Raw genomic sequence first — 283,561 nt, 5'->3', positions numbered from 1 at the left:
GGTGTTCCGTGCTATGTCCCACCTCTTCTCATAATTCTTCCATCTCTAAGTTTGTGCTTTACATACACATGACACCAGCCCACAGGTGTTATAGCTATTATATCCTATATACCTGATGATGTCCCTAGGAAGTAGATTCTAGCCCGATCCCCATTGTATAGGTTGGGAGACTGGGGAGGACCTGAGAGACACAATGAGTTTTCCAGGACAGAGAACTGGTAAGAAAAAGGAAGTCTGAGTTCACTCTGTCTCCTCAAAGCTAGGACCTTCGTTATATTTCCAAGGAGCTGTGACCAGGGCTGTGCTGGCTCATTGTGTACAGTTAAAGAGATGACATGGGGAGGAGGGTAAACAGTAATAGCCCAGACAGGGCTTTGGGGAGGTCTGATTGAACAAAGAGTCCCAGGTAGTGGAATCTTGAGAGAGTCACCTGACTTCTTTTATGATAGGTCCCAACAGAACTTAGAACTCTGGTCACCAGGCACCCACAGGCCCCATCCAGCTCACTTGACCAGAGACACTCCAGAGAACAAGATGTTCTGCTGTTGTGTTCTGAACTTCAGAGGCTCTGGGCTGAGGAAAGTCCAGAGTGAGAGACTTTTCTGTTGCTGTAGATGGCTCAGCCCTCATCCCCAACACCACTGGCCATTTGGCAGGAGGCACCCAAAAGTAACACAGGGCAGCCCAGGGCAGGCCAGTGCAGGGGCCACCACAACTGTGATCCCACCTAAGCAGCCCCACACCCCGTGGCCCTCATCGTGTGTGTGTGTGTGTGTGTGTGTGTGTGTGTGTGTGTGTGTGCGCGTGTGCGTGTGTGTGTTGAGGGGGGAAGGCAAGGGATGAGGGGCATGGTCTTCTTGGGCAAGAGCAGGTTGTTAGGTATTAGAAGCCTGGTGGACCAGTCATGTTCACACCCCAGGTCATGGCTGGCAGCATGAGAAGGTGAGCTCCTCTAACCATATACGACCTGAGACCTGGAGGTTTCACCTCATTCCCTCCCTGACTAGACTCTTTTGCAAGATACCGCTCTGTTCCTGAACTAGGAAACAGAAATTCTCATGGGGTTGTCCCCCTGTGACAATATCCTGGCATGCCCTGATGCCTCCTGGCCTGGCTACTGGGCACTGTCTGAGAAATTCCATTAGACATCACCGAGGAGCTGGCCAACGGGTTCAACTGCTCTAACTCCCTAGAAAAGGGGCAGGTGCACCTGGCCACCAACACCATCCAGTGCTGGTCAGAGATGAGAATGGATGCAGAGGGGTCTCCATACCCAGGATCCTGAGATGATCAGGGTGGAACCAAAACTCAGGCTCAAATCTGGGAACTCCCCTGGGGCCCTCCCAGGGCTTTCCCACATGAAGTGTCCCACAGGCTGGATCCTAAAGGAATCTGGACCTCCACACGTAACCCACCCACTATGTGACAGTAGAAATACACTCTTCACATATTTGTTGGAACAGTAGAGAAAGTATTTAATGTTGTTTTCACTTTTCTCGAGGCCACTTTTCATGAGTATCAGCCTTTTGCTACTGTTTTGATTGTTTTAATGACCCACCCCAGGTATCCTGTGGAGCACTCAGCTCCACCATCCTTGCAGACCTTCTCTGAGCCTTACAAATCATCACTCTTGACAGGGTGATTTATCCACAAAGGAAGGGGGTGAGATTACTTGATTCTATACATTTCTCTGCAACTTTTCATCTCACAGAACACATCAAATCATTGTAGGCCTGTCAGGTCAGGAGCTGTGGCTGTACATGACTCCACAATATCCCATAAAGGAAGTCATTTGCCACAGTGATTCAGCCTTTCAATGTTGTTGGACCTTGACGTGATTCAATTCTGTTGCCAATTCAGCAGTGCTGCAGGGAACATCTTAAGTGTGTCCTCATAGACTGTGTTAGTTTGCTAGGGCTGCCATGACATAGGACCACCGATTGGGTGGACTGCCCCTGATGCCTACTGGCCCAGTCCTGGGCTCTGTATTTGAAGACCTCCACCCAGGACATCATTGAGGAGCTAGTCGATGAGTTTAACTACTCCATCTCCCTAGGCAAGCAGCAGGTGCATCTGGCAACCAAGAACAGCCAACACTAGTCTGGGGTAAGTGTGGTCACAGAGGAGTCTGAACACCCAGGACCCCGAGATGACTGGGGTGGACCCAGAACACAGACTGGAATCTGGTGACTCCCCTAGGGTCCTTCCAGGAATGTATTTTCCCCAGAGCCTTCCCTTCCATGTCAGGAGCAGACCAAGCCTCAGGTAGCCGAGAGGCAATGTCATGCATGCTATGCCTTGTCCCATGCATGCAATGTCCCACGCTATGGACAGTTCTCAGTTCTGACCTGTGTGATCTTGAGCAGCCACTTGAAATCCCTAACCCCCTGTTTCCCAATATCTACAGTGGGGATGTTTGTTGATGACTCACTGGGATAATGCTCTTAATACAGGTTATTCATACAGGGAAGTGCTAATACAGGGAGGTGATTCTTAGCTCAAAAAAATGCTTTGAAGGTACCAGTTGTTTATCATTCCCCCCAAAATCAAATGATGCTTTTAAAGCCTAGAACCTTTCTCTCTGTGGGCACTCATGTCCCTCCTCTTGCCCAAGTTCCTGAGGTGATGGGAGTTTCTGGTCTGAGCTCCAGACCCCGATCTTCCTGGTGGCTCATGATGATGCCACTGACTATATGACCCTCCTTGCCCACCCAGTGTGAAAAAGAGTCAACCCTGTCCCCGGATGAGGTCTGCACAATGCTGACCCCAAAGGCAGGCACAATAGAGATGGCACTAGAGTCCCTGGTCTTCTCAGATAGAAACATGTCCTACATCGCCACCTTCCCATGTACGTACCAGGCCTTCACCGCCACCCAACAGGTCCTGGACCAGCTGTTCCATAGAAGAGTGCTGCCCCCTCCACAGCACAGTGGTGAGTCTCCACTGCTAACTGTGTGTCTGTGGAATGTCAAGGCACCTCTCTGAGGCTTCACTTCTCTTCTGAAAAGCTGAATGGTAAGAAAATGAACCTCATAGGGTTATTGTAGGAAATCATTGAATCAGCCATGGCAAGTGCTTACCTGGTGTCTGGCTCTGCAGAAAGGGCTGCAGGATTTGCTGTGGTTGCTCGTGGTTATTATTTCTCTCTCCCCCATGAAAAGTAGTCTGCCTCACCCATCACTGGGATCTGGCCTTTCTGAGTTTGGAAAAACATACAGGAAGCACCCTGTCAAGGAGTTTGAGCTTCTATCCAGCTGGTCTTTGTCCTTGTCCTTGGTGGACCCAATTAGGGATCACTGGGGCAGCAGAGGGGCCCCAGGCCCACTTAGATATCTGGGATGGTTCTGGTAGGACTTCATTCACTCAGCAATGTATATTAAGCACCTACTACATGCAGGACTGTTGAAGACACTTAGCATAACTCAGTGAATGAAGCAGACACAATCCCTGGGCCTCAATTCTGTATGTCTACCATACATCCCATGTGATGCCCTCATGGCCTCTTCGACATCTGGAGGCATCTTCCCATATTCTGACCAGGATGACAGACCATGGGGCCACCTAAAAGAGTAAATGGTGTTTGGGTCCAGAAGGAGGACCTCCTGTTTCTACATAATGTGGAGGGGGGTAGTGGTGCATGGGTGCTATGGCTGGGGCAGGCCTGGCAGATGGCTTCTCACTCATCTTTTGATTGCCATGAGAGGGTTGAGGTCTGGTGGTTTCCACCCCAGGAGGACAGGAGTAAAAAAGAACTGTGGATGGGGTCCCAGTCTCCCAGGAACCAGAGGGGAGGCTGAGTTAAGTTGTCCCCTAGAGACGCATCTCCACCACAGTCCCATCTCAATCTTCCTCCCCTTCTCCACATCCACCCCTTCTGACCACAACCACCAGGCCCAGAACAGAAGGGGTGTGAGCAACCTGCTCACAAATCTGCTTCAGTCCTCAGTCCTGTTGCCCAGGTGCATGGAGGGCTGGGTGGGCTGTGTCCAGGCCCTGAGGTAGAAGAGTGTCAGTGGGAAGAAGAGAGTCACACAGACTCTGTGTTCAACCTGCTGATGAGTAGGCCTGCCACTGCCAAGACGGCCACACAGGGGCTTGGGGCTAGGATGAGGCTCTCCCCTGGATGGGAAGGGGCAGGCGTGGGGGCCCAGACCCAAGCAAGCGTGCCTTGGGAGGGCAGTGTGGAAGGAAAATCCAGGCCTCTGACTCTGCAGCCCAACCACCTTTCCCCAGCACCGTCTTTTCTATGGTGAGAACCTGGCTGGACCAAGTGCAGAACTTCTGGGATCCCCTGCACTTTCCCTATTTCACCTTGAAGCTGCCCTGTGTACATGTCAATTTGCCTGGCTCAGACCTGGAGGGCCATGCCGACATTCTCTGGGTTCATCTGGAGCATCTAGAGCCCACTGAGGCAGAGCTGGAAGGTGAGGGGACTACAGTCTGGGAAGACCATCTGTGCTGGGGTTCATGGGCTGGAGATCTCTTAAAGGCAGTGGATTCTTTCCTGTCTTTGGAAAGGCATACGGAAAGTCAGGTATGTAGGTGAAACTTCTCTTTATTCTACTCCAGTGCCAGCTCCAGAGCCAGAGCAAGGGCCAGTTCCTGGGCTAGAGCCAGCTCCAGCTCTAGTTCCACCACGTGTGCTAGAGCTGGAGCCAGTGTCACCTCCCGCAGCCCCTCCATGGCTGGAGCAAGTGCCAACCTCAACTTCAGCCCCAGTGCCAACTCGTGAGCTGGAGCCAGATTGACCATGGGCTCTACTGCGAATTCCACCTCCAGCTACAGAAATAACGACAGAGCCAGATCCAGCCACAGAACCTGCCTGCCCCTGGGCTGTGACCACCAAGAACCTGCTGAGGGAGGAGAAGCCTAATCTCTTGGAGTTCCCTCCCCAGCTGGTGGCCGAGCAGTTGACACTGATGGGTGTGGTGAGCAGCAGCACTCTCAGGGTGAGTGGGGCGGGCCTTCCCTATGCCATCAGCTGCCCCAGACCTGCTGTTTCCTGATCTGGAGTCCAATGATCTGGCTCCAAATCCCAGATCCTCCATTTACAAACCGTATGACCTAGGCAACTTTCTTAAGCCCCAAGCCTTTGCTGTTCCCACATAGATGGTAGAGATGGACACTAAGAGCACCTGCTGCACAGAGTGGCTGTGCAGATGAATGACATGGAACAGAGAGGAAGTTGGGCAGAGTCTGGCTCCTTGGTGGGGGAGGGGAGCTCACAGAAGTGCTGCCAGGTCCTTGTGTGGATCACCCATTTGCCCAGGAGGGCTCAACAGCCTCAGCATTTATTAGGCACCCAATGTGTACTTGACTACCTGGGAGACAAACAAACAAAGCCCATGGTTGTCACTGCCTCGGGGGAATGTGCATCTGAATGGGGAGTCAGACCGAGGGGTGATCAGCATGGGTGGAAGATGCCCCTTGAGGTGCGCAGGTGAGAGTCACGTTCCAGTGCTTGGAGGAAGGGAGACTGGGCTGGGAGCAAATGCCACTTCCCTTCCCCACAGTACTGCATCCTGGGTCATCCTGTGCTGGGTGCCCTTAGTAGACATAGACAAAACCCAGGGACTCCCACAAGCCTCAGGCCCCATCCTCAGCTTCCTGATCTCTGGCTCTGACCACTAACCCTGCCTGGGACTGTGGGGGACTGTGGATGCTGAGTTGGGGTGTGGCAGGGCTGGGAGATACTCCCCATCCTTCTCAGGAGCTGTTCAAGAAGGTGGTGCCCTGCTACTGTCTGCACATCATCTGGTTCTGGTGGGATGACAGGGAAAATGAGTACCTGGTGCCCACCATCCATGCCACTGTCACACACTTCAACACTGTGGCCACCTGTGTCATCACCATCTGCCTCAGGAACCCTAGCACGATGGCCCAGGACACGGCCAGGGGGGTGGAGCTCTGGATCCAAGCGGCCAAGGTAAGTCATGGGAGTCCCAGGGAGGCCCTCTCTGGAGTTGTGGGAACTGCCTCTCCTTTCTCAGCTCTCAGGATTGAAGTCTGTGGTCTGAGCCCCTGCACAGCCACTAGGGCCCTCCTGCCAGGGCCGTGATGACCTTGATTCCTGGTCCCATGGTGGCAAGCTCAGTTCCCATCTGGGCTTCTTCCTTGGGTTAAGCTAAAATCCTCTTGCCTGGCAGTGTTATTCATCGGGTCCTAGGAGTGCCCTCCCCCAGTTCCCTGGGCATCTGTCTCATCCAGAACAGGATAATTCCATGAGGGGACAGAAGCCAGAGGCAGCAGGGCTCTAGCTCCCCCTCAGAGCTCACTCTCTTCCCTTCCCCAAGAGTGCCCAGGCCTCAGGAATTTCTCTCCACTTCATGCCATCCTTTCTGCTCTGCAGAGCCCCTCAATTCACCATCTGAAGAAGACATGAGGAGAGGTTTCCATGTGGGTAGGCAAGCACCACCAGGGTGGACCAGACATCCCATAGAGGGCTGGCAGTGCCCCCTCAGTCAGCTGGGACCACCTGGGAGACAGCAAACCCCAAGGACAGGGACTGACCTGGTTGGCAGGTCTTGGAGTTTCTCTGGGACCTTAGGCCAGCAGTTCTGCTTCAGGAATTATTTTCCTTAAATGTCAGATCCTGGCTTGAGCCAAATTGGAGATTTCCACGTGTTTACTTTGCAGCAACAGAACTCTCTCCAACTGAAACCAACATTGTTCAAAACAGATCTGCTCAGTAGATATGGGAATGGGAGAGCCAGGTGACAACAGAAGAACCCCTTCCCCAATCCACATGGAGACCTCAGGGCTCAGAGGAACCCAGTGAAAACTTTCACCCAGGACCCAGTCTTTTTGGATCTTCTGGGTTCTCAAACAAAAGGGTTTTGCCCTTAAACCATCCCATAGTTTTTCTTTCCTTCTTTCCCTTCCCCTCAGGAAGAGTTCCTGAAAATTTAAGAAGGTGTGTGCCAAAGACCAGTGGGTGAGCTGGAAGCTGCTTATAGAGGTAACATGGAGACTGGAGATCTAGAAGGAGGGGAGGGCAAGAGGGGTGGGGAACATCCTTAGGGGATCCTAGGAGGTGAGGCCTTTGGCATGCTCACGGGCCCAGCCTGGGTGTCAGAGACTCCCATGAGGGTGAGGCAGGCAGGAGCCACTTGGCCAGCCCCTAAGACACTTCATCCCTCTCCCTCCGTGTCTCAGCCTCGCTGGGGGCCTGGACACACCCCAAGAGTCCAGAGGCCAGGACCTTGGTCAGTGGTGGGCTGGGGGTGGAGTGAAGGCAAGGGGCACAGGGCCTCTGGCTGGGAGTGGCCTCTCTTCAGTTGATCCCTGTGCAAGTCACTGTCCCTCTGTGGGCCTCGGTCTCCTCCTCTGGGAAATGGAGGGATATAATCTTTTGTGGAGGCCTCACAGGGGAGTGACAAGGTTCAAGGGAGGAGAGGAATGTGCAGGAGATTTGTGCTGGCTTCTCCTCCTTGAGAGGTAATGGGAAAGCAATGATGACAGTCAGATGACACTGAGTCCTCAGGAGCCCCTGGGAGGCACATGGAGTTCTCACTTTCCAGATGAGGAAAGAGGCTCAGGGAGGCCTGGGCAGACACAAGGTCACACAGGAGTGAGTGTTGGAGCTGGGATTGATCTAGGATCTGAGCACCCTGGAGGTGGGAGCAGCATAGGCACCAGGTGACTCAACCCAAATGTGCAGGGTCTGAGGTCAGAAGCATGGGGCGACATGTGGAGGAAAGTTTGACTTCACTGACCCTGTCCTCGACCCTGGCAGGAAGCCATCTCCATGTTGGCCACCCTGCATGGACCCCCAGGGAGCCCAGGAGAGGCAGCAGCAGCAGGTGAGGGTGCCTGTGGGGGAGGGGCTCAGGTATCAGAGGAGAGGGAGCTCCCCACTCCCAGCTGCAGGTGTCCACCAGAAGAAGGGCCTTCCTCTTCCAGCCCAGCTCCTGGTGCCACAGAGCCTGAAAGGCCTGCATTGGAAGTGACCAGGAGGAAGCCTGGAAGGGCTGGGTGCAGGATGGATTTGGGGTTGGGAGGCATAGGGACCACATATCCTGGGATGTGTCAAAAGCTGGCCCTGGGAGGTGACTGGGGGAGTTTGGTGCTTCTGGAGGGGAAAGGAGGAGGGAACTGGGGGGAGGCTGCTAAGGTCCTAGGCTGCTCTATGTGGGAGCCTGGTGTGGGCAGGAGGCTGGGGCAACGGGTTCCAGGGGAGGGTCTTTAGGGGCACTTGAGAGTAGGGGCTCATCACCACCCCCACCGTGATGGCACAGGGTGTCACCCCCTTCTTTGGCACATACTTCAGATACCTGCAGCTGTTGGAAAATGCGATGGAGGATTATCTGGAGGTGAGTGAGCCTGGAAGTGGGGCCTGGAAATCAGGATCCCAAGGTTTGGGAGGACACAGCCCCACACTGAGCCCTGAGCTCGCAGCACTTGGTAAACCTCCTCTCAGGATAGCCTCACAGCCACCCCTGGGAGCTGGGGCATCAGGCCCATCTTAGCAATGAGTGAATGGAGGCTCCGCATAAGCTGCCATCCTGGGCCAGTGAAGCTAAAAGCTGCCTGACTGCAGAGCTACAGAAGGTTGTGTCTGAGCTGGACTTAGCCTCTCCCTCAGGCCCTGCCCATGAGGGGGTGAAGTCAGGCCCCTCCAAGTCAGGAAGCACATCAGTGGCTGAGCTGTCCCTTCTTGCCTGAGGCCTCAGTCTCCCTATCTGTCATCAGAGAGGGTTGGGCTACAAGTTCTCTGGCCTCAGCTCCCCTGTCCCCTCTGCTGTGGAGCCCAGAGCCTGGCCTAGGTCCAAGTCCTGTTTCTGGAAGTGCTTGTCCCTTGGTGGTAGAGCAATATGAGAAAGGGTGGGGATGCAGGCTAGTTATAGGCTAAGGGCACTGTTTCTGATGGACATTGGCTGCTTGCCTTCCAGAACAATGTGATCACCTTCCAGAAATGGGGTGAGGTAAGCAGCTGTGGCCTCACTGTGGGGATGGTGGGGGTATGGAAATCAGAGACCCCTCCCTAGGCAAGACCCCTTCTAGCCCAATCCCTTGGGTCTTACATTTATTGGGAGAGTTAGATGCACAGAGCTGGGGATCCCATCACATTGGCAGCTGGGGGAATGGGCTGGCATCAAGAACATCTTCCCAGAAGAGGAGCTATTTCAATCCAACTGTGAGAACAGGCAAGTCGTGGATGGAATTGGAGGGAAAGAGGGTTCCCATGTGAGCAAAGACCCCAGACAAGCTCCTTGCCCCTCTCCCTAACCCCTACAAGGCCCCTGCAGGGTCCCCCACCCAGGCCCTGTCTGCATCCTGTCCTTCCTCTGTCCCAGCAATTCAAAGTAATTGAAGACATCCCCTTGCTCCAGGAGGCTGCAAATCAATACAACTTTGAGCCCAAGGAGCAATTTGGGGCCTGGTTCCAGGCCACAGAGCCCCTTAGTGAGGATAAGAGGTGAGGCAGGGCAGGAGTTGGGTGAGGGCAGGGCAGACTCTCCCTGATGGCCAGCTCCAATGCCCATGGCTATGCCTCCTTGGTCAGCCCCAGACCTTGTTGCATGGCAACCCCTGGGGCAATGGGACTCCAGCTGCTGGCAGGCTCTGGGAGGGACATCTGAGTTGTGGCTTCTGGTAGTTCACAGGTCCACTCTGTCTTGTAGCCACTGCCTGTCCTGCCAGCTGGAGCCCCCATTCCAGTGGGCTAGCAAGATTCAAGAGTTCTTCAAGGCCAAGAAGAGCCCACCATCTTCAAGCTCAGGGCTGAGTGAGTGTCTGGACTGGCAGTAACTGAATCCATGGCCTCAGTAAATCTTTGAGCTAAGCATGAGCATGAGGAGTTGGACAACCAGCCCTGCAATCCCAGCTCCACTGCTGAGCAGTCCTGCGAGGGGGATTCTCCTCACCTTTCTGGGACTCTGTTTCCTCCTCTGTGAAGTGGGTGATGCTAAATGACACCTCCCATGTCAAGAACAAATGGAGTGCTGTTGATTGAGCACTCAGCACAGGGTTTGGAGCACAGAGTGCAGTGGGGGCAGGTAGGTGGGCCATGACACTGGGGAGGCCCCCCAATAATCAATCTCTTCTCTTCAGTCACCAGGCCCCCAGCACAGAGCCTATACCAGAGGCAGATCACACCCCTGAGACCAGATCAAGTGCAGCCTCTTCCTCAGCAGTGGGGACACAGCTGGGACACTTGGGGTACACCGGGCCAGCTCCTCCTACCCTGATGGGAAGGAGAACATTGTAAGCCTTTTCCTTGGGTCCCTGAAGCCCAAGAAAGAGGGTATGACCCACCCCAACTCCCTGCCATCTCTCCCCCAGCACCTATTTACCTATGGGGAGAGGAAATATTTGTTGTTAATAGTATTAGATTTGAATATTATATTAAAATCCTGTTTCTTTTATATCCTAAGGAATCTTGTAGGGCCACACCTTATTTTATATAGGAGAAAAGAGAAGGGCGAGCCCCCCTCTCTGGCTACTGAAAGATACCCTCAAGTCCCCCTTCCTCAGAGGATAAGGTCATTTCAGTGTGGTTCACCTGGGCCAGGAGCAGAGATAGCCCCTCAGAACTCCCGGGATTTAGAGGTTGGAAGTACTTTCACAGGCAGAGCAACAACTGATACTGGCTCAAGACAAGGTTGACATAAGGGAAGCCACATTGTAGAAAAGAAACCCTATTGTAACTCTGAATGATCTCTGACAAACAACCCAGCTGGATATGCACTCTCCAGGAGATCTAAGTGCTCTTTATATTTTATGACCCCTGCTTGTGCTTGTACTTCCCAGCTGTGATAAGATGATAATTTTGTTCTTTTGAGTTCCTTAGGAATGTGATGACCCCCAAATAGAGAGCCTATGCTGATAGCCATCATCAATGAAAACAGAAAGATCTGGCATGCCACTCCCGGTCTGTAACACCAGAAGATCAACATTCCTAATCCCCTCCCTGTAACCCATCAGCCTATATAACTGCTGTAAGATCTTGGGCCCCCTGAAGATGGTTCTTTGAGACATTAGTCAGCCATCTTACCCCTTGCAAGCAAGCTGTAATAACCTTCCCTTTCTTTTCCACCATCTTGCCTCTTAACAATTGGCTTTTGTCTCACAGCGAGCAGATCGTGCCCTTTGTGCAGTAACAGAAATCTGGCGACTCTAGCAGCATATGAAGTCCTGGTCATGGCCAGCCGACCTCGGACAGGCAACCTGTTGGGTAAGTCCCTAGCAGCTGCCAAGGCTCTGAGAAAGGAACTGCCCTTTCCTGCTCTCCCATGCTGATGCTGGCTGCCTCCTAATGCTCCCTATGGTAGAAAGAGAAACAGCTACTTCTGGTGGGTCGACGGGCTCACATCTGGAGTAGGGTAAGTTGCCTTGGGGGTCCACCACCGAGAACTTTCCTTCCCCTCCATCTGGGGTACCCTCTTTGAGAATGGGGACCATCTGGTTAATAGGATGCCCTGCCAGAGTGTGAAGAGGTATAGGACTTCACCCAGAATCTAGGAACCAGTTTGTCTGTATCTGTGTCTGTCTCTGTAAAGAGCTCCAGGATCAGAAGTCTTTTGGGTTTTGGTGAGTGACCTCGTTAAAATGCGCCTGTACCTAAAATTGTCTAATACCTCATCAGGATAGTGGGTTAGAGGCCCACTGATGAGATTTTGTTGCTGGGTTCAAGTCCGAAGGCTAGGCTTGTGGGAGACAATTTAAAGGTTACAGCCACTGGGACACTCAAAAAGATCAGGTTAGAGTCCTGAGCTCTGGGTTAGAATCCCAGAACATTGGATTTTGGTGTCTGTTCATGTTTGTCTATGTCTGACTGTTTTATTTGTTAAAATTGGCTGTTTGGGGACTGGGTTTCCGGTGATCATAACAAACTCTCTTGAGAAATTACCTTGTTTATTGTGACTACCTTGGGAAAAGCCCCCTAAAATGGGGATAACTGCTGAACAGCTGGCAAGATAACCGGGGATAATTTAAAATTACAGTGGCCATTTTGGGCTCTTTTTGAGCCTCCAAACCAAGGAATGAGGAAAAATCTTTAATCTTTAAAGAGTCAAGGGCTTCACCCTTCAACCAAGAGTTTCCAGAAGGTGTAAATGTTTACAGAGAACAGCAGAATCTTACCAAGCTTGTTTTGTGTCCTGAAGGCTTGGCTTGATAATTGACCCCAAAATACGGTTGGACCAAAATATGATGGCACCTCATTTTGCGGTCAGAGATAGTCGTCGCACAGAAATGCAGGTTGCACTCCTGTTTGTGGCTAAGAGTCCTACCAAACTGCCATCAGCCTCCAGGGATTATGTTGGCCATTTGAAGAAAGCCTTGGCTGGGCATTCACTGTAAGGGTCTTGATTTTAGGGATGCTTGAAATTTTCACAATCTAATTCTAGCTTCAGCATAAATATACTTTTGACCAGCGATGCCTAAATTCTGAAACAATGGGAAATGCTAATTTGATCCCCAACTGAAACCCCTTAGGCTGCATTCTCCTGAATTGGGTGACTTTCAGCTACAAGTTAGTAGTACGAGCTACTGAGTACCCATTGGTTTATTGATCCTTCTCCTCCCGGAGAAGGTCGCTATTTGTCCTTGTTTCTGTTTTTAGTGACATCTGTCATAAAGGAAAACCCATAGAGCAAGATGCAGGCATCTCCATAAGCCTGTTGTCTGGGCAGGCCTGCAGTAGACTTTCCATAGGGCCCACCTATGGAGTATGTGCATAAGGTGGAAGCTATTGCTAACAGGGCATCTTGGAAGCTAAAAAAGCCACAGTATTGGTGGGCATGAGTCGAGCAGTTAAGAGCCGTTAGGGTGCTCGCCACCTCAAGAAGTCTCCCGTGAAAGGATCAGTTGGTCACGGAATGCGGTAGATGACACAGGTACCCCACCAACTTCAAGAAAATGTCCGTGCAACAACAAGGTACTCTGTAAAGCATACACAATCCCCAACCCCATGGCACCTCCCCCACCCAGTATTAGTCTGGCTCCAAGAGACCAAAAGCATAGCTAAAGCTGTTAATGTGCATATAAGATGAAGGGGGTTTTTTTCCCTCTTTTTGTCTTGTTCTATGTCTTAAGAGCTTGGCTTTGTGACCTCTTTGGTCACGAAGGGTCCCAGTCCATCAGGGGCCTTTGTCGTCTCAATCCTTGTTGTTTGTCAGTGCACTACCACCTGTGCAGTGGAAGCCTTTGCTTTCTTGGGCTATTTTTTGAAGTGAATTTTCTGGATCTTGTGAGGGCTACTCCTTTTGCACTCTCTTTTGGGAATGCCTCTTGTGTCCATAGTTAAGCCATAAATGCTTGTAGATATTGAGACATTAAAAACTGACAAGGCGGGGCCGGCCCAGTGGCGCAAGCGGTTAAGTGCGCACGCTCCACTGCAGCTGCCTGGGGTTCGCTGGTTCGGATCCCAGGCGCGCAATGATGCACTGCTTGGAAAGCCATGCTGTGGCAGCGTCCCATATAAAGTGGAAGAAGATGGGCATGGATGTTAGCCCAGGGCCAGTCTTCCTCACCAAAAAAAACAGGAGGATCGGCAGATGTTAGCACAGGGCTGATCTCCTCACAAAAAAAAAAAAAAAAAAAAAAACAACTGACAAGGCAAATATCCCCCAGAAACTCCATCTTGGAGAAAACTTGAGTGGTTTCTCTGTGCCTTTATGATGTAGTTGGACGGGTAAATCAACCTATAATGTCATTTTAGTTACAACCCAATTTCTGAGAAATTAAGAGCAATTGTCCTTAAAAAAAAATCCTTACAAGACTGGAAATGCAGCTCTAGAGGCAGTTCAAATTCCACCCAGTTTCTTTATCTCAAAAATGATTAGCATCTCGCCTCTCTGGGAACTGTTATCTGGCCCATCACTAATTCCTAGGACTGAAGAAAAAAAGTAAAAAGGCCAGAAAAATGGCCCTAAGATTTCCCTTGCCAAAAATCTAGCACCTCAAGTGTCTTCTCCACAAATATTAGTAAAAAGGCTTAAAACAAAAATTTAGTTTCATAACTAGGGAACCTTGTACCTAATTCATGGCAGTAATAGCTGTGCAGTCTCTGTGTATGTGTGTCTGTATGTATGTTACATATGTGTGATATTTTACCTCTGGATGGTATGGTCAAAATTAAGAGCTCTATTCAATTAGCTTAAAGTAAGCACTCACAAAAATTATTTCTAAATGCAACTAACCCAAATATCTTTCACGTTAATGTGATATAAGTTAATCTTTGGTAAATTAAAGCTGGTTTAAGTTGGTCAGTTTGATTGACAATTGTTGGAAACAAATGATTTAGATAGATGAAAACAGGTAAGAGTGTTTGGGTAGAATAATTATGTTTTACGGTCTGTATACTTGAGAAAAAAAACAGCTTCCAAATCTCTTTGGTAACTTGAAACTTTGAGGTTTTGCTAGGTGAAATTAAATTAAAATGATAAAAATTCATTGAGTATTTAGATCACTTTAAAATAAGATAAAATACTGAAACATTAATTGCTAAATATAAATTTACCTGCTTTTGTCTTATTACAGAAAAACTAAAAGGTGTTTTGGGTCTATTGGTAAACATCTCTTGTGATTTACTAAAAGATTGTAGTATAAAGTAACATGTTTCCAGAAATTATGAAAAGTGTTTATAAATTTGTCAAGCCACAGAATGCTACTGTAAAAGAAAGTTGATAACCCACTTACTTAGTTTTTACTTAGAAGTCAAAGTCTGTAAGGATTAAAAATTCTAATTAATACATGTGATTAAAGTTACTAAAAATTAATAAGAGAAACAGCTCTGTATACAAGGAAAGTAAGATGTATATTTTCAGTAAAGAAGGTACAAAGAATGGAAATATTTTGTTTGGTTGGGTAAGAAAGAGAAATTTGTCCTAAAGTACTAGAAAAGAAGAAAGAAAGGCATAGGACAAATTCTGAATGTAAAAAGAAAGTTATAAAAGGTTTGTGGAAGAGGAATTCTGGAAAAAGAGTTTTATGCATGGTCAAATTGGCTAAGATTAAAATGAATTTAATTAAGTAAATAAGTTTCAATATCAAAAGTAAGCCGGTACAAAATTAAAATTTGGTCTTCTTTCTCTTAGGATAATTTTCTTGAACTTGATAAAGAAGTTACAAAAGGTTTTTCTTTACCTTTGAGTAAGTGTACCTAAAAGACAGAAAAACTATGTTAAAATAATTTCCTATGTTCAAAAGACTGAGGTCGGGGGCCGGCCCCGTGGCGTAGTGGTTAAGTACACGCGCTCTGCTGCTGGCGGCCCAGCGTTCGGATCCCAGGCGCACACCGACGCACCGCCTGTCAGGCCATGCTGTGGTGGCGTCCCATATAAAGTGGAGGAAGATGGGCATGGATATTAGCTCAGGGCCAATCTTCCTCAGCAAGAAGAGGAGGATTGGCATGGATGTTACCTCAGGGCTGATCTTCCTCACAAAAAAAAATAAAAAGACTGAGGTCACTCTATTTAGGTTTTTTTGACTGTTTTAACTCTCTGTTTACCCTTGACTGTTTCTGTTGTCACTTTAATTGAATGGATAGCTAAGCATTGTTTCATGGGGACCTATGATATTGTGTGGGTGAATGTCATTGATATAGGTGTTTTGAAATTGTATAACATTATTGAAATTCTGATCTGTCCTGGTTATCAGTCTGGTTCTGGTCATTATTTTAAAGTGTTGTGCGTCATAAAATTAACCAAATTTCTTTGTCAATTGCCATTTTTGGGTCTTTTTGTTTACAGATAGTTATCATTCTACTCTGATGCTTTTGCAAAATATGTTTCATCTTCAGAGAAATTCACGGAAAGGACTCTGGTGCTTGCTCTAGAATACAGGCTTCTGATAAATTTTCAGATTATAAAATTGAACTGGGTAAGAAATAACAGAACTCTTAGCAGAGAAGCTGCTGACTTCATGAAACTGCTAACAGAAGATTAAGATCAAGAATCAATTACACTGGACTGAACGAACTGATGAGGATGATTATAATTTTTATGATTTTTGTTTGAAATATTGCTGATTTTTTTAATGTTTTGTTTTCAGATTTAAGGAAATCTTTTTCTCTTTTCTCCTAAGCTAACTGTGATTTATAGCAATTTGGTAAATTATACCTTTGTAAGCAGAATTAAAACATTTATCTTTTTCTCCCTACCTGATCCCTCCAGGATTTGGAAAGTCTTAGTGAGTATTGTTTTCAAGGCAATATAGTTATTTGCATAAGTTCAATAATAATCTGTTCTCCTTATAATAGGACACAATTGGAAACATTGGTTATATTACCAAAGCTTTGACTGGAATATTATATTTGAGAAAAACATACAGACTCAGACATGACAAGACAGCTTTCAAGAGACCAAGATTGGACTTTATGGAATAAAGCCACATGGAAATATTGGCCTGGTACCTTATGTTCAGCATTCCAAGCAGCACTTACTGGATAACTAAGGAATGTCACTTCTCTGGCAGGTGCAAGGAACCTCGAAATATTTTAGGGGACCTCAAGAAGAGAGGAATTCACCCAAATCTGTAGGTATTGCAGGCAAAGTCTGATGACAAAGTCCTTGGCTTGGCTTTCCTGGCCTCGAGAGGCCTTTAAAGTTCAATCTCAGATTCCTTATAAAGAGTTCCAGAAAAGCAGATTCAAAAGATCCTATATGATCAATGGCTATACTTGCTGTACTTACATAAATAATTGGGCCAAGTTTATTGAAACTAAACTTATTTTGCAACCAATTAGTTTTAATTTGGCTATCTTTTATATAATGAGGGTGATTTTAGAGGGAAAAATATATGTTTCAATAGAAACTATAGTACACATTCATAGATATTAGGTTCTAGTTATGATAATTGTCTTTGAGGTTTTTGTTTTATATCTGTTTTTGTGGGGGGGGGGAAGATCAGCCCTGAGCTAACATCAATGCTAATCCTCCTCTTTTTGCTGAGGGAGACTGGCTCTGAGCTAACATCTATTGCCAATCCTCCTCCTTTTTTTCCCCCAAAGCCCAAGTATATAGTTGTACTTCATAGTTGCACATCCTTCTAGTTGCTGTATGTGGGATGCGGCCTCAGCATGGCCAGAGAAGCGGTGCATCAGTGCACGCCCGGGATACGAACCCAGGCCACCAGTAGCAGAGCACGCGCACTTAACCACTAAGCCACGGGGCTGGCCCTCTTTTATATCTGTTAACTGGACTGGATCCCGAATTCTTCTAGTCTCCTGAACTATCTGGCTACAAATCTCCAAACTAACGTTTTCAATTTTTTTCCTTCATTTTCATTTGGAATCACTGATAACTCAACCTGCCCTTTTTTCCTGAAGCCTTGCAAACTGAAGCTGGTGGACTTGATATAAACTTAAGAGAGATTCAAGTCTGTTGCTGTGTAAACCACTCAGAAAGGTACCTGAATACCCGATGACGTCATCAGAGGCATTTCAAACTGCAAAAGATGCTTTGACTCTGACATTCAGAAATCTTTTTGACTGGCTGCCCCCTGGACTCAGAAACTGGTTTATAATTTGATCCCACCATTAACTTTGTTTTTCTTTTTACCTTATTAATTACCTGGTTACTCACTTCCACAATATAGGCCTAACTTTGGGAGCCCACCTGTTATCACTGTCTTACTAAGAGACTGGTTCAGTAAGATGGAACAACAGGATATGCCTCAAGATTGAGGGATTAAACAGCAAAAGGGGGGAATTGATACTGGCTCAAGACAAGGTTGACATAAGGGAAGCCATACTGTAGAAAAGAAACACTACTGAAACTTTGAATGACCTCTGACAAACTACCCTGGCTGCATATGCACGCTCCAGGAGATCTAAGAGCTCTGTAGATTTTATGACCCCTGCTTGTGCAGGTACCTCCCAGCTGCAATGAGATGATAACTTTGTTCTTTTGAGTTCCTTAGGACTGTGATAACCCCCAAACAGGGAGCCTATGCTGATAGCCATCATCAATGAAAACTGAAAGATCTGGTGTGGCACTCCCAGTCTGTAACACCAGAAGGTCAACATTCCTAACCCCCTCCCCTATAACCCACCGGCCTATATAACTGCTGTAAGACTTTGTGCCCCCTGAGGATGGTTCGTTGAAACATTAGCTGGCCATCTTCCTCCTTGATAGCAAGCTGTAATAAACTGCCCTTTCTTTTCCACCATCTTTCCTCTTGACAATTGGCTTTTGTCTCGCAGCAAGCAGATCATGCCCTTTATGTGGTAACACAACCACTGATATATGGGTGTCTTTCAAATAGCACTTGCCAGGACCACGTCCTACCCCAGGACAGCGGCTGCCTTTCTACAGCTTTGGAGGAAGAAGGAATGTTTTCTGCTTCTCTTGTTGAGGTTTCTTTTGACAAAATATTAGGAACTTGTTGTTTTCTAGTTCAGTCTCCAGATTGCAGCATTACTAAGGGGGGAAAACAATGTAAAAAGCTCAGAATGTGCATATGGAGAGGACAAGGTCAGAGGAAGGTCATTTGCAGATGGCCTAAGGGCAGGCAGGACTCTCCTTCCTCAGGCCCCCTCCAGGCGCTCCATGATCACCCTTTACCTGGATGGGAATCCTCCTGGGGTCCTTGTGCATGACCTCAGAATTTCTCTTCCTGCTTGTTTCATATTCAAGGGAAAGATTTGTGATGCAGCTTTTAAGACTACACCTGGGCTTTGTTCCGTAAACATCACTGCTCCCTGTGAACTAGGATTTTCAGCATCCCTGCACTTCCTTACAATTCTGTTTAGGGCAGAAATTTCCTAGGAGGCCCCCAGCCTCTCCATCAGGTACATCATGGCTCCTCCTCCCTGGATAGGCCTGATGGATCAAGAGTGAGCTCTAGTTTGCCAGGATAATGGACCATAATCCTGGCCAGTGAATGACGCATATTCTCACTTGCTATCCAGGGTGACATCTGGGCCCTTGTGGTTCTGAGGTCCATGGTCTCAGACAATGACCAGTTTACACACTCAGTTGTACTGTTACTGACTCATCCTAAAGGGGAAGCTGGGCCTGAGCTCATAAACCATGCGGCCCCCGGGACAGCTGTGTTCTTTTCCCCAGTCTTGTGCTATGGTTATGAGATGCGGATGTGAACCTTTCCTGTTGGGAGCTTTGAAAGATGAGGCATGAGAGGGGTGTGGGTGGGGGGTCCAGCAAGGAATGCCACCAAACTGATGATCTATAGACACACATGGACACAGCATGCATTACCAATTAAAATACTGAAATGCTTCCCATCTGGTGGTAAACAGACACTGCTATGAACTCACCCTGATAACCCACTCCAGGACAAGAGCTTTTAAATGGTTACCACGTGACATTTTGAACCTCATCCCTTGGAAACACCCTGTAAGACAAGGGCCAGATGAATTACTTGGCAATTCTGAGTTATCCCCTCCTTTCTGCTGGCTGCAAGTGTCGCCCAGAAACACAGCAGGCTGAACTCTGCCAGGGAGGCCCTCTCAGTACAGCCAGCAGCCGTGGATAAACCCAGGTTCCCAGCAGCCCAGGCCCTTCCTGACATGGCACAGCCATCCAGGAAAGTGATTTGTTAAAGGAAAGTTGGGAAGGCTGTACTTTCCCTCCAAAAGAAAGAGAAGTGCCAGGTCCCAGGGCTGGTCCAGGGCCAGGAGGAAGGCACCATGTCCAAGTGGTTTTCCTCACAGGGCTAAGAGGCTCCTGAGAGCCAACTCTACATGTACCAATATTTAATAAGTCTTGAGCCTACCATATGGCAAAGGAAAACAATTTATTGCATCTTTGGGCATCCAATGGCCAAAAATAAACTGATAGTCAACAAGAAGAAGTCCACATTTGCAGCAAGAGTCCATTTCACCAGTCTTTTTTTTTTCACTTTGATATAAATTTAACATATATATGCACATACACACAAATATATCATGCACTCAAACTTATTCAAAACAAAATAGAGAAGAAATACTCATAACCATCAAATCCATGTTTTGTCCCCTTTTTGTAGTTGGTATTTATAATTACCTTCTTCCATTGCCCATTTCATATTCCCTTTGCCCTCAGGCAAGCACCTGGGATGGTCGTGGTCCTCTGTCTGTTTGGGGGACCATAACCTACACTCCTGAAGGCTCTGAGCCATAGGTGGTCCTGCTTGGGTTGGTTTCTTGTAGTTTTCCATTGACTTTAATCACAGGGCATGGGGATATGAGAAATGCTCTAAGCAATCTCCTGAATTCCAGACAAAGGCTTCCTCACCTCCATTGCTGAATAGCAGAGAGAAGCCCAATGTCCAGAAGAATACCAAGCTACACACAGTGTCTGCTTTGGATGTAAAGATGAATAAAACTCAGGGAAAAAACTTGAGGGAAAAGCAAAGCCATCTTTTTTTCATCCTTCTCTGCACAGAATCCACCTATACAGTCACAGCAGAGGCTCCCCAAAAAACATGCCAAAGCCCCGAGGCATGAGGTCAGCTGGGCTGTCCTGCCTGGGGCGTGCGGGAATAGATGCATTATCTCTACACAGCTTGCAGACGAGCACAGCTGAAGATACCTAAGGGCTAAGAATTAAAATCACCCATTCCACTCCTTCCTTTTCTTTTTTTTTCCGATGCGAGCTTTGCCTTCTCAATCTGAAGCAGTCATTCTCTGAGAATGCCCTCTCTGAAACTTATAACAACGATAATAACAGCTATCGTTATTGACTACTTAATGTCTGCCAAGCAACTGACTGGCAAGCTCTGCATGCATTATTTCAGTGATACTCACCGTCCTTAGGGGCTTTATTCCCATTTTATAGCTAAAGATATGGAGGATCAGAAATATTAAGTAACTTGACAAGGAAGAAAAAAACACCTAGAAACAAAATCAAATACCTTGCCAAACTATCTGTCAAAGAAAAAGGTAAAGACATTTTCTGACATATAGGCAGACTCTAAGTTGACCTCCCACAGGCCTTCAGTGAAAGAACCAGTAAAGAATATACATCAGGAAGAAGAAATGTGAACCCAGGAAAATATAACAGGAGTCATGAGGAAAAGAAAAAAAATTAGTGTATCAAAATTACATTAGTTTTAAAACAAAACATTAAAACACATTCTAACTAAAATTCCAGATGACTACCACATGGAAAAAGACAGGACAATATTCAATTTAAAAATAAGTAATTTTCAGGGAAAATATAAATACTACACATACTATATTATTTTTTAACACATCACTCCCAGAAACTGGTAAATCTGCCACACAAAGGTAAGTAATTATGAAGAAGATTCTAATAATACTTCAAGCTTGATCATTCAAACAGACAATGAAATCCCAACAAGCAGTGGCTTATTGTCACCTTGCTGATGCTGAAAAGGTCTCTTTTGAGATATATGTATATAATGGAATATTATTCAGCCTTAAAAAAGAAGGAATTTCTGCCATTTGTGACAACATGGATGGACCTAGAGAACAGTATGCTAAGTGAAATATGGCAGATAAATACATATGATCTGATTTACATGTGGAATCAAAAATAGTCAAACTCATAGAAGCAGAGATTAGAATGGTGGTTGCCAGGGGCTGGGGGGATGGAGAAATGGGAAGCTGATGGTCAAAGGGAACAAAGTTTCAGTTATGCAAGAAAAATAAGTTCTAGAGATCTATATACAGCATAGTGCCTACAGCTGACAATACTGTATTATGTAGTTAACATTTGTGAATAAGTAGATATTATGTTGAGTCCTTACCACAAAATAATAATAGTAATAAAAAGGGTGGGAGAAAACTTTGGGAGGTGATGGATATGTTTATGGCCTTGATGGTGGTGATGGTCTCATGGGTATATACTTATGTCCAAATTCATCAAGTTGTATACAGAAAAGTATGACATCATTGTTGATTCCTCTGCAACTTAACACATATGTATCTTCATCACACACACACACGAAAATTTGTAACTATGTATGCAGACGGATATTAACTAGATTTATTGTGATGATCATTTCACAATACACACAAATATTGAATCATTATGTTGTACACCTGAAACTAATATAATGTTAATTGTCAATTATACCTCAATAAAAAACACACCATGTAAGACCATTTGAATATTGGAAGCAAGTTCAGTAAATCCCTAAAACTACTCCATTCCCATATAAGAGTTACAGGAAGCAGAGAGAATGAAGTAAGATGGAAGGAAGTTATGCAAAGTTGTATTCAAATTAAAAACATTTAAGTGGCCTTTAGCTGCTGTCACTGCAAACCAGGGCCAGCATGGAAAGTCCTTGGTGAACCAGCTTACCCCAGATTTTCCCCAAGGCCCGGCAGTCATGAGCCCTTCCCTCACCAGGTCATTCTGCTCCGTCCTCCAAGGTGGCTGGCAGGAAACCCTGGTAAGATTCTGGATGACAGCTGCTTTCCATCTTAGACAGGCGTGTTTTAACAGAAACTCGTGATGAACAGTCTTCAGGACTTAAAAGAATAAGTTTCTAATTGTGAAATTTAGAGTATAAGAAAAGCCATAGTAGGGCTTTTCAGCATCTCTCAACTCATAGTGCAAAAACAGCCCTGTCTTCAAAAGGCCGGCCCTTGGCTTTTTGTGCAAAGTAGGGTAAGACCCAGATGGCATGAAGGACAGGTTGTATGCAGCACTATCCTCACTCCAACAGAACTATCTCACTGGACATGACCCAGTGAGTCTTTAAAATAAGTTACAGAACACAAAGAAAGAAAATCTTTCTTGAGAAGGAAAATTTTACTGATCAGATCAGAGGAAAATCTTCCAGAATTTTCACATCTTATAACAAGTAAACAATATGCCCTGTTCTATCCTCATGGGCATATCATGAGTAGTTCCATAATAAATACTTTTCATTTTCAGCTCAAAAACACCTAGCTGCTTAAAAAACTGGCCCCCCCCCAAAAAAAAACAGAAACATAGAATTATTTTTTTTAAATGATAAAGTAATAACACACCAGTGGCTTCCAATGACTGTTCCAAAACAGTCATTTTTGGTAAGGATTGTAGAAGATGGCACTATCACTGTGAAATGATGGAACAAATCCAGAACAATCCAGATTTTGATTAACGATGAAAGAGTTCAACCAAATGCTGGGAATATTCACCTGGAAATCAAACTCTCATCATCATCCCTGGAAGCATTTCTGGAACTTTTCCTTTGGACACAAGTTTTTGTCTTCAAAAATAGCAGACATAATACAAAACAAAACAGAACCAACAGCAGAGGAAGGTGAATTCTGCTTTGTCAGGCACCGAAAGGGAATTAGCGCCCACTGGTCACATCTCTAGGAGCCCCACTGGGTGAGGGCTTTCACCAGGACCACGTGTCCACTCAACCAGGGGAGTCCTCAGGGACGCTCACCTTACTCCCCACTCCATCAAAACTGAAACAAGACAACCCAGAGAAAGAGAGACAGAGCCAGAGAAGACATGTTAAAGCTTGAGTTCCTCACTGAAAGCATGCAAAGTATCTAACTGTAAGTTCAAATAAGGGAAAAACAAATCTACCAGCCTCCTGGCAGAAACATTGCTCTTTGATGAGAACATGCCACACACTTCATAATCTCATCACAGGGATAACCACTGTTCCATGTCACACAGAATCAACTTTCCCATGCAAGGTAAATAAGCATTTGTTTTTACAAAATAAGGATTATACTCTATACTTTTATATCTTACTTTTAAAATATCCAGTGTGATTATAATCATTTTACAATTATTTGAAACAATTTCAAAGGTTACATCATATTAACTCAAAAGAACATATCTTTGTTTATTGTTGTTATTATCTACTACTTAATGAAGGAAATCATACAGTATTTGACCTTCTCCCTCTGACTTATTTCACTTTGCATTATACCCTCAATGTCCATTCATGTTGTCACAAATGGCTGGATTTCATCGTTTCTTATGGCTGAGTAGTATTCCATTGTGTATATATACTACAGCTTCTTTATCCATTTGTCCCTTGATGGGCACTTAGGTTGCTTCCAAGACTTAAAACACATAGAGACAGAGATTGGATTGGTGGTTACCAGAGGGGAAGGGAGGAGGGAGGAGGGTGAAAGGGATAATTCGGTACATGTGTGTGGTGATGGCTTGTAATTAGTATTTTGGTGGTGAACATGATGTAATCTATGCAGAAATAGAAGTACAATGATGTACACCTGAAACTTTTACAGTGTTATAAACCAATGTTACTGCAATAAACGAAAAATTAAAAAAAAAAAAAGAACATGTCTTAATTTATTTCACAATGGCCTAAAAGAAAAGTCAAGTTTTATTCAAGACAAGGCAAGGAGAGAATGCTTAACCTAGTAGTAGTCTTAAAAGGAGATCTCTGAGGAACTGACTTTTTAAACTGAAACGGAGTATAGGGTGGGAATATGTGTACGGACCCTGGGGTGGAAATGAAGGATGATAGTGGTGCTCAGTGTGCTGACAACAGCACTGTTTGGTTTTGTTTATGTGGTTCTGAGAGTTTGTGTTAAACATTACTCCCGGGGTATGGACCAGAGCCATCATATAAGCTTGCAGTCTAAGAGGAGAGGAATATTTATTTGGTGAGTGGGAAGTTAATGGCTTCGGTGGAAATATGTTTTATTTAGGGGCCTATAACACATACAGGGAGATTTTATACCTCAGAAATGAAATCTGGACATGGTTTTAGACATTGTCACCATAGAGATAACAATAGAAGAAATTGAAACAATGGAAGAAATGCACAAGCGTTCCGAGACAGTGTAGGGTAAATGGAGAGAACAAGGCTAGAACTGAGTCCTGAGCTGTCCCAAAAGTGCTGTGTAAGAAGGACCTGGGAAGGACACCAGGAGGGTGTGACCAGGTTTATAGGCAATCAGGAGCCTGAGACATCAAGAAGCCTAGGACAGGTAATCATCCACAAAGGAGATCATGGTCCAATTCTGCTTTTGTTCCAAGATAAAGACACAGAAACAGTTCTTAGATTTGATGATGGGGAGATAACTGTGATCTTATCAAGATTTATTAATACCCTCTTACCTCTCAGTAAGTCTGAGGTGTGGGGGAGTGAGAAGATTGTAATTCAATGAGTACTGATCATTCAGGTTCATTATGAAGGGGAAGGAAGACATGGGACAAGAACTAGAGAGAAATTGGTTCAGGAGAAGTTTTTATTTCAATAATGAAGACACTGAATGAATTAAAGGGATTCAATGGAGAAGGGGTGGGAGGTTGCTAGCAAAGAACATGACATTTATCATCAATAATAAAATTTCTCTAGAGAACAGGAAAGGAAGAGATACAATTGGACTAAACCAAGGATCGAGATGACTTTTCAATTGAATCAGTAGATGAGTCACTAACGGTAAGACTGGAGGGATATTTGTAGACTTCACGGCAGTGAGCTGAAGTATTTCTTCAAATTATCGAATTCATCAGTGTAGTAGGCGATGATCCCATTTGTGGAAAATGAGAGGAAAGGTGAGAATTTTTTATATTCGAAAGGCTTGGTGAAGGTCTGAAATATTTATGAAGCATGGAAGGAAGATTTAGTTACCAAGGCATAGTAGGATGCCTAATAATTATGAAAGCCACTGGGAAATTGGTGACACTGTAATTAGACCTGGTCAGTGTTTGTGACGCGTCATGTGCTGTGACAGATGCAGTCATGGGAAGAGTAATATGGTATTTGGAGTCACCTGGGATTGGGGTCTTGATCATCAGATACACTAACAGGTTGGAGAGACATGAATGTTTGCTCCTGGTGTGTATATGTTGAAAAAAGTAAATGTAGGTGAAACATCTGTAAAACTGAGGAGAGGAGGGGGCTGATGTTTGGGAATTTGGATCAATGCAATGCAAGTTCCCCTGAATTAGGAGAAACTTAACACAGGGAGTAATTGTGTGAACTTGCCGAAAGGAAAAGGGTCATAATAGGGAAGAGTCTCTGATCATTCATCTCAGGGGACATCCAGGTAAAACTGGGTTCTGGGATCTACCACCCGAGACAAGCATGTTTAGGAGTTTGAGATTCGGAAACAACAGAGCCAAGTTTACATTCTCGCTCTGTCACTCTCTAGCATGGAATTTTGTTGTATGACTAAAGCCTTCTGAACACAGTTCACTTCACTTGTTAAGTGGGTAACAAATCCACAAACATCAGGGAAATAGGATTATATAAGCCAATATACGTATTTCCCACTCACAGGGTTTCAATTCATACTACCAGGAATGGTTTCTCTTTTCAGGGGCTCAGGATCAATGGGTTGTAATCCACCCCTGTTCCTACAAGGCTGTACATTGAATTATTAACATTGATTTAGGTATACTTTGGAGGTGATAAATACTTTTATATACATAAATTGTGAAATGAAGGCATGATCTTGCTGATGATAATTATTAAGACAGAACTCCAGATACTATTTCACTAAGATATCTGAAGAAGTCAACTCGATTTCTCGCCAAGATAAACTCCTGCACTTAGCATTTCCTGAGCCCGTCTGCCCTGTGGGGATCGTGGGACACGACAGTAGACTTAGGACGTGTGTGCTCCTGCTCCTTTCCTGTACAAGGGATTCTTAGTGCCCAACACGCATGATGAGAGTCATTGAAAAAGACCAATAAGATGTGAGTCCTTGGATCGTCCTACCCACCCTTAAAGAGATTCCAAAGTAGCCTGGCCACACGTCCAAGGCCATGTGGGGCAGAGCCAGGGTCAATATCCTGATAGTGCCTGAATCCCACCCATGGAGGAGACCAGATGGTTGAGGACAAGTGTGTCCAGAGGATGGAGGGCAGGGTACAGCAGGGAGGATGGGGGCTCTAAAGGGCTGGGGTGGGTATTGAAGAAGCAATGTGTGTGCACCTAACCAAGAATTAATAGCTCAGAAATTCCAGAGTGGTGTCCTTGCTGTGGAGACAAGAATTTTCAGGTGATAGTTATGAGGGTTTCCTAGGATTGGGTGTTAACCCCGGGAATTAAATATTAGAGAATAACTCTAAACAGAAGGTCTAATTAAAGCATAAACTCCATGATTTTTATTTTGTTATCTACAAAACGGGGATATTACCATCTTCCTTGTGAGCAGCAGTATCCAAGGCTTCTTGCCTCTGTCCCTGGGAGAGGAGAAGGCTCCCCCATTTGTCTTAGGTCCCCCTGCAGGTACACGGGTTGGGCAGGGTCACTGGCAAGTGAATGTTTGGGGATTCATGACTGGCATCTCTAGCAATGTTTTAGAACACTGGCTTCTCATAGCTTTAGTCTCTCTCCTCAGCTTTATCTGCTTAGTGTTTAGACTGTCTCTGGATGAGAACACAGAGAAAGACAGGTGGCAGCTGAGTTCTTGACAATGACACGTAGGTGAATAGGTGACTGTTCTTACTCCTGAATTGATCCATCTTTCCCAGTTGGGCAGTTTTCTCCTCTTGGCCTGGATCTTCCAAGTGCACCCAGGAAACATTAGTACCAGTTACATTTCACCAGGACCCTGTTAGGCATATGGCAGATCAGGGATTCTGTGTGTGTGTGTGTGTGTGTGTGAGAAAGATTGGTCCTGAGCTAACATCCATTACCAATCTTCCACTTTTTGCTGAGGAAGATTAGCCCTGAGCTAACATCTGTGCCCATCTTCCTCTATTTTGTATGCGGGACACCTCCACAGCATGGCTTGATGAGGGGTGCGTAGGTCCGTGCCTGGGATCCGAACCTGCGAACCCCAGACCACCAAAGCAGAGTACATGAACTTAACCACTACACCACTGGGCCGGCCCCCAGATTAGGGATTAATCAAGAAATTGTCTCCTTCCCAACATTTACACTACTTGATTCATTTATTCTGTTCTCCATTAACGATGTTCTTGCAGAGAGGAAATGTGAAAGACTGTGGTTCTCTCATCCAACCCCTGGCATCCTTGGGGAAAGTCTTCCCTCTCTAACTTGGGAGGGACTCCAAGGGGCACAGCCCTGTGGTGAACACGGGGATAGAGATGAGTGAGAGCAGAGGTGCACAGTCCTGCAGGAGGCAGATGTTTCATCAGGTGAGTTCAACCAACTCAGGGTGACAGGTGCCGAGGTGGAGGCTGTACAGCATTGAGGTGGGAGAAGAGAGAGGGCTGGGCCAGAAGGAACAATGAGGAATTATTTCTTTATTTTCCCTACTTTTAAACATATTAAAGTTTTTATAGAATGTACTTGAACATTTTGATAGATTCCAAAAAAGATAAAATTCTCTTAGCAATCTCTTCCCAAATTTTCTCAAACCACCCAGTTTCCCTCTGTGTTATTAACCCTTGTTCACATTTGAAAACTGGATGCAATGTTTGCGGAGTATTGTTTTCTTCATTTTGACCACCTATTGAGGAGAAGGAGTATAGGAGACAGAATAAAATGTTGGGTACTGGTCAGCAAAGCCGCAAGCTAGGAAGCTCCAAACTCCCACGCCCCCACAGACACACCAAAAAACCACCAGAATCGGAATCAGCTGGGACACCAGCCCAGGGGAACCAGGAAGTGGGAGAGATGATCTCTTGAAGGATCTTCTGCTCCCCTCACCTCCTGGCCAGCTGGGCCCTGTGAGGAGGATCAGTTGGCCCCTGGGGGTTGGAAGGGGCTAGGGGTGGCAGGCGGGAGGGGTGTCTGTGTGTGTATCCGCCTGGGTTTTGGTCACTGTTTCTCGCCTTTCTGCAGTGATGCCCACGGACTTTAGGCACCTCACTCTTTCTTGAGATCCACAGTGATGAGCTGACCCAAGGGGCCCGAGACCCCGCTGTATACTGTGGACTCGAGATTGTACCTTTGGTTCCCTGTGTAAGGGTCGTTTCTTCCCTTGGCCCGGAGGTGTGCTGAGAAGGCCATTTCATTCAATGGGACAGCCACCCAGGTCTATGGTGAGGTCTGCTGTGCCATAGGTCCGGGCGGCAGCCAGCGTTTTGGACCATTGGGGCATCTTGTGAATTGCCAGGGCCTGCCAGTGTGCTAGGTGAATCTGAGGATGGTGGGAGCCCAGGCCCGGGGACATTTCCTTTATGGCTTCTGGGCTTTGTTTTATGCTTTAGAAAGACCTTCTCCACTCTGAAACTATAGAATAAAATGATTCATCCATGTTTCTACGAGTACTTGGACGGTTTCGAGTTTACAGTCCACGCCTGCCCGAGACCTGCAAACTTTTTTCAGTCCCCGCGGAGCCGGGTACCGCTCCGGGAAGTGCCGCTCAGGGAAGCCCTGCTTGCGTCTGCGGGACATTTCCCACGTTCCCTCCAGAGCCTGAAGCCGAGTCGCATAGGGAGTCTGTCCCCTCCCAGCAGCCGTCCCTGGCGGGAAACTGTGGCTCCAGGGACATCCCAAAAACATTTCCAATTCCCCCTTCCGCTGCTGGGGTCGCGCAGTGCGGGCCAAGAGCCCCGAGGGGTCGCCTCCGTCCGCCCCGGGCCGAGAGACGCGCTCCGAGGTGGCCGGGACGAGGTCGGCCGTTGGGCGAGCCGACGGCGCGCCCTCGCCAGCCTGCAATCCGGGTCCGTCCCGCTGACGTCCGCGCCGATTGTCGGGCGCCACCTGGCGGCAACTCTTATGTAGTTTTTCGCCGGAACCCGGGGAAACTAACAAGGACTTGGCGGCTGTGCTGTAGGCGGAGTCCCAGGAGCCTGGCAGCGCTGGCGGGATCGTCCCGCCCTGCCAGGGCGCCGGCCGGTCATCCAGTTGCCGGAGATGGACGTGGACACGCCGGTGCCCCTCTGCCCGTGGGTCCGACTGGGGCAGCGAGGTTGCAAGGCTGGATGCCGCTGTGCCGGTACGATAGGAGGTCCTGGGCAGCTGAGAGTGACAGGGACTGTGGTGTCCGGGAGACGGAGGGGCAGGTGATGTTTGGAGGAAGCCCGCTCGGGTCTGCGGCAAGAGGAGAAACAGGTGGCTGGCTGGGGTGGGGAGGAGAGGGCGGGAAAAGCCTACAGCACCCAGTATTCCTAGGGGGGGTCTCCCACTCAAGTCCTATCCCAGCTGGACCCCACTTACCTTCTGGTGGCAGAGGAGACGGGACACGTTCGGGTTGGTATGGCTGTTGTCGTTGGGGGCCACGGCTGGGTGCCGCAAGAGTGTTCCAAGCCCAGAGCCTCCTGGCTGCTCCCCGTGTCCCCCAACCCCACCCCACCCTCAGCACAGCCAGCGGCCCCTTCCCCACCCCAACCTAACCAGCCTACCCACAGCCACCACTGCAACCACCAGGCTCCAGCCAAGCCCTGCCGCCGTCCTTGGTACCCCACCCCCAGTCCACCGATGCAGACTAGGACCCCACGGGCACACCCGACCGTGAAAAAGAAAAGAACTGTTCCTGGTGGAGATTCTCAGGAGGGGAGGCCAGCTCCTGCCTCTCAGGGTGCTACACCTGAGCTCTGCCAGGAAAAAAGAGCACCGCCCTGAGGCTGCCAGGGTATGGGGGGTGGGGGGCGGCTCCAGCAGTTCCTGGCAGCAACGGTCTCCTGGGATGTTTTCTGCTCCCCTCGCTGCCAGGCCCTGGTGGGAGGACCTATTGGCCCCTAGGACATCTATGTCTGTTTTTTCCTCTGTCCACCTGGCCTGTTTCTTAAAGCAGTGGCCAAGAGCAGGTCAAAGGGACCTGAGGCCCCATGGATCTTGTTTCCTTGGGACTAGAGTGCACTGGATCTGTATGATGGGATCAGGTGTTAAGAGACTTTCATCCCCTAGTTTGGACTGCAAAAGATCTTTGTAAAGATGCTAGTTGCGTGAAACAATCAAGATAGTTGTTTTTTCTGTGAAACTCAGTTTTCACAAATCTGTGCTGCATGTAGTACACACTCTAAAGACGCAGTCTAAAAGATGCTTCTAAGAGTACACAAATGAGTGCAATGTTATTTCTGTGAAACTCTGTGTTCAATCATTTTTTGCTGCATGTTACGCATTCTAAGGACAAGTGTATAAGAGTTGTTTCTAAAGGTGATGGCTGAGTCCGTGAATCAGCGTAATCTTACTCCTGTGAAACACTGTGTCCAATACTCTGTGCTGCACATTATACACTCTCTAAAGACACATGTGTAAAAGCTTCTTAAGAGTTGGTGGCAGGGCCAGCCCGGTGGCGCAAGCGGTTGGTTGCGCGCGCTCTGCTGCAGCGGCCCGGGGTTTGCCGGTTTGGATCCCGGGCGCGCACCAATGCACCGCTTGGCAAGCCATGCTGTGGCGGCATCCCATATAAAGTGGAGGAAGATGGGCATGGATGTTAGCCCAGGGCCAGTTTTCCTCAGCAAAAAGAAGAGGATTGGCAGATGTTAGCTCAGGGCTGATCTTCCTCACAAAAAAAAAAAAAGAGTTGGTTGCATGAAGGAATCAAGATGGTGTTTTTTCATTGAAAGACTGTGTTCTCCACCGTGCTGCATGCTGTATGCTCTGTAAAGAGACATGTGTAAAAGATGGATCTAAAAGTTCTAGTTGCATGAATGAATCAGGAAAGTGTTATTTCAGTGAAACACTGCACTCACCTCTATGGGGTGCATATTATGTACTCTCTAAAAACACATGTAAAAAACATGTTAGAAGAGTGCGAGGTGCATGAATAAATACGGATAGTGTTATTTCAGTCATACACTGAGTTCACCACTTTGCTGTATGTTATACACTCTCCCAAGTCCCGGCTCAAGCCTGAGGCTGAATTCAAATCTAACGACAAACACCAATATGAACATGAACATGAACACATACACAAACCAGACCCAACCCCAGCACCATATCCTGACCCTATCCCTGCCCCTAATCCTTACTCTAACCCTAACATCTACCCCAAACCACAACCCTAAATCTAACTTGATCCTTATCTGACCCTGACGCCGATCCTCTAACTTTAATTCTCATCTTGACCATAACCCTCAGATTTGACCTTGATTTTGACCTTAATTTTGTCCTTGAAACCTAGCCTTGCCTTTTACCTTGGTACCTTCAGAACCTTATCCTGTTCCTATTATCTGATGTTTTTTAATCACCGACTGAAAATTTGACCATGACCTTGACCTCATATGTCTGTGGAAGTTTTTCAGACTGTGAACTTTATCTTGATCTTGAACTTGAATTTGGCTTTTACCTGGACCCTGAGAATCAAAATACTGTCGTTGACTCTTTCTTAAGGAGAATATGTCCTAAACTTGGTGCTTTGATCTTGACCTTGAAGGTGACCTTGACCTTCTTCAGATGCATACCATGTGTGAAACTCTCTTTTTCACTGATAATTTGATCTTGATTTTTACCTTGAAGTTGACATTGATCATTTTTAGTCTCTGTTCTGTCCTTTTGGTTTTTGCTTTTCTATTACAAACTGGTTATTTGAAACTTGCCAGGATCTTGACATCTCCTTTGACATCACTTTGTCCATATCCTTTGTCCTTGAACTTGACTTTGACACTGATTCACAATATATTCCATCCTTGATTATCATCCTATCAATTTCTATCACTGAAATCCAATTTGAACTTGACTTGACCTTTACTATGACCTTGAATTTACCTGAAGTTGACCATTACTTCACCTTTAACTTGAGCCTGAACCTATTATCCTATATCCTGTCCTTGTCTATTGTCCTGACATTCTCTATCATTGACAAATAACTGGACCTTAATCTTGACCTTGGTTTGACTTTCAACATGACCTTTATCTTGACCTTAATTCTGAACAAATCCTATCCTTGTCTATCATTCTATTCATTTTATCTCTGAGAATTTGAACCTGATCATGATTTTTAACTTTGTCTTGAAGTTCACTTTCACGTTGACCTTTCATTAGAATGTTTTCTATCCTTAAATTTTGACTCTATCATTGTGACCATCTTTGTCATTTACTGATAATATAATTTTGACCTTGAATTTGAACTTGACCTTGAACTTGATCTCACACTTGGTGTGACCAACCCCAGACCTTGACCTTTTTTAGAACCACAGGAATATCATCCTGACCGTATCTTTCACTGATTGGGAATTTGACCTTGATCTTGGAATTAACACAATCTTGAACTTAACTAACATAGACCTTTGTCTCCTGCTATGGTCTGTACGTTTTTGTCTCCCCAAAATTCATAGAGTGAAACCCTAACGTCCAGTGTGTAGGTATTAGGATGTGAGGCCTTTGGGAGGTAATTAGGTTATGAGGGCAGAGCCCTCATGAATGAGATTAATGTCCTTATAAAAGAGGCCCGAGAGAGCTCCCTCACCCCTTCCACCCTGTGAGGATACAAGAAGTCTGCAACATGGAAGAGGGCCCTCACCAGTGAGAACCCAACTGTGCTGGCACCTTAATTTTGGACTTCCAGCCTCCAGACCGTGAGAAATAAATTTTTGGTTGTTTATAAACCACCCAGTCTGTGGTATTTTGTTATAGCAGCCTGAACAGACTAAGACATCACCCATAACATGTCCCTGCCTATCTTCCTGACATTCTCCCACTGACTGATAATTTGATTTATCTTGACTTTCACTTTTCCCTTCAACTTTCCTTGACCATAACCTTTTCAGATCAATATCCTGTATCAAACTATCTTCCTGATATCCCTAACACTGACTATTTAACGCAGGCTTTGATTTTACCTTGACGCCTTTCAGGCCAGTATCCTGTCCCTATCATCACAACCTCCTCTATCACTGAATGATGATTTTAACTTGACCTTAACCATGACCTTTATATTGACTCTGATTCAGACCAAATCCTGTCCTTCACTAACCTCAATGTTCATTTCTTCCACTGACTGAGAACTTGAACTTGAACTTGAATTTGACCTTGAACATGAACTTGACTTGGCCTTGATCTTCATCAGTTTCAGTTTCTGTTTTGTAACCTATCCCTGACTATCATCCTGGCCTTCTCCATGACTTCTCCATTAACTTTACCTTGACCCTTATTTTAAACGAATCCTTTCCCAATCAATATGACCTTGATTTTTTTTTATTGAGGTAACATTGGTTTATAACATTATATGGGTTTCAGGTTTACATCATTATATTTCGACATCTGAATACACTACAGCGTGCTCATTAACAAAAGTCCAGTTTCCATCCGTCACCATACAGTTGACCCCCTTTACTCATTTCACCCTCCACCCACCCTCCTTCCCCTCTGGTAACCACCAATATGTTGTCTGTTTCTACAAGTTTCTTTTTGTTTTTTCTTTGTTCATTTGTTTTGTTTTGTTTTTATATTCCACATATGAGTGAAGTCATATGGTATTTGTCTTTCTCCATTTGACTTATTTTGCTTAGTATAATACCCTCAAGATCTATCCACGTTGTCAAAAATGGCAAGATTTCATCTTTTTTATGGCTGAGTAGTATTCCATTGTATATATATACCATATCTTCTTTATCCATTTATCTGTCGATGAGCACTTAGGTTGTTTCCATATTGGCTATTGTAAATAATGCTGCAATGAACAGATATCTTTTCAAATTACTGTTTTCATATTCTTCGGATGAATACTCAGAAGTGGAATAGCTGGATCATATGGTAGTTCTAGTCTAAATTTTTTGAGGAATCTCCATACTATTTTCCATATGGAAAACATATGGCTGCACCAATTTACATTCCCACCAACAGTGCACAAGGGTGCGGATTTTCTCCACATTCTTTTCAATACTTGTTATTTCTTGTCTTTATGATAATAGCCATTCTAATGGGTGTGCGATGATATCTCATTGTGGTTTTGATTTGCATTTCCCTAATAATTAATGATGTTGAACATCTGTTCATGTTCCTGTTGGCCGTCTGTATGTCCTCTTTGGAAAAATGTGTATTCAGGTCCTCTGCCTATTTTTCAATTGGGTTGTTTATTTTTTTGTTGTTGAGTTGTATGAGTTCCTGATATATTTTGGATATTAACCCCTTATCAGATATATGATTTGCAAATATCTTCTCCCATTCAGTAGGTTGTCTTTTTGTTTTACTAATGGTTTCCTTTGCTGTGCAGAAGCTTTGTAGTTTGATGTAGTCCCATTTGTTTATTTTTACTTTTGCTTCCCTTGCCTGAGGAGACATATCCAAAAAGATATTGCTAAGACCAAAATATGACCTTGATTTTGACTTTTACATGACACTAAACTTGACCATGGCCTGATTTTGACTGTTACCCTTTTTAGAACTATAGTCTCTGTAGAAATATTATCCTCACCATTTCTAATGCTGACTGAGAATTTGACCTTGATCTTGTTGTTGACCTGACTTTGAATTTGACATAATCTTGAACTTGATTTAGACCCTTGTCTAACATATCTTGTCCCTGGCTATCTTCCTGACTTTCTCTCTCTGTGACCAATAATTTGAACTTGATCTGACATTGACTGTAACCTGATCATGAGCTTGACCTTGACCCTTTGCACCTATATCCTGTCCCTTACAATTGTCTTGATCTTCTCTTCCTGACTGATAATTTACACTTGACTTAAACATTAACTTTGTCCTTCCCCTTTCCCTTGAAGTTGATCTGGATCTGACCTTGACCTTGACTCTTTTCAGACCTATATCCTGTATCAGATATGATCCTGACAATTTTTATTACTGACTGATTATTTACCTTGACCTGGACTTCACATTTGCCTCTGTTTCAGACCAAATCCTGTCATTGACTATAATCAATGTTTATTTCTATCACTGACTGATAATTTGACCTTTACATTGACCCTTTGCAGACCCATAAACTGTCCTTGACTATCATCCTCACAATTTCTATCACTGCCTGAAATTTTGACTTCAGTCTTGAGTTTGGCCTTCAACAACATCTTGAACTTGACCTTGGGTTGACTTTGGCATGATGCTTTTCAGACTCATACCCTGGATAAAGGACCCATGCCACCACCTCTGCCACCCTCAGGTACCACAGACCATGAGTAGCACTGTGGTCAGGACATGTGCACAGGCAAAAGCCAGTACACAAGCCCACATGTGCAACTCAAGCAGGAATGGTCTTGGGTGGTAGACTGTCTATAGCCCAGAGCTATGAATGTATCTAAAGTCTGACATCTTTCAGAGTAACCAAAGATCAGTATGTCACCACCATTCTGGTGGCCCAATCTGGCCTGCTAGTTCAGAAAATGCATACATACACACTCCAGTCAGTGTGGGCAATCTTACCCTCAGGCTGACTTCCTGGAACTGTGGCCTGGCCATGGGGACTCACAACTGACCCAATCATGAGAGACCCAGGACCCCATGGGCTATCTGGTCTACTCTTCATATGAAGTGGTAGGAGGGCCTAGATCCCCATGGGCCCCACCAGGCCAAGGCAGGGAAGGACCAGTCCAGGCCTCCAGAGGAAGTCTTGGAAATTATGTCAGGAAGCTCCTCAGATGACCCAGCCCCATACATCCTACTCCTGGTTGCCTGGGACAGTCCTGCCCAGTGGAGGGTCCTCTGTATGCCAGTCAACTCTCCTACACTATCCCCAGATGTCACCTGGAAAATGGCAGTGGCTCCCTTCCCTATCTGCAGGTAAATCTATGGAGAATGCTTTCCTCAGCCACACTGGGCACAGCAGAATGACACTGCTATCACTGCTGGCCTCCTGGAACTCTGCCTCAGGTACCACGGCCAGATTCCGTTCCACTCTGGGAATGCCTAGAGATCTGGAGGAGCCATGTAAAGGCAGCATCCAGCCAACTCCCAACATCCAACTTGACTAGGAACAGGATTTATCCAGATCTCTGAGTTAGGCAGGAGCTTTGCCACTTACCAGCACCTGGCCTCATCCCTGTCCCTCTCATATTTTTGGCCTGTGAAAGTTGAAGTGGCTGGCCTGGGACGGTCCCCCCACTGAAAGGAGACTTAGGAAGAATTTTGGTATGTACATGTAGCAACTCTGCCCCATGTGGGCCCATGGCAGTGTTGGGAGTCCCAGGCCTCTGGCCATCCCCACAAAAGAGACTTAGAAAAATTTTCAGGAAGCATATCTGGTGACCAAGTCCTCTGAGGAGCTACAGCAGGGCCAAGCATTTGGAGAACTCACATTTCCTGATTTCAAAACTTACTACAAAACTACAGTAATCAAAATCATGTGGTACTGGCATAAAGACATACATATAGACCAATGGACTAGAATAGAGAGCCCAGAAATAAATTCTCACATATATGGTCAAATGACTTTTTACAAGGGTGCCAAGACCATTCAATGGGGAAGGACAGTCTTTTCCCAACACATTCCCAACAAATGGTGTTGGGAAAACTGGATCTCCACATGCAAAAGAATGAAGTTGGACCCTTACCTAACACCATAGAAAAAATTAAATCAAAGTGGATCAAAGAACTAAACAGGTGACTTAAACTATAAAACTCTTGGAATGAAACATAAATCCATGACATTGGATTTAGCAATGATTTCTTAGATATGACACCAAAAGCATAGATGCTGCAACAAAAGAAAAATCAGACAAACTGGACAACATCAAAATTTAAAACTTTTGTACATCCAAGAACACAATCAATAGAGTGAAAATGCAACCTACACAAAGGGATAAATATTTGCAAATCATATATCTGATAAGGGGTTAATATCCAGCATATATAGAGAACTCATATATCTTCAACAACAAAAAACCAAATAACTCAATTTAAAAATGGGCAAAGGAAGGGGTGTATTTATACGGTGACTAAAAAATAATAATGTACAACTGGAATCTCACACTGTTATAAACTATTATGACATCAATTTTTTAAAAAGAGAAAAAAAATGGGCAAAGGACTTGAAAAGACATTTCTCCAAAGATACTATTACAAATGGCCAGCAACCAATGAAAAGAAGCTCACCATCACTAATCACTAGAGAAATGCAAATCAAAACCACAATGAGATACTACTTCACACCCATTAGGATGTCTCCTATCAAGAAAACTAGAAAATAACAAGCGTTGGTGAGGATGTGGAGACTGGAAGCTTCACACACTGCTGCTGGGAAGGTAAAATGGTGCAGCCACTATGGAAAAGAGTCAGGCAGTTTCTCAAAAAATTAGAAATAGAATTACCATATGATCTAGCAATTCCCCTTCTGTGTATATAGCCAAAAGAATTAAATGCAGGGTTTCAAAGAGATATTTGTACACCCACATTCACAGTAGCATTTTTCACAATAGCCAAAAGGTGGAAGCAACCCAAGTGATGGATGAATGGACAAATAAAATGTGGTCTGTCCATACAACGGAATATTATTCAGTCTTAAAATGGAATGAAATTCCATTTTACATATGCTAAAACATACGCTGACATATGCTAAAACATAAATGAACCTTGAAGAAATTGGTGGTACAGCAGGAAAAATAAGGCACAGGCCAACATCAGAGAGCCCTGAGATTCCCAGTTGTAACTCGCAGAGTCCTTTCTCAGTCTCATAGAACACACTTCATCTAATCATGAATCACCAAGATTGTGTGAGACATCTTGGTGTCAGTGGAGCCACAGCCTCATTGGAAGAAGAGTTTTTAATATCCTTCTGATCACACAGCCGAAAGCATGTTGCATGACCAGTCTCAACAGTAGAAACCAAAGAACATAATTAACACCAGGTGCAAACCATCAATCTGTATGTTTTCTGAAACCAATGCTGAAAAACTGCTAAGCTTGCCCCCTCACATATTGCAGACTCTAGCACAGATCTATATCAATCACTAGTTAGCCAGATTTCACTCAGGGTTGGCCAAGAGTCAGCACCACGCTCCTAGTGTCTCAAAGATAAGCACAGGGTTGAAATAGAGCAACTGAGATTAGACCTGTACATAACAGTCCAAGCCTCTGACCTTTAGTCCAGCATTCTGAATTACAAATCACTCATTATTCTTCCTTCTGCATCAGTCAACATTTATAAAACAAAAGAAGTAGAAAGATACACACCAAATGCTAATTGTTTGTATACTCCAATGAGGGATAGGTATTGCTTTAAAGAAATATTTCAGTTTACCAACTGCTCCAGCACAGACTTGTTCATAACATCTACAAACTTGACAACTCTTATACCTCCACCACTAAATATGAACTTTATGAAAAGTATCAATAGACTGATTTAATGAAACAGTTAATTGACTATTAACAAAATCTGTTCTCTCTCTAGCCAATCAGCTGTCATCAGAAGAACAGCGTGTGGAGGGTTTAATTCATTCTCCCAATAAATTTGATCACTGATATCAGTATACCAGTAAAATCAAATTAACTTTACCAATTACACCAGTATTACACCAAAATGCAGTTACATATGGGTGAGTCTAAGATCCATACAAAATAAGTCAGAATTACAGTAGTACCCTCTCAGCCTTCTCAACACAGTTGGTCCTCGCACATACACTGTCACAGATTGGGGTATAAATCACGAGTCAAGTCTCAGTTAATTATGGATTCCAAGTCTCTCATGGGCAGAGCTATTCGCCCTGTTTCTTATTACAACGTTGTACTGGTGTGGATTCCCAGCACAGCCCATTGGACATAAGCCCAAGGATAAAGGGCTTTATCCTTCTAGAATGCTTATCTTCCCCCCACTGCTAAAATCCTAGTCATGTTTAATAGGATTCCAACTCCCACCAACTGCACTATGGGGTAAGTCTGGTGTGATGATTAATTTTTTGTCTGTGTATGTGAGGAAGATCAACCCTGAGCTAACATCTGATGCCAATCCTCCTCTTTTTTGCTGAGGAAGATTGGCCCTGGGCTAACATCCATGCCCATCTTCCTCTACTTTATATGGGACGCTGCCACAGCATGGCCTGACAAGCAGTGCGTCAGTGCATGCCTGGGATCTGAACCTGCAAACCCTGGGCCGCCAAAGTGGAGCACAGGCACTTAACCGCTACACCACCAGGCCAGCCCTGTGATGGTTAATTTTATGTGTCAAGTCAACTGTGCCACGCACGAGGTGCCCAGACATTTGGTCAAACATTATTCTGGGTGTGTCTGTGAGGGTGTTTCTGGATGAGACTACCATTTGAATCAGGAGACTGAGTAATGCAAATGGCCCTCCCTAATGTGGGTGGGTCTCATCCAAGCAGTTGAAGGCCTAAATAGAACAAAAAGGCTGATCCTCTGTGAACAAGAGGAAACTTCTCCTACCTGCCTGCCTTCCAGCTGGGACATCAGTTTTTTTCCTGTCTTTGGACTGAAACATCAGCTCTTCCTGGGTCTCCTCTGTGAGCATTCAGAATGGAACTACCTCATCCACTCTCCTGACAACTGCAGATCTTGGGACTTGTAAGCCTCTATAAACAGATGAGCCAATTCCTTATAATAAATCTCCTTCTATATATATTTTAAAAGGAATTAAATTCTGACACATACTATAACTTGGATGAACCCTGAAGACATTATGCTGAGTGAAAGAAGCTAAACACAAAAAGCCACATACTGTATGATTCCATTTACATGAAATGTCCAAAATAGGTAAATCCATAGAGACAGAAAGTAGACTAATGGTTGCCAGCACTGGAGGGAGGGGGAAATGGGGTTTAATGAGTACAGAGTTTCTGTTCGGGATAACGAAAAAGTTCTGGAGATCTTTTGCACGACGGTGTGAATATGTTTAACACTACTGAACTGGATGCTTTAAAATTATTAAGATAGTAAATTTTACATTATGTGTATTTTACTATAATCAAAAATAAATAAATATATAAAAATAAAATTTCAAAACCATTGCCAAGTCCCCCTCCAGAGGAAGGGGGTAGAATGGGTAGGATGCCCCGGGAAGGTGCCCCGGACCTGGCAGCATCCCACGTGGGGCCCAGTTGTTGGATGGACCTCCCCCAAAATTTTTCTAAGTTAGGAGGCAACCATCCAGGGCCATCCAGGGAGGTGTCCTGTGCCCAACCAAGGTCCCACATGAGCACTATGCATCACATTCACTTCTGAAAATGCCTTTCAATTCCCCTTCCATGGTGGGGACCAAACAGCCAGTCAAGGCAGTCTAGGGAGCAGTCCCTGGGCCTGACCACAGAACCACGCAGAACCATGTGCCTCCCAAAAGGTTTTCAAGTCACCTTTGAGAGACAGAACATACAAAAGGATGAGGGCCAGACCATATGTGACAATGGAACTCTGACCCACAACCTCTGCAGCAGCTGGCCCAGAGAGTCAGGACTTGGTCAGTGACTGCAGCTTCCCTAATTTTTGCCCCCAAAGCCAAATATTCCTCCCGACCAATCACATAGGACATCTGCTTCTCGTCAGCCACCCCGGCTTCCTCATGCCAACAGCCTCTGGTGGGCACACCTGCGCCTTCCCTCCTCCACCATAAAGCTCTCCCTCTCCCCTGCCTGCTTTTGAGTCTCTGCAAAATGCAGTGACAGTGGCTGCCCCCCTTGCTCTAGCAAGCTCTGAATAAGCAGGCTCTGTTGTTCTCATTTCGGAGGTCTTCCTTAATTTCCACACCCTCTAGAGTGGGCACACCAGCGCAGGCCAGCCAAAGAGTCCCATGAAGGGTACCCAGAGTCTGGCCTTGGTCCCTCATGGGTCCCAGTCATTGGGAGCACCTCCTGAAAAGTTTTCTTAGTCTCCCTCCTAAGACCTGGACCAGCTTGGGCCAGACACTGAGGCCCAAGGAAGGTCCCATGGGGGCCCAATCACTAAATGAGCCCTCTCAAAAATACTGTCTCCTTCCACAGTGGGGATCGGCTCAGGCCAGCAGGAGAAGCCCAAGAGGGTGGCCCTGGCCCCAGATGCAGTCACACATGGGGCCTAGTAGGAGGCATCCCTCAAAAATGTTTCTAAGTCCCGTTCTAGAAAAAGGGCCTGGTCCCATCCAGGTAGGAGGCTCAGGGAAAGTGTCCCAGGTCTGGCCACCAACTGCATACCAGTCATTAGATGTACCTCCTGGAAACTCAAAGTCTCCCTCCGGGGGGGGGACCTGGCTCACGCCAACTTGGGAGGTCCAGGGAAGGCACCAAACCTGCGAACCCCAGGCTGCGGAAGCAGAGCGCATGCACTTAACCACTATGCCACTGGGCCAGCCCCAAGGAAATTTTTTTAAAAACCTAAATAAATGCAAAGATATTCCATGTTCATGAATAGGAAGACTCTATATTGTCAAGATTTCAATTCTTCTCAACTTGATCTACAGATTCAATGCAATCCCAATCAAAATCATAGCAAGTTATTTTGCAGATATCAACAAATTGATTCCAAAGTTTACATGGAAAGGCAAAAGATCCAGAATATTCAACATAATTTTGAAGGAGAAGAACAAAGTTGGAGGACTGACACTACCTGACTTCAAGGCTTACTGTAAAGCTGCAGTAAGCATGGCAGTGTGGTACTAGCAAAATAATAGACAAACAGACCAATGGAACAGAATAGAGAGGCCAGAAAGAGGCCCACATAAATATAGTCAACTTATCTTTGACAAAGAAGCAAAGACAATACCATGGAGCAAAGACAGTTTTTTCAACAAATGGTGCTGAAAGAACTAGACATCAACATGCCAAAAAAAAAGAATGAATCTAGACAAAGACTCTACACCCTTCACAAAAATTAACTCAAAATGTATCACAGGCCTAAATATAAAATGCAAAACTATAAATTCCTCAAGATAACATAGGAGAAGACTTAGATTACCTTGGGTATGGCAATGACTTTTTAAATAAAACACTAAAGTCATGATCCGTGAAAGAAATAATTGATAAGCTGGACTTTATTAAAACTAAAAACCTCAGTTCTGTAAAAGACAATGTCAAGAGAAGCAAAAGACAAGCCACAGACTGGGAGAAAATATTTGCAAAAGATGCATCTGATAAAGCCCTGTTATCCAAAATAAACAAAGAATTTTTAAAACTCAACAATATGAAAACAAACAATTCCATTAAAAAATAGACCAATGAGGGTGTGGCCTAGTGGTTAAGTTTGGCGTGCTCTACTTTGGCAGCCCAGGTTCAGTTCCCGGCATGGACCTACGCCACTTGCCAACAGCCACGCTGTAGGGGCAACCACATACAAAATAGAGGAAGATGGGCACAGATGTTAGCTCAGGGCAACTCTTCCTCAACCAAAAAGAGGAAGATTGGCAACAGATGTTAGCTTAGGGCAAATCTTCCTCACCAAAAAAAAAAAAAAAAAAAAAACGGACCAACCGCCTTAACAGACACCTCACCAAAGTAGAAAGACAGATGTTAAATAAACATATGAGAAGATTCTCCACATCATATGTCATCAGGGAAACACAAATTGAAACAACAGTTAGATACCAGTACACAGTTATTAGAATGGCCAAAATCCAGAACACTGATACCATCAAATGCTAACGAGGATGTGGAGTAACAGGAATCCTCATATATTACTGGAATGCAAAATAATAGAGCCACTTTGGAAGACAGTTTGGCTGTTTCTTACAAAAGTCTTAAACATAGTCTTAACATATAATCCAGCAATCTCACTCCTTGGTATTTACCCAAAGGAATTGAAAATTTATGTCCACACAAATCCTGTACAGAGAGATTCAACAGCAACTTGACCAGGCAGAAGAAAGAATAAATGAGATCAAAGACAGATTAACCGAAATTATCCAATCAGAAGAGCAAAAAGAAAAAAGAATGAAAAGGAATAAGGAAAGCCTATGGGGCCTATGGGACACCATTAAAAGAACAATGTATGCATCACTGGAGTCCGAAAAGAAGAAGAGAGAAAGAAAGGGGTAGAAGGATTATTTAAATAAATAATGGTTAAGAGAGTAGATCTTAAAAGTTCTCATCCCAATAAAAAAAAATTTTTTAACTATGTGTGGTGGTAGATGTTAACTACACTTATTGTGGTGATCATTTCACAATATATACAAATATTGAATCATTATGTTGTACATTTGAAACTAATATAGCATTATATGTCAATTACATTTCAATTAAAAATAAATAAATAAAAATTTAAAAGACAATAAACAAATAGATACATAACTAAATAAAGGCTGAAAAATTCCCAAACCTGGGGAGAGATTTGGACATCCAAGTTTATGAAGCTAATAGATCACTTCAAAATTTCAATCCAAAATAATAGTCTCTAAGACATATTATTATAAAACTATCAAAAATCAATGACAGAATTTTAAAAGCAGCAAAGAAAAAAAATTTCTCTCATACAGGGAACTTATATACTGATAAGGCTATCAGCAGATTTCTCAGTAGAAACCTTGCAAGATAGGATAGAATGGGATGATATACTCAAAGCCCTGAAAGAAAAACATTGCCAACCAAGAATACTTTACCCAGCAAAGTTGTCTTCAGAAATGAAAGCTACGGCGGGGTCCCATGTAAAGTGGAGGAAGATGGGCACGGATGTTAGCCCAGGGCCAGTCTTCCTCAGCAAACAAAGAGGAGGATTGGCAGATGTTAGCATAGGGCTGATCTCCTCACAAAAGAAAGAAATGAAATCTAGATAAACACTTTCTCAAACAAAGAAAAGCTGAGGGAGTTCAGAGCACTAGACTTTTCTTACAAGAAATGAAATGAGTTCTTCAAGCCGAAACCAAAGGACGCTAATGAGTAACATGACAACATACAATACACCAGTAAAGGTAAGTATATAGTCAGATTCAGAATACTCTAATACTGTAATATGGTGGTGTGTTAATCACTTAACTCTCATATAAAGGTTAAAGGACAAATTATTAAAAATAGCTATAGCTACAATAAGTTGTCGATACACAATACAAACGGATGTAAATTGTGACATCAAAATCATAAAATGGCAAGGGGGAAGAAAAGTAGAGTATGTGTTCGAAGTTAAGTAGTTATCAGCTTAAAATAGACTGTTATATAAGATGTTTCAAGAAAGTCTCAAAGTAAACATTAAAAAAAACCTACTGTAGACGCACAAGATAAAGAGAAGGGAATTAAAGCATACCACTATGAAAATTCATCAATTCACAAAGGAAAACAGCAAGACAGAAAAAAGGAACTACAAAATATCCAGAAAATAATTATTAAGATGGCATTAGTAAGGACTACCTATCAATAATTACTTTAAATATGTATGGATTAAGTTCTCCAATCAAAAAGCATAGAGTAGCTATATGGATAAAAAACAAGACCCAACTATATTCTGCCTACAAGAGACTCACATTAGCTTTAAGGACACACATAGGCTCAAAGCAAAGAGATGAGAAAAGATATTCCATGCAAATGGAAACCAAAGATAGCAGGGATAGTTATACTCATATTAGACAAAATAGACTTTAAGTCAAAAAGTATAACAAGAGACAAGGACATTATATAATGATAAAGGGGTCAACTTATCAAGAGAATACAACAACTGTAAATATATATGCACCCAACATTGGAGCACCTAAATATATTAAGCAAATACTAATAGATCTGAAGTGAAAAATAGACAACAATTCAATAATAGTAGGGGACTTCAGTACCCCACTTTTTAATGGATAGATCATCCAGACAGAAAATCAATAAGGAAACACTGGACTTTGTGATACTGTGATTTATAGTAAGAAACATAAATTTCGTCTTTGCACCATTCCTGGCACAGAGCTCCTAAAACCCTTGGAATTTCCTGTGATAAGAGCCATAAAGGTGTCTTAACATTCATAACAAACCCCATTTAACCACATCTGAGTTTGTTAATGAGGTGACTTTTGGACCATACCTAAGGATGGGGGCTGGTTGCCAGGGGAACCAACCATGTGTTTGGAAGATCTGAACCTTCAGTCCCACCCCCCCGACCTCCAGGGAGGGGAGAGGTGCTGGAGGTTAAATTGATCACCAATGGCCAATGATTTAATCAACGAGACCTATGTAATAGATCCTCCACAAAAACCCAAAAGGACAAGGTTTGGAGAGCTTCTGGCTTGGTGAACACATGGAGGTGCAGGGAGAATCAGGCACTCAAAGACAGCATGGAAGTTCCATACCCTTTCCCCATACCTTCCATCTCTTCCACCTGACTGCTCCTGAGTTAAATCCTTTTATAATAAACCAGTAATCTAGCAATTAAAATGTTTCTCTCAGTTCTGTGAGCCACTCTAGAAAATTAATTGAACCTGAGGCAGGGAGTAATGGGAACGTCCAATCTACAGCTGATAGGTCAGATGCACAGGTGACAACCTGGACTTGTGATTGGCATCTGAAGGGGGGGCAGTCTTGTAGGACTGTGCCCTTAACCTGTGGGATCTGATGCTATCTTCCAGGCAGATAGTGTCAGAATTGAGTTGAATTGTAGGACACCCAGCTGGTGTCTGAGAATTGCTTGGTATTAGGAAAAAATCCACAGATAAAAATTGGGTGCATCAAGGGGGGAAGGGATGCATCTATACAGTGACTGACAAACAATAATGTACAACTAAAATTTCACAATGTTATAAACTATTATGATATCAATAAAAAATATATATATTCAATACGACCCTAGTACTATTATATCACTATAATAAATAAATAAAAATAAATTCTATTACATCACTATAAAAAAAATGGGCACTTAATCATAACTTGAACTCTACTTTAGGCCAAATGGACCCATAAGACATATACAGAACATTCCATCCAATAGCAGCAGAAAATACATTCTTCTCAATTGCTCATGGAGCATTCTCCAGGATAGATTATACGTTATGTCACAAAACAAGTCTTAGCAAATTTTAAAAGAGTGAAATCATACAAAGTATCTTCTCTGACTACAATGATATGAATATAGAAACAGGTGAAAAACTGGAAAATTCACAAATATGTGGAAATTCAACACACTCATGAACAACCAATGGATCAAGGAAGAAATCAAAAGAAAAATCAAAAAATATCTTGAAACAAACAAAAATGGAAACACAACATACCAAAACTTATGGGACACAGCAAAAGCAGTGTTAAGAAGGAAGTTTCTGGTGCTGTGCTGGTCCCAGCCTATTAAGAGTGATGCTCTCAGCTGGGTATGCCTCAGCACTCACCCTGGCCATGTAATTCTTAATGGGCCCCCACAGACATTCCCCAACCAGAGCCAATGTTGTGGGTGGACTAGCCTTCCATGGTTCTTATGATGATTGTAGGACATACTTCAGCAAAACCATCAGGGAACTTTGAGGAACAAAATTTATTACTCACAGGTCCTGGAGCATATACAGCACGCCTGAGGGCCACATAGTGAGTCTACAGGTAGAGGGAGAAAGTGCACACAGACCTGGGGCTCTGCCTTTATTAGGGTCTGAGATTGGGGTGTCTAGGGTCTCATGGGTTCACTCTTTATGGGCTAATTTAAAGCATAAGAGCAGGAATTACGGCACAAGAAGGGAGAAGCGGGGTCACTCAAATAGTCAGTTTTGTAAGTTACCCACTGCTTTCTGAAAGAGGGATCTTCATGGGTGGGGGCAGCCTGGTTCCTTATCTGGCCGTTTTGCTAGTAGCTATGTCACACAGCTGGCAAGATGCTTATTCAGGAAGGATATATTTTGAAATGGATGCCTTGGCATCAAAAACTTAATGTCAGGCACTTTAAACTACAATCAAAAAGCTTAACATCAGGCACTTAACACTACACAGCAATAAACGCCTACATTAACAAAAAAGAAAGATCTCAAATAAACAACCTAACTTTACACCCCAAGGAACTGGAAAAAGAACAAACTAAGCCCAAAGTTAGCAGAAGGAAAGAAATAACAAAGATCAGAGAAGAAATAAATGAAATAGAGAGAGAGAGAGATAAACAAAACTAAGAGCGGTATTTTTGAAAACATAAACAAAATTGACAAACCTTAAGCTATACCTTCCAAGAAAAGAAGGGACTCAAATAAATAAAATTGTAAATCAAAGAGGAGACATTACAACGGATACCACAGATATACAAAGGATCATTAGAGACTACTATAATCAATAATACACCAACAAATTGAACAACCTAGTAGAAATGGATAAATTCTTAGGAACATATAAGCTACCAGGGCTGAATCAGGAGAAATAGAAAACCTGAATAGACCAATAACAAGGAGATTGAATCAGTAATCAAAAACCTTCCAACAAAGAAAACCCCAGGACCAGATGGCTTCATGGATGAACTCTACCAAACATTTAAGGAAGAATTAACACCAAGTCTTCTCAAACTCTTCCAAAAAATTGAAAAGTAGGGAACATTCCCAAATTCATTTCACAAGGCCAGCATTACCCTGATACTAAAGCTAGATAAGGACACTACAAAAAAAGAGAATTACAAGCCAATGAAATTTCTTATGAAATTTCTTAACAAAACATTAGCAAACCAAATTCAACAGCACATTAAAAGGATCATATACCATGATCAAGCAGGATTAATCCTGGGATCTTGCATATTCAAGATATGCAAACCAATAAATGTGGTACACCACCTTTAAGGCATACCTCAGAGATACTGTGGGTTCAGTTCCAGACCACCACAATAAAGTGAATATTGTGATAAAGTGAGTCGTGAATTTTTTGGTTTCCCAGTGCATATAAAAGTTTCATTTACACTATACTGTAGTCTACTGAGTGTGCAATAGTATTATGTCTAAAAAAATGTACATACCTTAATTAAAACTTTACTGCTAAAAATTGCTAACCATCATCTGAGCCTACAGCAATCCAATCTTTTTACTGGTGGAGGGTCTTGTAAAAAACACAATATATGCAAAGTGCAATGAAGCAAGGTGCAATAAAACGAGGTATGCCTGTAATTGAATGAAAGACAAAAATCATGTGATCATCTCAATAGATGCAGAAAAGCATGTGACAAAATTCAACAAACTTTCACGATAAAAGTTCTCCAAAAAGTGGGTAGAGAAGGAACATACCTCAACATAATAAAGGCCGTATATAATAAACCCACAGCTAACAGCATACTCAATGGTGAAAGGTTACAAGTTTTCCCACTAAGATCAGGAACAAGATGAGAGTGCCCACTCTCACCACTTCTATTCAACATAATATTGGAAGTCCTAGCCAGAGCAATCACGCATGAAGAAGAAATAACAGGGGGGCCGGCCCAGTGGCATAGTGGTTAAGTTTGAGCACTCTGCTATGGCAGCCTGGGGTTCGCAGGTTCAGATCCCAGGCACAGACCTATGCACTGCTTATCAAGCCATGCTGCGGCAGGTGTCCCACATATAAAGTAAAGGAAGATGGGCTTGGATGCTAGCCCAGGGCCAACCTTCCTCAGCAAAAAGAGGAGGACTGGCAAGAGATGTTAGCTCAGGGCTGATCTTTCTCAAAAAAAAAGAAATAACAAGCATCCAAATTCGAAAGGAAGATGTCAAATTGTCATGTTTACTGATGATATGATCTTTTTACAGAAAATCCTAAAGACTTCACAAAAAAACTATTAGAACTAATAAATTCAGTGAAGTTTCAGGATACAAAATCAACATAGAAAAAATTAGTTGCATTTCTATACACCAATAATGAACTATGTGAAAAAGAAAGAAAACAATCCCATTCACGATAGCATCAAAAACAATAAAATGCCTTAGAAATAAATTTAAACAAGGAAGTGAAAGATATATACACTGAAAACTATAAGACACTGATAAGAGAAATTGAAGACGACACAAATAAATAGAAAGATACCCTATGTTTATGGATCAGAAGAGTTAATATTGTTAAAATGTCATACTACCCAAAGCCATCTATAGACTCAGTGCAATCCCTATCAAAATTCCAATGGCATTTTTCACAGCAATAGAAAAACAACTCTAAAATTTGTTAGAATGGCTATTATCAAAAAAACAAGAGATAGGAAATGCTGGTGAGCATGTGGGGAAAACTGAACCCTTGTGCACTGTTGGTGGGAATGTAAATTGGTTCAGCCACTATGGAAAACAGTATGGAGGTTCCTCAAAAAGTTAAAAAAAAAACTACCATATGATCCAGCAATCATACTTCTGGGTATACATGCAAAGCAAAAGATATCGCTATCTCTAAGGAAATGAAATGAGTATCTTAAAGAGATGTCTGCACTCCTAGGTTTATTGCAGCATTATTCACAATAGCCAAGACATGGAAACAACCTAAATGCCCATCGATCAACGAACGGAAAAAGAAAATGTGAGATTAGATAGATAGATTTACAGCCATATGAAAGAAGGAAATCCTGCCATTTGTGACAACATGGAAGGACCTTGAGGGCATTAGGCTTAGTGAAAGAAGTCAGACAGAGCAAGACAAATACTCTATGATCTCACTTACATGTGAAATCTAAAAACAGGGAACTTGGGGCCAGCCCCGTGGCTTAGCGGTTAAGTGCGCGCGCTCCGCTGCTGGCGGCCCGGGTTCAGATCCTGGGCGCGCACCAACGCACCGCTTCTCCGGCCATGCTGAGGCCGCGTCCCACATACAGCAACTAGAAGGATGTGCAACTATGACATACAACTATCTACTGGGGCTTTGGGGAAAAAGAAAGAAATAAATAAAATTGTAAAAAAAAAAACAGGGAACTTGTAGAGAGTAGAATGGGGGTTGCCAGGAACTGAGGGGTGGGAGAAACAGAGAGATGTTGGTCAAAGGGTACAAACTTCCAGTATAAGATGAATAGGTTCTGGGGATGTAATGTACAGCATGGTGATTATAATAAATAATACTGTTTTAAATACTTGAAGGTTGCTAAGAAAGTAGATCTTAAATATTCTCACCACAAACAAAAAAAAAGTAACTGATGTGAGGTGATGGAGGCGTTAACTAACCTTATTGTGGTAATCTTTACACAATATATACATGTATCACATCATCATGTTGTACACCTTAAACTTACACAATGTTATACGTCAATTATATCTCAATAAAGCTGGAAAACATGAATGAAAGAAGGAAAGAGAGAGAGAAAAAAAAAGAAAGGAAGGAAGGAATAGAGGGAGGGAGGGAGGGAGGAAGGAAGAAATGTATGTTACTATGCTGCCATTAAAAAATAAAAAACCGAGGGCCGGCCCCATGGCCTAGTCGTTAAGTTCAGCATGGTCTGCTTTGGATTCACAGGTTCAGTTCCCAGGCATGGACCTACATCACTCATCAGCCATGCTGTGTTAGCGACCCACGTGCAAAGTGGAAGAGGACTGGCACAGATGTTAGCTCAGGGTGTATCTTCCTCAAGCAAAACGAGGAAGACTGGCAACAGATGTTAGCTCAGGCCGAATCTTCGTTAGCAAAAATAAATGAATGAATGAATAAATAAATAAACAAATAAAAATAAAAAACCTGCACATGGATGTTTATAGCAGCTTTATTCATAATTGCCAAAACTTGTAAGCAACCAACATGTCCTTCGGTAGGTGAATGGATAAATAAACTGTGGTACAACCAGATTATGGAATATTATTTGGTGCTAAAAAGAAATGAGCTCTCAAGCCATGAAAAGACATGGAGGAACCTTAAATGCATTACTAAGTGAAAGAAGCCAATCTGAAATGGCTACATACTGTACAATTCCAACTATATGATATTCTAGAAAAGGCAACGCTAGGGAGAAAGTAAAAAGATCAGTGGTTGCCAGGGGTTGGGGGGAGGAAGGATGAATAGGCGGAGTACGGAAGATTTTTAGGGCAGTAAAACTACTCTGTTTGAGACTATAACGATGGATACATTTCACTATATATTTGTCCAAACCAACAAAATGTACAACACCAAGAGTGAAACCTAAGGTGAACTACAGACTTTTTTTTTTTTTTTTTGGAACAACGTACCACTCTGGTGGGTGATGTTGATAATCAGGGAGGCTTTAAATGTATGGAGGCAGGGGATATATAGGAAATCACTGTACTTTTCTCTTAATTTTGCTTCATCCTAAATCAACTCTAATAAAATAAAGCGTTTTTCTTTTTAAATTGGCCTGCCATAAAATCATATTTTCAAAGTGTGAGAAAAGAAAAACGTTCTCTTCATTTCTCAAAAAATTAAAAGTAGAAATACCATACGATCCAGCTGTCCCACTACTGGGTATTTATCCAAAGAACTTGAAATCAACAATTCAAAGAGACTTATGCACCTCTGTGTTCACTGCAGCATTATTCACAATAGCCAAGATGTGGAAACAACCCAAGGGCCCATCAACTGATGAAAGGATAAAGAAGATGTGGTATATATATACACAATGGAATACTCAGCCATAAAAAAGACAAAATTGTCCCATTTGCAACAACATGGATGGACCTGGAGAATATTATGTTAAGCGAAGTAAGCCAGACAGAGAAAGACAAACACTGCATGATTTCACTCATGTGTGGAAGATAAACAAACACATGGACAAAGAGAACAGACTAGTGGTTACCAGAGGGGATTGGGGTTGGGGGCGGGCGAAAGGGGTAAAGGGGCAGATATATACAGTGATGGATAAAAATTAGAATATTGCTGGTGAGCACGATGCAGTCTATATAGAATACTGATAATAATGTACACCTGAATTTCACAATGTTATATACCACTATGACCTCAATAAAATAATATAAAATAAAAGTAAATTAAAAATTAAATTTTAAAAAGAAAAATGTCCTCCTCTAATTTGGAAATGCATTGAAGATTCAAATGGAGAAAACAATTATAATCAAGCAGAAACTTACATGCTGTTTCTCGAAAACTCTTTGATGATCTTTGAAGAGGCCATGAGGAGGCCAGACAAGCATGAAGTGACTGCCCCTAAGTTGTTTGATGTTATGACAAAAACTCGTACAGTGAAAAAATGACTCATTTTTTGAGATAAGACTGCTTTCAAATTCAAAATGTCATCAGAAAAGGGCAAATTAAACAGGACGTTCTCAGTTTCTTTCCTAAAAATGTAACTACTTGTAATTCAACTTTGATTTCACAACTTCAAATTACCTCTATGTTTTAAAATCTCTCTCTCTGAGAAATGGAGGTTTAATTTATGGTGACATCCAGTGTGCTTCAGAGTGTTCAAAAATAATGAACATTTTGGACACATTTGGCATATGATGAATTTATAGATGCAAAGACCTGATTGACAAATAGCTGGTCTACAAAACAGACTTATTTTTGAGAGCTAGAAGCTAATTCCTATAAGTTAAAAAGCCTGTTGTTGCTAGTAAGTAAAATCCATACTGAAAGCCTTTAGGTGAGAGGATATTTAGCTTGAGTCATCACATTGGAATGAATGTGATGACCCAAGAATCAGAGTAATTGTGGGCTTGATAAGAGCAGGGAAGAAGTCAAAGTGATGTCACCTTTGACTGCGTTAGTTTTATCGCTACACAAAAGGAAAGGATGTGCTGAAGGTTGCAGTGCTTTCAGAGAAGTATTATTGGAAAAGAAAACTGAAAGTAAAAATACCCTGTGTAATGGGACAGAAAGAAACATCATGGTTATTTTTATTAAATATAGAATATTATGTAAGTCCTACTGCATTTATGTTCTCCTTTTACAGTCTTACACTTATGTATCTTAAAAATATGCAACAATATGGCCTTATAAAATTTAAATATCCAATAGTTTCACAGTACTTCAAATACATTGCTGTATCAGAAGATAGAAACAAAAAATATAGTATATTGCAATATACAATATATATTGCAACTGTTAATTAGTCCTACTGTGATTTTGTTCAAACAGCATTTATGTAACACGAAAGTAAACAGTACAAAATAATATTTCAAATAAACACCACATTTTCATATTTTTAAGTTAAAGTAGCAACTTTGTATGTGTAACTTTTATCACATGACGGCTCTCGTCCAGTGCGGCTGTGTCCTATGTTGGCTCTCTAAGCCATCCAGCCCAAATCCCTGCACAGTACCCCGCAGGAGGCGCTCTCCCAGCCCGGACAGATCGGCCCTGGACCCCAGCCTATCCGCCCCTAACAAGCCCCGCCCCCATGACAAACCCCGCCCCCTCAGAGGTGTCCAAGCCTCGCCCCCTGAACGCCGGCGCTTCCCTGAGGGACCCCGCCTCCGCAGAGTCCAGGCTCCGCCCCTCATGACCCAGATAGGCCGGGGTAGTCTCGGAGGAGAGCTCACGTCTTCCGGTTCACGTTGTCATGGGGGCGCCCCGCCCGCCTTGTCTCGTCTTTTCCGGTTTCAGTCCGGCGTGGCAGGGCGAACAGGCCGCCTGAGCCTTTTCAAGCCCTCTGTGTCATGGCGGCGCCCTGCCTCTCCTTCCGGCCACAGCCGCTCATGGCGGCGCCCTGAGTAGCCGCTTCCGGACCCAGCCCCTTACGCTGCTCTGGCTCTTCCCAGTCCCGGCTGCCATGGCGGCGCCCAGTGCTCACCGGAAGTAAAACCTCGGAAGTGAGGCGGTGCCTCTCCCCGGAAGTGAGCGCGGCGCTGGGAAAGATGGCGGCGGCGGCGAGCAACGCGGTGTCTTGCGGGACCCGGCCAGCAGGGCAGCCCAAGCCCAGGCCGCAGCCGCGCACGCTCCTTGCCACCGGGCCGGCGCTGATAGCGAGCGGCGACGAGCTGGTGGCCGCCGTGTGGCCGTACCGGCGGCTGGCGCTGCTGCGGCGCCTTACGGTGCTGCCGTTCGCTGGGCTGCTCTACCCGGCCTGGCTGGGCGCCGCCGCCGCCGGCTTCTGGGGCTGGGGCAGCAGCTGGGCGCAGGTCCCTGAGGCGGCGCTGCTTGTGCTCGCTTCCATCTGCCTCGCACACGCGCTCACCGTTCTCTCGGGACATTGGTCCGTGCATGCGCACTGCGCGCTCACCTGCACCCCGGTAAGTGTGCAGGCACGAGCCGGACGCCGCACGGTTGGGCCTCGCCGCGGGTGGCGGCCGCAGTGTCCGGGTCGGTGCCCAGCTCGGCCTGGGCCTCCCATCTGCTGAGCCTGGGTCCCCGGGGGCGTCTTCTGCCCTTTTGCGCTGGCTAAATGCTGGACCCACTGCTGGCTTGCTGTGCGACCTGACGCAGGTTCCTTCCCTCTTCTGGAATTTTCTCCTGGTGTAGTCATTTAGGTTGATAATGTAATAGCTATGGAAAGGTTAACGTAGGGCTTGGCATATGTCGGTGTTTGATAGAGCTTGTTAATGCTAGCTCCCGTTTTAGCTAATACTCGGTTGTTTCTCCTGGAAAGGGTCCTACCTTCCTTCTAGTCTGTCTCCTGCCTTGGTTTTTATTTTATTTTTTTTTTAAGATTTTATTTATTTATTTTTTCCCCCCAAAGCCCCAGTAGATAGCTGTACGTCATAGTTGCACATCCTTCTAGTTGCTGTATGTGGGACGCGGCCTCAGCGTGGCCGGAGAAGCAGTGTGTTGATGCGCGCCAGGATCCGAACCGGGCCGGGCTGCCATCAGCGGAGTGCGCGCACTTAACCTCTAAGCCACGGGGCCCGCCGCCTGCCTTGGTTTTTAAAGTGGGAGGTTAGACCGGCAAGGGTTTTTCTGTCTGTGAAACTTGGTTTGAGAACTCTGCTGTTCAGTGCTCAGAGGCCCTCTGGTACTACGACCCAAACAAGCTTGAAATGAAGTGAATCGCAGTGTTTAATACGAGCAGGAGTTATTTGGGAGCAACTGACTTAATCTCTTAGAGTCTTTCTGTTTGTCTGCAAGATGAGGGTGGTGATGGTGAGGACTGCTGTCAGAACCCAGCAGCAAGGTAGCGCATGGGACCCTCAGCCCCCAGATCTGGATGAGTGAGAGCAGCCCTGGGTCAGCAGTTTGATGTTGGTGACTGCCAGCACCCTCTGTGCCTGCCTCAGATGACTCCATCAGGGTTGGAGCCATGGACGCTGAGGTCAGCCTCCAACCAGCCTCCCCTCTGATCCCGGGTGTATGTTTGCTGAAAGAAAAGGGAAAGGGAACAGCACCAAAGGCTGCAGAGAGAGACAAAATCGACCCACCACCCCCTGCAGCCTACTTTGACTCCCTTATCCCAAGGGAGAAGTTCAAACTTGTGGGCTTGGTGGCTTCAAGTCCGTACAGTGAGAGACCCTAGCGAGGGACAAAAAAATGAAGGGGAGTTGGGGTGAATGTGACACCCCCCAAACTTCCAGAGCTGCCTTTTGGCTTGCACCTAGAAAGTGTAACTGTTAACTTCTTCTCCAGGGATGGACAACAAGGAGGAGCTAAGCAGCTGTGGGGTTAGGACAGGCACATCTGGGTTTGCATCACAGATCTCAGGGTGCGCTGCTCTTTGGGTTTCCATTTCCCCTTGTGTAAAGTGAGAACCGTAGCACCTATCTCAGGTGCCATCGGGAGAAGAAACTGAGATGACATCTGCAGAGCGCCTGGCATGGGGCTGCCCCATGTAGCGCTTTGCACTTTTCATCCGTGGCGTCACCAGAGTTCGTAGTTATGTCTTCTGTCATGTTATGTTTTCTGCTGGCTTTGGTGGCCCGTGGACATCCCATGGGGCGAGGCCTTGTTTCTCAAGGTCACCTCGGTTGCCCCCACCCCCTCCCCAAACATGCGCATCACAGGGTCTGGTAGAGCGCAGTGGATGGATGCAGCTCAGGATGGAGGGAGCGTCAGTGGAGCCCCATTTGGCGCCTCCATGTCTTAGGTGCTGAGGAAACAGCAGTGAACAAAACAGACAAAACCCTTCACTTTCGTGGTTTTAGTGGGGGAGATAGAACTCATACTCAACCATCAATGCTAAAGAGAGAGAGAATCGGAATGAGGATAGGAATGTCGTGAGGGAGCTTTAAATGGGGCGGCCAAGGAAGGCCTCCTGAGAAGGTGACATTTGAGCAAAACCCTAAAGCCGGTTGTGTGACCAGGTGTTCAAGGCAGAGAAAACAGCTTGTGCCAAGGCCCTTAGCTGAGGCAAGGACAAGCCTCAAGCCTCATCGTCCGTCATCCCTTGAGGACACGGCATAAAGAGTAAAGGAGTGAGGAAGGAGACCAGGCAGGCTGTGACAGAGCTTGGCTCACGTGGATTGAGGGCGCACTTCTTGCCAGGCAGCATCCTTCCTGTTTGAGTTCCTGTCCTCGACAGCAGCGCCCTGGGCGTTGGGTGCTGTCCATGACCCTGGCTTTCTGATACAGAACCAAAGGTGTGGCGAGGTGTTGTTCCTTGTTCCAGTGACAGACTAGGGAGTGGCTGAGCCAGCACTTGGAGCCTAGTGGTGTGTTTCAGAACATGTCCACAGAGCTGCTGCACCTCCCCAATGGGGGCTGTGGAGCTGAGGGTTGAGAAGGGCTCAGTGGCAACACTTTGCCTCTTGCAGGAGTACGACCCCAGCAAAGCAACCTTCGTGAAGGTGGTGCCGACTGCCAACAATGGATCCACTGAGCTTGTGGCCCTGCACCGCGATGAGGTAGGGACCGCCTGTGAGGCTGCCCTGAGCAGGGCTTGGGTAGGATTCCCAGGTGCTGATGCCCCCAGATCAGGGTCCTCTGTCACAGAAACACGTTCTCCCACAGGGCGAAGATGGGAAGGAGGTGCTGTCCTTCGAATTCCAGAAGATCAAGTATTCCTACGATGCTCTGGAAAAGAAGCGCTTCCTCCCAGTGGCGTTTCCTGTGGGAAATGCTTTCTCATACTACCAGAGCAACAGAGGGTTCCAGGAGGACTGGGAGATCCGTGCAGCTGAGAAGAAGTTTGGGAGCAACAAGTGAGTCCGGACATCCCCATGTGTCGCCCCCGTGACAGGAATGGGGCTCTGCCTGTGGTCACAGCCCAGGTGCCTGGCCGTGCTTCCGAGTCTGGGTACCTGGGAAGTGGGACGGAGGAGTCCGCCTTTTCAACAAAACCTCCTGAGTGAAGGTGGCTGGCGCGTTCTGAGAAACCTGCTCTAATCTAGTCTCCCCTGAACTTGCCTGTGACAAGACTCCTGGAGGGCTCGCAGGTGGGAGCCCTTCCCCGTGGCACAGGCAGCTCTTCGCAGGAGCCTAGCCTGTGGCCCATGAGGGTTGGCTGTTGGCCCTTGTTTTGTTATTTAGTTCCCCTCTTTGTTTTGAATTTTTTCTTTAAACATAAGTTTTCTATATTTTTCCCATACATATCCCAACGCTTTAGGAATGGTGATAAAAAAGACGTCAGTGATCAGGAAAGCTCTCATTCGTACAGGAAAGCTCTCATTTGTACCGGGTAGAATGGCAGATGCTCTGTACGAGCTTTCTGCTTTAATCACCAAAACCACCAGTTGCTGGCGTGTGGCTGTGACTGGGTGGGGACAGAGCTGGGCTTCAGAACCCCTGTTCTGCCCACTGTGACAATCCTTCTCAACCAAAAACCCTCAGAACCTCTAGGGAATCTTTCTAGACTTAATTGCCTTTCAAAAAACTACAAATATATGTACCACAACTATTGATCTAATAGGAAAATGTTTAGGAAACATTTACCTCCTCCCCACCACCTGGGTCAACCACAGTGGCAGCCTGGCACGTCCCCTTTCACACCATCCCCACTCATGCAAATGCGCCCGAGACAATACAGGTTGAGGCTCAATTGTTGTTGGTTGCTTTTATCATAGTGGGGCCCCTCTTTTTCTCACATCCCACATCCGGGACATCCCTGCAGAGCAAAGGAGGCCCTAGTTGATCTGGCCAGATGGGGCCCACCATGCAGTGTCATAGAACATGCCTTTAGGCCTGCCTCTTCAAATTCTGGGGCTTTTATTCAGGGAGTTTTTAGCAAATCTTGGCTCTAGATCTCCCCTGTCTGAAGTGGGGTGAGGCTCAGGCACCATATTTTAGGCCCCCACGGGACTCCCTGGCACCCAGCTGCTGGGCCTCCTCTGTGCAGCTTCAGGTCTCCCATCCCACAGTCAGACATTCCTTCTCCCTTTACCTTGTCACCCGACCAGATGGTGGATTCTGCTCTCACACCAGCCCCACTTGGGTGGGCAGCTGCCTGAAGAGCTTGTTGCCGATTAAGAAGCTTCATCTGGGTTCTGTGGAGCAGAGGGCTGGGGGTGGTCAGCATGCCTGCCCCAGTACCTGGGGGATGAGGAGAGCCATAGTCGAGGGGAGCGTCCCGTCTGGAGGCTCAACAGAGCTCCTCATTTCCCAGGGAGGCTTGTGGTGTCCCCAGGTGGAGGTGTCAGGGTGAGGCCTCCACCACAAGTAGGGCACAGGGTCTGGTTTCTTGCAGGGCCGAGATGGTGGTGCCCGACTTCTCAGAGCTCTTCAAGGAGAGAGCCACGGCACCGTTCTTTGTGTTCCAGGTAAAGCAGCAGCTCTGGCCCTTCTCCTTGCCCCGTTCCTTTGGGCTTTCACAACCAGAGCAACCTGTGTCCACCTCCAAACCCGGAAACCTCTCCTTGCCCTCATGGGTCCAAGCCCATGGGCAGAACCGTTCAGTGTGCTGTCCTAGACTCTGTGGGTGTACACGTGGCATTCCCTTGCAGGGATGGGTGAGTGTGGAAACAGACTGGCCTGTGTCCCACAGGTGTTCTGCGTGGGGCTCTGGTGTCTAGACGAGTACTGGTACTACAGCGTCTTCACACTCTCCATGCTGGTTGCTTTTGAGGCTTCTCTGGTGCAGCAGCAGATGCGTAACATGTCAGAGATCCGGAAAATGGGCAACAAGCCTCACATGATCCAGGTGTGGCCAGCAGGAAGACCGGGTGGAGAGGAGGGTCCCTGCTGGGCTTGTGGCAGGCATGGGGCAGGGGCAGGGTGTGGTCAGCTCTGGGGATGTTCCCGCACCATGCCCGCTTCATGACCCAGAGCTGACCACACCTCGCCCCCACCCAGGTTTACCGAAGCCGCAAATGGAGGCCTGTCGCCAGCGACGAGATTGTTCCTGGGGACATTGTCTCCATCGGTGAGGCCCATTTCTGCTCTGTCCCAGTGGGAGCCCCTGCATTGGGCTTCTGTCCAACCCTCCTGCCCCTGCCCTGCAGGCCGCTCCCCACAGGAGAACCTGGTACCGTGCGACGTGCTGCTGCTGCGGGGGCGCTGCATTGTGGATGAGGCCATGCTCACGGGGGAGTCGGTGCCACAGATGAAGGTGCTTGGTGGGGGCCAGTCCTTAGTCTATTCAGGCGCATCACTGTCCCATTCACAGAGGAGGAAACGGGCCAGAAGAGGGCTGGTGGCTGGGCCGGGATCCTGCCCAGGTGCAGATGGAGGAGGAATGGAGCCTCTGGCCCAGGAGGCTGGAGGAGGAAAAGTGGGTGCAGCATCTGGATGTAGCTGCCAGGTTTCTTGGCAAGTCAGCAGCGTAGGAGAAGGGCAGCTGGGTGGTGATGGAGAGAGGAAAGGAGATGAGGCCAAGAGCATCTGGGGGTGTCCAGGCACCCTGGGGTGTCAAATTGAGGTGGGCTGAGAGAAACAGGGAGGGTGTGAATCCTGGGTGTGGCCAGGTGCGGAACCACAGGAGTCGACGCTGTACATGCAGGTGGAGAGAAGACAAGGCGGGGCACCTGTCTCTAGTGAGATGCACAGGGTTGGATGGGGAGCTCTGTGAGGGTCAGGCAAGATCTTCCCAGCCCCATGGTCCAGCTCTCCAGAGACTGGAGATGGAGGGGGAGGCTTAGGACCGGCATCAGCTTCACCGTCCTCTTTTCCTCCCCAGGAGCCCATTGAAGACCTCAGCCCCGACCGGGTGCTGGACCTCCAGGCCGACTCCAGGCTCCACGTCATCTTCGGGGGCACCAAGGTGGTGCAGCACATCCCTCCGCAGAAGGCTACCACAGGGCTGAAGCGTAGGTGCCTCAGGGGCCTCTGGGGGTGTCTTGGCCTCGCCACCCCCATCACCCCCATGTCTGCTTGGGTATGAGGGAGTTGGGACAAGCAGACGTGAGTGACGTTGTCTCTGCTCGTCTCCCCAGCGGTCGACAATGGGTGTGTGGCCTATGTCCTGCGGACTGGATTCAACACATCCCAGGTGTGGTGCCTTGCCCAGCTTTGGAGAGGGTGCACCCCAAGGTGGGTGGTAGACAGTCGAGACAGAGGCCCTTTCAGGCCCCAAAATGTCCACTCCACAGGCTCACTCTCACAGCAGGTCTTGGGCTGGGGGCTGGGGTGTAGAGGCAAGCCTCAGCCCAGGCTCGCTCTCCCCGGCTGAGGTGCTAGTGGGGAGCACAGACAGCAGATGGATTATTACCACCTGCTCTGTGGGCTTGAATAGTTTCAACCGTAAACTCTTCAGTAAAGCAGCCTGAGGACTACCTGGTAGAGGTGATAGTCAGATCTCCTCCCAGAAAACTCGTCCCCCATCTCAGCCACTTCTTTCCTTGATCCCCAGGCCTTGGCAACTGGTCTCCATAGCTCCATACCTCTTGGCTGAGTGGTAGCTGCCCATGTAGCTGTGTGGTCCTTGGAACAGCTGCGTCGTCGGCTGCAGGGCTCACTCGTAGACCCAGGGCAGGCGCTCCCCCTCAGTAGAGGGAGAATCTGGCCCTGATGCTCTCAGGCTACCATCACCTCCACCCCTGCACCAGGAAAAGCTTCTGTTCCTCTGTCCCCCTAGGGCAAGCTGCTGCGCACTATCTTGTTTGGAGTCAAGAGAGTGACTGCAAACAACCTGGAGACCTTTATTTTCATCCTTTTTCTCCTGGTCTTTGCCATCGCGGCAGCCGCCTACGTGTGGATCGAAGGTGAGTGCCATGGCCCCCCACCTGTCTGCTGGGCCCCGCACCCACAGCCCCAGGCTGGCAGGCCCTGTCTCCACAGGTACCAAGGACCCTAGCCGGAACCGCTACAAGCTGTTTCTGGAATGCACACTGATCCTCACCTCAGTCGTGCCCCCCGAGCTGCCCATTGAGCTGTCTCTGGCTGTCAACACCTCCCTCATCGCCCTGGCAAAGCTCTGTGAGTCTCTGGGACAGGGCCAGGGTGCCGAGCGGGCTGGTGCCTAGTGGGACCCCTGACCCTGGCTCGCACCTCGCAGACATGTACTGCACGGAGCCCTTCCGGATCCCCTTCGCCGGCAAGGTCGAAGTGTGCTGCTTCGATAAGACAGGGACCTTGACTAGTGACAGCCTGGTGGTGCGAGGCGTGGCCGGGCTCAGGTGAGCATGGGGGCCTGGGCCACGTGGCACGTAGCAGAGGGCTTTCTGGAAGCTCAAAGGATACACAGCTGCCCAGCCCAAGCCTCTGAAGTGAGGGTCTTCCCATGCGGTCCTCACTGTGAGTGACACAGGCATCCCCAAGCAGTCACACGACCTCTGGGGGTATTGGTGAGATGGGCGTAAGTGTCATGAGGACCGAAACAATACCCCCCCTCACCCCCAGCCCCACGCTGACTGGCACAGAGTTTTGGGGCCCATCTGTCATCCTGGCTGGCAATTCCCAGGGGTCCCTCCACTCGGCTCACCTCCACCCTATAACCAGCTGTTCCCCGTCCTTGCAGAGACGGGAAGGAGGTGACTCCCGTGTCCAACATCCCTGTAGAGACTCACCGGGCCCTGGCCTCATGCCACTCCCTCATGCAGCTGGATGATGGCACCCTTGTGGGTGACCCCCTGGAGAAGGCTATGCTGACAGCTGTGGACTGGACGCTGACTAGAGGTGAGGGGTGAAGCCTCAGGCCTAGTGCAGACACGCTGCCAGCTCTCGCACCCCCAGCCAGGAGGGCCACACCCCTCGGGTAGATGGGTGGGCACAGGCTCAGCTCTGACCTGGGACAGGCTATGCCTTGGGTGTCACCCTGGGTTGGAGCCAACCCCGCCCAAAGCTTGGAGCAGGGTCTTCTGAACCAACATCTCCCAGCTCTGACCCCTCCTGGAGCCAGGAGCCACCTCAGGCCCCAGCACTGGGGGTTGGGGAGGAAGGGAGTGGAGGGAGCAGGCGGGGGCTTGGCTACCTCTTTGGAGCGAAGGCCCTCAGGACTCGTACTTATTTGTTTCCAGATGAGAAAGTATTCCCCCGAAGTATTAAAACTCAGGGGCTGAAAATTCACCAGCGCTTTCATTTTGCCAGTGCCCTAAAGCGAATGTCCGTGCTCGCCTCCTATGAGAAGCTCGGCTCCACTGATCTCTGCTACATCGCGGCTGTGAAGGGGGCCCCCGAAACCCTGCATTCCATGGTGAGCTGGCCGAGGCCTGGGGGGGAGGGGGGCGCGGGGCGGTCGGTGACATCCCCCTGCGTTCCCTGCAGTTCACCCAGTGCCCACCCAACTACCATCACATCCACACGGAGATTTCCCGGGAAGGAGCCCGCGTCCTGGCGCTGGGGTACAAGGAGCTGGGGCACCTCACTCACCAGCAGGTAAGGATCCAGGCTCTCTACCTGCCATCCTGTCAGCCCCTCAGCCACATTGCCTTCTATTACTGGCAGCACTGCCACCAGTGGGTGCGATTTCATCTTCCTCCTCCTCAGCCTCTACCTTTGGAGGTCCTGGGTGGCGCTCAGTCCTCAGTCCCTTCTCTGCTTCCTGCCCTGCCCTCTATGGGACCCCATGCCATCCTGGCACCTGGGCCACCTCCTCCCAGCTTCCTACCTCTACACCCTTGGGTCCTTACACCTCCTCAGGGAATGCCAGGAGGCATCTTTGATTCCCCCATCTCCAGCCCAGCTCCACCCCTGCCCTGCCAACCACCTGGTCACCACATGGTCTTGGGGTATCCCCAGCTCTGGCTCACACCCCATGTCCCATTGGCAGTCAGCTCTTCTCCCATCTCCACCACCAATGCTGCTCCTTTACCTGCTTTTCTCTTGGTCCTCATCCAGTCCACTTGCCCCCAGAGGCTGAGAGATTCTTCCAGACCCAATGCCAGGTTACTACCCTGTGTTCAGAGCCTAGGTTGAGGCTCACTGCCTTGCCCATTCCTGAGCCTGGTCACAGCCCCCCTCAGAGCCACCCCCTCAGTGTTGGCCCCCGATGTTCTCTGCCTTGTTCCCCTGCATTCATCTCTCTTCAGGCACTCAGCACTCAGATTTCTGTGGTTTTGTTTGTTACATGTCTCCTCCAGTACAAGGCAAGCTCCATAAGGGCAGGGAGTTTTGGGAGTTTTTGGTGTTTGGTATGAAGTCAAGGGTGAGCATCTCCTGGGTGGTTAACAAAGGAGAGTCTTGACTTCACCATCTCAGGAGCTGAGCCACGGAGGCTCCGTGCTGCACTGTTGTCCACGTTGGGGTAGAGACACCATCGGGGGGTCCAGGACCACCCGGTCACTGCTGAGCCTCTGTGCCACCAGGGTGCCTAGTACCTCCCTGCACCTCTTAGTTTCTGTCGTCAAGTGTCCCTCCTGTGAGGACAAGGCCTTCCCTAACCTCCCCCCGCAGCACGGGAATGGGGGGAACAGGTCTTGAGGGCACCCCCATGTCTATCCACAGGCCCGAGAGGTCAAGCGGGAGGCGCTGGAGTGCAACCTCAAGTTCGTCGGCTTCATCGTGGTTTCCTGTCCACTCAAGGCTGACTCCAAGGCCGTGATCCGTGAGATCCAGAATGCATCCCACCGGGTACGGCTGCCAGACTCCTCCTGGCTGGGCCCTGAGGACAGGCAGATGGGTCTCAACTCATACTTACAGAGAGGGAGATGTGACATCAGAGGACAGTTCCACCCTCAGTGGGGCAAATGAGGTTGAGTGTCCAGGTCTCAGCAGCAAGCAAGTCGTGGATTTTGGCTGAGTGCCATCATGGCTGAGGCGCTCACGCTGCCCCAGGCCTGACGACGCTCTGGGACCTGACCCATGCCCACCCTTCTCACATCACTTCTCAGACCCCCAGTGTCACTGGGAGGCAAGGTCTGTTCCCCACTCCACCCCATCCTAGAGAGGAGGAAGCTGAGGCTGGGTCAGGGGACATGGAGGCAACACTCAGGCCACATCCATCTGTCCTGTTGGCTTTGGTCTGTTTGTCCTGGGAGTTTTGTGTTTTCTAGTTTGGGACTCAGGATGCAGGTTAGAGTGTGGGAGGTGAGTGAGCAGTCTCAGAGGGTGGTGACATGATTAGTCCCCACCTGATCCTCAGCAGTTGCAACCTGTCTTCCCATCACCAGGCTCTAAGGCAAGAGGCTGGAGCCTGTGTCCTCCAGCCTGGGGCAGCTACCAAGCCAAGAAGATCCACGCTGAGGGCTGGTTCTTAGATTGTGTTGCAAATAGAGGCTATGGTTAGTCTCAGAAATACACACGTGTGTTGTTTGCATAAAATGCCCCCAAGTGGGGGCGGATTGTGGTCCCTGGAAGCCCATTTCCCATTAGGGGGCCGGGATCTTCCTCTCTAGCCTTCTTTAAAGGGATTCGGCCACCAGGTCTCCAGGCTGCAGTTCTGACCCACTGGCCTCTGCCCCACTGAGACTCCACCCTTTCCCAGGTGGTCATGATCACAGGTGACAACCCACTCACCGCCTGCCACGTGGCCCAGGAGCTGCACTTCATTGAAAAGGCACATACGCTTATCCTGCAGCCTCCCACAGAGAAAGGTGAGGTCCCACGTTGCCAGGGGCTGGGGGGACCCTGAATCCAAGAACAGCTCCCGTCCGGCACCCCACCTGCATGCCAGGCCTGAGTGAACATACCTTGCATCATCCAGTACCTGTTATACAGCTCTGCCCGATGGGCAGGCTCGGGCCGTCTAGCCAGAGCTCCATATCTGCATGTTCAGTAGCATGCAAGTGATCACTGGTTCCTGGGTCAGCAGTGACTTACAGTCTCAAGGTGGTTGGTTGTAGTCACACTTGCCCACATTTCGTATCCTCATGCCCACCTTGGGCCTTGCAGGCTGCCTATGTACGGCAAGGGCTCCTCTCCTGAGCACAGAGCCAACTGGGGCTCTGCGTGGCCAGACCCCGGGTAGAGGGCTTGGTGCCTGTTACTACATCGGTCCCTCTGCCCCACACGGGGGTCTTGCCATCCTCACGCCACACAGGAGGAAGCTGACCAGGTCAGCTGGATTTGAACCCAGACATCCTAACTCCAGAGCTCATGGTCACTGACTGCTCCTGAGTGACCAAAAACTGATCACTCAGTGGCTGCAAGCAGTGCCCTGGAGTCAGACCAGTCGAGGGGCAAATCCAGCCGCTGCACCTACTGGCTGGTGGGGTGGGGTCTGTCAGACACCATGGGATGGTGCACAGTGCAGGGCCTGGCTCGGGAGTGACATTCGCCAGCTAGGACATCTTCCAGCACCTCCTAGCCCTTCCCCCAGTCTACGTTGCAGGTCCCAGGTCTCCGCCCCAGCCCAGAGGTTGTGGGCAAGTGGCCCAAGGTGGCTGTCAGGACTGTTTACTGGCAAGCAAAGTTGCTCCAACAAAATGGCCACAACAAAAGCCCGGTGGAGGTTGCTGTTCCTATCCGGGCCAGCCAGCCAGTGAGCTGCCCTCAGCTGGTAGGCTGCCCTCAGCTGTCCTTGGTGCTCAGAGGAGTTTCCAGCCAGCTGGAAAGAGGAAGTGGGTAGCAAGTGTCTGGCCTGAGGAAGTGACTCGGGGTGCCCTGGCCTGGGAGAGCAGGGTTTCAAGCAGGCCCCAAGGCCGGGAGTTCATTAGGGGGAGGCTTGGGAGGATGCCTGGCTTCTGAGGTTAGGTTGCCTAGATTCAAATCTGGCCTGGTTACGCGGTCTCAGGCAAGTGACTCAGGCCCTGGATTCTTAGATTGGGGTTGCGGAGGTAAGGAGGAATGGGGGCCAAGAAGGTGCTCCAGAGAGGAGAGACTGGGACTGGGTGTTGGGGGTCCAACTGGGCGGTTTTGACCCCGGGCTCTGACCCTGCAGGTCAACCCTGTGAATGGCGCTCCATCGATGGCAGCATTGTGCTGCCCCTGGCCCAGGGCTCCCCAAAGTCGCTGGCCCTGGAGCATGCACTGTGCCTCACCGGTGATGGCCTGGCCCACCTGCAGGCTGAGGACCCCCAGCAGCTGCTTCGCCTCATCCCTCATGTGCAGGTGTTTGCCCGTGTGGCCCCCAAACAGAAAGTAGGTGCAGGGAATGATGGAGGCGGGCAGGGCCCTGGGGGTGGCACGCAGCCCTCACTCAGCCCATCTCTGCCCGTACAGGAGTTTGTCATCACCAGCCTGAAGGAGCTGGGCTACGTGACGCTCATGTGTGGGGATGGCACCAACGACGTGGGTGCCCTGAAGCATGCTGACGTGGGTGAGCCCAGCGGGCTGAGGGCTTGTTCTTTCCTTCACTGCTCTGCCAACACATGCTTAGCATCAGGGACATGTCACCGAGCATGAGGAGGCAGTGAGGGGATGGGCAGGGGGCCATGGGATCAGAGATCCAAGGGTGCTACAAAGGCAGGAAAGGACACAGGTGTCTGAGGAACAGTGCGGCCAGCGCCACCAGGGCAGCTGCATGGGGCAGACACGACTTCGTTTGCTCAGGCACCGTCTGGAGGTACCGAGGCCAGAGGCTGAGAGAGATGGGACAAGTCAGGAGACACAGCTGGAGCTGAAGCGTTTGCCAAGGGTTCATAGCCTCGGATCTGTGTCAACAGAACAGATGTCGAATTGACATTTAAAGACTAACCTAACATGGTTTTTAGTGCTTTGCAAATATTTATTTGCTTTATTTATCAGCTGTGGCATTTATGGGGTATTTAGTTCTTAGAATTGTAATCTTTGGCAATAAACTTCTTCGGAAATCGGTTAGATTTGGTTTCTGAGGTTTTTTTTGTTTCTTTTCTTTGTTTTCTAATTAGTGTTTCGAAGGTAAGATAGATGTTCTGAGGCGCTCCTTGGGGAGGTTGGATAAAATGGGGAGGTTCGGCTGCCAGGCCAGCAGCTCCTTCTTGGCTTTGAGCAGACATCCTGCGCTGTGCTGTGCCTTGGCACAGGGCTGGCAGGGCCTGGGGCCGGCGGGCTCCCCCTGGATGCTGACGCACACACACACACACACACACACACCCCCCCCCCCAGGTGTGGCACTCCTGGCCAATGCCCCTGAGCGGGTTGTCGAGCGGCGGCGACGGCCCCGGGACAGCCCCATCTTGAGCAACAGCAGCAACAGGGCCACCTCCAGGGTGGCCAGGCAGAGGTCGGGGCTCCCACCCCCAGAGGAGCAGCCAGCTTCCCAGCGGGTAAGTCTTGGGACAGGGGCAGCAGCACCTCCTTGTCGCCAGGTCTCACCCCTGCCACCTGCCCCACAGGACCGCCTGAGCCAGGTGCTGCGGGACCTCGAGGACGAGAGCACGCCTATTGTGAAGCTGGGGGACGCCAGCATCGCGGCACCCTTCACCTCCAAGCTCTCATCCATCCAGTGCAGTGAGTCCTGCCACCCACCCCATCCCTCTGCCCTGTCCCCCCACCCACCCTGCCTGGCACCCAGGCCTACACTTGTCCCCTCACGCCCCTAGTCTGCCACGTGATCAAGCAGGGCCGCTGCACACTGGTGACCACGCTGCAGATGTTCAAAATCCTGGCGCTCAACGCACTCATCCTGGCCTATAGTCAGAGTGTCCTCTACCTGGAGGGTGTCAAGTTCAGCGACTTCCAGGCCACGCTGCAGGGGCTTCTGCTGGCCGGCTGCTTCCTCTTCATCTCCCGCTCCAAGGTGGGCTGGGACCCCAGGCAAAGCAGGGGCTCCTGCCCAAGCCAAAGGGTGTCTTCTCTCTCTGTGAACCACAGTACCTGCCCTGGAGGTGCTGGGAGGCTTCTTGGGTTGATGGCTGGGGATGCTTGAGCCAGCCAGGCCGGACTGTTACAGGTGCCGCCATGTGTCGTCCCTGCCCTTCCTCACAGCAGCCCTCAGGGTGGGAACTATCGTCCCCACATTACAGATGTGGAGCGGGGTGCAGGGCAGGTCCCCGCTGAGGCTCCTCCAAGTGACACAACTCGGGCCCTAGTGCTGTCCACGACCTGGGGTCTTAGGTGGGCCACACAGAGCCCACAGGCGAGGAGGGGACAGACGGGGAAATGATTATCAAGACCTCTCAGAGAGTGCAGTGCCGTGAAAAACACAAAGTGGGTCCCAGGCTGTGCAGGAGGCCTCGGGGTTGGTCAGGGAAGCCTTGTGATGCTGGCGTTGAAGCCAATACGTAAAGAATGAGGGAGCCGGCCAGGAACTAGGCAGAAGGGCCACAGACAGGCATGGGCTGACTCGGGGAGGCTTTGCTGGCTGGAGGGGGCAGGAGGTGAGCTGGGTTGATCATGAGCGCCTCATGGGCCCTAAAGAGGGTTTGGGTTTGTTCTAGAGCAGGTAGAATGGGGTGTAGATTTTTAAGACTCCTGCGGCTACTGTGTGGAATGTGGGCATCGAGTGAGGCTGGGGAGCAGGCAGGTCTCTGGAGACAGGTGCTGACTGGTGACCCCTAGGAGTTGGAGATACTCTCTGCATAGGGTATGCCAGCAGGCAGAGTGGGCAGGTGGCCCCAGGGCAAGTCTGGGCCCTAACCCCACCCTGCCACTGCAGCCCCTGAAGACTCTTTCCCGGGAGCGGCCCCTGCCCAACATCTTCAACCTGTACACCATCCTCACGGTTGTGCTTCAGTTCTGCGTGCACTTCCTGAGTCTTGTCTACCTGTACCGTGAGGCCCAGGCCCGGAGCCCCGAGAAGTGAGTGTTGCCTCGGTGTGGGGGTGGACAGGGTGCTCCCAGAGGAGGCGACGTCCCTGCGGTGGAAGGTGGCACGAGGACGTGTGCACAGACATTGCCTTGGGGTAATCAGGGCCAGGCCAGCGAGGTCAGCCAGGCAGAAGCCTGGCTCTCTGTAAGGGCCGCGGGAGCCACAGAGGGGCCCTAACCCCCACGCATCCCTGCAGGCAGGAGCAGTTTGTGGACCTGTACAAAGAGTTTGAGCCGAGCCTGGTTAACAGCACCGTGTACATCATGGCTATGGCCATGCAGATGGCCACCTTCGCCATCAATTACAAGGTGAGGCCCAGCCTCTGCCCAAGCATGCCTTGCTCCCCTGCCTGGCCCCCACAACACGCAGCTATCTATCCGTCTGTCCCTCTAGGGCCCACCCTTCATGGAGAGCCTGCCTGACAATAGGCCCCTGGTATGGAGCCTGGCTGTGTCACTCCTGGCCATTGTTGGCCTGCTTCTCGGCTCCTCACCTGACTTCAACAGCCAGTTTGGCCTTGTGGACATCCCCGTGGAGGTGAGTGACCCTGTGGACCTGGCCCTGGGACTCGGCCTGGGCCCATCTGTAGGCACCCAGTTCACTATCGCTCCCTGCCCTGCAGTTCAAGCTGGTCATCGCCCAGGTCCTGCTTCTGGACTTTTGCCTGGCACTCCTGGCCGACCGCATCCTGCAGTTCTTCCTGGGGACCCCGAGGCTGAAAGTGCCTTCATGAGACAGCGGTGACAGCACCCACTGCCCATTCTGTTGCCACCAGGCAGGAGCCCTTTGAGGACCCCAGGAGGGAACACTGCCCCCATGGCAAGGCTGGCCCAGCCTTGCCCACCAAGACTGAGCTGGGACCCCGTGCAGCCGTCTGCAGGCCTGGCTGGCAGAACCAGCCCCAAGCTGGCACCTTTGGTAAATAAAGCAGCATCTGTGATTTTAAGAAGCCAAGCCTCCGCCTCTGTCTGCACCACACGAGGGGTTGTTGGGGGGCTGGGTGGTCACCAAGTAAGGTCCCAGCACACTCCCCACAGGTTGTGTAAGGTCATTAACCACACCATGTGGAATGCATTCAGCACTTGGACCGGCCAAGCTCCAAGCCCAGAGAGCTCTGCATATTTCCTAGTTTAACAAGTAGTCCCATATTTCTGTGGTCTCAGCTTCACATTTTACCCTCAGGCACTGGAAGAAGTCTTAGGATCAATGGCATTTTTCCTTTTTTAATAATACACAAAATAAAAGCATGTTTTCCTCTCGTGGTGTCTTAGATGAGAGGGAGTTCAGTCCGCATCATTACAAATACTCTGGTCACACTCATTGGGGTCCTGCACCCCATCACCATCTCATGTCACAGCCAGGCTTTGACCTGGCAACCTGCCTGGGGCCTCGTACTGACACTGTCCTTCCTTTCAAAGGGCTGTCACTCAACTCAAGAATCGCAGAGTAGGCAGCATGAGAGCTGAGAGTCGCTGGCAGTGGGAGATCTGCCTTCTTGACAGCCAAAAACTAGGAAGCAAAGTTATAAACATGAAGTCTTTATTTCTAGCCAGAAATTCCACTGAGTGCAGGGTGTGGGTACATTTTTATAACTTTGACAAGCTGCATGTGACAACCTCAGACCAGAGGGCCTGGGCCCAGGCTTCTGGACACCCTCTCCTGCCCTGCCAATGCTCCCTGGGGGGTTCTCAACCATTTCCTACCCTTGCCCCTTGGTCATCAGCAGCCCACCCTGTCCCGCTTCCCCATTGGGCGGGGTGTGGCCCACAACCCAAGAAAAGTCCTGGGAGCCTAAGCGGTGAAGGGGCCAGGACCAGCCAAATCTGGAGGGGTAGAGGTGCCAGACCCCACCTCGCATGCGGGCTGCTGTGGTCATGTGGAACCCTTGAGACAATTTCAGGTGACCCCTAGGGGAGCACTCTGGACTTGGGGTTTGCTGGGGATGATTCTTGGGGGACTTAGGGCAGGTGTCTCTGCCCTGTAGGTGAGAGGGGCACTAGGGGCACTTCTGGCTGTGCTGTAATCAGGACCTCAAGAGCATGATCCAGCTTTGAGGGTCACTGGGGGTCCCCCAGTACAGGGGTCTTCAGCCCAGAGCGATAGGGAACTTCAGATACAGCTGGAATTGGGCAGGACATCAGTCCTCCACCAGGGGGCTCCATGGCCACAGTCGGGTTGGGATGGGTGAGGGGTCCAAGAGATCCCCGGGAACCGGCATCACTGGGTGGTAGGGTGGAAGGTTCGGGAACAGGCTCGCGGAGCCAGGCAGACTGTATAGGGTCACTGCGGGAGGAGTGTGCTGGAGCTCTGGGGCCGCGCAAAGCTCTGGGTAAGTGAAGCTTGGCCTGGATGGAGTCTTGGGGTATCCAGGTCCAGCGTGGATGGCATCTCCCGCAGCTTGAGGAGGAGGCGTGGTCCTCCCTTCCGGGCCCTGGGGGCAGGGCAGACCGGCAGAGGCGTGGCCAAGGGCGGGGCCTCCTTGGAGGGGCGTGGTCTGCTGCGGGGCTTGGCCTCCGCTGGGCGGGGCGACGCGGAACCCGGGCGGCGGCCGCCGCGGCAGGAAATCGGGGCTGGGCCCCGGCGGCGCGCGATCCCATCCCAGCCCCGTCCCCGCCGAGCGATCCCCGGGCCGGGTCATGGACGCAGCAGAGCCGGGTAGGCGGTCCGGGATACGAGATCCGAGAGGGGCCTCCCCCGACCGTACCCCGCTTCCTACATTGAGGGGTCCTGCCTGCCTCTCTCCAGAGAGCCGGGAGAGGAGTTCCTGAATGGAGAGGAGGCGGAGATCCTCCATTGTGGGGACCCCCAAGCCGAGAGGGGCCCGGGGCACCAGTCCCTGACCCCTCCCCCTTTGGAGTCTTCACCCCGGATGCCTGGGGGAGGGGGCCCAGGAAGGGGAAGTGGCCGCTTCTGCTTCTGATATTTGTGATGGGGGCAGGGTGTCAGGACCGCTGATGGAGAGGGAGATGCGGCAGGATCCCCACCCGGCGCCTCCATAGCCCGGGGAGGGGTCAGTGCTGATCTGGGCCCCCTAGAAGGGGGCTGCGGCAGAAATGTGGCAAGGTCCGACTTGTGTTTCCGGCTGTCTTTGTGTCTCCGCTGTGCATGTTGAGTATCATTCGGTCTTTATGTCCCTCGTGGTTTCAGTCTGCCCTGTGTGCTTCTGCCGCAGGCTCTGTGCCGGTCTGTCCCACGTGTATTTCCATCTGTCTGGCCTGAGGTCCATGTGGTTCCATTGTCAAGCCGGCTCTCTCCCCGAAGACAGTGTGGCTGCATCTGGGGCATCTCTGTTTTGTCGCTTTGCATCTGGGCTCTACTGTGTGTGGGTGTCTCTGCTCCTCGGAGCAGCTGTCTCTGTGTTGGGTTGTGCCTGAGTCTATCTGCCTGCCCTGAGTCGGCCCCACCCAAGCCCACGCTCCCTCCATCCTGGCTCAGACACTCGTCCCCATCCCGCATTCCCCACTGGCCATGGTGCCAGAACACTCTCTCTCTCTCCCCCCTCTTTCTGTCTCTCTCTCTCCCCACCCTTCAAACAACCTGGCTGAGGTGAAGTGCTGTGGATGGAGGGAGGCTTTGGTTGGCCCATGTGACACTCCACTCCCCCAGGGCTACCCCCGGCTCCCGAGAGCAGGAAGAGGTACAGTGACATCTTCCGGAGCCTGGACAACCTTGAGATCTCCCTGGGGAATGTGTGAGTGTGAGCCTGGGTCACTCCCAAATCCTGCTAGGATACCCCAAATCCCTAACTATTTAGGTGCTTGAAAGCCCCATTAGGAACCTGCAACATCTGGATCCACTTACCTAATAACCTGAGAAGTCTAAGATGGGGCCCTCCAAACCACCTGAATAATCCCAAAATTCAACCCTCCAAATCCACTGGAAATCCCTAAAGTGTTCTAGAACCCCCACATATCCTTCTTGTGACCTCAAAACATTTGAGATCCTTATAATCCCACTCTATTAACCCCAAACTTACCCAGCACACTTCAAACTCTCTCTCAAGTCCCATAAAAAAAACTCACCTGCTTCCCCCCCAAAACCCCATCCCTCAAACCTCCAGACACAAGAAATGTCTCAGAGGTGATATCCAGGACCATCCCCCAAGCTGCCCTGGGGTCCCCAGCACCCCTGAGTGGGACAGATTGGGTGGAGAGTGGCATTCTGACACCCTTACCTCCCAGGACCTTTGAGATGCTGGCTGGAGACCCTGCACTTTCAGGAGACCCAGAGCCTGACAAGACCCCCACAGCCACTGTGGTGAGGGGCAGGGCCAAGGGGCAGGGAGGAGGGAGCCTCCAAGAGGAGGGGCTCTAGGGAGGTAGGGCCCCTGCACTGCTTGCTCCTGAACTGCTGTCTCCCTCCCCCTCAGACCAGTGAAACCTGCCGTTCCAGTGGCCCCTCCCCAGAGGGTCCTGCACCCCTCACAGGTAGGGTGAGGCCAGAGGGGTGGGGGCAGAAAGGAGTCCTTCCCACAACCAGTCATCACCGACTGCCTGTTCTGTGTGCTGGGGACACGGCAGTGTACACAACGGATCTGAGTCCCTGCCCTCAGGGAGCCCCCGGTCTGGGTGGACTATGGTGTAAAATTGCAACCTAGACAAGTGATCCACAAAGTGGTGTTTTGGGGAGCCATAGGGTGTAGAATAGGGGCTGCTGGTCTGGTCTGGGGGCTCAGGAAAGGCTTCCATGGGAGGTCAGGGTTCAGAGGTCAGAGGTCTACCCATCTGCCCCAGGGGAGGAACTGGACTTGCGGCTCATTCGGACCAAGGGGGGTGTGGATGCAGCCCTGGAGTATGCCAAGACCTGGAGCCGCTACGCCAAAGAGCTGCTGGCCTGGACCGAGAAGAGAGCCAGCCACGGTGAGGTCCCCATATTCCCAGCCCCAGGCCCCAGGCGGTACCCACACCCTGGCTGGACTCAGACCCCTGCTGTTTCCCCCCAGAGCTGGAGTTTGCCAAAAGCATCATGAAGATCGCTGAGGCTGGCAAGGTGTCAATCCACCAGCAGGTAGCCATGACCAGACCCCCCAGAGCCCAAGCCCTCCAGTACTCCAGCCAGGCCCCTGTAGATCCTCAGCAACCTCCAACACTCCCTTCCTCCGCAGAGCCACATGCCGCTGCAGTACGTCTACACCCTGTTTCTGGAGCACGACCTCAGCCTGGGAGCCCTAGCCATGGAGACAGTGGCCCAGCAGAAAAGAGACTACTATCAGGTGAGGGGACTCTGCTGTCCTTCATGCATCATTCCATTCACAACCACCCAGGAGGAAGACAAGTTACCATCAGCAGGGCCATGTTGCTGATGAGGAAGCTGAGGCCCAGGGATGCTGAGGAACTTGCCCAAGATTACCCAGCAGAGATTCAAACCAGGCTTCCTGTGCGATTACAAAACCGTGCTTTTGTTTGTTTGCCGCGTAGGGTGGCAAGGTGCTGAGTGTTCCCAGGAAGAGAGCTTTGGCATCTCTGAGTCCCAGTGGAAAGGATGAAGTGACCACTGAGACTCTGTGGGGACACCAGGGTGGGAAAGAGCAGGTCTGGGTGAAAAGACCCCAGGGGAGAGTGCAGACCCAGAAAAGGGTTCAGAGGATGTAAGGCACGTGGCGACGGCGAAAGGAAGGACCAGGTGGCCCTGAGGCAGCATCTCCATCCCCCGTCTTTGCCAGCCCCTGGCCGCCAAACGGACTGAGATTGAGAAGTGGCGGAAGGAGTTCAAGGAGCAGTGGATGAAAGAGCAGAAGCGGATGGTGAGGCCGGGCAGGTGGAGAGCGGGCTGGGGTAGGAGACGAAGGGACGCTTATCGCGTCCCTCCGCCGCCCCCAGAACGAGGCGATGCAGGCGCTGCGGAGGGCCCAGCTCCAGTACGTGCAGCGCAGCGAGGATCTGAGGGTGCGCTCCCAGGCGTCCCCCGAGGACCCGGCCCCCCAGGCCTCTCTGGGACCCAGCAAGCAGCAGGAGCGGCGGCGGCGCTCGCGAGAGGAGGCCCAGGCCAAGGTAGAGATCTCGCCCGTGCCCCCCAGCGCTTTAGTGCTGCCCACCGTGCTCTCTCCCACACGCGCCCCGGCCTCGGTTTCCCCAGGCGCAGGAGGCCGAGGCGCTGTACCAGGCCTGCGTCCGCGAGGCCAACGCGCGGCAGCAGGACCTGGAGGCCGCCAAGCAGCGGATCGTGTCGCACGTGCGCAAGCTGGTGCTGCAGGGGGACGAAGTGCTGAGGCGGGTGAGACTCTTCCCCACGGTCGACCCCCGCTGAGTGCCCCCTGCCCCTAAACCGCCCCCAGGGCACCAGAACTCGCCCCATCTCCCTAGACAGCCAGTTCCTGCCCCCGACTTCTCCTCCGCCTTGACTCCACTCCCTTGGGGTCCTGCCCCTGGGATGACCCGGCCTGGCTCCCACCATGCCGCCGCCACCCAGGCCAATTGCCCACGCCCACTGCCCAGCCCCACCCCCACCCCCAAACCCTGACCACGCTCTTGTCTCTCAGGGTCAGGCCCTCCTCCGACACCCCCCCACCCCACCCCGGCGCCGGGCTCTGGCCCCGCTCCAGGCCCCTGGGACCCACCCCTCTCTCATGCGCTGTCTCCACCCCGCAGGTGACCCTGGGGTTGTTTGGGCTGCGGCGGAATCAGGCGGAGCATGGCCCCCGGGCCTTTGCCGCCCTGGCCGAGTGCTGCGTGCCCTTCGAGCCTGGCCAGCGCTACCAGGAGTTCGTGCGGGCCCTGCAGCCCGAGGCCCCACCGCCCCCGCCGCCAGCCTTCTCTTTCCAGGAGTTCGTGCCTGCCGGGCACAGGTGGGCCCCTGGGAGCAGGGTGGGAAGGAGCCCAGGAGACGTGGTGCCAGGCTGTTGGCACAGTGGGGCTGAGTCCTCGGGGTGAGAGAACTCAAAGCCTTGATACTTGGGATTTAATACCCAAGGCTCTCACCCTGAGGGAGTCGTCCCAGTCCTGGGAGAGTCAGGACTTTGGGATCAGCACACCAGGGCCTGATGCTCACCGGCATCAGTGCTTGCAGACCCAAGTATTTGGAGTTGGGTCCCAGACGGGATACCTGGGCGCCGTCACCCCTGGCCAGTTTCCTGGTTATCAGAGCCCTCAAACTTCTCCTTTCAGCTCCCCTATGGACACAAGAAAGAAGCTGTCTGGCCCCCCACATCCACGGCTGGACGAGAGCGCGGCTGAGCCAGGCCCTTGGGAGGACGCAAGCACAGGCTGGCAGGGTGAGTGCAGCGAGGGACGGGCGGGAGTGGTGCCCAGGCAGGGGGTCATCCTAATTCACCTGTCCCTTCCTAGGGACTCCGGGCCCCACGCCAGGCAGTGACGTGGACAGCATGGGTGGTGGCAGCGAGTCTCGGTCCCTGGATTCTCCTACTTCCAGCCCAGGTGGGCCCAGGACCTCGCCCTGACTCCCTCTCAACCTCTGACCATCCTCCAGCCCCCCCCACCTCCCCACCCCTCCACCCCCCGTCAGCCTCTGACCCTCAACCTCTAGTCTAGCCTTTGATTTCTGACCTACCCCACACCCCTGACCTATTTCCTCAACCTCTGACTCATTCTCTTGATCCACCTTCTGAACCAACCCCCCCAGGTTGCTGACCCATTCTCTAACCCCTAACCTCTGACCTGTCAGACCTCCTTCTTGACCTCTGACCCTTTCCCCAAGGTCATCTGTGGGTGGTGCTGGAAGGCCTGAAAATTGGGAATGTCTCCTTAGCCTTGGAGCCTCCCCATGTGACCCCTGACCTCTGTGACCCTCTGCAGGCCGTGGCACAAGGCGGCTGGTGAAGGTCTCATCCACAGGCACTGAGTCCTCAGACGACTTTGAGGAGCGAGATCCTGGTGAGGCTAGAAGCAGGTAGGGCAGGGTGGGATGGACCAGGCACCCCCTGACCCTGTGTCCCCACAGACCTGGGAGATGGGCTGGAGAACGGGCCAGGCAGCCCCTTCAGGAAGTGGACACTGTCCAGCGCAGCCCAGACCCACCGGCTGCGACGGCTGCGGGGCCCAGCCAAGTGCCGAGAGTGCGAGGCCTTCATGGTCAGCGGGACCGAGTGTGAGGAGGTATGGCCAGAGCTGATGACCCAATGACCTCAGCTGACCCTCAATGACCTCCCTGACCCCAGGCACCTCCCTGACCTGAGATCCCCATGACCTTCCTGCCCCTGGGGCCTGCTCTGATCTGATAATCTCCTATGAGCCCCTAGTCCCCTGAGGATCCCTACGACCTTCTCTTCCCTGATGACCCCTGGTGACCTCTCTGACCCTGTGACCTTCCCCCCAGTGCTTTCTCACCTGCCACAAGCGCTGCCTTGAGACTCTGCTGATCCTCTGTGGACACAGGCGGCTCCCAGCCCGGACCCCCCTCTTTGGGGTTGACTTCTTGCAGCTGCCCAGAGACTTCCCGGAGGAGGTGCCCTTTGTGATCACCAGGTGCACGGCTGAGATAGAACAGCGCGCCCTGGGTGTGCAGGTGCTGCCTTGACCTTTGACCATCCCCAGTAGTGACTGGCCCTCCTGATGGCCAGATTGCGAGCCAGGTGTCCATTTCCCACCCCTGCCCTACAGGGCCTTTATCGAGTCAGCGGGTCTCGGGTCCGAGTGGAGCGGCTGTGCCAGGCTTTAGAGAACGGCCGAGCGTTGGTGGACCTCTCGGGGAACTCGCCTCACGACATCTCGAGTGTCCTTAAGCGATTCCTCCAGGAGGTGGGTGCACAGGGGGCAGGGGCCGGGCGGGCTCAGGCTGAGGACCCTCCGCAGCCCACCCACACCCGTGTCCCCCCACCATTCCACCCCCAGCTCACTGACCCCGTGGTCCCCTTCCACCTCTACGACGCCTTCATCTCTCTGGCTAAGACCCTGCATGCAGACCCTGGGCTCGACCCCGGGACCCCCAGCCCCAGCCCTGAGGTTATCCGCTCGCTGAAGACCCTCTTGGTGCAGCTGCCTGACTCTAACTACAACACCCTGCGGCACCTGGTGGCCCATCTGTTCAGGTGTGGACTGTCCTTGACCATGAAATGTGACTTCTGACCTGAGGCACAGATCTGTGACCCATTCCCCAGACCTGTTACTACTGACCCCTGGGACTGACCCGACACTGACCTCTGACCTTTGCATGTGTTTTCTGAGCTCTGAAGCTTAACACATGACTCCTGACTTTGGGTGCTGACCCCTGACCTCCATCACCAGGCATGTAGTTGCTGGTCTCAAACAATGACCAGGACTTGGGCAAGTTGCCACTAGCCTGGCCTGCAGGTCCTACTCGATGACCAGTGACTGTGCACTCCATGCCCTGACCCTTCTCCTCACACTGTCCCCAGGGTGGCTGCACAGTTCGAGGAAAACAAGATGTCTGCCAACAACCTAGGCATTGTGTTTGGGCCGACGCTGCTGCGGCCGCCGGATGGTCCAGGAGTAGTGGGGGCCGGCCCTGTCACCTGCCTGCTGGACTCTGGGCACCAGGCCCAGCTTGTGGAGCTCCTCATTGTGCACTACGAGCAGATCTTCGGGATGGATGAGCTCCCCCTGGCAACTGAGCCCCCACCCCAAGACCCCAGCCCAGCCCCTGGGCCGCTCACAACCAGCCCCCAGCTGCCACCCCCCACACCTTGCCCTGAACCCCCTGCCCCTAGCCCTCACCTCAGACCCCGCCGCAGACCCTGAGTCCCACGGTGCCCTGGAGAAGCATCCGGAGGCCGTACCCCCTGAGGTAGGAACCTGCTAGGTCTACTGACACGGGGAGAGCCTTCTCTCCATTTAATCCTCTCACTTCCTCCTGTCTGCCTTACTTCCTCTCGCTTTAAAAATTTTTCTTTCATTCCCTCCCTCCCTTCCTTATTTACCCTGTGCTCGTTCTGGAAGGAAAAGTGAGAAATGGAGTGGTGGGTAATAATGAAGTAACAGCAGGGTACAGCCCTGCAGAGGTAACAATGTGGGTGACAGTGCATTCCTTCAACGGAATATTTATTGAACACCTACCATGTACCAAGCATTGTTCTAGGCATTACAGATCCATCAGTGAGCAGAATATTCAAAGACCCCATCTTCTTGGTGCCTGCATTCTAGTGGGAAAGAAACCAACAATAAACAGGAAATATGATACAGAGTCAATTACATAGGATGTTACAAGGTGACGAGAACTATGGAAAAAAGGAAGAGTAGTATAAGTTAAGCGACCTCGAGGGCACCAAGGTGAGAGATGGAGGACAGTCTATAGCAGTAAATAGGATGGTGTGGGTGAGTCTTATGGAGGAGGTGCGTTTGAGCAAAGACTGGAAGGATGTAAGGGAGCAGGAAGCCTGGCAGAATTCAGGGGAAGGGTGTTCCTGGCAAAAGGAAAAGCCAGTGCAAAAGCCCTGAGGTGGGAACATGCCTGGTGCATTCAGGGCACAGCCCCGCGCTGTAATGAACCAGTGAGGGGAAGGTGGTTGGAAGTGAGGCCAAAGAGGGGTCTGTAGCTGCCATTGTCTGTGCGCCTACTATGCACGGGCGCTTTATAGGCTTCCTGTCCTCCTCACCACAGCCCTGAAAGGTACTGTTAGTGAAAATCACGTACAATGAGACTACCAAGGGGGCTTTGCCATCCCTCAGATTCTGCTACACCCGCCATCCTGAGAGGGCAGACCTCCCCCACAGCAGCCCAGAGCTGGGGAAGGGGCACTGGTGAGCTGTGGGACTCTGAGAACTGGAATGGCTCAGAAAGTGCTCAGGGCAGTGTCTGACACTTACAAAGAACTCCAGCTGCTATTAGCATTTAGCTAAAGGAAGAACAGTGAGAACATACAGCTAAAAATCGGGCGAAGGTTGCAGAGAGCAGAGCAGGATGGAGACGGGTGGTTCACCAGGTCCTAATTCGCATATGGCTCAATCACTCCCCTGGTTGGCCCTCTACTGAACAGGAGCATTCCTGCCCTCCGAGAGCCCATAGTTGAGATTAATGACGTTGCTCTGCACAGGGGGACAAGCAGTACACTGTGAAGGGCATTGTCTCTCCCCAGACACCAAAACTGCAAAGGAACTTTTGCATACCAGGGACAAACTCTCCAAGAGTCTCAAAGAACTGGGATTTTATCGTTGGGGTCTTGGTCTTGGGTTTCTCCCCGCAGATTCCAACTCCACAGAGTGCCCAGAGAGAGGAAGTGGCTGAAGACACCAAAGATGAAGGAGAGGAAGGTGAGTGTGTTGGGGAGTAGCCAAGGAATTCTGGGGGTGCCCCTGCCCCCCCCAGGGTAGGCTTGGCTGAGAGAGACTCCCGGAGGGATATCCAGAGGACTTAGGTGTGCTCAACATTGACTACCCCATCCCACAGTGCCCAGCCAAGGCCCCGAGGACTCACTTCTGGGGACACAGTCCCGTGGCCACTTCAGCCGCCAGCCAGTGAAGTATCCCCGGGGAGGCGTGCGGCCTGTCACCCACCAACTATCCAGCTTGGCCCTGGTGGCTTCTAAATTGTGCGAGGAGACCCCTGTCACACCCCCAGGGAGCTTGCGGAGGCAGGGGCCTGGCCCTGCCACCGCCTCCCCTGAGGGCAGCCCCTTGCGCCGCACCCCACTGCCCAAGCATTTTGAGATCACCCAGGAGACAGCCCGGCTACTCTCCAAGCTGCCCAGCGAGGCTGTGCCCAAGGCCACCTGCTGCCCGGACCCCCAACCTGAAGAAGTTGAGGACCATCTCTGACCATCCCAGCACTCTGACCAAGGGGCCCAGGACCAAGAAGATGGATGCACTTCTTCCCAGGAGTGCAATGTTGTGGGGGTCTGGAGAGTTCCTATAAGGAAAGACTACACGGCCTGGGGGAGGACTAAAACCCTTTTTGGGGCCATGTACGAGGATACCCCCAACTGGACACAGGTCACTACCAAGCATCAGGCCTACTCAGGTTCAGAGGTCACTCAGGGTCAATACTCAGGGTCAATACAACTCACAGGATCCTTGGGGTCCACCCTAGTCTCTGACCCCTGGAACAGGGGTGCCTTTTGCTACTTTGGTTGTGGCCACTCCCCCACCTCCACCTGCTTCTAGCTGAGCCTAAGTGACCAGCTCTTGGAGGGGGTGGGCAGCCCAGACTTGACATCCTGGTGGTGCCCAGAGTCTGGTGGCCTCTGAATAAACCATGTGTCCTTTATACCCTTGAATGTCTGTCTTTGACAGGGGAGAGTGACAGGGGAGAGGTCAGTGAGGGCAGCATCTTCTGGCCCCATTTTACCCACCAGAGAAACCAAGGTGCCCTTTCTGTCATCCCCAAACACCTCTGAGCACCTACGGGCAGTCGGGGCTGGGCCTGGGCTCCAGGCTGAGTCACGCTGGCTCGGCCCTCCCGGAGTTCCGCGTCTCCAATCCAGACCTGCACAATCAAACAAATGTAACAAAGTGCAGATAACTGGGACAATGGGTCTGTATGCTCAGGCCGTGGGAGCCCAGGGCCGCCACAGGCCTGGGCCGGGAAGTGGGCAGCGCTGCCGGGCGGGGGGAATGTGGGGGCAGGATTGCAAGCAACTCGAGTGTGGCAGGCTGGCCCGTCAGCTGGGGCCGGAGGGGTTTGCGGAGCAAGGGAGGCCCTGGCGCACAGTAGCTCCAGGCTGGAGAAGCCAAGGCGGGGCTGGGGTCCCGGCGGTGGGAGCCCGGTCGGATCAGGGCGTGGCTTGGAACACAGCGGCGGATTGGCCGCGAGGAGCTGGCGGGTGGAGCGGGGCGTGGGCGCGGACCCTGAGACCACCCGCAGCTGCGCCCCGGCGGCGCGAGGTCACGGAGGGGACTGTCGGCCGTGAGGGACTCAGCCCCCGAAGGCTAGAGACTGCGGGCGCGTGAGGTGCGCGGGGACCGGGGTAGGGGTCTCGCGCCGGAAATGGAGAGGGGCGACGAGGGGCTGCCACTCCGGGAGGAAACGGGGGGGTGGGGGCTGCGGTTTCGGGCGACCCTGTCCGCGCCACGCCCGCGGAGGCGGGGCTCCCCCAGGTGGCGGGGGCGGGGCTCCCCAGGTGGTGGGGGCGGGGCGCCGTGGGCGGGACGCTTTCTCCCGCGCTCTGTCCGCGGCCCGCGCCCGGCGCACCCGGACGCTCCTCAGCTCCAGCGGCGGTCGCCGGGCCATGGGTCTCGGGCCCGCCCCGGCCTTACGCGAGGCCGCCGGCTCTGCGGCGTGACGGGCGGCCCAGGTGAGGCGGCACGGACGGGGGCGGGTGGGGGCGGGTCCCGGGGAAGGCGCGGCACGTGCCCGCGGGGCCCGGATGCCTTCCCCTCCTCCCATCCCCCACGCTCCTCCCCCAGGCTGGGGGCGCCAGGAGTCCCGACCAGCCGCCGACTCCCTGACCGCCCTCTTTGTCCCAGAGGCCGCCAGGGTCCTCCGTCCCACCCGATGCCCCACCCGCTTCGGGAGCGATCGTGCCCAAAGCCTGCTGCCCGTTCTGGTCGCCCCGGTCACCTCCACGCCCCAGCACCGACTGCCTGCAGGGTCCCCGCAGTGGTCTCACCCTGCGCACACATGCCCCCTGCGCTCTGCAACCTGCACTGACTCTAGCACCAGACTGACCCTCCCTCACCTACTTGAAAGCTCACGCCCCTTTGTCCTGCCCTAAACCCTCCCAACACAGATTGGTCACAGATTGGCGGCACTTGGGCAAAAGGGTTTGGGAGATATCTTTGTAAGAGTCTTAGTAAATAAGCAACAGCTGTACCCACCCCCAGCTTGCTTTTCCAGGTCACCCTTGTCCCCACTACCATCACTTTGCCCCGAGGCATCTGAGTTTGAAACTCTCCCCTCTGGCTGCTACTCCTTTCAGTGTCCTTCCAACAAGAACTGCCAGCACTGACCTCTCCCTTTGTGCCACCAGATGGTCACCATGGGCCAGTGCTACTACAACGAGACCATCGGTTTCTTCTACAACAACAGTGGCAAGGAGCTCAGTTCCCACTGGCGGCCCAAGGATGTGGTTGTGGTGGCGCTGGGGCTGACAGTCAGCGTGCTGGTGCTGCTGACCAACCTGCTGGTCATTGCAGCCATCGCCTCCAACCGCCGCTTCCACCAGCCCATCTACTACCTGCTCGGCAACCTGGCCGCAGCTGACCTCTTTGCCGGCGTGGCCTACCTTTTCCTCATGTTCCACACGGGCCCTCGCACGGCCCGGCTCTCACTTGAGGGCTGGTTCCTGCGGCAGGGCCTCCTGGACACGAGCCTGACGGCATCGGTGGCCACACTGCTGGCCATCGCCGTGGAGCGGCACCGCAGTGTGATGGCCGTCCAGCTGCACAGCCGCTTGCCCCGTGGCCGCGTCGTCATGCTCATCGTGGGCGTGTGGGTCGCTGCACTGGGCCTGGGGCTGCTGCCCGCCCACTCCTGGCACTGCCTCTGTGCTCTGGACCGCTGCTCACGCATGGCTCCCCTGCTCAGCCGCTCCTACCTGGCCGTCTGGGCCCTGTCCAGCCTGCTCGTCTTCCTGCTCATGGTGGCTGTCTACACTCGCATTTTTTTCTACGTGCGGCGACGGGTGCAGCGCATGGCGGAGCATGTCAGCTGCCACCCCCGCTACCGTGAGACCACGCTCAGCCTGGTCAAGACTGTTGTCATCATCCTGGGTGAGTGGGAGCCCACTTGCCCCAACTGCCACAGACCTGATAAAGTGTGATGGGAGGGGATGGTTTGGGTGGGCAGTGTCCTCCAAGGAAGTGATATCTGAGCAGAGACCTGCATGCTGGGAAAGGGAAGAGTTCCAGGCAGAGGGAACAGAAGGTGAAAGCGCCAGTCAGGACCAGGCCAGCACTTCCAAAAGGAGAGGAGGCCAGCATAGCTAGCCTGTGCCCAGGAGAGGTCAGCACAGCCTCAAAGCACACAGACAGGAGTCAGATTTTGTTCTGAGTTCCTTAAGGAAGGCCTTAAGAGTTTTTAGCAGAGTAATGTGTTTGTTCACTCTGGCTGTTGAATGTAGGATGGTCGGGGTGGGGGAGGCAGCAAGAGCCTTTCCCACGGGGATACCCCCCAAGAACAAAGAGCGACTCTTGCCAAAGATCCCCTCCCCCCCAAGTAACTAGCCTGTCCCACGGTGATCTCCTTTCCCCCGCAGAACAAATGTCCGTGTAGAAATATCCAGGCCCTGGCCACCTTGGACCAGTTAGGAAAAGGTGTCCTCTCTTAGCGGTTCTGACCCATCATGCTGCCAAGGCAGCAAGACAGGCAGCTCTTACCCTGCAAACTGCACAGCTGTTGCCTGAGCCCTGGAGACCCCTCCAACCCTGAGCTCAGAGCTGCGGGTGCTGGGCCTCCAACAGCTGGCCCCACTCACTTCAGGCTCCATCCTGCAGGGGCGTTCGTGGTCTGCTGGACGCCAGGCCAGGTGGTGCTGCTCCTGGATGGTCTGGGCTGCAAGTCTTGCAACGTCCTGGCTGTGGAGAAGTATTTCCTACTTTTAGCTGAGGCCAACTCACTGGTCAATGCCGTGGTGTACTCATGCCGTGATGCTGAGATGCGCCGCACCTTCCGCCGCCTCCTCTGCTGTCTGTGCCTCCGCCGGTCCACCCACGAGTCTGCCAGCTACACACCCTCCACCCGGACAGGTGCCAGCACTCACATCATGCTTCCTGAAAATGGCCACCCCCTGATGGACTCCACCCTTTAGCCAACCTTGGACTTCAGCAGGGTGCAGTAAGCGCCAGATCACAGCATCTGACCACTTATGGATGCACCTGGCTCTACCCAATCTGTGGGATAGACTTAAAGGCAGATCCTCGGTCTGGCATGGCACAGCACCACTGCCAGCCCTACCTAGGCAACAGCTCTGCCTGCCCCAGGGCCTGGGTGTTTGGGGTCATTTCTAAGCACTCCGGAGAGAGTCAGATGCAGTGCGGGAATCTGGCTCTTCAGTCATCTCAGGTTGTGGGGTTTTTAAATGGACATTTTTCTATTTTTACTGCACATCCCTGGTAAACTCTGTGAACGGCTGTCTCGTCCGTGGTGGTATGGGTGTTAAGGGTGGAAAAGATGAGGGCTCTCTCAGGCCACGCTGCCCAGTGCAATAGCGTAACAAGGACGGAACGTGGATGCACTATCTGCCTGAGGCTGATTCTGTAGGGGCACAGACTGAGGGGTGCTGAGTGTAAGCTGGGAAATATTTGTGGCCCCTTGCAGCCTCTGAGGGGTCTTTCCTGTCCCCATTAGAATTAAGGGGTTCTATAGGAAGGGCATGATATAAGGAATAAACCATTCTTTTTGCTCTGTCTCCAAAGCATTTTCTGTCATCAACTTAGTCTCTGTCCCTTTGTCCCAGAATTGTCCACCTTGGCTCAGACTGTGCTGGGCTCCTTCAACATGGCATCTTCTTGGCTCTGTTCTCATTCCTCTTTGGTCTCTGCCTGGCTGTTACTCCATCTCTCTTATTGGAATCTTGCATCCATTTCCTTTTGTCTCTGTCTCCTCCGCCTGTTCCCCTGCCTCATCTCACCAGTCGCCTGTCTGTTTCTGTCCTCTGGAGCCCAGAATGGTCTCTGACCCGTGTGAGCCCTCTCTCTCCCGCCTGCCCTTTTGTCTGAGTCTAGGTTGTGAATAGTCAGGTGTGTCCATCCCACTGCCCACCCCACCTCCTACATACACATCTGTGGGCCGAGGGTAGTGGGGTCTGTGAAGCAGGATGCAGGATTTGAGAGTTGCCATTTCTCAAGCTCCTCTGATGTGCCTGGAACACTGATAAGCACTTTAGATGCATTATTTAATCATCACCTGCATCTTGCGAAATAAGTATTACACTTATTTTCACGTGAGGACAGTGGTTCAGAGAGGTTGAGATCTGGCCGACGGTTACACAGCTTTGAAAGGGCACAGAGATGCATCAAGGGACAAGAGAGGCCCCTGGGGAAAGGGCTTCAGATTCCCACAAAGTCCAGGGTTGGTCACAAGCTCAGCCTGGCTTTCCCCACCTCACCCACGGCCCCTCAAGGCCTCAGATGTGCCAGACCCATGATGAGCCCCATCTCAGATGCTCATAGAGGCACCCTGCCAGACACGATGTAGACCAGGACCTAGATTCTCTGCTGCTGGCTCACCAGGGAGGAGACGGGGTTATGTCTCTACTTTAGGTTCACATGCTGAATAACAGCTGGAATTTGAACCCAGTCCTCTCATCAGAGGCCATTTCTTTTTTTTTTTAAAGAGATTTTATTTATTTTTTATAATTTTATTTATTTATTTTTCCCCCCAAAGCCCCAGTAGATAGTTGTATGTCATAGTTGCACATCCTTCTAGTTACTGTACGTGGGACACGACCTCAGCATGGCCGGAGAAGCGGTGCGTCGGTGCGCGCCCGGAATCCGAACCCGGGCCGCCAGCAGCAGAGCGCGTGCACTTAACTGCTAAGCCATGGGGCCGGCCCAGAGGCCATTTCTTAAACTATTAAAGCACACATTGCCAAAGAACCAAAAACATCTAGGTCTTTCTACATTAAATGGGGGTGGGTTTCTCTTTGAGAAAACTCCCCCTGCCCTAAGACAACTCTTTGAGGAGGCAAGAATGAACTGGGGTGCTGGGTACTTCTCCAGGGTCCAAGGTGGGCAGCATGGCTCCTAAGGCCTGGGCCCTGAATCTCCAGGGGTGATGACCCAGGCAAGCACCTTTCACCATGTGCCCAGGCACACACCCATGAAAGATGCAGTCCCTGCCTCCATGGAGCTCCGGGACTGCTGGACAAACATGTCACTTTGGGTGCCAAGGCAGCCGACCAATTTCTATGGGGTGGGAACCCCCAATGGCCTCCAAAAGGCAGCTCTGTGTTTCACCTGCTCTGAGCTGGCTGCTCTTGCATCAGCATCCTCCAGGTTCTAACCCCCACTCCTCAGATATCATTTGAGATCTTGTCCCATTATTCTTGCCTCTCTCATAGGTCTCTTTTCTACACCAGGTGACTTCATGTTTTTGTCTCTGCTGGGCCCTGAAGCTTTCAACCCTCTCTCCCCACCACAGTTCTCTGAAGGAGACCAAAGTTACCCACTACTTTTCAGGCTTCCTATGCAGTGCTGCACTAGCAGTTGACCTTTTGCACAGGCTCTCCATGGTCCCCACATGTTCTAGTACTTCCTGTTACTGGGGCCAAGTGTTAGGTTTCCTTCATCAGGGAGCTTTCTAGGTTGTTCTTACACCGGTTCACATCACTCATTTCCATTCCCACCTGTCTCTTTTGGAGTCTCCCCAATGTAATCATGCCAGTTGGTGTTTGCATTTCCTCTCCAGCAGCAATGGGAAGAAGATGGGTCTAGCGAGGCTGAGAACTCTTTATGAGCCTGCATCTGGAGTCTGTCCTCAGAGCAAACAGGCTCTAGGAGGTTCCATGACTTTGGAGAAGTGATTCATGCCCAGTCTGTTCCTTTTCCCTCATACGAGGATCCTTCTCTGATGCCATGAGTCCCACTGGCTAGAAACAAAGACCCGTGAAGATTTGCTCTGACTTGGGGTGCATTGCAGGGTAGATTCTTAGGAAGCATCCTTCATTCATTGGGTAACCACATGCTGGCATTTTTCTAGGCCCAGAATGCTGTAGAGCAAGAGAATGAATAAACACGTGAGGTCACTCTCAAGCCAAACCTCAAAAGGTAAATGAAGTTGATTTGTGCAGCTGAGAAAATCACTCAGTTCTAACCTCCTAGCCACTATCACCACACACCTGCGCCCCTCATGGAATGCTTGGGGTGGGGGGAGTGCGGGGAGCCAGGAGGCGGGGAGCCCTAGTCACCCACCTGATGGAGCTGAGGCTGAGGGGAACATTAGGAGACTGAGCAGGGGTCTGGGGCTTGGGGCTTCTGGAGAGGAATGGGGGGATATTGATGGGACTCGCAGAGCCATGGAGTGTTCTCAGAAGGAAGGGGCGGCTTGAAGGAAGAGTGGGGTGCTCTGAGAAGTGAGGACTCAGATGTGTGGGTCCCTGAGGAGTGAGTGGCTCCGATATATGGGGGCCTCTGAGGAAGAGTAGGGAGCTTTGAGGAGGAGTGGAAGCTCTAAGGGTAGTGGGGAGCTCTGAGGAGGAGTGGGGGCTCTGAGAAGTGTGGTCTTGGAAGAGCGGGGGCTCTGAGGCGATGTGGAGGCTCTGAGGAGGTGTGGGGGCTCTGAAAAGAAGGAGTACGTTTTCTGAGCAGCAGTGGCTGCTCTGAGGAAGAGCGAGAGGCGGAGATGTGGGGGGTGGGGGCCTTTGAAGCGAAGGATAGCCGGCGTCGCCCTTTCCCAGGCTGGAGGATGGTAGAAGTGAGAGTCGCCGTTGCCTCGGCAACCCCCAACCGAGTCTCGGGCCGCTGAGAGGCGCTGTTAGGGGCGTGTCCGTGGGCGGTGCGCGGCCTCCTGACTGGCGGCGGGCGGCGGTTGGCGGGCGGGACTCGGGCGCGCGCGCGGCGCGTAGACGGCGGCGGTTGGCCGCGGCGCCGGCGCTAGTGTCCCTGGCCCCGCGCCGCCGCCTCTGCGCCGGTGGGGCCCAGCCGCCCATGGACACCGCGCCGCGCGCGCAGCGCTCGGCTCCCCACTGCCCTGCGCCGCTCGCCGCCCGGGCCCCCGCCGGGCCCCGACACGGACGACGTGCGACAGCAGATCATGGCTATCATCGACCAGAGCTTGGACGAGGTGCAGGCCAGGTGCTGCGCGGGCTCGGCGGGGGCAGGGGCCCCCCAAAGTCGCTGCAGTGAAGGGGGCGGGCCGAGGGGCCAGGGCCGGGGCGGCTGGGGCCTGAGGAGTGAGGAGGGTGCGAGGAGAGAGGGTGGGGTGAGTCTCTGGGTGGGTGGGGGGCAGGGGAGATGAGGCGTCGTCGGGAGGACTGAAGTCTTGGGGGGGTCTGCGGCCGAAGGGATTTCTGGAGTGAACCTGGAACGACTTGAAAGGCTTAGGGAGCTGAGCAGTGGGTGATGGGTTCTAGGAGTTCGTCATGGGGCGACAGGGATGGGGTTTAAGGGGAGTTTGTGGATGGGGAGGTTTATGGTGAAAGGGGGTGTAAGGGCTGAAAGAATGGTGCACCCGGGATTTATGAAGGATGGACGAGTGAGTGAGTGGGATTTTATGAGGGTGGGAAGTTTTGAGGACAGAGAGAATGGAGAGTGAGTTGTGGGAATGAAGAGATGGGGTGACTTGGATGCGGAAACCATCAGGAAAAATGGTTAGTGGGGGAGCTAGGTGGAGACGGAGGACCACCTTTTTATTAATTCGGCAAATATTTATTCGACACTTACTATGTGCGGGGCGCCGATCTGGGTGCTGACATAGTCCCTGCTCTCAAGCTCAGAGTTTGAGGGAGAGAAGTAGCAAAAAATAAATGTAAATCGTGAGAAAAGCTGTAAGGAAAAGGATGGCATACAGTGGGAAGCCAGGTGGAGAAGAGTTGGCTAGGCTGTGGAGAGGGCACCTCATGGCACCTTCAGAGGTCCCGAGGGGGGAAAGAGCAGGAAGAAAGCAGAATCAGGGACTGCAAGTCCCAGGTTGAGTTTGGAGAGATGCTTGAATCGGATCACACCGAGCCTACAAGTCTCAGAAAGGAGTTTGGATTTTATTTCAGTTGCAATGGGAAAATCACAGACCATCTGTCCTACTTACCTCTACCCACCACTTGTCAGCCAGCCACGACTGGTAAAATCTGCTTCACAAGGCAGTCCATTGTGTTTGGGGCCTGTTTGAATTATTAGAAAATAGGAAAGGATTGAAGGAACTCCTTTTGGAGGTGGTAAAATCTGCTTCACAAGGCAGTCCATTGTGTTTGGGGCCTGCTTGAATTATTAGAAAATAGGAAAGGATTGAAGGAAGTCCTTTTGGAGGATGAGGCCTTGTTGAATGGGGCCTGTTTGGGGGTGAAGGACGGTCCTGGGGATGGGACCAGGGTCTGGTGGTGTGGACTTTGCAGTAACTAGAGACCTCTAGTGAGGAGGAGTTACAAAGCCAGGTGAACAGCAGCCCAAGGAAGGAAGAGGCAAAGTAAAAGGTGGATATGGCATGTATTTGTTCTTCAAACTTTCTTTCCTTTGCTTCTTGGGGAGTGTCAACTCTTTCTGCAGTTTTAGAGCCTCTATCTGGAAAGTTAGGAGTGTCAGCCCACCACCAGCACCACCACCATGATCACCATGTTCATTCTACTTTTTGGAGCATTGTACTAGGTGCTAGAGAAACAGAGATGGCTAAGGTGTTCTCTGAGCTCATTGAGAAGTAGTGTGTGTGGGTGACTAATTTATAAATAGTTGTCATAACAGGAATGTGCTGAGTAGAGGTAATTCCTGGCACAAAAGAGTTGGGCCGGGAGAAGTTGCCCTTCTGTGATGCTCTGTCTGCTAAACTAGTCTGAGAGCAAGGGCCTTGTACTTTCCTTTGTATTCCCACTGCTATGTGCAGTGCCTGGCACTTAGCATTCAGTAAAGCTTTGTGGCACTTAGGAGATTCTGGAAGGATTAGTAGGAGCTGGGGTAGGGGGGAAATGGGCTCTTCACCCCCAGGAGCTATAGAGGCAGTGCTCTGGATGTTTGTGGAGGTACCTGTGTTCCTTCTGTTCTAGGTGGGGAGCTGCTTAAAGAGTGAGCTCTGCTCAGATGTGGCCTTCCTCAGGCATCTGTCGCCCCAGCACATCCCCAAGGCTGCTGCTTTTTTCTTGTAGCAATCTCTTGAGATTCTAGACTCCTCTAGATAGGCCTTAGAATTGAATGCAGTTCTTCCTTGCTGTTCTAAGAGAGCTCTTTTTCTTTTAAGGCTAAGAAATTGAATAGTGGAGTGTTATATATGCTTGACAACATAGCTGTTAGGTAGCAGGTACCTGGTTTCTTTGTGAGGTAGAAAGACCCTTTGGGCTTTTGTTTTGATACTTTGGAAGCTTCAGATCTGCCCCACTTCTTCAGATGTAGCCTTTAGATGAACTCAAGGCCCTAAAAGTCACCCAAGTCCAGACAATAGTCTTCACTCCTCAGGTGGGCCACTTACTCCACTCTGGAGAAAACAACTTGGATGAGTCTGTTCCTCATAGTAAACTCTGCAGACTGGTAGATTTTCAACCCGGGACGGGAAGCGGATTGTGTCTTTCCTGATCAGCCGACTGGGTGAGGCCTTTGCAAGTCTTTCTGACCCTGCCCTCTCTCAGTGTGCCTGATGACCACTACACCGTTAGTTTAGCTCAACTATCTAGAGAGCAAGAATTTTTCATGTCGGATGTGAGGCCCTCTCAACCTGTTTTGTCACCATAAGTGTGTTTAAAGAAGGAAAGCACACCCACTCTCCTTAAACCTGGATTCTTACTTACGTCTTTCTGCATTATTATAATTCATTTTGTCATTATAGCTGAATAGTCTTGGAATAATGAACTCTGTAGTGTTCTTCCTTCTGGCTCCACAGATAGTGGAAAGACGTCGGGTACTTTGGAATGCACTATCTTAGTTTAGATTCAGCGCAAGTCAGCTGGAGACTTTCTGTGTGAGGGATGGCCAGTCTCCTTGAATGATCTTCTGATCTTCGGCTATACCCTGAGCTCTTCCTGGAGAAGGGACAGTTCTACGTCTTCTGTTTTGGACCTTTCACTGATCACGTTCTCATTCATTTCTTATATGGGACAGTAAGGCAGAAAGTTTTATCTCATTTGCCAAGGATTGTCTGAGTATTTTGCTCTATCATACATAGTCTTATTTTTTTATAATAATAAATTTTACAACATTTTACAGTTTACATAGGTTATTTCGTTTACTTCTCTCGACTACCTTTTTGAGGGGTTTATGAGGATCATCAGTCTAGAGTTGAGGGCTCGTCTGTTAGGACTGTCAGGCTCCAAAGTTCTTCCCTCCTCTTAGGGTATAACCAATGTTTGAATCATGGGCCCTTTTGAAAATCTATTGCAAGCTCTGGGCTCTCTCCCTGCCAGAACAGTGTGCTCGTGTACCACAACTTTGAGAATCCTCAGGCCTCAGGTGACCTGGAACCTAGAAGCTGGCACTCCTCAAAGGCTAGTGGACTTGTTTTTTGTCTAGTGGTGAGATTCCTAAGAAGTCAGTGTGGAAACTCTAGAGCTGGGAATGACTGAGGCGTGAGTTTTGGAAACCCAATAGAAAAAGGAAGGAGAATGGTTAGTGTTGTCGTCCTGGAGACCCAGGCTCTGTACTTGATATTCTGGGAGAGGCAGCTGAAGAGGACTGGCCCTTCTTCAAGTCATTCTGCATGTTGAAATGGCAGGTGGGTTGTGTTGGCAGGATTTGCGGATATGGCTGTAGTTGTCACTTCTTGATCCTTTTCTTGCAAGTGCCTGCAGATACGCTAGAGAGCTACGCTGTCCAATGTGACGGCCACTTGCCATGTGTCTTTTCAAATTAAAATAAAATTAAATATTCAGTTCCTCGGTTCCACTAGCTACATTTCAAATGCTCAGTCGCTACATGTGGCTAGTGGCTACCATATTAGTGCAAATAGAGAACATTTCCATCATTGCAGAAAATTCTGGGCATTGGTGCTCTAGAGCAGTGCTTCTCAGCTCGACATGCAACAAATCTCTGCAGGAATCTTATTGCAATGTAAATTCTGATGTAGCAGGTCTCATGGGGACCAGGATTCCACATTTCTAACAACCTCCCAAGGGTGGTTATGATCAGCAATGCTGCTGATCCCAGACCACACTTGGAGAGGTTAGGTTCTCAAGAGTGGAGATGATAGTGTCCTATTTATTTTAGTTTTCATACATCAATTTACCTAGTAGATGATTAATCTGACAAGTGGAAATTATTTTTGAGCCTAAGTTATGTTTGTGGGTGTAATGGATTTTAAATTAATCACAAGGATCACATATTAGCATTGTTTTGCCTACTTATTAGAGAAATAAAATTGAAAATGAACAAATAAAATTTGGAAAATAGTTGATTTTTTTTTTCTCTCTCTCTAAATGAAACACTTGGTCTGGGGCCACGGGGCCCTGTCATTGCAGGGTCTGTTTACATTTTCAATCTAAGGAAATCAGGTCTTAGAGGTTCCAGGGTTGTTTGTGTATTTCCTTTACATAGTCTATAAAACCACAGCTCAAATTTGTCTTAGTTTGTAGAACCTGAGTGTAATAGAAAATGACTGCTGGGGAATGGAAATAACATTTTTAGGGTAAAAAAACTTTATGTATAGTGAATAAAAGTATGATGGAGAATGGTCACTGTCATACATGTTTTAGGAGCAAGCAGTGTGTAAATGGGGTGATGTACCTGAAACTAAAAAGATTATATTTAGAAGTTGGCTTTTAGACAACATAACAGATACTACATTTAGGGCCTTCATAACTTTTCTTAGGAAGAAAAAATTTCTCTGAACCTTTTTTTTTTTTTGATTTTACGTATATGACTTGTTAGGTATTTTCAGCTAGTAGAAATTTGCATGACTTTCTTAATTCCTCCAGTATTTATGCAGATCGACTTTTCTTATAATATGGATTAAATTCTAATTATTAAAGGGAGATGATGACGTAATTTTGACTATCCTTAGAACTTATCCAAGTAGCAAGGCAGAAACTGTGAACTGAATGGTGTGCCTCTCATCTCAGTACCTGTGGAATACTAAATATGGGGATATAGACCTTTAGAATTATTAATGTATGTCACGGAGCATTTGGCTTTCAGCATGCCCATTCAAAGAATGCGAGGAGTCAAAGGAGGAATTTATGGTTTGGAATTTCCGAAAGCCAGGTAACGTTAGCAAGAGGGGATCTATTAGCTCAAACTTGGGAGGTAGAATTTCAGAGTTGAAATTTTCTTCTTCATTATCCTTAAAGAGGTTTGTTAGATACCAGTCAGCTTAGTGCCAGCAGTCTTTGTTCTTAGCCTGCTTGCAGGTTTTAGCTTTGCTCTCCGGTTAACGTGCTTAGCTTGGCTTGGTCTAGTGCCAAAGGAAAGTCTTGCTGTCCTTGGTGTACTTTTTTTCCTAAGAGTTGAATTTTGTTGGTTTTAAAACAATTTCCTGAAGCTATGTAAAATCTAGGATCACAGCGAAATACCCTTTGAAGTGGTTTTATTAATAAGTAAAGCAACATGCAGAATGTTTCAGAAAATGAGCAAGTACCACTCATTCATTTAAGTGGCAGTTATTGAGCACCTGCATCAGAATACAGTGGTTGATGATGACAGCAACAACAATGATTTCCCTCATTTAAACCTCCCAGTAACCCTAGGAAATGGGTGGTTTTTCACTGAGTTTGTAGATGAGGAACTGGTCTCAAGTGAGTAAGAACTTGCCTAGGTCAACTAGGGGGTGGTTGGTCAGACAGCTAGGCGGCTTGGCTATGTTCTCTTGAACTCTGGTGCTGACCTGCTGCCCTCCTTGCTTTCCCCAGAGCTCCCACGGGCTCGCTAGAATAGGGCATCACTTACTGCTTAGAGGAGCTCAGAGGTGATCAGGTGCTGTGGGAGACAGTTGTGCTAGGGCTTGAGAGGATGGTTTTTGTGTTCATTCTCACGGATTTAATCTCATTTACTCAGTAAACCTTCATTTTGTGCCATGTCTGGGGTTACAGCAATGAGTCCTGAAAGCCTTGGTTTCAGGAAAGAGAGACAATGGAGAGTGCGATGCAGAGGAAAGGAGGCCCAGAGAGAAGGCAACAAGGAATTAGCCAGGGCGAGGGAGGCCACCTGTCAGCAAGATGAAAGCTGGTGGAGCATGGACAATGGGACCCTAGAATCCAGCAGAAGTCAGGCTAGTGGACAGGCGCATGCCCCTAGGAGATGACCATGATCTGGATGAGAGGCTTTGCCCAGGCAGAGAAGGAAGGCATGGCATTCTGGGCTGGGGACAAGCATGTATGCAGGGAAGGCTCAGAGCGTGAAAGCATGCAGTATGATTCTATCAGACATGAGTGGAGGGCACGGCCTTCGAAGGGAGACTCGGTGGGTGACTGCCTACCTTAGCTGCTGTCCGATTGAGCATGGCTTTGAATACCTTGTCAACCAAGGAGTGAGCGTGCAGTTTGTTCTGTTCCGTATGTAAGTACTTCTTGAAGTACTTGACTTTTCTACAGTATTGGTCCTAGATCAGAAAACAGATCAGTAGTCATTAGCTCCTCTCTACCATCCATTCTTCAGAAATGTCTTGAGACACTCTTATGAACTTGCAAATTGAGTGCCCCCGTGGTTTAAGGGCTCTTGTTCTTATTTCTCGCTAAAGCAGCTCTCTCTTTTATTCATAACTTCCTCCCGCCCAAATCTAGTGTCTTTTGGCTATTATTCTTTTTGATCTTCTCTCTTCTCACGCAGCACTATTAAACCCCTTAACACGTTTCCTTCATTCCTAGAGAGGATGAGTGCCCACTGTGTGCTCTGCCCTAGGACAGAGATCAAGAAGAGGGGCTCCCAGCCGAACTCTGTGTGCCTTTGGCTTCTGCTGCCTTCTTTGACTGTGGAACCCAGCCGTTCTCATCCCAGTTTTTGACTTCTCCACTTGCCCCAGTTAAGTCTGGAGATGTCAGAGCTCTGCCTTCAAACTCTTCCTTTCTACTCTCTGCCAGTTTGATATCTGTAGCTTCTACATTTTCTTCAGTTCGGTTCAACAGGTCTTTGCTTAGCTAGTGTGCCAAGTATGGTGCTGGCCTGGAGTTTCCAAAATGGGTAAGTTGAGGCCTTCCTCATGCCCAGTTCAGCTGTGGAAATGCTTTAAAGGGAACAGAGTGGAGACTAATGAATCCAGGCTGGGACAGGCCAACCCATGAGAGTCTTGGACTTGACAGGGGACTAGGACTTCTCCAAGCTCAGAGGAGGGAGGGGTCAGAAAGACACTGATGAAGAGCCTTGAATGCCTTGTGAAGGGGTTGGAGTTTATTGAAGCAGACAGTGAGAAACCATTTCACCTTTCTGATCGGGAGAGAGATGGAAGTGGTATTTTTGAATAAGAAATTTAGCGTTAGTGTTGATTGTGACCAATCCACAGACAAAGTGGGAAATATGGACATTATAAAGAGCTTTTCACAGACTTAAATTTATTCCGTTTAAAGATTGCTCTTTTATTTAAGTCCTGCAGCTTTTTCTTATGTCGTGTTAAAGAATTTTCCTGGGCCGGCCCCGTGGCTTAGCGGTTAAGTGCGCGCGCTCCGCTACTGGCGGCCCGGGTTCGGATCCCGGGCACACACCGACGCACCGCTCCTCCAGCCATGCTGAGGCTGCATCCCACATACAGCAACTAGAAGGATGTGCAGCTATGACCTACAACTATCTACTGGGGCTCTGGGGAGAAAAAAAAAAAAAGAGGAGGATTAGCATGGATGTTAGCTCAGGGCTGATCTTCCTCACAAAAAAAAGAAAGAAAGAATTTTCCTTTTTTCCTAGTGCCAGAACTAGCCTGTGATCCAAGGCTTCATCTTGCTGAAGTTACTGTAATAATTTCCATGGTTGAACTTGGGTATCAGTACATATGCTTGACCTCCATTTACTTAACTTTTTGTTTCGTTGTTTGTAGGTTTATTTTTAGAGTGACCTCTACAAATGATTGATGGCATTGATTACAGATTGAGTCTTCCCAGTTTCACTTTTACAAAGAAACTTATTTTGAAATGCTGGGGGCATCTGACTCCTGGGCTGCATTCCTTTCTGGAGCTCAGCACCCTCAGTGAATTTCAAGGTTTTCCATCGAGGTTTTATTTCCTCAGGGTAGGGAACGTGTCTTCTAATTTTTGTTCTGTACTTAAGTCTGTCTCCAGGAGGTGCATAATATTGTTGACTGTTTTTGTCAGCTAAAATAATCCTTCTAGAAATGAGAATAATTAAGGGGATTTGATTCCATCTTTGGCTGAGGTGTTAGAATCATTGTTGCTCTCAGGGAAGCTTTTTCAAGAAGTATCCTGTTCTACAGGGACGAGATCTCTGATTATATCTATAAATCAAATTCCCCGGTAATTTAAAGTGATACCTTGTTCAGGAAAGCACAATTGTTCCATAATTTGGAAAAGGAAATTATAGCTAAAATTAGGAGCTATAATGCACTGTTGGTAGAAGCCAGAATGTGGCTTATGTTCTTATTCATTCCCATGTTCCTTTCTCCTTATACAGTGACCAGCATATAGTAGTTCCTCCATAAATGATAGTGCTATAAATATTGAACAAGTGAAGTTGAAAGGGGATAAATCTCTAAGCTTTCTTTTTCTGGCATGATTATGACTCTCAATAGTTTTGCTACAGATTCTTTGCATTGGTTTTAAAAGGATATTCAGTTTTGTTTTGCTTTGTTTTTAGTTTAGAAGAATTGTTGGAACTCTGTTTATTTGAAGAATTTATTATTTCTCACTCATTGGAATTTAACTTCTTCATAAACATTAACGTTTTGTTTTGTTTTAATGCAGATACTTGGATCGCGTAAAACAGGTCATGTACTTGCTAGGGGTGCCAGCACAGACCCCCTTTTTCTCTCCACAGAATCCGTTGACTGGCTTACAATCCATTCAGTTGTCTCAGCTATCTACTGCTGTGTAATAAATTACCGCAAACCTAGCAGCTTAAAACAACATACATTTATGATCTCAGTTTCCGTGGGTCAGGAATCAGGCACAGCTGAACTGGGCTGCAGTCGGGTCTTGACCACGCTGTGTTCCTACCTGGAGCTCGGGGTCCTCTTCCAATCTTGCAGAGCTGTTGGCAGAATTCAGTTCCTTGCAGTCATAGGACTGAGGTCTCTGTTTTCTTGCTGGCTGTCAGTTGGGGGCTGCTCTCAGCTCCAGGAGGCCACCAACAGTTCTCTGCCATGGGCCCCCTCACAACATGGCAGCTGGCTTCAAGGCCAGCAGGTGACGCTCTCCAAACCACTAAGGTGGAGTCATAGATAACATAACAACAGGAGGGATTATACCATCACCTTTGCCACTTTGCAAGTCACAGGTTCTGCAGTAGGGGTCACCTTAGGGTGTGTCCATCACATAAGTGAATTCATCCCCTTTGGTGATGCTGTGAACTCGCTGGTCTGTCCCACTTTATGTAATCATTGATGGTTTGCTGTCAGCTTCTTGATCACCTTGAGGCCAAGAACATGCTCAAAGCTTAGGCATGCATTTTCCTTTTTTTTTCTTTGTGTGTGTGTGTGTGTGTGTGTGTGTGTGTGTGTGTGTGTGTGAGGAAGATCAGCCTTGAGCTAACATCCGTGCTAATCCTTTTTGCTGAGGAAGACTGGCTCTGAGCTAACACCTATTGCCAATCCTCCTCCTACTTTTTTTTTTCCCCCTCAAAGCCCCAGTAGATAGTTGTATGTCATAGGTGCACATCTGTCTAGTTGCTGTATGTGGGACGCGGCCTCAGCATGGCCGGAGAAGCAGTGTGTTGGTGCGTGCCCGGGATCCGAACTCGGGCCGCCAGTAGCGGAGTGCGCGCACTTAACCGCTAAGCCACGGGGCCGGCCCTGCATTTTCTTTTTATAGTAAAACACAAAGACATTCTGTGAAATTACTTTGTGTACATTAAAAGATGCTTTATACTGTATCTAAAGTAAGATGTTTTATAAGCAGAAAACTGTCCTGGGGATAAACGTTCCTAGAGTCCGCTTTGGGAAGCAGAACAGCTGACTTTATTCTTTTCCCTTGTATGTTTAGAATCACATTTGCAGAAGATAAGAAGCTCTAACTGGAGTCCATTTTCATTAATGGTAATACTGCTTCTATGGAAAGACAACATTTTAGGCTGAATATCCCGTGTGATCAATTACTGTGTACTGTATAAGAAAAACTAACGTTTGGGTTTAGATTTACAGAAGATCAAATCTCATCCCCCACAAACATTTTCATATTTGGGGTTCAGAGACATGGATCTTAGTTCTGCACTCCAACTCTAGCCTTTTGAAAGGCATCCCACAGGAGTGCATGGTGAATTTGGAAGACGCTTGGAAATGAGGACACTATCTTGTAGATTAACGGTGTAGGGCATTCTGGCAAGTGTTTGATCTTCCTCATGGTGTTAATCACATCTGACTTCCATTGTGAAACTACTGATTTTCAGGTAGATTATCCTGCCATGGCAGCATCATTTAATAATGGATGCTTGCATGACAGCATTACAGGATTTAAAGTCATAGTAATAGTAAATGTTAAAGTAACAGTATAGTATTCGTCAAAGTTGTTCACAGAAGTTCTGACACATGTACACACCATTGTGACTCCAGTTATCCTCCCTCTCTCTCTGCATTATCAAATTCTCCCTCTGGGCTGGCTTTTTGGCATGTAAACATGTGCTAGTGTATCCTGTCTTGAAAAAGACACAAAGAAGGGCTGACCCAGTGGCATAGTGGTTAAGTTTATGCCTCCGCTTCTGGCGGCCCGGGGTTCGCAGGTTCGGACCCCGAGTGTGGACCTATGCACCACTTATCAAGCCGCCCTGTGGCAGGCGTCCCACATAAAGTAGAGGAAGATGGGCATGGCTGTTAGCCCAGGGCCAATCTTCCTCAGCAAAAAAGAAGAGGATTGGCAGCAGGTGTTAGCTCAGGGCTAATCTTCCTCACACGCACACACACACACACACACACACACAAAAACATTTAAAAACACACAAGGATCACACCCGTCAGAATGGCCATAATTAACAAGACAGGAAACAACACGTGTTGGAGAGGATGTGGAGAGAAGGGAACTCTCATACACTGCTGGTGGGAGTGCAAACTGGTGCAGCCACTATGGAAAACAGTATGGAGATTCCTCAAAAAATCAAAGATAGAACTACCATATGATCCAGCTATTCCACTGCTGGGTATTTATCCAAAGAACTTGAAAACACCAATGCATAAAGATACATGCACCCCTGTGTTCATTGCAGCGTTATTCACAATAGCCAAGATTTGGAAGCAACCTAAGTGCCCATCAAGGGACAAATGGATAAAGAAGATGTGGTATATATACACAATGGAATACTACTCAGCCATAAGAAACGATGAAATCCAGCCATTTGTGACAACATGGATGGACACTGAGGGTATTATGCAAAGTGAAATAAGTCAGAGGGAGAAGGTCAAATACTGTATGATTTCCTTCATTAAGTAGTAGATAATAACAACAATAAACAAACACATAGAGACAGAGATTGGATTGGTGGTTACCAGAGGGGAAGGGGGGAGGGAGGAGGGCGAAAGGGATAATTCAGCACAAGTGTGTGGTGATGGGTTGTAATTAGTATTTGGGTGGTGAACATGATGTAATCTATGCAGAAATAGAAGTATAATGATGTACACCTGAAATTTATACAATGTTATAAACCAATGTTACTGCAATAAACAAAAAATTAAAAATAAATAAAATAAATTTAAAAAAATAAAAACACACAAAGAAACAACAATAACAAAAAACTTCCCTTGACTCACCTTGCCTTGATCTATACCTGGCATTTGTTTTAATGAAGTATGGTAAGATGAGAGACATGAAGAAAATTTTGAAAAAAGAGTTTATTACTTACAGTTCCCATGGAGGTGTGCAGGGCCACATGAGGAAGCACCTGAGTCCGTCAGGAGGCAGGAGTGAGGGGAAGCATGGCCCGAAGCTTTAATTGTGATTTTTGCAGGAAGGAATGGATGAGGCAGAGTAGGCAAGTTTAAGCAAGTTTAAATAATTTCTGCAGGCTCTGGGCTGTGGGGCTGGTTTTAGTTGTCTGGTACCTGGCCCTGGGGTGATTTAGAGCAGGGGGAGTATTGGCTGGTGCTGAGAGTTAGAGAAAGGATGAGGTTGGGGGTATCGGCTTTGGATTTGAGTTTGCATATGAAAGGCACGCTCTCAGGCAAGCTGTTTGCTATATCTGGAATTAGCTAGCCCTGAGGGGTCAAAGCAACATAAAATACAGAAAATAAAAAACATGATTACTACATACCCTTTCTTTCGTTTTTTCTTTGCAGTGAAAGATTTGCCCTGAGCTAACATCTGTTGCCAGTCTTCCTCTTTTTTTTTTTTTTTCTTCCCCAGAGTCCCAGTACATGGTTGTATATCCTAGTTGTAAGTTCTAGTTCTTCTGTGTGAGCTGCCACCACGGCTTGGTAACTGACAGACAGGTGGTGTGGTTCCATGACTAGGAAGCAAACCCCCGCCGCCGAAGCAGTGAGCACCCAACTTTAACCAGTAGGCTGTCAGAGCTGGCTCTACACACCCTTTCTTTTAGCAGCTGCTACATATCGTTAGTCCCCTTTATGATCAGATCTCGAAGAGTTTGTGGTTGCTGCTTCTACTTCCTCTCTACCTCCACCTATTCTTTCCAAACCTTCTCTTCCCTCTTCTCCCTTTTCTCCTCCCCTCTCCACCCTCCCACTGCTGAGTCACCAGTGACCTCCATGATGCTAAATCCAAGATCTCTTCTGGGTTCTTCTCCTGCTTCGCCCCTCAGAAGTGTTTCTCACAGATTACTCTTCTCTCCTTGAAACTGTTTTTCTTGGTTCCTCATCACTGGCAGTTTGGTCCCAGTCTCCACTGCAGGCTCTTCTCTGCTTGACCTCTGCAACTCCATGTGCCTGGACCCCTCTCTATCTACATTCTCCTATGGTGATTTCCTCAAGTCTTGTGGCTTTAAGTGCCATCTCTATGCCCAGGACTCCCCATCTTGGTATTACTTATCTTCAGCCTTGAGTCCATGTCCATGTGCCCAGCTACCTGCCTGATACCTCCTCTTGGGTAGCTCATAGGTACTCAAGTGTAACCTGATCAAAGCAGAACTCTCCTTTCCAGACCCTCCTACCCCAAACCTTCTATCCTCCAGTCTCCCTTATTGCAGTTAATGATGTCTCCATCCATCCAGTTGCTCAGGCCTAAAACTAGTAGCTGTCCTTGAATATCCTCTTTCCCCAAAACCCCACATCATTTTATCAGGAGGTCCTATTAATTCCATCCCCCAAGTCAAAGATCTGTCTACTTTTAATTTTTTTTCCCCCCAAAGCCCCAGTAGATAGTTGTGTGTCATAGCTGCACTTCCTTCTAGTTGCTGTATGTGGGACGCGGCCTCAGCATGGCTGGAGAAGCGGTGCGTCGGTGCGTGCCCGGGATCCGAACCCCGGCCACCAGCAGCGGAGCGCGCACTTAACCACTAAGCCACGGGGCCGGCCCAGATCTGTCTACTTTTTATGTCTACTACCATAACTGTAAACTAAGCCAGCAGCATTTGTGGACTATTTCAGTGTGTAGTAACCTCCACACTGGTGTTCTTGGTTCCACCCTTGCCTTCTAGTCCAGTCTCCACGGAGCAGCCACAGTTATCTTTTTAAAATGCAGTTCACTTAAGGATAGGCAAATCCATCGATGGAATAGAATTGAAAGTGCAGAAATAAACCCGTACATCTGTGGCCAATTGATTTTCTACAAGAGTGCCAAGACCATTCGATGGGGAAAGAATAGTCTCTTCAACAAATGTGCTGGGAAAACTGGATCTCCACATGCAAAAGAACGAAGTTGGACCGTTACCTAACACCATATACAAAAATTAGCTCAGATGGATCTAATGCTTGTCAGAGCTAAATCTATAAAACTATTAGAAGAGAACATAGGCATAAATCTTCGTAACCTTGAATTAAGCAACAGTTTCTTAGATATGACACCTAAAGCACAAGCAACAAAATAGATAAATTTGATTTCATCAAAATGATAAACTTTTGTGCTTCAAAGGACAATATCAAGAAAGTAAAAAGATGACTCAGAATGGGAGAAAAGATTTGCAGATCATATATCTGATAAAGGTCTAGTATCCAGAATGTATAAAGAAAAGAACTTTACAACTCATAATAAAAAGACAGCCCCATTAAAAAATGAGCAAAAGGGCTGGCCCGGTGGCTTAGCGGTTAAGTGCGCGCACTCCGCTACTGGCGGCCCGGGGTTCGGGTCCCCGGTGCGCACCAACGCACCGCTTCTCCGGCCATGCTGAGGCCGCGTCCCACATACAGCAACTAGAAGGATGTGCAACTATGACATACAACTATCTACTGAGGCTTTGGGGAAGAAAAAAAAAGGAGGAGGATTGGCAATAGATGTTAGCTCAGAGCCAGTCTTCCTCAGCAAAAAGAGGAGAATTGGCACGGATGTTAGCTCAGGGCTGATCTTCCTCACAAAAAAAAAAAAAGTAATGAAGCACTGACACACAACTTGAATGAACCATGAAACATGCTATGTGAAAGAAGTCAGTCACGAAAGGCCACATTCTGTATGATTCCTGTTGTATGAAGTGTCCAGAAGAGACAAATCTGTAGAGACAGAAAGATTAGTGGTTGCTGGGTGGGAGGAGGGGAGAATGTGGAGTGACTACTCATGGGGACAGGATTTCTTCTGGGGATGATGAAAGCGTTCTGGAATTTAGGTAGTGGTGAAGGTTGCCACTGAATTGTATATACACTTTTAAGGGTGAGTTTTATCATATGTGAATTACATCGCAAAAAATCAACGCTAATAAAAATGTAATTCATGTCATATGATAACCACTCTGTAAAATCCTTCATTGCTTCCTGTGTTAGTTTTCTGTTGTCACTGTGACAAATGACTGCAGAAGTAGTGGCTTAAAAAACACAAATTTATTATCTTCCATTTCTGTAGGTTACAAATCCAACATGGGTCTCACAGGGCTAAAATCAAGGTGTCGGCAGGGCTTTCCTTCTGGAGGCTCTGGGGGGTAGTCGTTTCCTTGCTGTTTCCAGTTTGTGGAGGCTGCCTGCATTCTTTGACTCATAGTCCCTTCTTCCATCTTCAAAGCCAATAACATAGCATCTCTAATCCTGTGTCATCACATCTCTTTCAATGATCATAGGTGGGAGAGTTTGTCCGCTTTTAAAGATGTGTGTGATTAGATTGGATTCATCTGGATAATCCGGATTAATCTCCCAATCTCAAGGTCCCTTAACCTGAATCACATCTGCAGAGTTCTTTTCCCCTTGTAAGGTAATATATTCATGGTTCCGAGGATTAGCACGTGGACTTCTTTGGGGACCATTCTGCCCACCACGGTTCCAGTCACAAGCAAACGAAAGCCAGAGTCATTCCCCTGACTTGCAAGGCTCTTTCAGCCAGCCCCACTTGCCTCTCTAACTTCACTGCATGGCTTTCTCCCTCACCCCTTACCCTACAGCATCCTGGTCTCCTAAAAAGCCAAGTGTGTTCTCACTCAGGGCCTTTGCACTGGCTGTTTCCTCTGTTTAAATTATTACTCTCTTCAGCCCTTTTCTTGCCTGCCTTTTTTTTTTTTGCTTGAGGAAGACTGGCTCTGAGCTAACATCTGTGGCAGTCTTCCTCTATTTTGTATGTGGGACGCCACCACAGCATGGCTTGATGAGTGATGCAGGTCCGCACTTGGGATCCAAACCCATGAACCCCGAGCCACCGAAGCAGATACTGCTGAACTTAACCACTACACCACTGGGCTGGCCCCTTGCCTGACTTCTTGTCATTCCGATCTCAGCTTTTTTTTTTTTTTTTAATTTTTTGTTTATTGCAGTAACATTGGTTTATAACGTTGTATAAATTTCAGGTGTACATCATTGTACTTCTATTTCTGCATAGATTACATCATGTTCACCACCCAAATACTAATTACAACCCATCACCACACACATGTGCCTAATTATCCCTTTCGCCCTCCTCCCTCCCCCCTTCCCCTCTGGTAACCACCAATCTCGGTCTCTATGTGTTTGTTTGTTGTTGTTATTATCTACTACTTAGTGAGGGAGATCATACGGTATTTGACCTTCTCCCTCTGACTTATTTCACTTTGCATAATACCCTCAATGTCCATCCATGTTGTCACAAATGGCTGGATTTCATCGTTTCTAATGGCTGAGTAGTATTCCATTGTGTATCTATACCACATCTTCTTTATCCATTCGTCCCTTGATGGGCACTTAGGTTGCTTCTAAGTCTTGACTATTGTGAATAACGCTGCAAGATCTCAGCTTTGATGTCATCTCAGAGACATGCAAACTACAGTAAGTCTTATAGCCATCACTCTAGTAAAGTCGCCATAAAGTACCTGCCACGGCTGATAGTTTTGTCAGTGTCTGTGTTTGGTGTCTCTCACCTTCTCCATCTTATCTGCCACATGGGTAGGAACCTTGTCTGTCTGTCTCTGTGATGCTAAAATGGTGTGTGGCACGTAGTAGCTGCTCAGTGAACACCTGCTAAGTTAATGTTGCACGACACTGGGATAGGATGCCTGGGGTTTCTGCTTATGCTCCAAAGTGTGCTGCTCTAGGGCAATAGTGCGAGCACAGCTTGCACGTCATTGGACCTAGAAATTTCATAGTTCTTGATGAGTTATTTGCATTATTTAAATTTGCATTATTTGCGTGGTTTAAAATTCTACATATAAAGGGAAATGTTTTGAATATTTGTATATTGCTGTATTTGAATCATGCACAGTTTGAATTCATATGAAATGCTATTGTACTGTACCTTCATTAGGGATTTTCAACAGAATTGGCAGACTCAATATGGAGGACCTTTACCCTGCTGGACAGTATGACTCTTCTCTTTCTCACATGCTCCTCTGTCGCCTTTCTTTCAGAAAGCATGCTCTGAATTACCGTCAGATGAAGCCTACTCTCTTCAGTGTGCTCTGTGAAATCAAGGAAAAGACAAGTAGGCCATTGAGAAGACACTTCCTGTGTGGATCCAGGACCTCGACAACCACATGCTTCTGGTCCTGGCTTGGCCCTAACGTGCATCATGGGCCGTCTTGCCCATCGCATCTTTCTCTGGCTGCAGATGGTTCAGGTGGTTCATTTCTGCCTTGTCAGTGCCCTGCTTTTTGGTGCATCACATGCTTTTATTTTGCAATGAGTAACAAGCAGCTGCATTATCTTAAGTAAGACCTAAGAGACGCTGTGGCATTCAGTTGTTTTGGAAGAGGAAAAGATGATAGAAAAGTAGAATAATAACAATTTTGTGTTGTTTGTTTGAAGCATCCAAAGTCACCCCCATGAAAGGCTTCTGCCATTGCAAATCTTTTTGTTTTAAAAAAAATCTTTTTATTTTGAATTAATTTTAGATTTGCAGAAAATCTGAAAAAATTGTACAGAGAGTTCTGCTGTATCTTCCTCCCAGCTTCCTCTAAGGTCAGCCCCTTCAGAACCACAGTGCAATGATCAAAACCAGGAAATGAACCTCAGTACCATGCTCTTTCACTGCACGGCAGACATTATTCAGATTTCCCCCGTTTTTCCCCTAATGTTCTCATTCTGATCCAGACACCCACATTGCATTTAGTCCTCGTGTCTCCTTGGTCTCCTCCGATCTGTGACAGTTCCTTAGTCTTGTAGCTTGAGTGGTCTACATTTGTCCTCATAGGTTTGTTTTTGCGTGTTTAACTTTTTATTTTAAAACAATCACAGATTTACAAAAATGTTCCAAGAAGAGTGCAAATAAGTTTTCTTCCTGAACTATTTGCAAGTAACTTGCTACCATGATGCCCCATGACCCCTGCATGCTTGAGCATGTGTCCAGTGAACAAGGACATTCTCCTGCTTACCTACAGGGTAACCCTTACAGTCAGGAAAGGAACATTGATATGCCATTCCCATGGAATCCTCAGACCTTGTTCAAGCTCTGCCAGTTGTCCCCATAATGTCCTTTATAGAAAAGGACGCAGGTCAGAATCTCGTGTTGCATTTAGTTATCAGGTCTCTTTCCATCTGTGACAAGCCCCCATCTTTCCTTGACTTTCATGACCTTGACCATCTGGAAGATCAAAGGCAAGCCCCTCCATATGGGTTTATCTGATGTTTCTTTAAGATTAGATTTCTGCTGTGCATCCTCAAAATGAAATGATGCCTTGTTCTCATGCAGAGGCTGGTCAATGGTGCCCAAATTCAGTCTGTCCCCTACTGGTAATGTTAACTTTGATCACACAAGTGAGATGGTGTCTGCCAGACTTCTCCTTTTTAAAGTTGCTCCTTTTCCCTTCCTAATAAGTGTTCTGTAGGGAGGTACTCTGAGACCATGTAAATAACTCCATCCCTCATTAAATTTTTCATTTATTCCTTTATGTATTTTGTATCAGTATAGATTCATGGAATCCTATTTTATCATGGTCAGTTACTATCATCATTCATTTTGATGCTCAGACTGTCCCAGATATAGCTAGGGGGAGCCCCTTCGAGCTGGCTTCATGTCCCTCTGACATGTCTCTGTCATCCTTTGAGCTTTCCCTTACTTGCTGCCATAACACATTCCAGGCTCCTATTCTCTCTCTGCCCCAGCCGGAAGCAGCTGTTTCTCTAGGAGCCCAGGCTTCATTTAGAGTAGATCTTGGCCTTCATTGTGCTCAGTGCTACTGAGGTGTTACTGTTGTGGTCACTCTCAGGGGACATAGCTAAGGAATATTTGTGGGTGATACATATGTGTGTATATACACACATTCACCTCTATTTTTTCTATATCTGTATATATTGAAAACCATGAGTTCATTCCAATATCTTTAATTCTAGTTCAACACCACAGAGCTCATTCTGTTTTTCTCTCTTCCCGGATTTGTATCTCCTTTCTCTGACAGTAAGAACCCTGCTCCCATTATCCTCAGTACTTTTACTTGTTTAATTAGTTGTTCCCTCCCTTCTCAGGTATACCCAATCCTCCTCCCCGACGTGGACTCTTCACCCCCTCAGCCCCTGACCCCCATCCCCCACCAGCCCACTGCTGTGGACAGCTCCCACGTGGTGCCTTCCCCACCTTTCTTGGACTCCAACACCCAGAGCCAGGTCACCCTCCTCCACAGATGCCCCCTCGCCCTGCTGGGCTGTAACATCCCACACTGAGCCCCTCCTCAGGTGCCTCTCACAGGTGTTTGAATGTCTGATGGCCTGTCTTTCTATTCCTTATTTAAATTATGAGGAGCAGATATTATGGCTTCCAGTAAATGGAAGCACAAAGGTTGGGGTTTTTTGGGGTTTAAATAAGTTTGCCCTCCCAGCACTCCCATAAGAATTCTGTATGAACTGGATAAGCAACGTTCCTGCAACTGAATGAGCAACAAAACCTGTGTCCTGTAGACTGAAGAAACTACCCGCAGGGGACGCGCCCATCCCCTGGAGACATCAGCTGCCTACAGTCACATGCTCCTTAGTACTGTTGAATTGTGTGATGTTGATCACCCTAATAAAAATCAGCCAATGTGGGTGCCTCTCACTGAGGTGTGCTGTTCCCCACCCACCTGCAGGAAAAAAACAGCCCTTTGGGGCTCCCTACTACCTGCAGCAGTTGGTTCTGTCATCATAGCTCCTTGGATGTGTGAGCCCCTTGGTTTTTATTGCCAACAACTTAGCTATGCAAAATACGAAATTAGTAGTAATAAAAAGCGATTTTTAAAAGTAATTTAATCCAGTGTCGTCTCAGGAAGCTATAGTTCTTCTTTTTTTTGTTTTGGTGAGGAAGATCAGCCCTGAGCTAACATCTGTGCCCATCTTCCTCTATTTTGTATGTGGGACTCTGCCACAGCATGGCCTGATAAGCAGTGTGTAGGTCCGTGCCCAGGATCCGAATCTGCGAACCCCAGGCTGCCAAAGCGGACTGTGGAAACTTGACCACTACACCACTGCAGCAGCCCAGGAAGCTATAGTTTTTGATGACCTTTTTCCTATCAGTGCAATACTGGAACTGAACAGGAAACTTGGGAGCTGTGGGTGCACAATCTGAGCACATTTCCTTTTTTGCTCCGTCGGATTCTGTATGTATATATATGACTACCTGTCCCTCAGCTTCAAACTCAGCAGTTTCAGGAGAAAAAGAAAGGATTGATACCTGCTACCACCAAGACAGGCTGAAGTGTCCATTTTAAGCCCACCCAGTTGCCCTGTCCCATCCTCCCAGGCTGCAAGGGCCATGCTCGGGGCTTCTGACTCACCCCAGGCTGAGTCCCAAGGAGGCTGTGGGGCTCACAGTGCAAGTCACACACGTCAGATCTGGGCATTGCTTTGGAAAATCATCCTTCCTTTCCACCTGCTGGCTCACACATCAGCGTGCAGGGTATGGGATGCGTCTTGAGCTCGGAGGCGCAGGGATGGCCCCATGGGGAAAGACTATACGTCTACTTCTTGATTTAACTCACATTTCTCACATTTCCCTTCTGGCTAAAGTCTTTGGCAGGTCATTAGGGTAAAGACCAAACCTGCGCAGAGCATTTGACAGCCGCCCGGTGGGCACTGATGGAGTTTCCTGCTTCCCTGCATCAACGTCCCAACCTTCCAGTGGCCTCAGGGCAGACGCTTACTCTGTTTTACAGAAAAGCAGAGTGAAGTTCCAGGGAGAGAGAGTTGCACCCCAGTAAGCGACAGCCATGCTGCCCCCTGTCCTGGCTCAGGGAGGGAACCCTCCCTGTGCCTCAGAGTCGGCATGCACCCCTTCCCCCACACCCCGCCCCAGATGCTGTCTGTGCATCCACTGCTCTCACTGCATCCGTGGTGGCTCCTGTCCTCTGCCGTCTGTCTCCTCCAGCGAGGGCAGGATCTAGGATGTGCTGTGTTCTAGGACTGTCCTGGTACCTGGCATGCAGTGCACATCCCTTACATTTTTGTTGAGTGAAGAACTGTTTCTGGTAACTGATACCTATTAAGTGAAATCGTTTTCATCCTATTCACTTTAGGAGGTTCAGGAAGACTGAATTAGACATTCAGTCTAGGCCTGACTTAGAACACAAAGCTTATCATTCATATCATCCTGAAAAGAAAACCATTCTCCATGTAAATCCAGTGTTGGCAGATGTTCTTGGAAGCACTACCTCATGAGTTCCAGGGTTAGTTGCCTTCCAGTGCTTCCTCCGGCCTGTGGGAGGGACACGGGTATATCTTCCGGGTCGGTGCGCAGGTGCTCCACCTGTGTTCTCTGCAGTGTCTGGGTAGTCCTGCCTGTGGCAGTCTCTGAAGGCCAAGGACACCCTAGGATTGCACCTCCCTCCAAAATCCTTCCCTTAAAACAGCCGTCCTTCTTGGTGTCTAGAGGAGGTGTCCTGAGGAGTAGAAAATAAACCCTTTTTTGGAAAGCTTTGAATTTACCTGGGGGGACCAAATGCATACTGGCCCCATCCCTTTCCTGAAACTGTTGGGGCTGGGTGCATTACAGGATTCAGAATTAGTTGGATTTTAGGTATGTTCTGTTGATGAGGACTGAGGCAGAGCCTGCATTCAAATGATGACTTTTAGCACCAAAGCAGAAACATTCTTACACACTGGTATGCATCAGGCTTTGCCTCCAAATGAACTGGAGTGCCAACTTGTGTAAAGACCTTTGGATCTTGGATGGTAGGTGGGCGGGCGGTTTGGACCCAGTATGCATAGGAAGCCCCTTGAAGAGCCACCCTGTGTTGGGGCAGTTCACACAGAGGGGCCTGCTTTGTCTTCTCACTATGACTGTCCCCTGTGCTGGTCTCAAGTGCACATCTGTACCTCAGTTTGGTTCCGGGTTCGCTGTGTCTCTGAGGAACGAGAAGTCCTGGCTCCGCCAGCCTTGCTCTCAGGCCAAGCAGCCCTCACTGTGCCACAGGAGCACAGAGGGCTGCCTTTCAGAGGAGTGGATGTAAATAATTCATAACATCAGGGAACATCTATTATTTACTGAACACTTCACTGGGCTGGCTAGGAGCTGTCAGGCTAAAAGTAATCCAGTAGGGTTTTTTTACCTTTGTTTCCCTTCCTCATCAGCTAGTTAGGTCTGTTGCAATTGCAAAATCATAAACTGTAGGCCCAGCCTTGTGGTTGGGTCTGTCCCAACAATTACCCTTTGGGCCAGTGTGTGACGACTTCTGGAACTCGGATCCCTTTTCTGATTGGCTGTACCCAGGGCTGAGTCCCATGTACAACATTTCCTTACAGCTGTGGTGGGAGTAGATCTCCTAGGGCTGGGGAGTTATTTCCCAGGTTGCCTGGAGCCTCCTTTTCTGGCCCCCAGTCTCAGGGTGATTGGTAAATCGAGCCTCCAATTCTTTTTTTTTTTTTTTTTTGTGAGGAAGATCAGCCCTGAGCTAACATCCATGCTAATCCTCCTCTTTTTGCTGAGGAAGACTGGCTCTGAGCTAACATCTATTGCCAATCCTCCTCCTTTTTTTTTTTTTCTCCCCAAAGCCCCAGTAGATAGTTGTATGTCATAGTGCACATCCTTCTAGTTGCTGTATGTGGGATGCGGCCTCAGCATGGCTGGAGAAGCGGTGTGTCAGTGCACGCCCGGGATCCGAACCCGGGCTGCCAGTAGCGGAGCACGCGCACTTAACCGCTAAGCCACAGGTCTGGCCCTCGAGCCTCCAATTCTAATCGCTCCTGTACAGCTGTAGACCAGAGCTGTGGTCCCTGCCATGCAGCAGCTGCTCACCACGGGGGCTATTTACATTTGCGTTAATTAAAATTAAATATAATTAAAGCCACATTTCAAGTGCTCAGTAAACACATGTGGCTGGTGGCTCCGGTATTAGACAGCATAGGTCTAGAACATTGAGAAAGTTCTTTTGGACAGACAGGTGGATTATTTTATACAAACATACAAATCAAGGATTATGAAAAAAACCCAATGTCCATGATGACTAGAGAAACAAAATGTGGTCCATCTAGATAATGGAATGTTATTCAGCCATAAAAAAGAATGAAGCTCTGATATATGCTACAACATGACTGAACCTTGAAAACTTTATGCTGAGTGAAAAAAGCCAGACACAGAAAGCCACATGTTGTATGATTCCATTTATATGAAATGTCCAGAATAGGCAGAAAGATTAGTGGCTGCCAAGGGCTGGGAGTGAGGGAATGGAGAGTGACTGCTAACAGGGACAAGGTCTCTTTTTAGGGTGGTGAAAATGTTAGGTAGTGGTGATGGTTACACAACATTGTGAATATAGTGAAAACCACTGAATTATACTTTAAATAGGTGAATTCTATGTCACGTGAATTATACCTCAATCGGGCTGTTATAAAAACAGCTCAAGCAGGCCAGCCCTGGGCATGGTGGTTAAGTTGGGCATGTTCCACTTTGGCGGCCCAGGTTCACAGGTTCAGATCCCCGGCGCCGTCCTACACCACTCATCAGCCATGCTGTGGTGGCGACCCACATACAAAATAGAGGAAGATTGGCACAGATGTTAGCTCAGGGCTAATCTTCCTCAGCAAAAATAAATAAATAATAAAAATAAAATAAAAAATAAAAACAGTTCAAGGACACAGTTTTGGGCAGAACCCCATCTCTAATAAAGAGTGAGCCTGTGGCTGACGGCCCCAGCACACACAGAGATTCTTGTGAAGCAGCACTCTCTTACAGCATCTGTTACCTTGCTCAGCTTTCTTCTTAGCGCCTGACCGTCGACTGAAATTATCTTGTGCTTTTGTTTCTGGCTTGTTTTCTGATTCTCTCCCCAGAACACCAGCCCAAAAAGGCGCAGGCGTGCCCACAGTGCGTCCCAGCTCACGGCAGATATCAATCAACTTGGTGGTGGCATGGGAGTGAATAATCTTTCTTGACAGAAAATGCTCTTTTGTCCTGTCACCTAGAACCTGCTTAACATCAGTTCCTGGGACAGTTCCTATTAGGGTAGTTGGGGCATTGGCCAGCCAAAAAATCTGATTCCCAGCCTGGGAATGGGTAGGATATGGTTGACATGTGTGTTGCTGAGCTGGTCACCTCCCTGTGCAGTGGGACTCTGCAAAATAAAGGTCACAGCTTGGGTGACGGTGGCCCAGTTTCTGAAGCTTGTAGGCCTTTCCCCATGGCTCCCATTAAGTATTGTTCAGTTGAAATCAGAGTATTTCTTTGGATGAGAAAAAAAATTGTTTAATGTAGACAGAAACCATCCATAAGTGCTGTTTTTCTTAGCTCTTGCTCTTAAATGTCCTCAAAGCCCACAAGAGAGTGTGGACTAATTTTCTAGACGTTTTACCTGGCCAAGTTTTATATCACAGCATTTTGCTGTCTTTTCCTTTTGGCCCATTGCCACGTGCAAGGAAAACAAACTGCACATCATTTTTACTGTGCATCTGCAGTTCATATAGTAGTTTATTACAGAATTGCAGAGTTTTAATTAACAAATGCATAAGTATATTGAAATGAAAATTAATTTGCATATTTGGTTGAGGCTTCAACACTTAGGCTGTGATGTATTTTAATTACGGATTAATTAGAGGGGCCGGACCCATGGCGTAGCAGTTAAGTGCGCGCGCTCCGTTGCTGGCGGCCCAGGTTTGGATCCCAGGCGCACACCAATGCACCGCTTGTCAGGCTGTGCTGTGGCAGCGTCCCATATAAAGTGGAAGAAGATGGGCATGGATGTTAGCCCGGGGCCCATCTTCCTCAGCAAAAAAAGAGGAGGATTGGCATGGATGTTAGCTCAGGGCTGATCTTCTTCACACACACAGAAAAGGATTAATTAGAAATGATGAGAATTTGTATAGTGTGATACTCCTTCAGTTTGATGAATATCTAGTGTGCGTGACATCCGTGATTTCGGAAACTGATGAGCGTTTGTTAAACGAATATTCTTTGTAAAGTCCTATGGGACTGAGAAAGTTCAGTGACTTAAAACAAGGCTTCATCTGGAATGATGCTTGAATGAGCTGACCTAGAGTACATTACTTCAAAGGTAAATGTAGGCAGTTCTCAACACTAACAGGCTGTGTTCCCATTTAGAGTTAAGAACTCAGGGCTGGTTATCTCCAGGAAACAAGAATATGAAACGACCCTTGACAGTGTGGGGGACAGCCGCTTAGAATGCCATTTTTCAGCACTGATCCCACCTGGGGCCAGTTTGGGCCTGGGTAGAGGGTGAGGAGGGAGTTGTTGGTGACATAGTGACTCTCTGGGTGACTTCAGCAACACAGGGACACCCTATAGTCTGCAGGTGGATCACGTCTCCCATCCTTACCTTGCCCTTCCGTCCCTCCCAGGCTCCTGGTCTCATCGTCTTGACCGGCACCTGAGGACAGAGCCGAGAAGGGGCCTCACCCATGTCTGACTTGAAGCAGTGCCTCTAAAGGTCCCCAGTAAGTCTGAGGGTGCTGTGTGGTTTGGAGAGACGCCGTTATCACGGTAAGGAGAGGTCTTTCTATTCCTGGTATGCTAAGGGTTTTTATCACTAATGGGTATTGTTTTAATAGATTTTTTTCTTTTTTGCATCTTTTGATTTATAGTTTCTCTCCTTTAGGTTACTGCGATGATTTACGTTGATAGATTTTCATGGACATTCATTTACATAGATTTTCATTTATATTGATGCTTTACAGTGACAGACTTTGGAAGCACCTGTGTTTGGAGATAAATCCTCGTGGTTATGATTCATGTATTTATGCACATACACGCACAGAGATGCTGCTGATGTTGGTTTGCTGGTCACTTATTTAAATGGCTTAAATGAATGAGGCTGGGCTGCGATTTCCTCATGGAGCTCCTGTCCTGAGTTCTCCATATGGTGAGTGAGTGGCTTTTCCTGGGTCTCTCCTCCAAAGCAGTTTGTAGAAGAAAGAGGCTCTCTCTTCCTTGAGGGCCGGGGTTGTGCCATTCCATAAAATGGCCTGGTGGCCTTCAAGGAGCTGTTTCTTAGCACGGGTTCCTATTTCTAGAGCATAATTCTGAAAGGCCAAGCACATTCTGGGAACTGGGGTAATGGCAGTGAACAAGACAGTGATGGTCCCAAGAGAGCAGGGTGGTTCCACCCACTGATAACAGAGATAGACGTGCACTTTCAGGGCCATGGGATGCAGGGGGTGAGTGTGGAGGGCACCCCTACGCCCCCAAGCCATGGTCTGATGGGGTTTTTCACAGCAGCAGGCACTCCTGTGTACCAAGATGCGTCTGTGTGGGGAGCAGCCTGCCCCACACTTCCCTGGTGATCTCATTGAATCCTCACGCCTGCGATTCCCAACTTAAGGGAATTAAGGCTCAGAAACTGCCCATTTCCAGTAATAACTGGCACTGAATGAGTTGGGATCAAACCAGTTTACTTGACAGGGACCAAGCCTCTAATCTGCCTCCCCCGCCAGCTCTGGGAGCCGTCTGGGGTGTGGGGCTGTTGTGCATAGTTTGCAGGCTCCCCAAGTGAGTCAAGTTTATTGGGAGACCTCTGGCCTATCGATGAAATGACCCTGATAGGAAAAGATTCCTGGACCCCACACGCATGCTCCATTGGCATCCATCCCTAGGGAGGAAATAAAATGACAGAATCAGAAAGAGCTTCCCAATAGGTGGAGCTTTTTTTTCTTAAGCAGTTGGGGTCCAGGTACAAGAGGTTATTTACCACCTGTGCCCCTTTTCGTGTCCTCCATTAACATAGGCATCGTGTAGGGAGGAAACACCCTCACACAAGATGACAGTGCTTGCTGGGATTGGCTCCTTGGCAGAATTCCTTGTCAGATTACCTTATTACCTTGCTTGTTTGACTACAAGGGAAACTAAGATGGTAGAAGCTGAGCTCAAGTTCGTGAATGAGGATGGGAAACGTTACTCAGCACAGGCCTCGGTGACCACGCTAGGTCCACCCCTGCAGCCCTGTTCCTACCAAGATAGTGCAGCAGGAGACCTGGTTCCCCAGGGGCAGCAGCAACCACTTGTCAACCCCAAAGCCCCAGCTTATGCCCAGCACTTAGTCAGTGCTGAGCAAGTGATCAAAGAAGCATTGAAAAGTTTCTGGAAGCAAGGAGTCCCCAAGCTTTTCTTCCTAATGATTGTTCTCACCCTCGAAGGCAAAGACACTGGTGCTGTTGCTTTTAGACTGACGCTGTGGATGGGCCTGCCGTAGATGGATGTGGGGGCTGGTGTGACTAGAACAAGTGGCAAATGTGGGTGCCCAGCACACACTTGCAACTCGGGCTCAAAACCCTAACCCTGAGGTCCAAACGCTGGGCTCGGACTTTGTGTCATCAGAGGCACCTCAGAAAGCTGTTTGGTCACCGCTCACTTGACTTCAGTGCCTCTTTCTGTGTTCTGTTTCTGTTCTCTCCTCTTTGTGCTCCAGGTTCTCACAGCTTAATCCATCTCAGGTGGTAGGTGATGGAGGCTCCCCACTCCACCCCGCCACTGTGTGGGTGAGGGGGGGCCGGCTTCCAAGTCCCAAGCCTTGGCAGGCACTGGGCCATGCCTGTCCTGTGTCATCCCATCCCATTGGGTGCTCAGAGCAGCTCCATTCACAGCCAGGGCTGTGGCCAGTGGGGTGACACATTTATAGCCACAGAGTCAGAAAGTGGCTGATCCAAGGGGCCAGTCGGGGCATCAGACGTCTCTGGCACTCAACCAATGGGTTAGACTTCCTCCTTTGTGTGCAATAGGGGTCCTGGAGACGGCTCCACCCAGCTTCTCACCCGGCATGGGAGGAGGCTGGAGCACAGTCCTGCTGCCAAGCAAGAGCACTCCTGAATGGGCAAGGGGACAGACAGCAGTGGCAGGGAGTCAGGGTGAAGGAGGCTTCCCCACAAATGGCCATGTCTTTGTTTCATTAGGGGAGAAAAATCAAAATGACTTGGGGTCGTGTTCCTGTCTTAGTCTGCATGGGGTGGCTTAAGTAATAGAAATTTATTTTCTCACAGTTCTGGAGGCTGGAAGTCCAAGATCATGGTGCCAGCTGATTCAGTTCCTAGTGAGGGCTCTCCTGGTTTACAGATGGCCACTTCACGTGGTGGGAGTCGGGGAGAGAGCAAGAGAGCTCTCATCCTCTTAGAAGGCCACAGTCGTGAAGGTTAGGGCCCCACCCTTATGACCTCATTTAACCTTAATTACTTCCTCACGGGCCCTGTCTCCACAAGTCACATTGGGAGTTAGGGCTTCAACAAGTGAATTTCGTGGGGAGGGAACAATTCAGTCCATAGCAGTTCCATATTGTTTCTTACAAAAAACATGTGTTGAAATTCACGATTTTATTTTACTTCATTGTTTGGTTTACTGGGGTTTTATCACCCTCAGTAAGTTGGGAAACAGAAGGAAATCTGGCAGTTTTGGGGAGGTGCCTTTGTTTTAGTTCCCACCTCCTCTTCTGAGCACCTCCAACAGATGGTGTTCCTGCGCTGAGCTCCTGGTCCCCACAGCCGCCTGCCCGCCAGTCGAGGGCCCTGGGGGAGCTGAGGAGCATACTTGAGATGCTCTGGAACTGTCAGCCAGAAATGAGCTTGTTGTAATTGATGGTAATGAGTATCTAATGAGCATAATTAGGCCAGGACAGTGCACTGGGAAGACAGATGCGTGGTGCTAAGGGAGGCGCAGGGCTGCGCATGAGCAGCAGGTGACAAGGGCAGACGGCACTTTGCAAGCAGGTAAAGTGAAGCCCAACACGTGCTCGCCTCAGCCACGTCCACAGCAGTGACTAGTGGTGGTGACCAAGGCATGGGGTCACTTCTGTTTTTTAGATTTTGCTTTTACTCACATACATACATTGCAAAAGTATACGACCTTAAAGAAATAAAGCTTGTAGCACATGAATGCCCGTCCTAATAGCACTTCAATACAGATGCACGGTTAACACCACAGGGCCTGAGATGTGACGGGCATGTTGTCTCCTTATTAATGGACCTCTAGGTGGTTTCGGTTTTCATAGTGATGGTGTGGTCGTGTGCATCCTGTAAATACAGCATCCACAGATGTCAGTGTTCCTGTAGGACAAATGCTCAGAATAGGAATTTGGAGATCAGAGGAGATGCACTTTTTCCCTGTTAATCAGCATTTCAAAACTCTTGGACCAATGCATACTCCATGAAGAGAAGTGAGAAAAGGCTCCGGTGTTTTCTTTGTAATTTGAGAGTTTTCATTTGAGAACAGTAAGTTCCATGTTTTTTTTGGTGTATTTTTAAAAATCTCCAATACCTGGTGTAGTGCCCACCTTGTGATGAGCTCTCAGATGTTTGCTGTTGGATAATTAAAAGACTGAAAGAAAGACTGCCCCGTGCCCCACAGCAGCCCAGAGCCACACATGTGCACACACAGATACACTCACATGAGCCCACATCCCTGCGTGCACACATGCATGGACACATGTGGACACACACACACTCCTTCACTAAGCAGCCTGTTTCCACCTTGACCACTCCTTTCCCTAGTTCAATGGAAGCTGTAATGGAAAGTGTGGAGGTGGCTTCTCCACCCCCAGGTGTCAGGGCATGCTGGGGCCCTGTGGGGAAGGACTGGGTCCTGTGTGTCCCTCTCGGCCCACTCCTGATCCTCACCCTAGACCATGGGCACTCCAGGAGGAGCTGCTGAATAAACCTGAGACAAGAACAAAGTGTCTACTGTGCCATCAGAGGGCTTTGCATGGCCCAGCAGAGGGAGAGTTCATGAGGGTGGCTTCGGAAGGATGTCAGGAAAGGCCGTGAGTGCCAGCTGTCAGATTCTAGGTTTTCCCTGTGGGTGCGAGGGAGTTGTTGAAGTCTTTGAACAAGAGACTGGTGTGATAAACACAGTGTTGGGAGGTAGTTGGCTTGTAGGTGTGCACGATAGATCAGAGGGGAGAGGGTTTTCCTCCACGGATCACCGAGGGCAAGAGGGGGGTCGGTGCAGCAGGGGCCCAGGAATGGCATTAAGGGAGCGGACAGATGGCAGGTTGATTGTGGAGGTAGAATCAACAGAGGGACTAGGGGAGGAGGACCCCCATTATCTTCTCTGGGCTAGGAGAGGTCAGGACCAGTTAGGGACCTTTACAAGGGGTAGGCAGTGCAGTCAACCCTGGAGTGGACCTAGCGGCTTGTCCAGAGTGCCCAGCTGCTGTAGCTTCTGCCCGGAGTCTGTAAGGACCAGGGGTGCACAGTCCACAACCACCGTCCTTACTGAGCTCAGGCTGTCCTGGCTCATGGGAACTACAGTTGACATTTGGTGCTTCTTGAAGATCAAATAAGATTGTTAGAAAATTGGGTCTCTGAACTGGAAGGCTAGCAGGTAACGGATAAAAGGGGCACTTTTCCTTCAGTTCTTTCAGAAAGATCCTCGTTGAAACCCAGTGGGGCTGAGTAGATGGTGAGGGTCCCTGAATGAGGAAAATTCTTACAAGGATATCTTTTGAGCTCCTTCAGTTTTCACTAGTGAGTTTTTGACAGAAAAGGTTAATCTCTTATGTAGGGAACAAGAAAGAGACAAGTGATTAATGAAATATCCATATGAAATGATTAAACTGAATTTTTCTTTGAGCACTTAAATCAGTTAAGTAGCTGATAGTATTAAGAGAGCCTATTTCCAGGGCCAGCCCCGTGGCATAGTGGTTAAGTTCGGCACATTCTTCTTCGACAGCCCAGGTTCATGGGTTTGGATCCCAGGCACAGACCTATACCACTCGTCAGCCACACTGTGGTGGCGACCCACGTATAAAGTAGAGGAAGACTGGCATAGGTGTTAGCTCAGGGCTAATCTTCCTCAGCAAGAAAAAAAAAAGAGCCTATTTCCAAGAAAACACTTTAATCTTTGTTTTTCCAGAAAGTCGGAACTAGATGGACATCATCCCCTTCTTCCCTGTCCCCTGCCTCCATCCCCTCAGGACCTTGCCCCCCGACCCAGTCTTTCATCTGTTTCTTTCTCTGTAGCCGTGGACATTTCTTCTATCTCTGAAGAAGCAAACAAAACACAGGTCTCGCAAGAGCACCCTCCTCAGACCTGAACCTTGCTCTGTAGCCCCTGCAGCAGCCTCTCCCTCCCTGTGTTCCTGGCTTCCACACTCCTCTGGAACTTTCTAGTCAGGTTCTACCCTGCCATACCCTGTGGCTGCTTTTGCAGAGGTTAACAGCGTTCTCCTAATGACTAAGTCCACATTTTCACTCCCCTGTGACTACTTCTGGTTTTTCCTTGACCTACCTGATCATTCTTTCCATCTCCTTCTTTGCCTGTCCCTTAAATGTTGGTTTTCCAGCATTCAGGGGGTGTGGCCTTCTTCTCATAGGTATAGCGCTAGGTACAGGTGGATAGGTACAGATTTCCCAAACACACGCCACGCGCAGATGACGCGTGAATACCTGTCTCCCACCCGAACTGGTCAGCTCAGCCTGACTCCCAGTAAGCAGCTGCCTCGCAGCTACCTGGACATCTGTGCTCAGCTGGGTCAGGGACCAGGCTGATGCTGCCTTTGCACCTCCCACTGGCTGCTCCGCACGCTGTGCTTAAGAGAACGCAGCGCCATCTAGGGCGAATGTGAGTATCGCCCTTGCCTCTTCCTTTCTCTCACGTCGATGGTCATGGACCCTGGGGACTCTCCCTCTGGCCACCTTGTAGCTGACATGCGTCCACCCAGATGGTGGCAGCTCCCCTCACTGCCTTCCCAACCCATCCAGCCCTTGAGCAGGTCACTCTCTCAGCCCAGCTGGGATGGCTTTTCCAAGGTGCAGGGCCAATTGTCTGCTTAAAATCTCTCAATGGTTAGTTTATCTTTTCTGGTACTTTCTGAATCAGACTTTTCCTCTCCAACTTTATAGCAACAACCCTTCCCCAATACACACATACAACAGACACAAAGAGACGCAACAGACACACACCAGCACAGTCCTGCGCCAACGCCAGGCTGCCACTCCCATTCCTGTCCACGCCTGTGCCGGTGTGAGCATCTGGAATGGGCCCTCCTCTCCCTTCCGGAGACGTAATTCAGGGCTTCAGACTTCAGCACCAGGTGCTGCCCCAACCCTGTCCTGTTTGAGCCCCTAACATGCACCCAGCTGTGGGCTATGAGTTCTGCCTGCACGGCCACACCGAGCTGTGGCCTGTCTGTCCCCCCTGAACTGCGGCACCTGGCCCAATGTCCCAGTGGGTAACTCGGTGTGTGTTACCAGATAAAAGGAAGTCTTCCTTTCCCCCTAAGGTTCTGTGAAGGATGTTCAGACATGACACCGGTGCTAATGTTCTGTTGTAGGTGTTTGTGCTCAGACAGCAGTCACTGACTGAGTCCCATCTCTCTTATCCAGTGTTAAGCATTTGTGGCGTTCAGGAGGAGGGTTCCCCCAACACTAAGCTCATGAGACTGGATAACCTGCTGCTGGTCGAGGGCATGTCCAGGCCAGAGAAGTGAGGAACAGGAGGACCAGAGGCAGCGTCCAGCACAGCAACACCAGGTGGCTGTCCAAATTACAATAGCCTTGAGCACTCTGACTACAGGGCCAAGCTGTCCCAGATCTGACAGATTTACCACTCTGAGCTAGAGAAATATAAACAAGTGATCTTTCTGCATGGAAGAGTTGCTGTCAAGTGAATGCACATTTGTCAAAGCAAACCATGGACTGCTAACTGCCTTTCTTTTGTGGCACAGATCAGGGAGTACATGCATTTGGTCTCACAGGAAAGGTGGCTAATTTGCTTGGAAGCCCTTTGCATTCACTTCTCAGTAGCCAGCCTGTGTGGGAGCTGCGGGGTGTAGCAGGTGGCTGGTCCTGTGTGGAGCCCTGAGCAAGCGTGCTGGGTAGTCACAGGCTGGCATGTGTGTGTCTGCACCTCAGGCCTGCTATGAGTTCACCACACATCACCAACCTTCTCTGGGAGCAGAGCAGGATGATGCCTGTCTCGCCCAAGGAAATCAAGCACATGGTCAGTGTCATCCACACCAAGTTCAATGCCATCCAGAGGCAGCTGAAGCAGACCACCTGTGAGGCCATGATGACCCTGCACTCGTGGTTGCTCCTGACGTGCCAGGTCAGATCCTACCTGCTGCCCATGACTCCAGGGTCAGCTCTTAGAAAGAACCAAATCAGTGCTGACTTGGGTTTAAGTTCTAGGAGCCTCCAAGCTTGTCCAGGGGTTCTGGCTGCAGCTGCAGGTGTAGCCCTTACACAGCCTCCTGGAAGGCGATTGAAGTGTTGACTGATGGTTTTATAACCTCTAGAAAATCATAGATGGGGATGAGGGGACATTACTAGAGTGCCAGTGTGTTGATGCTGACAGAGGCTGTCTGTCTTTGCAAGCGAAAATGGTGGAATCTCGGCAAGCAGGCCACGCAAGTGCTAAATGAATATTTTTATTCCCATTTGAACAACCCTTACCCCAGCAAAGAAATCAAAGAAGAGCTGGCTAGGAAGGGTGGCATCATGTGTCTCCCAGGAGACAGTCCTTTCCTGCCGTGCCTCTCTGAACCTGGAAGGGGAAAAAGGTTAAGTCCAGTGAGGAGGACATGCAGAGAATTTCATTAAATGTGTGGAGCACACGATGGAGTGTGAGGTCCCTGAGGCGATGAGTGTGAAGTGTGGTGAGGTCCCTGAAGCGATGGGTGTGGAGCGTGAGGTCCCTGAGGTGATGAGGGTAGAACGTGAGGTCCCTGAGGCAATGAGTGTGGAGCGTGAGGTCCCTGAGGAGATGGGTGTGGGGTGTGAGGTCCCTGAGGCAATGGGTGTGGGGTGTGAGGTCCCTGAGGAGATGGATGTGGCATGTGGTGAGGTCCCTGAGGAGATTGGTGTGGAGCGTGAGGTCCCTGAGGTGATAGGCGTGGACTATGAGGTCCCTGAGGTGATGGGGGTGGAGTGTGAGGTCCCCAAGGCGATGAGTGTGGAGTGTGGTGAGGTCCCTGAGGAGATGGGTGTGGAGTGTGAGGTCCCTGAGGCCATGGGGGTGAAGTGTGAGGTCCCTGAGGTGATAGGCGTGGAATATGAGGTCCCTGAGATGATGGGGGGTGGAGTGTGAGGTCCCCAAGGCGATGGGTGTGGAGTGTGGTGAGGTCCCTGAGGAGATGGGTGTGGAGTGTGGTGAGGTCCCTGAGGAGATGGGCGTGGGGTGTGAAGTCCCTAGGTGATGCGAATAAAGCGTAGTATGTGGTGCATTGTCGTTGTTACTATTTAATATCATTCTTGTATCAGAGAGATATGCTTTGTTGCATCAGCGAGGTTGAGGTATAAGCTTAGGAGAAGTCAAAGAACTTGGAGCAGAATCAGGACTTAAAATGACAAACTAGTGGGTCCAACCCGGTGGCGTAGCGGTTGGGTTCGCGCACTCCGCTTCAGGGGCCCGAGGTTCGCAGGTTTAGATCCCGGGCATGCACTGACGCACCGCTTGTCAGGCCATACTGTGGCAGTGTCCCATATAAAGTGGAGGAAGATGGGCACGGATGTTAGCCCAGGGCCAATCTTCCTCAGCAAACAAAGAGGAGGATTGGCATGGATGTTAGCTCAGGGCTGATCTTCCTCACAAAAAAAAAAAGACTAGCTCTTGTGCTAACGTACCAATTCACTCATACTGGGGTTGGCTGGGGTGCACGCAGACTTGAGTGTTTCTCACATAGTCCGTGTGTGTGACTGGGGGTACGAGACAGGCAGCATCTGGCTCCGGATAGGGAATGTTGATGCAGATTGGAGATGACCTTGGGAGATCCTGCTGGTCTGTTCTCAGTGGAATTGGGGGCGAGGGAGGAGGAGCTAAGGCGAGACCCCAAGAGGCATTTCAGGAGGTTTTAAAGTGGGATTGGTAAATCCAGGTGGCCCACAGGCTCAAGGCGGGACCCGGCCACACCCATGAGGCAGCGTGAGTGTGCCAAAGGGGTCTGGGTGCGGCACCCCTGCCTCTAGCAACCGGGAAGATTGGCGCTGATGCTGGCACGTACTGGCTCACTGAAGGTCACCCCCCACCAAAGGCAGCTTGTGGCAGCCTCCCTGTGCAGTCGGAGGGGCTGAGTGTCCAGCCCAGTCAGGCTGCCTCCAGAGCCTATGCCCTTAGCCCCACCCTCTGTCCCAGCCCACGCCAAGTCCAGCTGTGACTTCATGACGGCACTCAGGAGCCCCTCACGGCCATGCAGGCAGCAAAACCTTACAGCTGTCTCAGTCACATCTGACTTCACTCCCTGGCTCTCGCTTTTCCTAGAGAGGAATCCGGAATCTAGTCTGTTGCCTGCCCCTGCAGTGAGTGGACACACTCTGAGCGTGTCCCAGACATGCCTGTTTTCCTTCCAGCTCCTTCCCCATTCCAGGTTCCAGCAGCACCTGGTTCTTAGGTAGCATAGTTGCTCCCTCTCCTGTACGACATGCCAGCTCCAGGGTGTCCTCAACCCACTGCGGACATTTCCCTGGGTCCACAGTTCAATCAGTGCCACCTTCTCAGTTCTGGCCTCTCACCCAGCCCCAGGATCGTGAGTTGTCACTGAAAGATGTTCCTCCCAGGCAGTGGGAGCACGGGCACTTCAGGGAGCCCTCTGTCTGTGCCAGTAAAATTATTACTGGGTCAGATTTTCTAGAGACTTCTGTCTCTGTATGTCCACAGGTCTCCAGCTGGTTCGGCGACAAAAAAATCTGGTATAAAAAGAACAAGAGGAAGTTTCAAGAAGAGACTTCCATTTACACTGCTAAAACGGCAGTGGACCCCACCAAAGTCGGGGGCCCAGGGAGCCAGGCAGCTGCCCACCGATGCCCAGCTCCAGAGACTGAGGCCGCCCAGCCCAGGGACAGTCATTCACACATGGCCAGGCCCCCTGAGCTGCGTCTGGGGATGAGGCAAGAGGATGGCACAGCCCCTTCCGACTGGTCACCACGCATAGCTCTTTATTTAAATGTGAGATTTCTGTTCTCATTGGCCATGATCCTGATCAAGCCAACAGATTCCTGCAGCCTGTGCTGGTGCTAGGGGGACGGGAACGTGGATGCCAATGTGAAAGGCCGTGTGCAGTGTGGTCCCCCCAACCCCAGCTGGTGTCGCCACCCACATTGGGCTGCAGGTGGGGCAGGGGGCCGTGGGAGAGCCAGACGCCTGTGGGAGCCCCATTCACTACCCCTTCCCAGCTGACGGGCTGGTAGATCCCACCTGAGGAGTTGCTGTGACTTTCAGGGCTGGAACACTCGTCCTGAGCCGTCCCACCCCTTCCAGGTTCCTCTGATCCCTTCCTACTGACCAGCACTAGGGACGTGCTTATCACCCTGCAGATATTGGCCTCTCTCCGGCCTGCCCCTGGGGGAGACGCCCTGCAGTCCCAGGTGAGTCTCGGAGCTCAATCCCAAGGACACCCTCGGGGTCCCTGACTCGGTGTCAGGGCACACATGCAGTTATCGGGTCCTCGGAATGGGCCATCTTGTCGGCTACCTCTCGGCCTCTGCAAGTCTCCCTCAGAGGTCCTGGCAACAAGGAGGGGCCCATTGTGCACTCGGTCCATCGTGGTAATGACTGCAGGTTGGCAGAGCCGCCTCAGGGCACAGCTCTGTGGGGCCCACTCTGCAAAGACCTGTGCCCTTCACTCCCCCTCCCAGGACCTGATAACTCAGCAGCTGCTGAGTGGTGGGCCCGAGGTGAGGGCTTTGGCTGTTGGGAAGGAGCCCTCCCTCCAGGGGGTGCCTGTGTACCGAAGAGGGTGGGTGGGGGCAGGCAGACGAGGCCCTGACCATTGGAGCCCTGCTGGGCTCAGACCCTCCACCATGTCCATGCTGCAGCCTTGCCAGCCCATCGGCCCCCTCGGCCAGTGCCCACCTGGGCCAGAGTGAAGATCCATTTTGATGACTGGGAAGAAAATGAGCCAAGGATGGCTGGCACCCCAGGACACACCATCCAGAACTTTCTCAGGGTGTTGGGTAACATGCCAGGCCAGCCAGGGTTGGGGGGCCCAATCCCTCTTGCAGTCCCTGGGGCCTCCGCAGCATCCCGCTGATGGTCACAGGGGCCCAACCTCACACACAAGATTGTCCTAAAGAGGTTGCACAGGCACAGCTATGCTGTGGCCATGCAGGTGCAAGGCTGTGCAGCATCAGGTGGGACCTGACACAGCCCACCTGTTTCCTTCACACCGGTGTTCCCTGCAGTGCCTGAGTCAACTCCCACTGATGTACCCCCAGCCCCTAGTGGGGATGCGGGAACGGATGCCTCCTGGTGCCAGTGGCAGGGCCTGGCGCAGGGCAGTACACATCCCATCACCATGGCAACATAATGAGTACCTGGGCAGAGCAGAGAGCTCTGACACCACCAGGTGGCTGGGCCTCGTCTTGCTCTGTGCCTGCCCAGGTCTCGGCCCATCGAGCATAGTGGGTGCCGGCGTGTGAGAGTGAATCGGGGTGAGGGTCCCCCAGCGGGAGATCAAGGGAGATTTGGGGCTGCTTAAGTCCTCATGCGGCTTCCCCAGACCATGAGGCGGGCTCCTGTCAACCCTAATAGTAAGCGGGAATGTCGGGGTTCTGGTGTGGACCCCGCACCCTGCGGGCACCCCACCTGTGCCACCCGTATCTCACCCAGCACGCGGTGGTCCCCTGCCCTGGGCAGGCACAGATGCCCTGTCAGAGAGCAGGTCATGGAGGCTGAGGCTGCCCTAGCTGGGAGCCATCACCTTGGCCCTTGGCGCCCAAGGAACATCTGAGCTGCCCTTTGGCTCCCAGTCCCACACCCAGGCACCAGCCTGTCACCTCCTGGTCCTTCAGGTGGACACCTCCCCTCACTGCTCAGATCCTCCTTTTGGGAACATAGGCCTGCAGGCATCCATCCAAGGGCAGAGTGAGTCCCCCTGGGCCAGTGCTCCTCCCAGCTGCTCTCCACCCCCGTGTCACATGATGAGGCAGCCCTCGCAGAAAGCTGAGGGTCTGTTGATTTGTTCACCTGACACTGGCCTCTTAGGTGCAGGTACCGTGGCAGCTCCTCGGGACACATGGGAAGAAATAGCTGAGCAAGGGGGGCAAGGCTCAGGGTCTTAGGCCTGGTGGGATAGAATGGGGTAGAAGGTAGGGGCAGGAGGGCTCAGCCTGTAAAGGAAGATGCTAGAGAGGAAGGTGAAGAGGAGCCTGTGTGGAGCTGTCCAATGGCAGCAGTCTCTGGCCAACTCAGGAGGGGCCGAGCCCTCAGGGTCACATGGAGGATGTGATGTCTGGGCACCCATGAGCAGCTGTCTCCGGAGCTGCCCCCAGAGTGTGTATTGGGAAGGGGAACAGCCCTACCCCTGTGGGCTGCAAACAGGCCTCGCCTCAGAGCACACAGCCCGTGAAGAGCCATTGCCGGTGGTGGTTTCCATTATGGTTGGGGGAGCTCCTGTGGACAAACATCCCAGGTCACGCGTGCCCAATATGGCCCTGCACTGCAGACAGAGCCCCCACACCTAGCAGCCATGGGCCCTGCCCTCCTGGCTGCCCAGCCAGGCCAGTGTCTGGCCAGGTCTCTGAGCCTCTTCCCACTCAGTGCATCTCACCACGACGTTTTGGGGACCATCAGCAGCTCCAGGCCTAACTGGGTTTCCCTCACCCTCAGAGTGTGTAAAAACCCCGGCTATGCCTCAGTGCCACGTCAGTCCTTCGCCAGAGCCCTGTGGGGTGGCCAGCAGAGGCTTGATGTCACCCAGGACTGACCTCTCCTGGCTCCTCTTCATGGTTCTCGGGGACATGGGGGCTGGACGGGCCATCAGTCTCCCTGCTGCCCTTCTGATGCTCTGTCTCTGTGTTTTCAGGCCCCGGGCAGCTGGCAGGGGGCCACCCCCCCCCAGTGTCAACTCAGACGCATCGTGGCTTGCCAGCACTCGCGTTTTTACTGTGCATGCAGCTGATTAACCTCAGAAAATCCAGAACCAACAGCAGACAGCACTCCCCGAGCCACTGCCCAGAGACACCGCCGCCATCTTTTGCTTGGCGGCTGAGATTTGAAATTGGTTGAGACACTGCACATTTTTCCAATTCTGTTTTTTAAATAGTAATTTTATGGTAAGACTATGAATTCTTTTCTAGGGCTTGTCACAAATTCTCCCATTAAAATTTTTGACTTATTTTAATATCAGTGTTGTTCACCACCAGATTTGTTCTGGGGATGGTTGACAGCGCAGGCACGGGGTCAGAGCTGCGCAGTCGTGCACGTGTGACTCCAATGCTATTTGTCCCTTCCTGTGCCGACTCATCAGACGCTGCTCCTCCCACACTCTCCTGTCCTGTAGTTCACACGGTTTTGATTAAAGTCTATTGTGAGCTCACAATTTTACTGGGAATTGATTTTGCACTTTTTTTTCTGTTCTACCATTTTCAGTTGAAATGTCATTAAAGATGATAAACTTCCCGATGTTTCCTGCATCTGTGCTTGTGAAATCCTGCTGGCCTGAGGCTTGGCGTTTGGCATCCCCCCAATTCCTGGGTGTCCTCTGTCCCCTCACCCAGGAAATGGGACCTTCTCGGTCTTTCCTCCTCCCCTCACTGGGAATGAAGATGGAAGAGCTCAGCCGTTGGGAGAATTAAACAAGGCACTGGCTCAGGACAGCTCAGGGCTGTGAGCAGGTGCTCCATATCCACCGGCAGTCAGTGTCACCATGGCCCTAACCCCATGTGTCAGCTGTCACCACAACCAGGATCTGAGCTCCTGAGTATTCCACGTCCCTTGACACATCCCAGGGAGACTCCTGTGCGCCTCCACACCAGCTTGCCCCCAGATCCTGGCCAGCTGGATGCATCATCGTCCTCCTAGTTCTTGGCCTCAAGGCCCCCACGCCCAAGAGATCCCTCCATCCTGCTTGCAGTCCCTGCAGGTACCCCCACTGCAGCAGTGATACAAGGCCCAGCTGATGGGCCACCTCACCCGGTCCTGTTAGGGATACACACAAGGACCAGGTGCAGGAGTGAGGGGCTACTGGGTCACAGCCGGGAGGTATGGGCCACTGCCAGGCAGCACATTCCGAGTCCCAGCCTGCACCCCAAAAGGCTGAGAGCGATGGCTGCACAGCATGGGAGGAGCTCGCCTCTGCCGCTGCTCCTCCCTAGATGCCTGCCTGGCCTCAGCCCTTCTGGCTCCTGTCCACGCTCCACGACTCTGCCCACCGCAACCTGTCATGCCCACGTTGCCTGGTCTGTTGCCACACCGTGTCCTCCACGCCTCCACTTCTGCTGTTTTTAAGAGCCAAGAAACGGATTTCAAATGCAGGTAGCACGAAAGGGCAGGTGTGGGAAGTACCCTGACCCACCCTAGCCCAGACCCTTCTCCACAGGTGACACTGCAGCCAGTTCTCAGGGTGTCCTGTGACAGTCTTTGATGGTCCTGGCATGTCCCAGCCTACATGTTCCCACTTTGCACACACCGCTTTTCTCCACACGATGCATCCTGGAAAGGCCGCCACCTCTGTGTCTGGTGAGGATCTTGCTCCAGCGAGTGAAACGCCGTGACGGGAGCCCCTCTGTCTGGTGCTGGACATGTCAGTGGTTCCCATCCTTGCAGCGTGTGCCTGTGACACCCCTTGGCTCAGCATCTCCAGGGGGCTGCTCTGGGAGCCCACCTCCAGCCTGGCTCTTTGCAGTCACCAGCATGGCCGTCGTTTTTCTTCCCTCACTGCCATGCGAACCTTCAGGGTGGGCAGGGGACAGCCATCAGGGGCTTCCCAGTGCACCTGTGACATTTCCACTGTGTGGGTTTTCCTCCCCACGCAGCTTGATTTGGGTTTTATATCATTTGCAGCCAGAAGATGGCAGCTGACTCCCTCCCCTGCCCTCGGCTCCTGGCCTTGGGTCCAGTTGAGCTGCCACATGGCTCCCTGCAGCCTAAGACTCACTGACAGACCAGGGCTCTGCTCTCGTGAAGTTATGTTCCAGAGAGAAAAGAGAGAATAAACATGAGCAGAAGTCTGGGGTGGGTTCAGGGCCACCCTCTGGAAGAAGGTGTCTTTTTTTCTTTTTTTTTTTTTTTTTGTGTGAGGAAGATCAGCCCTGAGCTAACATCCATGCTAATCCTCCTCTTTTTGCTGAAGAAGACCGGTTCTGAGCTAACATCTGTTACCAATCCTCCTCGTTTTTTTTTCCCCAAAGCCCCAGTAGATAGTTGTGTGTCATAGTTGCACATCCTTCTAGTTGCTGTATGTGGGACGCGGCCTCAGCATGGCCGGACAAGCGGTGTGTCGGTATGCGCCTGGGATCCGAACCCGGGCCCCCAGTAGCGGAGCACGCGCAGTTAACCACTAAGCCACGGGGCCGGCCCCCCCTTTTTTTTTGTTGTTATTTGTGGTAAAATACATATAACATAAAATTTTCCTTTTGTGTGTGTGTGTGTGTGTGTGAGGAGGACTAGCTCTGAGCTAACATCTGATGCCAATCCTCCCCTTTTTTCTTGAGGAAGATTGGCCTTGAGCTAACATCTGTGCCCATCTTCCTCTACTTTATATGGGACGCCACCACAGCATGGCTTAACAAGCGGTGCGTCAGTGCGTGCCCGGGATCCAAACCTGCGAACCCCAGGCCACCACAACGGAGCCGCGCACTTAACCGCTTGCACCACCAGGCCGGCCCCTAAAATTTTCCACTTTTAAGTGAACAATTCAGTGGCATTAATTACATTCACAATGTTGTGAAGTCACCACCTCTACCTAGTTCTAGAACATTTTCATCACTCCAGAGGACTCCACCCTGTCCCCATGAACGGTCACTCCCCATCCCCTCCCCCAGCCTCTGGAAACCACTAATCTGCTTTCTGTCTCTATGGATTTGCCTGTTCTGGACATTTTGTACACAGGGGATCATAGACTATGTGGGCTTTTTTCACTCAGCATGAGGTTTTCGAGGTTCATCACATTATAGCGCGTGTCATTGCCTCATTTTTATGACCTAATAATATCCCTTTGGGGAAGGTGCCTTTGAGACAAAACCTCAGGGAGGTGAGCAGGGGAGCGTGCAGAGTTTCAGGGCGGGGAGGCCAGGCACTGCCTGAGGTGCCCGCACAGGCGGGAGGGGCACGAGGTGCTGGCCTTTGGAGGGAGCCGGGCTGGGTGTGAGCAGTGGGCACAACAGGGGGACTCAGGTCTTCACAGGCGACTCCCCTGCTGAGACAGGAACGACTGAAGAGGGAGGTCTGAGGGTCCTGCAACCACCCAGGTGGTGGGTGGTCAAGTGCAGACAGGATTGGACAGGGTGGGGGGACACAGGTGAAGGTGCATCTGAGGGACTTGCTAGTAAGTGGGAGTGGGGTGACCTGAGCCACAGGGAGGATAGACGTGGATGCCTGTCACAGAGGCTTGGGTGCCCATCACGCAGCTGAACATATGTCATGTTCAGAAGAGAGGTCTGCTCTGGAGAGAGAAATTTGGAAGTCAGGAGAGGGACAAAAACCAAGAGAAGATGTCGTGGAAACCAGGACAGATTTCAGGAGCAGAAAGTGAAGCTCCACTGGCGCCGAGAAGTGACCAACAGACAGAGCAGCGTGGGTTGTGACAGCTTCGGTGCAGCGGTGGGGGCACCGACTGGCTCAAGAGAGAATCACAGACTCCAGTACAGTCCCCTCTCAAGGAGAGCAAAGAGGTCGCCGGGGGCCGAGGGGTGTGGGAGGAAAATGGAGGCAGCGAGCACAGAGAGCTGCCAGGCGGGTCCTGAGGGAGGGAGGGTGGGATGTGCCAGGACAGATCCTCTGGACACTGGAGAGGAGGTGAGGGTGTGGGCGCCAGAGGCCACCTGAGGGCAGTCCAGAGGGAAATAGACAAAGCCGCAACTCGCTCGCCTGAGGTTGGCACTGAAGCTCATGCGCACCCTCTTGTGGCCGTGGTGTGAATGTGGATCGTGATTCAGTCAGCTGAAGGCTTCAAGCTGGGTCTTTAGGGGGGGTTTAATTTGAGGAACTCTCCCCAGGTCAAATTCTGCACATAAAGTCGCACTTTATTAACATTTTATATTGCACTATTCAAGAATGCCTAAAATGTGGCCGCAGGACAGTAATGGAGCCGTAAAGATTACAGGCGCGCAGAGGAGTAGGCTGGTGCCCCCAAGCTCGCCAGGCCGGCAGTGTGGGTGCTGACAGCATCTCCATGCAACAGGGGGGACGCTGAGGCTCAGAGGCCTTGTGACCTGCACCACCGGTCTCTGTTAGGAGAGAGGCAGAGCCTGGGCTGTGAGCCTGAAGGCGGTGCTGGTGAGACTGCTCATCAGTACAGCTGCTCAAGACGGCAATTTTCTAGACTCTATTAATATTAAAAATGTACACACCCTTTCCCTCATCAATTCCACTTCTAAGAATTTTTCTACAGATATATGTATATGAGTGCAAAAGGATGCATTTCTTGCCACATTTTTTGTAATTGCAAAACATGGAAAACAAATCTGTCAGTTGGGGACTGTTTCCATCAGTGGTCGTCCAGCCCATGTGGTGGAATACTATACAACAGTGAAAAGGATGAAGTGGCTTTTCTCCATGATGCATTAGTTTACAGTGTAGGGAGGGCAAAAATTTGTGTACATTTTTGAAATCAGGTGGGGGACTTTCATCCAAATATCTCTGGAAGGTGACACAGGTCACAGAGTGGCCTCTGGGGAGGCAACCAGGGGGATGGAGGTTGGTGGGGGAGGCAGTCTCTCAGGATACCTTTGGGCAGTTTGCATTTTAAAAATCCCTAAGAGGCTGGTGTGGGAACCCTTGGAATTCTGACCATTCCTCTCAGCCAGTCCTGCTCATTATCCTGCCACTAACCCAGGCTTGGAGGTGCGTGATCAGGAGTTTCACTTGAGATGGGCCCATCAGGAGGGGGAACCAGAGGCCTCATCAGCGAGGAGATGAGGGTGGGGGTAGGGTGAGATGTCCAGCCGCTGTGTCCCGCCACCGGCCACCAGGGGTCGGCGTGGCCCGCAGACCCTTCAGAGAGCACAGAGCCAGAGGCCAGGAGGCTTGCCTCTCTCCTGGGCCAGGGCCCCGGAACCTTGTGGTTGTGGTGTTCAAGGGCTGATCCACGTAAAGGGCCGGGCTCAGGGCAGAAAGCCGGACGTCCGTCGTTACTATTACTATTACTAGAACTCAGCGTGTCTCTCGCAGTGTGTCTGGTTCTCTCAGCACAGAAATAGCTCCTGCCCTGTAGGGCTCGGAATCATGTGAACACATCCGCGCAAAGCGCTGAGGACGGTGTCCACGCAGGAGGCGCTCTCGGAGGGTCTAGGGTTATCTTGGCCCCATTCTGCAGAAGGGGCACTGAGACAGGAAGACAGGAGACGGGTCGTCTGACAAAGATCTGCTTGGCTGTGAGGGCTGGAGGGTAAATTTGAGGGCGGACCGACCCCATCTCCCCGCCCGCTCTCCACTTAGCCACCAGGGGACGATCTTACAACGTGAATCGGATCCAGAGCTGTTTACTTATTCAGCCCTGATTTCCCTTCCCTCTCAGAATCCAGTCCCCCTTCTCACCAGGCCCTACGAGGTCCATCTTTGACGTCATCTCCTTCCTCACAGGCCGCCACATTACCCCTCCCCTAAGCGCATTCCCACCCCAGGGCCTTTGCACTAGCCATTCCGACTGCCTGAGCGCCCTCCCTTCCCTTCTTTGCCTGCTAACTGCTCTACCCTCCCCGGAACCACTCTCCTCTGCTCCCAACCCACTCCCCCACAGCCCCTCTTCTCAGGCTCTGACCCCTCAGAGTCCCTGACTCCCTACTGCCCCCTCCCCAGCTTTCTTCTCCCCCGTGCTACCCCCTCGTCACCGGCCAGCCAGCGTCCTGGGACCTCAGCCCCATGGCTAGGAGCGGCTGAGGGGCTGGGGCGTTGTCGTTTCTCCCTCCTGGCACCTCATTCTCCTCTAGAGTAGAGATGGGGCAACTCCGGCAGCTGCGGGCCTGGCTCTGCTGATCTCGCTCTAGACCCGTCAACCCCCCACCCACAGCCCCCCAGTAACGGGGGAGGGGTCTGGCTGTGTGTCCCTAGAGACGAGGCTGTCCCTCTCTGGGCCTCAACCTTTCGCCTGCCTGGCCGACGGGCATTTTCCGGACCGAAGCGCGTCCTGGGGAGGGTTGAGAGGTGAGGAGAGCTGTGGTCTGTGTGTCGGGGAGGTCTCCGACCTCAGTCACCCATGTTGGTAGTTCGTCGAAGTTTCCCGAAGCTTCTCGTTTAATTTCGCCATCTCTCCTAGGGCGGGCAGAATCGGGGGACTGGACGTGGTCTCATTCCACCTGGACCCCACCCCACACCTGACCCACCCCCTCTCTGGGACCTCGGCGCGTCCCCCCAATTCATGACTTTGCCTCTGGCCCCTCCCTACATCTGGCCCCGCCCCAACTCTGGCCCCACCCCTTATTGTGGCTTTGGTCACGCCCCCGGGTCCGGGCCCTGCCCCTTCTCGCTGGGCGCTTACTGCGCTCCCGCCAGCTGCTCCCGGCTGTGAGGCTTCTCCATCTCCAGGGAAGCCCTCAGGGTCACCTGAGACGGGGGGCGGGGACGGTCGGAAACTGGAGTTCTGTCCCTGGGGGGGTCGGCTGCTGTCCCTGGGCCCTGGACGCCTTCCCCAGGCCCTGAGATCAGAGGAGCTCAGGTCTAAACCCTTTCAGACTTTCCTTTCTGCACCTCAGGCTCCCACCTTGAAGAAGGGCCACAACCTCCCACCCTCCCAGGGCCACTGATAAGGGTGTGTTCCTCAAAATGGGAGTTTTGAGGCCCCCCACATGGGAGTTTGGAGGCTCCCCATGCCCAAGCCCTAGTAGAAATTTCCAGATCCTCTGTGCCAGTGCATGGGAAGATTTAGAGGGCTCCCCAAGTCCAGCTGGCAGAGGTATGTCTAGGCCCAGGTTAGGTGTGCTGTGGCAGCTTCAAGATCCCCCACATCAAGTATCAAGATGGAAATTCCAAGGGCCCCTTTATCAGTGCCTGGTGAGGCCCCCTACCCAATGCCTAGTAAAGATTTCTCTTCCCCTAGGACTCCAGGAGGCGTTTCAAGGGCCACCGCACCAGAGCCCTGGAGGAAGGAGGAGGCCCTCAGGCCCTGGTGGGGAAACTGAGGCTCTGATTTAGTTTAGTTTGGGGAGTTTTAGCCTCCCCCACCCAACAAAAGCAAAGCCCTGGTGGGTAGCAGTAGTTGAGGGAGAGGAGCTGGGGCTGCCTGGGACACCCCAGCTCAAATCCCTGCCCTGTGTGTTACTGAGGGTGACAATTGCAGTTACTGAGCACCTACTGCATGCCAGCCTGCATTCACCAAGACCTGAAGAAGCAGAGGCCATTGTTGGTCCAGTCCTCAGGGGGGAAACTGAGGCTGTGAGGTTGACTAGGGACAGGGCCTGGGTTTGACTCAAAAGACTGGGTTTTGTGCTCAGGGGTCTCCTTGGTGACCCAGCAGGGGTTCATCCAGAGCCCCTGTCCCTACTGAGAGGGACCATGGGAGCCATGGAGGGTGTGTGAGCAGGGGAGTGACGAGAGCCTGTGGGAAGCTGAAGACACTCAGGTGCACCCACGTGGCTCAGGCTGCAGCTCCCCGTTTGGCCTCTAGGGGCCGCCCCAGCCCCAAAGACAAGGTTGCCCAGGCCCTTATCTTGGTGCCAGCAGGGAACAGGCTCCTACTTCCAGAATCTGCCCCTGTGACCCCAGGATGCCAAATAAACCCTCTGAGCCTCAGTTTCCCCATTTGTAAAGTGGGGGCAATAACAAGACCTGCCTTACTGGGAGGGGTCAGTGAAGAGAGGCAAGTAAAGTGCTTCAACGTCCAGGCGCTCAATGGATATGTGGGCCACCTGCCCAGTTCATGTGGCTCAGGACAGGTGGACAGACAGGTGGCGCTGAAACATGGCCCCAGGGTGAGGAGCACATTTTGGGGAGAGACACTCAGGTCCACTTGGGGCATGTTGAACCCAAAGGGCCTGAGGGGTATCCAGAGGCCCAGGAGGGGGCTGGACCCACAGAGGTGTATGGGATGGGGGTTGTTCGGGCTGCGCTGACCTCCTCTCCATATGGTCAAGGGGGCCAGAACTTCCCGTGGGAAATCAGCCCAATTATAGGCTCCTGGCTGCTGGGTAACAGTTGTAAAGGGGTGAGCTCCCCATTGTCAGGGGCATGCAAGCAGACAAGGGGTCTCCAACAGCAGTTGGACCAGGAGGCCAAGCCAAGAGGTGTGATTCTCCAAGGACACACTAGGAGGCAGGTCACAGCCTGATGACAGGAGACCGAGGAGGGTGCATCACCCAGCGGCTGGATTCCCCAGTCAGACAGCAGGTTCCAAAGAGCTAGAGAACGGACATTCCTCAGTTCTGGGCCACTCCTGCCTGGTGAAACGTAAGCTGGGCCTGGACCCATGGACGGCGTGTTTTTCCAGTGGCTTCTTCAGCCACGGCCTAACCACAACCTAGATTCCATTGGGTTGGCCTTTTCCAAGTGTTTGTGTTCAGCTGGGGCAGACGGCAGGCCCCTGGCTGTGGCCGCCCAGCAGGCCTGGAGAAGCAGCCCAGGCCCCAGCGGACACCCCTCAGCTCGAAGCCCCCATTGAAGCCACTCAGCAGGCAGATGACAAGACATGAGGGCGACCCTGCTGAAGAGGCCCAGGGGGGCCTGTGTGTCCCACGAGCGGGGCCTCCCTGGCCGGGACCCAGGAGCAGAGACACGACCCTTGGCAAATCTGAGCCGCACGGTGCTGGCCTTCAAACTTGAGGGTCAGCTTGGGACCAGGTCAGCAGCCACACCTGCAGGTCAGAAGCCAGCGTTGTGTGTGAATAGCCCTGCCTCCCCGTGGGACCCTGAGCGAGGTATTGCCCTCCTCAGCCTTGCCCTCCTCAGCGGTGGAATGGAGATAATGATGGAACCTACCTTAAAGGGTTGTTGACAGGATCCAACCCAATGCAGAGCAGGTGCTCCACAAATCCAAGCTCTCATCTATGCCTCCTGGCTGAGTCTGGCTCTGCCTCCCCCATCTGACGGACAGCTCCCTCAGGACAGAGGCTGGGTCCTCAAGAAGAGGTAGTGAGTTGAGGTTTGTCTGACTGTGTCCCTGCCCTGCTCAAAAACCTCACAGACAAAAAGTAAACTCTAAAACCAGCATCCAAGACCTTTGGACATCTGATCTTGGTTTGGCAAACTTTTATTCACCCTTCAAAGCCCATATCAAATGCCATCTCCTCCTGAAAGCCTTTCCTGGGCCCTCCTCTGGATTTTTCCCGCCCCTGGCCCTCCTGTTGGCCCAAGCCGGACCCCTCCAGGCTGGGGTATCTGTGCCTGGCTCTGCCTGCCTCTTCAGAATGGAGCCCTGGGAGGGCCAGTCCAGGGGTGTCTGTGCAGAATCAGGCGTACCTGTACCCACAGGTCTGCACGGAGACATCACATGGGAGCACGTGTGTTCACATGTGTGTGTGTCCCTGTCCCTGTGCTGGGCCCCAGGATGGGCAGCCATGCCAGCTCCCCCCAGACCACCCAAGACAGCGGCATCTTTACGAGGCAAGGAGAGTGGGCTGAGCAGGGCCTCTTTATGAGGGAGCCCGACTCAGCTGGGAGCTCATTTGTCCCCCCACCCTCAGCCAGGAAGAACTGGGAGTGTGAGCAGCCGGCCTCAGCCTCAGCCGTGCTGGCACCATGCCTCAAGCTCCACCATTTAAGTTCAAGCTCCATCTGGGGTGGGGGAAGCCTGGGCCCGGGGAGGACTGAGTCTCGAGTGGGCGTTACCCTCCAGCACCGCCTCCATGGAGGCCCCGCCAGGCAGCCTTCGAGGACATACCTGAGGTTTGGCAGCATGCGGCCGGCCGGCCCCCAAGGCTGAGTCAGCAGGAAGGGATTCAGGACTTCTCAGGAAAAGCAGCTGGGACCTTAAGGGCCCCAACCCCCGGCCCCGGCCCACGCCCTCCCCAGGGCCCCAGGAGGGTGGGAGGCGCCATGTGTGCCCAGCTGTGGCCCGGTGTGCTTGGTGGACTGAATTTGGGGGGATCGTGGGGGGTTAGAATCAGCCCTGACTCTGACGGTCTGGGCATCTGGGGGTCAGTGTACCCCCAAGTGTGGGGCAACACAGGATGACTGTGAGTGTGTCTCTGCTCCATGGCACACAGGTGCCCTCAGCTGCACGTGCTGCCACGTGACCCTGCAGCGTGAGCCCAGGTGTAGGGGGTGCGGCCAGCCGTGCAGCTGCGAGGGGTGGGACAGCGTGCAGCGTGTCCGGCATGTCCAGCGTGTCTGGCCACACGTATCTTGGGGGATGACTGCGTGTGGAGCTGCAATTGAGAGTGACAGTGTAGCCAAATGTGTGACAAGAAGGTGGCCCCGGTGGTGTGGGAGGGAGTGTCTGACTGAGGAGGACAGGGACAGTGAGTGACGAGGGCTCTGTAACCTCGGGACTGATGACAAGGGCGCCTGGCTCCATGTGCCACATCTGCTATGTCCGCGGTGACCATGACCTGGGTAGGGCAGTGCATGTTCCCCTGCATCCACCCCAAAAGGACAGTGTCTGTTGCTCCCCTCATCCCTTGGGTCTCCTCCCTCCTGCCTGCCCAGACCTGCCACCCCAGGCCCTGGGGTCTAGCCTCAGCTCCTGCCCTGGGAGAGGTCAGGCTGCGGGGCATTAGCACTCACCTGGACTGCTCTTCCTCTGCTGGTCCCCTGCCTCTGTTTCCACCCTTAAAACCCAAGCATTCCCCCACCTGACTGAAGCCAGGTCCCCGCCAGGCTGGCTCCAGCCTTTGGGGTCTGAGACTGGGTCAGACCCAACTCCGCGGTCTGATGAGAGAGACAGACGGGGCTGGGGAAGTGGTGGGTGGCCGCGCCAGGTCCACGAGGCCCCGATGGAGGAGCCAGCGATGTTCAGCCAGGACAGGAGGCAGAGGGGGAGAGGGGCGCTGGGCTGCAGAGTTTGGACCCTGCAAGGACTGCCACGTGAGAGAGGTAGACCCCAGTTCCATAAAAGAAACACTTTCCAACAAGCTGAATCCCGCACCAGCTCCAGGGGAGTCTTCGTTATAAGAAATTGTGTAACCTTCCTCTGCTCCAGCACCCATGACCCGCAGGAGAAAACTCAGGCACCTTGCTCAGTGTTCAAGGCCCTGTTCACCTCCCCTGCATGTCTCCCTTCTGCTGCTGCGCTCCATGCCCCCCTAAGTTTTCCCTCCTCCAGCCTTCACGTATACCTTTCTAGCTGCCTGAAACGCCCTTCCTGCCTTGCCCACCTGGCAAACTCCTACACATCCTTCAAGACCCAGCGCCTGTGTCTCCTTTTCTGGGAAACATTGCCCTTCCCCACAGCCCATAGTGTCCCTGTTTGCTGTGTGATCCTGGGCAAGTCCCTTCAGCTATGAAATGGGGGTTGTATGTGTGAAAATAACCCACCCCAAACACCTAATTTTAAGCCCCAACATAAGATACATTAAATGCCCTTAAAGTGAGTTAGGCCTTGGGGGAGCAGGGAAGGCTTGCATCCAGTCAGTGCTCAATGTGTGTTCATTTTTATCTTCCACCTCTTGGATTCTGCGGTTTTAAAACTCTTGTTTTAAGTATTGTTCCAAGATTTTTCTCCCACTCATGGTGCTAGGAATTTTAAGAACCCCTGGTTCTAAAATTATAAAAGTCTAAAATGCCATGGGTGGGACCAAGGGCCTCCTTGTGCCCTGAGCTGACCCCAGGGAGGCTGGAGCCGGGGTCTCTGGAGGAGCCTCATGCCCCCCCACCCAGGTTGAGGGGGTGTGGTCTGACAGCCCCAGTTTTCGGGGAGAGCAATGGATTTACCATGAGGGGATGGCCAACGTTGCAGAAGGGATGGGGAGGGACTCCTTGCCAGGCTGCTCGAATGTGGTCGCAGGGTAGCGTCAAGAGGCAGAGGGCTGTCGGCTCAGGATGCTGGCTTCCTTCTCTTAGAGCCTCAGTTTCCTCATGTGGATGTTGGCGCCAAAAGCTGCCCTCTTGACGAGTTGTCAGCAGGGACGGGGAAGTGCTGAGCCTCAGCCCTGCCTTGTGCCAAGTGTTTGCTTGAGCTGTGCCCTCCACTGGGAACACCCTCCCTGGCCGGCTTTTCCCCAGGAGCCCCCGCTCACTCCTGGCCCAGCCACAGCAGCCGGGAGGGGGCTTCAGGATGATGCCCACCCACCTTTGCCCCACCCTAGGGAAGCGGGGGCAGCTGCCTGCCCAAACCCAGCTGCCCCAGGCCTGGCAGCAGCCGTGGCCCTGACACTTGCTCAGTGAAAGGTATTTGGCTGTGGAGGCTGACACCTCATCACCCTCGGCCTGGAAGCCAGCTTCACCCGCTGGCTGCAGGGGGAGGTTCTCCCGGCCTGCTGCTCCCCAGGACCCCAGCAGGCAGCCCCGAGCAGGACTCTGGGGCAGGCAGGCCGGGAGTCCAAGTTGCCTTGGGTGGGAGGCCTGCCCCTCTGAGTCTGTCAGCTGGGGGTGTAGACACAGTAAGTTCTGGATAAACGCACATGCACATCCCCCCTGGCTCCCAAGGGGCCTCGAAGCAACTCCCCTCTCTTGTCCTTCACAGCCTATCCAGGGTGAGGCTGGGGTGCCGGCACTAGGAGCCTCCCAAACCTTGACTCCACCGGAGCTCTGGGGCCCACCCTCAGAGACCGGGGCTGACACCCTTGGGTTTGCCAGATTCCCCCCAACCCTCCAGGCCCCCAAGTCCATCCCCTGGACAGGAGAAGGTGTTCCCGTGAAGGGAATGTCCTGAGCAAAGGCATGAGGGCTGGAGAGGTTGGGAGTTGTCAGATGGACAAGAGCCAGTGGGCCGTAAGGGCTGAGGGCTGACCCACAGTTGTGCTGGGGTCTGTATGGGAAAGCCTGGTCCCTCTCTGGGCCTCTGGGGTTGGCACAGAGCTGACACCTCTAAATGCTGGACAGACAGACAGTGGCACGGATGAGGGGAGGTGGGGGCGGGCAGGTGGGTCAGTGGACAGGTAGGTGATGGAGAAGGAGGTGAATGGGTGGGTGGGCTAAGGGAACACTCTGCACCCCCACTCCCTGCCATCACCCCTTCCCAGGGGCGATCAGCCAGGCATAGTACCTCCCGTCCCAGGCTCCCAGCAATGCCACATCGGTGCCTTCCGGGGCCAGCGTCTCCAGGCCCTGGGAGTCTCACACATGTGCTCAAGGGGGCTGCTGGGTCATCCAGGAAGCCCCCGCTCCTACTGGGATTCACTCCAGCGCCCAGGCAGCCCCTCGCCTCTCTTTTTAGGGCCTCAGTTTCTCTGTCTGTAAAATGCAAGTGTGGTTGGAACAGCGCCTGCCCAATGGGGTGCCAGGAGGACTCGCCTGGCTGCTCGAACACAGAGTACGAGCTAGCAATGGTTCTGCTGCCTCCAGACTGAGAGTCCCGGCAAGGTCAGAGGGCCCAGGATGGTCCTTGGGCAGCCCAGTCACCACGTGGCCAAGGTGTGGCCAGGCCTTAGCCGAGTGGAGCCCAGGGCGGGGCAGCTGTGGCCCCGGCTAAGGAAGTCCAGGGCGGCCTGATTCCTGCCACCGGGACATGCACTCCCGCTGGGGCCCCTCCCTGCCCACTGCAGTCCCTGGGCACGCAACCAGGTGGGAGCCTCTGGCCACAACCAGGCAAGGAGAAGCCCAGGGCTGCAGCTGCTACCGTGTTCAGCAGTTAGAGCTGCACCGGCTCGGGCTGCTCAGGAGTTGGCTCTGCACACACATGTCAGAGACACACCTCTGCGTGCATCGGTGGGGGCCCACACGCCTGCCCGAAGCGCATGTAGGACCTCATGGGGGCCCCTGAGCTGCTTGCACACTCATGTCTGTGTGTGCTTCGGGCCTGTTTCCGCCTGCCACAGTGCGTCGAGGTCTGGGAACCCTGCCTCCATCCTTTGCTCCCCAAGACTGACACCATGAGTTGGAAATGAAGCATCTTTAATTGGCTCCCTGCCCCGACCCCCCTGGGGGGGTCTCCAAGCACCAAACATGTGAGAATCGTGCCTCCCCAGCCCCAGAGCCAAGAAGCCCCTGCCCCAGACCTTCACTGGGCCCAGACCCCCCCACTCACCCCCATGACCAGCCCCACAGGCTGTTTCAATAAATAACCCCAAGAACAAAGCTTGGGGCAGAGGACCCAATAAAGAACCCAGCTCAGTGACACGCAGAGGGAGCTCAGGCCAAAGTTCAGAAATCGCAAGGGGCAGAAGATCTGAAATCGGGGTCGAAAGACACATGCAATCAGAGCCGGCAGGTGAGCTGGGAGCGATTCCCTCTGGGCCTCAGCCAGACGCCTGTCCAATGGCCTCCCAGGTCACTGGCTCCCACAGTCAGGGCGAACTCCATTGCATGTCATACAGCAACAATAAGCTGCCTGGCGTTTCCACCATCAGACTTGACTCTGAATTCTGGGCAGGGGGGCAGGAGGGTCCAGAAACCTGGGAAGGGAGCGTCTGGAGAAGGGGCTAAGACTTCTGGGGACAGAGCACTCCAGAGCAAGGCATAGGAGTGAGGCTGGGGCCCAGGTCACTGCCGGGCCCTGCCACGGCGGGTGCGCAAGGGACCCGTGCCTCGGGCTTGTGCCCGGGACACCTCGCCCATCTCCCTGCGGATGTCACCAAGTGCTACCGCCGGGGACTCTAGCAGCCTCTGGAAGAGGCTGGGCCGGCCAGCCAGCGGCTCCTGGCAGTGGAAGGTGACGGCGGTGCCAGCGTCAGCCTTCATCTCCCTCGAGAAGCCGTCGGAGGAGCCATCAAAGCAGCGGCCGATGGCGATCTCCTTGGCCAGCCTTGGGCTCTGGTCAGTGACCGTGTAGACACCGTAGTTGTGACCAAGAGGGTCCAGCGGGGCCAGCATGGCAAAGGCAGTGGGGTCATCAGCCGGCGCTGGCGGGGGGTGCCGGGCCAAGTAATCCTGCAGGAGCCCGTTGATGGCCACTCGACGGCAGCTGCCCTGGGGCATGATGGTCACTAGCGTTCTGTCCACCTGTCGCTGGTCGAACAGCATGCCGCTGCACTTGAACTCCACGCAGGCAGCTGATGTGCTAGGGCGCTCCGGGTCCCGGACGCTGCGGACATCCCGAAGCCCGTAGAGCTGGCCCTGGGTGCGCGGGTGGCTGCCCCCTGCATTGTGGGAACGAACCATGTACTCCTGGGGGCCCTGGATCTTCACCTTGAGGAAGCAGGCCCGGAACTCCTGTGGGTTGGGCCACCAGGCCAGGAGATCTCCGCTCCAGGAGGCTGGAGCATCCTCGCGAAATGGGACCACATTGTACTCGTATTTGTCCACCTCCACGCGCGCGAAGCGGAAGTGGCTGGCGGTCACCGGGGCCTCCTGGCACTCCCGAAAGCTGCGCCACGGGTACACGGGGCCATTGGCCTCGGCGGGGTCGCCAGGCCTGGGTTTGGCCAGGTTGATGCGGAAGCCGTTGCGTTTGAGGGCGGGGTCGTCGTGGTCGGTGCGGCGGTAACCCAGCCTGTCCAGGTAGGGCTGGGCAACGCCCACGGTGGCCGGGAGCGGGCGGGGTCGGGAGGGCGCCGGCTCCAGCTCCTCCCCGCCCAGGCTGGCCGTGACGAGGGCCGTGTAGGCGTCGGGCCGGTCGGCGTCGCAGAAGGCGGGGAGGCAGGCGCCGTTGGGGCCGGTGACGGCGCTGTCGAAGCGGCCCCAGGCGCGGGGGTTGGCGGAGAAGCCGGGGGCGGGCTCCAGGTTGACCAGCGTGACCACCACGCCCTCCACCTGCTCGTTGGGGGTGAACTTGTCGTTGGCGTAGGCGCGCACCTTCACGAAGCAGCGGCGGCGCTCCGGCACGTCCAGGTTGAACAGCCGCCGCTCCCGGATCTCCACGTTGCCCACCAGGAAGACTCGCTCCTCCCGGCGGACCCGAGTGGCCGCTGACCCCTGGCGCTGGAAGCCGCTCTCCTCCTCCCACAAGCCGGTGTCGGGGTTCAGCGACCACAGCTTGAGGGCCTCCACGTGGCCTGCCATGCGGATCTGGCTGGCGGCCACGCGCACGGCCACGGGCCCCGCCTGCAGCTGCTCCGCAGAGCCGGGGGCACGGAGGTCCACTGAGAACATGCCGTAGGTGCGGAGCGGGGCCAACTCGCCGTCGCTGTCCACGAAGCGCAGGTCGCTGGGGGCGGCGGTGGCGGCGGTGAGATCTCGGGGGTCCACGAACGTCACCCGGGCCTCCACAGCCCCCGAGTAGGGTTCACCGTTGGCTCTGCGGAAGGCTCCCGGCGGGAGGACCAGCTCGCCCAAGGGGGCCTGGTCTTCCAGCTCCCCGAGTGAGATCGTGTTGCTCTGGCTGGCATCTAAGATGACTGGGGCTTTCTTTCGCATGGCCTTGACCTCGTGGTACACACCCGCACCTCGAGGATCAAAAGGCAGGACCCTCACAGTGTCCATGAACTCGCCGCTGGGGTCCATGAAAGTCACCAGCAGCCGCTGGGTGGAAGGCGGCACCTCGATGGTGAAGTCACCCTGGTAAGACGTGAATCCGATGGGCTCTTGGCCCAGCAGGATTCTCGCAAAGTGCAGGGGCTCCCCAGAGTCAGCGGCCACCACACGTCCCCGGACCAGCCCCCGAGGGGGCAGACATTTCTGGCAGCCACACTCAGCTACCACCTTGACAGGGAGGACATAGCTGGAGCATCGGATCTCCTTGCTCTCCAGGCGGCGCACGGAGCAGCAGCGGGAACCGGCATCCCCACATCGGTGGCTTGAGCCTGCGGGGCTGGGGCAGAGGGTATAGGGGCAGAGGCCCACGTCCAGGTAGGCAGGGCCGCTGCCCAGCTGACTGCAGTCCTCTGGGAGTTTAATCAGGTGCTCACGAGGCAGGGGGTCGCAGGCTGGCTGGCCTGGGGCTGGGGAGCAAGAAATTAGCCAGATCAGCATAAGGAGGAGACCTCCATTGAGGCCAAGGTTGGGTGCCTGGACTGGGGTCAAGAGTTCAACCCAGGGGCTCAGTGGGGGCCTTGGATCAGACTCAGTGAGGTCAGAGATCAGACTGAAGTTGGGGCTCCTTTGGGGTTGAGTTTTGGCTGAAGTCAGTAGTTAGTTCAGTGTCAGGGCTTGCTCAGGGTTGGGGGCTGAGGATGCTCACCAAGCACAGTGAGCCGGGCAGTGCCCGAGCGCACAGCGCCCGCGTCATTCCACGCTTTGCAGTGGTAGGTGCCTGCCTGGTCTGGGCGCAGCCCCCGCAGCTCCAGATGGGCCCCGTACCTGTGTGTTCGCCTGTCCAGCAAGGTCCCATTGTGGAACCTGGGTAGTGGGGGAGCAACACCATGGGTACCCTTGGCACAGGGGAGGGGCTGCATCCACCCCCACCCCACAGGCAGCCCAGCGAGTTTGCAGAGCAGCTCCCTCCGGGTCTCTGCCGCACCGCATATCACAGGGACCCCATCCAACCCCAGAGCGGGGCGCAAGGCCCTCGAGCATGGGGCGGGGTGCTCACCAGAAGTATTTCTTGGGCATGGGGGTGCCCGAGGCTTTGCAGCAGAAGGTCACATTCTGGCCAGCCTCTCGAACACGGGACTCAGGGTGCTTCACTAGGTAGGGCTTCTCTGGGGATAAAGGCGGCAAAGGTCAGGGCCTTGTCCCATCCGAGCTTCTCCCAATGACTCTTCCCAAGAGCAAGGCCCATCCTTTTTCTTCCAGGGATGACCTATTTCACCTACGCCTTTTCTGATGATCCTCCGCCCTTCAAGTTCACGGCACATCTGCTCCAGACAGTGCCTCACCTTAATGCTTCCCTCTGCAACTCCATGTCTCACCTTGCGTCTTCTCCAATGACTGTCACATCTTATTTCTTTCCCTTGTGACCTCATTTTGCATCACATTATCCCAAGTGATTGGTGTCACCCAGAATTTCCTCCCCAGTTCCTCAGCCCCCTCAACCTCCTTGTCATGAGGCTCTTACCCAACTTATTAAGGACGACAGTGACCAGAGCGGATATGGAGCCATTGGCTTGGGCCTGGGCCATGCCTGCAGAGAAGCCGTCCATTTGGGCACTGATGTTGGCCTGGCTGCTGGCACAGACTCCAGGCATCTGGAAGGTTCCATGGGCATCACTGGTGGTCATGGTGCCAGGCCAGTCTCGCAGGGAGACCCTGGCTCCTGGCAGTGGTCGGCCAGATGGGGTGACTACCAAGCCCAGGAGGATGTGGTCAGGACACCCGCAGGTTTTGGGACTACACCCTGGGAGGAGAGATACAGGGAGACAGAGGAGCCTCTTCACCCCCTCCTGGGGAGGGCTTTCCACTTTGTCAGTCACTCAGCAACAGTACCTAGACACCCCCCCATCTTGTGCCCCTCAGAGGCCTCAGCATGACCCGGCTTGGAGCAGCCCCTAGTATGAGGGGGGGACGTGAGGCTGAGTGCTCAGGGCTGGGCTAAGGGGAGGAACCTGGGGTCCAGAGCAGTGAGGAAGATGATCTGGAGGAGGGAACAGGAGAAGTGACTCTCTCAAGGCAGAGAGACTCCTCCCAGGATGCGAGAAAATGTCCAGACAGGGGCTGGGGGCCCAGCGGGGGACTGGGTCTTGGGCCCAGAACATCTCCCTCCCCTCCCAATCCCGCGGTTTCTCCATAAAATGGAAAATTCCACTGGAAACTTCAGGAGAGAGGCGCCGGGAGGGCAGAGCCAGGCTGGGCAGGGTGGGGACCCCACCACCCCATTGGCTACTGTGCTCCCCCACCCTGCCGCCGGCTCTGCCGGCCCAGTCTCCAGACTGTGTTTGTGGAGCCCAGGCCGGATCGGAATTTCCAGTTGCCTCCTGGCTGGCCTGGTGTCTGGCCCTGGGAGGGCCTGGGCATCGTGTCTGCCAGGGTGTGAACGCGTGTCCGCGTGGGCGTGGGGGACAGGCGGGGCTGTGAATGCCACGCGTGTGTGCACCCCAAGAGTGTGAGCCGTCTTCTGTGTGTGTCCACGTCCACCGGGCCATCCACATACTCGGCCGCGTACACAGAGGGAGCACCCTCTCAGATCTGCCCATGCCTGGACACAACCCCCGTGGCGTCCACCCGTCCAGATGTACTTGCTCACCAGTACTCCTCCAGGGCCCAGAAGGGAAGGAAGGGCGGGTCTCCTTGTGGACCAAGTTCGGGCCCTCCAGGCCCCGCCCTTGTACCCAAGCTCCACCTCGTCCCTCCAAGCCCCGCCCCATCAGGCTCCACCTCAACTAGCCCTTCCCCTCTAGGTACGTCTCTCAACAGGCCCCTCCCCTCCACATCCTGGCCCCGCCTCTACCCAACCCTCTCCTCCAGGCTCCGCCCCTCCTACCTGGGCACGGAGACCGCACACACTTCCGTGCCTCCAGGGGACGCCCGGGACACGCATCCCCAGCGGGGCTTGGGCAGCGGCGGCGGCGCAGACGACGGCCTGGCCCGCAGCTCCCTGAACAGGGGCCCCACGGGCCCCACGAGCCCCACGCGGCCTCTGCGAGGAGGGCAGGGAGAGGAGGGTCAGGCGGCCGCCCACTCCAGGGACTGCGCCTCCTGGAAATCTGGTGACAATGCAGGACTGGAGGACGCCCCGCCACGGGCCTCTGAGGCAGGTACTTCAGAGAGAAGTCTTGCCCACTGCCTCCATCGGTGCTCCCCCAGGCGCACCTGTCGAAGGTGCAGTTGCGGTCCCGCCCCGCCCCCCAGATAAGCTCCCGAGGTTAGCCCTGGTGTTCTCCCTGCGCCCCGCACATATTTGGGGCTCAAAACACGCTCCCACAAAACGGAACTGTTACAGATGAGCAACTGAGGGCAGTGACAGGGAGAAGCGCTCCTGAGGACCTCTCCCTGCCCGCAGCTGGGACTCGGTTTTTCCCAGCCCTTCCCTTCTAAGGCCCCGCCCCAATCCGGTCCTGCCCGCTCCCCAGTATCACTTATATCGGCCCCGCCCCTCCGTAGCCCCGCCCACCATCAAGGCCCCGCCCCTCCTGGTCCCCGCCCTCACCGAGCGGGCAGCGGAAGCGCACGTGGTAGTTGGAGCAGCGGCGGCCGCGCGGCTGCTCGCGGTTGAGACACCAGAAACCGCGCGTGGGGTTCAAGTGCACGCGCTCGCCGACGGCAGACGGCAGGGCCCAGTCGGTGGTGCGCGCCTCCAGCGCTAACGGCTGGGGACACACGCGCGCCGGACCGTAATAGAAGCGAATGGCAGCCAGGCTCTCGAAGTCTCCGTCGCCGCCCGGGTGGTCCACGTTGAACCAGGACGTCCACTCGCTGGCCTCTGCGGGCACCGCACGCGCTGGGACCCCGGCCACAGCCTGTCGGGCCCCATCAGTGCATGCAGGGGCCCGGGCCGTGGCCTGTCCACTCTGTTTTGCGTGGTAAGGGCCTTCCTTACCTGCTGTCTAAGCCGGATCCTCCTCACCCTCCAGGAGCACGGGATAGCCCAGCCCGCCCACGACCCCTCCCAGATCCAGAACCCTCTAGGGCAGAAGGAGCTGTAAAGTGGTCACAGGACGTTGGCCGCCCCTTGCATCAGCCCTGGTTCCGCCCAATGCCTGAGCTTGCCCATCAGTGCACGCTGAGATCTCGCCCCCGCCCTCAGAATTCAGAACCCCTGAGGTGTGAGGAGATATAAAAGCAGCAGGAGGAGCCTGAGACCAGCCCTAGCTATGACTTTCTGCTGCCTGGCAGCCCCCCCCGCCCCCCCGTTAGCGCTAGCTGGGACCTTGCTCACTGCCCACTGAACCCACCAGGCAGCCTCTGTTTCACAGAAGCCACAGGCAGGAAGGGGCTGGCCTCCCACAGGTCAGCTCCTGCTTCCATCCATTCCCCAGGGAGTGCTCATTCCTTTCCTGACTCAAGAGCAACTTTCCTGGCCCAGAAACTAGAGACCCTAGGTTCCAGAACTCCTGCTTCTCTGACTGATGTGGGCAGGTTGTCCCATCCCCCCACCCCCACCCCCACCTCTTTTTCCTCCTTGACAAACAGCCTGGACTCTCACCTCCCTGCTCCTAAAACTTAGACCTCTTGGGGCACCATTCCAGGGGCTGCCATGTCCAGGGACTCCGGCTCTTCACCCAGCTTGTGTCCCCTCCTCACGTGACCCCACCAGCCAGAGCTCACACAGCAAGTCCACAGCAGAGCCAGGACTTGGACCCAGGCTGACTCACCTTCCCAGTCCTCCAGGGCTGGTGATGGCTGGCTAGGGCGCAACGGTGGACCCTCAAAGGCCCATGCAATTGCTGTGGGCTCCTCATTGGGGATGGTGCCTGTGGAAGGGGTGAGGAGTGAGGGGAAGGCCAAGCGCTGATGGAGACCACTGTGAGCTCTTTTTATGCAAGGTGCTGCCACGATCATCCCCATCTCGCAGAGGAGAAAACTGAGGCTCTGAGAAGCCAGAACCCAGCTCTGGCTGATCCCAAGGACTGCAGCACCCCCTCCTCCAGGAAGGCTCCCCATGACCCTCCACCCCAGTCTCCCACAGCCCCACCCCTCCCTCTGACCCAGCCCCAACTCCATGGGCTGGGGAAGTCTGTGTCCATCTGCTCCCCCAGACCCACTTCTCCCCTGGGTGTGTTCGGTGGTCATGAGTTCCGTGGGCTGTGCCTCTGCCCTCAGGTTGAGCTGCATTCCGCTTCATCCATTTGCCTCTGGAATTCGCTCCCTCAGTCTACCTTCCATCCAAGCTGCCAGTGGGAAGGCCTTGGAATCTAGCCTGGCTTCTCTGGCCTCATGTTATCTGAGATAGCCAGACTGGGCAATGACCTCAGACAAGTCCCTTCCCTCTCAGAGCCTCAGTCTCCTCATCTGAGAAATGGGCCCAGTTCCCCCGCTCCGGCCCTGAGTGTTCCAGAAACGGGAATTTCTTTTCTGAGTGGTGTGTGTGTGGAAGAGGGGAGGAGTTGGGAGGGGGGAGTGAGAGGGGACGGCTCTGACCCCATCATCCTGGGGCCAGGACCGGGTGCTTCGGGGTCCAAACGCTGGGGCTGAGACGGGCGCCCCGCGGCCCCTGGAAACCCAGAGAAACCTGAAGTTCAGATCCACACTCCGGGTACCCCTCCCGTCTCTTCAAGGAGAGCAGAGAGCAGAGAAGGTCCCCTCCCCGCCCTAGTTGGTCCCAGGGCTCTGTCTCCCCATCGCCTCCTCCCTCCACCCCAGGCTGGCGAAGGGGACCCAGGCCTGGGGAAGGTCCCTCGGCTGTCTCTCCAGGCGCGGCTGCATCCCAGGCCCGCTGCCAGACGGCCGGGCGCCTAGGGGGCTGGGCTGGGGGCTGGGGGCTGGGAGCGCCTCACCTCGGGCCCCCGCCAGGTGCGCGGCGGCGACAAAGAGGCAGAGTAGTGGTGGCAGTGACGCCATGGCCGGATCCAAGCGTCCGAGGAAGGGTCTAGGCTCTGCGGCGAGCTCGGGTCGGACTCCCGGAGGTCTGGCGGCCGCTGGGGCTGAGGGTGGGGGCGGACGCGACCGCAGGCCCCGCCCCGTCCAGGCCCCGCCCCGTCCAAGCGACCCTCTTCTGCCCTGGGTGACTTTGATGCGCGAGCAACCTCTCTGGGTCGCCCCTCTCGTGCGTCCGTCTGTGCCTCCGCCCTCGGGCTGGCCTGCGTTCCCCGTCGCCTGCTGGAAGTCCCTCCTTCAGCCCACCCTCCATTCTCCACGTTGGGTTCCAAGCTGCCTGCGGGAAGTGCCTCTTGGAATCGAGCCTGAAGCTGCCCCAGCCCTCCTGCTTTAGGCTGCTCTTTAGGCGACTCTAAGTCCTCCGTCGAGTCTAACTTCGATCCAGGTGGCTTTACACCACCCCCTACTCCAGCAGGCTGGAAGTCCCACTCTGAATCTACCCTCCACTTTTCTGGCTCCAGTTTTCTCGGAGGCCAGCGGGAAGTCCCACCCTATGTCTACCCTCCTGCCCTCCCACTTTGGGCCGCCAGGAGCCAGTGAGAAGTCCCCCCCGGGTTTGCGCACCCCGCCCGAGCTCGGTGCACAGAGGAGGCGGAGGCGAGGTGGCAGCGGGACGTCTGTTTATTGGCCGGGGTCCGGCCGCGTGGGCGCGGGGGGCGCTCACAGCGCCACCACGCAGTCGGTGCCAGTGTAGCTCGGCAGGCGCAGCGCGAACTTGCGGCGCACGTCGTCGGGCACGAACCTGCCGGCCACGAAGTGGTGGCGCCCGGAGAAGCGGCCGGCGCAGCGCTTGGGCGCCGCCAGCGACACCAGCACGTCGGGCAGGGCCGCAGCCCGTCCTCCGCGTCGCCGCCGGTCTCCGAGTCCCAGCCTGAGGGAGGAGGGCGGGAGGGGGATGGAGAGCTGGGAGAGTGGCTCACCCTCAGAGGAGAGTCCTGCCGCCCCACCACCCACTTCCCTTTCCCCCGTCAGACCAGCCTCTGCTTTCTGAATGGGAGTCTTGGTCAGACCTGCCTCCCCGTAGAACTGAGCCTCTGCCCTCAGACCAGTCTCTCTCCCTACTTGGAAGGCGTTTGCTTCTCCCTCTGACCACAGCCTCTACCCTCGTGCGTTTCTTACCGTGCTCCCATCCTGCTGCCCAATCTTCCTCCTCCATCTGACTCAGCCTCTGCCTTCAGATTACATCATTTCCACCTGCTGCCCTTTCCCAGTCAGACCCACGCCTCTGCCTTCTGACTCGGCAGCCTGTCCCCATACCTCCTTCCCTACCAATCCTGAGCTTCCCCGCTTAGACTAGCACCTCTTCCCACCCAGACTTCTCAGCCAGCCTGCCCCGCCTGACCAGATCCCCACTCTCCACTCAGAGGACAGACTTGCCTCCATCCTCAGGCAAGCCTCCCCCATCAGACCTGTCTCCTTGCCCCAGGTTCTTGCCTCTGACAGGACGTGCCCCCTCCCCAGCCAATTTCAGCATCTGTCCATCCTCCTCTCTCTGCCTAGAGACTCTTCCTTCTGACCTGACATCCCTGCCTTCACCCTCAGACTAGATCTTGCCGTTTGACTTGGCAGGACCACCCCCCTCCATTGGGCCGTAGCCTCTACCACCTCTCAAATGAGCCTCCTCCTTCAGACCAGGGTCCTTGCCTTCTGTTCTGCCTCTGACTGGAGTCTGGGGCCACTAACTAAAAGCCTCCACCCTCCAACTATAATCCTTCCTTCTGTTACCCTAGCCTCCACCCTCAGACCAGAGAGCCCATCTCCCCACAGCCAACCCCCCTGCTCTGTAGCACCCTACTGGGACAGCCCTGGGGTCTTGCAAGCCAGGGGACATCCCCGAGTCCAGCCACCCCCGTGGAGGGTCTGGCTGGCCAGCGGCTGTTTGTTCCATCTGCCCATTGCCTAATGGCTCCAACAGGCGTGGGGTGGCGGCCAGAACAGGCAAGGCCTTTGCCAAGTGAGCTCACGTCTGCCCAGGCAACTGGGCCAGGGTGGGCAGCGGGCACGCTGGGCTGGGTGTGGGGGGAGGGGACTCGGGGTCACCTGGGCAGCAGCCTCGGTCTTCCTCATCTGAGGGATGGATGTGACCCTCAGCCTCACCCAGAGTGCACGATCCATCTACACTGGGGCCACTGAGGCTCCGAATGGGCAGACAGGCCAGGGCTACCAGAAGCTAGGGTACAGGGGCCCCCACACAAGCCCCCCAGGCCCCGATGTGCCCCCTCCGCCTGGCATGCCTGAGGGAATGTCCAGGCTCACGAGGGGGATGGACAGCAGCTTGAGTGTGGCCAGCGCACACGTGCAGGGGACCCCGACCTCGCCCGGCTCCACGTCAGGGCCCACCACGGCATCCACCACCAGCCCGTAGGCATTGCTGATGAGCTGGACCTGAGAGGGCAGGCAGGGTCAGGTGGCGGCCTTGGGGCACCGTCCCCCACCTCCAGTCCCAGTTGCCATGGAACGCTGACCTCCGTGGGCAGATGGGACAGGAAGGGGATGTCCATCTTCTCACACTGCGTAGTCAGGCCCTGGTGCAGCGGGTCCAGGGAGCGTGTGGGGTAGAAGATGGTCGGTTCATAGTCCTGGGGAAGGGCAGGAAGGAGTCAGCGCTGGGGACTCTTAGGCTCCCCTCGGGGTCTTAGCCCCCAGACCTGGATACTCGGCAGCAGACCCTGCCTGGGGCAAACACTGGGCATATTCTGTAACCTTTCCAGCCTCAATGTCCCCCTGGGACACTATCAAGAGGAGGAAGCAGGTCTGCAGGGACTGGGTGGGGGGTGACCCTGGGAGGCCAAGGGGATCCTTGCTACTCATAAACACCCGCAGGTGCCAGGCACAGACCAGCCCCACCGCCCCGTTCTGCTCCGGGCCACACAGGACCAGCACCATCCTCTGCTTCCAAGAGAGAGCAAGCAAGGGGAAACACCTGGCAAGAGGCACAGCAAAGTTAAGGGCACAGGGCTCAGAATTCCTTCTTGCTCCGGTGGGGAAACTGAGGCCCGGAGTAGAGGAAGGGATGGGGCTTGGGCCTGGAGGCAAGAGGACAGGACAGAGGAGAGGCGTCTTAGGTGAGGTTCTAGGTGAGGGGCAGGGCCTCTTGGGGCCTCAGTTACCTCATTGGAGATGCATAGTCCTTGCCTCAGGTTCTGCCAAGCCCAACCAGGAAAACGTGCCTCCTGCCACCACCCGGCACCCGGACTGCGGTTTGTTTATCCTCGGCCCGAACTGCAGACATTCTTCCACCTTTTTCCACCGCAGTGGCTGCCCCTCCCCCGCCCATGTTTCCAGGCCTCGGTCCCTCCTGGAGGCCCCAAACTGGCGGGAGCAGGGGAGGGGGGGAGGTACTTTTCCAACCTGCCATGCCCTGTCTCTTCGTCTCTCTCAGTCTGTCCCTCTCCATCCAGTCTCTCTCTGTCTTCGTTTCTGTTTTTCTGTTTGTCAGTCTCTATCTCTCAGACTCTCTGTGTCTCTGTGGGCCTGTGGGTCTCTCTGTCTTTAGCACAGGAGTTAAGAGTGCTGCTGGTGTTCGAGACCCAGCCCTGCCCTGATTCTCTGCACGGCCTCGTCCCCCTCTCCTCTCCCAGCCTCAATTTCCTTCCATCAAATGGGAGTGACGACGGCTCTGACAGGCACGTGAGGTGGCTCTGGGGGGGCCCCACCAGGTTCTAACTTCCAACCACACAGAGGGGAAGTTATTCGCATTTTGAGTCTCCGCCCCAAAGTCTCAGCAAGGTCCTGACCTGCACTGAGGGCGGCTGTGCCCCCAAGACACCAGGCTCAAAGCTGAAGACCCGCGACCGAGTCAGGGAGGGTGACAGCGTCTGGCTAGCTGGGACCAAGGGCCTCCTGGATGGACACAGGGCTGTCAGGGCAAAAACTGGACAGTTGGTCACCAAGGGCCAGGCTGGAGTTTAACTCCTGTCAGTTTATAACTCTTTCTTCAGAGGAGGAAACTGAGGCCCAGCATGGTTTGGCAACATGGCTTGAAGCACTGGATAGTATTAGACTCTTGGAGGCACCTCGAGGGCTGGGGCTTTGCCCCAGAGCGGGACACAGCTCTGCTTCTCACCCCCTGGGAGCCTGCGCAGCCCCTCCCAGCCTCTCGACCTTATTTTCCCCACCTGTGACACAGGGTCCTTTGGGGGTGCTCAGACTGCAGGAGCTGACGTCCCCTGTGCCTGAGACTCAGAAGGTGGCAGACACAGGCAGTCATGTCTGTACCTCAAGGGCCCCAGACTGGTCCCTGCAGTAGCTCAGTATCTGCTCCCCAGCCTCGCACCTCTGGGGGGCCCCGTCTCTGCCCTGACACTCACTGACACCCTGGCCTGGCCCAATGATGATCCTCTCTGGGCCTCAGTTTCCCCATCTGAGTGATGGGCTGGGGTGGCCCCAAGCAAAGAGGGCCTTCTTGAGGACAGGCCCATCCTGGCCATGGGGCTGGAGGGCGGGGAGGGGCAGTGCAGGTAGCTTTGGCCGTGGTGGGCTGGCCATTTTTCGGGTCAAGGTGAGGGTCAGGAGTCAGGTACCTTGGTCACAGCCACGGCACTAGCATGGCCGCACAACTCGACCAACTGCTGCCGCCCAAAGCGATAATCCTCCAGCAGCTCCCGCTCCAGGGCGGCCGCCTCCGCGGTGCTGGGGGACAGAGCAGGGACAGACCCTCAGAGACAGACAGAGATGGAGAGAGGACCTAGAGACAGACTCAGATGGAGCCAGAAATATTCCACCAATGTTCCGAGCCAGGCCCTAATGCCACCCGCCACCCTCGTGCAGCTGCCGCAGCCCAGAGCCACGGATCTTCCCTCAGTTTGCCTACTCCACGCGCACACGTTTGAACAGAAGCCTGGTAAGCAGCGGGAGATTTGAGCCAAAGCCTGACGCGCGGGCGCCCTCTGGTGGTCGAAGAAGCGCGTGGCGGTGCCTGTTGGCTCTATTGCCCCAAAGCGTGGGAGACTGAGCCGGACTCTGACGCCCGAAGGCCGGAGAAACCCAGAAGGGGAATGGAGCGTGGACTTTGATGGGGGCGACTGGGATAGATTTCAGGAAATAGAAACCACTGAGCGAGCTCCAGGACGCTGGAGGGGATGGACTGGACCGGGAGGTGCCTGGAGAAGTAGGTTTTGAAGGTTGCAGAGGAGTCTGATGGCTCACTTAGGAGGGTGGATGTGGGAGCCGCAGCTTTGAGACCCATTGGTGACCCTTCTTCAAGGGCAGTGAAATAAAATAACTGTGGCCAGAGAGACGGGGCCAACTCGCCTGAGGTGAAGCTCTGCCACCAACTCACTGAGTTACTGGGGTCCATTTCATCTCCCTGAGCCTCACTTCCTCCTTTGCAAAAGTGAAGGCGGGACAGGCTAATTTTCCAGGCCCAGTGCAAAATGCAAATGTGGGGCCCCTTGTTCAGAAATTACTAAGAATTTTAAGGTGGTGACGGCAGAGCATTAAACAAGTGTTGGGACCTTCTAAGTGCCGGGACCAAGCTGGCCCTGGCCTAGGGGACTTCCAAGGGGCACAGGCTTGGTGGCTGCAGAGAGTGAGAGCTGGCAATGAGGATGGGAAGATGTTCCTCACTCTAGAGTCAGGGGTTGGGGCAGCTGGGAAGGGTCTAAGACTTGATGCCAGCTTCTCCCAGGCAGGACCTCCTCCTGCTGAGGAAAAGCACCTACCCCTAGCTCAGCAGACCCTAGAGAATGTAATAACGATGATGATGATGATGACGACGACGACGACGACGCAGAACCTGGCCCAGAAGAGTTGGAAGAACACCCAACAACTCAGAGAAGCCAAGTGTCTTGCCCAGGGTCATGCAGGAAGCAAGTGGGAAACCTGGGACTTCCACCCTTGGCATCCATCTCCAGAGCCACGGGATGTTAGCAGAGAAGCAGAGGTTTGGTGGGATGAATCCTGAGATTCCCTTCTTTGATTCTGTGAGCAGGAGACCACAACCTTCCCGCCAGTTCTGCAGCGTGATCAGGCCAGGTAGCAGGAGGGGTGGAGGTGGGGAGTGAGGGCTGCTGTGGGACAGGGAGTCACGGGGGCTTCCTGGAGGAGGAGGCCTAGAGCACTGTAGGAGGTAATCCAGGTGGCAGGAACAGTGAGGGCCAAGTCCTTGTGCTGGGAATGAGCTTGGCAGGGTCAAGGGACGGAAGAGAGGCTGGTGTGGCTGAAGCAGAGCAAGTGAGACTGAGAAACTGGGTCAGGAAGACACTTTGGGGCCCATGCAGATGGGGGAGACAGAGGCTTAGGACAGGGAGGCCACATACCCTGAGTCACCCCAGCAACCAAGCCAGATTCAACTCTGGGCTTGTCTTTGGCCTACGTTGGAAGAAGCTGAAGGACCAGGTGAGGAAAAGGAGCTCACAGTGGAATCAGATGAAGAGCATCCCCTGGGCAGGCCGGCCCAGCTCCCGGGAAAGAACATTGGAGAAGGCGCATGTGTTCAGAAATGTGGCTCATTCTTCCACCTTCATCTTGTGAGAGCTCTGGCTGCAGCCCCCACAGGAGGATGGGAGGAGGGTGGAGGAGTATCCTTTCCTCCTCTCTTCTTCCCGTCCCAAAGCTTTGGCCTCAGCTGCCACTTGGAACATTATCTTCCTGCCTAACTGGGTCATTAGAGTGATAATGGGGACTCGTGGGCAGAGGGAGGTCCAGGCTAGGAGCCTGAGGGTGGGGGCAGGAGGGAATTCGAGCCAGTGCGGAAGGGGGACAAGGCAGAGTTGTTGTGAGACTGGGGGAGGGGGCTCAGTTATGAGGGTGCCCCTTGCTTCTCCCAACCTCAGCCCCCAGATGAGAGGCGCTTTCAGGCCCCAGGATTTGCCTGCCAGCCCCAGAAGGGCTGAGGTGATCTGGTTTCAAAGGGAACTGGGCCTGACACTCCCAGAATGCTTCTGGGAGGAAGCAAGGAGGACTCTAAGCAGGGGAGGCAGCTCTTCTGAAGTGAAGCCCTGAGGCCAGGGTGCCCGTGCCAGACCCTCCCTGCTCTCTCAGCTCCATCTGCTTCTCTCCACACTCATGCCTCTGCCCACTAGCCTGCCAGCATTGCTCACCTGGCTGCCTACAGCAGTTTCATACCCCCCAACTCCTCAAAACGAGTCGCAGGGGCTTTGAAAACTTGAACACCAGATCACATCATTTCCTATCCCAAACCAACTTATGGCTCCCCAGTATTCAGAGAATATTCAAATTCCTCACTATGCCTACACACCCCCCATTATGTCTCCAACCTCACTGCCTCCTCTCCCCTTGCTCAGTGTTCTCCTCCTACCCATCTCACAGCACCCCATCATTCCTCAGTTGGCATTTGAGGCCCAACACAACTGGCCCTGCCATCCCCCATGCCAGGTGAAGTCCCAGCTCCAGCTTCTAAACCATTCTCCTCCCCCTGCCTAGGATGTGCTGGGTCTCCAGGCTGAGTCCGAACATTCTCCAGTCACTGGACAGTAACTGCCCTTACTGAGAGGACAGCAGGCAGGTGGTCGCACGAGAGGCTGTTGAATGAATCTGTGTACAGTGAGGTCCACAGCCCTGCTTGGGGTCCCATGTCACAAGGGCTTAGAGAACAGAGGAGAATGACTCAGGATGAGGTGGGAGACACAGCTGCTGGCTCCAGATCCCAAACTCATCAGCCCACTGGCAAGTGGCCCATGTTTTCAAAACTCACCTTAGCACTGGCTCAGCCAGTGGCTTCCCTCCCCAGGCCTCAGTTTCCTTCTCTGGACAAGCGGCTACTGGCAGGGGGAGCACCAAGGAGGGGTGTGAGCGTTTGAGCCAAGAGTAAAAGAGCTCAGCTCTTGCTAGATGGGGAAGGAGGGGCGGGGGCTCCAGAGTCCCTGGGAAGATGGAAAGGGGACGTGGCCCAGGTTCTGTTGCGAGGTGATGAGGGAGGGGCTATCGGTGATGAATAATTCATGAGGGGCGGGCCTGCCGCGGATGCAGTTTCTCTGACAACACAGCTTCAGAGGCATCGGCAGCTGCAGGCTTAGTCTCTTCAGCGAAACGCAGGGTGGGCCTCGGATTCCCCGGGGCCGCATCCTGCCATGCCTCTGCCCACGATAGCCACTCCCAGCCATGCCCCTGCATCGAGTCCCCCAATCCCCGGGCCGCATCCCTGCCACAGTCTCCAGCGTCCCCTTCCCCGGCGTCCCCTTTCCGGCTGACCTTAGGAAACGCTGCTCCTTGTCCTCGGTCGCCTCCCCCGGATCTGAGCCGGTGCGCAGCGGGGCTCGGCCACAGCCGCCACAGCCTTTTAAGCGCATCCCCGGGCAGAAGGAGCCCCCCCTCCTCCCGCCCACCCTGCGTGCCTGCCAATCAGAAGGCGCCTGCGAAGGCGCTGCGCGCGGCCATTGGCCAGTGGGCACAGGCGGACTTAACCCTTCATGCCAGGAGCGGAGCCACTACACGGACAGAGGGAAGTTCAGAGCGGTGGATATTGACAGGGAAATGAAGTCTGGAGGGGCAGCGATGGGCCGGTTACCCCTGCTATGGGATCCTGGCCTGGGGGCAAGGGGACACGCCTCTGCCAGCCCGGCAAAACCCTGGTGCTCTCCTCTCCAGGTCCCCCAACCACCCCTATGCCGCAGTGGAGAGGCCCCCCCCCCCCCCCCGCCTGGAGAGGTGGGCTGCTGACAAGCAGGGTTTCAACAGGGAGGTAGGAAAGTCCAGGCATATCTGGGAGCCGAGGCTGGTGGTGGATCCAGGGGCAGCCTCTGGGTGTGTTTTGAGGCCACGCCACCTGGCATCTTCTGCCGAGTCCCTCAGGTCTAGTCCCTGCGTCCCCAGGCCGTGTGACCAAGTGGTACCCCCATCCCCCAGTCACTCAGTCCCTGGGACACTGACAGGCAGGTCTCAAGAGCATTTATTCCTTCCCGGTGGGGAGGGGGCAGGGGTCCAGGTCCAAGGGGCACAGGCCCCTACGTGTACCATATGAAGCCATAGGTGGCATTGAGAATCTCCTCATTTGTGCGCAGTCCATAGAGCTCGCCCATCATGGGGGTCACCCAGCGTGTTGTGTGGAACACAGACTCACCCACCTGTGGGGACAGCAGGGTATGGGTGGGGGTGCAGCTGACCCCTCAGGCCCACATGGCCTGCTGACCACTGTGTCAAAAGCTGCTGTCTTTCCCTCCTCACACCCAGCACCCACTACCCATCTCAGCCCCAAGTTTTCTGTGGGAGGCTGTGTTTCTGCAGTTGCCTGGACTCTGGCCCTCTCTGCCCAGGACCCACCTTCCAGTTGGGCACATCCTTCATGATGATGGCCTCCTCCTCCAGGTTCTCCCGGAGCATCTGCAGGACTCTGCAGGGACAGAGTGGGAGATGGGGGAACAGGCCTGGGGACCCTGAAGAGCCCCTGCCTAATGTACCTGCCAAACCCCTCCCTGCTCCACGCCCCCCCATCACCTCCCGCTGCTTCCAGCCCTGCACACACCCCTCTTCTCCTTTCCTTTCCTCCCCCTGGCAAACTCTTACTGTCCTCCTGCTCCAGCCCCAATGCCCCCTCCTCCAGGAAGCCTTCCTGTTCTGCCTCTTGGGTCTCTGCTGTTAAGTCAAGTCTAGGGCCCTTTCCAAGGGTAACAGCAGCCATGTGTGCATGAGGACGAGGCTGCCAGTCCCCACACGTGTTCTGGCAGTGTCCTGAGCTGCAGGCTGGGGCACTCAGGCCTGTGACTTCCCGACCCTGGCCCCAGTGGCCTCACCTCCGGTCCTTCTCTGCCTGCAACAGAGGCATCAGCGCGATGCGGGCCTCGAAGTCCTCAATCTGCAGGCGCCTGTAAAACCCCCAAACCAACAATGGGATCAGATCAGGCTGGGGTGATGGGTAGACAATGTGGCCCTCAGACACCCAGGCTGATGCATGGGGAAGGGGGCTGGGGCAGAGGCAAGTGAGTGGGACAGGCCTAAGGTGGTGGACTCTGCCCATGAGAAGTTCAAGATGAGGATGAGTGTGGGGGCCACGCTGCTGGCAGAGGCATCAGTCCAGAAGACCATTGGCTTCACACCTTTTCAATTAAAACTTTTTTCTTTTTTTTTTATTTATTTTTTTGTGAGGAAGATCACCCCCGAGCTAACATCCATGCCAATCCTCCTCTTTTTGCTGAGGAAGACTGGCCCTGGGCTAACATCCGTGCCCATCTTCCTCCACTTTATGTGGGATGCCGCTACAGCATGGCCCAACAAGCGGTGCGTTGGTGCACGCCCGGGATCCGAACCAGGGTCGCCAGCAGTGGAGTGCATGCACTTAACCACTACGCCACAGGGCTGGCCCCTAAAAAACTTTTTTCTAATCCTAAAAATAGCCTGGGCCTGATGATTGCAGTGAAACTGGGGGTGGGCAGTGACAACGACAACGACACACGTTCATCACAGGGCTCTGGGCCTTACAAAAACACGTCGCCTTCATCTCAAATTAACTGCCGGGTGTGAGGCTGCAGCAGGTGGGGCCTGCGCATCACAGGCAGTTCCTTTCTTCTCCCTGCTTTTTGGCTTCTTCCAAGCCACCAGCCTTGCTTGTGCTGGGGGGAGTGGGGGAGTGGCACCCAGTGACATGGCCCAGGGAGTGGCCTCTGGCCCTGTCCCCTCAACACCGGAAATCTCACACTGGAAGAGTCTGGATAAACTTCAGCCCCCACCTTCTCCCATCCCCAGGACCCAGAGTAGCACCCCCACTCCAGACTGCTGCCCCCATCACAGCTGCACACTGTTGTCACTACCATGTCCATCCCCCCTGTGGGTGGTGCATCCTGGGAGGCTGGGCCTGTCCAATGCAGGGGCCCAGCGTCTGGCACCCTCCAGGCACTCCTGACTCCACTCAATAATGTCCAGCGCCCTCCACATGCTGGGCCTTCTCCAGTATTGCCCTCAGGGATTCCTGGCCCTGTGGAGGGTGAGCGAGCTCAGGGTGCTAAAGACACATGCCCCAGGATGGGACAGGGTGGAAGGGCCCGGCCAGTCAGGGGCCAATGAGAAGGAGCCACCGGGCAGGGCATCTGGGCAAGCTCAGAAGTGGCCCGAGCCTAAATTGAGGCCACCATGGGCCCTGGTCCCTCAGGCCCTGCATGGCTGGCATGGCCATTGTCTTGCATAGCCTGTTTCTAAGGCCTTATTATCCTCACTCCCTGGTTACCACCAACAAAAACCGACTAAGAGAGCATGTACCAGGCCTCCCCCTCCACATTCACCTCAATCCAATGGGCCATCCTAACTTGGACCCTCCGGTCCCCAGTGGCAGAGGCCAAGGGACGCCTGGTGGCAAGCTCCCTGCTTACTAGTCATTTCTTGAGGGTAAAGCCCAGAAATGGACTTGTGGGGTCAGGGCTTGCACTCCTTGAGGCCCAAGGGGTCGACAAGGGGCCCCGACATACACCAAGTCCACAGGCACAAGGCCCCACCCTCACCAGTGCGCGGCCTACCTGCGTTCGCGGTTCCACTTCATCATGCTCCAGTACCCGAAGAGCAAGGTCCCGATGCCCACGGCGAACATGCTGTAGCCTGTGGGGAGAGGGGGCGCTGGCTCAGCGCCTGCTCGCAGGACAGGCCACCTCTCATCATTTCTTCTCGTGAGGCATGATCTGCTCTCTGTGCAAATACTCCAGAAATATGGACGAGGGAGAAGGTGAAAGCCCCCATGACCCCCTCCCTGAGGTGGCCAGGACCGTCTCTAGTGTGTATTTCTTCTCTTTTTTTGTCTTTGTAGAATGTCCACCAGCCCCATCCCTCGGCCCCCACCCCCAGCCCGCCCCGCAGCTGCAGACCACTCTTTATCCCATTCACCACCACTGCAGGCAGGGGACACCAGGCTGCCTCAGCTTTTCTCTCAAAAGTGAGGCTGCTGTGGCTGCAACACCTCTGCCCCCATGTCAGGGTTTCTGGAAGGTACAGGCTGGGGAAGGACTGCAGGAGAGCCCGAGGATCTAGATGTTTATGGATGGGTGGCCCTGCCCCCATCATCTTCTAGAAAGTTGTCTGGTTCCCAGTCAACTGGCCAGTCACCATGAGGAAGAACAGTGTCCACAGTTGTGTCCCAGCTCTCAGGTGGCTCCTGGCTGCCTGGGTCACCTCCCTGTGTGCTGCCCATGGGGGGCTGGACAGGACTGCCACAGGCAGGCAGTGCCCTGTAGGGGTCGCCTAGCCACCACTTGGGCTCCCAGGGTGCTGCTGCCTCCCGATCCAGCAGGGTTGAGGCCCTGCCCAGAACCCCAGGGGACAGAGGCTGCCATCAATATTTACTGAGCACCAGCGGGCACCTGCATTCTAATCTTGACTGACAGGCTGTGGGCCCGCTGGGGACTTCTGGGAGGCCCAGAGTTCCTGGCGCCTGGCTGGGGCTGGCTCGCCCCGCCCCCCTCATCTTTTGAGCCTCAGTCTCTTCTCTGGACAGGTCTCATGGTTGCCAGAATGAATCAACAAGTTCAGCCAGATCAAGCTCCAGTTAACACCCAGTAAAGGACCGGCAGATGGTGGGTGAAGCCACTCCCTGGGCCTCGTAGGGGGACAAAGTGGGGGCTCTCTCTGCTTTAGCTCAGCTCCAGCACAAGGCTCATCTGGCACCTCTGCTGGACCCAGAGATAAATGAGAAACTGGCTCAATTGTTTACCCCTTTAGTTCAATCTGTTAAAAACATCAGCTCAGGGTAAGACACTTTCACGTAACGGGGGACAGGGTAGCGAGGACACCTGTGCTGAGTGGCAGGACCTCTCCCGAGAGGCCCGAGTGCTTAGGACCAGCTCCTAGTGCGCCCATGGTTTGTACACAGCGGGTGGCCGCCTGCTTTGGGCACTCAATGTTCTCTCCACTGGGCAGGAGCGTCTCACTGGAGCTGCCTCATTCTTTTCAACAGCTGCAGAGAGGCCCAGGGGCCTTCTCTTCTGACCCAGCCCCAGGGACAGACCTGAACTGTCCTTGTGAAAACCCCTTCCCCTTACGCCAGACACCCACGTGTAGGCCCACCTGTAACATAAATTCCTTTATGATGATGTGGCTCTAACTCATCTCTTCCTGCCTGATGGTGGCGAGGCTGAGACCCCAGGCCCTCAGAGAGGTCTGTGCCTCTGGAGCTGCCAATATGGTGAGGGAGGCTGGAGAGGGGCAGGCCCAGAAGGATATGCGGGCCATGCATAAAGACCTAAATAATGTGTAATGCATCCTGTGTTCATGGATCAGAACTTAACCCTATTCAGATGGCAGCACTCCTCAAATTGAGGTACAGATTCAACGCAGAATCCAGAATCCCAACCATCCCCCCAGAGTCCCACTGAAACTGACAAGCAGATCATGAAATTCATATGGAAATGCAGAATAGCCAAAAATTCTGAAAAAGAAGAACAAAGTTGGAGGACTTGCACTTCACAATTTCAAAATTTATCACGCAGCTGTGTGTACAAGACAGTGTGGGAGTGGCAAAAGGAGGGACATGTACATCGACAGAACAGAACTGAGAGTCCAAAAATAAAACCTCACATTTATGGTCAATTGATTTTGGACAAAGGTGCCAAGAGAATTCAATGGGGAAAGAATAGTCTTTTCAACAATTTGGACAACTGGATAGCCACATGCAAAAGAATAAAGTGTGCTCCTTCCTTCCCTCATACTCAAAAATGAACTCAAAATGGATCAGAGCTCAGTGTAAGAGCTAAAAACACAAAACTCTTAGAAAACAGAAGAGTCAGTCTCTGTGACCTTGGATGAGGCAACGGTTTCTCAGATATGACACCAGAAGCACAAGTGACAAAAGAAAAAAACAGATGAATTGGACTTCATTACAATTAAAAACTTTTGTGCTAACACCATCAACGAGCTGACAACACAACCCACAGAATGGGAGAAAGTATTTGCAAATCATATATCTGATAAGGGAATGGTATCCAAAATATATAAAGAACTTTTAAAACTCAATCATAAAAAGATGAACAAGCCAATTAAAAAATGTGTAGGGGCTGGGCTGGTGGCGCAGCAGTTAAGTGCATGCGCTCTCCTGTGGCGGCCTGGAGTTCACAGGTTCAGATCCTGGGCATGCACCAAGGCACCACTTGTTAAGCCATGCTGTGGTGGTGTCCCATATAAAGTAGAGGAAGATGGGCACAGATGTTACCCAGGGCCAATCTTCCTCAAGAAAAAAGGAGGAGGACTGGCATCAGATGTTAGCTCAGGGCTACTCCTCCTCACAAAAAAAAAACGTGTAAAGGACTTGAATAGACATTTCTCCAAGGAAGCAATACAAAAGGCCAATAAACATATGAAAAGATGCTCAACACCATGTCAGCAGGGAAATGCAAATCAAAACCACAATGAGGTACCATAATAAGATACTCACACCCACTAGGATGGCTAGTATCAAAAAAATGGAATACTTGGAGCCAGCCCGGTGGCGTAGTGGTTAAGCCTGCGTGCTCCACTTCGGCGGCCCAAGGTTTACAGGTTCGGATCCCGGGCACAGACCTACACACCACTTATCAAGCCATGTTGTGGCAGGTGTCCCACATATAAAACAGAGGAAGATGGGCATGGATGTTAGCCCAGAGCCAATCTTCTTCAGCAAAAAGAGGAGGATTGGCAATGGGTGTCGGCTCAGGGCTAATCTTCCTCTCCAAAAGAGGAAAAAAAAAAAAAAGAATATTTTGCTACTCAAAGTATGTCCATGGACTGGTAGCATCAGCATCACCTGGGAGCTGGTTAGAAATGCAGGTTTAGCTACTCCAAGCCATAGAAAAATCTTTTAAATTCATGTTTTGATGCCATTTTTTCCCCCCAAAGCCCCAGTAGATAGTTGTATGTCATAGATGCACATCCTTCTAGTTGCTGCATGTGGGACGCGGCCTCAGCACGGTGGGAGAAGCAGTGCGTGGGTGCGCACCCAGGATCCAAACCCAGGCCGCCAGCAGCAGAGCGCACACACTTAACCGCTAAGCCACAGGGCCGGCCCAATGCCAATTTAATTTTAATACCAAAACTTAAGAAAGAAAGAAGTACAGATTCCTTATAACTATTAATTAGAATTAGAATCTCAACTTATGACTTAGAGATAAAAATTATAAATAAAATATTAGCTTATAGAAGTCTTCATTATATCAAAAAAATAAAAAACAATATATAAGCAATTAGTGTTGTCTAGATGCATAGAAATTGGAACTCCTATACGTTGCAGGTGGGAACATAAAATGGTACAACCAATTTAGAAGACAATTTGGCAGTTCCTCAAGATGTTAAATGTGGAGTTATCCTATGACCCAGCAATTCCATTACTAGGTAAAATTTCACCCAAGAGAAATGAAACATATGTCCACACAGAAGCCTGCACAGGAATGTTCACAGAAGCACTGTTCACAGCAGCCCAAGGGTGGAAACAACTCAAATGTCCATCAAGTGGTAAATGGATACCCAAAATGTGGTCCAGCCATACAAGAATATTATTCATCCATAAAAAGGAATGAAGCACTGACACAAGCTACAACATGAACATTAAAATCATCATGCTGAGTAAAAGAAGCCAGACACAAAAGGACACATAGCAAATGATTCCATTTATATGAAATGACCAGAAGAGACAAATCTATTGAGACAGAAAGCAGATTAGCCGTTGCCAGGCGCTGGGGGGAGAGGAGAATAGGGAGTGACTGCTAATGGCGACAGGTTTCTTTTTGGGCTAATGAAAGTGTTGTAAATTTAGATCATGGTGATGGCTGCCCAATTGTGAACAGACTAAAAATCAGTGATTTGTACAAATGAAATGGGTGAATTGTATGGTATATGTGACTATCAATAAAAATGTTAAAGACACAAGAAAAAAAGAAAGAGCCACTGACTGGCTGGGGCCAGGGGAGTGGAGAGAGGAAAGCTGGGTGAGAGATGAGGGGAAAAGACGGGCGGCGGGGGGGGGGGGGGGGGGGGCAGTGCTGGGGGAGGGCAGTCACTTTGGAAGCAGCGTGGATTAAAGGTGGCCTGAGCCAGCTTGGCATGTTCTAGGATGCTGGTGGTGAGCAGTCCAGGCAGAGAGAAGGGGACTAGGTACCAGGCTTGGGGCCACAGGGCTTTGGACAGGAGAAGGGGAGGGAAAGACTGATGGGAGAGGGCCACTGTGGACCATGGCTCAAAAGCAAGGCTGGAGGAGGGCCCAAGAGGACTGAAGCTGAGGGCGGGGTTCCAGATGAAGAGCAGGGCTTTTGCACTTGCTGTTCCCTCAGCCTGGGGGACTCCTAAGAGATGTTCTTCTGGCCCACCCTGGCTAAAGCAGGCTATGAGGTCCCCGGGACAGGGCCCAGCACCATGTGTACACGAAACAAGCAGTTACTGAATGCAGGCACATAAATAAGACCCCACCACCAGAAGGGCTACCTTCCTCACCCCTCTGCACCCAGGAAAGACTGGGATGGGTTTGTATGTGCTACAACGCAAGTTGGTGTAAAGGGATGTGATTAGGAGACCAAACTCCAGGCAGTGGTATTTAGGGCACACAGGAGGCACTGCTGTGTCATAAACTGAAAGAAGACCGGGATAAACGGCATGTTTGTGACTTAAAAAAAAAAAAGAGAGAGGCGCTGGCCCCGCAGCCTAGTGGTTAAGTTTGGCGTGCTCCGCTTTGCTGGCCGGAGTTTGGTTCCCGGGCACAGACCTACACCACTGTCAGCAGCCACGCTGTGGCAGCAACCCACATACAAAATAGAGGAAGACTGGCACAGATGCTAGCTCAGGGCAAACCTTCCTCAAGCAAAAAGAAGAAAATTGGCAACAGATGTTAGTTCAGGGGGAATCTTCCCCAGCAAAAAAAAAAAAAAAAAAAGGGGAGAGAAAGAGACAGAGATGCTGACTGGGGGGAGCCCAGGGAGGTGGGAGGGCTGGGATCCTTCTGCAGCCTGGTCTGGACACAAGACACACAGGTGCACATGTATAAACAGACCTTGCGCCACACACCTGAGGGGTGCACCGGCCTGGGTGTGAAGTTATACCTCAAGAAAAGAAATGAAGAGGCTCAGATCATGTTATATTGCTTCAATCTATTCTAGGATGAGCAGAGTGCCCATGTGGTGCCAAATCCAGCCTGTAACTTGTTTTTGTATGGCCCTCAGGCTAAGAACACTTTTACGTTTGTAAACAGTTGTAAGAAAGCAGCAGCAGTGGACAGAGACCATCCGGCCTGCAAAGCCTAAACTATTTATCTGGCCTTTTACAGAAAAAGTTTGCCAACCTCTGTTCTGGGATACAAAAAAGCCAAGAAGGGGTAGGGAAGGATTTCAGTTTTCATTTGACATTAACTTTTCTACTGTCTGAATTATTACATTTTTTTTTACCAACTCCCTGAATTTTTTTGTTTTTTAATTAAGGCATAATGTGCATAATATGCACAAGCTTAAATGTAAAGTTTGATGAGTTACAGCAAATGTGTTCACCCTTAACTGTTTTAAATTTTTTGTATTTCTCTGTTAACCCTGGGTGCACAGTATTGGCGGCTTTTTCTTTCTCTCTTAATGTTTCTGTGTGGAACCCAATAATAAATTTTAAAATTTTACTCAAAACATTTGAAAAATTTAAGAATACACATTCCCGCGACATCCTGCAGGTGGGGGCCACCAGCGAGGAACCACCGCACAGAACATCTTTTAAATTCCCTCAGTGTTCTGGGTTTCCGCCCCAGCTTTGCCCTGGGTGGCCCTGAGGGGAGGTCGCAGCCTCTCTCCAGCCTCAGTTTCCAAACCTGTAAAACGAAAGCAGGGCGGAAGGCTCGGGCTAAACTAATCTCGGTTTAACCAACTGTAAAATGGGAATAATTAACAGGACCGACCTCCAGGGCTATTAGAGAAAGAAGCAAAGGGCTTAGTAAGCAATCGACCTACTGCAGCAGTCGTCACTGTCATGTACTGAAACTATCAGGGATCCCCAGGCTCCGCCTCTCGCCACACCGCGGGGGAAACTGAGGCCCGGGGCCTCCCCGGCGCCCCGCCCCCGCCGCGGGGCCCACAAGGCCCAGACTCTGACACCCCGGCGCAGGGCGACACTGACCCGACAGTCCCCGACGTGGAAGGTTCCGCTTGTAGTCGATGGGGCCGTAGCCCCCCGGCGGGGGCATGTCCTGCTTCACCTTCGACGCGGCCATGCTCTCAGGAGCTGGTACTTCCGGTCGCAGGCGGAAATTACGTAGCCGGCGGCCGCGGCCATGCTGAGTGTGGCGGAAGCGGCCCCGCAGGTCTAGGGCACGGCTGGAAAACCTAGGGCGCCGGCGCAGCGACTGCACAGCGTGGGAAAGCCCCAGCAGCGAGGCCTGGGGTCGACTGCGCGGCCCGGCTGCGGCTGAGGAGTCCTCATTTCTTCTTTTCCCAAGTGGGGCGTGGCTCAGTCGGTGTGGACGCCTGGAGCCGGTCCGGTCGCCCCGGTCCTTGCACTAAAGGACGTCCAGTTCACCTTCCCTCTGGGGTGATGTGCTGGCCAGTCATAAACTCCAAGCTCCTGAGGGAGCCAGGTCACCGAGTTAAGCCCCCTTTCCCGTTTTCTCTCCCCCGGAGGGCTCTGCGGCAGCCCAGGGCTCCACATGGTCAGGGCTGGGTACACGAAATTGGGGGGCAGTTGCTGCTCAGATTCGAACTCACGAGGAGCTGCCCCAATGCTAGGCACGGATTCCGCTACTCAGTGGTGTTCGGGATCCCTTGCTAGTAGCCTCTCATCGGGAACTGGGCCATTCAGACAGATTATGAGTCACAAAGCCCGAGGGCCTTGGGGGATCCCGCGGGGCGGGGTCCGGGCGGCCTCCACCCCGAGGCAAGGTGACGCCCGTGGTCACTTCACAAGGCAGAAATTGTTACCTGGGCAATAAAAGGCACCACAGCGGCGGAGGCCCGGGAGTGGGCACATGGGGGTGCGGGTGTGCAGGTGCCAATCGCCATGGGTTAGGCCCAAGATCGGAGTCCGGCCGCCCCCCGACAGCAGCCGCCTCCTGCTCCCCGCGCACCCCAGGCGCCACCATGTCGGGCGACAAACTTCTGAGCGAACTCGGCTATAAGCTGGGCCGCACGATAGGCGAGGGCAGTTACTCCAAGGTGAAGGTGGCCACGTCCAAGAAGTACAAGGGCACGGTGGCCATCAAGGTGGTGGACCGGCGCCGAGCGCCGCCCGACTTCGTCAACAAGTTCCTGCCGCGAGAGCTGTCCATCCTTCGCGGTGTGCGGCACCCGCACATCGTGCACGTCTTTGAGTTCATCGAGGTGTGCAACGGGAAGCTGTACATCGTGATGGAGGCAGCCGCCACCGACCTGCTGCAGGCTGTGCAGCGCAACGGGCGCATCCTCGGGGGGCAGGCGCGCGACCTCTTTGCACAGATCGCCGGCGCCGTGCGCTACCTGCACGACAACCACCTGGTGCACCGCGACCTCAAGTGCGAAAACGTGCTGCTGAGCCCGGACGAACGCCGCGTCAAGCTCACCGACTTTGGCTTCGGGCGCCAGGCACACGGCTACCCCGACCTAAGCACCACCTACTGCGGCTCTGCCGCCTACGCGTCGCCTGAGGTACTCCTGGGCATCCCCTACGACCCCAAGAAGTACGACATATGGAGTCTGGGCGTCGTGCTCTACGTCATGGTCACCGGGTGCATGCCCTTCGACGACTCGGACATCGCGGGCCTGCCCCGGCGACAGAAGCGCGGCGTCCTCTACCCCGACGGCCTCGAGCTGTCCGAGCGCTGCAAGGCCCTGATCGCCGAGTTGCTGCAGTTCAGCCCGTCGGCCAGGCCCTCAGCGGGTCAGGTAGCGCGCAACGGCTGGCTGCGCTCGGGGGACTCCAGCTAGAAGCCGAGGTTCCCGCCATTCCCGCGGCCCCGAGCACTGCGCAAGCGCAGCGCACGAGGGAAAGGCGAGCTTCAGGAGTACTGCGAAGCCGCGGCGCGCCACCGCGCACGCCCCCTTCCCCCTCCCCCTGTCCCTCGATGGCGGGGGCCCGCAGTCGCCTCTGTCTGGAATCTAGCTCCTACTCCACGATCCCGAGAGTAGGAGGGCGCATACGCTTCCTCGATTCCGCGTGAAAAGGCCCCAAGAGGGGGCGGCACGAGAGGAGATGGAAGCGTTGCACCTGCGCGGAATGAGCGATGGCTGCGCGGCGGGCGATGGCTTCCCCAGCCAGCCATGCAAGTCGGTGGGGGACGGCACGCCCCGGACACCCCCTTAGAACTTGCAATAAACTCGCTCTTTCTCGCACCTGGCTCTAGCGATGGCTCCCTTTTAGGGAGCAGAGGGGAGGGAAGGTCGCTTCCGCCGAGGAAGGCAGGCGCCCCATTTTAGAGAAAGGCTTGTTGAGGTTCCTGCTCTAGGTCTCAGAAGGGAGTTGAGAAGATTCAAAACGGACCTTTTGGGCTCCCCAGCATGGGCAGACTCGAAGGGGATTTGGGGTCGTCCCCAGGCTCATGATGGTCCTGGCAATGGAGATGCTGGGCTGGGGAGCAAGGACCACAGCACCCTTCCTGTGTTTGAGAATGGAACGGCCGGGGCGTGGGGGCCATCTTTCTCGACATAAACTGAGCGTTTACAGATGACGGAATTGAGACATCTTGGGCAAGATGTCACTTGCCCAAGAACACAGCTAGGGTTTGAACCCAGATATGGCTGAAGTAGGGTGGGGAGGTGTGGAAGTTCTCTTTGGTGGGGTCAGAGGGGGAGAGTCGAGGGTAGGGCATGGGTTGGCTGGGCAAGCTGGTTCATTCAGTCCTCTGTTCATTCATGCATTTATCGAGTGCCTGGTGTATGCCAGGCTCTGGGACTCAGCAAAGAGGCTTGGATTCATCCCTGTGCTTAGCGAGGAGGCAAGTGAAAAGTGAAGGAAAATAAAATGGTGTAGAAATAAAATAATTGTAAGTTGTGCTAAATGCCGGGTCGGGGGTAACCAAGGAGGGACTGAAGCAGGGATGCTTGAGCTGAGCCCTGCAAGAATCAGACACTGGAAGCAGCAGAAGGAAAGTGTTCCCAAGACTGAATGGAGCTCCTGTGGCTGAAATAGAGAGGGAGGGAGAGGTGGAGAGGTAAAGGTGTATGTCCTGGAGAGGGGACCCCATGGGCCTGGGCGAGATTGGGGGTTATTTTGCCTACATTGAGGTTCCTGGGTTTAGTGACAGTGGCTGTTTGTCATTTGGGGTGCATGGGAAACGTCTCCCTAAGTCCTAATTCTGTCTGCCTCCATTTGAGCCCCACACTGTCCCTGAGGGAGCTGCTCAGCTGTGGGTCCCCATATCCCATATCCCACACCTGCTCACTCACCCTCCATGACTTTCAGGTGCCCTGGGGATTAAGTGCCAGCTGTCCCCTCAATTCCTTCTAACAGGCTGTGGACCCACACCCCCCATTTGCAGATGAGAAAATAGAGGCTAAGAGAGGGGAAGTGCCTTGCCTCCAATCTTGGCTGGTTTACATCAAAGCTGAGACAGAAAACCCAACCCCTCTGGTTTACGCAAGAAGGGTGCCTCTCCTGAACTAGGCCATGCCTTAGGCTCCCCACCTGGAAAATGGGGGCAGGAACCTATCACAGGGATTGTTGCGAAGAGGCATGGCTCACTGGAGGGCTGGGCCCCCAGCTTTCTCAAGTTTCCCACTGCACTGGGAATAAAACCCACATCCTTGCCCCTTTCCCCCACCCTCCAGCCACACTGTCCTCCTTCTCCTCGACCTGCCACACTTATTCTCACTTCTGAGCCTTTGTATTGGCTGTTCCCACTCCCTGCACCACACTTTTTTCTTCATTCAAGACTTGCCCTAAAAGGTCACCTCCTCTCTGACATCCTCTTCTTTCCCTCCTTGCCCTTGTCACAAGGTGCAATCCCAACACCTGCGGTGTGGCACATGCCTTTTTCTGTCCACCGATGAATCTGTGTGAGCAATGAGGCCCAGGTCTCCTCCTGCCCTGTGACCACAGACCCATGCCTCAGTTCAGAGAGCACAAGGTCTCAAGGACCAGGGCGAGTGTCCTATTTGTTAGCTAGAGAAGTTGCTCGAGACTCACCCCTGGTCCATTGAGGAGCCTGTGCCTGATCCAGCGAACTCACTCGAGGGCTTGAGTGTGGAGCCCTTGAGAAAGCACCCCATAATTGCACTTCTCAAGGCCAGTGCTGGGGTGTGGGGCACCAGTCAGGGTATGTCATGGGTGGAGCAGGACAGGCTTGGGTTTAATTTGTCATGTATTCTACCAGCTCTGTGCCTTGCCCAGGTGAGACCGAGCTGACCGTGGCATTGGGGAAGGCCGTCAGCCCCCAGACTGGAGGCAGGAATGCCCCCAAAACAGGAAACAGCAAAAAAAATAAAAGTGCCTAGGAAAATAGGGTCATATTTTGTGCACATTGTTCTTCACTAAAATGATTACGTCTCCCTTTGTGAATGAAACTTGAAACAGTGTGTCAACCTCTGGAAACAAATTTTCACCAAGAATTGTTCATTTCAGAGTCAGCTAATGGCTGATGGCTCCTGGCTCCATCTGTGTTTAGAATCCACATCTATAACATCACATCCTGCAGCAAACACACCCAATGCGGTGCCAAGCCTGAAAAGCACTCCGGAAAAACCGGCCACTCTGGGCTGGAGACTGACAGGGGCTAGGAGCCAGCCCGACAGGCAAAACCCACAAGATTCTCACCCCACTTCTCCAGCTCCGTGGGTAAGCAGGCACAAAGCCGCAGGTTCTGGAGGAGATAGAGGCCCGGAAGTGAGGCCACAGTTGCCCAGTTGGAGAGGACTCAATCCCTGTGGGAAGTGAAATCTGAAAGAAGTCCAAGAAGCAGGTGTCTCATCCTTTGCTCCCGGTTAACAAAAGTCAGCCTGCTGCACCTTCCCAAGTCTCCAAGCTGCCCCAAAGCTGGGATGAAATAATGCAGAGAAACCAGGGCCAAGGGGACGAAAGAAAAATACAGCCAATACATCTTCCATCTCTTTATTGTCTTTCAGATTCTAAAACTTCCTCATGACACAATGTATAGCCATTGATTCCAGCCTCTTTGTTTATTGGAACTTTTATTCCGGTTTGGTGGCCGTTTTTTTTTTTTTCTTTTTACATTTATTATCAAAGAATTAGAGTCACAATAAATACAAGTGACACCCCCCCAACAAACCACCTCCCAAATACCCTGCACTAGTGTAACTGTCTATTACACTTTGTTAAAGATTATAAAACTTTAGCTGTCCTTTTATAAAAACCTCAGTCCAAGTTCTTTAGGCAAATGTCACGTGCAGCATAATTCAGCATCAAAGAAAAACCCTATGGTGGAGCAGCAAGGACCGTCTTTTCCATTATTTACACCCCTGTGATGAGAATATATTATTTATATAGAAAACTACTCCCTGTGTCTGTCTACAGGAGTGAGGTGTGGAACACAGGAGCCACGAGAAACAGCAGGACTGTACTCAGTGGCCTCTTTCATTCTCTCTGCACTGGGGCGAACTTTTGCTTCACAAGGGTCTTGGGGTACAGACAGGACCACAGGCCACCCCGGGAGAAGGGCCACTATCGACCTTGTTAAAGGTGTGGGTTCAGACGTCACAGATGGGACACTGGGGACCAAAGTCCCCATAACATGGTCAGACAGCCGGAGTCATGGGCGGCTCCAGGTAGACACACATCTGTGTGAGCATGCAAACGTGTCCCCGTGGGTCCACACACACAGTCATCAAAATGGGGAAGGATGAGCTCTGTGAACCCCCCCACCCCAGTCCACAGAGCAGCTGACATTTTGAAGTTTCCAGTTGCCATCAAGGGTTCATGTCACAGATAACTCGGGACCGTTACAATCTACGTCATTTGCAACTGGTCGCTGCCACATTCTCATTGCTCCTGGGAACCAGGTCCTCTCAGCTCCGAGGCTCCCAGGGGGAGACCAGGACCCCAGCACCTTGGTCAATTTTGAGGGGTGAGCTTTGCTGCTGGGAGAACACCCTTAACATTAATATCCTTTCCTAGTATGATGAAACTCCACACCCAGAGAGGTATTTAATAAGGTCTTTTCCTGTAACATCATAAATTTCATCACACAACCACCCATTTAGGGCTTATCACAGAAGCTGCAGTACAAAGCGGGAAACTAAAGGAAAAAAAAGAGGATAGTAGTTTTGAGACAGTAGAAATGAACTAAAGATTAAGGCATCTCATGTTCTTGCCCCCCCCCCCCCCAAAAGCTGTTTACATCACAGTAAATCACCCCTGATGGGACAGTTCCCAGGGATGCTGGGCTGGAGGAGGCAGGGCCTGGCCATCCCATCCTCTACCTGTGGCAGTCAGGTTTGTACTGAATTCAAACCTGGCCCAGAGGAGAAGTCCAGCTAGGCAAGGTGGGGAGAGGTGGTTCCTGAGCAGTGACGAGCGAGGTTCTGATGCGGCTCAGCTCAGGGCGCTGGAGTCACAGACCCAGTCAACCCCAGCCGTGGCACACTCCTCCAGTGCAGAGGTGACCTTGGCCCAGATGCCTGATCCCGAGTTACTGCACAGAACTGAGGTCTGTTTGCCGGGAGGAAAGGCCGGCCTGGATGCTCCTTCTAGGGGGATTTGGAAAATCTGGCCTGTGTCACTGAACAGAGAGGGCTAACAGCTCAGGGTAGTATCAGACAGGTATTTATTTGCCAGGCACATAAAAAAATGTGAGTAGTAGAAATGTTTGCATACTTCTGATTTTTTGGTGTAAAAACACACCCTTTCCCCCTCCCCATCCTGAATGTCAATTTCTCTCCTTTCCCCCAAATCCCTGGATCTTGGAATGGAAGCAACCCTTCCCTGCCCTCCCCTCCTTCAGCCCATCTAAGTTATGCACCCAAAACAAAAATCTATGAGAAATTTGGGGTTTTACACAACAAAAAATTAGAGCATTTTGCAAAACTAGGTTTTCTACTGCGTGTCAAAAAGGTTTTCTAAACACTGATATTCACACACCATGAGAGAAGGGGTTAAATGAGCCTTTATTAGAATGTTGTAGCAGTGTGTTTGAAGAAGGTGGCCCTACAAAATAAGGATTTTAAATTAAGTCCCTAACTGCATGGATAGGAAAACCAGGGCTGGGGCTGAAGTGGGGAGCAGTGTACTCTGTCTCCACATGCATGTGCACACACACGGGACGCCCTTGCACCTGCATGGAGCCAGCCTGTGCACAGCGTGCACACACAACAGTTTCCGCCTTTCTTCATGGAATCGATTTTTAAAGGAGTGGGAGAAACCAAAACAAAACACAACTGAGAACAGACCTGATCCTTTGTAAGACATTTATGTAGACTCTAAAGAGGGTAAAAGAAAGTCTGAAGGCGAACCCTGGCAGCATGGCCCTGCTTTAAGGGAAGGTTGTAAACTAGACCCAAATGGATACCTTGAAGTTTGGGGGTGGGCAGGGGCACTTCCCCACCCAAACACACCTGACAGGAGCACAGGCCAGGGCAGCTTAGGATGTTGTCCATCAAAATAAGTAGGAAAAGAAAAGGAAAACATTTAATAAAATAAACCACAACAACAACAACAAAAACAACAGCCTGCCCCTCCAACTTCACACTCAGGCTCTGGATGTCGCTGCTGATTCTCTCCTGCCTCCTTGTTCAGCGACACGGGGCTCCTGGGCTCCCGGGCTCCCAGGCTGGGTCTGGGTTGCAGTTTGTTCTTCTGCGAAGTGTGGGAGGTCAGGGGTCTCTGGGATGAGCAGCAGCAGAGGCCTTCTGATGGAGCAAGGGTTGGATGGTCAGCGGCCCACTCTCCGGGCGTGGGGGCTGTGCTCGGCAGGGACCCTTGGGTATGCAAGGTTTACTTTAAACTCCATCATCATGAGGTGATTAAAAAAAAAAAATGTCAACCTAGAGATTGCCACGAAGGAAGGCAGCCAAAGACTGGGAGGGTAAGATGGGGAAAAGCAAAAACAAAACAGAACGCTCCACTTGACTTCAGAAGCCCTGGGCGCTGGTCTCGCCCAAGCATGTCACAGTGTCCAGAGTGAGCCATCCATGCGCCCTGCTGGGGGCCGAAGGGGAGGGCTGGGAGCAGAACCAGCCCCCGAGGTCTGCTTTTCTGCTGGTGTTGGGCAAACTAAAGGCAAAGAAAGGAAGAAAGCCCACAGGGAAGGTCCCCCAGTGATAATCCTCATCCACCTGTGAAGTGCCCCCCAGCTGCGACGAGACTTTGCAGCCAATGAACGGAGGTCTCCCTTCTGCAGCACAGCTGGTACTGGCTCGCTCTCTCGGGGAGCATGGTGTCTTCCCAAGCGGAGGGTGGCAGGGCCAGGTGGGAGGGAGAAGGGAGCCTGTTCTCCACTGGGCCCGGCTCGCACTATTTCCATGTGGCCGACTGGGGGATGGAGCGTGGTGGGATCATGTCCAGGAGGTACTCTCGCTGGCGGTCCACGGCCGAGGAGGTCTTGTGCACTGCCAAGCTTGGGCTGACAAACGCAAGGGCCCCGCCTGCAAAAGAATAGAGGGACAGGCCGAGACGGCCCCTGTCGAAGGAGGCTCCCAGGAGGAATCCAGCCTCAGCTGGGCCAACCAAGCACAGGTGGCACAAATCCCAGGCCTTGGAGCTGAAGAGAATATAAGAAATAACCCAACTGCCTTCCCAACGTTCCCAGCCTCTGCTGCGGTAACCCCAATAATCACATTCTGTCAGCTACCCAAGAGCTACGCCTAAACTGAGTTGTTTACCACAGTGCTGTTAAGAACAGTGAAAAACCACAAATGACTGAATTGTGCAACTGGGCAATCCAGTATGACAGAACATTATGCAGCCATGAAAAATGGCCCTGTCCTCAAAGAGTTTTTAATGATACAGCAAAGTTCTCTCATGAAAATGTTAAGAGGGACATGGAATGGCGAACACAGCATGATCCCTCTGTAGGACACACGTTTACACACAGGACCCTCAAGTGAAGAGGCAGATTGGGGAGAAGCCCCTGAGCACAGCATTGGTTCTCCTGGGGTGGAAAGTACCATTATCTTCTCCTCGCAGCTATCTTCTCTCTTTGTATTCTCCAAACTTCCACAATGAACAAGTGTCACTTTTATAATTGGATAATAAAGAAATGACCGCCACACATACCAGCACACACCGATTTTTGGCTGGCCTTGTGATAAGCACTGCCCCAGACACCCAGCTGCAGCAGGGCACCCCAGAGTCACTGTGTTACCTTGAGACTATTTTTGGTGGAGGTTAATACATTCTGTGGAACAAGTGTTCCGAGGTCAAATGCACTAGGGAACCCACCCTGTGTGTTCAAGGCTGGCACTCCAGAAAGCTGCTGTTTCCCTCAAACCACCACCCAGAAACCCAGGGTGACCAGGAGCACTGGCAGAACTCTTCTGGAAAATGCTGCTTTTAAACTGTGACTCTTTTTACCTCTAATCCTACCGTTGAACATAGCAACTATTTATTCCTTCATATTCCCTTCCAAACATTACCTTTATACACACACACACAGTTTTCACATTGGTGGTATCACTGCATACATACCATGCACACTTGTATTTGACTTTTCCCACTGATTTCATATACTTGCAAGTTTCCCATAAAAGGAATTTCCAACGAGCCTGTGCATTCTCTACTGTTATCTTAACATGCTGAGCAAAAGTATCTCTGCCTGGTTTATGATTACAAATGCCCTCTGCTCTCCAGGCTGTGTGGATTCTTCTGCAGTTGAGTGAAAGTCCTCCCTCCTCTCCTGAGCTCACTCTCCTGGGGCAGGCTCTGATACCTGGGCATGTTTCTAACTCGTGGTCAGCTGCATGCACAGTGGGCTCCCGTGTTTTGTTTGCACGGACAGTCTAGCCTTTCCCAGTTCTGACAAGGGAGACATTTTATGACAGTGCCTCTTCTTCCTACAGGGATGCAGCGACCACGGGCGGACACTCACTCTCACGATGAGAACACTCGGCTGTCTCTTTCTCTCAGCCCCTTTGTGCCTACCTTTTCCACTTTCCCATTTTTGATCCCCGCCCGTCCCAGGGTCCCCATCCTTCTCCTTGCATTCTTGTTCTCTTTTGTACTTTGCACCAGCTGACCTGTCCAATCCAGAGGGGAGGAAGAGAGTGTCTCACAGAGCAGGGAATGAAGGACACTGTCTGGGTGAGCAATAAATGATATTAGTGCACCAAGAAAGGTACAACATAACAGCAAAAACAGGTATTCCCAACAGCAGGAAAGGGCAAGGGGAGCATGAGTTGGCAAGATGAGCATCTGTGCTGACAGAAGTCCACTGGATGTCGGGGGAGATACTGCCTGAACTGGATCTGCCCCATGTTTCGGGTCAAGGGCTGAGAATTTGGTACAGAGCGTGCAGATATTGAGGGCGATTAATATCTATCCAGGGCTACCACTTGTTCAGGGCATCCTAGTTAGTGAACAGAAGAGAATGAGCTGAAGAGTTGGAGGAGTTGCTCTCAGAGAGCAGGCCTGGGGGTTCAAGGCCCTTGGTGCCGCTTCCGTTCACCCTGTGCATGTGCACGTCTTTGTTAAAAACAAGGAAGGTGTGGATCTGACCACGGCAAGGTCTCTACTTTGAGCCCCATGGGGGCTGCCCACCTGTACTCAGAGGTGCCTTCTTCCAGTTGGAGGTGGTGTTGCCCTTGCCAGCACTCACAGCTCTCTCGGAATGTCTGCCGGTCCTGCTAACAAGGGCTGTGGCCGAGGCTGTGTTCTGCAGTTTGGGCGACTGGCTGAATGTGTGCAGGACACCTCGAGGTGTGGTGGCCGAGCCCCGTGACAGCTGGCTGGAGGCCTAGAGTGGAGAAAGGGTGCAGCGGCTCACGTGGGGAAGCAGGTGGCAAAGAGCGAGACGCTCAGCGCAGCCTCTCCTTGCTCTGGCCGACCTCTTCCCACCCACACAGGGTCCCTAAAGTCCAAAATCAGGAGACCAGGTAAGTTACACCGAGGGGAGAGGGGAAGGGAAGGAGAGAGACAGACAGACAGACGAAGGCAGCATGACAGTCGGCGACTGACGTGGTCACAGTCTGGGACGTGAGGGCTGGTTGGTGGCGCGGTGCAGGGGGCTCCCGGCACCGCAGTTCTGACCTGTAGCACAGCCCCGTTACTCCAGTCGCGGGCCTCTCCTGAGCGGAACGCCAACTTACGCCGGGGTTTTATGACCTACACAAATGGGGGTTGAAATTGAGGTCAGCACTGTCCCAAGCTGGCCTAGGGTGACCTAAAGTGACCAAAGAGCAGCAGCTGTGGCCACGCGAGGCCCAGTCCCCACAGGACAGGCGGTTTCCCGAGGGCAGCACAGACACCCACTATGTGGGGATCTTAAGAAGATATATTTATTAGTGAATTACAAATGACTTCCAAGGATACAAAAAATTGCCAATGGGGAGTTTTGGGTCTACAGGGGGTGGGAAAGTAAAGCATTAAAAAAAAGCAGCCAAAAAAACTTAATTTCAAATTTGCTTCTCTCCTTAATTTAGCTAGAACATTTCTTCCAAATGCCCCTTTTGTATCTCAATGTGGCTTTCAGAAAAGTCCTTTAAGACAAGAAGTACTTGTCAGCCGGCACACTGCGAGTGAAAGCTACAAAATCTAAAAAAACTGCAAATTAGTATTTTTACCACCAAACGCCACCATTAAATGCAATTTAGACGCACAGTTAACAACCAGGCAGATGATCGATGAATGTGGGGCAGAACGTCAGAACATCTTCACTGCTAGTGACAACTCCCTGCCAAGGGAATGCGGCCCCTCTCCTGGAAGGCGAGGCCGCCCAGCCCACGTTCTCAGGCTGCAGGGCCACAGCTCCGGCCCTCGGACAAGGACTCTCACCTGCTTCAGCGTAGGGTGCGGGGCAGCAGCAGGCTCAGCCTTGGCCTGCGCGGGGGCAGTGCCCTGCTGCAGGAGGCGCTGCTCAATCTCCTGCTCCTGCTGCAGCGCCTTCACAAAGGCGGCCTTCAGCCGGCTTGTGTGCTCCACCTTGAGCGCCTTCTTCTGGTTGGACGCCATGCAGTTCTCACACATTATGGCGCCACCCTTCTCCTCCCGCCAGCGGCACGTGAAGTCCGTCTTGCACTGGGCACACATGTAGGGCTCTCGGGACAGCACAACAGCAGCTGACATCCTGCCTGCTGCAGGGAGAGATGGGTGGACTCACATGGAAGGAACAGGATGCCAGAGTCAGAACCCCTACCATCCCTGGGCAGGATGAGAATGCGGGAGAGAGCAGGAGCAGCGCCCTGGGCTAAGTGGCTCAGGCGGCATCGATAAACAAAAGCCCCAGTTGACGTTATCTGTTTGTTTAGTTTAGCAAACACATATTGAGTGCTGACTGTGTGCAGACACTAGGCCAGCCTCAGGGAAGGTTTGTGGGTAGAAGCAAAGTTGAAGCGCTTTGGAAAACGTCGTAGGTTAGGCGTCCTGGGTATTAACTCTCAAAGATATTAGTGGAGTCAGATTGGCTTCTCCTGATCACCTTTCCCACCTGCAGCACAACATTAGATCTCACAGGCAGACGTTTCTAACCCTCCCACACCTCATCACCAGTGGAGAGGAGATGGTGACCACTCCAGGCCACCACCTTGCCAGGATGGGCACCCTGGCTAGTGGGCGAGTTAACTAAGGGCTGATCAGTGAGTGAGCGTTCATATTGACAAGCACTGTGATCCACGCCTTGTAGATCAAGGTATTTGTTTCACACAACAACCTCCTGAGGGAGAATCTCCAACCACATCGTCCCAAGGAAACGGAGGCCAGGGTGATGAAGTGACCTATAGAGTCACATGGCCAGTCAGTGGCAGGGTCAGGACTCATAGCTGCTGCCTGGCTGAGGGGACATGGCCACTCTGGGGCCTCAACCCCCTTGCCTGGGAGATGAGAACATGGCATCTCCTCAGTCAGCCACAGGAAGGGTGACCAGCGACGCAACATAAAGCGCCTACTGAGGTGTAGCGTCAGTACTCTTTTTTTTTCTTCAATGTACATATTTTCGCCATTCAATGTGCAGGAAGGGGTGTTTTTTGCATTTTGTTCCTATCTTTTCTGTGTCCAGCACTCAGGGTTGTTTAACTGCCTCTTGAGCATTACAGACCATGGTGCTGAGAGACTCTTGGCCTTCTCCCCCTCCCCTGCAGCTCTGGGCCTGCCTGAGCTGCCCCTGAGCACTGAGGGGCTGTGCAGGAACCAACTCTGGGTGGACCTATCACCCCACAAAGCAGATGAGAGGTCACTTGTCCAAGCTGCCTGCAGCCCAGGGTCTACCTCAGGCCACCAGCTCTGGGCCCCTGCCTGTAGCTAACATGCTCTGGTAAGAAGAGCACATCTTCTTCCACACGTCCAACCCCAGAGGATTTGGTACCTGCTTCCCAGGCAGCTGCGGCCTGCGTGATCAGTGTCAGAGTTGACATATGGGTGTGAGGCTGCACTCAGCGTCCAGCCTGGGGCTCTGGGGAGTGTCAGGAGATGCCTCAAGCAAGGTTCAGAGCCTCCTCCCACAGTTAGGTCCTATTTGGGGCAACAGGAGAGGGCCACTGACCTCTGGTGAGAGAACCAGCAGAGACATGCTGGTCTGGGAGAGAAGAAGCCTGGCGCAGGCAAGTGCAGGATGAGTGAGAATTTCTTCCTGACTCAGGCCTCCCCACCCCTCCTTCCTACACTGGCCTTGCAGCAGCTTTTTTGCCAACTTCACTTCACCATCAAGGAGACACCAAAAGGATCCAGGTACATCCAGGCTGTGTCAGAGCCCATACCCCTCCCTGCTGGGCCTGGCTTTGGGGCCTGGTGGTCCCTCAAGGCAGCCTGACAGGTGGAACCCACCAGGCCCTCCCCTGCCCTGGACTGCTTATGGCTTGGCCTCCTCCCTCCTCAACTTTGAGCATCTGATGAGATGACATGCGGAGACGATTCAGGCTGGCTGCCCAATTAATGTCACCACGAGGCTCAATCTCAGGGCAGAAGCGTCCTCAGATCAGAGTCTGGTGGAAGCCCCCTAAGGGCCAACCTGGCTTCTCACCTACGTTTCCAATGTTGTTTTTGCTCACTACCCTGTATATGCCCTTTTATTCCTAAAACCTCCTAGTACACAGGTGTGCTTTCCAAACTGCTCCCAAGGAGGGTGATAAGATGAGTCTGGCCTAGACATGAGTGTCTTTCTCCCACCTTGGGGGCTCATGGCACTCAAGGCTCTGGAAAGTTCTTGCCCAAGAGCCCTATCTGGAAGCAAAGCCTGTCAGCCTCCCACACACTTTCCTCCTCACTGCAGCCCCGCCCACCCTCATGGCACACCAATGTCACAGGGCCATTGATGCTTGTCACCTTGGACCATGCACATGGGGCTTTGGGCCTCAACAGGGCCCAGCTCTTAGAGAAGTCCCCAACAAGAGAAGGAAGGTGCCGGTGATGTGTTTGAGGACTTATCCAAACCTCATAGCAAATAAATACTGATGACGTGATGTTGTCCATAAGATGCTCCCTGCAAGGCAGCTCTGGGTACACTGTAGGTGCACCAACATGTGCTGTGCATTGAAAAAAACCTATGTAACAAACCAGTGGTAAGAGATGAAAACAGGTCCATGGCTTGCTCACCTTGTGTCTCCAGCAGGTTTTGCACCACCTCCTCTAGGCCAACCAGATAGATGAATTCGTTGTTGGCAGCGCTCGGCAGGAAGTTCATCTCTGGGGCTGGGGGCTTGGGAGGGGGGATTTCGAGCAGTGTCTTCTCCAGTTGTTTGCGCAGCGCAAGCTTGGCGGCCGCCTGCCGGCTGGCTGGAGAATCAGCAGAGGTGACGACAGAGGCCACGCTGGTGGGGGTGGAGTTGGCCTGAGCAGAAGTGGCTGTCGTCCCTTTCAGCGACGCTGGGGAGGGCTTTCAGGAGACAACAATCTGGTCAGTGTGAGGATAGGCCCCACCACTGCACCACAGCCAAGGATGGCACGGTTAGCTGCACTGACTGATGAGTCCTTAAGAGAGTAGCTCCGAGCTGCCTGACATCAGTGAGCAGCAGGCAGAGCTGCATAAACTCACTGCCCTATGAGATGACCAATCCTGTAAACACACTAGTTGAGGTTTAGCTGATATTCAATAAACCGCACACATTTAACGTCTGAAATTTGCTATGTCTTGCCATCTGAGAACACTCATGAAGTCGTCACCATGACCACGTCAGTGCTCCCAGGCATGGCCACTGTCCTATTACTATGGCCTGACCCTCCTCTCAACACAGGTCTGGGCAGCCTCTTTCCTCACAGGGGTGCAATGGTGGTTCACTGTGGCGTCGATGACATTTCCCTCATGAGCATCTTTGCGTGTGCTTGTCTGGAGATGCTAATGTCTTAGTCAGCTCACATGTCGTCACTGTCATCAGGGTTACAGGGGAGATGAGCTCCTGGACCAACCCCTGCCCCTTCACTCCTCTCGATTTTTACTGCTCCTGCACTCCTTTATCATCTTTGTCTGGACCCTAGTGGCTGACTCTCCATTGTCTCCTTGCTCCAGTCTACCCGCCCCGTAACACTATCAAGTGCTCTCCCCAAACCTCAGAACTGACCATGCCAGTGCCCTTAGCTTTGTGGGGTTGAGGACCCTTCTGGAAATCAGAGGAAAGCAGCATACACCATTCCCATGAAAACACACACACCTAACAACTTGCACATAATACTTCACGGGGCTCAAGGAGCCCAGGTTGCTATCACAAGGACACCCACCCCCACAAAGGGTCTCCAGAGTCAAGCAAGACTCCCCAATGCAGAGGATGCCATCACATCACAAAACCTTGGCCTGGGTGCCCTCCTCTCACCAACCAGTTCCTCTTTGTCCCCCTCAAGGGCACCCCTGGCACCGCTGGGAGCAAAGCCACACATTCCACCACTGCCTGTCCCGTTTCCATCCTTACAGCACACTGAGCCGAGAAGAGGGTCTGGCACACAGTAGGAATTTGATCAACATTTATGGATGAAACTGCCTGCATAGGTCAGTCTTTTGCTCTGCTCAGGACATCCTCATATGGGTGGCAGACTTGAATTCAACTTTAGAGGAGGCAGGGACACTGCCCAGAGCCCTGCTGGCCAGGCTGTTATCTGAGGAAGGCAAGGATGCACCATGCCAAAGGAAGAAGGAAGGATAACTCGCCGTCAGCAAAAGCCTCTGCAGACCCAGTAATTTTATCTGTCAATGAGACTCTTGCTTCCAGCCCTGGTACCCATCTTCCCGGCTCTGCTGGGCAGGGACAGACCCTGCCCATCTCAGAGACTCTGTACAGAGGTGAAGAAACAAGTGGCTAAGAATAGAAGTGCTGGTGCTGTGAGGACATTTGCAGACGTGTTCTCCATACATGCTCTCTTGCCTGCAGTGGGGAAGGCGGGGAGGGCTCCGGTGCCCCCCAGCCCTCTCCAAGCCCATTGGACACCTCAGCTGGCCTCATCTCTCCCCACAAACCTGCTGTGCCCCACACACCGCCTCTCCCAATCCCTCAGTCTCCCCACAGCTCAGCTCAGGGCTGCACCCCTCACCCTCTCAGCAGCCATCTACTTCTGCTAGATAGCAGATATGAACACAGGACTCCTGCCCATGACTTTCATGTCCCAACAGGCCCAGAGGAACTCAAACCCAAACCCTGTGGAGTATCCAAGGCCTCATCCGGCTCTGAGGGAGCAGGCAGGTCATGCTGCACTGCCCTGGAGACCTGACTGTGTCCCAGGACCAGGAGCCCTTACAGGGGCAGTCACAGAGCACACGCCCCATGCTGGGCCCTCACCTGTGGGATGTTGACAAGCAGACTGGTGCTGGGGACGTTGGCGACGCGGATGAGGCCCTGCTGGATGATCCTCTGTCCCTGAATTTGCACACTAGGCACAGATGCCCTGGGGGCCAGGAGGAGTGGCGGTGGCCCCGTGCTGGAATGTTGTCTGATGTTGTGGATTTGCTGTCAGGGTAGGGTGGGGTGGGGGACAAGATGATGAGAGGGACGATGGAGCAAGGCACAGGGAAGGGGTGGCCCCATAGACCCCAACCCCGGGAGCTTGGGAGGACCAGGAAGGGTCGTTCTTGTGAGGTGGACAGTTGTTTGGGGTTGCCGGACACACTCCTGTCCCCTAAGTGCACCCCTAAGAGCACCTGCTCACCTGGGCCCCCCTGACAAGTGGGGGCATGACGACCTGTGAGCTCGTCTGTGGCCCCAGCTTTGAGGACGCCTGCTGTCCACCACGGACCAGGGGCGGCGGGATGACACTGCCAGGCATTCGAGTCGAAGAGGCCTGTCAAGGACACCAACCCCCAGATCTTTTATGGCTTTTTTTAAAAATGAGTTCACCGTTCTTGTACTTGTTTAAAAAAAGAGGGGGTAGATAGAGAAAATAAAGCTAAAACGCTTATTTATTCTAAACATGGAAGAACCAGGGACACAAACTCTGACATGAGCTGTGCAAACCTGGGCTCACTCAGGACTCAGGGGCCCACCAAAGCAAGAGTTCAGCTAACAGGGACCCGTGCTGCCCGCCTGCTGGTCTGAGCTGGAGACTCAGGCCTGTTTGAGGGGAGATGGGCCCTTGTCCAGATCTCAGTCCTGTGGCTAAGAGCAGGAGCTCTGCTGGTCTCACTCCATGGACAGAGGAGGCTGTGAGTTGTGCTGGGACGAGGCCCTTGCAGGTCCCACAACTGCCCTGGGGAGAATCAGGACTAAAGGAGCCGGGTCTGCCTAGCATCTTAGTCCTCTCTCCAGTCTCGCTAGGGGCCCTCCCAATATCAGCATGATTTGTTTATGGTGTCAACGGTGGCCTACTTTGGGCCTAGAGGTTTGGAAACACAAACATGCTTTATGTTTTGGGCTGCAGCCGGAAGGCCTCACTCCAGTCTAACCAGAAGGCACAGGCAGCCTTTCACAAGAACTGATTGGGGCTGCTCAGGATCCTGATGCGGAGGGAACACTGACCTGAAGCGATGGCTTGCCGGAAGGAATGTTCTGGGTGCCCCGAACTAGCGGGGGAGGGGTGGTCACGACACTCCCAGTGGAGCCTGCGGGCTACAAGAGAGGAGGACACGCGGAAGATGAGAGGGCCGCCAGCCCCGCTCCTCCCACACATAAAGCCGACGGTGGAAGACTGGTTTTCTTCCTCTTCCAAAGGCATTAGGCTCTCAAAGGTTCTGTTTCCAGCCTGCTAAGTCCATCCGGGGCAGACACTGACACGTTTGAAACGGGCAGAGAGATTTTCTAGCATCCCTCAACCCCCTAGGGACTCTTCGCATCACTCTTGGTTTAGGCACCAGCTCTGCTATCCAGGGGACAGGAAGGCTGGCAGTGGTGCCTGAGGCAAAGGACCTCAGCCAAGACAGGACAATCCCAAACTTGGTGAGAAAATGCTGGGTCCAGGCACTTCTTAAAGTCACATATTCCACTAGAGAAGAGACAGTGACAGACTTGGTTCACTTTACCACGTCTTAAAGAACTGACAAGGAAACGAGTAACAGGCAGGCTCTGTCCATCAGGAGATTAACAGACGCCAGGCAGTGTCTATTTGGTGACTAAGGGTGGGAGCTCAAGCAAACCCCCATGTCAGACCAGTAAGTGTCCTCCTGTCCGGCTTCCTTAAGGGGACACATGTTCTAGACACTCTTTCACGGCTCATACTGCCCGAAATGCATTTACTTTCTGGTTTACTGAGATAGTGATTACAGTAAAGGGAAGGGTAGCTTCATCACCAACCAGGAACCTTCCCAGAATGGGGCACCAAAAAAGCCCAACAAAAGAAACTTGACTTTGCCTTACGTGGTAAGCAAGCACAAGGAGCCTTGGGCACCAGGGGAGATAACAGGAGCCCCAGGACTGGGCCTCTGGGGCCTGGGCCGTGTTGTGGCACACCCCTGCTGCATTCAGGAATCTGTCCACAAAATCGCGGTAGCCCCCGACAGCCAGCATGGCCATCCACAAGGCAAGAGGCCTTTCTGGAAACAGGCTCTGGACAGAGCTCTTAACCCAGAACTGTGATTCCAGCAGCTTCAGAGACATCTGCTCTCCATTTCCTTGATGCTTTTAGTCTACAGGGAGTGAGTTTTACATACTCAGATCCGGAATATCCTAGACTGAAATGTACTCTGACATCCTTTCAGCTAAACTTGAGTTCTGCAAATTTCCATTTCAGACCTTGGCCCTCATGCCCCTGAGGAAACCTGTGCCCTCACAACCAGCCTTTCTGGCTCCTGGCGCTGAGGTGGGCCATGGTAACGACTGTGGTTCTAAATGGCTCCCACTGACCCCTGAGGAGGGAAGAGACTTGCCCACACCTTCTGGGCAGTGGTTTCCTTTTGTATTTGACTCTGCCGCAACTTTTTCAATAAAACGAGTTTTGCTTCTTCTAGTCTTAACTCTTCTTTCAGTTGCTTAATCATTCTTTCTCGTTCTTCAGGACTGCTTTTCTGCAAGGACAAGAGAACAAGGATTGGCAGGGAGGGCCGGCAGCCGGGGAGCACAGACTCCTCTGGCACCAGCTCCACTTGGGAGTACCATCGGGCAGGTTGTTACCCAGCATGGGGACAAGGCTCACCATGAGGGCCTCGGTGCTGGTCTCCTTCAAGGCCTCCTTCATCAGCCCGTTCACTCGCGGGCTTGCGGGCTGCTCACTGTCAGACAGCACGATCACGTCAGGCGAGGGGGCTCTCCTCTCGGACTTCATGTCACTGTGGAGCAGGGACAGCAGGTTGTTACCAGGGTGCCCTGACTATGCCAGACACTGTTCCCCAGAGCCCTTGCCCACACTCCACAGACGCCTGGAATTCAGCCACAGACACTGCAAGAAGGTGGGAGTACGACCACCCCTCTAGGTCTCCACAGCCTCTCTTCTTGGGCCTCCCCACAAGCTGCCCGGGCTGCCTTCTCTCATTGCACTCACCACACAGCAATCAAACCCACCAGTTTACAAGTGGGTCCTGCAACAACCAGGACTATTCGTGGTGCCCACCTCCATGTCCCCAGGGCTGAGGACATCTGTGTGTCTGAGAGTGATGTAGCCATTGTGGAAAACACTGCAGCTTTCTCTACCACGTGGCTATGTGTCAGGAGCCCTGACAGCGGGCCAAGACCACGCTCAGCCCTGGATCCCAGGGCCAAGGTTAGGTCTTGGCCCGCTGTCAGGGCTCCTGAGTGCTGGTGTGATGGAATGTGTGCGCCTCACAAACCAAGGGCTGCCACCTGCCCATGCTGGAAGCCACCTGATGGGGAGCCTGGCCTCATGCAAATCAGCCTATCTTTGCTCGACCCAGACTCACTGACAGCCCTCACACGTGGGCAGCCCACCTGTCCCCAAAAGATGGAGGGCCTGATCCACATGCTTTTGGCCTGCACTCTAGCACATGGACACGGGATAGTACCACCTCAGGAGGTGGCCGAGGCTGCCTGCTGGATAGTTCTTCCTGGGTCACACGTGGCCTCTCTGTCTTGCCAGTGGCAACGTGACAGCAGTGGCCACATGTTTTGAAACTGACTAGAACACAGAACACATTTTCTCTTGCACATCTGGGTACTCTCCATCTATGTGATCTGCTCACAGACTGGTTTCCAGCCACCCCCACCTCCCACGCTCTAACAGTGGGTTGACCGGTCTGCTGCCAAGGCCACCTCTACCTGTTACCTTTTTGCCCTCTTAATCCAATCCTGCCCACCCCACAAGTTCCCTAGGATGTAGATGCATATCTAGTGCTGCTGAGCTTCTGCTATGGTGGCAGTGACTACACACACACAAGGACCAATGAGTCCCAGAGACGGCGCTTTGCCCCTGCCAAGCAGCTCCGTTTGCTGAAGGCATAATGTAAACTTTCCCTTAAGATCTGGCCTCAGCACATGTGTTGAAGGAATTGGATCCTTCTGTCAGCAGGAACTCCAGCCCAGGACAGAACGTGTCCGCTAGGTGGCACTGTGACCCAGAGAACAAAGTCAACTAAGTTGACTGGTAGTAACAGCTCAAAGTTGCCACGCTCCTTCCACCAGACCCCAACGGAGCAGGGACAGAGTCACAGACAGAAAACTGTGCTTTAACAGCCCACGGAACTGCCTTTTCCATTCCTGGAATGAGTTGAGTCTTCAGGGAAGAACATTTGCTGACCCTCCCTGGATCCTGGACGCCCCCCTCACTGCTGCCCACACCCCGCCTCTCCGAGCTGCATGGTGGCTGCACTTCAACACTCCTAGCCCTGATCTGATTTAACCAGCACAGCTGCCGGCTGGCCTCTCACAAGAGAGCAGGGGAATGGGAAAAAAGGCACCATTTCAAAGTATACAATCCCCTCATTGGGCTACCAGCTGGCACTCTCAAGGCCAGAAACTGGCTGGTTGTTTATAAAGTAAAGTAACCAAGGACGTCTCACTTGGCCTCACCAAACCAAAGACCAATGCAATTTGGGAACTGCTCTTTCAAATCTGTGTCTCTCCCTGAGGACTGCGCACTCCACCCAAGATCGACTTGCAAGGTGATCTCGGGGCTCCAATTCCAGGTTCACAGACACTGAGCGGACGCAAGGTCCCAGCACAGGACCCGTGGCCACTGGTTCCAGGCTAGGTGAGCTCCCAAGTGGCTGTATCAGGAGGCTGCAGGCAGGCAGAGCACCAGCCCAGGCAGAACCACATCTAGAGTTATAGACTGCAGGCACTTCCTGAGCAAATGTGGCTGAGACCACGTAATCTACAGGGATTTATCACTTTCTATCAGCTCATTGAGGGCGTGCATTTCTTCTGAAGGTGAGATATCTAATAAAACTCAAGTTTGCCTGAGGGAAGAGGGTAGGGTGAGGGACCGAGACCATATGGAGGCTAAAGCTCCCTGAGATGGCCACTCTGACCACAGCACTCCCATCTTGGCCTCAGACTAATCAATAACTCGTCCAAGAGATGACGTCACCTCCCATCAATGATCACTCAGCATCCCAGCAGCCAGCAGGGAGTGAACTTCCTGTATGCTAATCAGGCCACCAAAATATCATGTGACAAAGGCATTTCCCTCCTTGGTCACGTGACCCTTTAACTGTGCCTTCCAACGTGAAAACCATGACAACAGCCAGTTCTAACCGGTTTGTGACACGCAGCCTTCATTTTGAGAACTGAGGTAGAGTTCAGGTACTGTCAGAAAATGGAGGCGCCCAGCTCACTCTGGGGCTGCCGGGCTGCAGGCACTTCCTGTGTGGTGCTGGCCCACAGGGGACTGTTGGCTTGTTACAGGGACCCGGGTCACTTCTTTCAAACACAGAAAGGACACACCAGCTCCTCTAATTTCCAACATGAAAAACTTTCCTAAGCTAAATTTGTAAAGCAAAGGTGCTTCAAGTGTCTTGTACTTTCCCAGAGAGTTCTTTTAATTCAGGAAAAAAGAACACCTCTTTGACACAGGCTCAAAATTATCGTATTTTTTTTAATTGTTTTAAATTATAAAATGATTTAGGCCAGGAGAACAAAAGCAAAGGAAATCTAGCCCAACCTGCCAGGGGAGGGGGGGCTGTGGCCAGGTACACGGCTTCATTCCATGGTAGCCGCCTGGGCACCAAGTCTGTTTGGAAACGACACGATTTCAGGGCAAATCCAATAAGACCATCCTGCCAATCTTAGGAAACTTTATATAAAACATTATGATCAAAAGAGATTTAACATGACCTACAAAAATCCCTGGAAGCAGGCCAGGCTGTTATCAGCGAAAACAGTCTCACCGCCTCCTCCCCATATGCCGGCCCTGGCTAAACAAACACCAAAGTTCTGTTACCTGCCAGGAACTTCCTGTCAAGTTTCCTGGAGGGTGGGCTAGGATTATAAACTTAACTCAAAACAGGACATCACATCTACAGCACCAGGTGACCGTCCCAGCTGCTGACCAACCAGTGTTAGTGCAAAGTTAATATTTAGTGTCCTCCAGGCCTGTGCCAGGGGAAGAGGTCGGATCGAGGGAACACAGAAACTGTCCTCGGGGGCTCTGACCTCTGTTGTTCTCTGCCTAGGGAAGGCGCACTTCATCCACACTCATTCATTCATTCACTTACTCATATTTGCTGAAGACCTACCTAAGAAGCAGGTGCTACGGCAGGCAGTGGGGATTAACCCCTGGATAGAAGGCAGTTCTGTCCCTAGGGTCCACCACGAGAGATAGACCCAAAACCAGGATGGGGAGAGGCACGTGGGGGTGTGCCCACTACCACCCACCTGAGCCCAGAAGCAGCAGGGGCAGTTTCTCTGGAGCTCATACAAATGCATCACCTTGCTGCCCCAGACCTCCTCAAAGCCTGCATTTTGACAAGATCCGGGAGCTTCCTGCACATACTAAGGAAGTTGGTGATGACTGTGAACCATGGCCCAATGAGGCCTTGGGACAACAAATTCCTCCTCAGGACTGGCCCGGGGAGACAGGTAGGGCCAGCCTCAACCATTCCTTCCCTACTCCCCTCATCTCTTGGGCCTGGCTATATGGGGAGAGGCAGGTGGCTGCTAGCCGTGTTTAAACGTGGAGTGGTGGGCTTCACTAGACCTAGCTCCAGCCTCACCTGCTCCTTCTGCAAACACTCACCCTGACCCCACCGGATTCTCCCCTAGGGCATTCCTCCCACTCGAGACCTCACATCTCCCAGGCCTCTCTGGCCCCCAGCCCCTGTACTACAGGCTCCTCCTGCCCACAGACATGTCCTGTCATGGGCTCCTCCCACTTCCATGTTCCTCCACCACACCCTCGGGTTTCCCCTGTGAGCCCCAACTCACCCTTCAAACCGTCTGTGCCCTCAGAAAGGTCCCTGGCTGGCCCAGTTATTCCACAACCCGGCCCTGGAAGCATGGTCAGCACTCCCTCAGTGTGCTCATGGGGAGTCCCCACAGTGAACACCTGGGGAACCACTCCCCCGCAGCCTGCATACCTGGGGAAGCCTTCTCAGCCCTGCTCCCTGCTGTCCCTCCTGCGTGTGGGGAGATCAGGGCAGAACTCTGAGGGTTCTACTTACAAGCAGCACAGGGCTGAGCAGGGACCCCCTGCCAGTGACCAGCTCGCTCACCCTCACTCCAGTAAACTCGTGCCAAGGAAGTACCTTCACCTTGCTGCACAGAGCCAGCATGGCAGCCCTATGCCAGATCAGCCCACCCTCCTGCAGCCTTCCACAGTAATGCTGTCATTGGGGGTTCCCGCACCCCAAGCTGGAGCTGGAGGCCATCACAGGCACACATGCCATCCTACTTGGAGTTTGTCTCCACAAAGTCCAGGCACTGTGGCTCCCAGTGAGGGCTAGGATGTTCCCCGGGTGACCCGACGAGCAAAGGACAAGAGAGAGCCCTGACTTGACACCACAACCCAGAAAAGGGGGTAAGACCTGCACCTCCCCAGAGCCAGAGGGGCAGGAATCTCCTCCCAGTGCCATGCTGGCTGAGGTGGGAGAGAAGCCACAGGGCCTCCTTCCTCCCAAAGCCTGTGGTCATGCCTACTAAAGTGAGCACCAAGCCTGCACACTACGAGTCATTCCTGCACAAAGCCACCCAGGTCTCACTTGGATCTGCCTCTTGCAAGTAAGGAGCCCAGGGCAGGACACTTCCCTCTCCATGCCTCCTACAAGGACGAGGACAGGAATCCTTGCCCTGCTGCCCCTTAGGGGTGCTCAGGGCCAAGGAGGCTCAGACACCCTAGGAGGCCGTCAGGGGCGTTCAGGCCCAATCCTTCCTGAAGTAGTAAGGGGCTGCTCGCTGTGAGTGCCAGCTTGCACAGAGCAGACAATCGGCCTTGGAGGGTCACACTCGAATATTCACAAACCGGCAAGTGCAGGGACTGTGTCTGCTCTGTGCGCTGCTACATCATGGCGGCAGGAGAGTGCCTGGTATGGTGGGTGCTCAGGCCAAACGGTTGGCGCACGCCCACCACTTGCTCTTCCTTGGCACCTGGTTCCAGAATGGGATCTGTGAGTTCACAAGGAATCCAGTAATGCCTGAAGACAGACTGATAACCTGGCACACATGGGCAGCTCTTTCCACATGTACAAAGATGCTGCTAAAGGATGTGCAAATCCACTTAAAAGGACTTCTGAATTCTGTGTCATTATGTGTCTTTGAAAGCAATACGCCCTGGAAATCCAACCCCTAACCTGTGAGTCCAGGACTTTAGTAGATGTTAAAAAGGAGACCTAATACTCATGGGTCGACAAAAACCTGTACAGAGGACCATGGTGCTACACCCTGGCGAAGTCGTTCTGCCCAGCTCTAAGAGGCCTGTGGAGGCAACTCATTCCAACTGACCCCCACCTCCCAGCACTCACACTCCCATCCAGTCCTATACCCGGGACCTGGGCTGGTTTTAAGACTCACTCTCTGAACTACAGGAATGTGGAGAAAGCAACACTGTAAGTTTCCAAGGCAAGGCCACAGAAGCCTTGCAGTTTCCACCCGTGCCCTCGGAAAGTGTACTCTGGGGGGTCTGACTGTGCTGAGACCACCCTGGTGTAGGATGTCAAGCTAGCCACATGGAAAGAAGTCACAGAGACAGACAGAGAGACGGGCCCAGCCACTGCATGTGAGTGACAAAGCCACCAGGGACATCCAGTCCAGCTGATGTGGGACTGCAAGCATGAGAGAAGCCAGCACTCAGCTGGGACCAGCCAACCAGCAGACCCGACAGACAATGCTACACCAGTCCGTCATTACTTTAAACCACTAGGCTAACAGGCCGGCAGCCCAGCTCTGTCCCCAAAGAGCTAGCCCATACTACTGTAACTCCACATCCTCCCTCAGACTGTCCCCAACAAGGCCACCCACCATAGACACTACCTGGGACAAAGCAGGGAGAGAGAAGTCGGGAGAGAAAATCTGCCCATGGCAGATACAGACTTGAGATGAGAAAGCCTGGTGTCTGAGTCAAAGCTGGAAAGCAATTACACATGCCAGTGAGCCCCCCTATTCCAGAAATACTTCTAGAAAAGCCCTACAAGAGAGAAAAATAAGACAGTTACTACCAGTTTCCGGGTTAGTCCTACCACCTGGCAACATCTTGCTGGCAGGCCCCTTCATATTATGCATCTCAACAGACACATGCTTCCGGGATCCTTCATAGTCACCTGGGCGTGGGGGCTACTCACTGGGACTCCATAACACCCCACTCTCTTGTCCCAAGGGGAGCTGTTCACTCAGAGACACTCGGTGTGATAAGAAAGGGAGCTCTGCTGCACACAGACACAGGCTGCACCCCAAAGCCAAAGACTCGCCTGCCCCAGGGGGTGGTAGGTGCTGACCAGTGCCCGGTCCCCTCCTCAGACCCTCCCACCCCCCACCCCCAGGCCCTGGAGCCCACCTGCTTCCCGCCAGCCCCAGTCCCTCTGCAATTCCCTGGACTCCCTTCTTGGCATCCATTACCACTTCTCCTAGCCCTGTAACTTGACACCCTGTTGGCTGGGATGTCAAGAGAAAAGCTCAAAGCCTGTTTTGTGGGGGCCGGGAAGTCAGAACACATTTTGCTTCTCGGTCACAGAGGCCACGGAGGTGAGCAGCTGGGATGGGATTTTTGAAACCCAGCCATCATTTTTCCTGGAGACTTCAGGTCCAACTATCGCTCTGAGACTCTATGATGGTGTGCCCTGCCACAGCTATAGCCGAACATCTCAGGAGAAAGCAAGGGAGCACGTGGGGCCCAGCTCCAGCCCTCTGAGCCCATCCCCCCTCCAGGGCCCCCAGCACAGAGGTGGGCAGTCCCAGGGCGCAGGGCCGGAGTAGAGGAGCACTGTGCCGTCAGCAAGGCCAGGAGGCCCCCAGCCTGTCCTGCTAGGGCTCCTTCTAGGAACACAGAAGCCCCCGGAAGTCACACGGCCTGGTCAGGGAGGGCCAGAGGACCTCATTGTGCATGGAAGCAGTGACAGGGGCCAGTTCTGGGGGCGTGCAGAGTCTCCGAGGGCTGTAGAGACAAGCCAAGGATGGGCAGAAGAGAGCACTCCCTGGGCCAGCAGCTGGCAGTGGCCCCACGGAAAGACTCCAGCCCCAAACAGCAACAGGGCAGCCTGCAGGGCCAGCACCTGCACAAGGAGGTCACTGAAGCACAACCGTGCCAGCAACCGACATGTCCGGCTAGGACCCAACACCACCAGGAATGCTAAATCCAACTCAGCAGGCTCTGCTCACAAATGCAGGAGGAAGGAGCACTTGTTAGAAACGACCAGAATCATACAACTGAAAGCCTGACCTATGTCAGGTTTAGAAAATCACCCAGGACATTTGCTGACCCTTTACGATGGCCATCTCCACGCCACCCACCAAGATACACACTTCCATGTAATCCTCTCGGCTGCTCCATCATCACTCCAGTCCACAGGCGAGGAGACAATCTGAAAGGAGTGACCTCCCGAGGGCACATGACTGTCGTATGCAGATAATCTGGGCCCACACCAGGTTCGGGCTTCTGTGGACCCCTGGCAGGCCTGCCCAACTCTGAGACACCAAGGGCGGGTGTGTGCACCTGGCACTGTGCTGGGACCCAGGCACCCTTTCCTGGTCAGACCAGCTGGGTGCCCATGGCCTGCAGAGGGCTTGATGGCACCCCAGAAAACGAGGGACAGGGTGAGAAAGGATGGGTCCCACATGAATGTCAACTCTGACAGCCTCTAACTTAGGATATCAAATACCATTTTTGGACTAAGGGGAAAGTGTTTTTATTTATACTTGAAGGATCCTGGACAGCCAACAGCATCTACATGCCGAGTCCCCAGGGAGATAAACAGATGACAGTGTGAGAACATGGATGCGGTCCTTGGACTTGAATGGGAAACAACTCTCCTACACATGGACCACCACCTGCCCGAGGGAGCTGGGTGGGGTTTTGGTACTTGGGCATTCAGGCTCCCCAAGAGCAAAGGCCCTGAGAGAGTGAGGGAAAAAGAAGCATGGGACTCCAACTGGCAGCCACAGCACCAATGTGCCAGGCCGACCTTCCTCCAGGGAGGAACACAGCGAGCACCCAGTAGCACTCTGCAGCATGGAGGAACTACCTCTATCAGATGAACCCAAATGTAGCCCCTGGGATGCCAGCTTCCTCACCAACTCACAGTAAGAGAAAAGTCACTGGTGTGCAGATGAAAACCACACACAAGAAACAAACACTGCTTTCCAACTTGTGACAACCATACACTTTTGTGACAAATAGAAAGCGCTCACTTTGCCTGGAAGTTTCCTGACCTCTTACCAGTGTGCTGCCTGAGAGGTGAGCACAGAGCCCTGCCAGGTATCCTTGTCTCTGCCCATGCTGGACAGCCCGCTCCCGCCCACCTGCACTCCTCTGTGTTGCACTGGGCTACTATACGGCAGCAGTTCTCCCAGCGTGGCCCTTGGGACCCTCCGGGGGCTCTGCCAGGTATCATAAACACCAAGACAACATTTGCCCTTCTCACCAGGTCGGGACAGCAGCGCCAAACTGTGCCAGGACTCAGTGTCATCACACTGTAGGCAACGCTCTGGATGAAGAAATATAGCCATTACTGATTTTATTAAACCTCAACCATTGAGAACATATCTTTTTAATATTTTGTGACAAGATAAAGCACTGCGTACTGAAGCAGGACAGCTGTCTGGAAGAAAAGCACATGTGTGAACATTCATGATGCTTGAAGGAAGGACTGACAGACATGCTGTGGTTATTAGACCTCAGGTGTTTGGCAGACATTTTCCCCAAAATGGTCAAAGCAAAGCCTGTCACTTCAAGGAAAACAACTGACAGTATTTGTCGCCAATGATAAAGTTGCCATTCTGACAAGCAAAGTGTAGAATTTTGGAAACTTGTGTTTGCCGATGTGAAGCCCAAAGCTTCCCAACAGATCAGATATTAACTAACCTGATTTTGCGGTACTGAATAATGAAATGTGTCAGTATTTGAAAGATCTCTGTAACTCAGTAAATTATTACCTTCTAATGTTCAACGGTATTTCAAACTCAAACATGAGTAAAAGATCATTCGGGGGAGAAGAGACAAATATCCCAGAGAGAAGAATCCCAAATAATTTGTGCAGATGCTCCGCCCTTGAGGAGGGGGATTGTGGCCCCCACCCTTTAGGTGTTGGCTGTAAATAGTGACTTCTTCCTAAAGGGTACAGCAGGGAAGGGGGGACGAGAGTCACTTTACAGTGGAGACACCTTACAGACGCCACCTTAGCCAGGTGATCAGGGTCAACATCACAGTGAAGTCGCATGGATGGCACGTGCCCTGGACACGGTGTGACGAGAAGGGCGCTTCCCCTCTGTGCTCCTCCACCCCAAACCCGTCGCCCCAGTCCAATCATGAGGAAAACACCAGACAGATCCCAACTGGGGGCATCCTAAAACACACCTGCCCAGTTCTGCTCAAAACTGTCAAGGTCATCAAAACCAAGAATGCCCAAGAAACCATCTCAGCCCAGAGGAGCCTATGGAGATGTGGTAACTAAATGTCATGTGGGATCCTGGGACAGAAAGGGTAAAAAACAGGAAATCTGAATAGATTATAGTCTTTGGTTAATAGTAACATATGGGTGTTGGGTCACTACTTGTGACAAATGTTCCACAGTAATCTGTTAACAACGGGAAGACTGGGGCAGGGTGTGCAGGAACCATCTTTGCAACTTTTCTGTAAATCTAAAACGATCCTAAAATTAACAGTTTTTTTTTTTTAAACAAAAAAGACTGTTCTGTTCAAAGTGCAAGAGAGACTGATGGATTTTAATGTAACTGAGTACAATAAGTTCACTGAAGAGGTTTCAGAGTCCATATGCAACTATTCATTAGGAAAAGGCCATTTTGTGTTTTGGTGTCACATTAAAGGAAGAAACACAATTATCCAAAAAGACTAACCAAACACTCCTCCGTGTTCCAACTGCTTCTCTGTGTGAGGATGGACTTTCTTCACATGCTTCAACCCTAACAACATATCACGCGACTGGATGCAGAAGAGATAGGAGAATCCAATTGTCTACTTATTAAGCCAAGTTTTAAAGAGATTTGCAAAATAACTATTTTTTATAAAAAATGTTTTTTATGCTACCATGTAATGGGTTTACTATAGTTATCTTTAAACGAATGAATAGGTATTTTCAAACTTTCCAACACAGTAAACATCAACAGATATTTTCCACACAATCAAACATTCTTTGGGGCCCAGAGACAGAAAAAGGGTGGCACCAGTGTTTTTGACAAAGGGTTTCCCGCCCCCCTCACAGATGCCAGTCTGAGCAAAGGCTGCCGACACGGAGTCCTCCTGACACGTCACAGCGCACGTGGCTTTCTCTTGCTGCCAAAGTTGTGTTTTGAAAAGCGAGACATACAAAAATTTAACAGGACTCACCCCACAGATACACTGTAATTTCCCTATAAAATCTATTCAGTTATAAGCCAACAAAATTTGGTAACCCTGTTCTTGTGGCCTTTAAAGCAGCAACTAGACAGGCCCCACCCAGGCAGCCTGGACACCTTGCATCTGCAGATAGGGAGCCCAAGCACAGACTTCCTGGTGGCTGACCAGGTGCCCCAGGTCCCCAGTGCCAGGACCCTGTATCTCACACCCCACTCCCCCCAGACCACTGCTCTCCTGGCAAAGGCATTACCTCCCTCCTCCAGCATATCTACCTCCCCCCTCAAGTCCAGGTGTCTCTAGGCTCCACTTAGGCCCAGCCCACTAACTCTCCCACTCCAGAAGGCACTCCATGGCCTGCCCTTCCCAGCCCGACAACCTGGCCCTGCTCCCACCATAGTGGGCCTTCTCAGGCCCTGACTCTGACCAAACCCAATGACGCCAGGGACCTGAACCCCCCCCAAGCACCCCAATTTCTGGGCTGTTAGCTCCCTAGAAAGTGCCTCCTGAACCACTCTTTCCCACACTGCCCACGGACACTGCGAGTCCTCCTGAAGGAAGGAAACGCTGTGTACCTGGACTGCTCATTCTCCTTAGAGTATGCTATTGTGTTAAAGCTGCTTCTGAAAGCAGTCAAGGACTTGCCTTGAAGAACTGTGCATATCACCAGGTCTCAGTCCCACTAAGACCCGAAGCTTTTCAATGTGGTCACATCACAACTATTTTTAAGATTTAAGCTCTAAAAATAAGCAGTCTTATGGCTTGGGACCCAAGGAAGGGGACACATAGCAACGTCTGGTATGTCTCCCATCGCTCCACCCCAGAGACGCTCCCCACTTCTTTTCCCACCCCACCCCCAGGCAGGCCCCTGCATGGCACCAGCATCAAGGCCACCTTGGTCAAGGGATCTCAGCGTCTTCAAAGGCAGCTGACCCTACCTGGCTGTGTGTGTCACCTGCCTTCCTCCCACAGGGGTCTATGGCCATCTACTCATTCTGCTCTCCCTCATTCTCGGACACCCATGAATCCCAAGGCTCCTTCCCATCAGCACTGCGACAAATCTTACTGGACTGCACAAGGAGCTTCCAAGATTCAAAAATGACCAGTTTCACTTCAGAGGAGACAGTGGGTTCTGAGGGTGGGGTGAACTGTCCCAAGCCACATGGGGATGTGAGTGGAATCAGGCTGCTAGATACCCATGCTCTTTATCCACTACTTGCTGCTCCCCTCAGGCTCACAAATTATAATTCATGTGCTCGTCTTCTTGAGGAAAAAAACCTCAGAAATCTCTAGCAATCAGGTCAGCTCTCCTTTTCCTTTAGGGCACCTTCTGCTTACTGAGAAAATACTCCTCTCCCAGTGTGATTCCAGCTTGCCCCACTTGGGGTGACGTATACCCTGGGAAGGTCTTGGGTATTCGCTCCTGTTCCTACCTGTTTTATACAAAGGGCCCCCTTCATCCCACTCCTTCACCAGCTGAGGTGGCCATGAAGGACAGGATGGGATCCCCTGGCCCGGGCGCTCCAGCCAGCACACTCACCACCCAGCTCCCCAGCTTGGTTATGGTTCTGGTACAACTACTCTCAACATGGCAGAGAAACTAGCCGTGAGATCAAAAACAATATATATAAAAGCAGTTTTAGCCAGCATAGTGGACCTGACCAGTCAGGGACTCTCCCTCATCTATCCCCATAGGTAGAACATTCAAATGACCCACTACAGTGGCCAGGGCACTGGTTACAGGATGAGGAGCCTGTCACCATGTGACAGACAAAGCACTACTGAGGACACGTGCTGCGAGGAGGTATCAGAAACTGCAGCCGTTCGGGGCCAGCCCCGTGGCTTAGCGGTTAAGTGCGCGCGCTCCGCTGCTGGCAGCCTGGGTTCGGATCCCGGGCGCGCACAGATGCACCACTTCTCCGGCCATGCTGAGGCTGCGTCCCACATACAGCAACTAGAAGGATGTGCAGCTATGACATACAACTATCTACTGGGGCCTTGGGGGGAAAATAAATAAATAAAATCTTAAAAAAAAAAAAAAAAACTGCAGCTGCAGAATTATACCAAATAATTTCAAAATAAGGAAATGATCCGCTTAATCTGCAAATCTGCCTAATTTATACATGTGTGAAGAGAAGAACTCCTGACTGCTAAAGGATAGGTGCTTACCTTGATGACACTGTGATGACACAGTGTCCTTTTGGTTCCTGCCAGGGGCCGCCACATGGCAACATCCTCAGAAGGCTGGCACTCTTGAGAAACCATCCCTTTCAAGGCCAGAGGAGGGCACCATGAAGACAACAGGGAAGTGGCGAAACTGTGGAGCTCTTTACCTGTCACCAAGCTGGCTCCCGCTATGCCCCATGTGCGCTGGGTCACTTTGGGAGTCAGAAACAGGGCATCCAGAGTCTGTCGCCCTGACATCCCAAAATAATCTAACGATTTTTAGAAGTAGAGGTGAACCCCTCAAATTTCAGTTATTTCAAACCTGGGATTAGATACAGTCCAGAATAAAGGCAGTTGGACAGAAAGACAGAATTGGGATGACGAGCCTACAGAGAAGATGTGCGGTGAAGAGTGAGGAGATGGCAAGAGGCCACAGAGGTTTGGAGAGGCAGCAGCAGAGGCAGGGAAGGGAGCACAGCACCAGGAACCGATTTCCGAAGGAACGTACCTCTTAGTTCCCATGCGCTGAACGTGGTAAGAAACGCAAGCAAGCTACGGCTCTAGTTGGAGCTGATGGAGCGGCTCCCTGAGACTGCCCAGCCTCTGCTGCAAGTTGCCCAGCAGTAGACAGAGAATTAGCAAGTGAAAGGCAGCAGCCAGCCCACAACAGGTGCTGGGCCTCCGGAGAGCCTCCCACAGAGTGCGGTGCCCCCAACTCAAGGAAGCGATGGAACAGGCTTGTGGCCTTGGGACTTTCACGGCTCTCATGCATGGTGGCGGTGAGGGGAGGGGGTGTGTGTGTGTCAATCCCTGCCAGGAAGACTGCAGGAGAGCCAGGGTAAGGACCACAACCACACCTACCCAGGCCATGTGAGAACCTGCGCCCTTTCCAGAGCCATCATGCCCACAGCTGTGGCACATTCACCCGCCTCACTCAAGGAAGCACATTCCAGCAGACAGCTGGCCGGTGGGCCAGGCACAGCTGCGGTAGGGCATGGTCCTGAGAAAAGGGTGGCCGGCCAAAACACCCACCCACTGCCAAGCAGGCAGCCAGTGCAGCAACGATCGCTGGCCTCACGCTTCTGTCACAGAAGGGAAAAAGGTGACAGCTGCACAAGCAGGTCAGGACCTGGACCTAGACCTCTCTGGAGACCCGGTGGCTAAAACTGTAAAGACTGATGACATCATATAAGGATGAAGCAGCTGGACCCCCACACTTGCGAGAGTAAAATGGCCCAGAAATTTTAGGGGAAAGGCCTGGCAGTTTATATAAAACAACTCAACACACACCTACCCTAGGACCCTCGAAATTCAACCCCTAGGTATTTAGCAAGAGAAATGAGGACCGACGACGTCCACTCAAAGACTTCTGTAGGGATAATCATGTCAGCTGTGCTCACACCAGCCCCAAACTGGAGACCATCCAGTGCCTATGGACAGGTGAGTGGATAAACTGTGCATTCCCACGCAAGCGTCACTCAGCAAAATGCTGATACACACAACAAGAACAAAGCCCAAAGCATGCAGAATGAGGGAAGCCAGACTCCACTGAGCACATACTGCATGATTCCATTTCTAGAAAGTCTGAGAAAAGGCAAGATTCGTCTAGAGTGGGAGAATAGGCCCAGTCAAGGAGGGCAGGAAATGAAGGGAAGGCTCCAGGGAACCTTCTGGGGTGATGACAAGGTTGTGTATCCTGATATGGCTTTGAGCTACACAGGTGGATGCATGTGTGAAAATCATACCAGGAGAGGCTCACATGGCATGCTCCAGCATTACCTCCTTGCAGGGCGGGTTGGCAACCCTGGTGTTTACTTTATCCTTCCTCTCCCAAGAGGCCGCTTGTAAAGAGCGTCTCCCCAAACAACAAGGACTCTACCTATGACCTGTGGAGTTGTCTTGGAAAAGTTCAGTGATGCACACCTTTTCCTGTGGGCCCCATTTCTACACAGAACAGACCAAGGCCATCCACACAGTCCCGCGTTATAGACAACAGGCAACTGAACTATCACGTTACTTTCAGATTCATTTTCACTTTGGAAGAGGACTCGGGTGTTAACGTAGGCGTGGATGATGTGCCCACACACACAACATTCACCACTGTGGGCCACCAAGTCCTGTCTTAATTCCAAATGATCAGCCAGTGAGATCCCTGGGTGTGGAAGAGGTGACTGGTTTCTACATGGATGTGTCACCCTCCACTATCCCCTTGGAGAACCCCAAAGTCTCAAAAGAAAGACAAGGCAGTAATTCTGTCATCAGGGACACCAGCTTCAACAAAGATACCCTGCTTTGCAAGCCCAGTAAACAAGACAGCACTTTTAGTGGATTTCACAGTCTGTTAAAGCTCTCAAATGCTTGACCAGGCAGGTAGAAAGCCAGAAAAACTGCAGCCAAGAACAGCTCGAACAGCTCAGATGCTACTGCCAGCTCCCAGTAGGTCAAAGGCCCGTCAGTGGGGATAGGAGCCCCTCCTATCCACGCCACAGGGCAAGCTCTTGGTCCAAGTGAAGCCCTAACCCAAAGCAAACAAGACACACGATGCAAACGGGGGAGGGGAGAGAAGAGGGAGACACATGACTGCCCCAAGGCCACACACCCCAACAGAAGCCAGCTACAGGCAGTCACGAGGACACTCGCCCCACATCCACCAAGGCCCATGTGGAAGGCTGTTAAAAAGCAGAAACGGGGCTCCTAGTCTGCCCCTGACCCACCCACGGGACCCTTGGGCATGCCGGCTGTGTTTTCTCCAGGTAAAATGAGGAAGTAGAAATGGTCTGCTTAGGCATTCAGTGACTTCCACCCCCAAGTCTCCCCAAGACTCCTGCACGTTCTTTCATAATATGGTACTCCGGAAAGTAGCTGAATGATCAGAGCCTGTCTAATCATTTCTGCCCCCCAGGACCAGCATGGTGCCTGCCACAGAGCTGGCCTGGTCCTGGCCTGTTGACAATCCAGGAAGAGTTGGTGCCTCAGAAAAAGGCATACACAAACATGTTTTCAGCGAAGCATGGGAGTGGCCGTTCACAGAACCCCTACATAGGGCCAGGGTGATGAGGGACCCAGTCTTGAACTTTCCAATGCCAGAAACCTCTGGAGAAGAGGTCATATTTTACTGATTTGAATGCTCCTTCACCCAAGAGGAAAAAATTTAAAAATATGCTGTTCTCACCTGTGTGTGGCCTAGATTATTTCTGAAGATCAACAATCTGTGACAGCGACTTTCCTCTATAGGAAAGTACAGGAGTAGAATCTACTTATCACAGAAAAAACAGAACCCAAAGCAGATTCCTCTGACTGTCTCAGCTCCAGCCTCATCCAACAGTCCTGACTTGGGGCGGGAGAGGGGCAGCATGTGCCCACAACATTTGGCTTGGTCTCACAAGACGAAAAGGCTCACAACTTCCACCTCTGTGGATTTTTGTTTTACCATGAGCACGTTTATGGATGCCAGAACAGAAACCAAACTATTTTAATCTCATTTATTTTTTTAACATCCATATTGAGGTATAATCTACATACCACAAAATTCATCCATTTTAAGAGTACAATTGAATGATTTTTAATAAACTTAGAGTCGTGAAACCATCATTACAATCCAATTTTAGAACACTTCCATCACCCAAAAAAGTTCCCTTGTGCCCATGAGCTGTTAATCACTGCTACCACCCACTGCCCCCGCCCCAGACAACCACTGATTTCCCTCTGTCTCTAGACTACGTTTGCTTTTTTGGACACTCTTTCTAGATAAAATTATACAATACATGGTCTCTGGGTCAGGTGTCTCCTCCTTGGCACGATAAGCTTGAGGTTTACCCATGCTGTGGCACATGTCAATAGTTTGTTCTTTTCATTACTGAATAGCAGTCCACTGTGTAGACACAGCATGTCTTGTTTACCTGTGCATATGTGGATTGTTTCCACTTTTTGGCTATTATGAATCACGCTGGTACGGACACCCATGTACTGCCTTTATGTGGACATGTTTTCATTCTTCTTGGGTACATTCCTTGGATAGATTGCTGAGTCATATGGTAAGTTCATGTCTAACTTTGAAAGAAATTGCTGAGTCACATGGTAAGTTCATGTCTAACTTTGTAAGAAATTGCCAAACTGTTGATGCCATTTTACATTCCCACCAGCAATGTATGAGGGTTCGTTTCTCCACATCCTTGCCACTTGCTATTGTCTGTCATTTTTATTACAGCCATCCTTGAGACTTGTTTTATGGCCTAGCACATGGTCTACCCTAAAGAATATTCCATGTGTATGTGTGAAGATGTATTCTGCAGTCACCAGGTAGAATGTTGTATAGATGCCCATTAGGCCAAATGGGTCCACAGTGCTCTTGAAGTCTTCTAGAATCTTGCCAACTGTTTAGTTGCTCTACCAATTATTGAGATCAGAGTATTGAAATCTCTAACTATAATTGATGAATTGTCTATTTCTATTATCAATCCTACCAATTTATGCCTCAGGTATTTTGGGGTTCTGTTGTTAGGTGTATATACATTAATGAGTGTTATAGCTTCCTGATGGATCATTATAAAATATCCTTCTTTGGCTCTAGTAATATATTTTGTCTTAAAGTCTATTTTATCTGATATTAATACAGTCATTCTAGCTTTCTTATGGTTACTTATGGTATATCATTTCTCATCCTTTTACCTAAGGGTCTAAAGGGTGTCTCTTAGACAACATATAATTAAGCTAGATCTTGCTTTTTTATCTAGTTTGACAATCTCTGCCTTTTGATTGGAGTCTTTAGACCATTCACATTTAATGCAATTACTGATACAGTTGGATTTACATTTGTCATTTTGCTATATGTTTTCTAACTGTCTTCCTCCTTTTTGTTCCTCTGTTCCTCACTGACTGCTTTCTTTTGTGTTAAATATTTTTTTAGTGTACCACTAAATTCTCCTATTGATCTGTTGATTCTTTTTTTAACTATATTTTAAAGTTATTTTCTTAACAGTTGCTCTAGAGATTACAATAAGCATCTTATTAACATATCACAATCTACTTCAGATTAATACTAACTTGATCCTGATGAAATGTAGAAACTTTATTCCAATAGAGCTCCATTTCATTCCTCCTGTTTTGTACTATTATTGTCCCATGTATTATACCTACATATGTTATAAACACAACAGATTGTTGTATGCCTTTGGTCAATTTCCAGAGAGCAGAAATGGTTGTTTTTGTCAATTGTTTCCAGTGTTATAGTTAACACTTTATACAATGTTATGTCTTTTAAGTAAGAAAAGAGAAAAAAATAGTCTTTTATATTAACCCACATATTTACCATTTCCAGCACTCTTTATTTCTTTCTGTGAACCTAAGTTACTAATAGATCATTTCCTTTTCAGCCTGAAGAACTGGCAGGTCTGCCAGCACCAGATTCTCTCTGTCTTTCGTTTATCTGAAAATGTCTTTTTCGTCTTCACTTCTGAAAAACTTTTGCTAGATGTATAGAATTCTAGATTTACAGTTTTCTTCTTTGAGTACTTTGAACACTGTTCAACTCCCTTTTGGTTCCCATTGTCTCAGGTGAGAAGTCAGCTGTTAATCATATTAATGCTCCTCTGTATGTGATGTTTATTTTTCTCTTGCTACTTTCAAGATTTTCTTTTTTTTGGCTTGCAATAGTTTGACTATGATGTATGTAGGTATAGATCTCTTCGTATTCACGCTACTTGAGTTCTGTTGAGCTTCTCTGATGAGCTTCTCCTCAAAAAACGTCTTTGGCCATTTTTTTCTTCAAATACTTTTTCTGTCTTACCCTAAACATGACTGCAATCTTGGGCTAATAGAGCCATTGTCCCTCCCCACCTGCCCATCTCCAAGACTGTTACTTCAACCAAGAAGGCAACAGGCAGGGCTGCTACTCTAAATTGAGTGAGCCCTTCTCACCCCTGTGGAGAAGCTGTTGGTCCTCACAGCTTGCATCAACCAGGCAGCACCTCCCTACCAACAGAACTGAGGAGCCCCAGGCCAGATGCCACTGATTCTCACTGTTCTCACCTAAAGGTCAACAGTTTCTTATTTTTTTTATTTTTATTTTTTTGTGTGTGAGGAAGATCAGCACTGTGCTAACATCTGCCAATCCTCCTCCTTTTTTTGCTGAGGAAGACTGGCCCTGGGCTAACATCCGTGCCCATCTTCCTCCACTTTGTATGGGACGCTGCTACAGCATGGCTTCCAAGGGGCGCGTCGGTGCGTGCCCGGGATCCGAACCAGCGAACCCTGGGCCGCCGCAGCAGAGCGCACACACTTAACTGCTTGCACCACCAGGCCAGTCCCTCAACAGTTTCTCTAGCACAAATACTTCTCAGATTGTTGTATGCCTCTGGTCAATTTCCAGAGTGCTGAAATGGTTGATTTTTTTTTTGGTCACTTCTATCCTGCTTTATAGTTGTTTTTTAGGGGAAAGGATTTGACAATCTCTCCTCACTCAACCACTGCTGGAAGCTGCCCTCCAGTATTGCTTTATTTTGAAAATAAAACACAATACACATTGGGAGACTAAGTCAGAGAAACTGCCAAAGAGAAATAAGAAGGGGGATTGTAGAGAGGGAGAGAACCAATCCCTACACTTTATCTGCCTCTGAAATGAAAAAGACATTTTCAGATAAACAAAAGACTGAGAGAATCTGTTGTTGGCAGACCTGGCAGTTCTTCAGGCTGAAAGGCTCCAAATCACCCCAATGTAGTAAAATAAAATTAGATCTTGGTGATTTCAATTCACCAGCCACTTCCTTAAAGAAAAAGGAAATTCTCTCTCCTAGAAGCCACCAGAAACTCCCTCTAATCTTCAACACACTCAAACTAGGTCATAAGATAAGAATGAGACAGCATGAAAGAAAATGAGGCAGTTTTTAAAAAGAGCCAAATAGAAATTCTAGAACCAGAATACTATACAGCAGTGAAAATTAATTAATTACTGCTAAACTCAACATTTGTAAAGCCCACAAACATTATGTTGAATGAAAGCAAGCAAAAGGTACAGACTAAATAATTCCATTTATTTAAAGTACAAAAAAACAAGAAAAACTAATCAATGCTGTTAGAAGTCAAGAAAGTGGTAACCTCGGAGGGTAGTGACAACAAGTGGGCACAAGGGGGTCTTGGGAGTGCTACTAACGTCATTTCTTGATTTGAGCTACAAGGATGTGTTCAGTTTGTAAAACGTATCAAGTGGCACATGTGTATACTTTTCATTATATATGTTATACCTCAATTAAAAAGGTAAAAAAGAAACATAAAATTGTTTTGGCACAACAATTTAAAATTGGCATGTTGGTCTCATAAGACTCAGTGAGCCTGAAGCCTCTTTGCTTCAGCCAACCTAAACTGTGACTAGAAACAGCTGTGCCTTTTGATCTGCCCTATGGGGGATTTCACACCAACCTGGGAAACCAATGGAGCAACCATGCCAAGCTATAGGGAGTTTCCTAAGAGATGTCCCAAGCCAAACAACAAGGCTCCAAAGACTGCCTGTTTCTAACACAGAAACCAGGGCCACTCACTCTAGAATGGATTACAGGTTTAGAATGGCTCTGGGGGCCAGCCCAGTGGTGCAAGCAGTTAAGTGTGCATGCTCTGCTGCGGTGGCCAGGGGTTCGCCGGTTCAGATCCCAGGTGCGTGGCGATGCACTGCTTGTCGAGCCATGCTGTGGTGGTGTCCCATATAAAGTAGAGGAAGATGGGCATGGATGTTAGCCCAGGGCCAGTCTTCCTCAGAAAAAAAGAGGAGGATTGGCAGATGTTTAGCTCAGGGCCGATCTTCCTCACAAAAAAAAACAAAAAAAAAGAATGGCTCTGGGCTGGACTTGATCCTATAATTCTGTCAAAACTCACAACTGGACTTCTCCAATGAACTAGACAAAACATTCCATCTACCTAGAGAGACACTAGCTCTATATGCGACATCTTGTTTTGAGTGAAGCTAGAGACGGAAGAGTAGATGCACCAACACTTCCTCCCCTCATCACACGCCAAGCACCAGGACCAATTCTGATATGTCACCCACTAACTGGCAAGGCAGAGATTATTGCCCATTTTACAAATTAAGAAGCACAGACTAAAGTCACTTGCTCACGATCAGTCAGGGAGTGTGATTTGACTCCCACTCTGCCTGCTGGCCTCCAAAGCTGGGTTCTTTCCACACTCTCACACTGCTTCACAAATGCCCTGGGGTGTCTCTAGTCCTGTAGAAGGACCCCTGCCCCATGTGCCTGGGTTAATCTCTGTCCCCTGCTCTCTGTGTCCTTTATGAGTCATAAGGATATCATCCCCATCAACTTCAGAAAACAACGTCACATCATCTAAGTGACCTTGGGTTGGAAGCCAACGGGCACCTGGGAAAAGCCTGGGACCAAGAAGACCGGAGGCCAAATGCAGGCCCAGTTTTTGGCAACAGAAAGACCTGGGTTTCAGTGCCAGCTCTGAGGTCCTTCAACACTTAACCTCTCCCTTGCAATTCACTGGCCTGCCCTACAGGGGAGCATGGTGATTACAGGAGAATATGTATACCAGGAGCCGAGGAACACGAGGGACCCAGCAGATGTCTACAAACATGGATTCCTCCTTTTCCTCACCCATCTGGACATCACTTGAAAACTGCTGAGGACCGGTCAGAGGGAGGGAAAGGAGACCTGGACTTAATAATTTTATTTCTGAAACTTTAAAGAGTCCTCTGGTTTTACAACAGGGAGTGCAGAAAGTAAAGCCAGACAGAAAAGGCCTTTCTGGGTAGCAGAAACACAAAGCACACTCCCCCAGACTAAGACGCTTCCCCAATAGGACGGGGTTGGATTTTCCCATTTATCTCAAGAAGGTAAGAATCTTTCAAGCTGAGAAACGCCAGGCCAGATAATCTCAGAAGGCCTTAGGATGCTAACAGTCTGGGCTCCACAATGGATTTAACACAAAGACTGCAGGTTGGGGCAGGCCAGTCAACACTCACAAGAACCTGTGAGAAGCCCCCAGCTTCCTCAGCTCTGCACCTACCGCCCTCCACCTCCACCCCTGCAAACAGATGTGGAGGGGAGTCTGCAGGGGAGGCAGTGAGGGAGACGAGGGATGGACCAAACAAAAGGGCTATAGGGCTGGCCGGGAGGCCGTGGCCACACCTACATGCCCATGGAACATCTGGGTGTGAACATTCTGGAGAGAATGGCTCTTGTCAGAGCTCTGAGGAGAGGGCTGACAGTAGGAGCAGAAGCTAGGCCTGAGTTTCTCTTTACAGGGAAAAAAGTTTCTGAGTGAAGAAAGGGAGTGGTACATTGAGTCTTACTACTTTCAAGCTTTTTCCTTAAGAACCTCACAAAAGCAGATCAGGAAAGTTACTCTTAAATTAATCAGTATCGACCAAGGAGAAACCAACAGAGCACACCACAGAAGACCCAAGCAGAGTGGCCCCTTCCTTTGCAATGTGCCACCTATGAGGAGCAGTGGCGCATGTGAGAGGTACCCTGGGCTGGGCTCCTGAGTCTGCCCCTAGCCAAGTGACCCAGGCAGGGCATAGCATCTCTGGCCTCCCAAGCCCCAGATCTGAAAAGCAGGGAGGCAGGACGAAACGAAAAAAGCAAATTTTCCTACAAACCAAAAGCACCCAGCTGGACGGACAGCAGGTACGTGTTTAGTGAAGACATGCTGCCAGCAGGGGAGGCAATAAGAGGATATTGCGCCCCCTCCTGTGAGATCCACACACTGTCACTGATGTCCAGGCCCCAGGGGGGAGATCCCTTGGCCAGGACAGCACACTGACGCCAGGGCTGGAGCCCACAGCCATCTCCATGACAAACGACCAAAAGCTGCTTCCTGCAGGTGGGGGCAGTGCGGGGGCCTTGCCCCCACCTCCTTACACTCAGGCCTGTCCCCAGTTCCCAGGCTCTCCCGCTCACCTGTGTGAGGTGCGCATATCCACGGGCCCATCGCCTGCCTGCCCTTCGCCTCTGCCCATGGCCGTCGCCTCTGCTCCCCTCAGCAACCCTTGGGCTGGGCCTGCTCCCGGCTCAGGCATCACTCTTAAGTCTCCATCAGCATTTAAATCTGAAGCCAACAATCCTCTCTCCATTTTTATTTTCTTGCTCTCCACATCATCCTCTGCCGGGTCCCGTTCAAGTGCTCGTTTCTGACTCCGTGTTCGGCATGCTTCTTCAGTCATTCTGAACTTCGGGGGAAGGAGAAAGCAAAACATTTAAACTTGGCACAACAAATTTGTTACCTTCCTAGAAACTTTTCAAAGTGTCAGCTTGGTTTTCCTCGCCACGCGATGACAGCAGAAGTAGGTACAACAAACGGAGGGCCCACAAAGCGTGCCCGGGACATTTCTTCACCAGGGAAGGCTGAGGCAGGAGCAGCAGAGCATCTGGGGAACCAAGCTACATGCCGCCCCATCCGGGGCCAGAGACCTGGAGGGACCTGGACAGGAATAATGGAAGGTCGCTACTTATTAGAAAGAAGGAATTCTCTGCGCTCCAGACTCAAGAGCAAATAGAGAAAAACTGTTCTAGATCTGAACTCCCTGCCTATGGAATTCTGAGCACCTGCACTGGATTGGAGGTGTCTAGAATCTGGGAAGGCGGGACCCATGCTGTCTCAGGAGCAGAGTAACTGCCCGGGTCCAGCCCTGCACTGCACTGACTTGGGCTGACCATTCTTCTCCCTTTCATTATGGGGTGGCCTCCTCACTCCCTGCTCACCTCAGGGGGGTGAGAAGTGGGGGATCACATTTAACCCTTTGACTGATGGCAAGGTAAACTCTGAGTGGGGTGAGGCCTGGCCTGTCACTGTGCCAGCACCCTGTACCTGCAGCACACACATATCTTGATTTAAAGAAAGAAAAGAAGAAAAAACAGCTGAGTCAGTTTTTGATCCCATGACATCACTAGGCTCCACATGACCCTTCCCAGGATTCAGTCTGAGAGACAAAGCACTTTCCAGAAAACCAGTCTGAACCGGTTCCAGACAACAAGCTGAAGTGCTGTTAACCCTCACAGAGACAGGACAGACGACAGCCAGCGCAGTGATGTCTGTCTGCAGGGAGGCTGCTGGCATTCCACAACAGTCTGGGACACTGGCGCTTGCTCTTAAAGGGGCCGCTCAGAAGCCAGCCTGGATGTTCCAAAGGGGCAGGACATGGGAAATGAGACTGCAAGCGTCAGCGTCTAAAAAGCCATGCAAGAGTACACCAGGGGATGAAAAAGCACTTAGCTGCCAGGCTCTAGTAGAATTCCCAAAGTGTCAGTTCTCTACAAGACAGTCGGTGCCCGCGTCCACCAACACAGGGCCCAGGCAGAAGCACCCCATGAGCCCCTCAGAGAATCCCAATTCACACCTGCGGCGTGCCTACACTGAAGGCCTCCCAGCTCTGTGCCCATGCAGGTAGGGCACCCGGAGCCTCAGTTTCCTCACTAGCAAACACCCTAGGAGGCCTATCCTGGGCAGACCCAGTCCTGGAGCCCACTTTCTGGGAGGCTAGGGGCAGCACAGGGCAACCAGGGGCCACCTCATCATATATGGGACGTGCTCCTGAACTAACTCACTCGCAACCTCCTTAAAGGAGCTGATTTCCCAAATGACTAACAGTGCAGGGCCCTGCCCCACTGAGCCCTTCTGTGGACTTAGACTGAAAGGAAGGAGAGTGACAGCTGCTTTGTGTTCCTGGTGTGGGAGGCAGAGCAGCCCTTCTGCACATGTATTAGGCCAGTGTGGCCCAGCCAGGGCACTCAGACATCTGTTCCTACAATCAGCCCCAAAGGGTTGAACTGAGCAGGTCTTCTCATGGCCATGTCACCCATGGGGTGCTCCCCACCCTCTCTTGATGGAGGGTGGGGCCTGAGAATTCTAAAGCTCGAAGGCATGAGCTATCGACTAGGTCTCCATCTGCCTCCAACCCCTCCTGGTGTCCCGGCCTGCACCTGCTGCCCATCCCCTCCCAACTGCTCAGCCCCAGTCACCCCCTAAACAACCTTTCAACCCTCTGTTCTCGCCCAGATCTCCCCATTCCCTCCTCCACCTCCCTACGTGGTCGTCTCCTTACTGCCCCAGAGGGAAGCAAAGGATGCTCCCATGTCCCTCTTAGCGTAAAGTTCTACAGCTTCTGTCCTTCTCAAACATGCCTTGACCACAAACCATGTCAGCTTGCTCAGTGAGCCTGTCCATTCTATCTCCCTGTGAGACTGCAGACAAGCCAATGCCCTGAGTGTTAGTCACCCTCCCTTCTCCCTCCTTGTCGGAGGGGTGGGTCATCTTTCCTTGGGCTTTGCCTGAAACAGGAGCTCCTTGAACGGTTAGGGAATTGGATGAGAGGAGCGATTTTGGCAGCCACCTTGGATGGCAGGGATGTGTACTCCCAGAACTGGGGAGGCGCCTGTCAGGGTGGAAGATGAAGGGAGACCAGGACCTCAGGCAAGGAGAGCCCGAACTAGAGTTGGAGGAAATTCTGTCTCTAAGGGAGAAGCTCCCAGTCTGGCCTGGTGCCCACTGGGAGAAACAGGGTCCGAGGTAGACAGGGAGAATATACCCCCATCAAACAACACTGTGCCCCTAATCCTGCACAGACTCCCCCATGCTTCCCCACTCCGCTTCTGATGCTGCCTGGCGGCCCCACCCCCCAGCGCAGCCTCCAGCCTTGTAAATCCCAGGCTCCAATCCATGAAGCCCATCCGAACGACAGACCTTGCATGAAGTCCTTCCTCCCAACTGCCCACATGGATAACAGGAGCAAAGACTACGAGGTTGCTGTGTGCCAGGTCACCAGACCCATGAGGTGGTGCCCGAGTGACCTCACTTGATCGTCACTGGTGTAGGACAAGCAGTCATGAGGGGCCAAAGCAGAGCCTCACACCCACAGGGCCGCTCCCTCCAGCCCCAGCGACCACCCCAGGCCACAGGGCCCTCATGGAGCCCCAGTTCTGGGAGCTGGTCAGGGTCCCCACAGAGGGCCCAGGAGACAGCCCGCCTGCTTGTGCTGTGTGCAGTGTCAAGGCAGCTCACTCTGAAGCTGAGGGGCTGGAACTCTGCCAACCCTGGGCCCAGAACCAATGGCCAGCCTGGCTGCACACAAACACACGCCCTGCACCTCTGGTAGGCCACTCTGGGGGTACCTGCCGCACCCTTCTCCCACCACAGGAAGGACAAGCACAGCAGTAGGGGGGCGGGGCCAGCCACGGGGGACAGCGCCTTGGGCTCTGACTTCCCCTGCTTGGATGGAGCCTCCTCCAGAGAGGAGGTTGCCTTGGCGCCCATGTGGAGCCTGCTACTAACCAATCCCCAGCACCAAGCGGCATCTGCTCCTGGGGAGGGCAGGTGCTGGTAAGGAGCAGCTCCTCTCTTCTCTCCACAGGAAGGACCTGTGCCCCCAGCCCATTAGGGCTGGTGGCTACCGCCCTGCAGGCACAGGCCCAGGAACAGCGACAACTTTGTGGAGAAGAAACCAGCCTTGAGGAATGAAGCATGACCGACAATTTCTGCAAAAAGCAGTGAAAAGTATTTCTGCAAAAAGCAATGAGGAGGGGCATTAGAATACTTTCTAAAGAACAGGTGAAGAGGCTAGATGACCTCGACCGGCAAATTAGGAACTGCTTAAAAATTCGTGGTGGGTGAGGCAAGGAGAACGAAGGGAAAGCAGCAACGACAGCAGAAGTTCCAGCACACGCCCGCTGAGGAACTGCTGGCCCAGAGAGCAGCTCCCTCTTACAAACGCGGGATCCCATGGTGGCTGCTGCCTGCAGGACAGATCTGACAGCAGCATGCCCACTGGAAGGATGAGGCCACCAGGGCCGCAAGGCTGCCTGAGGCACAGCCTGCTGGCTACAGAGGAGCAGGGCTAGAACCCAGGCAGCCTCAGCCCCTCCTCACTCTCTTCAAACACAACCAAGACACAGCCCAGGTTTCCTCAGCTCCAAGAAGGGCAGGTTCCAGCCACACTAGAGGCTACACAGGCACAGCACAGACCAACCCCAGGACAATGGGGCCACTGAGTCCTGGGCAGAATGCTGATGGAAGCCTTTGGGTCAGATGCAAATTTCAATCGCCTCTACCAAAAGCTCCTTTATTTTAGTAAAATGCCACCGTCCACTTGTCTGAGAACCTCAGGAGGAAAACCTGTTCTAAAACAACTTCAAAAGGATGAATTATGCTGTAGCAGGAAACAGAATTTCTAAAAAAGACTCGGGAGACCAACAGAAAGCACCCCACACAGGCCAGGCCGATGAGGCCAGTAAACATCTCTCGATAATTAAAACAAAGGGGGGGGGGAGAGTAAACAGACACAAGTCAGAACCAGAACCCTGAGGCATCATCATTAATACTACTGGTACTAGGAAATGATACTTACACTACTCTGTGATTAACAGATGAGCAGGAACACTACTAGTTATACTCCTGTTTCAGGCTTGAGGAAAGTGAAGCTTCACAATATGTGCTTGGGAGAAGTGACAGAGCCAATGCTCTGAAAGTGGACTTTTGGGGTGCTTTTTCCAGAGCCCAGAGAACGGAGTGAGCAAGACGAGGTGGGGGAAGGAGGATGCTGAGGGTGGCCTCACCTCAGGGGGAACATGGAGTGGTGGAGGGGTGGGGGATGCAATGTGTTCTGAATGATCACCTGATTCACTTGGGGGCAGACTGGGGCGGGGGTGGCAGGAGGAGCAGTCAGGGGGCTTCTGTATCTTGTGGCTCAGAAAGGGAAGGAGACAGAGCAGTGCAGAGATAGGAACATATGCTAGGTGTACTTTAGAGGATACAGAAAACAACATGCCAACAGCTGGACGTGAGGCGAGAGAGGGTTGCTTTGTTTTGTTTGTTTTGGCCTGAGCAACTGGAAAGACGGAATTGATTTTCTGAGATAAGGAGCAGATCTGGGGGAAGAAGGCTGGGAGTGGGGTAGTTTGGACATGCTGAGTGTGAGCCGTCTACTAGACCCACACAGAGAGGCTGAGAAGAGTATGCTAACAGGTGGAGGCCTGCACATGGGGCAGCCACTGTCCTCAGGGTGGTGCGGAGCACCCTTTCCTGTCAGGAAGGAAGAAGGGCCTGTGAAGCAACAGATGCCAAGCTGGGTGACAACAGGCTCCAGACCCTGGCCTCACTAGCCACTGGCCAAGCAGCTCCCTGGGCCTGCAGCCAGGCGCCCATGGCCATAGCACCCCCCACCCCCAAGCAAATGCACAGTGCAGGTGGGTCTCTGCACCCTGGTGATCCGGAGGCTGGGGCTGTGCCACCTCTCTGCCTGGCCTCATCTGCTGCCTAGACCCAGGAACCCCATCCACCCTCCTAGACACAGCAGCCTGAGGAAGTTCCCGAGGCCGAGTCCAGATATGCATACCCTCCAGAGGCTCCCCACGTTCTTGAGAGTCAAACCCAGGTGTCTGGAGAGAGAACAGCTAAGCTGCACTTTGGTGCTGGCAGCCCCGGGCTGACAGGCACACATTTTCCCTTCCAGAACAGAGACCCTACTCTGCTCATGGCCTGAGCCACTTTCTGACGCATATCTCTGAGTGACTGGCAGGGAGGCAGCAGCTATGTTCTGGAAGGAACTTACACCAAAAATAGCCAGCCTATACCACCAGACAGAGCAGAGAACAGAGGCCAGATCTCAGGAAACAACTGGCTGGGGGAACCTGTCACTCTCTGAGCCTCAGTTTCCCCATCCATATCTCACAGACATGCTATGAAGAGACATGGAGTAACAGAAAGAACTTGAATGAGAAAACCAAGTTGCAGAATAGTAGAATACCATTCACATGGCTTTAAAATGCTTATAATCTGCAGAAAAAATACCAAAAGAAAGTTTACTAAAATCAAAACTGAAAGAAATTGGGCTAAAATCCATAGCACTCACCTCTGAAGAGTGGATTATTAAGAAACTTTCACTTTCTGTATTAAACATCTCTGTATTAAATTATTTCTCTTAATAGTGACTATGTGTCAGTCTTGTATTCAGAGAAAACAAAGACAAAAAAGAAAGCTAGATAAAATAACACTCCCACCTAGAGAGGCTGAGAACTGAAAGGACAAGTGTTAGCTGGGGGTGGGGCAAGTAGAGAACGACCTGCAAAGGGGAGGTGCTTCCCAGGCGGAGGGCACTGGTGATGTAGGGAGGACACAAACCGGCTTCTCCAATAGGCAGAACCAAGAACACAAGACAAATACATAACCTTCAGTGGACTGAGAGGGGATGCCACTGCCCCTTTCCCATTCGTTACTGGCAAACGTCCACACAGCTTAAAAGTCCCCTTCTGTGTCACTTACTACAGCAACTCTCAAGCTCTAAAGAGTAAACCCAAACCCCTTGATTCATCCCCCCAGCCCACCTTCTACCCAGGCCACCGAGTGGCTGCCAGGCCACAGCACCAGTGTGGACTCACTTTGAGAGGGCCCACATCCTACATGGTCCCTCACCAGGACTGCCTACAGCAACAACCCCCATACTACTCGGCAGCTTCATCTCTCCTCCTGGCTTGATGCTAAACTCTTTCACGGCAGAAACTTCTTTTTCCCATTCATCTTCATTTTCAATGTGGAGCAAACAGTACGGGTTCATATGCACTACTGAGTTAAACAGAGGTTTCTGTAAATGAGTCTCATGAAGTGTGTGATTCCTGGGGTTGCCCTATAGGGCAAAACGAAGCAAACAAGTGCTATCATTAAAAACTCCTGCATTCTGACTTTCTGGAAGGCAAGTGTGCTGAGACAGAGCCTCACAGACTAAGGCTGAGGCGGGAACAGGAAGCCGGGGAGATGGTCCAGGCAGGGGAACAGCATGAGCCAAGCCACTAAGCAGGGAGGGTATCAGGCAGAGGAAGAGAGGCCACAGTGAGTCCTGTGCTAAAGGTTTTCTCAAAAGGAGAACCAAGTCTTACTACTCACTGAGTGAAGCTGGGTTCTTAACCCTTAGTGGTCTGAAAATTTAAGACGCTCTAGAAATACAGGGGTTTTCTCTCTTGTACACCATCAGGAAGCCCCCAGCCCAGCCGCCTGGCTAGAAGCTCCCTGGGCCTCCAAAGACCTGGACTGAGAAGACTCGGGAGAGAGACTCTCTCTACAGCAAGCAGTCGGGGCAGGGAGTCACACCCACACACGCCGGGGGTGACAGCTGCCATTCACCCAGAGCCTCTGTGTGTTGAAGATGGGCATGTCACCCCACGAGGTGGTCAAAGGGTCTAGGCCTGGAACCCAGGTCCACTACTCCTCTTTCTACCTGGCACTCTCACAGGCTGCCCACTGTGGAACATTCCACTGTATGGTCTATAGGCCTTTTGCTAATCATGTTTAAATGGTTGTCATCTAGAGCGACAAGACATGGTGGGGCTAAAATGATGCCCATGCAAGTGGAGGAGGAGGATAGAACAGCTGTCCTCAAATGCCTCCATGGCAGCCACACTTGAGAAAACTACAATTTGCTCTCCCTGGGGCCAGGCCAGACAAGACCCCAAAGCCAGAAGGTATAAGCCCCCCACAGTCAGATGTCAGGTAACAGGCTACATGACAGCAGCGTCTCCATGTCAATGTTCTTGGTGTGTCCCTAGCCCTAGAAGAGTGACAGCCACACAGCAGGTGCATGGCAAACATCTGACGACTGGATGAACGTAGGTTTTATAGAGAAGAGCTCTCTCCAAGAGGAGGTGGGGTGGACCAGATGCCTCAGTCCCCCTTTCGACATTGGGGTCCTCAGATCTTGACCCAAGTTTATTGCTCCTTTGTCATTAACAGAAATGTGAAGTCTTCCTACTTTTAAGGGCAAAACACCTAACACTGATTGATAAGTTACCCTCATGGATCACTGGGATGATCCTGACAACCACCTGCAAGGTGAGCGCTATCAACAGCCCCTGTTTTACAGGTGGGGAAACTGAGGCCAGCGGAGGTCACACAGGGAGTGAATGGGACACAGTTCTGGGAACTGAAACCCATGCTCCTGCAGGCAGTGCCCATCAAAAACAGCCCGTCAACCACTCAGAGTCAGACATGAGGTTTCCAAAGGACACGAGGAGGGCCGGCCCTGTGGCTTAGCGGTTAAGTGCGCGCCCTCTGATGCTGGTGGCCCGGGTTCGGATCCCGGGCGTGCACCGCTTCTCCGGCCATGCTGAGGCCGCGTCCCACATACAGCAACTAGAAGGATGTGCAGCTATGACATAAAACTATCTACTGGGGCTTTGGGGGGCGGGGAAATAAATAAATAAAATCTTTAAAAAAAATAAAAATAAATAAAAAAAAAAAACAAAGGACACGAGGAGCTCCTCACAAGCACTAAGTTGGGCTTGACCTGTCACTCTCACCCCACGGGGTCCAGACAAGACATGAAATGATTACATCTTTATTGAGTGTCATGAGTGAGACCACACCTTTTTTTTTGCTGATGAAGACTGGCCCTGGGCTAACATACGTGTCCATCTTCCTCTACTTTATATGGGATGCTGCCACAGCATGGCTTGATGAGTGGTGCGTAGGTCCGCGCCCAGGATCCAAACCCGTGAGCCCTGGGCCACCGATGCGGAGTGCGCGAACATAACCACTATGCCACCGGGCTGGCCCCGAGACCACATCTTTTGCTGTTTGCTTTAAAAGTACAGTAAGTTCTGCTGGAGCACAACAACATTCCTAAAAACTGCCATGTGATGCAAAAATCGAGCCATAAAAACACAGGGCTTTTGGGAACAATAGGGTTAGGTACACAACACCCCAAAACGTCATCCATGACATAAAAAAAGATAAGAACTTGATTTAAAAAATGGTAGCATATTAAACAGCTAAGAAATACACAAAGGCTGCCTGAAGCCTGACCCCTCACCTGGGGGAAGGGCTGGCATTTGCTATGACTGTGGGTTGGCTGCGGTTTCTGAGTTTCGGTGAAGTGCTGCAAGGAGGTTGTCTGACCCCAGAAGGGGATGGAGGTGGCCCAAGTATGTGCATTTTGATTTTGTGTACCTGCAGGTGCTCTGTTTAGCTGAGAGCAGTTTTCTGGATTCACCTAGTGCAGGAGTCAGCAAACTTTTTCTTAAAGGGACACAGTAAATATTTTCAGCTCTGTCAGCCATTCGGTGTCTGTCCCAACTACTTAGCTCTGCAGTTGTGATAGTACATCCTCGAATGGTCATGGCTATGTCCCAATAAAACTTTATTTACCAAATGAGGCCACCAGCCTGAGGGCCACAGCGTCCCAACCTGTAACCTAGCATTCCTCCTGGACAAAATCACACACAACCAAATGCAACCTGTGTGTTATGCTCCAACTGTGCCCTAATATAACAATAGTGTTGGAAGAAATCTGCTTTTCCAAATCAAGCATCATAGCAGAACTGACTACAGAGAAAAATTGGTTTAAAAAAATACAACAACACTTGAACGTGTAAATTCGACTCAAGGTTAACCGTTTTGACAAAGTCAGAAGAAATTTAGTTTGCAGAAGGGCCGAGTGCAGACAGCTCACTGCAGGGTCAGTCTGTCTCACTGCATGGGTCAATTTTATACCATCTTAAAAGCCCTACACACTCTCAAGATAAACAGGTCCCTCGCAGAAGGAAATAGCATGCTATAAACTCTATTACTGAAGTAGATGAAACTTCAACCCAGTTACAGAAAGAAGCGGTTCCCTCAGCGCATGTGCCTAAAGCTCCGAGGAAAAGTGCAGGGGCTGAGGCTGAGAAGGACATGCGGGGCACCGGGCCCAGTGCGGGCAAGGGGGGTGCTCACCAACAGAGAGATGTTTGAGCTGGGATGGAAAGTGTGAATCAAGCACAATGGGCTGAGTGGCTGGAGACCTGGGGGGCCCTGGGGGATGCCCTGCAGTGGGAAGGAAGCCGCAGGGCCCAGCTTCTTCAGGAAACCAGGACTTGTCTTCACCCTCAAGGGCTGGAGAGACAGGGGTCATCTGTGCCAGGAAAAGCCTGAGACGGGCGCTTTACCTGGCGGGGAGAGGTGGGGGGTGGATTCAGGAGGACACAGGTCCACACCACACCACCCACAACTGTCTCGGGTCCTGGGAAGGCAGGCAGCAGCATCATAGCCCTGCACCCTGTCCCATGGGATGGATCAAGAGTCCAGAACAATCCCCTTGGGTGGCTAAAGGTCTGCACTTAGTGCATTCTCTGCCTGGGGCTCAGCCTCCACCCCGTCAGGGCCTTGGTCCTTCAATTCTGCTGACATTTACATGAACACTGGGCCTGACTGGTGGGCAAGTCACTTCACCTCCCAACCTGGTGGCATCCTGTCCACCCAACACTGGGGCTCCCTGGACCTGGGGACTCAATGTGGGTTTTCTGAGCCTTCTGCCTGGTGTTAAAAGAGACCAACGCAGCTCACTAGGTGGACAGTCACTTGACAAAAATGAGAGACGTGACCAACAAATTCTGTCCTGTTGAAGGGGCTCAGTTGTTCTTCCAAAGGCTTCTCATGAGGTGGGCAATCTCATCATCAGCCCCTATCAGCCAGCACGCCTGGGCTCTTCTGGGGAGGCCAAGGGCAGCAAGAAAAGGGGAAAATGGACAAGGAACACATGGCAACCCCAACTTGGGAGCATCTGGCCCCACCCGATGGACACTCTATTGGCAGAGGATGGATGCAGGAAACTGGGATGTCAACAGACCTCCTCGCTCCTTGAAGCTGTAGCATACCAGGCTAGTTACATACCAAGCAACCTTGCACCACACACAAATGTACGTGTGTGTGCACTCACACTCATGCATACTCACACAGACACGTGTGCCCAAACACATGCACACCATACACACTCATACATGTGTACACACAGAGTTTTCATCCCCTCCTCCCACTTCTTGCTTGATTATCTCAGAAGAGATCTTTCTTCTCTGTTCAATTCTGAACAAAAGGACAACAGTTCTCATGGGTGATCATTGGCTCCTGATCCACCTGTCTCAAGTAGAAGGAAAACAATTAAGTATGGAAATGAGATGGGACATAGGAGCCAGAATCACCAACATCTAAGGCACGTGAAGGAGCCCAGATCCCTGCAGGGCCTCACGTGGATTCCTACACGCCTCCGCCACTTCAACCCACAATTCCCTAAGCCCAGTCCGAGACAAACAACTTCACACCCAGCTGGAGCGGCAGAGCAGTTTCAAATCACTAGCACTACAACCATGCTTGTTTCTACTACTTCATGCACATGGTAATTTAAGCTTCCAGAGAAGGCAAAGATCTGACCGCTGTTTACTGTTGCTTATCTGGGTGACGCGTGAACCCAGAAGGAACCTTCTGCAGCACGAGGAGCCTGGTCAGTTACTAACCGCCTAGGACACTCCTTCTCCTAGTTCACAGCCCACCTGGCCCAGAAGGATGCAGATGCTGATGGGCTCCTGACAAACTGATCCTGCACCAGACAGTGACCTCTGAGGGGCCAGTGACTGGGCAGCGTCCCCTCTGCAGAGGGTGGAGGAGGAGCAGCTTGGGGTCCCCACCTTCATGGGAGCAAAGAGCCAGCAAGTGCTGTGAGATCAATGTGCAAATCATCATTTTACTACAATTCAACACCAGAAAAGGAGTCCACCCTGTTGGTCTAGAGCAGGGGAAGAATCCAGAAATGCTTCATTTGAGCTAAGCCCCAAGGGTAGAATCTAGATTTGTAGAGATAGAAGAGGGAGGAAGAAATGGCAGCAGCAAAGGTGAAGTGGCAGAAATAGACACGTGCGTGAAAAGCCATCTCCAAGAAAAGTAGATGAAGCCAAATAAAAGGAGATTAAAACTTTTAACGTCTGTTTTTTAAATGGAACGAGGTCGCTTGGAAGGAAGAAGCATCCCCGTTATAGAGAGGCCACTTAGTGTGAGAGGCCTGCAATGAAGACCAGGCCTCCCTCAGGAGTCCAGTGATTGTGGGGTGAGTGGGATGGGGGTCCTGACAGGCCATCAGCCTGGGAGAGTGGGGAGGGCTGTAACCTTTAATTGGGTCCTGAAGGACAAAAGAGGGGAGCACTAAGAGCTGTGAAATGGTATAGAGTACGCTCCAAAAGACACATGCACGCAGGCAACTTAAATGAAGTGCCTCCAGCCACTCCATCAAACAAATCAATTTGAGCACTGGCGCTGTCCTCCGGCGACCTCTCCACCCCCAGCGCCCACAGGTGCTCTCTACCTAACCCTTCCAGCAAGAGACACCATCTATAAGTGCTGCGCTTAGCTTGGAAGCAGGAGTCAAAAGGGGAAGGTTAAGTTCAGGAGCATCTCACCCTCCTCCTAACACGGCACTTCTAACATCCCAGGTGTGCCCCAACACTACACTGCTAGATAATGCCATCCCTTCCCTGCTCTCCATCTGAAATGCTAATGACCCATCAAAATAAGCCCATCACCCCCAAGGGGGTTGAAGGTAAAGTCAGACCAAGACATTCATCCTCTCCAGTCATTTTCAGTCCTTGGTTCAAGAACCACCCAGAAATGCAGGTTGTTAAGACTGAAAGGAGTAAAAAGAACCAGCACCTCCGTTTTCACATTTACAAATAAACAGACATTTACACTCTGATTTTTTTTTAAGGTGGAGGACTTGTAAATGATGCCTCCAAAATAATGCTTTTTTGGGATATATTTAACAAAATTAACCTAGAGATAACATAATCAAGTAGTAACCATCAACATTTTAAAAATAAAACCTTAATAGTCTTGAGATTACTAAAGGCAAATCCCACGTAGACCTACACTGCACTGGTAGCATCTCACTCCAGCACTGTGTGTGGGAACAAAGCAGGTTTCAGGCAAGTAATCTCCAGAAAACTGACAGTCACTGCCTTTGATGAGGCTCATGCCACAGGAACAGCCAAGTCCCTAGACCTCTATTCCCCCTCTGGAGTCATGGGGTAGAGCGGGGGGAGATTGGAGAAAGCACAGACCCTATCCGGGGAAGATGGTGTAGGGATTATGGTGTAGGGATTATGTTTATCTTCCCCTAGACACAGCTGATCTCCTTCAAACAGGGAACATCACCAACCTCACTGGCCACATGGATCCCACTCAGCTCTGTCTACACCGTGGCCCCCTGCCTTGGCCTGTGAGCCTCCCTCCCTGGTGACATGAGATGAAAGCCTATCTTCATCTCCAGTTGTGGCACACAGTAGGAAAAATACACCTAAACTGATCACATTTTAAGAAGAGGAGAGCCTGGTAGCAGGTAAGTGTCTTTAAAACTGTTGATAGAGCCAGCCCTGATGGCCTAGCGGTTAAAGTTCAGCGTGCTCCGCTTTGGCGGCCCAGGTTCAATTCCCGGGTGCGGAACCACACCACTTGTCTGTCAGTAGCCATGCTGTGGCAGCTCACAAAGAAGAACCAGAAGTACTTAACAACTAGAACATACAACTATGTACAGGGCTTTGGGAAGGGGGTAAAAAAAAAGAGACGGAAAGATTGGCAACAGATGTTAGCTCAGAGCGAATCTTGCCCTGCAAAAAAAAAAAAAAAAAAACTGTCGCTAGCTCCCCCAGGCTCACACTGGAGATGATAACTTGGATTTTGTATTTGCTCTCTTAAAAGTGCTCAGTAAGCACCCAATGCCGCTCACTTGGAAGTGGCCCCACATAGGCATCTGAGCCTCTGATGGCTGGGGCCTATGCCCAAAGCCCAACCCTGCAGCCCCAGAGAGAGAAACAGATGCTGCCAGAGAACAAGACATAGAAACAAAGGTGCCGCCTGTGGAGGGGAATCTGAGCAATACTAAATGTCCACAGGGAACCAGTGACCAGGCTGGTGTGGGACATCACTGTGAGGCAGAGCTGATCGAGTTTCCCTCCCATTGGAAAGGACCAGCCCTCTATCCCCTCCCACCTGGCTCCTGGGCTGCACCTCCTTGGCCCGCAAAGGGTTATGCCTGCCATTTCCATGCCATCTGCAATGTGCCCATTGGGTGTCACATCACAAAATGGCAGGCCTTAACCCTTCCAGGGCCGACTCCTTAAGGGCCTGGCTGCCAGCTCCATCAAGGCCTGTGGCTGGAAATGGCTGGGAGATTTTGCATGGAAAATTCCAGGAAGAGCCAGAAAAGCTTTCTCCATTCCCAGGAGGAAACATGAGTGGAAAGTAGGAGAACCAAGTGTGCATCTTTAGTCATTTTCATCGGAGTGCCCAGTAATGTGATGACACCATTGCCTGGAGGCCCTGCCTGGGCTTCTTTCGTCAAGCTCCTCCCTGCACAAGTCCTACAGTGGCAGAGCCGTCCCAGGAGGATCAGAGCTAGCAGGGAAACCTACTTCTAGGAGTAAAGTAAGTTTCTGGTCTCGACGAAGCCCATGGGCCTAAGAAACAGTTCCTACCGATGAACAGTTCTTGTAGCACTTCCTGCACAGCTGTTAAGAGCTAGAAAGAAATCCTACTTCTCTCCTCCTCCCTGTAAGTGGAAATCTTCCCCTTGGGCAGGGGGTTGTTCCAGGTATAGACACCTACACCAACCTCCAGGAAACAGCCGAGCTGAGCTAGAGGGGCATCACATCAGCGGTGCTTTTGTGAAACATGCTACTCAAGGTAAAACCAAGGCTTCACCCCAGCCTCCAGGTCCTGTCAGCCTCTCTGACCTCGTCTCCTGCCATCCCCCATGTCTCCGCTACCCCTTGACCCCATTCTCTCAGCTCTGGCCACACTGACATCCCACGTCCCAGCTGCTCCTCTGACAGCCAAGCTCATTCCCACCTCAGGGCCTCAGCACTTTCTGCTTCCTCTGCCTGGAAGGCTCCTCCCCTAGATCTCTGTATAACACTCTCTTCAGGTCTCAGCTGAGACAGCAAAGTGACACACATGCCCCTCAGTCGGTCTCTACCTCCTTTCCCATCTCATCACCACTCTTGACTCATCTGTTTGTGTGCCTGCCCCTGTCCCCCACAAAACCAGGGAACACTTTTGTTCAGTGCTACCATCCCAGGGCCCAGGACAGAACAGGTGCTCAATATATATTTGTTAAACAGATGAGAAAAAAGTACTTTCAGAACTCCCAGCTATCTCCCTCCCCTTCCTGGTTAGTCCTCACGGCAATAGAAAAGATAATAAACAAAACTCTTACCTCACATCATATATGAAAATTAACTTGAAATGGGTCAAAGACCTAAATATTAAAAACTAAGCCTATATAAAACTCTCAGAAGAAAATATAAGGGTAAATCATGACCTTGGATTTGGCAATCGATTCTTAGAAATGACACTAAACACACATATCAGCAAAAGAAAAAAGATAAATTGGACTTCAACAAAATTAAAATTTTTTGTGCAAAGGACACTATCAAGAGAGTGAAAAAACAACCCACAGAATGGGAGAAAATATTTGTAAATCATATATCTGATAAGGATCTAGTTTCCCGAATATATAAAGAACCCTTAAAACTCAACAACAAACCCAATTCAAAAATGGGCAAAGGACTTGAATAGACATTTCTCCAAAGAAGATATACAAATGGCCAATAAGCACATGAAAAGATGTTCAAGATGATTAGTCATTAGGGAAATGCAAATCAAAACCAAAATGAAATACCTCCTCACACCCACTAAAAAAAAAAACAGCTAAAATAAAAAAAGGAAACGTGTTGTAGAGGATGTGGAGAAACTGGAACCCTCATAACATTGCTAGTAGGAATGTAAAATGGTGCAATGATGTGGAAAACAGTCTGGCAGTTCCTCAAAAAGTTAAATACAGAATTACCATATGACCTAGGAATTCCACTCCTAGTATATACCCAAGAGACATGAAAATGTATTCAAACAAAATTGTGTACACCAGTGTTAAAAGCAGCAGTATTCACAATAGCCAACAAGTAAAAGCTCAAATGCCCATCAATGGATGAATGGATAAACAAAATGTGGTATATCCATCAATGGAATATTATTGAGCCATAAAAAGGAATGAAGTCACAATGCAGATGAACTGTAAAAACATGCTAAGCAAAAAGAAGCCAGACACAAAAGGCCATACAGTGTATGATTCCCTTAACCTGAAATGCCCAGAACAGGCAAATCCATAAAGAGAGAAAGTAGATTTGTGGTTGCTAGAGCCCTAGGGGGTACAACTGTGGGGGAGTGGGGAGTGATTGTTTAATGAGTACAGGTTTCTTTTTGGGGTGATGAAAATGTTCTGGAATATGAGGTGATGGTTGCACAATACTGTCAATGTATTAAATGCCAATGAACCGCACACTTTAAAATGGTTAAAATGGGGAATTTTATGTTATGTGAATTTTAACTCAGTTTTTTAAAAAAAAAAAAAAAAAAGCAGGAAAAACAAAAACAAAATTCTAATCCCAAGAGGCACAACCCCTCTAGAGCTGCTAAACTACTAAAAGACAAAAGCGGGTTTACTCTGACCCCAAGAGCACAGAAACAGGTCCTCAAGGAAAGACTCCTTTGTGCAACAAGATCCCAAACAACCAAAGAGCGATCGTCCGCCAGGGCATAGCCCCTCCTTGCACATAACCATCTACTTCTCACAGGAACCGAGGAGGCCGTGGTAAGCCCAACATATAGGTGGGAACTAAGAACCATCTCCCAGCAAAGGAGCCGATGCCTTGGAGTGTGACCACGTGGGACACACAAAAGACAATTTACCTATGAAGAGCCAAAGCGGAGAGAGGGTAAAGCCTCACAGACAGCTGGAGTCACACGGGCCACCACAGGCAGAGCTGGATTCAAGTCAGGCCCATCACAGGCTTCACACTGGGAATGTGCCGCCCCACCTCAGTCTCACAGGTGTTTCACTCGTTCACTCTTCTAAACACCTGTTTAGTTTCTACCAGGGACCAGAGCTGACTTGGCCCCAGGGACATCCCTGGGGGGCTCCAATGACAAGCCTCCCATCCAGAACACCACAGGCCCTAGAAGGACACACACAGAGGTTGGGGGTGGGCAGTGGACACAGAGCAGGCCGAAAGACCCAAGGCGAGGTCCCTCCTACACTGGGAGTTGCAGCGATCCCCAGATCATAGACAGGATCAAACTTGTAAAGCACTACTTTTTATAAGACAAAGCCATGTTGAAGACCAGCTAACCTACCTACTTTATCCACTTTCTTACTGGCTGTGGCTGCTAGGGACGGACAACACCAATGGGGAGGTGAGACTGGTCTCTAATCAAGAATACATTAATTTACGTCTGAAAACAATGTATGGGATGTCAGAGTCAGAGTACTGAAGTAAAGAAACACCTGTGGTAATAAGATGCACTCCAGGTACTGGGGGGTGGGGAACAGAAGGTGCCATCAGCACCAGAATGATGCCAGCCAGGTTCACCTACACACACCTCAGCTTCCTCAGCTGTGAAATGGGAACAGTGCCCACTTTATCACTAACGCTCTTTGAGGGCTCCATAAAGGTGCTATTATTACAGAAAATAAGAATGCTGCAATGAGAGGCTATTCCACCTGACAGGCCACCAGCTACAGCCCCTCACGGCAATTCCAGAATCTCTGCTGAATGTTTTTGGCTTCAATTTCAACATACCACAAGTGGCCACCTCCCTCATTTTTGCAAATAGATGTTTTCCCCTGCCCTGGGTGACATGCGTCATAAAGCTCCCAGAGGGAATGCCTGGGTCAAACTCATATTTTAAACTTCTGATTATGGAAAATTGCAAACATACCCATGGAAGTAGAGAGAACAGCACAAATAACTCACCCACCACCCAGGCTCCATGGTCATCGGGCAACCAACCTTGGCCTTCCACACATTGCTCCTTTCTCCCACACCCCACCAGCTTCTGGGAAGCAAATCCTACACAACATGCATTTATGAACGAACAGGTCAGTATTTATCTCTACAGGACAAACCACAATCACACCTTCGACAACTGAACAATCAGTCCTCAATCTCTGTCAGAGTCACACTTGTTGGAGACCTATAGGTCCCCCCTACTTTCCTTTCTATCATACGTTGAAGAAATTAGGTCATTTGTCTTGTTTCCCGCAGTCAGGTTTTGTGGGTGGCGACCCTGTGGCGGAACAACACACCCCTGATTTCCCATAAATTAGATTTTGAGACATGACCAGTGCACGTCCCTCCAGATGCATGTGCGCCCTCTTTAGGGACTGGCAGCCACTGAGGATCACTGTCTGGACCCACCATTTCATTAGGCCTCTGCAAACATATAAACTTATAATTTCATAATTTCACGTTAATTAGCCAGAATATGACAATAGGTACACTGTCCATTAGCCACATGTGGCTATACTCATACAGATTTAAATTAAATAAAATTCAAACTTGACTTCCTCCTCAGTCACACTATTCCAGATACTACATTGTACAGTGTGGATAGAGAGCATTCTGGAAAGTTCTGTGGGACAGCACTGATCTGTGAGGGAAACTTGCCCCTACCCACTATTTTGTTTCTCGCGAGTTCAGTCCACAGAGAAGAGGCAGGATAAATGTTTGCTTCTTTCCTTCTATATACCAATTTTCAAAATAAGTTGGTTCCCTAACACCCTCCAAAGGAGACCAGTGAGTGCCTTCCTTTCCTTTGAGCACCAACATGAACCTGTGGATTTTTAACACATTTAATGCTCCCAACTTAGGAACTCGTTCTCGTACACACTCACCTGTCCCACATTTGGCCACGGGTGCCCCTGTGGGTCCTTCTGACACAACCCTGGTACCATCTTACACAATCGGGCCATTCCCAATGAAGATTTAGAATTAAAACCTTTAAACTTAAGTGCTTTGATCTTATATTTGCATATTTCTTTCATCCTGAAAATTTTGGTTCTTAAAGACATTAATTACTTATTTGTTTTCTCCTACAATATCTAACAGTAAGACTATTGGTATTATTAACCTGAAACCAAAAATAATTCCTAAAAACAGTTAAAGATTTTTAAACAAATTTTCCCTTTATGGCATATCTCACTAAAACATTTACTGTCAAACTTCTGTGTTTTAAAGTCATGTGAAATAAATCCTCTCTAAGAGGTTAAGTCACCAACTTGAGTCACAACTGACACGCACTTAGATTCATTTATTTTGTTTTGCTTTTTAGGGATTGCCCCCACAAACATCTGGCATACTTTTATGTTATAATTATGTAAAACATACATCTGGTGCTACATAGAGAGGCAACCTCAGAGAAGTCTCAGGGTAACCCTGTCCCCTCTCATCCCTCCTTCTGGAGATGACTGTGTGGTTCATTTATGGTTTATACTTTCATTTTTAAAAATACAATATAAGTTGCATAGAACCACACTACTCGTCTCTGTCAGTTGCCAGGCTGTGGTGGCAGCTCACTTAGAAGAACTAGAAGGACTTACAACTAGAATATACAACTATGTACTGGGGCTTTGGGGAGGGAAAAAAAATACAACATAAGCAAATACACATACATCCACATCCCCCCACCTTTCCTCATGGGGGATAAAAGTGAGTGCACTAGATCTCTTTATTCTTCACCTTGTTCTTTTTTCCACTCATCATTTCACCCTAGAAATCCTGTCACCATGACATGAAGACATCCCTCCTTCCTTCACTTACTGGCTCAGCTCCCACCCCACATGCAGATCCACCCCCATCACTCCCAGCCCCAACTAAGAAACAGCTAAGTCATTTCCAGTTTTGCTATTTCAGAATGTTGTATGCACAGCCTTGTCACAATCCTTATTATTATTATTATTTTTTTTGGTGAGGAACATCATCCCTGCACTAACATCTGCCAATCCTCCTCTTTTTTTTGCTGAGGAAGACTGGCCCTGGGCTAACCTCCGTGCCCATCTTCCTCCACTTTTTATATGGGATGCCACCACAGCATAGCTTGCGAAGCGGTGCGTCGGTGTGCGTCTGGGATCCGAACAGACAAACTCCGGGGCGCCGCAGCGGAGTGCGCACACTTAACCGCTTGGGCCACCGGGTCAGCCCCAACACAATCCTTATTTTTGACAGTGTAGCTTTGGGATACATTTCTAGAAGTGGAATTGCTGGAGCAAAAGGCAAGCAATCCCCCTCTGAGGAGTTGTGAACCCCCAAAAGCAACATATGGCAATGCCTGATTCCCATCAATAGAACGGTGTCCACCTCTGAGGACAAAAGGTCAGATGCTGTCGCAGGGAAGCTCCCACAAGCATCATTCTTGGTATCAGAAAGACTGAGCATCTTTCATACCTTGGTTAAGGGCCATCTGCATATACTTCTGTAAATTGTCTGTTTTTCTATGAGTCACACTCATTTTTGATCCTTAACACCCAGTGCAAGGCCAGTCTCTCAGCATATGAGCAGTGTGTACCTGCTAAACCAACCCAACAGGTGAAATTTGAGGGCAGACACCACATCCATTAGCCCGAGCAGGCTCAGTGTGCACACCAACAACTGCATACAACGTGAGGTGCTGTGTGGGGGTTGTGTGCACGCGTTAGGGCTCTCTGGGAGGCAGCCCTCCTCCCACCCTGCTCCCCCTCTGTGCCCATTGGGTCCTATGAAGCAGGAATGGCGAGACCCCAGCTGACCACAGGCCATGGTTCAACCTAAAGTGGGTGTGGGCTGGTGCTAACCAGAGAAAACCTAAAATCAATCGATTTGCTGGGCTGACTTACACCCATGACAAAAAGTACATGGGCTGACACATCTATAAACCTTTAAAAAATAACCACTCAAGGTTGTTTTTTTGCCTGTTTGACATTAACCATCATCTGCCATGACTGTTCACAGACTGTCCTTGCCCATCAGCCCCTCCATGCACTGGGAGGGGAGAGACAGGGCCTAAAGGAACACCTGGGATGGCTTCCGGAAGTTCTCTTCCAAACCCTTAAAATGACTGCTTATAATGCTATGGCTGTGTCTTCCCTGCTGGCCCTGTGACAGGGAAGGAGGAGGTTTCTTTCTTTCTTTCTTTCCTTTCTTTCTTTCCTTCAGCAAGTACTTACTGCTCAGATCATGTACTTCTGAATTAAAGGGCCAGGCAGAGTTGGGGCGCCCAGCCAAGGACCTAGAAGAACTCTGAGCCAGCCGCTGCCCTCACACATGAGGGACAGTCACTCACCCCACTGGGCTGCAGGTAAAACCTTTTCCAGATGTAAAGTTCCACGATTTTTAAACACTGATGTCTAAAGAGAGCCTATTGACAGCCAAGTGCCAGGCCTACCTCTTCATGGCTGCCCCACTGCATGCTGCCACGAGCACTGGGGAACCAGCACTGTCAACACATGATAATCCTCAACTAGCTCTAGGAAACTGGCACAGACTTTGAGTCACTTGTTGTCTCCAAAGACCTCTTGGGGTCCTTGGGCAGGGCTGGGGGGATGTAAAATGGTGCAGCTGCCATGACAACCGTCCGGCAATTCCTCAAAAAGTTAAACACTTACCAAATGACCCGGCAATTCTACTCCTAGGGATATACCCAAAGGAACTGAAAATATGTCCACACAAATTTGTGTACACACAGATGTTCATAGCAGCACTATTCACAATTGCCAAAAGGTGGAAACAGCCCAAATTCATCCCAGATTAATGGATAAACAAAATGTGGTCTATTTTATGGAAAAGAAATGGAATATAGAAATGGAATATTACTCGGCCATAAAAATGGATGAAGCACTGATTCATGCTATGTGGAAAAACTTCAAAAACATTACACTGAGTTAGAGAAGCCAGACACACAAGGTTGTATACTGTATGAGTCGGTTGACACAAAATGTCCAGAACAGGCAAATTCAGAGTTAGAAAGTAGATTAGTGGTTACCAGGGGCGGGGGAAGGGAGAGTGACTGCTAATGGGTGTGGGGTAAAGAAAGTGTTCTGGAACTAGATCAAGGTGGTAGTTGCACAACTCCTGAATACACACACAAAAAAGTCACTGAATTGTATACTATAAATGGGTGAACTGCATGGTATGCAAATTATCTCAATTAAAAAAAATTTTTTTTAAATACTGGTAAAGTTTGTTTTTGTTGGGAGAGTGTTCTGGAAATGTTTTCCTGACACCATACTTGACCACGCCCATATTTTCTTGCTATATGCAGGTAAGAGCTGAAACCTCAGAAAACCAACCCCCTAACCCTTGTCACCTACCATGCTCAGCCCAGTAGGTGAGTCCGAGCAGCCAGTTCTCACCCCGTACAGCTGTGAAGCTATTAGAAGGGCATGCACCCCTCGGCAAGTCACCTGCCGGCTGGCCTGTAACAGGAAGCAGCTGACCGACCTGGGAGGTTTCCAAGCTGCCTCCAAGTTCTAAGACATCTCTCAGTTCTACATTCTTCTCCAGGTAGGCAAACCTGGCCCAAAACATCACTGCCTGGGCCCTGATGGTAACAGACAAAATCCCACCCAAGTGCTGGGCTCTGCCCTGCCAGGTCCTGACAGCCCTGGACAGTCTCTACTTGAGAGCCCTAAGCAGGGAGACCAGCTCAGTTTCCCACGAGGCACAGAGCAGGGTAGGGTCGACCAGCTCTAAGCATCAGTGCAGGGAGGCCCTGTACCGCTGAAGGTAGTTAAGGTAAAATTCGACTCATTTCAGTGAGCATTGGGAAATCACAGAAACGGCCAGAGGGCAAAGGCCACCTGGCCAGGATTATCCTCTGCCCCTGATCCTCACACAGAGAATGGCTCATCCTATTTAGACCTGGGCTTTTCAAACAAATGATCCCTGAGTCCAGGGGAGAGCAAACGGCCACCCTGGAGGGGGTGGGCAGGGCCTCAGCAACCTCATGGAGACAGCCCAGCATGCAATCCAGGAGGGACTTGCCTCCCTCCGTCTTCCCTAGGAGGGGGCCATCAGCTTCTGAAGCAGTGCTCAGTTTCAAATGTCCAAGTTGCTGACTGAGGTCTGCTGGACAAATCAGAACCTTCATTCCACAGATACTAGACCCCAAGCACTCACCTGGCTCTGGGCATGGGACGGTGGTCCTACCAGCCGGCCATGGTGACAACTATGTCAAAAGGCAACTTGCGTCAACGTGCTGACCAACCTAAAGCAAAGGACAGAGAAAGAAACACTGAGTTTCCAAGGAAAGTTTCTGGAACGTACCAATAATTTTAAATGTCTCCAACCCCTGAAACTACACAGCAAAATTTTAAATTTCAGCCAGAGCTCTGCCTCTGCTACCTTACACAGCGGGCGTGGGGGTGGGGGCGGGGGCAAGCTGAGGAAATAAATTTTTACCAGACTCTGACATATGACCTGATATGGTGCTAACCAATAAATACTAGTGTCCCAGATGCCATCTTCAGCGATATGGATGGAGACATGAGATGGTACACAGCCACATGCCAACATAATGAACACAGACAATGGTTCAAACTTTGGTTATAACAGTAATGACATTAACAGCAGAAACAGTAATACCTAGCATTTAATAGGTGCTTAGTAGTGAGTTCCAAGTACTATGCCAAAACTCAGTATCTCTTGAATCCCCAAGACAATCTTAGCGGTAGGTTACAGTATCATCCCCACGTTAAAGAAAAGAGATCTGGCGTGTCTGATATTCAGGAACTTGCCCAGGGTCACCCAGGTCTCCCTCTCCAGACACGCCCTCTTCACTCCCTGGTCCCTGCTCCCACACACAGTCCCCAAGGAAACCACCCACCATTCCAGGCAGTGCTGGGTTTGCCCTCGAGAAGTTGAAGGCAGATGTGCCTGGGGACAGGCAGGCTTCACCTCCACAGGGCAACTCGCAGTTTTACCCCAGGCATCATCTCCTGAGCTCAGAATGGCCAGGGAGGAAGGGGCTGCCTGGTTTACAGTCAGGAAAACTAAGGCTCAAGAATGTTCAGGAATTCTCCCAAGGTCACAGAGACAGAGCGGCCCCAGTACTTCCCTTCCTTTGTGACATCAGACACCCAGTGCTCTGGGTGCAGAGGCTGAACTCAGCAAACCAGCCAAATCCCTGACTCCCTGTCAGTTGTGGCTTGCTGAATATTATCAGTATCACCTCTGTTGTCATTCTTTGCGCCCACATGACTACCAGGAGCTTGCTCTGATATGAAGGTTTTATTTTTAAACTGGGTTCACAGTAATTCACAGCTCTTGGACAGCAAAAAACACTCCCACTGGAGAACTTGCAAAATGAGCAAATATCAGTGAACTCTATGGAAAGAACTCTGGGCACCAAGGAGCTCACAGCACTCTCCTCAGTGAGGCCGAGGGCCGACCATGGCCACCACCAGAATTAGTTCCTGGGAAGGGGGGCCCTTCTGCTGGTCTTTTTGGTCCTATTCAGGCTCGCAAACACAGTGGACACCCTTAATCGTAGTTCTTTCACACCTCCCAAGCCAAGGCCTCTCTCTGCCATGGAGGGGGAAGCCTCAGAAGCAAGGGCCCTGGGCTTTCGGAGCAGCTGCTCTCTTCAGGATCAAGGTCAACACACAAAAATCAGAGATATTTCTACACACTGGCAACAAACAACTAGAACTCAAAGGTTTAAAAAAAATTGCATTTACAATAGCATAAATGTGAAATACAGAGAAATTTCATTTAAAAAAATATGCAAGACCTGTAAACTGAAACTACAATAAGACATCACTGAGAGAAATGAAAGAAAACCTAAATAAATGGAGAAGAGGGGCCGGCCCCATGGCCTACTGGTTAAGTTTGCACACTCCGCTGCTGGCGGCCCGGGTTCGGATCCCCAGCACGCACCGATGCACCACTTGCCAGGCCGTGCTGTGGTGGCGTCCCATATAAAATGGAGGAAAATGGGCAGCTATGTTAGCCCAGGGCCAGTCTTCCTCAGCAAAAAGAGGAAGATTGGCATGGATGTCAGCTCAGGGCTGATCTTCCTCACAAAACACACACACACACACACACACACACACACACACACACACAGACATAAATGGAGAGAGATGCCTTGTCCCCCGGTCAGAAGGTGTCAATTCTCCCCCAAATTGACCCACAGATTCAATGCAGCCCCAGCTAAAAATCCTCAACATACTTTTTTGTAGAAACAACAAGCTGATTCTAAAATTTACATGGAAATGCAAAGGATCTGGAGTAGTGAAAACAACATTAAAAAGAGGAATAAATTTGGAGGACTTACCCTACCTGATTTCAAGACTGACTGACTTTCAAGTTACAGTAACCAAAACAGTACAATATGGACACAAGACAGACAAGTAGGGGCCGGCCCCATGGCTTTGTGGCTAAGTGCGTGCGCTCCGCTACTGGCAGCCCGGGTTCGGATCCCGGGCGCACACCGATGCACCGCTTCTCCTTCTCCGGCGATGCTGAGGTGGCGTCCCACATACAGCAACTAGAGGGATGTGCAACTATGACATGCAACTATCTACTGGGGCTTTGGGGAAAAAAAGGAGGAGGATTGGCAATAGATGTCAGCTGAGAGCAGGTCTTCCTCAGCCAAAAGAGGAGGATTGGCTGGGCCGGCCCCACGGCTCAGTGGTTAGGTGCGCGCACTCCACTACCAGGGGCCCAGGTTCGGATCCCCGATGTGCACTGACACACCGCTTCTCCGGCCATGCTGAGGCCGCGTCCCACATACAGCAACCAGAAGGATGTGCAACTATGACATACAACTATCTACTGGGGCTTTGGGGAAAAAAAGGAGGAGGATTGGCAATAGATGTTAGCTCAGAGCCGGTCTTCCTCAGCAAAAAGAGGAGGATTAGCGTGGATGTTAGCTCAGGGCTGATCTTCCTCACCAAAAAAAAAAAAAAAAGAAAAAGAGGAGGATTGGCATGGATGTTAGCTCAGGGCTGATCTTCCTGACACACACACAAAAAGACAAGTAGACACACAAACAAAATACACCCATGCATATGTGGACAACTGATTTTCAACAAAGATCCAAGTATCCTACTCCATGAGACCACATGACACACAGGACAACATTTTCCTAGAGGGTTAACCCTGCAAGGAGGAAGGTCATCTTAACCTGTTATCACAACATACACATGCATTATGGGGTAGAGTGCAATATGCAAGAAGTTTTAAAGTCATCTCAGACTTGCACACTCGACCATGGCTTTCCCCATCTCAGCTCATGGCAAATCCAATCTTCCAGCTGCTCAGATTTTAATCTGGAATTGCCCTCTTGATTGGACTACCCAATATCAAGTTCATCAGGAAATCCTGTTGGTTCTGCCATCAAACACATCTGGGATCCATCACTTCTCACACCTCCACTGGCCACACTGTCCTCCCTGCTAGGATGGAGGCCTGCAAACTGGACCCCCTGCTTCCACTCTCAGCTCGAAACCCTCCGAAGGCCCTGCATCCACTCCGAGTGAAGCCCCATCCTCTCCTGGCCCTGGAGGCCCACTGGCCACTGGCCTGCTTACCCTGCTCCAGCCGTGTTGGCCTCCTGGCCACGCCTCCCACATACCAGGCACCTTCCTACCTTGGGATCTTTTTGTTTTAAACAAAATCCCAGATACTTTATCATTTTAACAATCAGTTCTTCAATTTGCATTCCAAATTGAAAATGATCTTTGACAACATAACTACCATACAATAATTCCCAAATATCAAATGCCCAGTCCATATGCAGCTTTACACAATTTCTCAGAAACGTCGTAAGACAGCCTGTTCTAATGGTAGTTGCTAGGGCATTTGTGCAAACTGCTCCCTTTGCCTCACCCTCCCCCCAGATGGCTGACCCCTCTGTGTCCCCTCAAATCACCATCCTCCGCAGAGGCCCACCCTGCTCACCCCTGTCCCTTCTCTTCCACAGCCCTGGCCCCTCCGTACACTCTACACAACACAGCTACTACGCCTATGGACTTTCTCACCTGTAAATGGCACAGGGAAAGGGGTGTCTGTCTGCTGAAGCTCGATTTTATTTCAATCACCTAGAACAGCGTCTGACACATACTGGGTGTTCGATAAATATTTATGGACTGAATGAGCAGGGACGGCTTAACATTGAAGGAGAACGAACTGATCTGAGGAGCCCACACAGCAGCAGCCCCTCAATACAATTAAGTGTGAAATTCACAAAGGAGTCGAAACCAAGCAGAGACCACTTAGCACCATCAGAACCTGGAGCATATCTCTAAAATAAACTGTAATCGCTTTTCTCTGATACATCATTTGGACTGTTTTGCCATCCACCCTGCACTGAGTTGAGAGAGCTTTTACTGTTTTCATTTCCAACCCATACATTTAAAACAGTATCAAGTAACCCTTAAGTACACAATTACCAACTCATAAGAGACTCTTTCACTCCCTTGATAAATCATTACGGTTTGGCTTTGACCCTGCACCTGGGTACTCCACTTACACACACACACACACACACACACACACACACACACACACACACACACTCAATCTCTCTCTCTCTCCCCCCCCCCCCATCCCTCTCCCTCTCTTTCTCACCATCCCGACTGTGACTCACCCAAACAAAATGATTTCCCAATCTGAGGGAGATCACATTTGATGAGAAGGCAGCCATGGTGATTTACAATGAAATCAAGTCACTGCACTTTGGGCAACAGAAGTCCTTTGTTGCCATTTCATCCTCTTGAGCTCAGGCAAGTGAGGTCGGCTCCCTTTTAACTTGAGGGGAGGAGCTCTGGCCAGACCCTGCCGCTGTCTGGGGAGCTCCGGTTCACTCACGTTGCAGACCCAGAGCAGGGATGGGTCTCTGGAGCCATGGGCACCTGATGGGAAGCGTGGGCTCTCCAAGGAGCCCCCTGAGGGCCCCATCGTCTGAGGCCCAGCCCTACAAAAGCTGCACACCTGGGGTCTCACCCTACCACGGTCTGTACTCACCAAACACTTGTGCTGTCTCTAAAATTCTTCAACTGTGTCTGCACCCAAACATTTACTACCCTGGCTTCAATCCAGTCCTGGGAACATGACATTAGGGCAAAAAAGTACAAGATGAAACCCAACAAAATCATTCACCTTCTTCCACCCCTAGGTCCACAAAATCCACTTGTTTCACACAAACTGAGCACCCCGAAGACAAGGATCACCTAGACCCTCTCTGCCAACAGTCTTAGCAACTGTGCTGCTAATTGTCAAGGAGGGTAACTCCCCGGCTGGCTCTATCAGAAAGGGAGAAACTGAGGCAGGGCAACAGTGGAGCATCTGTGTATCATTTCAATTTTAGTATATGTGCTGCTGAAGCAAGCACAGAGCATCTCAAGGAAGCCCAGAGGTCACGCTGCTCCAACATGTGCTTGGGGAAGGATTAACTTGGGCAGAAGATTTGGTTTTCTAATCCAGGGGTCCGCAAACCACTGCCTGGGCCTGTTCCGGGGCACAGTCCTAGGATACAGCCTTGCCTACAGGAATGTGCACTAGTACAGCTGCTTTTGCTATAAGGCAGAACTGAGTAGTAGCGACAGAGACAGTACAGCCCTAAAAGCCAAAAATACTTACTACCTGATCCTTGAAAACAGGAGGAAACCACAGCCCTAATGGACTGTGCTGAGCATTCAAGGGACAGAGGCGACCCAGGCACGGCAGCACGCCCACGACAAAAGTCAGAGCAGAAGTAAACCAAGACTCTGGTTCTGCATCAGCCCCAGGGGACAAAGCAGTACCTGCTCTCCCCAAGGCACAGAGCCCATTAACCCTCTGTCCCCACAAAGTGGGAGAGAGCATGACTCGGCAGACTAGAGAGGCAAAGAATCAGCCCCACGAGGAGCCAACAGTAAGGCCACTGCACAAGCCCATCCGTGGCAACCACAGCTGGCTAGTCTCCACTGTCAAGCCGAGGTATCCACTGGGGTATCAGCCACTATGTACCCTCCAGGCCCCTGGTCTGCCCCTACCTGTCCTCCCTCAGCCACGATAACCACAGACTCACTGAGGGACAGATCGTCCATTCCCCACACCGTGCAAATGCAGCTGTTTCCAAAGCCCCTTAAAACGCCCCAATGCTTACACCACCTCACCATGGCCTTCAAGGCCCTGCCTGCTTTAGGCTCAGGTGACCCTCTGGAGTCATCTGGCACGCATGTATGTACATTTACGTACACACAAACCAACCTCTTAGCTCCAACCACATTGGCCTCGCCTTGGTTCTTCACATCGGCCTGCCTCCACCACCAGGCCTTTGCATATGCTGTTCCCACCACTGGAAAACCCTTTCCTTCCTCCCACTCATCCTTCAGACTCAAGCATCTATTACTCCGGCATACTCTCCCTAACCAGCCCCTCCTCAGCCCCCTTCTATCCTTGAGGACTACAGCCCCATCCCTTGGCACAGCAGATCTTGAAATCTGACATCTAGCATCTCATTAGGTTCTCTTCCCCAAACACTCTACGCTCCACAAGAGAAAGGGCTCTTGGCTCATCTCCTTATCCAAAGCCCAACAGCACACAGAGGAGGAAATGGCGAAATGGCATCCTTGGTAAGTTATAAATAGCCAACCACTGTGATTCCACAACAGACTTGAGGCAAAAACATAATATAAATATAAACTCTATCCTTAATTAGAATACCAAGTCCACACCAGGAAGAAGCAATGTGGAGATAGGCAAGGCCACAGCACCGCCACAGCCACCACCACCCCTCATCTCCAGGGGTGGCCTCTCCTCACCTCACTCACAGGGCTGTTGGGAGAAAGGAGGTTCCAGAGGCCTCAGCAGCCTGTGTCTGGAAGGGCCTCCCCCCACCACCACTGAGAAGCATGAGCTACCCCAGCGCCCGCGCGCCCACACTCCCCTCCTCCAGCCAAGATTCCATATCCCGCTCTACAACACCCAGTGAAGGTCCTTTCAACAGACCCCTGCCCCCTCCAAGGCTCGACTCCACCACATCCCTCCTTTCTCCTGGGCATTCCAGGAGTCCCTCCCTTTCACATCACCAAACCATCCCGAATGTTCCAGCACTTCCTCCTGATGAATCAGGAGCAGCTGCTCAGCCCAGACCCTCCAAAGCCAATTGTGCCTGTGGGAGGCCGTCTGCCTGCCTGGCCCCTTGGGCCTCAAGACCATCCTCAGGAGCAAGTGACAGGCCCTGGCACCAGGCAGACTCTCAGACAGAAGCAACTAGTTCTTACTTTTACTACTGTGATTACTATTGTTCCTCAAAATATTTCGACTCCTATCTCAAGGTTCCTTGCAGTATTGCTCCCCAGCAGCTGCCTGGGCAGTCCTCTCGGCAATTCAAAACTTCAGATAAACCTCCGTATTTAAAATGTCCCAGGGGGGCCGGCCCCGTGGCTTAGTGGTTAAGTGCACGCGCTCCGCTGCTGGCAGCCCAGGTTCGGATCCCGGGCGCGCACTGACACACTGCTTCTCCGGCCATGCTGAGGCCGGGTCCCACATACAGCAACTACAAGGATGTGCAGCTATGACATACAACTATCTAGTGGGGCTTTGGGGGGAAAAATAAATAAATAAAATTATAAAATAAAATAAAATGTCCCAGGAATCAAATGTCCACATCTAGACAAGTCTGAAACTTTGGGAAGTCTCTGAAGTGTTAAAGTGTTTAGCACTGAGGATGCTTGGTGCATTACAATATTAAAGGACATCCTGAAGAAAATGTCACAAGAACAAAAGAGGAAATACTCTGTTAATAAGAAGAACATAGGAACTAGTGTCTCCCTTCTGTATACAAATACCAATATGTGCCATATTAAGGGAACTCTCTGACACAGAGGCACAAGAAAACAAGGAACACCTTCAATCTCCACACCAAGCAGTGGAGCAGAGAAGACCAAAGATGTTCCTGGACACTGCTCTCCTGGAGTCCTGTGTCACCCACCAAGCTGGAGGAAGTGCATCCAGGCCCCGCCCCTCTGGGGACCAAAGAATACCCACAGAACCTCTGTGCTCCAACACTCCTAAGATGATATTACAATGAGCCTTCTGGAACCACACATATCCTTTTTTTTTTTAATCCCATATTTTCTGGCACAAAGTGGGCCATCAAAATGTGAGTGCCTTTATTCCATTCTCCCTAAGCTAACTCTTGGAGGATAAAATATATGCTCTCTGGGCCAGCCCAGTGGCTTAGCGGTTAAGTGCACGTGCTGTGCTGCTGGCAGCCCGGGATCGCATCCCGGGCGCACACCGACACACCGCTTCTCCGGCCATGCTGAGGCCGGGTCCCACATACAGCAACTAGAAGGATGTGCAGCTATGACATACAACACCCACTGGGGCTTTGGGGGAAAAAATAAATAAATAAAAATTAAAAAAAAAAAATATATGCTCTCATAAGGATGCAGGATATTTCTGAATTCATGAAGGTTCAACTTTTTTTTATCGTGGTAAAAAAATACCATAAAATTCACCATCTTAGCCATTTTTACGTGTACAGTTCAGCGGTGTTAAGTACATTCACACTGTTGTGCAGCCAACACCCCCATCCATCTCCACAACTTTTTCACCTTGCAAAACTGAAATTCCACCCCCAACAAACACTAACTCCCCATTCCCTCCCCCCAACCCCCTGGTAACTACCATTTCACTTTCTGTCTCTATGAATTTGACTGTTCTAGGTACCTCATATAAGTGGAATCATGCAGTATTTGTCCATTTGTGTCTGGCTTATTTTACTTAGCACACTGTCTCTTCAAGGTAGAACCACACACATCATTTTAACTGTTTGAGGCCAAAGTGTGTACAGAACAAAGCCCACAGCCAAAAGTATGGCTCTAGAACCCTGCTTCCCAATCCAGCCACGTCCCTGACATGCTCCACCATCAACCAGTCCTTCTCTGTCTGGAGTTCCTCGCCTAGTCTGGCTTGGGCAAGCAGGTGCTCTCCTTTGCAAACATACATGGTCCTGTGTGACCTATGACTACAAAACACGCAGAGAGTCTTCCTGGGATGACTAACAAGGGGTAAGGTTGGGCAGGGGGCAGCTGGGTCTCTAGGATGAGCTGAAACAGGAAAATTTGGGAGTGAGGATCACAAAAAGCCCCACCTGCAGAAGACATCGCTTCCATCACAGCAGGTGGCCAAGAGGAGGTTCCAACAGCAGCCAGCCCCATTCCCAAGAACGCACCAGCCAGGTGGCCTCCGTGTCGTGCAGCATCTCAACCAGCTGTATTATTAGCTTTATAGCTGACTGCTGGGTTGTGTTTATTTTCATGTCAAGAAAGAAAACCTCCAGCCATTCTATTCTTGTGGCAAGTTTTCTTGAGTTTGTTTTTAAAGAAGCAATACCTTACTTATCACATAGGCAACCTCCTAGCAAGGCAAGAATCCTTCTTTCACCAATGGACAGGGTGTCCTCCGTTGCCTCTGAGGGGTCCCGGGCCCTGACCACAGGCGCCGTGTGCTGCCTCAACCCAGGTCCACGTGGCCTCAGGCCTAGATGTACCACGAGAGCACCATCAGCAATGCCATCCGCTCAGTCCAGAGTTTACAACCCCACCAGCTATCTTCAAACAGGCGGTCCTGGTGAATAAGCAGCTAGATCTGGTGCAATCTCATAACCTACTGCAGGTGCTCCCCACAAGTTTAAGAACCATATCTTACTTTCCAGGATATTTTTCTCTGGAAGGGAGAAGGGAAAACTTTTGTTGTTGTTCAAGAGCACCCAGAGGGAGCAGCGTCCTGAGGCTGGCCCCACTGTATACAAATGAAGACCTAGGCCTAGAGGAAAAGAACTGCCCAGTCCTGAGAGCCAAACAAAACTCACTCACAGTAATTCACATAACTTATCCTTGTAACGTTCAAGATCTGACTGACTATTCTGGTCAGTTGGCAGCAGCAGACAGGATGGCAGAAATCTCACCAAGAATGTAAATGGGGGAGGACTCCAGTTTCCACCTGTACCCCACCCCTCACCCCCCAGCTGCCTGCTCACTGCTGAGGAAAGCGCCCACCAGCCATCCCAGTGCAGCTGGATGGACCTGGAGCCTCAGGTGGTCTCTGCCACCTTGATCCCCAAGAAGGGTCTCATCCTCCAGGCTGGCGACAGGAGACCAGGAACAAGTGACTGAGATCTCTGTAAGCTGGTAGTTCCCAGAACACTAAACGGTCCACCAAGATCCAAATCAGGAGCAGCTAGTGAGTACCCAGGCAGGCACAGGGTCAGCGTCATCCACCCACAAACCTTCCAAATGCCCCCAGGCCAAGTTTCAGACAGGAGGGTGGACTTGGTAGAATTCTAGAAATTCAGTCTGAAACTAGGTCTTCAAATACAAAACCTACAACCATCTGACCAACCAAGCTTCCCTAAGGAAGAGAATTCAGTTTCTGTGACCATCAGGGACTGAGTCAATCAATCAACACCATCTGGTAACTTCTCAAACATGGCTGGAACTGTCCACCAACCATGCCGTGGCACCGACAGCCCTGACAGGCCACGTGGTCAACCCAGGGGTCCCGTGGCTTTGCCACTAGGTCCAGGCCAATCAGCTAGTTCCCAGTCCCAGATACTTCATCACTGCGGCAAACTCGAAGAACGCACCGCAGTGATCACAAAAATCGCCTGATTGACTGTAAAATGCTGCAAAGGGCAAAGGAAGAATCTATAAGCATGGCAGCATCCCTCAGTAAATCCTGACTCGTACTACACATACCAATTAAGAACAAATTGAAAACGACATGAACAGACACTACACCTTTCCAACAATAAAAGTATGATTAGAGGGGCTCCTCGGGGAGGGTGTTTCACAGAACTGTCAACTGTCCTCACCGCCCCAGCCCTCAGAGGGTAAACTGTGGCTGAGAAGGAGGAAGCAGAGCCTCCCTGAGGTCTCAGACAAGGTGGGAGGAGGTGAGGGTACACTGCACCTGGCTTCACTTGGCCGTCAAGAGCTTCCCAGTACCCTGCATGGACACGTCCCATCACTTTATCCTCATAGAGAGGAGGTGCTGGTGGGCCTGGGGCCTGCTGGCTAGGGGGAGTTCTGTTTGATGCAGCCAAAGAGCCAGCATCTAGGGAGAAAGTTGGAAGGAAACTGTGCTGGGGGTCAGACCTGGAGAACCCCATTCCAAGAGGAGCGAGGCAGCAAAAGCCAAACTGGCTCCACAGAAGCTTTAGAAGAGCGAAGGGCCTGCCTCCAGGGTGCCATGGTGAGGCCCCACAATACGTCTGCCACTTCTGCCTGGAGTCAAAGTTTTCCTCGCTGGTAAGAGGTTTTAGTACTAAAACTCTGATGTGTTATGAGGTGCAACGCAAATGTCAGTGAATCTCTGCCTTAAAATAAGAAGGCCTCAAGAAATCTGTGAGGGCCACACAGGTGCAGCATGTGCCCTCAGTGGGACTTCATCTGTGCCTGACTCACTCCAGAGTAAGCTCAGGGCCCCACAAAAAGCAGGACTCTGCCACACAAAGCCCACATCCACCACAGACTGGAACATTTTTCTTCTACCTGCACACACCAGAGTGACTGCAGAGTGTCAGGCTACACTCTAGCAGGTAGGGCCAGCACACACACACATATGCACATGTAGGGTCACCACACACACAGATACACAAGCACATGTGCACATATGCATACACACACTCACAGGGCCAGCACATGTGCACACACAGGACCAATACATTCAGGCCACCATACAGACATACACGGGGCCAGCACACTTTGTCCTCCAGGCAAAGGTGCACTTCTAAGCCATCGGCTGTTGAAAACACAGACCATACATCCCAGAGAAACAGTGTCCTAAGTAGGGTCAAGTTCCCAAGTGACCCACAAAGTCCACTCCACTCCACTCCAGTGTCTCTGAAGCACAGTCCTGCCAAGACAACCCAACTCCAAGGAAGACATCCCCTGGGAAGTCGTGCAGGGTTCCAGGCCACCAGCCCTCCTTGCAGGGAGGCTGCAAGGCTGGCACAGGCTAGAAGGGGCAAGGAGGCGCAGGGTCATGAGGTCAGGGGCATTCACTCACCTAAGCCTTTACTGCACCAGCCTTGCAGGGTATCCTCCTGCCTCCTCTGTGGCCCACCCCACTGCCCTGCTCTGCCTCCAGCTGCCACACACAGACCCAGGTCCTACCTAACCATCTAGCACCAAGATCCAGCCTGAGACCCGGGCTCTGCAGGCCTGTGCCCAGGACCCCAGTGACACTACTGCCAGGGCGACGGCTCTGCTGTCCCCATGGTCTAGGCCTCCTTCTGAATGTTCATCAGGCTTTGGTGGGGTAGAAGGGGGAGAGCCTGACTCTTCACTGAGAAACGTACAGCTAGACACACAAATTCAAACTGCTACAGAAAAGCCCACTGACTACAACTTCAGGGACATCAAGAGAATCATCTTTAACATCTTGACAAGAGATTTTGTTACCAAAGGAGGAAAAGTGTAACAGTGGCTAACAATTACTGAGTTCTTTATTTGGTGCCAGGCACGGTGCCAGCACTTTACATGCCTGATTTCATTTAATCCTCATAACCACACAACAAGGTACTGCCAATGTTACCCACACTTCACACGGGTACTGCCATTATTACCCACAGTTTGCAGAGGGTACTGCCAATGTTACTCACACTTAACATGAGGGACTGCCAATGTCACCCACACTTCACACAAGGGACTGCCATTGATGCCCACACTTGACTGATGAGAAAAACTGAGGCTGAGAGAAGTCAAAGCAATTGGCCAGGGTCACAGGGTTAAGAAGTCAAATGGGGGGGCTGGTCCCGTGGCCTAGTGGTTAAGCTTGGCATGCTCTGCTTCAGCAGCCCGGGTTCAGTTCCCGGGCACCGACCTACACTGCTCGTCGGTGGCCATGCTGTGGTGGTGACCCATGTACAAAATAGAGGAAGACTGGCATGGATATTAGCTCAGCATGAATCTTCCTCAGCCAAAAAAAAAAAAAAAAAAAAAAGTCAAATGGGGATCCAGACCCAGACATCTCCGAGGCCTAGGCTCCAAATCTGAACCACTGCACCATTGGGGACAGTGTGACTCTGAGACCATCTTAGGGCTGGATCCTTCCCAAGGTTCTGAGAAAACTTCCTAGAGCAAAGATCAGCACACCCCCAACTCCTCTTCCAAGAACACACTAACTTAACCCTTTACTGAATTACTGGAAACCTCCGGGAGGAGTGAGCCTCATTGTGCAAGCCTGCCGTCCCATGGACCATGCAGCAAACTCAATGATTCATGTGCATTCTCACCTTCTGTAAAAGGCACAAAAACCCTCAGAAGTTGACGAAGCACGTATTTCAAAGCCCCTACCTGCCAGGGTACAAGTCAATGGAAGGGGCTTAAAGGACCTGATCAACACTGTCAGCCTAGATCATAAACCAGGCCCTTCACCTTCATTTCCAACGAGATGTAGACACATGCCAATCACAATTCTTAGTGCACCATGGGAGCAAACCAGGGTCCCTCAGCAAGGAGCATGTATGCAGACTTCCCTTCTTCCTTCCACTTGAACAGCACAGCGCTCACACGTGTAAGGCAAGGAACAGAGCAGACACAGACGAATGGGAAGGAGACCAGTCCCCTGGTCTCTGAGGCAGCAAGGAGACTTTGAGAGCAGCAGGAAACACATGGCGCAGGGGACAGCCCAGGCCCTGCAGGGAGGGGTTTCTCGGGTGGGTGGTGGCCAGGGCACGTCACGGCATGTCACGGCCCTCCCAGCTCTATATATGGGGCATCACGCTGCCACTCTCATTTGCCTCACCTGATTCCTCACTCCCACCCTCAAGCCCAAAATCAGGACCCTAACGGCATCGTGGTCATCACCAGCCAGGTGCCACTCTTGGACCCAAGTCATTTTTTACTAAGTGCCAAATCCCCAAGGCCCCTTTCCTTTCTGAGACTACAACCCCTCCTCACTTTCAAAACCAGTCCCGTCACTCAGCAGGACACCCACCTGTCTTCTCTCCTGGACTCTGCCAAAAGAGCCAGGGTTTGAAAACATTTGAGCAATGCATGAAACAAGAAAACTTGCTCAAACCAGGAAACAGCAGCTGTTCGAACAATTCATGCGGATGTTTCAGAGAAGCTTCTATATCACTCTCCGTCTTTCTGGAAAAGCATCCAAAACCTCCAGCTGGAAAATCCTCAGAATCTAGAAAATGCGGGTTACCAACCAGCTCCTAGAGCACTGGAATCACACTGAGCCTCTTCCTGGTCCCTCTAATTGCTTCAGAGCTTTTTCTCAGGCTAAGTTGAGGGCTGTGTCCCTCTAATTTCCATCTATCGATCACTACTTCACTCTCGGGAGCAAAGCGGAAAAAACTTTTCCTACATGTATGAGATAGTCCCTCTTTCTTTCACCTATTATTTAACTCATTTTCACCTAACACAAAGCACTATTAGTCTGGGGAGGAGGAGACGCAAGGACAAATCAAATTCTGCACCTGTCCCCCGGAGCAGGCAGCGATCTGGCAGGGTCACAGACGTGCCCCTTGCGTTCATGAGGGTCCTGATGGTCACACAGGGCCTCCGTGCCTCAACCCACCGTGTCCTCCCAGCCCAGCAAAGCAGAGGGCAGCCATCCAAGGCCACAGGCCAGGCTATCTCATCAACACCCACCTTCTCCCAGGCAGTACACACAACCTCGGACCATCCTCTCCAGGACGCAGCTTACCCCACCTTTGCTCAAACTCAGCACCCCTAAAACCAAAGAACCACAAATCTTGGGGCCTGTGTCACCCTCTAGTCCTCACTCAGCTGTCACTTGTCTCTCAGATGTGTTCTTGCCCACCCTTCCTCTTTATCAGGGCATCCTATCCTGTCTCCCCCAGGTGGCCATAAGACACCTGAGTGCCAGAACAGGCCATCTCACCCATCACCAGATCACAGAGGCACAGCACAGGCCAAGCAAGGAAGGGACCCCACTTGTTGAATGGACAGATGACTTGTCATCAGCCCTGGGCATCTAGCTGATCCCCACCCAATCTCCCTGCACAGTGTCTCTGGCACCTGGCCCCGCTTTTTACTCCCCACCAGGCAAATTCAAGGCTGTATTAGCTCATGCCTGCCTTTTACCAACGGCCTTTTTTTCCTGATTGGCTTCCCTGCCCAATTCAAGTGGACATTTTCTTCCTCGCAAACCTCTGAGGGCTCTATGCTTTAAGGATGAAGTGTAAACAACCTTCTATTTAAGGTCATCAACAATAATCAGAACAACCTGCATTTTCCGACCTTCTTTCCCACTATGACTTTGTCCGGGAGGGTGATCTGCCAACTCCATCCCTCCCTGATGCTCCAGTACAAGGGATCACTCCTTGTGAACAGTCTAGTCAAGTGTCACAAACCTTCTCCACAAGAACTGTAGACCACCCCCCGAGACCAAGAAAACCATCTCTTGTCAGAGTAGTGTGCTGGGACTGGGTACAGATCAGATGCCCCATGTTTTTCATGTCATGGTATGTAACAAAAATGATACTTGCACAACGCACTGGAGGTAAAATGGGGGCTACTCTCAGCATGGGTCTGGGTCCACAAGAACAACTCTGATCCCTGTCACCCATCCCAGCCTGCTGGCTAAGAAGCTCTGCTGAGAAAATCCCACAGCCAGCAACACATCTCCTGCTCTGATCATTTCATCGTGTGGTGATGAGAAGCCCATGCTGCATTTCACTCCATGGAGCACCTACCAAAGTAGCTTAGACTCTTAAATGTCAATGGGTTAGCTTTTTTAAAAACTCAAAAAAAAAAAAAAAAAAAAAAGAAAAAAGCCAACAGTAGTTCACAGACTCAGAGGACTAGTTAAACAGATCAAAGTCACCCTAATTTTTCTAAGCAATTTAAGTTTCCTTTTCCCCTAAGCAATAAATCAAGGCAACAGAGAGGACAAGCTCCCATCACCTTAACTTTCACAGAAGGTGGGATACATGTTTCTGAGCTCACTCAATGCTGAGCCCCTGCCCCAGGTGACAATCTGTCCACTTCTGCTGCCTTTGTGGCAGGGTCTCCTGATCTTCGGAAAGTAAGAGGAACCCCTTCATACTCCCCAAGAGGTTGAGCAGGTGCCCAATGGTGCCAGCAGCAGGAAAAACCATCTGTCCGATCCTGAGCTGAGATCCTGACTCACCAACAGGCCCACTGGAACCCCTCGCTGCCCCATACCCCCAATCTTCTCTCCTCCAAACAAAACATATTCAATCCCTCTAACCAGTTCTCCTGTGATGCAGTTTAAAGACCACTCCAGCAGCCAGGACAGACTCCCCCAGATATAAAGGATATGCAAGAAATAATCTCCCTTAGAGCTTTGTAGCAGCCAGTTTATGCTGTTCTAGAACCATCCAGCACCCTCAGCTGAGTGTTAAGGCCCCTCTCTCTCACCCTGGACAGTATAGCTGACTGTTGGACCCTGGCACAGGACCTGACTTAGCCTGTTCCACCTTATTTCCATGGGTTGCTTTTTTGGATCTTGAAACGGTTACCCGCATATCACCTGAAGGATGTCTACAAGTTAAGTAAGTGCCATAACTTTTTTAACCTATGGGGAAAAGTAGTTTTATGCTCATAAAATTGAAAGACATCACCCTCTCAATTCCAGATAAGGAAACACTGCCACAGTTTTTTTTTAAAAAGGCAGCCCTGAGATTCCAGAAGCAGCCCTGAGTTCCTCCTCCCTGTGTCCTGCCCCATCCCCACACTACAGACACCACATGACCTCAAGACTCAAAAAAAGACAAGGCCCTGAGGAAGGAAACCTGTCAATGGACCTATATAAATTAAGGGAGGAGGAACCTAAAACCAAACAAAACTAACTAAGCCATGAAGAAATAAGGACAACAGAGATCAGAGAGGAGAAGCTCCAGGAGGGAACAGAGAGCTATGTTCTCCTCCCTCCGCAAGTCAACACAGGGCAGGCCACTCCTCCTCTCAGGCCTCAGTTTCCAGCTTGTAACATCAAGGGCTGCCCTGCTCATCCTGAAGTCTGTGTGCCATGTGCTGGGTTCAGCATAACAGCACACAGAAGCAAGCTAGTCCCAGGTGAATCCTAAACTTGTCTGCTGCCCAGTGACCAAAAATAGTTACATTTCCAATGCTCTGCCTGACAAATATAAATTGACAGTAAGGCTGCAATTACATTTCAATCCCAACTCAGTACGTTAATATCTTTGCCCAAGAAAACTTCAAAAGCAGACCAGGCAACTCCTACTACTGGCACCTGAGGCTCCTGCCTCCTCCCCAGACTTCAGCTGCAGTAAATGTCGCTTGTATGGCTGGAAAGAGACAAAGAGCCTCAACATTAAAAATTTTACTGAAGATTTGGGGATGGAAGGCAGGAGACAGATGACCCACATACAAACTGCTGAGAAGGTCAGTTACTCAAACAAACGCGTTAAGGAAAACACTAATCAAACCTCAAAAATCTCCCCGGGTTCCAGTGTGTATAAGAGAATCCCAGGCAGGGATCTGACTACAGAATCCTCTGAGAGAACCACCACCACTGAAGGGAGTACGCCTTAACCCTTTACATGCACAGGAATAACAGACAAAAGAAAATGAAGTTCAGGTGCTCTGTCAATGATACAAAAGTCCTGAGAACACCACAGGACTAGGGTGCCTCGATCAATTTAATCTACGCCTGGAAACCAAGAATTCAGTTTGCCACACTCCTACTTTCCCAAAACCATTGAGAAACTGGGAAAAATGTGTTTCCTTGGTGGATGTGAACGAAGGTTGTAGGAGCAAAGTTTTCAGAACTGGCTGGCAAAGTGAGCCTGCCCAAAACACACAAGAAAATTAAAAACCTGTCGTCACTGCCACAAAAATCCACCAACTGGAAACTCAAGTGACGAGAATACTGGCCTGAAACCTGCTCCAAGGTCACGGTGAGCAGCTGCCTCTAAGGTAGGAATGTGTTGAGTAGAATTTAACAGCCACTGACTCAAAGGCTAATTGCACAGAACAACTGGGATTGGAGGAAATGTTATGTTGGGATTATATGCAGTTTTAAGGCCACAGGGTTTTTCACTTCCCTTTGGGATAATCTGACCAAACTTTTTAGGTGAGATCTCCTTATGATGAGCTCCAAAGACCTACCAATTGTTAGGTTGTGGTGGGATTTTGTTATACAGAAAACCTAGCTCCTCGATCTGAGTGTTTCAGTGTGTGATAACTGAAATGTGAGACCCTAGGGGGATCGTCATGTAGTTGTCATCTTGGGGGAGAAGAATTTTATCTCAGAGGTAAATGGAGGAGCAGGGGCTGGGATACATCTGACTACTTGCAAACATTTCCCACCTGTCCTCACAGCCATCCTATGAGGTCAAAGATACATTCCCTGTCTACAGATGGGAAAGCTGAGGCCAGGTGGCCAGGCCACCTGCTCAAGGCTGAAGAGCAGAAGCTGTAGTCAATGAAGAAGCCAGATCTGTCCAATTCCCAAGCTGGCTAGAGAGCTGTAAATCCAGAAAGAAGATGGTATTAGGGCCCAGGCTCTCCCATTTGCCACTGTATGCACCATAAGGCAACCCACTTCCCGTCCTTTGACAGAGTCCACTCAGGGATAAAGCCAGAAGTGCAAGGGCCCCTTTCGGTTCTCAAATGCAGGACCTCCATGACATATCTGCCTGTCAAACATCTTCCCATCTCACAGATGGAGGGGCTGTCCCTGAAAGTCGGAATGTGGGGTTCAGCAAGCCCAGGGCCAGGAAAGGGGCTGCTTCCTTTTCCCTGGTGGGGCACCATCAACCCAGCTATTCTGTATCTCTAGAGAGGCGCCAAGACTAGTGGAAAAACATGCCAAGTCTGAAATCAGAAAGCCTGAGGCCCATTCCCAGCTATAGAATAATCAGCAAGGTGACCCTAGCAAGTGTCACCCTCTGTAGGAAACTTCGCCTTCTTCCATCTAGAACATGGGGACAGGCTGTGGCTCCAGGAGGCACAGAGCAGACAGTGATGGTTTGTCCCTCCACAAGTGTGGAGATGCTCCACACAGAAGTGGAGCAGCCATAATGTCTCATCTGTCCTAGTCATAACAGCACACTCACCGAACTCCACTTTACTGAGCAAGTACACGCACTAGGCGCTGTGCTAAGCAACTTGCATTTATTATCTCACTTACTTCCAACTCAGCCACTCAAGGCAGACATTACCACCTCCTTTTTAGAAATGGGAAACCGAGGGCAAGGTTCAGCAAGGTCACGTCACTAGGAAGCGACCAAGCAGAGTTCACACCCAACTTGTGTGAGACAAAGCCAGGGTTGGGCCACAACCACTGCAGGGACCTGCTGCCCGGGAATAGGCCCGCAGCCTCACCCAGCAAACAGCAGGTGGCAATGGACGCGGAACATCCTCTCTGGCACCAGGTCAGCCAGCCACTATAATGCAGCAGTATTTTTTAAAGCGTGCTCAAAGGCGACACCTTATTTAGGCTGAATTAAGTTTGACGGTTCAAATCAAAAGATCTGACCAACAAGGCGGGTCAGGTGGTGCCCGGCCTGGAGACAGAGCTGCAAGAATGGCTGAAGGATTCTTCAACCTCAAACAAGTAGCAACATTCTCTCCAATCTCAAGCTACCTCACCCTCCCCCGCCAGCTGCAACGGCACCTGGCCAAGCAGCCTCAAAGACCTACAGCCTCAAATCTTCCCCAAAACTCCTACCTCAATTTGCTGGGAGCCTGCTTTTAGGAACTGTCCGTCCCCTGCCAGCCCATCCTACCTCAGATGCTGACCTCTCCGCACCTCGGACAGATTATCTAGTCTTCAGTCCTTTCATATGAGGACCCCAAGAACCAGGAATCAGGAGAACAGGAAGGCAAGGACCCTGCCAAACTCGTCTGTGAAACAGGGGTACCTTTGAAGAGGATCAAGAGAGAGAAAGTGGGTGCAGTGCACTGAGAAGCTGCAAGGGCCCTTTTTCCCCACACCTTGCAGGGTTCCAAAAGATTCCCAGTGACTTCCTAAGGCTACCTGCAGGTATTCAATTAGAGTAAGTTCCTTTGTCTTCTAAAAGACTAACCTACATTTTCATCAGACAAAAAGAGGTCACAAATACAGCCTAGAAAGCGAGGGGAGGGGCAAGAAGCCCATGGTCTAACATTCCTCTTGACTAAAAAGTCCTGGATCACGTTTGCTGGAATCCACACGCGTGTAAGATCTATCCCCAGCTGGTACTTTTGTTTCTAAGAACACCAGTCTCACTACTTTCACCTTGCTGCCACCACTTGAGTCCCTTGTCTTTTTTTTTTTTTTTATCTCAACCTTACATGCTGCCTTCCTAATTCAAGTTAAAAATGTAGCTTTGCACAGTTAGCACATAAAATAAGTTTCACTATCTGAAAGAAAAGCAATCTGAGGCCAGAGTGCCTAACTCACTTCCTAAAACAGTTCAGCTAACTCAAGAGCATCCCTTCTAACAAACGACCACGCTTAGCGGGCAGCAGAGTTCTGTAAGTCTCAAACTATGACACTGCCAACTTGTTCTTCTGGTTCTGCTGCACTTCCCAACCCGACAATTGTTACAAGGAAATCTCAGCGATGCTCTATTACCCCCAGGATAACCGCTCACGAAGACCTCACCTACTCACCTGTTTCATAATCTTCCAGTTTTCTACAACGAGCATAAATTCACTCAATTATCAGGGAGGAAAAAAAGTCTAGGGACAACAGCCTTGGCCATCCCATCTAATGGCACAGAAACAGCCCAAGTCCAAGCAGGTAGTTCTCCAGACAAGCATTTGAGTTGCCCACACTTTTAGAGGTTAGCACACTGACAGTCCTTAACTGAATTCAGCAGTAAGGGTGTCACATTTTTGTCTCTGTTGGGAACTGATATATTCAAAACTCTGCGGGGCATTCTTAATTTTCTCCCAAGAGAACAAACACCAGAAAATGCCAACATTTCCGAATGGCTTTGCTATTTTCCCACCCACGTCCTTCAGAAATATTCTTCAGTTGTCTGCTAAGGCCCAAGGAAGTCCTAGCTGAGCCTCATCATACCAGTCCCTGCTTTATGCTCTTCAATAGGGTCCCACTGCTCTCAAGGTAAATCCCAGACCCCTTCAGACCCAAGGCCCGCCCATCTCTGCTCCAACCAGGTGAGATCTTCCTTCAGTCCCAAGCACTCTCTCTGCCAGAAATGCTCACCCTTTTTCTCTTTACACACGTAGTTCCTACTCGTCCTCAGATGCCAGTTGGAGGAAGGCCCCCTCAAGTCTTGCTCCCCAGGTTGTGGCATTCTTTTCTCCTTGGCCCTTGTAAATTTCCCCAGATTTATGAGATTAATTACGACTTCTCTCCCACTAATCTCAAAGTAAACTACACTGAGCAGGGATTCCTAGCACAGTGCTGGAAGCACAATATGCACTCTGATATTTATTGAACAAGTCAATCCAGAAATCACTACTTCCAATGCCAGGAATGCACAAAATAAATGATACAAAACAAGTGAGAGGAGCTACTAAAGAGTTGAGAATTAGAGTCCTTAAAATGTGTTTTATTACTCAAATTAAAAAATGTTCCTTATTGTTAAAATAATCATAAAATACAGAGATACTAAAGAGTCTAAGGAAAAAAACTACTGCTAACCCTAATCCAGAGATTTGGTTGTTGACATTTTGGTACAAACCCTTCCAGGATTTTTTCTACCAAGAGTAGCATTATTTCTTTCCTCACTATTAAAACAAAAGATTGCAAGATCTTCCAAATGATACTGCATTAATAGAGATGACTTGACATTAATAAAAATGATGTCATCTGAGTGGAAATAACAATGCATCCAAATCAGTAATATGGGAGCTATCCCATTCTCTACATCACATCAAGATGAGAGGCTATTCTCTGTAAAAATCAGCTTCAGAATTTTATGGGAGGAATAATGGATGAAAAGTGAAGGGTGGAAGAGTAAGTGAGGAGAAGGTCTAGCAAATTGCTCCCAAAATCCCCATTCTAAACTGCTTCCTCTAGAAAAGGGCCAACTTTTCTGAGTTGGAAGCTGAGGAAGTGAATGCAAATGCAAAGAGGCTTGGCTCCTCCAAGGTCAGCTGGTAACTCAGCTCTCCAAACACAAGGCAGGGCTAATAGAGGTACACTGGAGCCTGGACAAGTAAATGACCTCGTGTTTTAGGAGTTCCCAGGAAATGCTCACACATTGAGTTTGCAAACAGGAGCACTCCTGGGCTCTGGTGCCCCACAGGGCAGGCTCAAGCCCAGCTCTGCCCTTCACCACTCAGCAGCCTTGGGCAAACAGCCTGACTTCCAGGAGACTCAGTATCCTCACCTGTAAAGTGGGGATTATATTCTCCCCTCCCCATTGGATTGTCATGGGCACGGAAGATGTCTATGCACTAAGCCTGGCTCACAGTAGGTACTCAAATCTGCGGACTAGTATGATCTATTAGCCCTCCTCCACAGCTTGCTGTCAGGTCTAACAAGCTACTGATCTGGTGCCAGGGAACATTATTTCACCTAACCTAACTTAAAAGAAAACTTGTAACCACCATCAGAAGAAAAAGAACATCAACAGGACAGTCAGTCCAAGACTGAAGCAGCTGCCCAGAAGGCTGTCTGTCCGTCAGTTTCTCTGTGCTACCACAGCCAGAAGGTGTCACTGTGCGAAATGGACACACAGAACCAGAGACAAACAAGCACTATGCACTCCAAGAAAACTGAAAGAAGTGAAAGGGTGGGAAGAGAGAAAATTAAAGGCTCAAGTGACTAACCCGGACTTTGATCTCAAGAACCCAAAGCTCTTAAGATAAGGATGAACTACACACCTAAAGACATTAGATCAGATACACAAAATTAAGCAGTCCCTGTAAAATTCCCAGGGCAGAGCAGAAACGTGCACCCAAGGGTTGTCATTCAGTTCCTAAGGGAGGGGTCCCCATTCATTTCTGGGTCCCAGTGCAGTGCGCACACACCAAGTGTCAGTCATACTCTAGGCTGGGGCCCTGCCCATAAGCCTTTCCTTGCTGAAGTGATCAATTCCGATTCTTGGCAATAATCCCTTTAAAAGGCCAGCTGCTACTGTCTAGTCACTGATGCCGACCCATTCCAGGTGGGAAAAAAGAAATCAATACAACCACTGCCCAGACGGGGAGGTAAATTTAAAGTGTAGGGCCCTGTGAAAGGCTGGAGCCCACAGAGGGGGAAGGGTCTCGCGGCTCCCGGGAGTCGGGCAGGAAGGGCGCGAGCGGGGGGAGGGCCGGCCCTGCAGGCGTGGGAGCGCGGGGACTCTTATTCTGACACGGGATCCGCCGCCTCCGTCGCCGCCACTGCGGGGTTCAGCGCAGCGGCCCGGCCCGCCGGGGACCCCCGCCCCAGACCTCCGCCCGCGCGTCCACGTGCCGCCGGCCGCCGCTCCCCCTCCCGCCCGTCCCGGCCGCTCGGAAGCGGAGCCTTGAGGCCCGGCCCCTCCCCAGGCCCCGGAGGAAGCGGAGGAGGAAAAGGGGCGTCGCCGCGACTTTCCAGGACCCCCGCCGGCCCGGCCCCCACGTGCCCGGGCAGCGTCGGAGCGCAGAACTTTCCAGGGCAGCGCGAGGAAGACGCTCCCGGAATACAAGGAGTAGAACTCGCTCGCTCTCACTTTTCCATGCTGACGCGAGGTTCCCTCGCAGCCTCCCGACCCCCTGGCCCCCAGACCCTGCCTGGCCCGCGCCGATCCCGCCGCTCCAGTCTCCACGGCGCGCCGCCGGCCCCGACCCCAACCCCGGCCCCCGCCAAGTTTGGTCCGGAACTTACCGGGCCGCGGGCCGGCCGGGCCCTAGGGTAGCGCGCGGGTTCGCGGGGCCGTGGGGCCGGGGTCGCGTGCCGGGCCGGGCGGCCGAGGGGCCGAGGGCGCCGGGCCGCACTTGCTCGCTCCGCCTGTAGGGCCGCCCGTGCCCTGGGCGCTCGCTCCGCCGGTCCGCCCGCCCGCCCGCGCCGCCGGCCAGATAATGCGCCCCTCGGCCGCACACATGGAGCCCGGCGCCGGCGTCACCGCCCGGGACATGCGCACCAGGTCAGCGCGCCCGGCCTGCGGCCCCCAAAACACCGGGGAGCTCTTAAAGGCGACGCCGCCCGCCCGCGCCCGGCTGGGCGGGGCCAGGCTGTCGGTGGGCGGGGCCCGAGTGCGAGAGGCGGGGCCAGGCGGCGAGAGGGCGGGACGAGGCCGGCCGGGACCGCCCCGGAAGCACCGCCCCTCCCAGCGGTAATTCACGTTACGCCCAGCCCCGCGCGCTGGTTTCCCACGCGGGCTCTGGCGGGCTCCCGCCCTGCGGACCCCCAGCGCCCTCCGCAGGACCGAGAGATAGTCGCCGGCTCACAGAACCGGGAGGGCCGCGCCCAGGGCTGACTCACGACGCACTCACTGCTGACCTCGCTCCAGCTAAGCTGCGCGACCTCGAGCAACTCAGCTGCTTCTGAAAACGGAGGTTAGAATGCCACGCCCGCGGGGTCGACACCCAGAAGCTCCCCTCCGGGGAATTGGCTGAACCATCACTTCTTCAGCGCGGTAAACAAAATTCTGCGAAGAAAGCTCCAGACCCACCCACTCGAAGACACCTGGGGGATGACTGCTCTCCCTCTCCAGTTATCCCCCAGTCTGCCCCCGTGCTTCCGAGAGAAGGTGAAACCCCCAAGAAGACAAATCTGCACCCTCCCTCTCCAGTGACATGGAAGAAACACAGGACACACAGTCTAATCTGAGAGAGGACGGGCTTTGGAGATGTTAAACTACATAAAGCAAAACTATTTCAACAGGGAAAATAAAAAATCTAATATTACAGTAGGCTCTCAACATCGAGATTAGGTTCTGAAGAATCACCAGACAAGGCCATTTTCATATCCTTTTCCCAGCGTTAAAACAAATAATTCATGATGAGACACCTAGGCTCCTGAATAGTGGCTTGTAATTTTTTTAAAACACATCCTAATACATATTCATACAACTGAAACAAAAGTTTCACCAAACATACCTTTACCACTTGCAACGTACTCTGATATTTTCTATTCTATTTCATTTTTAAAAAGAATCAATGTAATTCCGCCCCAAGATTGGTCTTGACCCCAACCTTGAAAAACACTTAATGTAGAACAAGTTTTACAAATAAAATTGTTTTTCTGCTATGTGCCCCCCCAACAAAAAGTTCAGGAAAGCCCATTTTAATTCTGTGCTGAGGTCCACACATAACTGGCAACTTTTTGTCGTTGATTCCACCACGACCCCCACCCACCCCCAAAATCTTCCAACTGTTTAATGCAACATCTGGCACAACCTCCCATGGGCAACAAGAGAAGCATTCCTCAAAGTAAAAATGATACAAAATACAAATTGTTGACCCCCAAACACCTTCCCTGACCCAGTTTTGTCGGCAATTTGCTTTGCTACAAAGAAATTCAAATGTTCAAATTCAAAAAGCAAACAAAAACAGTCTTATTCTCAAACAGGTGACTTGCTATAGGAAAGCAGGAAGCTCCTTGATCCCATGTGCAAGGATCAGTTAAAGCAATTACCAGAATCTTCACTCTAATTCGGCAGCTGTATATTTTGAGAACTTCTTTACTCTACCACAATTAATCAGATGATGTATATTAAAGCAATACAAGCAAAATATTACCTCATGGCTCCTCACCTGGGTCTTGATTAATGCCAACTTAATTAACTACAAACAGAGCAAAGCATGGTCAGGTGGGAGACCCAAGACAAGATAGATGTAGGGATTCCAGAGTCTGAGCTGGCAAGCCCTGTGTGAGTCACCAAGGTGACAACCACCCTGTTTTAAAGAGGGAGGCATCAGCTGTGACATATTAATGACACACCCCTGTGGACTGAGGTGTGCACTGGTGACAGGTGGGCTGCTCCAGAGGGCAGTGCCAACTTCTCCAACTGGGACAGCGGGGGTGGGGGTGGGGTGAAACAGGGTTTATTTTTGTGATAGGAAGAGAAGGCCAGGTGTGTAGATGGAAAAAGCAACAGAGAATCCAGACCTGTTTGGGGTCCCCAATGCTCAGGCAGGGAAATGCTGAGGCTGCTTAGACTAAAGACCTTGCCACCTTGGTGCCTAGTACTGGACTAAACAGCAAATAGTTCAGCTGGGTGATTACAAAATATGATACAATCACTTTCAGATGTCATTCTAAAGCTGAAGAATCTCTAATTAGAGACAAGTAGGCCCAAAACGATGTTTTTCTCGAAGTTTTCCCTCTGCCCTAAGAACAAGGCAGTCAATACTTATGGACATCCATCAATATGATACTTTAAAAAAAACTTATTTAAAATTTTCTTTCAAATTCACTTTAAACTTCCTTTCATAGACCCTTGCTCATAATAACCAAGCCAATTTCCACCTAACTACTGCAAAACTATTCTAATTATCTTTCTAATGTACTATTAGATAAACTTCTAAATACCATCTGAGCCTGTTCCTGCACAACGGAGGGACCGAAGAAAAGAAATTTGGGCCAAATTCCACATTTGTGTCCTCTTTTATAGCAGAAATTGGTCAAAGGCGCCACAGTAGTGTGAAACTGACCGAAAAGGAGTAGCATCACCTACTGAATGTTTGAGGTACAATACTTTTTTGTTTTCAATCAGAAAACTTCTATAAAGTTTCTGGTGGACAAAATTTAAAATGTCTTACAGGATGAACATTGATCAACAAGAACTGTCGAAGAGACCACACATCACAAGGGTTTTGCAGGCTGAGGAGCCTGCAGGCACCGGCTCCAGAAGCGCACAGGCTGGTGGCCCAGAAACAATAGAGTGATTTCAATGCAGAAAATGCATTCATGGGAAAGACTGAGGAATCACAGAGGAAGGGGCTGCTTCTCTGCCCAGGGACGGGTCTAGGAAATCTTTGTGGATGTGACATTTGAGCCAGGTCTTAATGGATGAGCATCCAAGGCATCCAGAGCAGCAGAGGCAAAGGCCAGAACTGGCTACACCTGGAGTGTGGGGGCTTTGGGACAGAAAGGGCTGAAAAGGGATGGAGTTTATCCTTTAAACTTTCTAGACACCTTTTTCTCTCCAAACACATAATGAATTGTCAACTACTTACTTAAATTCACAAGCTAAGCAGAACTAGTTATGTAGACTTTAACCAATTTTGAGATTACTGCTATCAAAGTGATACTAGGCTCCCCCTTGTTTTCTTTTTTTTTTTAAAGATTTTATTTATTTATTTTTCCCCCCCAAAGCCCCAGTAGATAGTTGTATGTCACAGCTGCACATCCTTCTAGTTGCTGTATGTGCGATGCGGCCCCAGCATGGCCGGAGAAGCGGTGCATCGGTGCACGCCCGGGATCCGAACCCGGGCCGCCAGCAGCGGAGCGCGCGCACTTAACCGCTAAGCCACGGGGCCAGCCCAACAAATGTCATTTTTAAATCACGACATTCTCACACTAGATTAGGAGTTTGTGGGAGACAGATCAGCACCGTTTGCCCCATCCCTGTCACGCATGCTGAAAAGCTCTCTGAAGCACAGCTCTCTAGAGACGGGCCACTTTGTCAGCATGTGTCTTTTTGTTTTGAGTGTCGTTTCTCACTACAATTCTGAACGCTTAGTGTTTGTTCAATGTGAAGTTCAGGCTCCATCTGCAGTTAGTCTCTGTGTGGCCCTGACGATGTCCCACTATTACAGGGTTCTGAGCACAAATACTTCCCTAAAGGGTTAAATATAAACTGCTCAGAAGTATCATCGTGAACCGGAAGTGTATCTCCCACTCTGTCTTCATCTGCACGTGTCACCAGTTGGCAAGGAATATCTCTTTTGTGTCTACACATGACTTAGAAAAAAATGCCCACCTAATTTACATCAATTTTAAGTCTTTGAAAGGTTAGTAAGTGAACCATGTTTTCTATGAATTAAAGAATTAAAAGGAGGGCCGGCCCCGTGGCTTAGCGGTTAAGTGGTCGCGCTCCGCTGCTGGCGGCTCGGGTTCGATCCCGGGCGCGCACCGACGCACTGCTTCTCCGGCCATACTGAGGCCGCATCCCACATACAGCAAGTAGAAGGATGTGCAGCTATGACCTACAACCATCTGCTGGGGCTTTGGGGGAAAATAAATAAATAAAATTAAAAAAAAAAAAAGACAACAACTATTAAAAAAAATTAAAAGGAAAAAATAAATCAGAAAACTAACAGGAAAAAAAAAGGTTCTATGACAGTCTGAAGTCTAGAAATCAACCTATTCAAACCTGCTTAGCAAAGAAAGAGTGTTAGTCACATCATCGGTCTGCTAAAAAACCTTGGTTTAGACATGAAGAAAAACATGTTTTAAAAACATGTTTTAAAAACTTGGTATCCAGTTCACACCCCACTCCCCAGGTGTTACATGGCAGATCTTCCAACTTGACATAGGAAGGAGGAAAAACATTCCTCCCAAAAGTTTTCCTAATAGGATGGGTCCTCCCCTCCTCCACTGGTGCCCAGCATTTCACTATAGAAAATACAGATGGCAAGTCTTTGTAGTTTTCTCCTTCACAGCTCGATAGCAAACGCCATGCCCTCTTGCATGCTGACCATGTCAGGTCTACATTTTACCAACTCCTGGTTTGAGAAGAGTAAGATCTTTATTTCAAATTTAGGTCAAAAGTCAACCTTCAATAGAGATGCTTTGAGAGGCTAAATATAAAGCTTGAAAGCTTTATAAATATAAGTATAAATATAAATATAGCCTAAACCTTGAAAATGCCATGCAAGTTAAAAAATTGTTCTACTGTGTTAAGAATTTTAGACCAGCTTAAACGATGACAATTCTCAAAGGAAAAAAATTCAGAAGCAGCCCCCAAATCTGTTCTCTTGAACCTGCTTAGGAGATTAAACTCCATGCAGACTGCATACCATTACAAAGAGCATCTAGGTGGTCTGATTTCACTGGCCATCTTTGGTTTCTAATTGAAAATGCTTATTGAGAGCTCCATTTAAATATTATTTTAATTTCAATTCAATCTTGAATCCTACAATGGCACATTTTATAAGACTTTCTACCTTTGAAGGTAACTTTGGGCTTTTCTTGCCAAAGGTGCTCAGTCAGTTCAAACTCTGACTTTTAGACAAGCATAACCTCCTCAGGTCAAGGGAATTCACCAGGCTGTTTTTCACCTCCAGGTCCCTGCCTGCACCCATGCTGTTCCTTTCCCCGGAATGCCTAATGACCTAACAAGTAGCTCTTTCTATCACCCCTTCCTTTGCCAGTCCTCCAAATCAGCCCCTCCTTCGCCCATCCAACTGCAGCACTTCACTGCATTTACTAGTTCATGTACCTGTCTTTTCCTAGTAGCCTGTGAGCTCCTGTGTCCAGCCAGGTGCCTGACCCTTAGCAAGTTAAATGAATATTTCCATCACCCTCAAAGGTGAGGCTTTTGCTAGTGCATACTACACCCTGTAAAGTATAGGTTTCAGCCTTTTTCCTAGTTACTCTGTCATGCTTCAGGAGGCATTCCAAGTCCATATGGTAAGTACACCAAGGCGATGCAGTGGCAGCTAAGGCTACAATGAACTAAGGGAACTCACTGGGAAAACTCAGCCAATCCAGGAACTTCTAGATCACTGGCCCTTGGTCATTCACAGCAGCCTGTGGCCTTAACGTGGACTGGTTTGCTCTCAGGCAGTATTAACTGCTGTAGATAGCTATCCAAACTTGGGTGCCAACCTCAAGAGAGGCAGTCAGCCTTGATATGATTCTGTAAGCACAGGGTCGGCCCCGTGGCGTATCGGTTAAGTGCGCACGCTCTGCTGCTGGTGGCCTGGGTTCGGATCCCAGGTGCGCACCGATGCACCGCTTGTCAGGCCACGCTGTGGCGGCATCCCATATAAAGTGGAGGAAGATAGGCACAGATGTTAGCCCAGGGCCAGTCTTCTTCAGCAAAAAGAGGAGGATTGGCATGGATGTTAGCTCAGGGCTGATCTTCCTCACAAAAAAAAAAAAAAAAAAAGGATTCTGTAAGCACTACCTTTACTAGGCACTTACAACAATCTGGCAGCTTGCTTCGTGCCTACCATCCCCACCCCACAAATGAGGAAACTGAGGCTCAAAGAGGTTAGGCCACTTGCAATTAGGCCACTTTCCTGAGGTCACAAAGCCAGCAAGTGGCAGAATCTGGATACAAACCCAAGGCTTTCTGGCTCTAAAGTTTCTACTGCAAAATAAATAAAGTTTCTACTGCACACAGGGCCTCCCACGGTACTTCTACAAAGCAATAAAGACAAATAACAGCAAACTATTCTTCAAGAGCACATTCTTGCAGAAGGACCTATCTACTGTCTGCTTCCTTAAGTTCTATACACATCTCCAGAGCAGCCCTCTACAGGCAAGCTTCAGCAGGGAACACTGTGATAATGTAACAGGAAACCATGCTGTTGGCCACCCTGCCAGATAGACCTGAGTTTGTGGGTACATTAGCTGAGCCCCCAGAACTGCCAAGTGCAGGTCCACTGGCAGCTCCTAGCTCTGACAAAGCAGTTTACATGTTTTTTATGCTCAAATTGGGGCCTAAGAACTCAGCCTGGAGGTCGGGGCAACAGGAAGTGAAGAGGGAGCAAGCATCCACTTCCCAAGGGCAGCAGAACCCAGAGGTGGGAGCCTGGTCACGTGCACAGTTGCATTACTTGTCTACACCCACTTCCGGCCTGGGCCTGCCTCTTCACCTCCGGAGTCAGTACTTGGGTGGAGGGAAAGAAATAGACAGACTACCAGAAACTCTCCTTATAACACCCTCCCTCTCCCCTGAAGCCTGTGCCCTGAATGAGTATCCACTCCTGTTCTCTGACTCCACCCCTCACAGATACACTTACTCAAGAAAAGCACCTGTCACATAATTGACCTATGTGGACTAACATCAAATCTGGCCACAACATAGAAAAGTCAAATAGCACTTCCCCAATCCCAGTGCAAGACGGAACCCTAGGGCAAAGGGAACTCCGTGCACCAAGAACCTACTAACACACAACAAAGCAGTCTCACTTTTCCTATGCCATAAACAACAGCCAAGCACTCCCTTTGTCTGAATTTTTTTTTTTTTTAAGATTTCAAACAAGGTGGGAAGGGCTTTTAGAGCTGTTTATCTCTGCAAAATATGCACTGCCATGAAGAAACGCCACAGGATTCCAAAAACACACTGCCACTGACTTCAAGAAAAGCAAAGCTGAAAATGCTCCTGGCAGTGACCATCCCAGACTCTCTCTTGTTTCTTCAAGATTACAGCCACAGTCATCCTGGATCAACTAGTGCCAACAGCCAACAATCAACTGGGAAAATGCCATAATTTCCATCTCCTTTTAGAGAGAGGAAACAGAAGGAAGGAGCCCAGTGAGGAAATTAGAAGGGTAGTGAGGTTTCACTTCTAAACCTCCAAGCAACTCCACCTCAAGCTCCCAACATCCAGAGATATTCCCAAAAGAGCCCTGCAATATTCTTTCACTCTTTTGTTTACTTCTCTGCAACTGGGATGTAAGCTCCTGAAGGGCCTACTGCATCTGTCCTGTTGGGTTCCCAGCACCTAGCATGGTGCGCCTGGCACATCATAGGCACTCATTTATTGCTGAATTATTTGCTGGCACAGGAAGTTACATGAGCCAGAAGTTTAACACTTTGTATTTTTCAATCCAATTTAAGTTGCATTAAAAAAAAAAAACCTACCTTATGGCCACAGAGGAAAACCTGTGGTAAGTAAAGCCCTTACTTGAGTGCTCAAATGTCCCTCTTAGGCCAGCCTGGAGGGATAAATTCTTATTCAAACGAAGCACCAGTATAAAGGCAGCTGGGCTGCAGAGAGGATAAGCCAAACTTAATACTAGAAATTTAAAATAACACCATCCATTCATTTGGATGAACCACTCCACACAGTAGTTATTTCCCAATTCCAAAAGAGGTCAGCTTCTTTCTTATCATCAAGATCCCACAGGGATTTAATGCCCCCAGTGCTGTCTCCAACAGGAAGGAAACCCTGACTTCCCCAGCTATTTCAGTTATATAAATCAACAGTTTATCGGCCGGAGTTAGAAGCTGGGCAGTGTTGGGACCCACATGCCTTTTAGAGCTGCCCACCAACGGATAACCACTTTACATTACATCTAATAAATGTACCTAGATCAATATCATTTCTAACTATCCAAGGGTTTTTATTGCTGTAAGGATCTGTCAATCAAGAAAAAAGTTTAAAAAACTTCCTGTTAGATAAGAGACTTGGTGGTGGCGCCACCATCCACCAGAGTGAAGTCTGTAGCACACAAGAGACACAGCATAATTTCAAAAGGGATAGTGATCCCTTTAAAGTTGTATACCTTATTTTTTACATTTTAAAAATAATAAACTTTGCTCTTTTCTCACATAATGGAATAACTATCCTTAAAATAATTAAGAGAAATTTAAGATTGGTGGATATTTCTTGGCCTCAATAGTCAAGTCACTTTGTGTGTGTGTGTGTGTGTGAAAGAGATAGAGAAAGAGAGAGAGAGATGAGGGAGGGAGAGGGGATATTTCAATGGGAAAAAAAAACCCTTTTCTTCAAACTTGGGAGCAGCCCAGTGTGGGGCTAGCTCATATTCTCACCCATTAATTCCCCCTGGGTTTTAGCTGTCAGGGGCAAGTGCCATCTGTCCCCACCCTACTAAATGAAAAAGCCTGGGCCCAACTCACCGGCCATGATTTTAGGGCTTTCACTAATTGTTAAGAAAGAATCCTCTCAAAAAAAAATGTGTCCTGCCCACTCAGCCCCCAGCCCCCAGCCCCCACCCCCAGAGGCTGAGTTAGCATCTCCACAGCTCTCTAGATACTGGAAGCTCAAGGTGAATCCTGATCTCCTCATGGGCACTAAGCCACACACTGGCCCTCTCAATGTTCTATTATTGTGTGGTGTCAAATGCATTTGTACATCACTTTCCCGGTCTTTTGTCCCCAAATCTGATCCATTACCCTAAAAGAACAGTTGTTCTTTCAAGGTTCCAATGTGTAAGAAGAGATCTCTCACCAGGTAACTGTTACATATAACTCACTCAAGCAGTCCCAAAATATAGATACGATCCTTTAGGTTTATGGTTCACCCACTTTTTTCTTCTCACAATTCTTCAAGTTCATTATAATCTTCTAGTTTGCCTATGGTCTAATTATAGTAATACATCTCCCTACTTGCCCTTATATCACAAATTACCCCATTTTACAGAGAGAGAAGGCAAGGCCAATGCAAACACAAATGCCTGCCAAACAGCAAATCCATCTCACATCTGCTATCTGAACACAGGAAAATGCTACAAGACCCAAGGGGGTAGTGGGTTTTACAAGATACATACCAAGTTTCTTTTTCTTTGGGCCTATTTAGCCTTGGCAGAATGTCAAGTGCTTCCTGGTCTGGGAGTCCAGGCCAGAATCGTAATCTCCTGCGTACAACAACCAACCTTTATTGTACATGTGCTAGGTGCTGTACTGGCTGCCTCCCGTTCATTATCTCAGATTCATTCATTCATATGTCTAGGAAGCACTTCCCATCTGTAGGCACTTTCACGTACATTCACAGAGATATGACCACTCAAATACTTAGTAACATGCCTATTTTGTGCCATAATTTGTCCAAGGCCACACAATTATGAAGGACAGACCCAAAATCTGAATCAGGTCCTTCTGACTTCAAAGCTCCCCCTTCCCTTTCTAACACTCCACGTTGCTGGTTCTATGGGTTTCATTTAAAATGATAAATGTGTGCCGGCACTTCTCTGCCCTGTCTCAGGACACCCTAAGCCCCAAGCTCCCCACCATCTTTCCCTTTTCCCTCAGGGCAATACCTACAGCTGACCAGGAAGAGGCAGTAGAAGAGCAACCAGGTCTGCAGCAACTTCCTGCCTGGACTTGACTACTCCAGGAGCAGAGGGCCCAGGAAACTCTCCAAAGGCTTCTCCACAGAAGAAAATAGCTCGAGTTGAAACTTGTGTCCACATGGTCCATCGACAGATTTAGAACTCAAATTATAGCCTCAGCAGGAGTCTTCACAAAGGACTCAAATTAAGCAAGATCCAGATGGAAAGGAACAGGAGAGAGACAGCCTTAAGTCAAACTGTAAAGTGAACTGCTGTTCTAGCAGAGTCAGAGGAAAGAACTTGTTGAAATGCTAAACCAAACAGGAGCTCAGCCTATATTTCAGAACTCCACTTCAGGAACATTCTCCCCACGTTTTTAGCCTGAGACTTGTGTATGGACACGAAGTGGTTACAAGTTACTCAGGTTTCAAACTGAGTTCACTCCTGTCCTTTGGACCATCTCTCAATGCCAGCATTCATCTACTTGGGCTCCAGAGAGCTTTGCATTTGGCAAAGCAGATAAAATTAGCTACCGGAGTGAATCTGGAATCCAGGGTGGGCCATTAAAAAAAAGTACATATGAGATTTGTAAAAGCCACCTAAAAACTTCTTTCAGTCAGGCTGAAGTCACCTAAAACTTAGAGAAATGAAGTCAAATCCCCTGTCCCTTGCCTCCCTTCTACCCTTTCTGGCTCTAAGGTGACCCATTTCCTGCTTCTTGCTCTGCCTTCCAAATCAGAGTGGACCACAAACTGAGGACCCTCTAGAGATCAAGGGGTAAATCAGAAGGCCTAGGGAGAGAAAACACTTCTTTTTTTTGAGGGGGTTGTTATATTATGCAAAGGGAGGTTGGAGGGATGGGACAGGAAGTGGGTCGTCCCACAGCTTAACAGTGTGATAATGGGGGGACAATGTTTCAGGTGGTCATCTGGCAATAGCTCCTGCTCCCCCAAATCTAGCAGGTCTCAAATGACAAGAGAAAACAGCGTTTTTTGCCTGTCACCCAGTTTCCCTTACAGCCACAAAATCTTCCAGGTCCCTGGAAGCTGAGGTAAAAGTTCAGAGAAGACCTCCAATTTGGCAAGAAAGAAGACTGGAAGTGGGGGTACATTTCTGATCTCTCTTTCCAGAATGGAGGGAAGTAGGTGCCACAAACAGATACAGGGGAATCTTGAAGTTGGGGCCTCCACGGAGAAATGAGATTAGTTTCTTCCTTAGAGAAACAGAAGGAAAACCTCAGGAAAGCAGGAATGTCCTCAGGCAAGTGGGAGCGGAACTCCTCAGAAGGCAAGGGGAGCCCTTAGAGAAATGAAGAAATCCACTGTCTCTCTCATCAGGAGAGGAGGTATCTTGGAAAAGTGGAGGCACACTTCAGAGATGTGAGGGGCCTGAAGGAGTGGGACGTATATAGGGGGAGAACCTCTGGAGAAGCCTCTAAACATTGCAGCATCCATAGGTTAGTAGGGGATCCAAAAGAAATGGAAAATGTTTTGGAAAAGTGGGGAACTGCTCCTCAGAAAACTAAGGATCCAGTCAGACATATGGGCATTTCAGGGCATTTCCCTCAAGAAAGGAGAGGAACTCATCAACAAAGCGGGAGTCCCATCAAAAGTGGGGACAGCTCAGAAAAGTGGGGAACACCTCCAAAAAAGATTCTGACAGTAGTAGGAACACCTCAGACTAGTTGGGGGACACTTGGGAGAAGGAGATCGCCCAAAGAAGTGGGGACAGAAAAGTAGGGAGAGCATCTCAGAAAGGTGGGGGGAAAGCGGCCCCATGAAAAGTGGGAGGCACCTTAGAACAGCAAAGAGAGAAGGGGACACATCAGAAAAAGGGAACAGTGGCTCAGAGAAGCAGGGATTTCCCGTGAGCGAGGGGGAGGGTCCCCTAGAAGCAGAGGTGTCTCCTGAGAGAAGCAGGGGTCCCTCAGAGAAGCAGGGGTCGCCTTAGAGAGGTTGGGAGGGGGAGTCTCAGAAAAGGGGGGAGGGGTCCCTCAGTGAAGTAGGTGGTCCCTCGAAGAGATATTGGTGTCCCTTAGAGAAGGATGGTCCCTCAGAAAACTGGAGGTTCCATCAGAGAAAGGGAGCTTCCCCAAAAAAGTGAGAGTCTCTCAGAGAGTTACGGTTCCTCAGAGAAAGGGGCTCCCCTCAAGAGGTGGGGTCACTCAGAGAGGTGGGGGGTTCCCTCAGAGAAGGAGGGCTCCCCTTAGAGTAGCCGGGCTCTCTCGGAGAGATGGGGTCCTTCAGAGAAGGGGGCTCCCCTCAGAGAGGCGGGTCCCCTCAGACAACGGGGTCCACGCACTGGAGGCAGTCCCCTCGGAGAAGCGGAAGCCCCAGACAAGCCCGGGACACCGGAAGCCGGGGACCCGCCACCAGCCGCGCCGGCCCCTCACTCACCGAAGTTGCTCGGCGCCCCCGCAAGCGGCTGCTGGGCCCCGGGCGGCCTCGGGTGGCCGGGCCGGGTCTGGTCTGCTCGGGTCCCGCGGCGGCGGCTCCCTCACACGGCGCACGCGACGGCGGCGGCAGCTGCGACAGGACGACGGCCGGCCGACCGACTGACTGCGCGGGCGGCGCGAGGCGCGCTCCGGCGGTGGGGGTGGGGGTGCGCGTGCGCGCGCCGGGGCGCTGACCCCGGGCGGGAGGAGCCACCGCGCCGCGCTTGGAGCCGCCGCTCCGTCTCGCCGCTCCGTCTCACACTGAAATTGCCCGCTTCGCAGCCTGGCTTCCCCGGTTGCTAGGCAGATTTCGCCTAGCACACTTCCGGGTTGAGGCGCGTCTCGGCGAGTGGCGGCGGCGCAGGCCAATGGGGTCTGGCCGGAGCTCCCGGGATCCGCGCCCCACAGAGGGCGTGGCCAGCCTCACGACGGACAGTGCCCGGCGGCCAATGAGCACGCGGGCCGGCGGGCCCTCGGGATCGCGCCGGCGGCCTGGGCGGGCCCGAGGAGGCGGGACGGGGTGACTGACAGGCGACCTACCAATAGGAGAGTGGAGTGGGTCTCAGGTCCAGTCAGGGTCCTGAGGAAGCGGGGCTTAGGCTTCGGGGCGGGAACGCCGCGAGGGGCGGGGCCTGGGGGACGCGTCAATCCTTGGCCCGCTCGCTGGGACCCCCGGAGGGCGGTTCGGTTGGGCCGCTCCGCGGCCGACAACTGGCTGGGCTGGGGGTTCCCCGCAGTGCTCAGCAGGGGCGCCCCACCCACAATGCACCGGAGGCGGCCTGGGCCAGGCTGGCGTGGGACGGTTAAGCCGGGCGGTGGGCGGTGCCGCGTGAGGAGCGCTCTGAGGAGACGCGGAGAGCTATGGTTCGGCTTCCTTCCCGGGCGGATTCGTTGCCGGAGCGGTCTTTTCCGCCTGAAGTTGTGGGTTCGACCCTCTTCTGAGGAGACTCTTGAGGATTCTTGCCGTTGGTCCCCGTTCTGAGGAGAATCTTCGGGATTCTTTTCCTGGTGCCTGTTCTGAGGAGAATGTTGAGGAATCTTGCCCTTGGCCCCTCTTCTGAAAAGAATCGTGGAGGTTCTTACCCTGGCCTCTTTTCTGAAAAGAGTTTTGGCGATTCTTGCCCTGCCTCCTTTTCTGAGGAGAATTACCAGTAAAAGGATGATTTTGTAGATTCGGAACCCCAGCTCTTCTTTCTAAGAAAACTTGTGGGGGCTCGGGCCCCTGCCCCCATTGCTAAGGAGTATTTGGGGCATTCAGGACCCACTACCTTTCCCGAAGAGTATTTGGGGAACATACCCTGCCTTTTTTTCAGCACTGTTGGGAGCCACTGGCCGTCTCCCTCCGTTTTCTGAAGAGCAGTGGGGGCTCTGTGGCCCTGGCCTTCATTTCTGAAGATAACTTGGGAAATTCCTACCTTGTATGTCCCTCCCCCCACCAGAGGAGACATTTGGAACTTCATGCACCACCCCCGTTTCTCCAGAGAAGAACTGAAGGAGGTTGTTGCTCCCTCAGCCCTTTTACTAAAGGAGTGCCAGGGAGTTGTGCTCCCTGCGCTTTTTCTAAGCAGCGTCTGAGTGTTGCAGAAAGCGTTCCTCTTTTCCTAAGAACTGCGACCGTTTGACTCCTTTGCCCCAGAAAATTGTGAGAAGTGTATACTTCCTTTTTGGAAAAGCTACACATTAAGCCCTGCTTCCCCTTTTTTTGAGGAGAATTTTTCTGAGCAACTGTCCACTCTTTCCCAAGAGTCAAACCTGTGACCATTCCTGATTCTGTCCCCTGTCAGGCTCTTCAGCCCATTTCCTTCTCTGCTGAGTGGGGCCCTTCCAAGAATTCCTGCTTCCCACCTACCCCCAGAAAAAAGTAATCAGTCTTCCAAACTCTGCAGTAGCACACTCAGTGGCCTACCAGGTGCCCTCACTTCTGTCTTCCCCTAATTGGTCTGAACTCCTCCCCTGATTTACCCCCAAAGAACCCAGTTTTGCCCTTAGTAGGCAACCAAATGTCCATTGTATCAAAGGAGTGAAGAAGGCAGTAATGAGAAAGACCCACAACACTGTGAGGATTCAGTATTGCAAACTTGTTGCCACCACTTTGTGCACAGAAGGGTACAAGGTGCTGAGATACCTGAATTATAGAATGGAACTTGTAAGCCGAAATGAAGGCAATAAAGAGAAATAGGCCTATTGGCAGAGGCAAGCAGAATGTTATACTAAAGAGATAGCAAGAAAATGTAGGCATGTAGAGGAGGAAGTGATTAAATGAGATAATGAATATGAAAATGCTTTGTAAACCATGAAGCAATGTACCCATGTGGAAAGGATTATTGTTAATGTTACAAGTGGGCTGACATTCCTGGAAGAAAAGTAAAGACTAAATTCTGAGAGTCAGAGTGATGGGAGGTTGATAGGGAACCCTGTAGGGCCTGACTCCCTGAGTGAGCTCAGCCTGTACCCAAGTGGCAAAGCTGACAGAGTCCTTGGCTAGAGAAGGAAGCCACTGGAAACATGAAGACAATGTGTTCCCAGAGCTCCTTTGCACCTCTGTTGTAGCATTTACCTCATTCTGCAAGTGTCTGAGGCAGTCTGGTTGGAGAATAAACACTTGGACTTTGGTGGCTAGCAGAACTAGGGTTGAACCTGTGCCTGCCACTCCCTAGCTAGGCCAGTTACTTTCCTTAACCATATCAGAAATGAGAACACCAGTCTCTAATGGTTGCACTGAGGATTGTGAGCTCAAAGTACCTTGCACTGTGCCTGGTGCACAGTAGGGACTCAGGAGCTTTTCATTTTGTTCCAGTCGCTAACCAGGATGCTTTCTGCCAGCGGGAATCCAGCCTTATTCATTTAAGTAATCCCTCAGTGCTTTTTTAGTTGCTAGACTGAACTGGGATCAAAGAGCAGCTCATTGTCCAACCCCTTCATTTTGTACATGAGAGGACCAAGAGGGCAACTGACTTGTTCTTATCCCACCGCTACTTTAGTGGCTGGATCCTAAGCTTGCACTGCCTTAATCTCGCTTTGGGCGTATGTGCAAGAAAGGAGAGAAGAAGGGAGACCTGTTCCCTTTAGTCCTTGTACAAAGCAGAGCCTTGTTAAGAACCTAAAACTCTGCAAGCTGTGGCAAGGTTCTGGATGCGAGACTAATAGAGTCCCCAAACTCAAGAGCAATGGCAACTGGGGGGCCCTGACCAGGATCAAGGCCACCTAAATTAACTTTGTCAAAGGGAGATTGCAAATAAAGTGAGGTTATTTCAGGGCTACCCTATGTAGTTTCCAGACTGATCCCTGGAACTATCAGGACCTATAATTATATCTCACCTTTCTATTTTAGGAACGCACAGAATTTCTTTTTTGTTTTTTTTAATTTTATTTATTTATTTATTTTCCCCCAAAGCCCCAGTAGATAGTTGTATGTCATAGCTGCACATCCTTCTAGTTGCTGTACGTGGGACATGGCCTCAGCATGGCTGGAGAAGTGGTGCGCCAGTGCGTGCCTGGGATCTGAACCCGGGCTGCCAGCAGCGGAGCGCGTGCGTGCACCCAACCGCTAAGCCAGCCGGCTGGCCCAGGAATGCACAGAATTTCTTTCATTCTCTGGAAAAAGGCATTGCCTGGAGGCAGAGATGGTGGATTAAGAGATGTCCGTGAAGTCTGGAATCCTAAGCGTAAACAGGGGTCCCATTGGCTGGAAAATTGCATCCTAGAAGAATCCAAGGCGAATAGGCATTCATCAAAGGGAGTGAAATGCCCCACCAAAATAGATGACAATGACCACAGCTTCTGACATAAAAAACAAAAAGAAAGGCACATAACCCATACCAAGGATGAACTTTCCTTTCCACAGTGGTAGCAGCGATTGCATCTCTCTGTGTCAAGGTGTGTCCCTTCCTGGGTCTGGGAAATCATGTGGGCAAACTGGCTAAGTGACATTCACATCCAAATAGGGAAACGGGAACTGAGCCAGGTGACTGCACAGGCAGCCAGGAAGTCAGGGCCTCAGTGGTAGTTAGAAAAATGAGGGCTGATGGGTGCAGAGACCTCCTGTTGGTGTTGTGGCCTTGGACAAGGAAGAGTGCTCACTGACAATGAAGAATGACACCTGGTTAATAGCAGTGGGAAGGGTATTAAGCGCAAAGTTTAAAGCCCTCCACTGTCACTGGATGACAGTGAAAGTTCAGGTGCACACAGCCAAGTGCCCCTTCATCATTGCCTCCTAAGATTGTGGGACTGCATAATTCATTTGGGTTTGCCAAGAACTTTGAGGGTCACATATGTGAATTGCTAATTTACTGAAACCTGCATCCTTTGGCAGGTCCATTGGAATTGGCCTTGGTTCTCCCAGGGAAGGTGGTAAAAAGTCAGTGTTTGTTTCCAGAGAGAAATAAACACCACCAAATCAAGACGGTGGCCTAAGTAGTCCTCCTGCTTCCCCAAGAGAAGGTCAGGTAGCACTTGAATTATCCAGGGGTGGGGAGAAGAGTGTAGCTTTCTTGGTGTTGGTTGGCTAGAAAATCTGGAATCAAGTCCAAAGGGAGCTCATGAGTCCTTTCAGCCAGGCTATTTTAAATCTCTAGGTCAAAAACCTGGACTCCAGTAGCAAATCTTACCTGGTTCTTATTGACATAAGAATTAGTGGGATTACTGATAACTCTTTTCTGAGACAAAAAGTGTTGTCTACACCTACATGCCTATGGCATAGGAAACCTCTAAGTCAAAACGATGACTTCACCAACCAGGAAGGAAAGCATTTCTGAACAGAAGGGAGTTCATCTTAGACATGTATGGCCACTTTGTGTGCAAAAGGGAGGAGCCAACCACAGTGCCAGACAGGAGAGAGACGCCTTACTCCTGCCTGTGGAGAATTCACCTTGAAGTTCTGTTGGATCTGAAGGCCTTTGGCATCCCAGACACGTACTTACATCGGAGCCTAAAACCCAGGTCAGGCTTTCAACCTACTGCGTTTCACATCCCTCCATTGACCATTCTCTGCCTTGAGACAATAGCCCTATGCCCTAGGACTGAAGTGACTGCCTCTCTGCCTCCAAGTGGCATGCATATCATGCCAGTGGTTCGAGCCTACTGTTTGCATTCCCTCACCATTCCTTCCTCTCTGTCAGTCTGGTGTCTAATCCTGCCATTAAAATTTCTCTTTCAAGTTACAGAGCACTCAATGATTCCCCTTCCAGGAACTTTTCTCGGTCTGCATTTTCTCCAGCCTCCAGTATCTAGAGGTCACTCCCCCTCCTTGAAATGCCTTCCATTGGCTTCGGGGAACTTGCCTGTTCTGGTCTCCTGTCCAGTGTCCATCCAACTTGTACCTGGAAATCCTGCCAGGCTGCTCATCTCTTGCCTCCCTTTGTCCTCTACATTTCTTCAGAGAATAAATCCATTCATGGAGTAGGACTAAGAACTCCCAGATCTGTATTTCCAGTCTGCCCGAGTTCCTGTCCAGGATCTCCTTCCCTTCTAGATGATTCCACACGGATGTGACTCAAACTCGAGCAAATATCAGACCAAATTTAGTATTTCTTTGACCCATCCCCCATTCTTTAAACCAGCTGCCCTTGGTCATTCTCTTTTGTTCCGTACCAACATCACTTTCCCAGTGTTCCAGGTTGAAAGCTCTTAAATCTTTGGAGGTTTCTTTAGCATCACTCTTCAAGCTCAAAGTTAGTTGCTAAATGTTATGATTCATCCCCTCATTTGCTTTCTATCTATTCCTTTTTTTTTTTTGTGAGGAAGATCAGCCCTGAGCTAACATCTGCAAATCCTCCTCTTTTTTTGCTGAGGAAGAGTGGCCCTGGGCTAACATCCATGCCCATCTTCCTCTACTTTATATGGGACTCCGCCACAGCATGACTTGACAAGCGGTGCATTGGTGCACACCCGGGATCCAAACCAGTGAGCCACGGGCCGCCGCAGCGGAGCGTGCACTTAACCGCTTGCACCGCTGTGCCGGCCCCTGTCTATTCGTATTTTTGTTTAGTTTTTATTTATTTATTTTTTTGAGGAAGATTGGCCCTGAGCTAACATCCATTGCCAATCTTCCTCTTTTTCTTCTTTTTTGCTCCCCAAAGCCCCAGTACATAGTTGTATATCCTGGTTGTAGGTCCTTCTACTTCTTCTATGTGGGATGCTGCCTCAGCGGTGAGTAGGTCCGTGCCCCGGATCCGAACCGGTGAACCCCAGGCTGCCTAAGCAGAATGCGCAAACTTACCCACTTCGCCACTGGGCCGGCCCCTATCTATTCCTTTTGATTTCCGTTGCTATCATCCATGCTTGGACTATTATGCACAAACTTGCAGACTAATTTCTCTTATATCACACCTATACTCAAAAAACTTCAATTTTTAAGGAGGCTGTATTGTACTGCTTTTGTAATCAGGAAGGAAAAAAAAAATTTTTTTAAAGACCTCCGTCACCAAAAGGTGAAGTCTGAATCATGGCTTGGTGTTTGAAGTCCTCTCCTTGCCCCTCCCTTTGCTCCAGTTTCTTCCTGGGATGCTTTATTCAGGAAGGATGTCTTATGTTGATTAGTGCAAAATCTCCCATACTGAATTCCAGGGGACACAGAGTGCCTCAAGATGTCAGTAGAGATTCAGTGATGAAAGTTTCCCTGCTCAAAAAATTTTTTCAACAAGGGGATTTCACTAAACTTTTATTTATTTATTTGGTGAGGAAAATTGGCCCTAAGCTAACATCTCTCGCCAATCTTCCTCTTTTTGCTTGAAGAAGATTGTTACTGAGCTAACATCTGTGCCAGTCTTCCTCTATCTTGTATACGGGACACCGCCACAGCGTGGCTTGATGAGTGGTGTGTAGGTCCACGCCCGGGATCCAAACCTTTGAACTCAGGGCCACTGAAGCACAGCATACAAACTTAACCACTACACCACCAGGAAAGTCCCCTAAACCTTTAATATTGATAATGCATTTTGTTATGGCACATCACAAACCCCCTTGACCATGTGATGCTTTCTTTTATTCTAAGAACACCCATTAACATCTTGGCAAACCCACATTCAGTGGAACGTGGTTCATGGTTTGAAAAAAACTGGTTCGGCACATTGCCCTTGGCTAAGCCAGCTTCTGCTTCCCTTACTGCATTTACCTCTCTCTGTGGTTGTGTGAAGTCAGGGGATATTGCCCCATTTTGGAGTGAAGACAATTGAGGCTTATTTATTTATTTATTTATTTTTGTGAGGAGATCAGCCCTGTGCTAACATCTGCCAATCCTCCTCTTTTTTTTGCTGAGGAAGACTGGCCCTGGGCTAACATCCATGCCCATCTTCCTCTATTTTATATGGGACGCTGCCACAGCATGGCTAGACAAGCAGTGCGTCGGTGCACGCCTGGGATCCGAACCGGCGAACCCCGGGCTGCTGCAGCGGAGCGTGCACACTTAACCGCTTGCGCCACCAGGCCGACCCCAGAGGTTCAGGGTTTTTAGTTCAGCCAGTGTCACAAATAAATAAAACCAAAACCTAGGTCTGAATTCCAATTCTAAGTTCTTTGCACTTGCCCACACCCTCCCCAGAGTCCTTTCTGCCACTTCAAATCAGTCCTGGGCATGGTCACACCTCTTTGGGCTTCGGCAAGGAAAGGTAGGAAGGTGTTTCAGTGAAAAGAGTGAAAAACAAAATCCCCGACTCCAGTCGAGCCTTTCCATCTGCTGGGGCCATAGCGAGTGTATTGATGATTAATATTTTCTGTTTATAATCATCGTTTTTGTGCATTTAGTATCAACTCACTATGTAAAGTGTATAGGCTGGCTTTTCTTCCTTGCTTCTCTCTCTGTCTCTCTCTCTCTTTCTTTCCTTCTCCACTAGATAATCTATTCCCAGAGGATAGAACTACATTCTTCAATATACACATAGTAAATACACATAAACATTTAATTTACACGTGGCAAATTACATTTAAACAGTAAATGCCTGGATCATTTGCCTTTTCTGAATGCCTGCTCACTTCTCCCCTCCGTGTCCCTGCTTCCTGTAGATAATCCCATGTGGGGGACTGTCAGAGCCAAGAGGAAGTTAAGAAATCTGCTAGTCCATCTTTGACATTTTCCAAATGAGGAAAGCCCAGAGAGGGTGTGACTTGAGCAAGTTAGGCAGCCAGGCAACAGCCAAATCTCTTGGCCGAGGCTGCCTGAGTCTCAGAGGCCATGAGACTCCCTGCACCTTTGTGGTTGTTAAATTCCAGCAGCAGAACAGGCGGCGCGGGGATTCAGCATTTATGCTTCCATCTCCAGTGAAATTCAGGAGTCCCCAAGGAACTCTGGGCACTCAGAGGCCGCACCCCATGGGTCATGCATGTGCCTTAGTGAGGGAAATTTCCTTGTCACTGCCCAGCAGCTTCCGGCCTCCATCTTAAGGCATCCGGGGCCAGTATACCGGGAAGCGGCCATCAGGGTCTCCTGCCTTTGGCTTCCACCCAAACTGGGCCAGCCTAGTCCTTCCTGCTGCTGCTCAACCTCTGACACATCTGCTCACCCAGGCTCTGGTCCTCTTTATGAGAATTTTCTCCTGGATTGTTGCCAAAGCATAGACGAGAGAGCTGGAGGAGACTTTTCCCCCGGTGAGTAGCAACTATAGAAATGTGTCTGGTTCACACAGATTCTCCCTTCTTTCTCCCTAACTAGGTAGGCATGGGGCTGGCACTGGGCGGATGGTAGGGTGAGCAGTGAGAAGATGGCTTGGAATGAAAGAGAACACCTAGTGCCTCCATCTTATTTTGATCTTTTGGACGAGTAACCTTTCAAGAGTTCGTTCATTCGTTGGTATATTAATCTATTCCACAAATATTTAATGAGCTCCTAACAAAGGCTGGGCACCATGGGGTAGAGGAGTGGGCAAAGGCACCCAAGAGGAGGCATCTCTCTCTCACCCTGACTCTCAGACCTCTGTCCGCTCGCCCACAGGCTGTGACACCAGTCTCTTGCACGTCCCTCTAGAGAGGTTCTATTCCACACGCAGGCGTATGAGGCCAACTTAATTTTGCACACACACAAAAGCACATGCTCTGACCTTTTAAACCAAGAGCAAGTGTTCTGGAGGGCGATGCTTCTCACCACGGATGTGAGTTGCCAGTCTCAATCAGTGACTCGGGACTGTCCTTTGGGGTTTGGTTCCAGCTTCTAGAATGTTCCTGAGAACTGAGTACCTTTAGCCCAACATTGCTGTCCAGCATAGGAAGAAAGCCCTAGAAGCACCAAGGAGGAAGAAGAGCCTAAGATCCTTGGGGCAGGGGTATTTCCACATGTCATGGGTTATGAAAGGCTGAATCACCTTTTGCCATTATCTAGAGACTAATTTACCTTCTTGCTAGTGCTGGTGTCACTGGGACCCCCTGATCCAGAAGCCCTCGCTCCTGCTCGTGGTGATACTGAGAGCCAGGAGCTTGCAGCTTAGGAGGATATGAGGCTTGTGGTAGGAGTTTCAGTGCAAGGTCTAGGTTCCCCACTGGAGCTGTCACCTATTGCTACTCAGAGGCCTGTGGTCACCTGTCTGGATGCTGCAGTGAGCAAGTTGCATGGGGAAGGACAGACTGACAAGAAAATGAACAAGGTGATTTCAACTACTGATGATGATGATGATGATGATGATGATGAAGAAAAGTAATCAGAGGTGTGACACAGTGACTGGGAGGCCTCTGGCCAGGGCAGGAGTCGGGGGCTTGCAAGCAGGTGGATTTGAGGAGAGACCTGAATCTTAACGAGGCCTCAGCCTGGGGATGAGCATTCTGGGCAGAGGGGAACACCAGGCGCCACAGTCCTGAGGTGGCACCGGGCACGGGGTAGAAAGCCGCCAGTGAGCTGGTGGGAGGGGACGAGGTGGGAGAGGCCAGCTGATATTGTGGGCCTGGGAGGAGGTGGAATTTTATTCTGATGGGAAGAAGAAGTAAGCGTGCTTCAAAGCACTGTGAGCTCTGTTTCCCACCAGTAAAATTCCTTGTTTGGGCTTGGTAATCTTCCAGCTCTCTGATTTCATTCCTATATTCCCTTATTCAAAGCAGTTATTAAGCCTCTAGGGTAGCCAGATTTAGCAAATGAAAATACAGGACACCCGTTAGATTTGCGTTTCAGATCAATGACAAATACTCCTTTAATATAAGTATATCCTTGTGTCTGAGTATCTTCCATGTGCCGGGCCACTGCTAGGAGTCAGCCCTGTTTGAATAATCCGCTTCACATGACCCCACGGCCTGGTGCCTTCTGAGAAATTAGTTGAACATGAAGGTTAGAGGCTGGTGTGGTTTGGGAGAAGGAAATGAACCGGGTTCAAAAATCCACTTTGGTCCCAAATTGTGACCTTGAACTGGTGATTCCTTTGGGTGCCCCTAACACTTGTTTTTTTGTGTATGAGGAAGATCAGTCCTGAGCTAACATCCATGCCAATCCTTCTCTTTTTGCTGAGGAAGACTGGCCCTAACCTAACATCCGTGCCGATCTTCCTCCACTTTATGTGGGACGCCGCCACAGCATGGCCTAACAAGCGGTGTGTCCATTTGTGCCCGGGATCCAAACCTGGGCTGCCAGCAGCGGAGCAGGTGTGCTTAACCACTACACCACGGGGCTGGCCCCCCACCCCCCAACACTTGTTAAATGCTCCCACCGCATTGATCAAAATGCCTTTGGCATCCCCCTCATCACGAATGTGTGTCACGTTGTGTGGACTTGAGCTCGACGCTTGGTTTCTCAGGAGGCCCAACTTAGGTTCTGGCTCTTTTCACAGGAGTTAAGAGAAGGGACGGGAGGGTGTTCAGTACTTGCTGTCATCGCTGGCCATGAACACTGAGGTAAGGAATGAAGATTGGAAGAATCTGGAGAGAGATGATGTGGCTGTGGGCCTCTTGTCCTGTCACAGGGGCTGAGTTGACGCTGCCACGGGGGCTGTCTGTGTGCCAAACCCACCTGGCCTTGCACTCAGGAAAAGCATGTGAGTGTCCCACAGCCTGGCCAACCACAGGTGTGGCCTGCGGCCATTCCAAGACACAGCCAGGGAGAGGCAAATAATCCCTGAAAAATAGTCTACTTAAGTGGAGGTTTTGGATCTGAGGATAACTAGATGCCGAGAGAGAAACAGATCCTGTGAGTGAGGGATCTGGATGTGGCCCAGCTGGGACTTCCTTCTGTCGGCGCCAAAGGACAGAGGAACATTCAGGAGGCAGGAGGAACTTCTTAGAGAGATGAAATCCCTTTTCCTGGGGAGAGGGTGGCTTAGGAAACAGTGCTGTGGCTGCCGGACAGGGTGTTAGGGGTACTCGGACTGGGGACCTGGCTCTGAGGCATGTGCTGGGGTTGGTTGTGGTGGTGTCAGGAGTGGCCCTGGCACCTGGTCACCTGCTGTTGGCGTCCATGTTATACCAGGAGGTCAGTGACCCCATCTTTGTCATTGTCACCCTCTGGCCCACGCCCCTGCCACACATTTAGCCCTGTTGGTTGCTCCCCTACCCCCGAGTTCAGTTCTGGGTATGGCCCTGAGTGGTGGGGGGAGAAGGACCTGAGGGGATCCGGGAATTCGATCCCTCCCCTGGACAAGGGGGCTCAGCCACTTTACGCATCCATCAGTGTCCTCGTGGACATGACCCAAGTTTCAGCTGTGCTCAAGGTGCTGGTGGGTGCATGTGGCAGTCCTCACCCTCCAGAATGCCACCAGCAGGGCCCACATGCCCGCCCAGCATCCGTTCTGGAGTGGCCAGACAGGAGGGCTGGCCTACCCCCTCCCCACCATCTCAGTGACTATGTAGCAGAAGTTGTTCCACTCCAAAGGGCTTTGCTGAGGGAGGTCTCCTCTCTGTCCTGTCACACCACCTGTCCCCATGCTACAAGAATGCTGCTCCCCTTTCACAGGCGGGACAGCGCTCACTCTTTTTGAGGCCCATTATCAGGCCCCTGGTAGGATGTCCACTCCCCGAGGGCAGGGACTTTGTCTGATGTGGTTCTTGCTGTGTCCCCAGCACCCAGCAGATGCCACATACATGTTTGGCCTGATGAGGGTAACGGTGTAGCCCTGACACCTGGAGAACCCTGGGGAAGGGCAAGTCTGGCCCTGCATGTTACAGGAGGGGAACTCAGAGGTCCTGAGGTGAAGGTCATCCCAAATCCTTGCAGATGAGGGCAGAGCCAGGCCACACTGGGTTCTGGCAACTTCCAGCCCAGCCTTCCTAGCTGGGCGGGAGGTCCCCTCTGCCCTATATTGTGGGGACACTGCCCTCGCCCCCTGGTGGTGGGGGACTGAGCAGGCCAGGCCCCTGCCGCAGCAACTGGTGACACACACAGATGAAGACAGAGTGGGAGATACACTTCTGGTTCACGATGATACTTCTGAGCAGTTTATATTTAACCCTTTAGGGAAGTATTTGTGCTCAGAACCCTGTAATAGTGGGACATCATCAGGGCCACACAGAGACTAACTGCAGATGGAGCCTGAACTTCACATTGCACAAACACTAAGTGTTCAGAATCGTGGTTAGAAACGACACTCAAAACAAAACAGATACGTGCTGACAAAGTGGCCCATCTCTAAAGAGCTGTGCTTCAGAGAGCTTTTCAGCATGCATGACAGGGATGGGGCAAACGGTGCTGATCTGTCTCCCACCAACTCCTAATCTAGTGTGAGAATGTCGTGATTTAAAAATGACATTTGTTGTAGCAGCGGTAATGCGTCGGGAGTATGGTATTTTTCATAAAGCATCACTGTAATAGTCCCTTTAATGACTTTCTGGTCTTTGAAAAAAGTACCAAAAATATCAAAGTACTAAGGAAACCAAATTCACATAGAAATGAATCTTTTCCTTTCCTTTCCCAACTAATTGCATTTTAATGTCATCACGTGAGCCTGAATTTGGGATGAAATAAACTTTTTCTTTTGGTGAAGAAGATTGGCCCTGAGCTAACATCTGCCAATCCTCCTCTTTTTTGCTGAGGAAGACTGGCCCTGAGCTAACATCCGTGCTCATCTTCCTCTACTTTATATGGGACACCGCCACAGCATGGCCTGACGAGCGGTGCATTGGTGCACACCCGGGATCCAAACCCGGGCCGCAAGTGGCGGAGCGCGCTCACTTAACCACTAAGCCGTGGGGCTGGCCCCCTGAAATAAACTTTTAAACTTGTCTGCAATTCTCCCCCTCTCACTCCCTGGCCCCCTGGGGACCAGCAGCAGCCTCTGGCCTCCATCCCTTGTCCCTGGTGGGGTGGATGTCCCCATCCTCCTCTGACCCCAGCAGCACCTTGCCTCCTGTGTCCAGTGGGCAGCTCTGAGATGATTGGGATGGTATTGGAGGAAGAGGCCAGCAGGGTTCAAATCGAGGAAGCGATGTCAGGTCCTGGACAGACCAGACGACACCTCTGTGGTTCAATCTGTCTGCCTCTCCCGGAATAGCTTGCTTTGTGGGGAAATGTAAACCCAAAGCACTCCATGAGGCCAAGGGGTGAACCCAATCGACACTGAAAACATTTTTAATTCCCAGGTCCCCCAGAGCCCATCAAATGGCATATGTGAGGTCCAGGCAGGGTCCTGTTTGCATTTCTAGGGAGTGACCCGGCCACAGTGACCAGGCATACTGACACCTGCAGACAACAAAGGCAGGTGTCCACAGTGGCATCTGTAGGACCTTCCTGGAGTTGGGCCATGTGCTTTTCCCCCTGGGCTGCCCAATGGACTCTCCTACCATGTACCAGGCCAGGGCCAGCATGTCCCTGGGTGATGCCAAACAGCCACAGGGAGAGCACCCCTGGCAGGGGTACAGGTGGGAATGAATGCAGAATGTTCTGGGACCATTCAGGGAGGATGCTGGACGACATCCAGGTGAGAGACCTGATTGGGGCTCTGGGAGGGATGGTGGAGATGGCGAGGAATGGGCAGAGTGACAGGGACGATTTTTTTTTGTGTGTGAAGAGGACTAGCCCTGAGCTAACATCTGTTGCCAATCTTTCCCTTTACTTCTTGAGGAAGATTGGCCCTGGGCTAACATCCATGCCAATCTTCCTCTACGTTATATGGGACGCCGCCACAGCATGGCCTGATAAGCAGTGCATCCGTGCGCACCTGGGATCTGAACCTGCGAACCCCGGGCCGCCGCAGCGGAGTGCGCGCACTTAATCGCTGCGCCCCCAGGCTGGCCCCAACAGGGAGGATTTCTGAGGACTAGGCTGTGTGAGTTTCAAGGATGACTGATGATCCTTGCCCTGGCCACCCATGAGTCTCTGAGAGGCCCACTCCTGTCTTCCCCCTAGCCCTGTGGCTACCTCCTGGCCGAGTTTCTGTTGTCCACTTCCCAAGTGTGTCCTATAGACCCCGAGAGCTTCTCTGCATGGTGTCTGTTTACACTGACCAGTCCTGCTGGAAGGAATCTGTTTGGCTTTTCCCAAGAGGTTCCTTAAACTCTACAACCACAGCACCCCTTCTTCATTCATCAACATCCAGGGTTCTGTGGGAATTTCTCTGGCAACTGCTGGTTTATTGGAAGAGGTCCCACCTCTGTGACTAGGTGCTCAAGGGCAGGTCCTACGGCACCCACCTGAGCCCAGACTGCTCTGCCCACCCTGGCCACAACACGCAGGTTTCTTGGCATATGTGGGCCGCCTCCTGTCTGGCTTCTTTTCACCATCCCCTTTGCATTTCCTGCCTCAGGACCTTCCCTGCCCATCAGCCTAGGTGGCTCCTGCCTATGTCTCCCTCACACACATCTTCCCCACAGGCATCTCCTCCCATAG

The 283,561-nt window shown here is 51.0% G+C and overlaps 8 protein-coding genes and 1 long non-coding RNA gene across 18 annotated transcripts; 5 read left to right on the top strand and 4 right to left on the bottom strand.

Annotated features, from left to right (window-relative positions):
- Nucleotides 1-54,011: 54,011 nt before the first annotated feature.
- On the top strand, nucleotides 54,012-70,054 carry ATP13A1 (ATPase 13A1). Of its 2 annotated transcripts, none has more exons than XM_058563898.1 (26): nucleotides 54,012-54,490; nucleotides 56,942-57,031; nucleotides 57,138-57,328; nucleotides 58,810-58,882; nucleotides 59,107-59,262; nucleotides 59,415-59,484; nucleotides 59,564-59,670; nucleotides 60,238-60,367; nucleotides 60,494-60,549; nucleotides 61,135-61,261; nucleotides 61,338-61,475; nucleotides 61,555-61,675; nucleotides 62,017-62,174; nucleotides 62,516-62,691; nucleotides 62,763-62,873; nucleotides 63,942-64,067; nucleotides 64,921-65,029; nucleotides 66,316-66,515; nucleotides 66,597-66,693; nucleotides 67,461-67,621; nucleotides 67,691-67,805; nucleotides 67,898-68,094; nucleotides 68,953-69,095; nucleotides 69,302-69,413; nucleotides 69,499-69,642; nucleotides 69,728-70,054. In XM_058563898.1, the coding sequence occupies exons 1-26, from the start codon at nucleotides 54,116-54,118 to the stop codon at nucleotides 69,836-69,838; spliced, it is 3,594 nt and encodes a 1,197-aa protein (XP_058419881.1). In that variant the 5' UTR covers nucleotides 54,012-54,115; the 3' UTR covers nucleotides 69,839-70,054. The 2 variants fall into 2 exon arrangements, with proteins under 2 accessions (XP_058419881.1, XP_058419880.1); XM_058563897.1 differs by having other exon boundaries at nucleotides 61,323-61,475.
- A 1,598-nt stretch (nucleotides 70,055-71,652) lies between these two features.
- GMIP (GEM interacting protein) lies at nucleotides 71,653-81,218 on the top strand. Its single transcript, XM_058563895.1, is given in 22 exon segments — nucleotides 71,653-71,760; nucleotides 72,712-72,796; nucleotides 73,287-73,362; nucleotides 73,475-73,532; nucleotides 73,839-73,964; nucleotides 74,048-74,112; nucleotides 74,210-74,317; nucleotides 74,768-74,848; nucleotides 74,925-75,095; nucleotides 75,181-75,318; nucleotides 75,693-75,889; nucleotides 76,209-76,315; nucleotides 76,389-76,478; nucleotides 76,857-76,934; nucleotides 77,002-77,156; nucleotides 77,377-77,565; nucleotides 77,661-77,798; nucleotides 77,892-78,088; nucleotides 78,416-78,692; nucleotides 78,694-78,804; nucleotides 80,201-80,267; nucleotides 80,404-81,218. Coding segments are annotated over 22 exon segments (2,901 nt in total). The 5' UTR covers nucleotides 71,653-71,741; the 3' UTR covers nucleotides 80,772-81,218.
- Nucleotides 81,219-81,610: 392 nt separating this feature from the next.
- LPAR2 (lysophosphatidic acid receptor 2) lies at nucleotides 81,611-84,784 on the top strand. Its single transcript, XM_058563894.1, has 3 exons — nucleotides 81,611-81,919; nucleotides 82,922-83,663; nucleotides 84,387-84,784. Exons 2-3 carry the CDS (start codon nucleotides 82,922-82,924, stop codon nucleotides 84,698-84,700), a joined length of 1,056 nt encoding a protein of 351 aa, XP_058419877.1. The 5' UTR covers nucleotides 81,611-81,919; the 3' UTR covers nucleotides 84,701-84,784.
- Nucleotides 84,785-88,526: 3,742 nt separating this feature from the next.
- On the top strand, nucleotides 88,527-127,819 carry LOC131419102 (uncharacterized). Of its 3 annotated transcripts, XR_009223140.1 has the most exons (5): nucleotides 88,527-88,685; nucleotides 105,498-105,706; nucleotides 113,842-113,983; nucleotides 114,178-114,362; nucleotides 127,221-127,819. It is a non-coding gene; the product is annotated as an uncharacterized LOC131419102 (long non-coding RNA). The 3 variants fall into 3 exon arrangements; XR_009223141.1 differs by lacking the exon at nucleotides 105,498-105,706 and having other exon boundaries at nucleotides 88,531-88,674; XR_009223139.1 differs by lacking the exon at nucleotides 105,498-105,706 and having other exon boundaries at nucleotides 88,531-88,685.
- A 13,586-nt stretch (nucleotides 127,820-141,405) lies between these two features.
- On the bottom strand, nucleotides 141,406-149,710 carry CILP2 (cartilage intermediate layer protein 2). 2 transcript variants are annotated; one of them, XM_058563892.1, is made up of 8 exons: nucleotides 149,572-149,710; nucleotides 148,450-148,548; nucleotides 147,285-147,557; nucleotides 146,619-146,774; nucleotides 145,257-145,535; nucleotides 144,792-144,900; nucleotides 144,441-144,598; nucleotides 141,406-144,201 (listed from the first exon to the last, which is right to left on the bottom strand). In XM_058563892.1, the coding sequence occupies exons 1-8, from the start codon at nucleotides 149,633-149,635 to the stop codon at nucleotides 141,866-141,868; spliced, it is 3,474 nt and encodes a 1,157-aa protein (XP_058419875.1). In that variant the 5' UTR covers nucleotides 149,636-149,710; the 3' UTR covers nucleotides 141,406-141,865. The 2 variants fall into 2 exon arrangements, with proteins under 2 accessions (XP_058419875.1, XP_058419876.1); XM_058563893.1 differs by lacking the exon at nucleotides 147,285-147,557.
- A 563-nt stretch (nucleotides 149,711-150,273) lies between these two features.
- YJEFN3 (YjeF N-terminal domain containing 3) lies at nucleotides 150,274-157,949 on the bottom strand. The gene is given in 7 exon segments (XM_058563891.1): nucleotides 150,274-150,496; nucleotides 150,499-150,542; nucleotides 151,906-152,056; nucleotides 152,137-152,250; nucleotides 152,483-152,594; nucleotides 154,196-154,303; nucleotides 157,826-157,949. Coding segments are annotated over 7 exon segments (792 nt in total). The 5' UTR covers nucleotides 157,924-157,949; the 3' UTR covers nucleotides 150,274-150,331.
- Nucleotides 157,950-158,504: 555 nt separating this feature from the next.
- Nucleotides 158,505-167,765, bottom strand: NDUFA13 (NADH:ubiquinone oxidoreductase subunit A13). Its single transcript, XM_058563890.1, has 5 exons — nucleotides 167,657-167,765; nucleotides 161,077-161,155; nucleotides 159,364-159,435; nucleotides 158,894-158,963; nucleotides 158,505-158,697 (listed from the first exon to the last, which is right to left on the bottom strand). The coding sequence occupies exons 1-5, from the start codon at nucleotides 167,748-167,750 to the stop codon at nucleotides 158,578-158,580; spliced, it is 435 nt and encodes a 144-aa protein (XP_058419873.1). The 5' UTR covers nucleotides 167,751-167,765; the 3' UTR covers nucleotides 158,505-158,577.
- Nucleotides 167,766-167,913: 148 nt separating this feature from the next.
- TSSK6 (testis specific serine kinase 6) lies at nucleotides 167,914-170,520 on the top strand. The gene has a single exon (XM_058563889.1). The coding sequence runs from the start codon at nucleotides 168,613-168,615 to the stop codon at nucleotides 169,432-169,434; it is 822 nt and encodes a 273-aa protein (XP_058419872.1). The 5' UTR covers nucleotides 167,914-168,612; the 3' UTR covers nucleotides 169,435-170,520.
- A 4,025-nt stretch (nucleotides 170,521-174,545) lies between these two features.
- On the bottom strand, nucleotides 174,546-269,119 carry GATAD2A (GATA zinc finger domain containing 2A). 6 transcript variants are annotated; one of them, XM_058563884.1, is made up of 14 exons: nucleotides 256,378-256,632; nucleotides 252,356-252,490; nucleotides 232,780-232,867; nucleotides 209,914-210,177; nucleotides 187,085-187,217; nucleotides 186,825-186,956; nucleotides 185,476-185,565; nucleotides 184,670-184,801; nucleotides 184,303-184,470; nucleotides 182,135-182,414; nucleotides 179,384-179,682; nucleotides 178,640-178,714; nucleotides 178,151-178,346; nucleotides 174,546-176,040 (listed from the first exon to the last, which is right to left on the bottom strand). In XM_058563884.1, the coding sequence occupies exons 3-14, from the start codon at nucleotides 232,791-232,793 to the stop codon at nucleotides 175,910-175,912; spliced, it is 1,914 nt and encodes a 637-aa protein (XP_058419867.1). In that variant the 5' UTR covers nucleotides 232,794-232,867; nucleotides 252,356-252,490; nucleotides 256,378-256,632; the 3' UTR covers nucleotides 174,546-175,909. The 6 variants fall into 6 exon arrangements, with proteins under 6 accessions (XP_058419867.1, XP_058419866.1, XP_058419868.1 ...); XM_058563883.1 differs by lacking the exons at nucleotides 252,356-252,490; nucleotides 256,378-256,632 and adding an exon at nucleotides 268,802-269,119; XM_058563885.1 differs by lacking the exon at nucleotides 252,356-252,490 and having other exon boundaries at nucleotides 179,384-179,679; nucleotides 256,378-256,633.
- Between the last annotated feature and the right edge of the window lie 14,442 nt (nucleotides 269,120-283,561).

The sequence above is a fragment of the Diceros bicornis genome, chromosome 20, assembly GCF_020826845.1.
Source record: "Diceros bicornis minor isolate mBicDic1 chromosome 20, mDicBic1.mat.cur, whole genome shotgun sequence".
NCBI lineage: Eukaryota > Metazoa > Chordata > Mammalia > Perissodactyla > Rhinocerotidae > Diceros > Diceros bicornis.
The sequence above is the reverse complement of the archived record's forward strand: the minus strand, read 5'-3'. Positions and strand labels throughout refer to the sequence as shown.

Bases quoted from the DNA above. Each gene is read 5' to 3' on its own strand.
- TSSK6 (XM_058563889.1), top strand. From the start codon at position 168,613: ATGTCGGGCGACAAACTTCTGAGCGAACTCGGCTATAAGCTGGGCCGC.
- ATP13A1 (XM_058563897.1), top strand. From the start codon at position 54,116: ATGGCGGCGGCGGCGAGCAACGCGGTGTCTTGCGGGACCCGGCCAGCA. The intron at 62,874-63,941 runs GTAAGGATCCAG...GTCTATCCACAG, and splicing joins GGCACCTCACTCACCAGCAG to GCCCGAGAGGTCAAGCGGGA. The intron at 66,694-67,460 runs GTGAGCCCAGCG...CCCCCCCCCCAG, and splicing joins CCTGAAGCATGCTGACGTGG to GTGTGGCACTCCTGGCCAAT.
- CILP2 (XM_058563892.1), bottom strand. From the start codon at position 149,635: ATGGCGTCACTGCCACCACTACTCTGCCTCTTTGTCGCCGCCGCGCAC. The intron at 145,536-146,618 runs GTAGGAGGGGCG...CTCTCCTCCCAG, and splicing joins TGTGCGGTCTCCGTGCCCAG to GGTGTAGTCCCAAAACCTGC. The intron at 144,901-145,256 runs GTAAGAGCCTCA...CTTTATCCCCAG, and splicing joins TGTCGTCCTTAATAAGTTGG to AGAAGCCCTACCTAGTGAAG.
- GATAD2A (XM_058563883.1), bottom strand. The intron at 185,566-186,824 runs GTGTGGGCAAGT...CCTCTCTTGTAG, and splicing joins AGGAAACCACTGCCCAGAAG to CCCGCAGGCTCCACTGGGAG. The intron at 184,471-184,669 runs GTGAGCAGGTGC...CTACCCTGACAG, and splicing joins CACTTGTCAGGGGGGCCCAG to CAAATCCACAACATCAGACA.
- NDUFA13 (XM_058563890.1), bottom strand. From the start codon at position 167,750: ATGGCCGCGTCGAAGGTGAAGCAGGACATGCCCCCGCCGGGGGGCTAC. The intron at 161,156-167,656 runs GTCAGTGTCGCC...CTCTCCCCACAG, and splicing joins TCCACGTCGGGGACTGTCGG to GCTACAGCATGTTCGCCGTG. The intron at 159,436-161,076 runs GTAGGCCGCGCA...GGGGTTTTACAG, and splicing joins AAGTGGAACCGCGAACGCAG to GCGCCTGCAGATTGAGGACT.
- LPAR2 (XM_058563894.1), top strand. From the start codon at position 82,922: ATGGTCACCATGGGCCAGTGCTACTACAACGAGACCATCGGTTTCTTC. The intron at 83,664-84,386 runs GTGAGTGGGAGC...TCCATCCTGCAG, and splicing joins GACTGTTGTCATCATCCTGG to GGGCGTTCGTGGTCTGCTGG.